The 288,358-nt window shown below is 45.8% G+C and overlaps 4 protein-coding genes, 2 long non-coding RNA genes and 1 pseudogene across 23 annotated transcripts; 4 read left to right on the forward strand and 3 right to left on the reverse strand.

Annotated features, from left to right (window-relative positions):
* The first annotated feature begins 235 nt into the window (after positions 1-235).
* Positions 236-18,266, forward strand: Dusp14 (dual specificity phosphatase 14). 5 transcript variants are annotated; one of them, XM_041663849.1, is made up of 4 exons: positions 470-543; positions 1,128-1,803; positions 14,993-15,077; positions 16,995-18,266. In XM_041663849.1, the coding sequence occupies exon 4, from the start codon at positions 17,097-17,099 to the stop codon at positions 17,685-17,687; it is 591 nt and encodes a 196-aa protein (XP_041519783.1). In that variant the 5' UTR covers positions 470-543; positions 1,128-1,803; positions 14,993-15,077; positions 16,995-17,096; the 3' UTR covers positions 17,688-18,266. The 5 variants fall into 5 exon arrangements, with proteins under 5 accessions (XP_041519785.1, XP_041519782.1, XP_041519781.1 ...); XM_041663851.1 differs by lacking the exons at positions 470-543; positions 1,128-1,803 and adding an exon at positions 236-327; XM_041663848.1 differs by lacking the exon at positions 1,128-1,803 and having other exon boundaries at positions 412-543.
* Positions 18,267-18,388: 122 nt separating this feature from the next.
* LOC121456203 lies at positions 18,389-25,363 on the forward strand (annotated as a pseudogene).
* Positions 25,364-26,303: 940 nt separating this feature from the next.
* On the reverse strand, positions 26,304-99,093 carry Synrg (synergin gamma). Of its 11 annotated transcripts, none has more exons than XM_041664280.1 (23): positions 99,013-99,093; positions 93,978-94,018; positions 88,577-88,698; positions 84,107-84,237; positions 81,696-81,801; positions 80,872-80,983; positions 77,679-77,981; positions 76,147-76,380; positions 75,180-75,257; positions 73,203-73,399; positions 72,041-72,289; positions 67,845-67,978; positions 62,267-62,379; positions 62,021-62,083; positions 54,055-54,987; positions 43,549-43,911; positions 41,873-42,036; positions 40,748-40,801; positions 39,981-40,077; positions 37,707-37,855; positions 28,532-28,642; positions 28,103-28,138; positions 26,304-27,049 (listed from the first exon to the last, which is right to left on the reverse strand). In XM_041664280.1, the coding sequence occupies exons 1-23, from the start codon at positions 99,081-99,083 to the stop codon at positions 26,918-26,920; spliced, it is 3,993 nt and encodes a 1,330-aa protein (XP_041520214.1). In that variant the 5' UTR covers positions 99,084-99,093; the 3' UTR covers positions 26,304-26,917. The 11 variants fall into 11 exon arrangements, with proteins under 11 accessions (XP_041520214.1, XP_041520211.1, XP_041520210.1 ...); XM_041664277.1 differs by having other exon boundaries at positions 43,549-44,004; XM_041664276.1 differs by having other exon boundaries at positions 43,549-44,007.
* Positions 99,094-101,396: 2,303 nt separating this feature from the next.
* Positions 101,397-123,992, reverse strand: Ddx52 (DExD-box helicase 52). Its single transcript, XM_041664846.1, has 15 exons — positions 123,879-123,992; positions 122,811-123,006; positions 119,998-120,134; positions 118,266-118,451; positions 116,009-116,152; positions 115,057-115,168; positions 113,453-113,525; positions 112,444-112,647; positions 111,118-111,208; positions 108,687-108,809; positions 108,442-108,592; positions 107,828-107,903; positions 106,236-106,307; positions 104,468-104,554; positions 101,397-101,822 (listed from the first exon to the last, which is right to left on the reverse strand). The coding sequence occupies exons 1-15, from the start codon at positions 123,963-123,965 to the stop codon at positions 101,765-101,767; spliced, it is 1,797 nt and encodes a 598-aa protein (XP_041520780.1). The 5' UTR covers positions 123,966-123,992; the 3' UTR covers positions 101,397-101,764.
* Positions 123,993-157,215: 33,223 nt separating this feature from the next.
* Positions 157,216-210,543, reverse strand: Hnf1b (HNF1 homeobox B). Of its 4 annotated transcripts, none has more exons than XM_041665334.1 (9): positions 210,001-210,543; positions 205,321-205,520; positions 198,601-198,865; positions 196,641-196,876; positions 179,045-179,205; positions 173,164-173,296; positions 168,803-168,997; positions 166,117-166,235; positions 157,216-158,145 (listed from the first exon to the last, which is right to left on the reverse strand). In XM_041665334.1, exons 1-9 carry the CDS (start codon positions 210,342-210,344, stop codon positions 158,125-158,127), a joined length of 1,674 nt encoding a protein of 557 aa, XP_041521268.1. In that variant the 5' UTR covers positions 210,345-210,543; the 3' UTR covers positions 157,216-158,124. The 4 variants fall into 4 exon arrangements, with proteins under 4 accessions (XP_041521268.1, XP_041521270.1, XP_041521269.1 ...); XM_041665336.1 differs by having other exon boundaries at positions 198,601-198,787; positions 210,001-210,542; XM_041665335.1 differs by having other exon boundaries at positions 173,164-173,299; positions 198,601-198,787; positions 210,001-210,541.
* A 183-nt stretch (positions 210,544-210,726) lies between these two features.
* On the forward strand, positions 210,727-212,576 carry LOC121456850. The gene is made up of 2 exons (XR_005975660.1): positions 210,727-210,890; positions 211,618-212,576. It is a non-coding gene; the product is annotated as an uncharacterized LOC121456850 (long non-coding RNA).
* A 31,419-nt stretch (positions 212,577-243,995) lies between these two features.
* Positions 243,996-253,922, forward strand: LOC121456925. Its single transcript, XR_005975663.1, has 3 exons — positions 243,996-244,151; positions 251,827-251,995; positions 252,256-253,922. It is a non-coding gene; the product is annotated as an uncharacterized LOC121456925 (long non-coding RNA).
* Positions 253,923-288,358: the final 34,436 nt, after the last annotated feature.

The raw sequence follows: 288,358 nt of genomic DNA on the forward strand, positions 1-288,358 counted from the left end.
GCGTGGTGGTGCACGCCTTTAATCCCAGCACTAGGGAGGCAGAGGTGCGCGCGGGGAGGGTCTCCGTGTGTTCAAGGCCAGCCTGGTCTTAACGAACAGAAAGGAGTGAGTTGGCCTTTGTCCTCGTGTCCCTACCAGGGGCTGACTCGCGCAATGGAGAAGGCGGGGGTGGCTGAGAGTGGTAATGAGTCACCCGCTCAGACGCTCACACCTTTTATCCCTTGTTTTCCTGCAGTTACCTCTCGGCATTTGAACAGAACCCTCGAACTCCAACCCAGAAGCGGGCTTAGGGGACATCGCCCCAGGAGAGTCAGCGAGCGTGTCCAGGTGAGCAGGCACCGGGGCCGAGACGCCCCGCCCGCGGCGCAGCGCGCACGCGCAGCGCCCGGAACTCACGCGCGTCCTCGCCGCGGGCCCGCGCTCGGAAGAGGGCGGCGGCGCGCGGGAAGCGGGAGGCGCGCGAGGCCGGCGGGCAGAAGCCGCGAGCTGTGTAAGCTGCACAGACCTGAAAGCCGCCACCGCTGCCGGGACGCTCGGTACGAGGTACAGAGGACGCCAGAGGTACCCGGGTCCCTCGCGACCCTCGGCTCTGCAAACTTTGTGCGGGTCCCCGGCGGCCCCGAGGCGCGGGGTGGGAGAGGCTGGGACCCCCGAGCCTCATCTGGCGGGCGTGTACCCGCGACCGGCACCGCCAGCCCTTGGAAACACTTGGCTTTCTGCGATGCCAAGTACTCAACTTGAGCGTCTCTCAGCGGTTGTAGATTGCTGTGTGCGGTGCTCACATATGGCTCTTATTTCTCCTAAGTCTCCTTGCTCTGGAGTGAAGTTGAACTGTGTTGGGCTTGGGGTAGGGGGGTAGCCGAGTGGTGTAGCCTCCTTACGTGTATTGTATAACTACCTTGTATTGAAGTGGATGCTGCCAGTGGCACCGGCTAGTGTGTTGTGGTAACCGGGCATCTTCGAGGCAAGGGAAGGCGGGTGGTTTACCAGTAGTCTCACTGTTTAGGGCTACTAAGAAATACACCTTGTACTTTGCACTCAGGAGAGCCTTAGGCATTTGGCTAATGTTCTTTGATTAGTTTTCAATGGGTTTATAAGTGACAGAGCTGTATTTTCCCGTTTTGCAGATGTAAAAACGAAGGCAAAGATTCGGATTCCTAACCGACTTTAATGAAATGTTGTCCAAGAATTTTAACGCAGATTCTTGCTCCTAAGTAGCCACTTAAAACTTTAATGAAATACCGGAACGTCCTCCCTGAGGTCAGTGAAAGGTCAGAGAGGCCAGGGTCAGTGGTCTGCAGCAGCAGGCTTCCACCACAAATCTAAGTTGTCTCTTGGACAAGATACAACTCTTTTTAATTGCTTCCTCTTTAAGAACGGGGGAACAAAGGTACTGTACGTCTTCTTTGCAAAGTTATGTGTGTTTAGGGCTGCAATTTTGCTATTGCCTATTGTGTCGGTTCCTTTGAGAAACGGAGGAATGAGGTTCCCCCAGAAGTAGCCACGTCTTCCTCCTCGCCAGAGACACCTTAAGAATTCACATCAGGGTCAGATGAGGGCCGAGAATTCCCAGGAGGAGGGAGGAAGGAGCCCTGCACAGGCGGCTTTGACACATGGGCCCCGCTCCTGCCTCCAGCTCTGACTCACCTTCTGACGCTGGGGGAGGAGAAAAGCTGCTTGGTATTTTTGGCTTTCCCCCATAAAACGGGAGACAGTTGGCTTCATTTGAGTCTTCTCAGCATCCTTGTCGAGCGCGGCTGAGCTGAGTTCTCCTCGGTAATCTTTGCTACTGGCGGACTGCAGGTATGCATTCTGTGAGATGCTTTAATCGAATAGCATTCAGATCTACTATCCTAAGAAATGGCTCTAAGTCTGGAAAATTGAGAACTCTTGGGTGTATGCCTTTGCATGTGGGGTTTTGTTTTAGAACAAAATGGATTCAAAATAATTTTCCCAGCGTCACAATTGAGCTTTGCTCATTCTGTATGAGAAATTAAAACTTTACAGATGAGTTCTTTGTCTCCCTTTAATCACCTTCGGAAGAACAGCTGTGTGTCTTTCTGTTGGCGTCTTGTAGATTCTTCCCACCATTTTCATAGATGTGTATTTGCATAAGTGATTTAACAGAATTATTTTAAAGTTGACTGGTCCTATTTTAGGGATTTGGTTTCTAGGACAGGTAGCATGCTTTTAAAGTACAGTTGATTGTAAAATTACGTTACCTCCAATTCCACCTTGGTATTTCTCCCAGCAACAGGCAAATGAGCCCTTCACAAACATCTTGAGAGTAATTGACTCACGATGCCTGGGCTTTACTCTCAGGTGCAAAATGGAAACTTCCCTATTAAAACACTGGCAGGCACGACCAACAGCAGCGGACTATCCTTCCTGAGAGAAGACACAAGAGGGAGTGGAAGGCAGGGAGAGTTGCTAAAGCAACCAAGGCAGCCTGGGTATAAACTTACAGGGCTGGCATTTAAGGTGGTAGCTTCATTATTTATATGATAGCTTCACCGGGGAGACACAACAGGAAGGAAAGCAGGAAAGAATTAATGGGGGTCACAGCTCAAGCTGGCAATGTGAGGAAAAGGTCCCCGTAACAATGCATGTCAGCCTGTCAGCAGTGCATGGGTTCACCTAGCAAACTAGTTGCTGTTCCGGAGGCCTTGGGCTGAGTGCTGAGATAGAGGGCAAATGCGGACCTTGACCTTAGAGGCTGAGTAACAGTGACGTTCAGAGAGCACGGGTTCTTTCCCTGGGCTAGGAGAATGTTTGGTAGTATTTACTTTTCAATGTGACTTATAAAGAGAAAGAAATACACTGAAAAGTTAACGATGAGTTATTTTAGAGAAAATGTAAGTGTAACTTAATCTCATAGGCCAAGAAGTGGACTTCATCTTTCTCCCCCCTCTCCACACTACTTTTTCAGGACAGCCAATTACTACACCGGCTTTAATAGAAATAATCCCCTTTTTCTATGCCTCCTAAGTACAAACCTAAACAGCACAGCTGTTCTTCTTTCACCTTTATGCAACATTCTTGTAGATCTTCTTGTTTGAGACAGGGTCTCTGTGTGTAGTCCTAGCTGTCCTGGAACTCTGTAGACCAGGCTGGCTTTGAACTCACAGAAATCCACCTGCCTCTGCCTCTGCCTCTGGAGTGCTGCACCACTATATACCAGGCTTTAGATCTATATACACGACATGGACATTTAGATAATTGTGTAAATTCATGTACCATAGTGTTTACATTTTTAAAATTGGTGTATTTTTATATGTGTGGGTGTTTCAGCTGCATGTTTGTATTATATGTGTGTCTAGTGCTCAGGGAGGCCAGAAGAGGGTATCAGATCCCTAAGGTTGAAGGTACAGTTGTGAGCTGTCTTGTAGGGGCTGGGAGTTGAACCTTGGTCCTCTTCCTAGCAGTCAGTGCTTTTATCCACCGAGCCATTGCTCTAGCCCCCGCACTAGGGTTTCTAAAGCTTCGTCTACACTGTATATTGGTGAGTAGTAGTATACCTACTACTATAGACTGTAGTTGATTCATTTTAGGGGGAACATACCACACACTATCTGTCAAATGTTGGTGAACATCTGGATTGTTTGTGGCCTTGGGCAATTATGAATAGTTCTGGGTCAGATGGGTGATGCTCCTTTTCCAAAGTGGTTGTCCCAATTTACATTCCTCTAGTGACATCCACCTTGAAGTCACAGGTCCCCCGTGTGTGTTGTTTAACCACAGTAGGCTTGGATGTTTCTTAAGTGAATAAGTGACATGGGGTGGGGGGTTATATTGTATATTTACCATATTGCAGTGTACATTTCTACTTCTGATTAAGATACTTATATATTGTTTGTGTATTGATATATATTTACCGTATTGCAATGTATATTTGTACAATTGTTCATATTTGGAGGCCATTGTCCTCATTTGTGTTTCACAATTGTTTATTGTCTTAGTCTTTAAGTTAGATAGGTATTGAGAATTATATAAATCAATAAATAGTATTCTAAGTTTGTCATTTATAATTAGACTAATCAGGATCTTCAACCTCTTCAAAGAGCTGTAGAAAATGGCCTTTAATCTAACTCAGAGTTTCGTGGTAGTGAGACACAATTGCTCCTGGCAACACCGATCTCTATTCCCCAGACAATGTTGAGCACCAAAGACACTCCACCTGGAGCCTTTCTTATTGGCTGAACTGGCCTTTGAGCAAAGAAATGCCCATACCTCAACCACTGACAGAGATAAAGTATCCGTGAATGGAAAAGACAGGACTGTCATATCCTTCCAAGACAGGGTAAGATAGTTTGACAACTTTCTTGCCTTTGAAAATGCTATGTCAGTTATGTTAGGCCTTAGCCAAATTTGGTTGCTTCAGTGCTGCTAACATGACTTTGGGTGATTGCCCAGGTAGCTAGTTGTCTCTGATTTGTTGCATGTTTTGGAAGTTGTTTAATTGCACTTCCTATTACTCGGGTAACATAATTTCCCTTCTCAGATCTTCGATGGGGTTGAAGACTATATAAATGTAGTTACTTTTCTCTCATGACTTGGCCAAGCTATTTATTATATAAGACTTAAGCTAGTTAGAATAGGATATTTACTTATTGTATATAATTTCATAGTAGGTTTAGAACTCTCTAACTAAATAAAAGGGGGAGGTGTTGCGGGAGCTTCTTCCGCCCATTGGGATGTGGTCTCTCTGCCTTCTGGCTCCGCTTCCAGCGACTAGGCTCCTTTCCTGATTGTGCAGAGGGCTGTTGTCTGGGACGGTGATCTGTAAGTTTTCCCCATTAAATAAATAACCATTCTATTAATAATAATTCCAAACTGGTGTGGGATTGTTTGTGACTGACGCCTGGTTAGTCTGGTTCCTGTTGTGAATGGTGGTTTTACCTGCAAGTGTGTTTGTACGCTCCGTGCTTTCAGAGGCCAGAAGGCATTGAATCCTCTGGAACAAAAGTATTAGGCAGTTGTGAGCCACCAGGTGGGTGCCAGGAATTCCAGCGTCCTCTGGAAGAGCAGCTAGTATTCTTTTTTTGTTTTTGTTTTGTTTTTCAAGACAGGATTTCAAGCCTGTCCTGGAACTAGCTCTACAATTGTAGACCAGGCTAGCCTTGAACTCAGAGATTTGTCTGCCTCAGCCTCCCAAGTGCTGGGATTAAAGGCGTGTGCTACCACGGCCTGGCAAAAAATTTAGAGGTTTTTTTTTTTTTTTAATTTTTTTTTTTAATATTTATTTATTATGTGTACAATGTTCTGTGTCTATGCCTGCAGGCCAGAAGAGGGCACCAGACCTCATTACAGATGGTTGTGAGCCACCATGTGGTTGCTGGGAACTCAGGACCTTTGGAAGAGCAGGCAATGCTCTTAACCACTGAGCCATCTCTCCAGCCCCTTTTTTTTTTTTTTTTGATTTTTCTCTTTTTTAAAAAAAATACTATGTATACAATATTCTGTCTGTATGTAGGCCAGAAGAGGGCACCAGACCTCATTACAGATGGTTGTGAGCCACCATGTAGTTGTCGGGAATTGAACTCAGGACCTTTGGAAGAGCAGGCAATACTCTTAACCACTGAGCCATCTCTCCAGCTCCCCCCTCCCTTTTTTTTTGATTTTTCAAGATCTGCCTGCCGCTGCCTCCCAAGTGCTGGGATTAAAAGTGTGCACCACCACCCAGGCTTTCTATTGATTTTATTTGACAGTTTATAGTTATAGAAAATTTACCTAAGTAAAACAAGGTACTAAAAATAGAAGTCTTTAAAGGCCTTAAGGGCCTCCTACTCCTGGTGAATACTTCTTTGTACCAAGCCCTAACGGTGGAACTTAAGTGTGTGAAGTGGGCGTGAACTCAAACCCATCCTTGGTCAAGGACCCTGAGGACAAGGACAGACACACACATACACACACGCGTGTGTGCAAGTCCCGAAGAGACAGCTGCACACAGTGTCTGTGCTACAAGAATAATACAGTTGTCAATTCAAGTTTCTCTCTCTTCCTACATATTTAAAAGCAAATTAGGATACATTCGCTACAGAGATTTCCTGCTTTCGGAGCATACTTGTTAGGCTTTGGTTTGCCTGTGTTTGGGTTGCTCGCTGAAGTTAAAATTAGGGATGTGTGTGGGGGCGAGGAAGGAGAGAAATGAAGTCATTGCAAGACACTAAATTCTGGACTGTGAGTGCCTGTCACATCAGCTTAGATTCTGTGACCTAAGGTTCCAGCTGACCCAGGAGACCCTTTCTCACTGCCGGAGGGATGATGCAAGAATGAGTTCAGAGCACACGAGAGCCATGGTTCCTTTCTATTTCTTCTTTTTTTTTTTTTTTTTTTTTTTTTGGTTTTTTGAGACAGGGTTTCTCTGTGGCTTTGGAGCCTGTCCTGGCACTAGCTCTTGTAGACCAGGCTGGTCTCGAACTCACAGAGATCCGCCTGCCTCTGCCTCCCGAGTGCTGGGATTAAAGGCGTGCGCCACCACCGCCCGGCCCTTTCTATTTCTTCTGTAAGGCACCTTAAACACTCTATTATAGTCCTTTCGGTTTTTATTTACAAATGCCACAAATACTTTTTTTGCTTGTAAAAGTTTTCTTTTTTCAGATCTGGCTTTCAAGAAAAGATGAGTGAGAGGGAGGGAAGACTGTGCTTTGATAACCCTTGACCTTGCAGCTGCTGCCACAGTGCTTGCCAATGACTTGTCAGTGAGGCTGGCTCAGCTCCTCTGGGTACTTTAGTGGTGACGCTGACAGGGAACATTTCCCGTCCGGTTTGTCAACTGTGGACGTCTCCTGCCATCTCATAGTCTCTGGAGGAAAGGGCCCTTTTGAAATCTATGCTCAGTCAGGACCCAGATTGATGGTTTGTGGCAAGCTTTTTTTTTTTAATTTATTTTTGAGATTATATCATTTTTCCTTTTCTTTCCTGCAAGCCCTCCCATGTACTCCTTTGCTGTCTTTCAAACTCATGACCTCCTTTTTCATTGTTGCATGTACCTGTGAATATGTATATACACATGTACTCCTAAATATATTCTGCTCAGTCTGTAGAACCTTACTTGTATGTGTGGTTTCGGGCTGCCTACTTGGCACTGGATAGCCAGTTGGTGTGCTCTTCCCCTGGAAAGACTATCTCAGGCTTTTCTGATTCCTTGGTCTTTTAGTTTGTAACTGTATAACGAGACAACTCTAACTAGAACATTCATTTGCATAGCAGAGAAGGCCTGGCCCAGCCTTCCTCTCCTGGAAGGAGGTGGTGAGAAGGGGAGGGGAGAGGGAGGAGGGGAGTGATTAGGTGAAATAAGTTTGGGGACAGTGTTGTCCCGAAATTACATATAATTTTGAAGTTCAGATTTTTTTTCTTTCCCCGTGAAGAATTCAGCCAGGTCCAGGTTATATTGTTGCCACTTGGGTGGTGGAGGCTGGAGGATCAGAAGTTCAGGGTCAAGTTGGGGGGGGGGGGGTGCACGCCTTTAATCCCAGCACACAGGAGGCTGGCAGATCTCTGTGAGTCCGAGGCCAGCCTGGAATACCTAGTGAGTGCCAGGACAGGCTCCAAAGCTACAGACCTTGTCTAGAAAAACAAACAAACAAAAAAATTCAAGGTCACCCTCTGGTAGAGGGTCTTACCTTTCTTCATGATAATGAGATTTTTGACAGTCCTTTTTTATTTTGGGACAAGGTCTAATGTGGCCCAGGCTACCCTTAAACTCACTCTGTAGTCCAGGCCTTCAATTCCTGATCCTCCTACCTCGCCTCCCAGATGCTGTGATTATACAATCTGGCTACCACTCTCTGCTTCCTAGCACCTGTTCCCTGTACCTTTAATGATCTGTTCACAGATTCCTGTAGACCAAGAACCCAGACCTTGTGCAGTAGGGACAGCTTGTGTTTGCTTCTTAATGGCTAGGTCTTCAGTGGGCAATTCAAGTCAGGCGTTGACTTGCGCTCAAGGTGTCTTCCCTATCTTTGATTGATCAGCTGGGACCTCGCTTGGGCTGCTGGTTGGAACGCCCTCAGACCGCCTCTCACGTGATTGCTGTTGGACTAGTTTGGGCTTCCTCACAGCAGCACCTGAGTTCTAAGAGCAGGTCCTGGTTAGAACCTCACCTTGAGGCCTTCACAAACCTGGGTTTCCGGGGAGACAATGTGTCAACATTACACTGTATGTTAAATAACGCAGTAAACGCTGCCCTATGAATGAATGACTGAGGTAAGCACCACACTGGGTAGGAGTCAGGCCTAAAACTTCAGTTCTAGGTCAGGCTTGGGGGCACACACCTGTAATTCCTGTTCTTGGGATGGGGAGGAGCTCAAGGTCAGTGTGTAGGGGAGATCTTGACCCAAAGTTAAAGATTTTAAAAGATTCCACCACATGCCTTTAAACCCAACTCTGTGAGTTCAAGGCCAGCCTGGTCTATAGAGTGAGCGCCAGGATAGGCTCCAAAGCAGAGAAACCTTGTCTCAAAAAAAAAAAAAACCCCACAAACCCTTTTTCCCCTTAGGTTTTTCAAAACAGTCTCTGTGTAACAGCTCTGGCTATCCTGGAACTCATTCCAGTTGCATTTAGCTATATAGTGCAGTGGGTTTAGCAAATATGTCCACACAAGGTCGAGGAGATGGTCAGCTGGTCCCGCTATGCTATACAGGCAGTTACTTGGTAGCTCTGTCGCATGCAGGGATTGTGGTGGCTGAACCAGTTGAACTGTGTTCTGCTTTGAATTTGGATTTTTCTGAGATGGTATCTTATACTATAGTCCAGTTACTTGGTCCTCACGATAGCCTAGGCTGGCCTCAAACCCACCGCATCTTCCTGTCTCAGCTTCGCAAGTTCTGGGATTCCAGGTGTTTTGGTTTCACGTGTACTGGGTGTATTTGCCCTCATCCAGAAACGCTGCTGCATTCTTTCATTAATATGGTGGCAAATGCAAAAGGGTGTAGACTGTCAAGGTGTCCCGCTCATTCAGCTGACTTACAATTAAAAGCAACTTGTGGATATCTTAAAATAAAAGATTCAACATAAAATTTAATCATAAAATAAAAAATTTCAACATAAATATTACACCATAGTTGTTAGAATTATATTTTTTTAAAAAAAAAAAATGTTATGTATTTAATGTTCTATCTGCATGTATGCCTGCAGGCCAGGAGAGGACAGACAGCAGATCTCATTATAGATGGCTGTGAGCCACCATGTGGGTGCTGGGAATTGAACTCAGGACCTGGAAGAGCAGCCAGTGCTCTTCTGCTGAGCCATCTCTCCAGCCCCCTACCTAGAATTGTATTCTTAATGTTCTGTCAAGTGTTTCCTTAATGAAAGATTATCAATCAATGTTATGGTTTTTAGGCTGAAGTGTGGGAGGTAGAGGTAAGGGAATCCAGTGCTGTCTTCTGGCCTCTGGCCACGTGCATATACCCAGACAGACAGACAAATCTCGTGTGTGTGTGTGTGTGTGTGTGTGTGTACTTTTAATTCTATAACACACACATAAAATCCTTCCATCACCCCTCTGTCCCTCGGAAGTTCCTGAATCTAGGGATATTTTATTATTATTTTGTTTAAAATATAATTATCACTTCTCCCTTTTCCTTCCTCCAACCTCTCTTATTTTCCATCTCTATTCTCAAATTGATAGCCCCCCTCTCTCTATATATAAATATATAAATACAATCTGAGTCCATTTTTGCTTTGTGTGTATATGGGCTGTTTCAGGGCTGATCACTTTTTTTGTACTGTATTACCAGTTATGGTGCTCATCCTTGGAAGAGATTAATTCCCTTTCAGCGGTCATTGGTTGCCATAGGTCTTTGTCTAGGGATGGGCCCATGTAAAAATTTACCTCTTCCTCGTTAGCGTGCCTGTTGCTATCATCATTGTTCAAGCCTTGGTTATACAGTCACACAGCAGACTTCCTGGTTCTCTGGGTCTTAGAATTTTCCTGTCCCCTCTCTTGATCCAGATGTGTTCTTCCGCAGTGAGCTCCATTTGCTGTAGAGAAGTGTCCTTGCTGAGGGGTGGTAGTCACATTTGTCTGTGGGAATAAGGGTACAATTTAGAATTGCGCTGTTCTAGCAAAGTGGTCATAGAGTCTTTCCTAAGGTCCATGACCTCACTAGCCCCAGGAAGCTGGCTAGGTTTCCAGTACCCTGCATGATGCCCCTCCTCTTGAGTGGGTTTGATCCAATTAGACAGCTGGTTGCCACCAGCATGTGAGAGCCACTTACTTGCCATGCCGGTCATTGTTGTGATTCTTTGTCACATCTGGGGAGGACTATGAACTGCTCCCCTCTCTTGGCAACCTGGGTAGGACTGTCTGGCAATGGAAGCTAGACTACGGTAAAGAGCCCTCCAGGTCAGATCCAGCTCCATCGTCTGCGCGCTGTGTTCTAAATATGTGGTATCTCAAGCAACGGGGGGCTGAACTTCAACCTCCAAGAGGCACCCAAAGGCAATAGCAAGAGTCTGTATTGTTTTTAGGAGCCATTTGGACCCTGACCAACATCCTAAAAGATTCCTTGTGATTAGTACCAGTTTGTTGTCTGTGATTTGGGGTTTTTTGTTTTGTTTTGTTTTGTTTTTGAGACAGGGCTTCTGTGTAGCTTTGGAGCCTGTCCTGGAACTCACTTTATAGACCAAGTTGGCATCAAACTGCTGCTTCTGCCTCCCAAGTGCTGGGATTAAAGGTGCGCATCACCACTGACTAGTCTATGGTTCTTGTGGGGAACATTGTCAGCCCAAGTGACAGAACTTTAAATACATTATGTATATTTCTGTATATATGTATATATATAACATGTATATATGTATATATAACATGTATATAATATACAACATGTATATTACATGCATATTACACACAGATACATATTTGCAGTTCTCTAGCTTTCCTGCCCCAGTGTGGCCACATTCTGCATTTTTCACATGATAAAAAAAATAAACACAGCTAGGATCACTGCTTCTTTAACAGTCTAGTGGCTGTCAGCATTAGGAAGGAAAAGCATTGGTGACACCCAGGTGGATGCTCTGACCTGGCCGGAATCTAGTCATTTTCAACCACGTTGGCACTGATCTGGGTGTGGATTGCCAGTGTGTAACCACAGGACAGTTCTGCATGCCCAGAGCTCTGCATGCCAGGAGCAAGGGCAGCTGTTACTAGCTGGTATGCTACAAAGACTACAGGCCCTTGTGAGACTGACACTAAACTCTGAGTTCCTAGTGCTTGGTGCTTATTATCCCGAGGCCAGGCCTCCGATCTCCTGGCTGTTCTGAACTCGCTGCTGTCCTCCTGTGGCTCCCTCTGGGTGCCGCATTATAGGCATGCACCGTGCTTGGCATCCCGGGCATCCTTACACCTGAGTTTTCTTATGTATGTAGCCCTGACTGGTCTGAACTTGCTACATAGACCAGGCTGGTCTTGAACTCAGATCTATCTGCCTCTTCCTCCAACTACTGTAATTAAAAGTGACAGCCAAAGACACCGGGATTTTAAAATGCCCCCCCCCCAGCACCCCTCCCGACCTTCTGTGTTTGTTTTAGGACAGCTCTGCTTTGGTGCCTCTGGTGTCCTGTTGCTGTTTCCTTGGTCAGGAGCCATTTTTCCCTCTCAGAAGAAAACGCTACTGCACCACAGCTTGGGAAAGCTGAGGTGGACACCATGGTCAGTCAGCATCGGGATGCTCCCATAGGCCAGTGTGCAGCAGCGGAGGGACCTCTCGCTCAGCCCCGGGGCAGTCTTTGCTCACGCACACGCAGGCCAGACTTCTTTTCTGTCTCCTAGCACACATCTGCTGTGTTGATGTTAGGTGCCTGTGATGTAATACCTGTGGGCTTTTGTATTCTTTACACTTAGGCTCTGCCATTCTTAGAAATGGGTCACACTAGGCTGCTTATGCCCACTCAGGGACAGCGCCTGTGTCCTTATGCCATGAGGAAGGTTCTGTGCCCCAGAGGGTGTGCAGGCAGGCTGCGCCAGTCCTCTTGTTTTGGATACTAGGTGACATGCAGGAGGAGTTTGGGCTCAGGCTCTTCTATCAGTGTTTAAAGGGGTTCTGCTGCCGTCACTGACGAGGACACAGCGTCCCACACAGTTCCACAGAGAAGCAGTGTGTGGTGCAGAGCTGGAGGACACTTGGAGCTTTCCTGGCTTTATTTGCCTTCTCCAAATTGCAGTTGTCCCGCCCTACCCAAACCATCCTGTCAGGGCAAGGGGACTTGTCAGAGAAGTGTCTGTCATCCCTGCCCTCGGAGCACTCGCTGACAGAAGGTGTTTTTCTAAACCTTGTAGCCAGCTTTGGCATTTTGGAGCAGGTTTGCTGGCATAGGACTGGCGGTGGCAGCAGGAACAGAGCATCGTGTCTGTCTTGCTTGGATTCTGCCTTGAGGACACACAATCTGTCCTCCCTGTCCACACTGAGCACATGAGCAGTAAGGAGCGAAGCCTGGCCTCCAGCCTGGGCACCCAGCTCCCCAGCTCAGGGCTGGCAGCCTCCTGGATGGCAGGATTATTTGGGAGAACACAGGCTGAGTTTCTCCTAACTAGGCAATGAGAACCATGTGAATTTGAGTAGAGAGTCTTCAGTGCTTTGAGTTTTGCATTTATTGCCACAGTGGTTTTGTTCAGGGAAGAGCTCACAGTCTGCACACCTTTACACCCACACACACCTTCCACCATCGCCTCCTCTGCTTCCACAGAGTACACTTGCCCCTGTCGTCCTGCAGACCCCTGTGCCATGGGGCAGCACTCTGAGCATCTTAGCCTTCGTAGGGTGTTCTGGGTGGTACCATATGGTACCCAGTGCTTCAGCGACTCTCAGATTGCCCCGACCCACAGCAGCAGCACCTAGGAAATTCAAGTTCTCCAGTCCTGCTCTGAACCACAGAAACTGGGGCCAGTGGTCTGAGTCCTAACACCATGGGAAAGTCACTGCATTGTGACAGAACTGAACCTGGCTTTGGGTATAGTATGAGGGCTTATGTAACCCAGGCTGGCCTCTAGGTTGCTGCATAGTTGAGGATAATCTTGAACCCCTGATCTCCCTGCCTCCACGTCCCAAGTGCTGTGATTACAGGCACGAGCCATTTATGTGTATGCTTGTTTGGATGGGTGCATTCCTGGTGCCCATAGTGGCCAGAAGAGGGCATCATATCCCTCCTAGAACTGGAGTCAGGTTTGTGAGCTGCCTTGTGGGTACTGGAATGGCACCCTAATCCCTTACAAGAGCAGGGTGTGGAGCTCTTAAATGCCAACTGGACATCTGGGTCCCTGTGGCGGTGCTGGTGTTTTTACATTGCTAACTTGTTGAGTGAGGCACACCACAGCTCGTGGAGGTCAGAGGACAACAACCCATTGTGTGGGTTCTAAGGGAAGGAACTCAGTCCTCAGGCTCAGGGGAAAGGCACTTTTACCTACTAAGTTATCTTGCCAGCCCGAGGACTAACGGTGGATCTGAGGAGTCACGCATGCCAGGCAAGCGCTCCACAGTAGAACTAAATCCTAGCCCCTAATTTTTCTTATTATATTCTCTGTTCTTTTGCTGGTCTTGTTCAATGGAAACAAGGTGTAGCTCAGGCTGTCCTCGAACTTATGATCCATCTGCCCCAACTCCCCAGTGCTGGGATTATTAATTTGCCTCACCATGCCCAGCTTTCAAAACCATCTGCAAGTGTTAAATCTATGTCTCATTACTTCTAGGTATTTAACCAAGGGAGACCATTCATTCACACAAAGGCCTGGCCCTGAACATTATAGTGTTTTACTCAAAATAGCCTTGAGCTAGAAACAATGCAGTATTCATCAGCAGGTGAGCAGATAAAGAAACCACATGGTGTCTTTACACTGCTGAGCACCACTCAGCATCAGAAATGGAGTTCCGCCTAGCATCACTGATGAGTTGCATACTCTGCTCAAATTAGCCAGACACCCCCAAATTTACAGGACTCTTATAGACAACTTCAAAGCTAAGTATGGTAGCACATGCATGTAATCCCAGTACTCAAGAGACTGAGGCAGGAGGATTAAGTTTAAGGCCAGCCTAGGCTACATAGATGGTTAGTAGTTAGCTAAGCCTAGTAAGATTCTCACACATACACACAACTCAAAGTATAATGAGGTTGAGGCCTAAGAGGGATGGATTATAAAGGAACATTATTGAGTGGGGTGCCCAGGTATTTATTTTGAAGATCCTGTGTCTGGAGTATTTGTGTCAAAACTGTCAAGTGGCACACTTGGTGGTTATGTCGGTTTGCACATCATTTACATGTGAGCAGAGCTGTAAGCGTGATGTTTATCTGGGTGAGGCGGGGGTCTGTGGGATCTGCATGGGTGGGGGAAGCCCTTTCTGGAGATGGACATGGTGCTTGTCAGGCTACAGAATGAATGGACAGAGGCTAAAATGGGAATGAGGATGAACTTGCTTACTCTCCTCGACAGCAGGGCCAGCTGGTGGCGCCGCTGCCTCTGGCATTGCTGTGAAGCTGTCGGACCCACGTCTGAAGATAATGCTCACTCCACACCACTTCTGTGCCCCACGTCACAGCTCATTGCCACCCCGTTCTTCCTGCTGTGACTTCAGGCTCAGGTCCTCATGCTCCTGGGGTGACAGTGGGTGCCAGGGAGGTCTTACAGAGGCCTAGCGAGCACGCAGTGGTATGTGGTGTGGTCCCTGAATCACCTTTGCCAAAACTGTGCCTAATGCTTGCAGCCGGGCTTACGTTGGTAAATCCCTTAAGTCACGTCAGAAATGTTCAGCAGACCCTGATTTCAAGATCCATCGCATATTTGATTTTAGCAGCAAAAACCCAGGAGGAGCTGGGCGATGGTGGAGCATGCCTTTAATCCCAGCACTCAGGAGGCAGAGGCAGGCGGATCTCTGAGTTCGAGGCCAGCCTGGTCTACAAGAGCTAGTTCCAGGACAGGCTCCAAAGCTACAGAGAAACAAAAACCACAGGAGGAATGGCATGCGGCTTCCTGACTCACTGCATCCTTGTCTTCCTACAGATCTGATTTGTATACACTAACCACTGTTTACCTAAGTCCTTCTGGATCCAGACCAAGGGCTGCAGCTCATTGAACTCCTCAGCACGTGAGTACCATAAGGCTGCCGCTATGCAAGATGTTTGTCTGGCTGAGCAGTCAGGTTTCCCGTGGCACCAGGCGGGTGTTACACACTTAATCAGGACGCACAAACTAGGAAACATGGCTTGGCAGTGAGAGTGGTGTGTCTGAAATCTCAGGAAACCTTCTTGAGGCATAGTCTCACTGTGCTGCATAGTCTCACTGTGCATAGTCTCACAGGCTGGCCTGGGACTCGCAATCCCCTGCCTGGCATATGCTACCATGCCCATTCAATTATTTCCTTTTCTGTTGTTATAAATATACGCCGATATTTTATAGTAAACACTTTACTAATGGGAAAACATAAACTTCAGATACTGCACTAAATTAATGTTAATGCCAGCACATCCCTGAATCCAACAGGATTTACCAGAAGCTTCAAATTGGCAGAGGAGGGTAAGGTTATAATCACTGAGAGTCAGCTCAGCTAAATTCCTATTTACCTGATAGACAGAAAATTTGAAGATCGTGCCTGACCTTCAAAGGTGAGGGTTTAACTCCCTTGGTGCTTACTAGCATGTTTGAGGCAGGCAGGACCTGATTCACTCTCCAGCACTGTGTACATAAACACACAATGACTGTGCCTTCAAGTTGCCTGGGATTATTTTCATTGGAAGGCTACAGTACTTTACTCAAATTTAATTGGACTTGCAAAGTATTCATGGATCATAAAAATGATAAGAAATAGGTGTCTCGGGCTGGTAAGATGGCTCAGTAGGTAAGGGTATGTAACATGAGGGCCTGCTGCTTGTTGGGGTTTCTGTCCTGCCCAGTTCCCACAGCCGGTAAGCCTAAAAGAAATTACACAGAGAGTCTATGTTAAAGATAAACTGATTGGCCCATTGCTCAGGCTTCGTATTAGCTCTTATAACTTATTAGCTCTTACAACTTATATTAACCCATTATTCTCATCTATGTTAGCCACATGGCTCAGTACCTTTCAGCGGAGGCAGATCACATCCTGCTTCAGTGGTCTGGGAAGGACTGCAGAAAGAGCTTTCTTCCCAGAATTCTCCTGTTCTCATTGCCCCACCCCTACTTACTGTCTGGTTTTCCCACCTATACTTCCTGTCTGGCTATCAGCCAATCAGCATTTATTTAAAATATAATTGACAGAATACAGACAATTCTCCCGCACCAAGCCTGATAAACCCAAGTTCGATCCCTGAAACCCATATGGTAGAAGGAGAGAACCAAGCTTCACAGGTTGTCCTGACCTCCACATGCCCCCTCATATATGCACAGACACCCACACAAAAAATAAATACAAAAAAGTATTTTTAAATAGCAAAGAACAAAGATGGCTTGGCTTTTTTATTTCTGCTGGCTTCCAACTTAGTTTTGTTATTCTATAAAGGTAGTTTATCACCTACCTTGTCTGGGGCATCACTTTCAGACACCTTCTCCCAAGGTCTCCCTGTCTAGAATTGGTGTGGGAGGACCTGATGCTGTGTCTCTGGAGTACAACCTGTTGGATTTTCTGGGCAGGGACAGTAAATTAGTGATAAACGCACTTGCCTAGCCAGCTTCAGTCTGGGTTTGATCCCAGCCCTGAAAAATCAAGGAATGCCCTTCCTTCAGCAGGATTCTGCCAGACGGCTCTCCAGGAACCAGTTAGGCATGTTTTCTGTCTTTAACTTTTCCTAAAAATAGGGTGACTATTTTCACTGAAGGGCTTTGAAGAAAAGAAAGCGTGGTTTTTTATATTGATTTTTTTTACATATTGGCATTACAGGCTACATTCCCTAATAGTCAATAGAAAGGGATTTATGTACTTCCTGCCTTAGAAAATAGCTTCCTAGTTCTTTCCCTTCCCAGTACTGGAGGCAGCTGTGGCAAATGAGTAGCGTGTAAAGTTCTGACATCAGATACCCGTGTCTTGCAGGAAGGAAGCTGCAGTCTTGAATCCCCTGGTGGAGGACGGACTTCACCATTCTTTGGTCTTGCCCCTCCGATGATGAAAGTGTGACTGACTGCTGGCATCTTCATGAGCTCCAGAGGTCACAGCACGCTCCCACGGACTCTCATGGCTCCTCGGATGAGTCCCGAGGGAGACACAGGAGGCATTGCTCAGATCACCTCCTCTCTCTTCTTGGGCAGAGGCAGTGTGGCCTCCAACCGGCACCTCCTCCAGGCCCGGGGCATCACCTGCATTGTTAATGCTACCATTGAGATCCCCAACTACAACTGGCCACAGCTTGAATATGTTAAAGTGCCTCTGGCTGACATTCCTCATGCGCCCATTGGATTGTACTTTGACAGTGTGGCTGACAAGATCCACAGTGTGAGCAAGAAGCATGGGGCAACCTTGGTGCACTGTGCTGCAGGAGTGAGCCGCTCGGCCACCCTCTGCATTGCGTACCTGATGAAATTCCACAATGTGTGTCTATTGGAGGCGTACAGGTGGGTGAAAGCCCGGAGGCCTGTCATCAGGCCCAACGTGGGCTTCTGGAAGCAGCTGATAGACTACGAGAACCAGCTTTTCGGGAAGTCGACCGTGCAGATGATAGATACACCCTATGGTGTCTTTCCAGACATCTGTGACTCCCGATACCTGAAGCCTTACTGGGGGATTTAGTGCTGCCACAGCTGGCATCCGCAGCCCCTCAGCAGCACCAGCATCCGCCATACACAGTCTTCTCCCTCTTCCCCTCTCTGGTTATCCCGCCAGTGTTTCTACACTGGGTGTTCGCGTTTAAGAGATGTGGAGGGAAAACACATAAACTGCTAGTAAAATTTTTTAAAACTAGCATTTTGAAATAGCGAACATGAAAATCTTTAACTGGCCTTTAATCCTTTATAAGACCTGGAACAGTGTAGGTTACTGTTCCTGCTTTCTTTCTGGCTCCCAAGCCTTTTGGAGCCTTGGCAGGTGCAGGAGGAGTCCACTGCAAAGATCACCCTGGGCCCTGATTAACCCTCTAGAGACCAGATTTGCCCTTGGCTGATGACTGGATAGATGTTTAAGGATATCAAGGCCAGCTCAGTCTCTACTGGATTAATTAGCCTGGTCCTTTCTTTTCCTCTGTTATTTAGCGATTCTATAAGTTAAGTTTAGTTGATAAGTGATTATGATGAAATCTGTTGCAAAGACCTTCTTGAAATCAGTGTGCTCTGGGATTATATTAGCATTATTTTTAATAAATCTATCTGCTTAACATAAGCCCTTTACTAATCATTTCAGGTGTGTGTGCGTGTGTGTCAGTACTCAGTCACTGTTCCGCTGTGGCCATTAGGATGCTCATGGTCCGTACTTAAATTAGAAACCCTGGTGGAATCATGTCGGCATTTCACACCCTTGCAGAGAAGCAGGAATCGGTATCATCAGCATGTGGGTGTAGGTGTGTCCAACCTGCAGCTCGTGAACAGTAAGATCCCAGGATAGCTGTGAATGTGGCCCCCACATCATAGCAGACAAAAGTCACGTCACAATGTAAAAAGGTTGGGCACTCCTGCTGGCAAGCGCGCGCGTGCACACACAAACACACACACGAAAGGTGTTGCATTCCATTTTGTCAAGTCTACCATCAAAGAAACAGAAGACATGCCTTTGTTCATTTAGTAACACAAAACTTCTCTATAGTATAAGCAAAGAGCAATAGCCTTCCTTAGCTTTATTCCTTGTTTCACAATGAACCAGCTGCCACAGCCCATCAGGGTAGCAGCAGAAGTCTAACAAGCTGCTGGGAGGGGGAGGCCAGCCAGTGCTTTTTCATTTGACTTGAGGGGTAGCTGGTCATGTGTCCATGGAATGTCTGTTTTAACAATACAAGCATGCCAGTGACATGTAAATGATTTCTATCTTGCAAATTTTACGTTTTTCTTTTTTTTTTGTTGTTGTTGCTGTTTTTCAAGACAGGGTTTCTCTGCGGCTTTGGAGCCTGTCCTGGAACTAGCTCTGTAGACCAAGCTGGCCTTGAACTCTCTGCCTCTGCCTCCTGAGTGCTGGGATTAAAGGTGTGCACCACCACCGCCCCGCTCCAGTTGAGAATTCTTTAATTTTTTTTATGATTTATTTATCTTTATGTGCATTGGTGTGAAGGTGTCAGATCCCCTGGAACTGGATTTTCAGACAGTTGTAAGCTGCCATGTGGGTGCTGGGAATTGAACCCCAGTCCTCTGGAAGAGCAGTCAGTGCTCTTAACAGCTGATTCATTTCTCCAGCCCACAGTTGAGAATTCTTTTTTTCGTTGGTTTGTTTTTTGTTTTTCGAGAAAGGGTTTCTCTGTAGCTTTGGTGCCTGTCCCAGAACTAGCTCTTGTAGACCAGGCTGGCCTCGAACTCACAGAGATCCGCCTGCCTCTGCCTCCCGCACAGTTGAGAATTCTTAAGAGGAAACTTGAAAGGCTGAGAAATACTTAAATATCCAACGTGCCAGGTGGTGGTGGTGCATGCCTTTAATCTCAGCACTCAGGAAGCAGAGGCTGTGAATTTGAGACCAGCCTGGTCTACAGAGCAAGTTCCAGGACAGGCTCCAAAGCTACTCAGAGAAACCCTGTCTCAAAAAACCAACCCACCTCCCCCCCAAAAAATTAACATCCTTAGCCATCAGAGAAATGCAAATCAGAACTGCTTTGAGATTTTATCTTATACCTGTCAGAATGGCTAACTAAGATCAATAAAATAATGACAGGCAGCCTGGAAAATACCTAGCGAGGAGAGCAGAGCCCCTGAGACCGGAGCTTAGCGGGGTGGGGGGAGGAGGGCAAAGGGGGCGCGCGGGGAGGGGGGGTGCGGGCGGGGCGGGCCGGCGGCGGGACCCACTGCTCTTCCCCCTAGGGCCCCCGCACGGCCCCGGTCACCCCGGGCGGCGGCAGCAGCGGAGGAGCTCGCACCCCGACCCTGGCGGGCCCCGTCCCAGGAAGGTGGCCTCAGCATCTGCAGCCCTGTCGACGTTGTCGGATCCTCCGCGGAGGACCCAGGAGAGTCCGACTAGGACCAGGGCCCCGGGGCCTCCCACCCTCCCTATGGAGAAGCCGGCTGCCTCAAGGGAACCCCAAGGGCCTTGGGCCGCGAAAGTGTCCAGGTGCCCGATGACCAGGACTTCCGCAGCTTCCGGTCAGAGTGTGAGGCCGAAGTGGGCTGGAACCTGACCTACAGCAAGGCTGGCGTGTCTGTGTGGGTGCAGGCTGTGGAGATGGATCGGACTCTGCACAAGATCAAGTGCAGGATGGAGTGCTGCGACGTGCCAGCTGAGACGCTCTACGACGTCCTGCACGACATAGAATACCGGAAGAAGTGGGACAGCAATGTCATCGAGACTTTCGACGTGTCAACGCCCACGTCGGATATTACTCTTGGAGATGTCCCAAGCCTCTGAAGAACCGTGATGTCATCACCCTCCGTTCCTGGCTCCCCATGGGCACTGATTACATCATTATGAACTACTCAGTGAAGCATCCTAAATACCCACCTAGCTAGGAAAGACTTGGTCCGAGCCGTTTCCATCCAGACGGGCTACCTCATCCAGAGCACGGGGCCCAAGAGCTGTGTTATTACCTGTGTTATTATCTGGCCCAAGTGGATCCCAAAGGCTCCTTACCCAAGTGGGTGGTGAATAAATCTCAGTTCCTGGCTCCCAAGGCCATGAAGAAGATGTACAAGACCTGTATCAAGTATCCCGAGTGGAAGCAGAAACACCAGCCACACTTCAAGCCATGGCTACACCCAGAGCAGAGCCTGCTGCCCAGCCTGGCGCTGTCAGAGCTGTCCGTGCAGCATGCGGACTCCCTAGAGAACATCGACAAGAGTGCTGTGGCAGGGGCTGGAGAGATGGCTCAGTGGTTAAGAGCATTGCCTGCTCTTCCAAAGGTCCTGAGTTCAATTCCCAGCAACCACATGGTGGCTCACAACCATCTGTAAAGAGGTCTGGTGCCCTCTTCCGGCCTGCAGACATGCACACAGACAGAATATTGTATACATAATAAATAAATAAATATTTAAAAAAAAAAGAAAAAAAAAAGAGTGCTGTGGCAGAGAGCCGAGAAGGCAGTGATGACGACACCTCACCTGAGTACAGCCCCTCTGCAAAGACCGAGACAGGACTGGGGCTGAGCCCTGAGGCACTGGGCCTTCTGCACTTCCTCCCTTCCCCCACCTGCCTTCTGGGGGCACTGGGCTTCTGCTCAGGTGGCTGTGGCCTGACTGGACATGGCCCCAATAAACAAACCACACAGCCCCAGCCAGCTCTTTCTTGTGCCTGCTTCTCATCTGCCCAGCAGACGCCTTGTTCTACAGTAATTTTCTTTAATACTATTATTGCTCACTGGACCTTTGTACCGTAAAATAATAATAATAATAATAATAATGACAGCTCATGCTGGTGAAAGAAAGGGAATGAACATTGGTCCCTTCCCTTGGTGGGAGTGCAAATTTGTGCAACCACTATGGAAATCAATGTGTTGGTTCCTCAGGAAGCTGGGAATCATTTTACCCCAAGATCCAGCTACACCACTCTTGGGCATAATAAACCCCAAAGACACTTCTACCACAGAGCTATTTGCTCAATCATGTTTATTGCTGCTCTATTCATAGTAGCCAGAAATTGGAGACAACCTAGATGTCCCTCAACACAAGAATGGATAAAGAAAATGTCACACTTTTACACATTGGAGTACTACTCAGTCACTTAAAGTAAAATTCACAGGCAAATGGAGGGAACTAGAAAACCCAGACCCAGAAAGACAAATATGCTAAGTATTCGTTTCTATGTGGATATTAGCTGTTAAGTCAATGACAATGAAGCTAAAGTCCATAGAACCACAGGCTGGGTATAGAGAAAGGGAGTAGTGGGTACAGACAGATCTTGTTAGGAAAGGGAAATAGAACAGATAGTTATGGATGGATGGGAGGGCTAGAACAGGAGGATCAAGTAGGGAAGAAGAAACAGAGGGATAGGGATAAGGGAGGGAGAACGGGGAGAGACAGCTAAAATTAAGGACCATTTGAGGGGTGATATGGAAACCTAATACAGAGGAAGTTTCTTAAAATATATACATGCATGAAAACGATCTCAATGAAATCATCAAATAACGGGAGACAAAGTTCCAGTTGGACATCTCGTCACCAAATCAAGCTTCCAGTACCAGCCTTGGGTTACATTTCATTGTGTTGTTGACTAAAAGGCTCCCATGGGAATCCCCAAGCCAAAGCCACCTAGGCTGTTGCCAAGAGTATAGGTTGCTCTCCACAAACTGACAGCAAGACCCCATTGCTGAAGACAACTACACAACTCATTTAACATGGAGAAGTTGAGTTGGTGCCTATATAGAAACCTTCATCCCTATGTTTTAGCATCTTTGATACATGAAGGTACTTGACACACTGCCAAAAGAGAAGCATAAACACCAAGGAAGCCACAAATCCTGTTATCTACAATGGTGTCCTACCTGCAAGATATGCTAGGGCAATGGTGGCATAAAGCTTATGGGAGTAACCAACCGATGTCTGGTTTAAGACCCACTCCACAAGATGGAGCCCATACCCAACACTATTTGGGTGACCAAGAAACTAGACAGCCCAGGGACCTAGGAAGGGCTCTGGGAACCTCATGGAAGAGGAGGCAGAAAGAATGTAACAACCACCATTTCCTCTAAATCATGAACTCACAGGGAATGAGGCAGGGCGCAGAGGGCCTGCACGAGTCTGCATCAGGGCCTCTGCATGCGTATTCCTACTTTAGTGTTTCTATGGATTCCTGAGTGTGCGAACGAGTGGGTTCTGATTCTTGTGCCTTCTCTCAGGCTCTTTTCCTTCTGTTTGCCTTGTCCTACTCTGATGTGTTAGTGTTTGCTTTATCTTATTATACTTTATTATTTCCCCTTAGAAGCCTGTTTGTTTACTAATAAGAGATAGAAAGGGAGTGGATCCAGATTGGGGGGGGGCAGGAGAGATGGGGAGGAACTGGGAGGAGTAGAGGAAGGGGAAACCATAATCAGGATTATACTAATAAGAGATAGAAAGGGAGTGGATCCAGATTGGGGGGGGCAGGAGAGATGGGGAGGAACTGGGAGGAGTAGAGGAAGGGGAAACCATAATCAGGATATATTATGTGAAAAAAATTAATATCAATAAAAGGGAGAAGAATAAAGAAGAAATGCCAGGTGTGGTAACACACTCTTGTAATCTCAGGGCTGGGGAGGTGGACACAGCAGGATCCCTGGGGCCTTTTAGTCAGTCAGCCAGGCCTACTTAATAAGTTCCAGGCCATCTCTCCCTTCCCACCTGCTACCCCTTTCTCCTCCCTGCTCTGCTTCTGGCTCCCTCCCCACCTGGGGAACGACACCCAAGGCTGTTCTTTGACAGGAACATACAGACATAGAAACAGCCCCCTTCCCGCCCACTCAAAAGGCATCCAGGTAAACATTAGCACTGGGAAGTAGCTAAGGTGTACTGAGCACCTGGGAGTCTAGCGCCTTCCTAAGGTGCTTTGCTCTGTGTTCATTCCAGTGACCTCGTCTATGGAATCCTAACCCAGCAAAGAAAAGGGCCATAGTCCAGGATGTTTCCTGTTAGAGAGGGGGTGGCTTAGAACAAGCCTGAGAAGATGAAATGCCCGGTTCTACAGCACATAAACACAGCAATCAGAGTAGTAGTTTATAAAGATGTAGACCGAGGGAAAGGCTGCACCATCCTTTACCATATGGGACCGCATTCCACACCGCACACAAGGCAGTTTCATGACTTGTGACATTCACCAGATTAACTCAGCCACAGCTATGACATGAGAGGTGAGTGCTCTTTAAGTCAACTGCACTAGATTCAACACAGAAAGAATGAAACTGGTAAATTTTCATTATTATAATGAAAAGTATTTATAAAGTTACTTTTAAAAAAACACAGTGAACTGTTTCACTAAGCCCTATTTCCTTGGCTGGACTTAAGAAGGAGGGGGCTTTGCAATATTATTTGGTGAACCCTTTTCCAGAGAAATGGTACCCAACCTAGACATAAAACCAGGCTACACACATCTTGATCTGAATTGTGACATCTGCTGGTATGTCTACAGCAGGCTTCAAGGGCCCCTTCTTTGTGACAAATGACTGAAAACGTCACAGTTCATCCGTTAACAAAAGGTATCTGATCTCGAAGGTACTTAGGAAAATTCTCAGAGCAGCCCCTGGTACAAAGCAAGCATTTCCAATTTCTGTTTTTAAGAAATCTTTTAGATGATACATAAATAGAAAAACAGGAAATAAGACCAAAAATAAAAACAAAGAAAAACCCCAAACACCCAAAATATGTATAGCAACACAAAACATGAATTTAACAATGTGTCTCCCAGATGAAATGTTGACTAGCAGACACAGCAAAGGAAAGCAGAGATAATATCTGAGCACGCCTTGAGCCTCTGCTGTCTCGAACATGTCCAGACACAGGTCACACGCCAACCCCGGGAACAGAAAGGCAAGGCACGCTCCCAAACCCAGCAGTGCTTATTAATCCCATTCAAGAGGCGGGTGAAGCTGCCTGACACAAAGCACAGCGTGGAGATAGGTAACCTTGGTTACTGTTTCCAAGGACACTGGGCTCGTGGCTAACAAGAGAGCTGAGGTGAAACTGAATGCAACGTGAGTCATTTTAATCCATGCACACAAAGAAAATCAGTCGACTAATGTTCTCCACGCCCCCAAGTCCTGGTGTGGGGATCTAGCTGAACATCTGAAGCACTACACAGACAGTACTTTTGTCTATGTTTACTGCATTTTCCTCTGCACCTCCTAACGAGTGACTAACCCTACAGTAAGGAGTTTTAACCGAGGCATTCTGGAATAAATCTACAAGTGGAGACAACCTAGCTAACAGGTACTTAAGATGCCATGCAAACAGGCCACTGTGCAGACAATACTTCACGGGGAGCATTCTTAGGCTAAGGTCAGTCCTATTACTGGTTTTTATGAGGGAATAATCTAGAATACAGACTGGAGGATCTGACTGCTTACCCTCGGCTATGGCAGGACAGTAATGGGGCTGTCTGAGAGCCGGCTGAAAACCAACCCACCTGTGTGTGCCATCTTCACACTCCACCAGCCCCAGGGAGGGAACGGCCTTGTGGTCACAATGCAGACGGCTGTCTGAATGTTAGTAGCTCGGATGACGTCATCTGGAACAGATGAGTAAAACGGCTTGGACTCATCCGGACGCTCTTCTCCCTGCACCCTGATCTACAGCATGGCCAAGGAGAAGCTGTGCCAAGTGTTGGAAATGACTCGCATCTTGGAGAAAAGACACAAGGTACAAGATGGAACACCATAGAATCTCCTCAAGTTTTGTCCTGGAAGGGGAAATGGTGAATTATGTGGAAGCAGCAGAGAGATAGACTAAAGCCAGCATTTTAGATTTCTAAATAAAGACTAAATCAAGTCAGTGAAGCGTGTACGCCCCGAAGTCCTTCCCAACACATAAAACCAACAGCCAGTGAGACCGAGAGACGCTGACCCAGACTGCTCAGCTTCTCCTGGAAGTTATACACCTTTTAACCACTGAAGCTTCAGGTCTCTTAGATTTATGCATTTTGTTTACATGACAAATTCCTACACCAGCCTTTTCATTTGAAAATTCAGTGCTGTTGCTAACTGCTTTTCTCTGCCACATGCATGTGTTTCTCCAACACATGTACACACATGCACACACATACACACTAGGCCAGTGGTTCCCACCTTGAGGGTCATGATGGAAGGGCTCACAGGGTTACATATCAGGATCCTGCACATCAGATATTTACATTACAATTCATAACAGCAAAATTACACTTATGAAGTAGCGATGAAAATAATTTTGACTGGAGGTCACCACAACATGAGGAACTGTATTAAAGGTCACAGAGGTAGGAAGGTTGAGAACCATGCACTAGGCCCAGAATTCCACTCTCACAGAGGGTTCATTCTCGGGTCTCTCCTGAAATACTGCAAAGTCCAGCACTGCTGGCCCCTATGCTGTCATCTTTGGGAATGTGGAGAGAGGTCAATATGAAGAGATTTCATTTCATGGCTCTTACAGATTTTGTTTGGAGGAAAAATACCATGCTTTGTGTTAGTCCTGACGCTGAGGTAAAACAGCGGGATCTCAGTAAACGGTTGTGCAGCCAGACACAGGCCCTGGGCTCTGTCAAAGCGGGAGGGTCTCCTTGAGAGTTGCCTTTCAGGGAAGGAGAAGAGGGTGAGGGTTGACAGGAGGTGGAGACAGGCACAGAGCGTCAGGTTAATCACAATCCCCTTTTATTCATTTCAAGCATCTACAAGTTAAATGCAGAAAAATGTGTCCTGCTTCATGGGACCTGGAGACAAACTTGTGGATTCCAGTCCTAGGATAATTTATTTTTTCTTTTGTTAATTTTTCACATTTTAAACACTTCAGCAGCAGATTACTCCTCACAGAAACTGTGATCCACACTGTAAAATATTTTACAGGAATAAGAGAAACAGAGTAGGGGGCACACATCTATGACCCAGCACTTGGGAGGCAGAGACAGGATTTCTACAAATTCAAAGTCAGCCAGGGGCATGCTTCAAAACCCTATCCTAAAACAAAAATCAGACCAACATTAACGTCAACAAAAATCAGAAAATCAGAGGAGAAAGTAAACAAGCGTCCAGTGCCACATGTGGTTTAGGTCTAGCACTTCACCTCAGGTCTCAACGGGAGCAGGGGGACGTGCTGGTCAAAGGTTGTCTCTCCATTGCAGTCTCTCCGCCCCACCTCTTGGGGAAGGAACTGTGCAGCGCTTGCATTCTGTGTATTGATCCCTGTCACCCCAAGTCATGCGACAGAAACAACCAAAAATCAGCTGGAGCTTCACTGAGCAGCTTTTCAGAGCAGGTCTGGCAGGAGGAGGCCGGGAGGCTTGGGTTCAACACAGTTGATCCAGAAGTTGGCACAGCTGGCGTGGTACTGGTGTCCTCCATAGGCCAGCTTGAAACTGTCTGTTTCCGAGTTGAATGCCTGCCAGAAATAGACACGGGTCAAGTCAGGTTCTCCTTTCATCTAAGTGCTTGTTAGCAGCCACTGCAGGCCATCCCCAGGTTCACAGAGGCTGAGCCCCAAATGGTACAAAAGCTGAGCAGGTGGCTACAGGATTCAAGTAGGAAAGTCTTATTTATTTATTTTTACTGCTAATTAAAGGTATAAAAGTCAGTACCATTCAGCCTAGTTTCAGCAAAGGGCCCAGTCTTCACAGAAAAGGTGGGTGGTGGTTACAGGAGAGACGGATGAGCAAGACACAGAATTAAAATAGCCAAAGGCTGTGGGTAATTGATTCCCTCACTTTAAAGGCCACCCTCCCTGGAGGCTGCCATGACTGTAACATGTGGCCCCTTAGAGTTCCATGGCTGATTACAGTCCTATCAGGACTGAAAACATTTAAAAGAACTAGAGATCAACCCGTGGTCCACGACCCACTCTGGGGTCGCATATTAAATATTTACATTATGGTTCACGAATTAGCAAAATTACAGTTCCGAAGTAGACAGGAAATGATTGTATGGTTGGGGGTCACCACAGCATGAGGAAATTGCATTAGGAAGGTTGAGAACCAATGGTCCGATGCTGCTGGGAGCTGACAACGGAGTGAGCGACAGCCGTCCCTCTCAGCCGTAGCTCCGGTTAAACATTCTGCAGTTTGTTTTCTTAAACACCACAGAGAAAATCTTAAAACCAGAATGATTTGTTTCTATCTGTCATCCTCTAAATCCTGAAGCTCTCCCATCTCATTCTGTACGTCACTACAACTTCTAGTCTTCCAGAAGGTGCTAGTTCGTGGCAGAGAAAGATAATGACAACACCAGAAGCTGATTAGCAACTACAAGCATGCAAGCAAGACAGCAGTGGCTCCACAGAGACACGTTAGTTGATTTGATCAAACATTATGGGGACAAAAACGAGTCAGTAGAGGATTCACGATCGGCACAGCCCAGGACGACAACAGAATCATTTGTTGACCTCTTAACACACAAGACTGAGATGGAGACACTAAGGTAACCTGTAACTGGCTCATACTTTTTTAGGCTGTTCTTCTGCAGGCTTCTCTTCTTTCTGAAATGTTGAAACCATATGGTAAAAAAAAAAAAAAAGAAAGAAAGAAAGAAAGAAAGAAAGAGAAAAGAAAAAGAAAAAGGCCCTAGAACAGGCCTGTTGCCTCCAGGTAAATCCACACAGCATGGCATTTTTCCCCCACCCAGTGCATGGCGTGCTGTGGAGACCCTGGGAACTGCAGGCTCTGCAGGAAGGGAAGGACTCCATCCACTCCCTCAGCAGCTTCTCCACTGCCCTGTAGAAAAGACCACATCTGCTTCCATAGAACTTTCTAGACTTCGAAATCCCCAGCTCTGGTCACAGAGCTTGCTGTAAAGTGGGCTCCCTGTGGCTGTCCCTCAGATCACGTGAGGGATGAACCTTGTCACTTGAAGGGGGAAGGCAAGAACTTACCCGGCTCCTGGAGTCCACATTTAAGAGACACACCCCACAGGCCAGCTCCTGAGCGTTTTTAATCCCAGGCCGTAACATACAGGAGGAAAAATCCAGTGAATTTTCATCCGGCTGAGGATGACAGGAAAGACTGGGTAAGGACATAGCGGTTTCAAATGTTGTGTAGGTCAACTATAAAAGAAGTCAGCTAGGCCGGGCGGTGGTGGCGCACGCCTTTAATCCCAGCACTCGGGAGGCAGAGGCAGGCGGATCTCTGTGAGTTCGAGACCAGCCTGGTCTACAAGAGCTAGTTCCAGGACAGGCTCCAAAACCACAGAGAAACCCTGTCTCGAAAAACCAAAAAGAAAAAAAAAAAAAAAAAAAAAAAAAAAAGAAGTCAGCTAGTAACACAACTGCTCAGTTTCCCAGATCTGCCAAGCAGCTGCTATATCCTGGCTGCTAGCAATGCCATTGGGAAGAAAACCACTCCCTATTCCTGGGGACTTCACTGTCTGCAGTGGAGCTGGGGGGTGTCAAACAGTGCAAGGCTTTTAATGCTACAGTGCTTACTTTGGGGTAAGTACTGGGTATCCAGGCACTTGACAGGGCACTTAAGAGAATGCTTCCTGGAACTCACAATCATTCTGCCTGAGTATTGATGACACTATGGAAGGTGATGGGTCAATGGGGTGATGAGTTGGAGGCAGTGGAGAGGGGAAGGATGTCTCATACACAAGCAGCACAAAGCAGACATCTAAGCAAAGTCCAGCTATGAGGAGAAATTAAGGGTGGGAGCCAAGCCAAGGTGGGCATGAGGCTAGAATACCAAGAACCAACCAGAAAGGAATAGAAGGAGGTGGGACAGCATCACGGGCACAACCCTGTCTTCTGTGGCAGTGTCAGCAAGAGACTGGGGTGGCGGTCCTCAAGGCACGGCTTCAGTAGGATGACTGCTAAGACAGCAAAGGGAGAGGGCAGGAGGGCTCACGGAAGGGCTGAGAAGGAGTGGACTCTACAGGCTGTGGGCATGTGCAGGACAGAAAGGACGAGGCTTGGGTAGCTGAGAAGATCCACTTTAGGCGCAAGGACAGAAGAGAGCATAGTTTGGTTCAGGCTGAGTTGCAGCTGCTCAGGTCAGAAGTGCAGGTGGTGGCCACAGAGCCCAGCTAAGGCTGAGAGAGACAGCAGATGGAGTAACTGCCCGCAGGCCTGTGCTAAGCAATATGCTCAGCTCTTTACAGGTATCATCCAGTTATTCTTCCCCAATCTATGAAATATGGGGAACGCTGTGAAGTGATTAAAGGCGCAGGTCTCAATTTTGAAAAAAAGCTGTCCATTTCTTAAAGATTAAATACGCATTTGCTATATGTGCCTGCAACTTTATTCCTGGATATTTATCTAAGAAAAGGCAAAATATGACAACAAAAAAGCATTCATAGCAACTGTATCCATATTAGCCAAATCTGGCACTAACATGTGTCTGGTAATCAGAAGATGGGTAAACAAGTTGTGGGCATTAATGGACTCCTACTCAGCAGGGAGCAAAGTGACATCTCATCAACAGGACTGCATGTCAACACTGTGCTCCTAAGCTCTGGGAAGCAGGTCCGTGGCGGCACTGGGCACCAGAACGGGGGTTGACCATGAAAGCCCTACAGTGAACTTTAGGCAGGGACAGAAACAGTCTGAATATTTTCCAGGCCTTCAGGTCCTTGTGGCCCAGGACCTTAATTACAGCACTCGGGAGGCAGAGGCAGGCAGGCCTCGGTGACTTGGAGGCCAGTCTGGTTTATACAGCAAGTTCCAGGAAAGCCAGCACTGCATGGCGAGACCCAGTCTTAAAAAACCAAAGCAAACCAAACAAACAAAACCCCTTGAAAACCAAAACAGCAGGAGAGAATGAATATCTGTTCACCTTATTAAAAATTCCCTGTCAAAGGATTTTCACAGAATAATTTTTTTTTTCATTTTTGCCCATCCTTTGGATTCATGGTCAACTTTTGTTTTCATAAGTAAGTATAACACTTGCATGAATATTGGTGATTTTTAATAATTTTATTTTAGACATTTCGTAATTCATTTATATGTGAAGTGTTCTCAGCACTGACAATTACAAAATCAAAATATCAATGAACTCTGAAAAATGAAGATGTTCTTTATCCTATAAAATCAGATATTAAGCCAACATTGATTTTTTTGTTTGTTTGTTTGTTTTTGTTCTTGTTTTTTGAGACAGGGTTTCTCTGTGTAACGAACAGCTCTGGATGTCCTGGAGATCAGGCTGGCCTCACAGCGGCTAACTCAGTAACCCCGCTTCTGAAGTTCTTACTGCCCTGAGATAACACAGGAGACAGAGCAGGCTCTAGGGGCATGTGCAGGGGTGAGAGTTTCATTTGAGGACAGGGTAAAGATGCTGTCTTTAAAGTATGGTGCTTGCAAGATGAGCAGGGGTGGGGAGATGCTATCATCAGAATCACACCAATCCTTCTATTTGGCAGCATTGAGGAAGAAAGAAAGCACTGGGAGAAATCACCCAGGGGCAATGGAATCAAAAGACCAACTTCCAGTTGGCCACCAATCTGGTGAAAAAAGTCCTTTTTCTTTCATTAGGTTTTAAATGCCAAAATCTTGTTTCCCAGGGTTCATTTGTTTCTTTGATCCAACAGATCTGCAAGATAAAAGCTTAGCTGACCTTCACTTGGGGCCTGGTATCAGAGCAACCATAAGTCACTGAAGCAGATAGCTTTTCTTGCTTCTACCACAAGAGGGTGTTCAGCCCACAGTCACCCAGAGCTTTAAAGGGTTTTTGCTATATAACATTCAGGTTTTTTTTTTAAATTATTTACTTATTTAGTTTATGTGTACTGGTGTTTTGCCTGCATGTATGCCTGTGTGAGGGTGTTGATCCTCTGGGACTGGAGTTACAGACAGTTGTGAGCTGCCATGTGGGTGGTGCTGGGATCTGAACCTGGATCCTCTGGAAGAGCAGCCAGAGCTCTTAAATGCTGGGCCATCCCTCCAGCCCTGTAACATTCAGCTTAATAAAATACTAAGTTCCATTTTGGAGTTGCGACTGTGTACTCTGCTTTACTTAGCTCAGGCCTCCCCCTGTGATGCACACTACATACGGGGCACTTTGGGGTGAAAAATACAGCTGGCATTTTATTGTTTGTTTTGAGGGATCTGGGTAATATATCTAATGAAGGCTGCAAGCATACTAAGCAAGCACTCTCAAAAACATCATAAAACAAGACAAAACAGTAAACACGCTGTCTACCACTGAGCTCCAGCGCTGTTGGGTCTTTTGAACGCTAGGAATTACATAGTAGGAAGAACAAATTTTAAAATGATGATATAGATTCAAAATATAGATTTTTATAGTTTTAATGTTTCCACCCTGATTTCTTCCTACTACAGAAACAAACATTTCTCTAGGCAGTGAGAGGGCGCAGCAGGTAAAAGCATTCATTTTGTGTAAGGACTGTTACAATTCTGCTGGCCTTCCCTGTCACCTGGGTACCCTGTCCCTTTAAAAGACAAGCTCCGACCACCCCCAATCTCCTTCTCCCCCCTTCCCACTGAAGCAAGCTGATTTTCTGTTTTTTCTCCTTTTCTCTTCTCCCCTCCCCTCCCTTCTCCCCATCCCTCTCATCCCCTCGACAATCCCCTTACCCTTATACCCTTCCAATACCCACTAAATAAACTCAATACCCAAGCTCTCTGCATGGCATATCTGTCTGTCTCCCACCTGCCACAGTGTCCCACCGCCAGGGTTAGGAGACAACAGCAAAGAGACACAGCCTGGCTTGAGCATTTAAAACCTCAAAATTCACCCTCCCCAGTGACACATTACTCCAGCAAGGTGACACCTATTCCAAGGCCATTCATCCTAATAGTGCCACTCCCTATGAACTTTGGGGGCTATTTTCACAGTGGCCTAGTTGCAAACGTGACCAGCCCGTATGGCCATGCGGTCCCTTAAAGAGCTCATTTATTCCAAATCAAACACAGGTGCCTTTAAGAGTTCAAAGCTTCAGACCACCTCAAGCCTGCCTCTCTCTAATGACCTGTTATCTCTGAGCATCTCATCCAGGGTTGCTGGGTTTTCAGAGCTATGGTACAGCTGGACTGACGTATTCAGATGTTGTGTTTTATGCTATTTTATGGATTTTTTTGTCAGTTCTGTTACAGTTAAGGTTCATTTATGACAGCTCACACCTTAACATTTCTGTGAGATACATGCTGTTCCTCATGCAATGGGGGAATTCAAGTTAGCTTTACAGACTGAGGACCCATCTGCCCACTCTCAAGAGGAAAAGAATGTGGACAGAGAACCATCATTGCTCTGTCACAGAGCAAAAAGCAGAGCAAAACAAAACAAAAACCCCAAACAATTATAACAGAAGAACATGGCTAACTAGGAAGTGAAGACAAGTGTTCATGTACACCCTGCACGCACCCTAGCACCACGGACGAGAGACCATGAATCTCTGTGTCCTCGTGAGTCCAGATCTGGGTACTGGGAGTGGAGGCTTGCAGACAGCATCTGAGGAGAAGGCATGACTGTGAACCCTTCTCCTTTCCCCTAACATCTTGGCCCTGCTAAGTATGTTAGAGACACCAGATATGAACAGAACAGAACATTCTAGGTAAATGATGATACAAATCGAATGCCATGGCTTCTTTGAAAAGGTCTGGACAAAAGTGATACTGGTGTAAAACCTGCAGCCGGGCAGAGACTGGGAAGTGTACAAGGAGGCTGTCGGGAGGGTAACACAGGCCACAGCTTGACAGGGCACAGGTGATGATACAGATGGGAAAGTCACAGAACTCACGGTGCGATGTTACTAAGATTTTGGCATTTTGTTGTGTGTGAACTCAAAAGTGGCCTGGAGTGACAAGGCAAGCCTACAGAAAGTCCTCTTCATGAACAATGGCAGAACCCAGGAGCCTGGGAGTTGGGGAAGATGTAGCCCAAGGAAAATGACTTCTACTGCCCCTACTGACAGAAGCCACTTCACATAGTGAACACAGGCCAGCAACTGGGGCGGTCACTTGCCGGTTTATTCTTCACCCTAACTGGAAGGACAAATGCATAACAAGCTTGGCTCATGGCCTTGGGCTTCAGGGATATTTTCTAAGAGCTCAGGGAAAGGGAAGACGTGTCAGCTTTCTCCAGCAGCACCAGAAGAGGAGGGCTGCCGGATGACTGGAGGAAGAAGTGGGAACTGACTGCCACCAAACAAGGAGCCGTCACACGTAAATGCAAAGTGGGGGGCCTGTAACACTCCGCCATCCTGGGAAATAAATTCAGGGGGTGAGATACAGAAAGTGACTTGATTTCAGATTTACAGTGTGCCAGGACAAGCTCCTGGCTTTGCTTGTTTGTTTTAAACTTTTCTCATTAACCTTATGCTCTGCTCCCCAGCAAAAGCCTTTGCACATCTTCGGTTTTGCCTGCCTGACTCACTCTTTTCAAGATAGGATGAAGCAGAGAGCAGACCAGATGCCTCTGGTCCTTCCCTGCCTCAGGACAAGATGGTGGCAGAGTGAAGATGTCAAGTTGCTGTGTAGATTTAATGCAGCTAAAGACCCTGCCACAGAGTTCAGTGGACTGGATAACCCATCAGAACGACTGAAGAAGTGACCGCAGCACCAAAAGGGTTTCGAGTGTGTGAAGGCAAAGGGAAATTTCTCTACCAGAGGGAAAATTTATTTTCCATTACAAACGCAATAAATATTCATTAAAGAAGGTTGAAAAAAGCAGAACACTTCTAAACATGGGATTTTATCACTAAGCACAACCTAATCACCATGTGACAGCCTTCCTCCCAGCCATGTGGCAACAGATCTGTTATGTGGAGAGAGTGCCCTGACAAAATACCACAGCACCTCGTATGAAGAGCCACCACGGGTTACTTCACTAACTCTCCAGATTCCAGGGCTTTCAGGCAGTTTTCAATTTTTCTTTTCCAAGAACAATACTCTGCACACTTTGCTGGCTTCCTTTGGTGGAACAACTGGAGAAGCGTGCTCTGAAGTGGCACCAGCAAAACAGCGATTCTGGATGTGTAAGCCCTCGGATGTACTGGGCTCTTACAGGGCTCTGTCTTGGGTGTCGGGCTCACATGGAGCCTGGAAAGTGAACACAAGAAATCCTTTCTGGTACTCTTGCCGGCAAACCCCTCCTGACTATCAAGTTTACTTTTATGCTGTGAACACAGTGAACCATGGAACTCAGTTGGAACACAAGAGAGAGAAAGGGGGAGGACCAGTACTCACAGATCACCGTTTCATTTCCTGTCTACCCACACAATGGGATCAGTGGTTGGGAGCTCATAAGACCACGCCTTCTCTGCCAGAATGGCTGGCACCACGAGCTGGGAGCCAAACAAACCCTTCTTCAAGCTGCTTCAGTGAGGTATTTTGTTATAATAAGATAAGTAATGAATGAGGTGAGCATTATGGGATGTGAGAGTGAAATGGTCTAAAGACACTCACACAGAAAGGGCCTCTGATTCAGACTAAAGGGTACTGGGAATGCCCTCTGGGGAAAACTATGCTGAACTCAGAGGGAAAGCAGTCTAGTTCAATAACAGGAAACAACACACTAAGTTTGGCTAAGGTCCTGACTGTGGAGGCCCATTGCAGGAACACACACACACACACACACGTACATACATACACACACACACACACACACACACACACACACACACACGTTTATTTGTTTGCTTGGTTTGGGTTTTGTTTTCCAAGACAGGGTTTCTTTGTGTAACAGCGCTGGCTGTCCTGGACCTAGCTCCGTAGACCAGGCTAGCCTCAAACTCACAGAGATCCACCTGCCTCTACCTCCCAAGTGCTGGGATTAAAGGCATGCGCCACCACCACCTGGCTGTTGTTATTTTTGAGACAATATTTCTCTGTGTAGCCCAGACTGTCCTGGAACTCAAATTGTAACCAAGCTGGCCTCAAAACTCAGAGATCTGCCTGCCTCTGCTTCTTGAGTGCCGGATTAAAGGCATGCACCACCATGCCCAGCCCACTGAAGGATTTTAAGTGGGATTTAAATGACACAATCAGCTATACAGTTTATAAAGAATAACTTGGTATTGGCACAACTAATAGACTGACAAGGGCTTTTGAAAAAAGAGAAAAGAAAAGAACTAGGTAGGGGTGTATGGGCCAATAGAGGTAACTTCTCTGGCCTTCATGGATCTTGAGGTCCAGCCCTAGCACCACCAAAATAAAAACAGAAACTGAACAAGCGAGCAATGCGGCTCTCGGAAGCCATCTCTCCAGCCCCTTATTTAAACTCATTAAGAACTTAATCCAGTGAAAGGAGAAGCCATGCAACAGCTGTGAGATCTGCTGTTTAGGACACAATGCACCAGCTGGCTATCAGGGGCTGTCAGCTGAGAGCACTGAGAACTCCTCCTTCCTGCAGGAGGGGCCCAGCTGACTGGAGGAGTGGCAGCAAGCACCCTGCTGTGAAGAGACGACCACACCAGGGACTAACTGAACTGGTTTGGCCATGGAAACACAAAGGTTCTGCCCAGGGAAATGTGAGAAGACACTAGTAACTGTAGCATGAATTCTAATTGTTCTTAATAATAAAAACCCAGAATTAGCTGTGGGGGGTGAAGGCTGAAGGATTAGAGAAAAGCAGAGCGGTCAGTCACTAGAGAGACCTTTACCTCTACCGATGCTCAGACTGAAGGGGAGATCTTGTCCTCAGACTGCAATGAGCTCCTGTCTCCTCTCTCCACCCAGTCATAATCCCAGTCCCAGTCCCCTAGTGCTGGGATTAAAGGTGTGAACCACTACCACCTAGCCTCCAGTAGTTTAGCACTTCACTCTGATCTTTAGGCAAGCTTTATTTGTGAAAACACAAACAAAATATCACCACAAATAACAGCAGGAAACTGGCATGTTTCCTAGGATATGTATTATGACTAGAAACACGTCGACAGCTGTATTCCATCAAAAGAATGCTGAAATGGCCCAAAGAAGTGATTAGCTTCTGGGAGATGGAAAGAGAACCAGTCAGTGATGGTTTAGAATGCAGCAGGCCTTAAACGCTACCCGGAAAGTGTTGCAGCAGCCATGCAGGCTACATGCATGTGCACACACTCTGGCCTTCGCCATCCACTTTGAGAGATTGTAACACCCAGAGGGGAGTTAGTCATCTGTTTATTCAGAGTAGAGCTGTTCATAACATGAAAAAAGATGAACCCAAGAAAAGTAATAAAGCGGTGAGTGTCGGACAGCAATATGGTCTACCACACAGCTTCCTAAGGAACACCAGGGGCATAAAAACGTGCAAAGGGATGAACTCAAACCATTACATTTTGGTAAAATTTGCAATTAAAGGTGGTGGTGCACACCTTTAATCCCAGCACTCGGGAGGCAGAGGCAGGCAGATCTCTACGAGTTCAAGGCCCGCCTGATCTACAGAGTGAGTTTCAGGACAGGTTCCAAAGCTACAGATGAAACCTGGTCTGAAAAACAAAAACAAAACAAACAAAAACCTTGCATGGTAAGAATCAAGAATGACGGATGCTGGGAGACGGTTTTCTGCGCAAGCGTGGGGACATGAATTCAATTTCCCAGAACCTCTATAAAGTCAGGGGTGGTAAAGTCACATGTCTGTACTGCTAGTGCTATGAAGGCAGACAGAAGCTCCAGAAGCCTGTGGGTTATCCAGTTTGTGTGCACAGAGGCTGACAACAGAGACCCTGTCTCACACAGGGAGAAAGTGAGAACACACATTCACGGTTGTCCCCTGGCCTTCACACACAAACACAAATACACACATTAAGAACTATGGATAAAGATTTTGTTGTACACTTCATTTTCTTTTTTTTTTTTTTTTTTGGTTTTTCGAGACAGGGTTTCTCTGTGGCTTTGGAGCCTGTCCTGGAACTAGCTCTGTAGACCAGGCTGGTCTCAAACTCACAGAGATCCGCCTGCCTCTGCCTCCCGAGTGCTGGGATTAAAGGCGTGCGCCACCACTGCCCGGCTGTACACTTCATTTTCCCAAGTTCCAGCGTGCCTTGGAATTCCAAAGTCATTCTGGGACTGCTATCTCGGACCTCCATCACCACAAGGCAGTCAGCTGGCACACTCATCCTCTAATAAGTGCATCTTATTCAAAACAGGCTTCTGGAAAGAAGAGGGGCTGTTGCAGGCTCACCGTGAGTGTGGCGAGTGACATGAAGCCGATCAGGTTGTTCCATACTTTATCGATGTCCTTTAGCAATTGCTGGAGTTTCTCACTGCACACAGCAGTGGCTTTTATCCCCAGCTCCACACGTCTGGTTACTCGGTACACTTCCACGACGCCTGATGGGGAGAGAGGAGAGAGTTAGGCATGGGAAAGACAGGCAGGACAAAACAGTACTGCGGTTTGCTGATGTGGATTAGGAGGAACACGGCTGCATGGAGACGGGTCTGCTCGCACAGATGTGCACTACTTACTTTTCTCGTGCAGTGATAAACATCCTGACCTAGACAACATCATGACCTAGGCAATTTAGAGACAAAGGTGTTGCCTGGGCTTCTGGATCTATACTCCACAACCGCAGAGTGAAGGTGTGGTGGCGGGAAGAGCTGAGAGCTCACATCTCAAACTGCAAGTTGGAGGCACATGTGCCCCTCTGGAGTTCAGAGAACAAGCTGTATCAACTGGCTCTTTCCTTCCCCCAAGTAGGTCTTGTCACTAAACTTAGGTCATCAGTCTCGGCAGCAAGGGCATTGATTTGGGGGTTTTAATTTTGTTTGCTTTTTGTAGTCCAAGATGGTTTGGGATCCATTATGTAACCTACTGGTCTTTAAGTAGTAGCAATCCTCCTGCCTTAGCATCCTTAGTGCTAGGATTATGGGCATGAGCCTGGCTAGAGACTATTCTTTTCCTATGGTTTCTTATGAGGTTGAATTATTTTTCTCTGAGTAGTCTTGGCTGTTCTAGAACCTGCTCTGTAGACCAGGTTGGCCTTAAACTCACAGAGATCCACCTGCCTCTGCCTCCTGAGTGTTGGGATTAAAGATGTGTGCCACTATGCCTGGCAGAGGCTTTTTTTGCTTTTTGTTTTGTTTTGTCTTATTTATGTGCATTGATATTTTGCCTGCATGAGGCTGTCAGGTACCCAGGAAATGGAGTTACAGACATCAGTGAGTTGCCATTTGGGTTCTGGGAATTGAACCTGAGTCCTCTGAAATGATAGCCAGTGCTCTTAACTACTGAGACATCTCTCCAGCCCTCAGAGGCTGAATTCTTAAGCAAGTAGGACAGGTACCAAGTTCCTCCTCATCCTAAGGGCAGCTAACTGGCACATGCTCCAGACTCGGTTAGTGAATACTGGAGAATTCCAGGCCTCATCACCTTGCACAACAGCATGGCTTTTCCTCCTCTTCTCCAAAGGAAGGGCAGGAACGGCTAAGAAGTAAGGGCTGCTCCAATCAAACGTCCATGATTATGTTAGGAAAGCTCCTAGAAGGAAAGCCACCACTTCCCGGTGGGAGAACTATGGCTGTGGAGTCAAGGTGCCCGGCCTCAAGCCCTTCACCAGCAGTTCATGAGTCAGCACACAGTGTGCTCTCTGTGCCAGGCCCCAGGTCAGGGACTGGAGGTGTGGGGATGAACAAAACAAACCCCAGTTCTTTTCCTCTTAGAGGTTCACCCTAGTGAAGGGAGGTAGTGTAAACAGAAAGAAATGTAAGATGCTCAAAGTGACAGGGCTAAGGAGAAGAGATGAGATTTTGAGAAAGAGGAAGCAGAAGCCTTACTGACAAGGGGACAGGTGGGGGAAGGTCTGAAAGATGTCAGGCTCCTGTGCTTGTGGCCCAGGCCAAAGGGCAGCCTGAGCTTGCGGAGGAGGAACACTGGATCAGACTGGGGCTCCAAGTTCGATGTTAACAGCTGAAGGCAGCCAGGAAGGTAAGGAATCTGCTTATGTCACGGACAGAAAGGAGAATGCATAGAGAATAAGGAGGATGCTCTTAAAACAGTGCCACTTAAACATCTTACCAGTTAAGACTCGTTGACAAAAATAAATGAATTACTGGTTTAAGATGTTAACTCTTATTCAGGTGTGTGTGCAAATCTGTGTAAATGTGTGTGCAGGGTCTGGTGGAAACCAGAAAAGTACATTGGGTCCCCTGGGGTTGAACTTACAGCAGTTGTGAGACAAGTAACATGGGTGTGGGGAACTGAACTCTGGTCCTCTGCAAAAGCAGTAGGCTCTCAGAACCACTGAGCTTATCTCTTCAACCACCACAGACTTGAAAACTTCACCACAGAGACCTTAAGTAGAATAGCTGCTGCCCGTGACCTCAGCGTTTTACTTAGGAAGGCAGCTGCTGGTGAGGCTGCAGATGGTGGCATGCAACCCTGAAATGCTCGGAGTGAGTGAACACTGATACTAATGCGGCATGTCACGGCTCACTGTGTGAAATACCAAAGACATACCGAGAAGATATTCCATGCCTTGGGCTGACTGGATAACTTCCGTGCAAACAGCACTGCTGCTAATGCCATTTAAGGTGTCATTTGCTTTCTTAATGACCTACAAGAAATGAAATCGCATTATCTGATACAGCCAAAAAAGGTCACTGCAAATCAATTTCTCATTAGTAGAAAACCCAACCAGTGTGAAAAGCTGTGCCCGGCCAGAGTGTGCAAGAGCCTATACAGAGACAAATCTAAGAATTTAACTTTGAAGAAACCAGTCTTCACATCTATGGAGGGAGAGATGGGAGGGGGAAGAGAAGAAGGTTCATATTGTTTTCATGCAGGCCAGAGGTGACGCTATCACTTTGCCATGTCTTAAACAAAGCGACAGGCCAGGACAGCTGGCCAATGAGCAGTGTCTACACTGCAAACTGGAAGTGCACGGTTTCCTTTTCTTTTTAAAATTTATTTACTTTTATGTTGTATACATTGGTGTTTTGCCTGCATGTATGTCTGTATAAGGGTGCTGGATCCTCTGGAACTGGAGTCACAGACAGTTGTGAGCTGCCATGTAGATGCTGGGAATTGAACCCGGGTCCTCTGGAAGAGCAGCCACTACTCTCAAATACTAAGCCAGCTCACTGAGAGCCCTGCCTGATTTCCATGCTGTGTGTGGAGAAGGAAGTAAGGCATCCCTTGTGTTTTCCTGCATTCATTCAGAAGAACCAAGGAGGAGAAAGAACAGTGCAAGAGAGAGCGCAGGTGCAGAGAAGTGACATACTCACATCCAAGGCGCTCCCCAGGCATCTCTGCCACTCATACGCGTATCTCTCGTTTTCCTGTGGGTTTTATAAAAGGAACTGAGATCAACAAGGCAGGCTTGAGGGTGCTCTGTTTATGACTTCACTCAATACAAGGCTTGGAAGATTCCTTTCTACTGAAAGCATGCTTGCAAAAGACAGTTATCATTCAAAATCCACTGAGACAAGAAATATGAACTTGAAGGACCTATTTTACTGCCACCTCTCTGTGTAAACACCGCCTCATTTGCTCCCGTCAGTAACAGTGTAAGCTTCTACCGGTCACCATGGAGGTCTCTAGTATATGAGCTTGTGCCATCCTACAGCTTTAGCTAGGCGTAGGGGCATACCCCTGAAATCCTAGAACTTGTGGGGGCAGAAGCAGGATCACTGAGTTTAAGGCTAGCCTGGTCAACATAGAGAGTTCTAGGCCAACCAGGGCTACATGAGAGTGTCCCAAAACAGCAATAAAATTGGGTGGTGGTGGTGCAGGCGTTTAATCCCAGCACTCGGGAGGCAGAGGCAGGCAGATCTCTGTGAGTTCAGGCCAGCCTGGTCTATAGAGTGAGTTCCAGGACAGACTCCAAACCTATACAAAATCAAAATCAAAACAACAACAACAACCCCCCCCCCCCCCCCGCAAAAGCCCCCAAACTAAAGACAACAATAAAAACTCCACAGAATAGAACCTCAGCTTTCCATTCTCCAGTTCATTACTCTGTGTGTGTGTGGTGTGTGTGGTGTGTGTGTGTGTGTGTGTGTGTGTGTATGTGTACACTCGTATGTATCACAAGGAACAGGAATGGAATTAAGATAGCATACACAGAAATAGAAAATCCAAAACATTTTTTCCTTTTCTTTATGTTGATGTTTTAAAATTCAGTAGGATGATAAAGTATAAGTTTTGGAAAAGATTTTCTCAAACGCTTCTGTCCTTACAAAGTCCCAGCAACAACTTCAACTTTAGCCAGGACTTCAGTGGCTGTCACGCAGGGAGCATGCTCATTCTGGTGTCCAGAGTCGCCTCCTCACCCCTCCCTTCTCCCTCCCCCGGGACAATGGAAAAGCACTCTTTCCTGGAGTGCTCTTCCAGGAGGCTGCCCAGCTTACCTCCACCTCGCCAGTCAGGTCTTTGTACTTGTCTCGGATGACGGGAAGCGCTGTCTTCTCACTCAGAGTGTTGGACCGGTCTCTGAAAGGCTGCTCCAGGGCCGGAGAAGGAGAGGACCGGCTTATTTCTTTATCTCCGAGGCTTAAGCTCCTCTTGTGTGATCCTGGGTCGGGGAGAACAGTAGATACAAAGGTTCTGTTGCTCAGCCTGGCTGGAGCAGGGGTCTGTTTGCTAACGTGACCATCATTACAGTTGGCCATGTCGGGAGGCATTCTGAAACACAGTCTCCTCACTCTGTCTGGGAGGTTCCCTTCCTCTGGTTCCTCCACTCTTCTCTGATCTATCACCACACTACATAATCCTAAGGTCTGAATCACTGGCATCTAGATGCAAAGGGACTTTCTAAATATGGGTGTCTAGGAGCCACGAGACCCGTCCTGTCACTGGCTGTGGGCTTGTGTCTAGGAGCCACGAGACCCGTCCTGTCACTGGCTGTGGGCTTGTGTCTAGGAGCCACGAGACCCGTCCTGTCACTGGCTGTGGGCTTGTGTCTAGGAGCCACGAGACCCGTCCTGTCACTGGCTGTGGGCTTGTGTCTAGGAGCCACAAGACCCGTCCTGTCACTGGCTGAATGCAGGCCTTGCACTGTCAGATATTACAACTTTGCAAGAAAAACCAGAAATCCAGATTGAGAAATCTAATTTTATTTTATTTTTAAATATTTATTTATCTATTTATTATGTATACAATATTCTGTCTGTATGTATCCCTGCAGGCCAGAAGAGGGCATCAGACCCCATTACAGATGGTTGTGAGCCACCATGTAGTTGCTGGGAATTGAACTCAGGACCTTTGGAAGAGCAGATAATGCTCTTAACAGCTGAGCCATCTCTCCAGCCCAAGAAATCTAATTTTAAAATGTTTGCTATTACTTCAGGTTTTATGGATCAATTGAAACAGATACCTTTTTTAAAGGCACTGATTTTTGTGACTTTTAATTACGAATGTGTGCTATATATTATTTGGACATGTTATATGAGTGCAGGTGCCCATAGAGGCCAAAGTTATCAGATTCCCTGGAACCAGAGCTATAGGTAGTTGTGAGCTGCCAGATGTGGGTGCTGGGAACCAAACTCAAGTCCCCTGCAGGATCACTGCTTGTTCTTTTAGTTTGTTTTCAGATAGGGTCTCACTACGTAACTGGCTGTCCTGGAATTCACTCTGTAGACCAGGCTGGCCTTGAACTCACAGAGATCCACCTGTCTTTGTCTCCCAAGTGCAGGCGTTTGCCACCACGCCTGGCTTACAGCACACTTCTAAGCAAACTAGAGTGAAGAAAAGCCACACGCTCTTTGTCTTTCTCCAATAAGCAGTTACGAGGGACAGTGACCTGAACTGAGCTCCAGGGAAACTGTAGTCCTACAAGCTGGAACATCTATCTCCTGTTAAACAAAGAATCATCATTTTACTTTTTCTTTGAAATTACTTTTTAGTTTTCATGTAGCGTAGGCTGGCCTGAAGCTTACTATATAACCTAGCTGACCTTAAACTCATGATCCTCCTGCCTCAGCCTCTTGAATGCGAGGGTTACAGACAGGTGTCACCATGCCTGGTTTTAAAATCACTGTGGCATTCTCAGGAAAGAATGGGACACGCCTATGAGAAGAAGGCTTACCTTGAACAGAAAGGTCAAAGGTTGCCAGCTCACTTTTGATCATTTCTTCACTGGACTTCATTTTGCTTTGTGAATTGGCTACTAAAAAGTCAAATTTGCTGATTTTGGGCTTTTCGCTTTGAAATTCTCCAAAGTCGTCTGCACACTCCCTGGGGGTTTCGTGAGAGGCGACACTGGAAGCCGGGCTTGGACGCGCCGTCTCGTGGCTCCGTGCCGCTGTGGGCAGGTCCTGCCTTGTGAAGTCCTGGTAGTCCTCGCTTTCACACTCTCTCTGCTCAACGTTCTGGGGCATCATGTCTTTAAAGCTGGCGAAGGCTGCGAAGGGAGTCTCTGGGAGAGCATCCTCGCTTGCCAAGGCTGTTCCTTTGGAGAGAGATGACATGGTGATGTTTTCAGAACTGCCAAAGGAGGTCTCTTTCTTTTGAAGATCTGAGGTGGCTGAGAAGGACCCATTTCCTGCTGAGGGGACAAATGGAGAGAGTTTTCTGCCCTGAGATGCATCACCCCTGTCTGGCCAGTCACAGCTCCTAAGTGTGCTCACTGCAGAATGGCTACTATAGCTTCCATAAGCATCTCAGTCTAAATCCTCTATATCTGAAAGGAAAGGAAGGTCCCACAATTAGAGCCAAGCTCCTAAGTTAGGCAAAATGCCTAGAACATTTCGTCAGTCCCATGCTATGCTGCAGGAACTGCAGTCAAAGCTTGTACTAAAATTAAAGGAGTTGGGCTGTGACATTTGATCTTTCAGAAACCATATTCGTTTTCAGCTAGCATTTATATTTGATTTTAAAGAAAACCTGGGCACGGTGGTACACAGCTTTAACATCAGTATTTGGGAGGCAGCTTTTTATGAGTTTGAGGTCAGCCAGTTTCAGGACAGTCAGGTCTACAAAGAGACCCTGTCTCAAACAAAACAAAACGAAACAACAAATACTTTCTGTTATATGTGAAAAATTACTACAAAGATAGGTTGCGCAGCCATGACTACAAAGATAGGTTGCGCAGTCATGTCCCTACTGATCATTTAACGAATTATTCCTTTTTAAGCTCGAAGGCATTCTTACATATTCCGTACCAAAACCACATCTCCTTTTCTCTAGACTGCGTGGACACTGTTCTTCTTAACCCCAGTTATAGGAGATGAGACGAACCAAAAATCTTGTTTCTCAAAACAAAAGCAAAAGCCTTCTCATCTAACTTTTAATAAATTACTAGAAATTTCTGTGTCAGGCAAAGACACATAGAGGATTTTAATCAAGCAGTCACTTACCTTGTTTTTATTTTGGTCAGTTTGGTTATCCTATTGCTGGGATAGAATGTGAGAAAAACAAAAATCAGCCCGAATTACATTAGTCCTTAAAAAATAGAATGGAGGGCCTGAATGTGGTGGCGCCTGCCTTTAATCCCAGGAGGCAGAGGCAGGCAGATCTCTGTGAGTCCCAGGCCAGGACACAAAAAGTCTGAGGTCCTTCTGGGCTGTTTCTGCTTCAGTAATGCACCTCCCTTCCCACACTCACTGAAAGTGGAAGAAGTGAAAGAGAGATGTGCTGGGCTAGAAGAGTCACTTCTTCTTCATCTATAGTTAAATAAGTTCGATGAGGTGGGGCCAGCACTTGGGAGGCAGAAGCAGGCTGATCTCCTTTGCCAGCCTAGTCTATGAATGAATGAATGAATGAACGCATGACGAGATAGCAGAAGACAGCAGAAAGAATGCAGCTTTTCAGTCTGGAAAGATCCAAGTTTGACTCTGCCACCTACTTACTTGGTTAGCATGGACACTACCCTTCTAGTTCAGTCTGGCCTTGAACTCCTGGCAGCCCTCCCACCTCAGCCCCCAAGTGTCCTTTTCTGAACTCTGGTACGCTCATCTATGAAGTGGAGGTGTGAGGACAATCAGCTGTGATAATGTCGGTGGAAGACTGTTCAGAGCCTGGAGGGCAATACGTGTAACAGCTTGAATCCTTTCAGAGTAAACCTGCAAAGGTCACTTGCCATCTTAGTGATTTATTGGGAAAAGCTGTTCTGCTCATTGTCTTCCTACGTCATGCAGGGGACTGAACCAGGGCCTTGGCACACTAGGCAAGTGCCTGGCCACTGACCCACATCTCCAGCTCTGTTTTTAACTCTGTTGAGACAGGCTCTTACTAACTTGCCTAGACTAGCCTTGAATTCAAAATCCTCCTGCCTCAGTCTATTGAGTAGCTGGAATTGCAGGCCTGGTTTTCCAGCTAGTTTTCAAGGAGCAAACTCGAGAGGGCTGCCTATGGATGGCATGGAGACGCTCCTTTCAGGAGGGCACTGTGGCAGGCTGGAGGCCTCTTATTTCACTTAGCTGCATCTGAGAGAGAAGGCCAACCGCCTCTGATAACCACACACACACAACCTCTCTGATAACTACACACAATCACTCCTGATAACCATACACACAAGTCCCTGATACTCACACACAACCTCCATGATAACTACACACAACCCCCTGATAACTACACACAAAACCCCCCTGATAACCACAACCACCCTGATAACCACACACAACCCCCTGATAACTACACAACCCCCCCCCCGATAATCACACACAACCTCCATGATAAACACACAAACAACCCCCCAATAACCATACACATTCTTTCCTGGATAACCACACACACACAGCCTCCCTAACAATACACACACAACCCCCTGATAACCACACACACAACCCCCAATAACCACACACACAACTCACAAAGAACCCAGAGTTCTGTGACCGGATTTTCATAATGAAGCCAATGGGTGAAACAACACTGGTCCTTGCCCCTCCTTTCACAACAACAGCACATAGTTTAGAATAGGTTCGAGGTTCTGGACACTCCCACAGCTATCCCATCACCACTCCACTCAACTCCCTATGCTCCAATAAGAGCGTTCAATGAATGAGAAAAATGCTAGTCAAACTGGCAAAGCAAATCTCCTTGGCTAAAAGATGGAACACCTTCAAATTCTGCAGCGCAAACCGTACCCTCACATGTGGCTTGCTTAATAAGAAGAAAAACAGTTTAGGTGACAAATTTATAGTTTAGAAAGAGTGAAGCAAGCTGTTAGACGAAGCACTTTCTTAGTCTCTCACTGCAGTGTTCAGGACACAGATGTGGTTGAACACCAGACTAGTCTGTTAGGCGAACACTGAGCAGAATGCTTCACCACACAGGTACGTTTATTATTAGACCTTTCTGGAAGGCTCTTTGGGGAAACCATATCAGAAACTGCTTCTAGCGTCTTATCTATTAAAAAGTAGCGATTTGGTGTTTTTTTTTGGGGGGGGGGGGCAGGCCAAAGATAAATTTATGGAATGACAGCTCTAGTTCAAACACTGCAACCAAGTTGCTATGGTAATAAAAAGACCTTTTTGTGCAATTATGCAACAAGAAGACAAGCCTTTTTTTTTTAAAAAAAATCAAGAATGACTCGCATTGTAAGCGAGGTAAAAGGCATTGTGAGCAGAAAGGATTACCTTAGCAGAAGAGCTCTTAAGACTTTATACCTACGAAGGTCTTCAAAGCAATCATGGAACATTTCACCTTCTGGAGCTACTTACTGGGGGGACCAAATGACTAAATGAAGAACCAAAGGAAAGACATAAAAGGAAATGTTTGAGATATATATTTTAACCAGAGAGTAAACATGTTATGAGTCACTAAATGCAAACTTTGAAACTGAATGTAGGTGAAAAATCAAATTACTAAAGAGTAATTAATTCGAACCCATAAGCACTAAACTGGCATTACATAAAAGCCAAAACCCAAACGGTTACATAATGTCTGTCCTTGAGCCTCAGCAGCTATACACAGTATAAATACCAAGTGTGCTTTTTTTTGGTATAGTGAACACTGGTAAACCATTTTCTGAGAAAAATCTGACATATAAGTAGATTGGAGGTAAAGAACAAACAAAGAAACTCCCCATTTTTCCATGTTAACAACTCTCTATTTGCTTAGCAACCCAGTTCTTTGTATTATTGTATAAAGATCTTAAAAACAATAAAGAACAAGGCCTCCAGCTTGAAAGACAGGAGCCCTGTCTGGAAAAAATGATACGAGATGTTATAAGCACCAAAGTGGCTAGAGATGGCCTTGCAATTTAGTAGCTGAATTCTGAAAATTACAAGAGAAAAGAAAAAAGAAAATGGGGAATGACTGTACTAAAAGAAGAGTCATTACTGTATCTCCAATCCTTCCAGCTCCTGGGCGGTGCTAGAGAGAGCTGCAACTGGGCACAGGTAGTAAGCCAAATTGTGTGTTTTCACACACAGACTGTTTGCAACGGGAACTCACTATGACAAAGGACAAGAGAATAAACAGTACGACCCGCTTCCCATTGTGGATCAAATCAAGACATGGCTTTCTCTCCTACAGGCAGCTAACCCTACCAGGCTCTTCCATAACCTCTATTCAGATCCACTCTGAATGCATGCTGTACATGAAAACAAGGTATCCCCAGGCATGGAAGCCACTACCACAGGACACAGAAGGTGAAACCCATACCTGTGGATGTTTTCTAAAGCTGTGGGCATATGCCCAAGAGATTAAGAGTTACTGGCTTTTAAGAAGGAGCTTAGAGGAAGAAAAAACAAAAGGGAATTACAAGCACAATTCCACTATTCTTGAGTGTTCTGCAATAGCAGTAGCAACGTCTGCTGGCCCAAAGAGGGAACAACTGCTAATGTCTAATGCAGAGTTAACCCAGCCTTCATTCACCAACACAAACCACGAAGTATTAGTATATCTCCACGTCTCCTCCTTTTGGGCCCAATTCTCCTTTGGAGAATATTCTCTACTAACTGTAAAGCCTGGTCTGATTATGTCCTGTTAAGTCTCAAGCATCCTGATAGGCATTGTTGTAGAGAATAGGGAAAGTGACCCCACTGAGCAACAGGCTACAAAATACTGCTGTTTGATTGCCTTCCTGTGCCTTCTAATCTGTGCAGACACTTCCCATTCTGCATGTTTGCACCAACTCCTGTGACGCTAAGGTTTAAATTGTGTCTATACTGTAAGCATCTCAGGTTTCTATGTCAATGCTTTATGGTCAATAAAGAAAAGCGGCAAGCACAAGAATACTAGACCCAGAGGAGGCTAGAAGGCAAGAGACAGTAAGATTGTCCAAGGTGAGTCAGGGAAACCCAGGCTGGAGACGGGGCTCAGAGTTGAAGAGCATGTACCCAATCTACCAACAGCCGCATCAGGCACCTCACAGCCACCTGGAACTCCAGCTCTAGGAGGCCCAATATTTCTGGCTGGGCAGCACCTGCACTTAAATGTACACTCCCACACATAATATAATTAAAAATAGTAAAAATAATAGAAATCCCATCAAAATGATACCAAATGAGCACAAAAGATGGTAATTAAATGAAGGCCTTCTGGCTATCAAAAGGGAGAGAGCAGACTTAGGGGGCAGAGCCTCCAGGATATATGTCCTCTTATGTTCTCAGAATCACTTAGCTGGCATTTCCCAAACACCTTATCAAAAGTCCTCAGATGATAGCCACTCAAGAAAGACAATAAAGTGATTCTGGCTGAGAGTGCAGCTTGGGGGTAGGGCACTTGTTTAGCATGCAATAAATAAATAAATATACATAAATAAAAATAGCTGGGCATGATGACGTGTACCTGGAACAATACGTACTCTGAAATCTGAGGCAGGGGGATAACTTGAACTCAGGAGTTTAAGAGTAGCCTAGATAGCATAGTGAGCCCTTGAGGCAAATAAAACAAAAGAAGTATAAATAAAAACCATCACCAGGTGGTGGTGGTGCACACCTTAATCCCAGCACACAGGAGGCAGAGGCAGGAGTATCTCTGTGAGTTCAAGGCCATCCTGTTCCAGGACAGCCAGGGCCACATAGAGGAACCCTGTTTCAAACAGCAACAGATAATAGCAATCAATTCCTTTAACTATTTTAGAAGCTAGCACATCTTGTACGACATGGCCAGTGTTCTCTGTTCTCACCTTACCCTCTGGTAATCAGCACAGATTCTAACAGGAACAACACAGTGCCGGCAGAACACCAGAATATCTGTGGGAAGTCTCATGCACTGACAGAGACAAGCATTAGCCAACCGTATCTTACCTGGCATCAGGACAAACACCACAGAGTTATTTGTTTGAACCTACAGCATAGAATGCAAATCTTTATCACAAAAAAGGGATGCTGTGTTGTACTATTAAAACTACCTCGCCAGGCGGTGGTGGTGCAGGCCTTTAATCCCAGCACTCGGGAGGCAGAGGCAGACAAATCTCTGTGAGTTCCAGGCCAGCCTGGTCTACAAAGCTAGCTCCAGGACAGCTAGGGCTGTTGCACAAAGAAACTGTCTCAAAAAATCAATAACAACAACAACAAAAAAGTACCTCCCTAAAAATCATATGCTATCTAGACACAATGAGCTGTTCTGTGAATGGCAGTTAGACACAGGGGTGGTCACTTCTGCTCACAAGGGAGTTAAAGCAAACCTAGTAGACTGTCCTGGTTTTAGAGAATCTACTGATAGAGGAAGCCACAGCCCCATGAGGTCGTTCTCGCAGTGGAGAGTGCAGCTGCTGGAATCACTAGCTGGAGGCTTTTCTCCCAAGGTTGTTAGCAGTCCACATAGTTAAAATGCAGAGCGCCTGTACAAGGTTCTAACAGCGACTTCTCAACTTTCAGCACATTATACATCTTGAGTGGAAGGCCTGGCTTCTCCGGGTGAATTTCAACCCCAACACCCAGCTTTTTTCTTTCTTGGATGGCACATGAAAGTGATTTCTGGAATTCTACTCAAAATTCCCATTTTCAGGAGTTCAATATCCTTTTTTTCCCACAACTTCTAAAAATGAACAAAAACTTAAAATCTTCAAATCATGAATAAAAACTAAAAACATTGAAATGATTCTTTCCCCGAAATCTTTATGTAGCTTGGGTTTGGGACTTGAAAAGACTATCGCCAGAGTTCCTCACTCTTACCCTATCCTAAAATAGAGCAAATAGTTTCCATGGCTGGCTACTCATTGCTAACTTTCACTGGTCTTTGTGATTTTTATTAATTTATTGATTGATTTATTGCAATGCTGGGATCAAGTTTAGTGCCTGGCAAATACTCTACCACTGAGTCAGCCCAGAAACTGTTTTCTTTTTTTTTTTTTAAATATTTATTTATTTATTTATTTATTTATTATGTATACAATATTCTGTCTGCGTGTATTCCTACAGGCCAGAAGAGGGCACCAGACCTCATTACAGATGGTTGTGAGCCACCATGTGGTTGCTGGGAATTGAACTCAGGACCTTTGGAAGAGCAGGCAATGTTCTTAACCGCTGAGCCATCTCTCCAGCCCCTAGAAACTGTTTTCTTAAAAATGAAAATAGTTTAAAGCTTAGCTCTTTTGTTTTGAGGGTTGTCTTAGCTTTTAAGGTTTATTACTGCTGTGTGTAGAGTGTCTATGTGTGAGCACACATGCGCCATGTGCGGGTGTCCAGGTCAGAGTGTCCAGGCCATTTCCACGTTTATATATATGTGTATATACTTTACTTTGTCTAGTGAGACACAGTAGTATTCTCAGCCTGGCCTTGAAGTTATAATTCTGTCTCAGCCTCACAAGTGCGAAGATCACTGGTGTGTGTCTCACATCTGGCTGAGCTTTATTTTCGCATCGTTGAGGAGTGTGCTTACTATATGTCTACATACATTGCTTTATTCGTGCTGAGGATTAAATAAGTACTTTGCAGATGCTGGCAAGCATGCTACCAACTGAGCTCAGGAGCCTAACCCTACACATGAGCTCAATGCCACATTAGTGACTTCTGTCAACGGGCATACAAGGGGCAAAGGCAACCACACCTCTGCCTTCTTAGGAGGAAAAAAGAAAACCCAGTCTCAAGGGACATGACTTCAATTTTATACCGTCCAGGTTATTTCTTTGTTCTAATTCTCAAAAACACAAATTACACACATCCCCACACTTTCAAAATATGCCAAAGAATCGTTTATTAACACAGGACTTACAGGTCGCAAAAGAGAATGGTACAGAAGAGCTGGGAAGGAGCCATCAGAGTAAGCATGCAGGCCAGTGTTCGCAGAGAAAGAGAATAATAAAGCAAGTTCCAAAGGGCACATCCACACACAAGTGTCTGTGTTGAAAAAAGACATCAGAAAAGCAGCCAAAAAAATAATAAGGCGCTGATTAAAATACAAAGATTTTCCATGTCAAAAAGAGCTACTTCACAGGTAGGTAGCCACAGAGGTCTTGCTGACCCTTTGAGAAAGTCGCAAATCAAAGTAAGCTCTTGCTGCCATAGAAACAAAGGATTTTAAAGACTGAACATCAAGACGCTGCTGTGCCAGAGAGAGTATATTTAGGGGGTGGGAGAGCAGCCTCATTGAAATTATATGCAGCAAGAGCTAAAGGGTAAATGCAATGATGTGCAGAGAGCAACCAGGCAATGTTATTAGTATATCTACCATCCATACAAAGAATTAACAGCGTGGGTGAGAGACAGTATCCCCTTCAGAGTTAAGTTAGGGTTTCCAAACAAGACCATGTCCACAGACAGTAATCATCCAATCATTTTTGCTCCATCAGCCCACTTCTTTCTCTAGAATGTCCTTTCAACCCTCAGACTAAGAGAGCAAGTTCATCACTCCATGGCGAGCGGAAGGGTAGAATAAAGTCCCAGTGCACTGAAGCAATGCCTACCGCTTTCCTTCTCTAATATATTTATTTATGCAGCAGTCTTGCTCAATGGACACACAGGCATGACTCCCTGGTCAGCCGTCAACCCTCTTAACAACCGCTCTGAAGGGTTACTACTCTGTTCCCACCAGAGGTTTACAGATCAACAGAAGGAGACAATCTGCTTTTCAGGTCTCCTCCCTCTGAAGAGAGTGGGCTTGAACATGGCAGGTTCCATTCTGAGAGTGTTCCAAACATACAGAGAGAGCACGGGCACAGATTATTCAACAGGTCCATTGGAATGAGCTCAGTCAAAAGCCAACCTCTCCTTCCCGAATAAAAGGCGGGAAAAAGACATCCCAAACCTGGATTAACTCATTTCACAGATTTGTGGTTTGGCACTGTGAAAGAATATAGATTCATTTTCAGAAAAATAGCCTCTAATTAATAACTTCAAAGTCCAAAAGGGTAGTATACATGTTGTGAAATTGTTTTTTAAATAAAAATCAAATGCTGTTGTTTAAAAAAGAATGCCCCTTGCAATCAAGTGTTGTGGCTCACACAGCTCATACAAAAAAGAAGAATAAAATCATCCATCAAACAAACAGCAGCAAAGGAAAAAAGGAAAAAACAGGAAAAAAAAATGAGGAAATAACAGCAAAGGGCAGAAGGAGCTCAGATAGCCAGCTGCACCTAGGAAACCCCTTGGCTGGCAGCAGGCGAAACACGCTGATCTTTGCTAACTTTGCTTTCCATTCAAAACCCAGCATAAGAAACCCATTTCAGTAGCAAAGGACAGACACCATTTGCCAGTTTGAAATCTGTGGACTCTACAGCACTTCACAATGTCTGCTGAGCCTGTAAACTTGGAAGTGTCTTACCTGTCCCTCCCAGGTAAAGAAACAAACCCTGCATGTGCATACTACCTTTTCTAGAATAATACAGTAATGCTGAGATAGTTCTCATTATTAAAGGCCACAAAATAGGTTTATCTTTCTATATACATATTAAAAAACAAAATGAAATAAAAACTAGGACACTTGGGAATCTAGTTCTTGTGACAGGAAGCTGGACCAGAGAACAAACTGCTACATGTGAATCCACACAGGGTTTAAAGAGGGCTCCCTTGTGAAAGGCTTTCACACATCTTATCAGAAGTTAGCAGTTACCCTACCCTAGCATCTACAGGGTTATTACAACTTAATACTCGCAGTCACGCTGCCAAACAGTAACACTGAAAACAGGCCTGCTCCCCGCCAGGTCCTGACACACCGAGCATCCCTAAGTGACCTCTTTACCTCTTCTCAAGGAAGCTGACAAACTGCATTCCAAGTGGGAAGAGGTTTTTACTTTCTTGGCCTAGAAAGAGTCAGTTTCTGTAAACCAAACAAATACTGTCTTAGCAACTCTAAATGTACTCAAGAGAAAAGACAAAAGGAGAGCGGGAGCACTGATCCCACTCACAGGGATGAAGAAACACTGTGGACACTGCAAAAGTTTATATAAAATTCCTGGCTATGTGGGATTCATTGAGCAGTGGGTTTGTATGGGCCTCTGACACCAAGTGAGTATTAGGTTTCAAAAATAAAAATATTTCAGCTCTCCAATCTAAGTTCTGGAGCAGTCAGACTACCCACAGATTGTTTCCATAACATCATGTTGAACACTGCTTCACGCAGACAGACAACAGGAGGCTAACTAATTACTAGATATCCGCCAAGGTAATGAGCCAGCGCCTCAGTCTGTCAGTCAGACAGAACCCACAGAATCATCTTTGAAATCTACATCACCATCACCAGAGCAATCTCACCAATTCCTCACCTGCGGCAGGAGGATGTTGGCCACTAACTGTTGGCAAATCCAAAGAGCTATCAGACATGACATGCTTAAGATCTCCTCCCACATCAGCCAGTTTCATGTCAAACTGAACAGAAAGCGCATCTTCCGAGTCCTCCTTGCCAACGCTGCTGCCACCGATGGAGGGGAGATCTAATGATTTCACCGAAGCAGAGTCTTCCTTGGTGTGTCTGAAAGCCACTGCTTTCTCTCCCAGGGATTTGTCTGAGCTTGTGGATGAAAACTTACTGGAGTGGAAGTCAGCAAAGTCATCGTCACTCTTGGCAGAAGGAGTGTTCTCTTTGAACTCCTCGATGGCCAGTCCAGCTCCCTCTAGGGAAAGCTGTTTGAAGACATCGTACTTGGAAGATGCAGCAGGTGGATTCTGTGCACTCTCCACTGTGCTGCTGGCCAAGGGGCTGGGACTCACTTCCTCTCTGAGGACGTCGTATTTGTCGTCTGCTTTTGCCTCAGATGAAATAGAGCTGTTACCGAAAGCCATGAAATCTGCAAAGTCGTCCTGCTCCCCAACAGATGCAGGATTAGAGTATTCCCCGAAGAGGTTGAACTCTCCAAAATCATCTACCAAACTAGAAGTTTTAGTGGATGCCAGTGCTGCTGGGTCTGCCACAGAGCCGGCCGGAGGAGGTCTGGTGGAAACTGACTTTGATGTGCTAAACGCAGCTGAAAAGGGCACCAGTTTCTCGCCACTGCAATTGACTGAGGAGAACATATCTAGGTCTGCTAAGTTCAGAGGGGTTTTCGCTGGTGTCTGTTTCTGTTGTGCAGCTCCGGAGGGAAAGGCTGCTGGAAAAGTGTCCTTTGTCGGTGGCTCTAGGGGTGACACACTATCGGCGGTCTTGAAGTCGGTGAAGCCGTCATCGGTTCCTGTGGATCTGAACTCGGCAAAGTTCTCTCCTGAAAGAAAGAGCATGCAGTGAAGGAAAGCCGCAGAGTTAAGCCCACACAGAACAATGCGTACTGAACTGGTAAGGTTTTACAGGTTTCTCCCCTGGCTTGACAGTAACCACAGTCCACACTCTCATCAGACAACTTGTTTCTTCATTACAGCCAGTGTGATATGGAACCAGGCAAGCACTGCCCTCAAAACTCCTCCTCTGTCCAGACTGAAAGAGAAGCTGGAGGCTCCAGAGAGGCACACTGAGCAGCCCTTTAAAGATGAAATATGCCATATGGTTTTAAACAGAATCAAAAGCATCAACGAGGTTATGATGAAATTCCACTTCATAAAAAAAAAAGGAAAAAAAAAGCAGCAACATTGAGAAGAAGTCTTCTGCCTCTGATGTTCAGAATGCACAACTGAACAACAAGACTTCCAAAAGATTTAGAGCTGGATATTGTGGCACACACCTTCCCAGAACTTGGGAAACTGAGGCAGAAGGATCACAAGTTGAGGCCAACTTGGGCTACTTAACAAGACCAGGTTTCAAACATACCAACCAACTAACCAAACAACCAATGAACTAACCACCATGAAAAACAAAAAAACCCAATTACTAAAGGCTAGCATTGTAGCTTAGTGTTCAGTGGTAAAGCTCATGCATGAAACAACCATGACCTAGTTTCAATGCTGAGCACACATGCACACATACACACATGCACACACAGGAACACAAATTATTAGATGATAGGATATAATGAGATCTTGCTAAGTACACAGACATATTAATTTGAAGATATTTTGGCAAAAAAAATCTTTGAAAAAAGAACTAGTTATTTGGAAAGCAAGTTAAGTGCCATAGATAAGAGAGCCCTATAAAAATGTAAAAACCTATGATTACTGCTGCTATCTATGTGAGTGAGTGTGGTGCGTACTGGGCACTGACCAGCTCTTCTCCTCCCTATGGAGTCTGAGGACTGAACTCAGGACACTGGGCTTCTGTGGCAAACATTTTTATCCTCTGAGCCACTTTTTTCAGCCCCCGAGAACTGATTATTTAAACTCTGGGGCCATAATTCTCTTTTTGTTTGTTTGGGTTTTTGTTGTTGCTGGCATTGTTGTTTTGAGACAGGGTTTCTCTGTGTTGCCCTGGCTACCCTGGGACTTGCTCTGCAGACCAGGCAAGCCAGGACTCTTACTAAGGCTTGTGTTCTTCATTAGGATCTAATCTTGTCTCTCACAATTACAAGGACAGGATGCAGATGACCTCACTTTCCTTCCAGTGTCTGGAGCTCTACAGTGACACCCGCTAGGACATGTCATTTAATGAAATCCAGATATATACCAAACATGAATACTGCTATGCAACCAACATCACTGATTATTTAAAAAATAATGACTGTCACTTCTAGAGAGTTAAAAGTAAAAACCCTAAATTTCTTTACTAATTCACACCCACTTTTTATTATTATTATTATTATTTATTTATTTATTTTTAAAGACAGTCTACCTTTGTAGTTCTGGCTGGCCTAGAATTCACTAGGTAGAGTAAACTGGCCTTGAATTTGTGGCAGTCTCCTGTCTCTACCTGCTGATGTTATAGGCATGCACCACCATGTCCAGCTTCTCACCCATTTTTTTTAAAAAAAAATATTTTTTCTAAAAAATGAAACACAGATACGTATGAGCCATAAAATGTACTTAAAACCAAAACCATAAAATCAGTTTCTAATATTGACACCATGGACGGCAGGTTTTACACCATCGTGCCTGATGCATGATCTGCACTCTGACTTTCCAAATGGAAAAAGCACTGGAAACAGTGTGATTTTTCTTCTTAATCTGATACTGAACCTATTTATTAGTAAAAGTCATCAAGAAAATATACCCACAGTACTATACTAATCTGAGAAAAAGGAGCAGCCTTCAAGTTTCCTATAATTGTTTTCAAGATATAACATTAAAAGTCATAACACAGGCAGAGGCAGGTGGATCCTCTTGAGTTCGAGGCCAGCTTGGTCTACCGAGCTAGTTCCAGGACAGACTCCATAGCTACTGGGAAACTCTGTCTTAGAAAACCAAAAGAGAGAGAGAGAGAGAGAGAGAGAGAGAGAGAGAATATAAAAAAGTCAATTTCACAAATTGACAGAAAATACAAATATGAAAATTACCCTAGGATTTTACAGACACGTTGATGACATTTGTGTTATTTCTATACATGAAAATGTAATTAGTAGTAATTTTTTTTGTCATTTTGGTTTTTTGAGGCAATGTCTCACATGGTAGCCCAGGCTGACCTTTAACTCATGGGAATTCTCCTGCCTCAGCCTCATGAATGCTATAATTAAAGGCGTGAGTTACAATGTCCAGATCATATCCCAAATAAACTTATGATTATTGCTTTGAAATATCTGTGAAATTGACAGGTTTTGATTTCTAAACACAAACCACACAGAAACTAAACTTACTGAGGACGAATTGTAAATTTTTCCATCAGGAATGTAAACTGGGTAAAAGGGTTAGAAGGAAATGAGAACGGGGTTTATAACTTCAGAACCAAAGCATGTTTCAGCGAATAAGCTGGCCGGGAGTGACCTGCTGGTCCACTGGCAGCTTTTTACTTCACCTTAGATTCTTGCAAGCTCCTCCTTTGATTTTTGTAACTTTTTAGGCCCTGATAAAAATTTTTTTTTTCTTTTCGAGACAGGGTTCCTCTGTAGCTTTGGAGCCTGTCCTGGAACTAGCTCTTGTAGACCAGGCTGGCCTCGAACTCACAGAGATCTGCCTGCCTCTGCCTCCCGAGTGCTGGGATAAAGGCGTGCGCCACCACTGCCCGGCCCCTGAGAAAATTTAAAAGAGTATTTGGCTAAAGCTCTACAAAGAAGTGTCCTTTTTTATGTAGAACATTTTTTAGAACTTATGTGGAACTTCTGGCTAAGCCTGTGAGTACTGATTAAACTGGCTCAGTACCGCAAGAAGCTCCGCTCTGAACTGCGGCCCTGCAGAGGCTCTAAGGTTTGACATTAAACATCCCATTCCTCCTATTTTTTGGCTCAAATTTGCTACGTAGCCAAGTATGACTTTGTGCTCCTCATCCTCATATCTCCACTTTCCGAGTGCTGCGATGAAGGGTCTGTAGTACAAATGGCCCAGACCAAGGAAAGTTTTAAAGAAGTTTAGAATAAAACATTCAACATAACTAATCACAGCTAGTAACTCGAAGGCTTTAAACTGGGTGAAGCAGAGGGAAACGAAAACCAGTAAATCAAAAGACAAAAACTGGGCCTCAGTTCAGGCTGAGAAAACAGGACCAAGGCATCACTTACATTTTGGGCACCACTACCTTTTCCTATTGACTCTAATAAGAATAACGCAAATGGCCCAGCAGTTAAATGCACTGGCTAATTCTTTCAGAGGACCTGGGTTCAGTTCCCAGTACTCACATGGCCGCTCATAACTATCTATAACTCTAGTCTTTGGAGGTCCAAAGCTCTCTTCTGGGCTCTGTGGGCACTAGGTTCCCATGTGGTACATAGACATACATGCAGGCAAAAACAATTACATACATAAAATAAAAAAATTTAAAGTAACATTTATATCATGATCATTAACACCAAAGAATCCTGACATTAAACCAGGCTCTACTTGAAACTCTCCTAGGACAGAATGAAGTCAGGATTCCTCTAAGGTTCACATTTGAACACCTAGTACCTAACACAAGTATGGAGAAAGAAATAGCTTTCATATCTTCAAGCTATTTGGATGAAACACAAGAAAATATTGCTAGAAGCTAAGATCTATTCTAAGAGGTGGCCCTTCCTGTGGAGAGATGCTGGTGCCGTGGAATATCCACTGCACCTCCCTTACACTTAGAGACTACCCCACCCCAAGCAAAAGTGGAGAAGTCAGCTTTGAGCGCTGAGTACAGAAAGGCAGAATGTGATTGCATTCTCAGGAGGAAACCCTCATTAGAGCCGACACACTTCACAATGTGCAGAATTAAGGTTAGGATACAATCTAAGGATTACTCAAACTACATGCCATGTTTAACCACACATACTAACTTCTCTCTCTCTCTCTCTCTCTCTCTCTCTCTCTCTCTCTCTCTCACACACACACACACACACACACACACATACACACACACACACACACACACACACACACACAAACACATACACCTCTTCGTTTTTAAAATCACAAGTCAATTCTTGAAAATTCTGAACAATGGTGATTTGAATCAAGTACAGCACAGCACAGTAACTGACTTCTCCTTCTTCTTGGGTACATAAGCTGACTTGGATACGTAATACTGACTGACTGACTGACTGACTCATTCATTCATTTATTCAATTAATTGATCAATTTAGCAGTGTTGAGGATGGAAACCAGGAGCCTGCCCATGCATGCTAAATAGTCACTCTACACTGAACTACATCTCAGCCCTAAAGCTTTGGAAGGCCACTTGGTATCCACTAGGTGCCATATTGCACTCCCTGTGCCAAGAAGGTATGCTGTGGGATAATGCTCTTGTACACTGTAATGATTTGTCACTAGTATTGGTTTAATAAAACACTGACTGACCAGTAGCCAGTCAGGAAGTATAGGTAGGGAACCAGACTAGGAGAATTCTGTGAAGAGGAAAGGCAGAGAGTCAGTCAGAAGCCAGATGTAGGGGAAACAAGATGAGAATGCCTTACTGAGAAAAGGTACCAAGCCACATGGCTAAACACAGATAAGAATTATGGGTTAATTTAAGTTGTAAGAACTAGTTAGTAATAAGCATGAGCAATAGGCCAAACAGTTTATAACTAATATAAGCCTCTGTGTGTTTATTTGGGACTGAATGGCTGTGGGACCAAGTGGGACAGAAACTCTGTCTACAAAGGTTGATTTGGTAAAATACTAATTAGGTCAAGTCTTGCTCATCTCTAGTTTGTCATTTTGTAAAAATACAATTACAATACTTCCTTTTTTTTTTTTTTTTTTTTTTTTTTTTTGGTTTTTCGAGACAGGGTTTCTCTGTGGTTTTGAAGCCTGTCCTGGAACTAGCTCTTGTAGACCAGGCTGGTCTCGAACTCACAGAGATCCACCTGCCTCTGCCTTTTTCTAATGATCTTTAGTTCCTGAAGAGTATTAAGTAAACAGGATTGTATCAATAATGAGGAAAAATCTGAAGAAGGTGTATTTCTCTTTCTTTCTTTCTTTCTTTCTTACTTCCTTTTTTCAAGACAGAGTTTCTCTGTGTAACAGTCTTAGCTGTCCTGGCACTAGCTCTTGTAGGCCAGGCTGGCCTTAAACTCACAGAGATCCACCTGCCTCTGCCTCTCGAGTGCTGGGATTAAAGTGTGCGCCAGCACCTCAGGCTTAAGGTATATTTCTTTATTAGCCTGCTGTACCACACTTAGGCTCTCTTTGGGAAAATCAGATGGGAAAATCAGATAAATCAGATCAATCTCTCACTTCAAAGTAAGCTGTGGCTGGTGGTTCTCCAGCTGGAGCGCCACACCCCACCTCTGTGAATGTGAAATGCTGATTCCTGTCTTATGATACTCTCTGCTGTGTCACAGATGTTTGCTGCTGTGTTCCATGCTGGTTTTGAACTTGCTATGCACCAAGGACGAACATGAGTTCCTGCTCTGGAGGGGCCATGCTGAAGTTTACAGGCTCTACTCGCCTGGCTCATCAAAGCAGCCTTTTTTTTTTAATTAATAAGAATTAGGTTTACTGATGTATTTTTTGTGTGCTCGCACCCATACATACACAAGGGCGCATAAGTCCAAACATGCTACAACATGCATATGTGTCAAGTTCACCGATGACTAGCAGAGCTGTTCTCTCCTTTCACCATGTGGATTCTGGGACAGAACTCAGGTTGTCGGGGTTGGCAGCAAGTGTCCTTATCCAGAGTCATCTCCCCAGCCCCAGAACTGTTTTGAATAATGTTATTCTACAATGCTTTTCTCTCTAGATGATGGATGAGAAGCCAAGAAAACAATGCCAAGTACCATACCAGGAACTGATTTAAAAGTCCTGATTAAGACTGGTGGCTACTTTCTGCACAGTCCACAAGGGCACTGTCAGCATCCCTGGGGCATGTTACACATGTGATAGAGCAATCACAGCTATCTTTGACACAGGATCTAAGTTGCCTGGCAGATGCCAGTGAAAGGCAACGTACTGTTTTCAGAGAAAATTGTATTGCTATGACATTTACCTTAAATTTTAAAAGTACTACCCGGAAACCTGAGCCACACTGCTTTCCTGTCACTTCAAGGCCCCCCATAAGATGGTGCTCTTACTTATGATAAGACTAGCTAAGCATTGCAACAACCACTAAGGGCTTCTGAATTAAAGCCCTGCAGTCTGAGCATGTATCACAACAATTATTACTATGCCATAAAATAATATGCCAGTTATCTTTTAAACTGGGCATGTTGGTACACATCGTTAATCCCAGCACTTAAAGAGCAGACACAAGCGAATCTCAATAAATTCTCAGCCAGTAGGGCCTACCAAGTGACTGGTAGGCTCTCACTAGGTAGCCCAGGCTGGCCTGGAACTAGCTATGTTTCCCAGATTTGTCCCAGATTTGTGATCCCTCTGTCTACACTCCACAAGTGCTACAATTCTGTAATTCTGTGTGTGCTAGAACATCTGGCTTGCTATTCTTTAAAAAATCTTTTTTTTTCTTTTAAAACACATATGCAATAAAATAAATGAATGATTATGGATCCCACTAAAACAAAAACACCAAAACTTTTTTTTTTTTTTTTTTGTTTTTCGAGACAGGGTTTCTCTGTGGCTTTGGAGCCTGTCCTGGAACTAGCTCTTGTAGACCAGGCTGGTCTCGAACTCACAGAGATCCGCCTGCCTCTGCCTCCCGAGTGCTGGGATTAAAGGCGTGCGCCACCATCGCCCAGCCACACCAAAACTTCTTAAAGGGTTAGAGGATGTAGCTCAGTGGTAAAGCACTTGTCTAGCACGCACAAGGCACAGGGTTTCCCATAATACAGCCAAAGGAAAAGAGGAAATGGAATCCAAACTCACCTAGAGGCTTGCTCTCTGCCGTTTGTTCAAGTTCCCTGAACGCGCTGTATTTGTCACCAGACTCTACAACAGAGACAGAAACTCATTACAGCGAGGAACCCAGAGATCACACACCGGGCTGAGCAAACATATTTAACACGTGCAACAGCACCTGATACATTCAATAAAAAACCTGCCACTTAAAGATTTATACAACTTAATTAAAAGTTACAGTCACAGATTTATCAACTGATAAACTGCTTTTACCTCCAAATGAAGCCGGGCTTTCAGAGGGCTTGTCAGTAGAAATTCCTTTAAACACCGAGTATTTATCTGTGGAGGCTTTAGTTCCAGGAAGTGGTATCAGCAGAGAAGGAGCACTATGAGGAAGGAGAGATGTATGTTATCCAGCAGACCACCACGCGGGGCTAAGTCACAGCTGGAGGTCAACAGTTCTCTGCCAATTCTTTTCTCTTCTCTCTCTCTCTCTCTCTCTCTCTCTTTCTTTTCTTTTTCTTTTTCTTTTCTTTTTTTTTTTTTGTTTGTTTTTTTGAGACAGGGTTTCTCTGGGTACAGCCCTGGCTATCTTGAAACTCACTCTGTAGACCAGGTTGACTTCAAACTAGGCAATTTACCTGCTTCTGCCTTCCAAGTCTGGGATTAAAGACCTGTACCACCACTGACTTCCTTTCTTTTAAAAAAAAAAATGTTTTAAAATTACTCATGTGTATCAGGCATAGTGGCACATGCCTTGAATTCCAGCATTCAGAAGGCAGAGGCAGGAGGATCTCTGTGTGTTCAAGGCCAGTTTGATCTACATAGTGAATTCCAGGACATCCAGAGCTACATAGTGAGACCCTGTGTAAAAAACAAACAAATAAAATGAGTTATGTCTGTGTGTATGCTATGTGTGTTTAGGTAACAACAGCCCCAGGAGCTGTTGTTACAAGCAGATGTGGGCTGCCTGACATGGGTGCTGGGAATGGGACTTATCCTGGTGTTAGTTGTATTCATTCTGTGGGACAGGAAGACTGCCTGTGGAAAAGACCACAGACAGGGGGCTGGAGAGATGGCTCAGCAGTTAAGAGCATCGCCTGCTCTTCCAAAGGTCCTGAGTTCAATTCCCAGCAACCACATGGTGGCTCACAACCACCTGTAATGAGATCTGGTGCCCTCTTCTGGCCTTCAAGCATACACACAGACAGAAGATTGTATACATAATAAATAAATATTTAAAAAAAAAAAAAAAGACCACAGACAGAAACACAGAGAAAGCTAAGGAACCAACAACCCCAAAATGCAGGCTGACATCTGTGGGGATGGGTGGGGACTCAGGGCTAGGCATTTTATGAGACATCCCCCACACTCCCCAGCCCTTCTGCTTTCTTAGCCTTTCACCCAGATGTTTGTCCCCGGCAGGCCTTTTCTTCCCTGCTGCCTTTGCCACAAGGAAGGAAGTGTTCCCAACTCCCCTTCACTATGGAAGAGCAGCAAGTGCTTTTAATGGTTACCACTGAGTCATCTCTCCAGTCATTCCAACCATTAAAAAACAAACAAAAAAACCCCAAAACAGCTGGTGATAAAGGTTCCATGTCAGAATCCACACAGTGGAAAGAGAGAAGTGACCCCCAAAAGTAGTCCTTTGACCTCCACATGCACACTGTGACCCCAAAAGTAGTCCTTTGACCTCCACATGCACTCTGTGACCCCAAAAGTAGTCCTTTGACCTCCACATGCACTCTGTGGCACACAAACACCCACCTGCCACCTCACAAAAACTAAAGAATGTAATTTTTCTTTTTCAAAGGAGAGAGACTGTCTCATGTATCCTTCATGTAGTTGAGGAAGACACTGAATTCCTGACCCTCCTGCCTCTACCTCCTGAATGCTGGGACTATAGTAGTGTGATGGAGGACTGAGCCCAGGGCTTGTGTATGTAGGCTGCCAACTGGGCCCTACAGTTCCAAAGGTTAGAAACTATATATAAACTCCACAAACAACTAAAAACAATGCCCTTTTCTTGAAAATAAACATTAACACTCAAGTAATATTTTTTTTGACTGAGGAGGGTGACATCCACACCAATGATCTAATCACCTGTTTAAACCATAAAAGCACTGAAAACAAATTAAAGAATGAGAACCTCCTACCATTTCAATTTACAGTTCACAATAATTTAACAGTGAATTTCACTGTTTTTATACTTAAAGATAAATTACAACCTAAGACTTCTCTAAAATGGGTTCAGGTTGTAAAAGTCTATGTGTAAAATGTTCAAGCCGAGGTGTAAATTCTGCTTTGATCATTGTGTGGGAGTGCAGACATCTGATAAGCAACCACAGAGGAAAGAGAATGCATATTTTTACCAGGATCACAACCGTGGTCCCAGACAGCTATCTTTGTAACAAAACAACAATCACTTCAAAATTAGATTAAGATAGTTTTATCTGTGGACATACTTTTTTTCATGGAAAAATAGTGTAATGAATAGCATCTACATGGGCAATTCTTAGAAAGCTTAACCGCTCTACAGAGCATTGCTTTTCTTCTCCTATCAGACCCGAGCAGCTCCCTGGAAGAACAACCTTTCCATATGAATGACTGCATTTCGCCACCAGCGAGTGTCATTCAACACCGAGGCACAAGACACAGAAATGGATTTCTACTGAGGTCTCTGCCCTGGAGCAAAAGTCTTTTCACAGGCATTTAAATCTTCTTATCAGTGGCCCACAACCAAGGCGAAAACCAGGCTGTCCTGCATGCATGGCAATGGGGTCCACCGTGTCTCAAGACTTACAGGCATTGAATATTAAAATTTCACTTCACTGCCACACAGCTGCTGCTATCTGATTTTAACAAATGTAATGGCTTATCATCTATACATGTAGGTGGATGCTTTCACAGTTTCATAAATAATTAAACTGTAGCTCAATGACCAGAATGTTACACAGGAATACAGGTAATTGCCCCGTATTTAAGGACAAAAAGCCCAGGAAGCTGGATGGCTTGCCTGCTTTTTGTAACCCTCCAATTTTAGTTATGGTCTTTTAAAGCTCAGTGGCAATATCTTTCTACTAAATGTGACATTTAATTGAAAGTAATTAATTTTAAAATTATATTCACAGGATTGGACAAAAAGAGACCCTGCAGGGTAATGAAATAGCACTGATGAAAATCAACAGAATTCAGTTCCATTCGAGAAAGCTGACACACACTAATTATATGTGCACCACAAATCAGTGTTTCATTTCGGTCCCTTCTCTGGAGCTATTACTTTTTAAAAGAAGGCTATAATCACCATCAGAGTGTTTATGCAAGTAATATATAGCAGTTATTATCAGTTTTATACATGAAAACAGTCATTTCTGCTTCTTAAGGGAAATACTCAAGTGAGAGGGCCACATTGTTTTAAAATATAAGAATCTGCATCCCACTGGAAGGCAAGACTGAGAACCTGGTCATCAGAGAGCATGTTTTGTCTCCCCTGCCCAGAGACTCTACTTCCATATGGCTATGACAGATGTTAGAAATAAGAGACCACCATTCCAACCCAAGTGTCTGGGCAAAGGAGACTTTACTCTTGATCACGAGGGTTTGGAGAGCACACACGGGCTGGAAGTGCATTTGGTTTTTATTCTAACTTGGGTAGTGACTGTATCTTTTCCTCAATCATTGGGGTCTGAACTCACAGTAATCTGTAAAGAACTGGTGCTAGTGAGGAAATGAAGGAAGGAAAGAAGGGTCACTGCTCCAGGAATTCTATGCAGTGAATTTGAGATGTCTTGTCTGAGTCCTTCAGATAGGAATGCCCAGATTGTAATGTGTAAATTTTGTTTGAAGGGAGAGATCTGGGTAGACAGACAGGCAATGTAATGCTTGTCTAGGAGATGTGTGATGTACATGCTGGCATTACAGTACTAGACACTACATGTTGCTTACATATATTTGGCACACATATTAACATATGTTTCTGTTGTTTTTGGAGACAGGGTCTCATGCTGTAGCCCAGACTGGCTTCTTATTCATGGTACATCTCCTCCTTAGCATCCTAAGTGTTGGGATTGAAGTGTGAGACCCATGTCCAACTGTGTATGATGAATTCTTTTTTGTTTTTTTGAGGCAGGGTTTCTCTGTGTAGACCAGGCTGTCCTGAAACTCACAGAGATCTGCCTGCCTCTGTCTCTTAAGTGCTGGGATTAAAGGCGTGCGCCACCTCTGCTCAGTTTGTACGAGATATTCTTATACTCAGAAGGATAATTTCTGTTCCTGATCTGAAAATCCTCTGTCCTGCCTATCTTTAGTTCTAGGGTTTGCAGGGAGTTACAATGGAAGCGATGGCACTGACTATATAAACAGGAACACAAGAGAAGCACAGATGTGTTGTCTCACAGAAACCATCCTTCTGTGTGCTCTGCCTGCTTTCCCATCTCAACAGAGAGAGAGCATGGGAGGAAAGGACAAATACTGACTGAACCAATGGCCATCTCTAGAGCAATGGTTCTCAACTTGTGGGTCGCAACCCCTTTGGGGGAGCTAGCAATCCTTTCACAGGGGTTACCTAAGATCACTAGAAAACAGATACTTACAATTCATAACAGTAGCAAAATTACAGTTATGAAGTATCAACAAACACAATTCTATGGTTGGCGTCCCCACAACATAAGGAACTATATTAAAGGGCTATAGCATTGGGAAGATTGAGAACCACTGCACTAGAGTAAAATCTAAGTGAAATGTTTGTGTATCTGTATGCAAACAAACAAGTCTGGAGGTCAAAAGCCACTGATGAAAAAAATTATACATGAATAATTAAAATCCACAGTCCTGAATTATGAATTTTGTGTAAAATCAGGAGTACATCATACTTGTAAAAAAAGTACAAAATTACATGTTCCTGCTTCAACCTTTTTTTCAATAGCTGAAGACTAGATCTAATAAAAGGACCCAAAGCCATTGTGGCACAGGCAGTCAGCTGACACAAGTCAGGTTTGCTGTGATTTTTTCCTTGCTTGCTTCCTTCCTTTCTTCTTTCTTTCTCACTCCCTTTCTCCTTCTTTCCCTCCCTTCCTTTTTCCCTCTCTTGCCTCCCCTGCCTCTTTCTTTCCTCCTTTTAAGACATGGTATCTCTATGTAACCCTGGCTGTTCTGAAACTCACTAGGTAGACCAGGTTGGCCTTGAACTCACAAAGATCCACCTGCCTCTGCCTCCCTTAAAGTGGTGCATCACAACACCCAGCCCCCAAATCAGGCTTAAAAACAAATATGACAAGCATATATACACTGGAAGGAAGGGGAGGAGCCAAAGTGTTGTGGAATATTCCTTTACACTGTGTGAAGATATGTCACTGTGACTGGTTTAATAAAGAGCAGAACAGACAGATTCTAGGCAGATTTCCAGGCACAGAGGAAGCTGGGAAGAAGGGTAGAGTTGTGAGGAGATGCCAAGCCCCATGCCAAGCAACATTGGCATTACAAAACAAAGATAATGTTTATAATGTAAAAGAAAGTAGATTAAAAGATTTGGGTTAATTTAAGTTCTAAGAAGTAGTTAAAAACAAGCCTAAGCTATTGGCCGAGTTTTCATAATTAATAAGGAGTCTCCATGTCATGATTTGTGAGCTGGCTGGGGGCATAGAGAAAGACTTGTTACATCAAAGTTCAAGTGGACACAGAGAGCTGCAGCAGAGACTTAACAGTATGAAGGCAGAGGATGGCCCAGGGTCATGAGAGAAACAGTACGTTAACTGCTCTTTGGACAGGGCATTTGTTTTCAGGCTTCTTATGCCATGGATGCCCTTTCCCTAATGATAAAATGCAATGTTAAATATATTCAACTCATTTCTACCTGTTTCCGAGCTGGGAATTACTTGTTTTTGAGGATGCAGGCACCTCTTGGAAGTCAGTGAAAGAATCATCAAGGGATCCTGATTTGGAAGCATCTTGAAAATCTTGGAAGTCATCTTCTTCTGTCTTTCCCACCTAGGTTTAGAAAGTGTCTTAGAGTTAGAGTGACTAGTGCAGAGATGAAACACCATGACCAAAGCAACTTAGGGAGGAATGAATTTATCTGGCTTGTACTTTCACATATCACTGTTCATCACTGAGGAAGTCAGGATAGGAACTCAAGCAGGTCAGGAACCTGGAGGTAGGAGCTGATGCAGAGACCATGGAGGAGTGCTGCTTACTGGCTTATTCATCACGGCCTGCTTAGACTGCTTTCTTATAGAACCCAGGACCACCAGCCCAGGGATGCCACCACCCACAATGGGCTGGGTCCTCCCACATCAGTGTCCTTTAACCAGGTCTTATGGAGGCGTTTTCTCAATTGAGGTTCCCTCTTTCAGATAACTCTAGCTTGTGTCAGGTTGATGTAAACCTAGACAGCACAATTGACTCCTTGCTACCTTGACACACAAACACATCACTGCCAAGCCACAGCCTTTTCTTTCTTGTTTTGCCTCAAGATCACACATTACCACCAACCTTACAATATAAACAATCCAAAATTTAAAAGTCCCAGAGTCTTTAAAAATTCAGTCTCTTTAAAACAGCCAAGTCTTTTTTAAAAAAAATCCAAAGCCTGTCTACTGTGTGATGTGGGATTCCTCTCTGTATGCTGTGAATACATTGGTTAATAAAGAAGCTGTTTTCAGCCTGTAATAGGGTAGAGCAGAGCTGGGGGGGAGGGCGGTAAGAAAGTAAACTGAATGCTGGGAGAAGGAAGGCGGAGTTTAGGGGAAGCCATGGAGTTGCCGCCAGAGACAGATATGCCTAAACTTTGCCGGTAAGCCACTGCCACGTGGCAATACACAGGTTAATGGAGATGGGTTAAATTAATATGCAAGAGTTAGCCAATAAGAAGCTAGAGCTAATAGGTCAAACAGTGATTTAATTAATACAGTTTCTGTTTGGTTATTTTGGGAGTCTGTGCATCCAGAAAACGAATAAGCGGCCTCCTTGCTACAACTGTGGACTCCTGTAAAATCAAATATAAATGAAATACTTTCTCACTTAAAGAGAGAAGAACTAGGGCATAGTTACAATCTGAACCAAGCAAAGCCAAACTTCAACAGTGTAAATAACTCAATGTCCAATTATCTGGGATTTAAGGGGCTCCACCCTCCACCCCCTGCAGCACACACAGCTTGTCTTCTAGGCTGGCTCCACTCCACTGCCACTGTCATCCCATAGCACTGGCATCCCCAAAACTGCTGAGGCACTTTGTTGCAACTGGGCTGCACTTTGACCAGTCAGCCTCTCCAGGGCTCTCTTTTCAGGGACTCCAGCCCTATCACATAGTGCCAAGCCTCAGCTGTTCTCCATGACCCCCTTACACCTTCAAAACCAGATCAGCTGCAAGCACAAGGTACAACCTTGGCCATGTCTGTATCCCAGCTTCTGTGTGCTGACTCCCTGGAAACACTTCCCAGAGAACTTCACCTCAATGATGCTTCTTCAATCACAGCTGATTCTTTAGCTCCAGCTGAAGACTCTTCACAACAAAAGGCCCAGCAGAGTCTTCACTTTCCTCTGAAACCTACAAGCCAGGCCTCCATCATCTACACTGCTCTCAACACTCCCATCTCCCGAGCTCCTACACAAGAGCTCACTGAGCTCTCAACCCTCAATTGCTTTTCTAGCCCAAAGTCCCAAAGACCTTCCACAGTCCTCCCCAAAACATGGTCAGATCTGTCACAGCAATACTCTCCTACCCTGGTACCAGCTTGTCTACTGCTGTAATGAAACACCGTGACCAAAATAACCTGGAGAGGAGAGGATTTATTCGGCTTACACTTCCACATCACTGTTCATCATTGAAGGGAGTCAGGACAAGAACTCAAACAGGGCCAGGCAGTGATGGTGCACACTGTTAATCCCAGCACTTGGGAGGCAGAGGCAGGCAGATCTCTGTGAGTTTGAGGCCAGCCTGGCTTACAAAGGGAGTTCCAGGACAGCCAGGACTGTTACACAGAGAAACCCTGTCTTGAAAAAAAAAAAAAAACCCCACTTTCAAAGAGGGCAGGAACCTGAAAGCAAGAGCTGATGCAGAGACAATGGAATGGGTGCTGCTTACTGGTTTGCTCATTATGGTTTGCTCAGTCTGCTGTCTTATAGAACCCAGGATCACCGGGCCAGGGATGGCACCACCCACAATGGGCTGAGCCCTCCCTCATCAACCACTAATTATGAAAATGACCTGTAGCTAGATCTTACAGAAGCATTTTCCCAATTAGGACATTTCAGATTAATCTAGTTTATGTCACATTGACATAAGACTAGCCAGCACAGAAAGGAACATGAGATTGTCAAAACAAATAACTCTTCTCTAAGCAGCAATCTCAAAGACTATCATTTAATTGCTCAATTTAGTTACAACTGCCTAATTTCATAATGGGGTGCATGTGTGTGCGCACATGCACTGTGCTGGAGGCAAACGCGGGATCTTGTGTGCATGAGGCAAGCGCTCTACCACTGAGATATAGCTCCAGGCAAGAACATAATTGAGATATAACAACGAAAGTGCTTAAGGCAAGAATTTTGTTTCGTATTTTAAGGTCTTCTCTAGCACAAATGTAAAGAGACTGGCCTAAATAGCTAATCTCTAAATATTTTTAAAGTACTTGGATTACATTTGTCGGGTTGCCGACAGAAATGTTTGTGAACAGACACACATGAGTCCCTCATGACAGTCATATACATGCATAAAGCAAACACTGGCTCCTAGGCTAACACCAGAGCAGCAGCAGACTGTTTATGGCCCATTTGCCTTATGGAATAAGCTCACACTACACTGTTCGGTACTTTAAAAATGTAATTACACAACAGGCTCATCCTTCTATGCCATAAATGCACATCTATTTTGTTAATTTTAATGATTGTCATCGACTGTATGGAGAAACGGAAATCCACTGAGCATTTTCTTCATGATGAGCAGTACATTCTATTCTAACAAGCAGTGTTACTGCTGACATTCTGTCCATCTCTGCTAACATCAGTTACCATCTCTGAAGACATGGGCATGTTTTCAAACAATTGTGCCAACAGACCTACCTGCAGGGTGTAGGGTTAGACACTCTTTCCTCCATGTTCACTGACCATTGACATTAAATATTTTCACATTAAAAACAAGCTGGAGTCATCAGAGAGGAAGGAGCCTCAGTTGAGGAAATGCCTCCATGAGATCCAGCCATAAGGCATTTTCTCAATTAGTAATCAATGGGGGAGAGCCCAATCCATGATGGGTGATGCCCTCCCTGGGTTGTCGGTCCTGGGTTCTATAAGAAAATAGGCTGAGCAAGCCAGTAAGCAGCACCCCTCCATGGCTTCTGCATCAGTTCCTGCCTCCAGGGTCATGCCCTATTTGAGTTCCTGTCCTGGCTTCTTTCAATAAGGAACAGCAATATGGAAATGTAAGCCATATAAACCCCTTTTTTCCCCCAACTTGCTTTTGGTCATGGTGTTTCATCGTAGCAATAGAAACCCTAACTAAGACACCATGCAGTTCTGGCTGGCCTGGAACTCTCTATGTAAACTAGGATGACCTCAGACACATAGATAGATCTACTGCCTCTGCCTCCTGAGAGCTGAAATCAAAGGCATACAACTACCACATCTGGCCTTAAATCTCCCTCTTTCTCTCTGTATGTGTGTGTACACTCACACACATGCATGTGCATGAATGTACAGAAGGTCAGAGGTTGGTATCACATCTTTCGTAACTGCTTTCCATTGTAGCAAATATCTTAATTCTCAACAAATAAATATTTTGTGTATTTAAAAATAATTTAAAACAAACAAAAATAAACAAATTTTGTACTATCTTAATACTTAAAAATGATTTTATTTCTTGCAGAGCCGGGGTCAAATTTAGATTCCTGAGCATCCTAGGTGAGAGGTCATTGATGAACCACACCTCTGTTGCACACTGCTTAATTTTCACATCACGTGCCCACTCTAGCCCAGCAACTGAGCCTCTGGAAGGAAAGCTGCCTACAGGTACTTCTAGGAATGATCTGGCAGACACATAGCTTCTCCACTTACCTGGTTTGAGGGGTAGGCTGGCATGAAGCCACTGGAAGCTGGTGCTGCAGCTCCACCCACTGGTCCAACAAGGTTAATGCCCATGATGGGCTGTCCAAGGCTGAGGGGCATGGAGCCTGCAGGGACAGAGGGCATCGCAGTCGGCTGGCTCACTGGGGCAGGCAGAGCCATAGGAAAGCCGCTTAAGGTAGGAATGGGAGCTGCTGGGAACTGGTTCAAAGCATCAGGGCTCATGGCAGGAACACCCCTCTACAGGGAACAGCAGGAAATGAAAACATTTTAGTTGACTGCAGATCATACTCATGGTCTGTGCACGAGAGACCTACACATGGCTCTCCTGTTGCTTCACTCTGATTCCTCAAGTACACGAACCTGACACCAGGAGAAGAGTGAAAGGGGCAGTGCAGCAGGACCCGCTACTGCCCTAGACTTTCTTCTTGTTGTTGTTTGTTTTGTTTTTCGAGACAGGCTCTCTGTAGCTTCGGGGGCTGTCCTGGAACTCACTTGATAGACCAGGCTGGCCTCGAACTCACTGAGATCCACCTGCCTCTGCCTCCCGAGTGCTGGGATTAAAGGCGTGTGCCACCACTGCCCGGCCTGACTTGTACTTCTAAAAATGCAGTTATACACAGCCATCCTTTCACACAGCAAACATAAATGTGGACCTGTTTATTTCACCCGAACTTTCCTCACTTAAAAATCCGCTGCTAGCTGGTGGTGGTGGTGCACGCCTTTTATCCCAGCACTTGACCCTGTCTTGAAAAACAAAAACAAACACACAAACAAAAAATCCAATGCTAATACTTAGACATGGCCAGCACACATCAACTGTGACATATTCTGTCTGGTAAGTTTGGCCATTATGCTAAAATCAAGTAACTTAAACTAATTCCAAAATAAAACAGAAGTTGTTACCAGGCTAAGTATACTTTAAGAAATTCTAAACAAGGGCAGAAACTGACGTCATCAATTACTTTCAAACAAAAGGATAACTTGCTAAGATGTGCATTATATGGACAGTACATTTTTGAAACATCTTATCACAAATGATCTACATTTTAATGGACAAAGAGATCTCCCTACAAGGTGGTAGTGAAAAGGGGGCTCACGCTCTTTCAACTTGTAGTAACACACTTGTTCTAACGTAGGATGCGAAGTCTACCTGTGTTACTGCTACCATGGCGAGAACAGTATAAAGCTCTTCCTTAGTAAGTTTGCCGGGTGTAGTCCGATTGGCTAAGGCCCATATCTGCCCGAGTGTTTCCCTGGGAAGTCCAGATGACATCAGAATGGGATAAAGTTTAGCAGTATCTATTCCAGTTGGAGTCATTGTCGTCTCTAAAATTTTCTTATAAGCATCTGTTAAGAGAAAGAGCAGATGACAAATACAAACACATTGCAGGAAAATGACTTGTTGCTGCCATTGTAGGTACAAAAGAATGACCTTAAGTTAACTGCTTTAATTTAGCTGGGATCTGGCTCAGTGAGGAAAGGCACCTGCTGCCAAGGCTGATGACCTGAGTTCAATCCTTGGGACCCGTAAGGTGGAAGGAGAGGACTGACCCCCTCAAATTGTCCTCTGACCTCCACAGACTTGACTAGGAAAGGGGATGCATGCTTGTGTATGAAGAATGAGGGAGAAGATAAACTATCAGAAATGGACAGAACTAAAATCTAAGATCTAGTTTCTGTAGATTTGAAGAGAGGAAAGGGGAGAGATTCAAAATGGGTAGATAGAGTCTCCCATGGTTTGAGAGGTCATCAAGCCTTTGATTTGTGGTTGTATGATTACAATAAAAAGAAGACATTACTAATTTCTCCAAGAAATAAATTCTTCTGTAGAGATCTTACATCGAGGTTGATTTACTCAAGGGTAGAACAACTTTTGTCTGTACCAACCTTGAGCACTGATAGCTAGTGGACATTACCTCCAGCTTGCAAGGCGCCGAGCAGCAAACCAAGCAGCTGTGACTTGCTAACCTTGGCACCTGCTGCTGGAAGGACCGTTGTTTCCGCGCCTATTGATCTCTGTACCATCGTCTGCTACCCACCAACGACTACCACACAATCCATCTTATCATTTCCTCAGCTCAGCATTGATACTACACATAAAAAAGAAACCACTTTCCAATGTAGAAAATGATGATACTCAATCTTGCATTTCATATAGTTTTATAGAACAATCAGAAAAAGTATTTAAAATACTCAATCCTTATGAATTGAGAAAGTATTAAACATATTAGTGTGATTTTTTAAAAAAGACATTTTTCAACTTTTATGTGTATGGGTGTTTTGCCTACATGTAGATCTGTGCACTACATGTGTACCTTGTGACCACAAAAGCCATAAGAGGGTGTCTGATGCTCTGGAACTGGAATGTAGTTGTGAATCATTATGTGGGTGCTGGGATTTGAACCCAAGTCTTCTGGAAGAGCAGCTATACTCTTAACCACTAAGTCATCTCTTCAGCCCCAATACTGTGATTCATGATAGGTTATTAATAATCTTTGAAATAAATATCTGATAATATCATTTAAAACACAGTAACTCTAATTGCTTGGCCTTTGTCTCAAGAGCCATCTTGTTACTCTCAATAAAGTAGTCTTTTTAAAAAAATATGCATACACAACAGAGATACATATTATTTTTTTAATATTTATTTATTATGTATACAATATTCTCTATGCATGTATGCCTGAAAGCCAGAAGAGGGCACCAGACCTCATTACAGATGGTTGTGAGCCACCATGTGGTTGCTGGGAATTGAACTCAGGACCTTTGGAAGAGCAGGCAATGCTTTTAACCTCTGAGCCATCTCTCCAGCCCCTAGTCTTTTTTTTTTTTTTTTTTTTTTAAGACAAGGTCTCACTGTGTAGCCCTGGCTGTCCTGGAACTCATAGACAGCTACCTGCCTCTGCCTAAGCGCTGAGAGTAAAGGCATGCATCACCATGCCCTGCCTATAAAACAGTCTTGAACATGAGGTTTTATTTAGTTTTCTATCCTCCTGCAGAAAAAAAAAACTGTAACAATTCCTTCTGCATATTTTATAACCATGACAGTAAATATTTAGAAATACTTCTATAATATTTAAAGTAAAATATCCAGAGGGGAATGCTGGGCAGGGAAGCTTTACTTTACCTGGAACCAGACTCTCATTGTAAATCCAAGGAGGCATCCTGGGCTGGGCAGGATCCTGAGAGGGAAACACACCCACACCTAGAAGGGAAGGATGGTTAATGCACATATGCTCTGGAGAAGAGAAAGGCCACTCCTTTTTACAAAGAGGAGCGCTGGTTGGAGTCACTAGAAAAAAGTCACCAATATAATAAAAGTGCTTGGTTTCCAACAACTGGTAATAGTGTCTATGTATTAAAATATAAAGAGAGAATACAGGCACCAAATCAATAATCTGAGTCACAGGAGGCATGCACCATTTAATGTGTTTGATGGGTTAAGGGAAAAACACAATAGACAGTGGCTTAAAATTCCACGTGTAAAATATCCTCCTGGGGTCTGTCTCCAGGGCTGCCCACATTCCGATTCATCTCCACAGTTAAAATCTGGATTTAGCTTTTGTGTTTTGGGAACAGGATCCAGGGCCATGTAGGTGCTGAGTGAGCATCCGACTGCAGCCCGAAGACCTGCTTGTCGTTCTCCCGTGCTGTGGGCTCAAACCCAGGGCCTTGAGTGTGCAAATCTGGATCTTTCCGGCAGCTGCACATACAGTTTAGTTCAAAGAGAAAAATTGCATTCTCATTGGTGACTTTTCCAGTTACAGCTAAACTTTCTGTTTTTTTATGGAAAACCAGAAAGTGCAAGAGGAATCAAAGGGAGCTGTTGTAGAACGAGAGGGAATTTAGACCAGGAGGCCCTGATTATGAACAGGGTTATCAAAACCATTTGAAAAGAAGTAATTCAGTGCACTCAAAGAATTTAGAGCAAAATCTTAGGGGTTAATTGGAGAAAAGATTGCATAAATATTTCGTAAGCAAAATTTGAATTAGCACAATCAAGCAGTATCCATTTTAAGATTAACGCTGAAAGTGTTAGCAGCGGAGCAGCAGTTGGTTAAACAAAATTTGTGCAGAACGTAGCAGGAGCTCACCACTCTCTCCACTGGACAGGTTTTGGTCTGAAGTCTTTTCTGCCTCTGCAGTGGTGGGACCACTTACACATCCATCTACAGCACCCCCATTACGGGCCATTAAACCGGGACCGCTCTTACTGGAACCTGGGACTACGGCTTTGTGCCCAACTTCAGGAGTGTTTAATTTAATTTGTTCCTGCCCAGATGTACTTATATCACAAGATACTAGGAGCTTCTCTTCCAAGGAAGGGCCTAAACAAACAGCATGAAGGGTTACTTGTATATTACTTTCATATTCCAATCTTCTCATCATCCCTTCCACCCTCAGGGAAGAACTCCCACAGAGATGAAATTTCATAATAATTCAATTGTTACCCATTAATGTAGGGTTTGAGAGGCTTCAGATGTTTTGGGAGACTTAAAATAATTACCCTACTCTAGTTCTCAGGGATTGCATGCCAGAGTAGGTAGAATCACGAATTGGGAATGTGCACTGGGCAAGTCTGTGTCTGATGACTAGTGGGAGACCCCTGTCTGGCCTGTTTCCACATCTGTCAAATGACAATCTTATAGATTAAGTCCAGGTCTCCCAAGACCTTTCCCAGCACACTCTGTCTCGACATAGACTGTGCCTACCCCATAATTTCACAAATGAAAAAAATGGAAATAAAGAAATGTGTAAAGACTTGTCCAAGGACAAAACATGTCACTGTAGCAGGCTGGCCTCAAGCCTGAGCAGGTCCTGCAGCCTCTATCTGCCAGGTGCTGGGATTACAGACATGGGTCACCATGTCCATATTAGATGGAGTCTATTTCTCATTTCCTTTCTCTCTCTCTCTCTCTCTCTCTCTCTCTCTCTCTCTCTCTCTGAAACAAGATCTCATATAGCCCAGACCGCCTTGAACTATATAGCAAATGACCTTGAACTCCTGATTTTTCTGCCTCTATATCTCACGGAATGGATTACAGATGTGTATATCATAGCTGGCTAGAGAGATCACACTTGAGAAGAATTACTTTACATTTATTGCTTTGTGTGTGTATGTTGGTGCGTGTATGAAAGTGAGCAGACACCTCTGGGAGTCCCTTCTCTCCTTCCAGAGTGTGAGCTCTGGGGATAAATGCAGGTCATCAGACTTGGTAGCAAGTACTTTACCTAATGAGCCATCTCATTGGTCCTGAACAATTACGTTTTAACCGAGTTCTCCCTAGGGCATTACTATAACATGATATCAGTGATTTTTTTCCCCCAAACAAAAGCATAATTTTAGGAGGTCAGTTTGCTGTTAACGTTTTGTGCTGGTTTCACCTGTTTCTAACACAGCAGCAAAAGGTTTCAAATGAAACCTTCATTTTCTGGCAAATGAAGATGTAAAAACTTAATCTAGCCTTGCATTGGTGGCTGTTGATCATTCTCATAACTCATATATATATATATATATATTATATATATGCATTTCTTTGCCAACAGCACTGTATAATTCTACATATGTAAGAGAAATAAATCATCCTAGAATATCTTAACACTCGGATAATAACACTGGAGTTACCTGCTTTCTGCACACTGGGTGAAGCTGAAGCAGTAGAGAAACAAGGGATTTGCCCAGGGCCACCATGTAAGGCAAAAGACACTGGAACCTGACCTGGAGGGAGAGGCTGTGCTCCAGCCTTCTGTGTGTGCACCTGGCCGAGTGGGGTGGTGGGAAGGAAAGACTGAAAGGGCCGGGCCATGGGAGAGGGCCCACAAGCAGACACCTCAACAGGCCCCTGCATAAAGTCACTGAATTCGTCTTCGTCAAGAAAGGCAGGTGATGGGGAGACAGTTTTGGTAGAATGAGATGATGTGGGACAATCTGCAAAATGGAAAATGGCAATGAAACATACAGGAATGAAAACCAAAGAGAAAGAAATCCAGATGTAACACAACCTTCAGAACATACTGAAATGGGAACAGTGGAAGGGAGTAAGAAACAGTCAAATGGAACCACAGTGCTCATGGAACACGTTGATGTCTATTTTGTTCTAAAAATAAGTTCTAGAGCTATTTTATACTTGGCGAAAAAACAGACAAAATTAACTCATATTTTCGTCTTTCATTTTATTGGGTAATACTAAATATGTATCAAAGTGATAATTACTTCTGAAATCCAAGAGGTCTGTCTGATAATATTTCTTTTGTATGTCTATTTGTTTGTTTTATGAGACAGAGTCTCTCAACTAAGTCCTGGCTGTCCTGGAACTCTCTCTGTAGACCAGGCTAGCCTCAAATTCACGGAGATCTGCCTGCTTCTGCTTCCCAAGTGCTGGGTTTAAAGGCATAGGTTTATTGGCCTAGACAATCTTACTAAACAATCAAACAAATATATAAATATGAACAACATCTGAACAACACAATTGATTACTTAACATGTCTCCCTTGCTGCTAACTGCTGCCCACAGATCTGTGCTGACAAGGGAACTTGGTGTGAACACAATGTCAGACCTAACAATGGCCACTGCTCTCTAGTTTTTTTGTTTTTTTTTTTTTTTTTGATTTTTCGAGACAGGGTTTCCCCGTAGTTTTTGGTTCCTGTCCTGGAACTAGCTCTTGTAGACCAGGCTTGCCTCGAACTCACAGAGATCCGCCTGCCTCTGCCTCCCAAGTGCTGGGATTAAAGGCGTGCGCCACCACCGCCCGGTATCTAGTTTTTCTAAGTTTGGTGCCAGGTACAGTTTTAGTCTTAACTTTTAATGTTTGTATGCCAACAGGCTCAGTTATATAGCTTAAGTTGGCCTAGAACTTGCTACGTATGCACTCTAGGCTAACCTCAAACTCACAACTCCCTTATGTTAGCCTCTGGGTGTTAAGATTTTAGGGATGTACCACCACACTGCCTGGATCACTGTTGAAATAGGAGGGGCGGGCTACGTTCCTGCCACCCGGCTGCCCACATGGCTGGCTTATGCCCCGAAATAATTAAACGGAAATTGTATTCTTTTAAACACTGCTTGGCCCATTAGTTCCAGCCTCTTATTGGCTAGCTCTTACATATTGATCTAGCCCATTTCTAATAATCTGTGTAGCCCACGAGGTGGCTTACCAGTGAAGATCTTAACCTGCGTCTGTCTGGAGTAGGAGAATCATGGCGACTCCCTCACTTGGCTTCTTTCTCCCAGCATTCTGTTCTGTTTATTCCGCCTACCTAATTTTCTGTTTTATTAAAGGGCCAAGGCAGTCTCTTTTCTCTTTATTTAACCAATGAAATTAACACAAGCCAGAAGACTCTCCCCCATCAGATCACTTCATCACTAGCTTGTATGGCTGACAATTTTCAGTTTTAGATATACTTCTCCTTATCTCAAAATGGTTGATAGTATCTATTCTCCTCTCAATTTTAGTGTATACTTTAATTTGGACTTGATTTTGGTAATAGGAATCAAGGCACATAATCTAATCAGTAAAATTAACAGGACAGAGTCAAAGCTGAGTCAGAAAATCAAGAATTCGTAACAGGCTGAAGAGATGGCTCAGTGTTTCAAAGCACTTATCACTCTTCCAGAGGACCCGAGTGCAGTTCCTGGCACCCATATCAGTTTCACAACATCCTGTAACTCCAGGTCAGGGGATCTGAGGGCCTTGGTGGGTACCAACACACACACATAAATAAAAATAAATACTTAAAAAAAGAATTGATAACAGCATCAATATTGTTTTCTCCTGATATTAACTTATAAGAGATACTAAATACAAGGATTTAAAATAAAATTTATTGATATAATATTTTCTAGCAAAATATAGTTAGTACCTTTTGATTTAAAGAATGATTTATGAAAATGGTTTATTAATGGTATATTATTAAAAGGAGCTGATAACAAAATGTCAAAATATTTAATTTCAAAGAGACAAGAAAACATTTTGTTGACAATTTCAACTGCTAAGTGTTCAAAATGATAACAAAAATCTCTTTACCCTGCTTCTTTCTCTAAAAGGCAATTTAATTTGATTACCTCATGATTAAAAACTGCAAGCCGGGCGGTGGTGGCACACGCCTTTAATCCCAGCACTTGGGAGGCAGAGGCAGGTGGATCTATGTGAGTTTGAGACCAGCCTGGTCTACAAGAGCGAGTACCAGGACAGGCTCCAAAGCTACAGAGAAACCCTGTCTCGAAAAAACCAAAAAAAAAAAAAAAAAAACAAAACTACAAAGAAGTTTACTGAAGAAAATGAACTTCCCTGAGGGATAGTGTAGCCATGACTATTTTTAATGGGTGTTTTGAGAATTTCTAAATCTTGTCACATAAACAATGAAATTTGACCTAGCTCACAAGAGAACACATTTCATAATAATGAAGATAGATTGGTAAATTCACTACATTTCTTTGAGTCCACAGACTTTCTTTTTTCTTTCTTTCTTTTTTTGGTCAGGATCTCTCCCAGCAGACCAGGCTGGCCTCAGATTCAGAGATCCTCCTACTTCTACCTCACGAATGCTGGGATTAAAGGTGTGCACCATCATGCTGGTACAAAAGACGTCAGTATATTTGCTGTACAAATTTCCTGGGAAGTTATTAAAGTGATGTCTAAGCAGAGGACTAAGGATTTGAACCTCCAGCTTAGCTGTTAACTGGGTCAGATCCCTTACATTTTAAAATGTTCAAATCTGAATTTAGCTTGAAGGCACACAGAGGCCAATGGAACATGGAGAGATGATCAACCAACTTCCAAGGAAAGAATATTTTCGTGTTTCTTACAATGAAAACTACCTGGTTTCTTGGGGTGTGATACTGGAGTGGGGTGCATCTTAGCATCTCTGGAAAATCCATCTAAGTTCCCTTTTATGGCTTCCAAAGCGTGGTCTCTGTTCTTCTCTCCGCTCTGCAAGACAGGAAGCCTGTGTTTAGTTCTTCCCTTATCTCCCACATCTTCCCCTCCCAAACTAACACACACAGACCTATTTCTGATATCCTTTTTGCCTTGTTTGTTTTTGAGACGAGGTTTTAGAGTTCACTGTGTAGCCCAGACTGGCTTCAAACTCATGGTCATCCTCCTACTTTTGACTCTCAAGTACAAGGATACAGGAAGGCTTTAGTTCCAAGATTCTTACTACATACTTCTGATAATTTTTCATGTCAGAAAGACACCAACAAGTATATAAAATAAGGGCATAAAAAGACATTCTACAGAATATAAAAACTTTAAAAGGTTCATTCTCAAATATTATGGAACAGGGCTATAATATACTAAATGTTCTATGAGAAACCTGACAAATACATTTCCTACTCTCCCATCTATGATCAATGCTTCCCAAGAAAAAGAGACATTGTCATGATGACTGAAAAGAGAGAGAGAGAGAGAGAGAGAGAGAGAGAGAGAAGGAGTTGAGAAGACAGTGGCTGATACCTGTTTTCCCCAACAGAAGCACATCGATCTGTATAGAAAAAGAAAGCCCTTCCCTTTAGGACTTAGGTAAACCATGATACAAAGAAAATCCACTGCAGCCTCAGCTTGGGCTGCTGCCTGAGTGAGAGGAGGCATGCACAGGGCACACATGTGTGCTGGAGGGTGTGGGGGTGGGTGCACACATCACCTTGGGTTTCACACTACTCAAAAGTCTGAGTTTCTGTTTTTGCTCTTCAAACTGACGTCTTTTCCTTTCTTCCTCTAAGAGTTTTTGTTGCTGTTCAAATCGTTTTCTAAAGAAAAAACAATCACATCAACATTCAGTCAAGTAGTAATGGCTACATTCAGATTTTATTATCAGCTTCAGCAATACCAACTTGCATTTCTAGAATTATAATCTTCACTCTTGATTATATGTAATTCTCTTATGACAAGCTGTTTCTCCTGTATACTAGCTCTAAAATATTTTAAATAAACCTACAGAATGATTCACTTAATTTACATGTATGTTTTTATTTCTTACCTAATTTGCAAGGCAAAGAAAGTATTCTTTTTTTTTTTCCAGTGGTGGGTACTGAGTATGAAACCTGGGATCTATGCTTGCCAGACATCATGCTACAATTGAGATAGCTTCGAGTGTAAAGAGAGAAATCCCCCTCTAGGTGGAAACATGCCCTGTCTCCTCCCTTAAGGATTAACCCAACCTGGCAAGGCAAAGGACTTGGCTAGGAAACCACCCCAGGTTCACCTTAGGAAAGAACTCCTCAGTTGGTTATCCAAAACCAAATGGTCAGCCCTGAAATTATATTCATATAAGTAAAATTATATGGGCTAAGTAGGTTGTACTTGAGAGGCCACAAATTTGAGAGAGAGAGAGAGAGAGAGAGAGAGAGAGAGAGAGAGCGCGCAAGGGGAGGGATATATGGAAGGAGTTCAAGGGAAAAAAGAGAAGGGGGTAGTGTAATTATATTTGATTTTAAAATATTTTTCAAATTATCAATTTAAAAAGATAACATACACCTTTCCTTTCTAGAACCCCCTCCCACTGGGGCAGTTCCTGTGAGGGGTCTACCTTTCTGAAACCTGACTCCAAAAAGTGTAATTATTTCTTTTTCTTCTTTCTGTTCTTTTTTTCTTCTGGATATTGGCCAGAGGCTAAGTGTGCTCTTAAACTTCTAATGCTTTGGGCTTCCTTACTCTGCCGTTCCTAAGGCCCCTTTGCCCTGCCATGTGGCTGCTGTCACCATGTGGTTGCCTGTCACCATGTGGCTGACCTCCCCATCTTACCTTTTCCACCCTCCCCCTTCAGGCACCTGGGAGAGTTACCGCTTGCTGCGCTGGAGTTTTTTCCTTTCAAACTCTAATAAACTGTCCATTAGCTTCTGTCTAAATCTGTTCTTTGTCCTCAAAATTCCCTTTGTGTTCATTCTCAAATTGCATCATCAATGAGACAAAGAGCCCTAAGAGGGGACCCCGACTCCCAAGGTACAATACGATGGCTCTGTTGGGACTCCACAGATCTTCAGTATTTATTTCCTTCCTGCTTTTAATTTTTTTAATTGGCAGAGAACATGAACCCTTCTTCACCCCTCGACTTTCATCAGTAGAGGAAACAATCTTGGTGCACTGAGCAGTAGCGAATACCAGGGAGACAGATAAACATAAAAGCACACTTTGTTCTGCATATAAGAAAATGAAACGCAGGCTGAAGGTAGCTCTGTGGTACATCACTTGCCTAGCAGCTAATGCTGTACCATCAAACAGCAGCAGCAACAACAACCAATTGAGGAAGTTGGGTGTAGAAGCAAAAACCTATAATCGCAGCGTTTAGGAGGCCTGGGTACCAAGACTGAAAATTAAGACTACCCTGGGCCTTTTTCATTACTCTGATTCCAGATATCAAAATAACAAAAAAGACAAAAACCAATCAAACAAACATGGAATTTCATGGGGAAAGAAGGCAGAATCTCCAGGAACAAGAGCCATGCTCTTAGGAGCAAGGACCTGCCAGACAACCAAGTTTGTTGGTAACTTTGTAACCTGTGCTGAAAACCACTTCATTTCAGATCCCTCTTTATTCTGTGCTTTTGTTTTGTTTTGTCTGAGATAGACTCTTGTTTTATTGGCCTCCAGTCTTAAACTCACACTTCTCCTACCCAGCCTCCCAAGAGGCAGGCTTACAGGTAAGTGCCAGACCACATAGTTGGCTCTAAACTTCTTACAAGAGTATTTAAAGGGTCGGGTCTCAAAATCAAACAACAAACAAACTCGTTTTTAAAGTGTGCTAAAGACAATGTATCTCGGGGCTGGAGAGATGGCTCAGTGGTTAAGAGCACTGGCTGCTCTTCCAGAGGTCCTGAGTTCAATTCCCAGCAACCATATGGTGGCTCACAACCATCTGTAATGAGATCTGGCGCCCTCTTCCGGTGTGTGGGCATACACGGAGGCAGAATGTTGTATACATAATAAATAAATAAATCTTAGGAAAAAAAAAAAGACAATGTATCTCTTTCAGCTTCAAACTACAGAGCATTTGATAATCTACAGAACAGCTGCAGCTGGGTAACCCAATTCTCCCTGGATCCTGGGAGTCCTTACTGTTGCTCTTCAGCAAACTGCTTCTGCATGTCTGGGGTGTACTGTGGGCCTGGAGGACGCATGCCCAGGAATGGTGGCTGCCCCAGGAAAGGCATGCCTGTTGCTGGCATTGGTCCCATCGGTATTCCTGCCTAGAAGAAACAACAGGCAACAGATTAAATAATATATGAGTTTTCTTTTTAATTATTAAAAATCTTGCAAAATTATTGTACAATAGGTTTACCAGTAAGATATACGATATATTCTAGTGGAAGATTAAAAAAAAACATAAGCTGAATATTTCTGCTAGTGTCAGAGGACACCACTGGTCTAAACTCCTTCAGGCTTCATGGTAGCACAGGGTTACACGCCACTGTGCTCAATAGGCCACATGCTTTGAGGAAAGGTGTCATAACATATGTATGTATCTTTGTTTTCCCAGCATCAGTGAAGACCCTGCCATATGGCAGTCATTTCACATGTAAAATTGAACTTGATTCCCAGTATTTATAAGACAATAAAAATTTGGAGGTAGAGAGATGGCTCAGAAGTTAAGACCACTTGTTGCTCTTACAGAGGACTGGGGTTTGATTCCCAACAACCACATGGTATCTCGAACCACCTGTAACTCCAGTTCTAGGGGATGGATGGACTCTTCACTGTGGCTGGCTCCAGGCACACACATGGTACATATATATAAGGGCAAGCAAACATTCATACACACAAAATAAATAAAACCTAACAAAAGATAACTATTTTGATATTCATATCAAGTTGTAATAACCTAAACTTTTACAAAAAATAATATAGATCTAATCAATAGTAAATGGTATACCAATACAATAATATAAACTTAGCTCAAGCATGCAGAAATAAGAATCCCTCAGCACAATACCTCCTCACAAACTCTAACATTAAACATAGAGTAACAATAACAGCAATTTTCCCTGAGTAGAAGTTTCTCCTGATAGCTCCCATCTGAACCATGGATGCTCTTTTTTTTTTTTAATATTTATTTATTTATTATTTATACAGTATTCTGTCTGCTTGTAAGCCTGCAGGCCAGAAGAGGGCACCAGACCTCATCACAGATGGTTGTGAGCCACCATGTGGTTGCTGGGAATTGAACTCAGGACCCTTGGAAGAGCAGGCAGTGCTCTTAACCTCTGAGCCATCTCTCCAGCCCCCATGGATGCTCTTGAAGCCCACTGGAGACCACCACTTCTACTGTCTTGGAAGTGGGGAGGACTTGTTCCTTTAAAACATTTCCTCTTCTCTAAAAACACCTGAATACAGTTTCTTGGTTTTGGTAACATACTCGCCATTCACCACTGCTCCTGTCCACATGGTCTACCAACCCTAACTTCCTCTGGTCTGTTTCTTTATTGAGCCTGGGGTCTAGCTTTGTTGTTCAGGTGAAACTCAGGATGCTAAACCCCAGGCTCCCTCCTCTCCCCCTTCCTCCTCTTTCCCCCTCCCCTTCCACAGGCCAACCTTTAATTTGTAGGTAAAGTCAACAGTTCCACGGATGACTCGCTCAGTGCTGTGCCTTCCAAGTCTCTGGTCTTTGACCTCCTCACCTCAGCACGGCAACCATACCCAGGCTCCCAGTCCTCCTTCCCACTCTACTGTCCCATCATTAGCCCACCAGCAAAAGTCAGCGGCCCGCCCTAAACTGTTTTATTTTAAGCATGGCTTCCCCCTCCCACCCTTTCAGCTCATCTACACCAGTCACTTTCTTCTTAGTACCACCCAATTCTATTAATCTCATCACTCCTACTACCCGCCACCTTCCCCAAGGCCTCTCTCCTCTCACTTCTCTTCCTGTTCGCTAGGATCCCAAAGATCAACATTAAGCTGGCCTTACAGTATTCTCAATTCTCTTGTCAATTTCTTCTTTAACTTTATTTTATTATCCCCAACCTGTGTGTGTGTGCGTGCGCGCATCCATGCATGTACCACGATGTTTACGGGAGGTTGGAGGCTAACTCTGTGGAGTTAGTTCTCTCTTTTCATCTTTATATGAACTCTAAGGGTCAAACTCAGGTCATCAGGCTTCAGCAGCAAGCACCTTTATCTACTGAGCCATTTTGGTGACCCTTAATTATCAATTTCCTGATCTGGTCTTCTTTTTTTATTATGATGTGACTAGATGTGAGATTTCTACTTACTTATTCTTACTGTCGGTGTCTGTGCCCCTGCCCATAGTCCCACAACAGTTCCTTTACTAGAGACATGACTGCATGTGGCTAGGCCATACAAGGCACTGGAGCTTCTGTAGTTCCCTCAATCACTTGCTCTGTAGAAGGTCATGTGAATTTAGAGGCCCATCTAGGAGCAGAGGCTAACAGATGGTACCAGTGCCAGCTTGTGATGGGACCCTTGGAGGTAGACGCCTTAACTTCACCAGCATCCTACCCTCACCAAAGACTCCAAACCAGAACCACCCAGCTGACACCACACTGAATGCTGAGCTATTGTCTACTGCTACTGCAGACACTAAGTCTTAGAGCAACCTGTGCACATCAGTAGACACTGAATATAATCCATATGTGTATTCAGTAAGCTTTCTAGTTCTATTCATCAGTATCGTCAGCAACTCAGAAGCTGTCACAGCTCTTACTTCTCTTTTATTTTACTTTCCTTTCTTTCTAGGACTCCAGCTAAATGTGTCTTAGGCCTTCTCTTGGATCATCAAACTCACACATCTCTTTCTCCATTTTGCACATGCGCATTCTTATACCTGTGTGGGCTTGCATGGGAATGCCCCAGGTGGATGCCCAGAACACTCCTCAATTGCTCTTCTGCCTATTTACTGAGGCATGGTCTCTCATTCAAACCCAGTGCTCACTGATACATCTAGTTTGCTGCTTGCTCTGGGGATCCTCTGCCAACACTGTCTACGCCTAGATTTTTATGCAGGGCACCATGCCCACCAGACATTTAAATGAGCCTCCTTCTTGCCATCAAGCACTTTCCTCGCTAAGCCAGCTCCCCGGCTCCTCTCACACGTCCTCTTCTTATTTTGTCTTCATTCTAACGAGCTTCTACTGACCTCTCCGGCTCACTGGTTCTTTTTTTTTTTTTTTTCTTATTCTTAGTTTTTGGTTTTTTGAGAAAGGGTTTCTCTGTATAATAACCCTGGTTGTCCTGGAACTCACTTTGTAGACCAGGCTGGCCTTGAACTAACTGAGATCCACTTGCCTCTGCCTCTTGAGTGCTGGGATTAAAGGCGTGCGCCACCCCCATGCAGCCAGCTCACTGATTCTTTCTTCAGTCATTTCTAATCTTCTGTAAAACCACCCATAGAATTCTTCTTTTGGTTAGTATATTTTTCAGTTCTGAAATTGCTTAAATCTACGGTGTCACTTTTTATAATTCTGAGTTCCCTACCAAGATTTTTCCACTTCAGCTTTTATTTCTTAAATCATAAAAATATAGTTCCAGAAAGAAAGAACACATAGCTCCATTGTCTATTCTACTAATTCCAATAACTAATATTTATTCTGAGTGGTTACCATGGTAGTTTGAATGAAAATGGCCTCCTGCTGTCTGCTTCCCACCACAATGGCCATGGACTCCCCCTCTGAAGCTGTAAGCCCCTAACTAATTCTTTTATAAGTTGCCTTCATCATGGTGTTTTATCACAGCAATAGAAAAGTAACTGAGACAGTCACCTGCATGTGTGAGTCTTTGAGTTTGAACTGCACTGTGGCATACACCCACAATTTCACCTACTTGGGAGGCTAAGGCAAAGTGGATTCCCTGAACCCAAATATAATAAAACTCTATAATGCTGGGCAGTGGTGGTGCACGCCTTTAATCCCAGCACTCGGGAGGCAGAGGCAGGTGGATCTCTGTGAGTTTGAGGCCAGCCTGGTCTACAGAGTCATAGGACAGTCAGGGCTACATAGAGACCTGATGGAGGAAGGTCATTGGCTAATAAAGGAACTGCCTTGGCCCATTTTATTGGTTAGGACATAGGTAGGTGGAGTAAACAGAACAGAACGCTGGGAGGAAGAGGAAGTGAGCTCAGAGGCTCGACAGCTCTCCTCTCGGAAGCAGACACCTCAGAGAGACGCCATGCCCTGCTCCTGGGCAGACATACGCCATGAAGCTCCGACCCAGGATGGACATAGGCTAGAATCTCCCCGGTAAGCGCACCTTGGGGTGCTACATACAGATGATTAGAAATGGGCTAAATTAATATGTGAGAATTAGCCTAGAAGAGAATGGGCCAAGCAGTGTTTAAAAGAATACAGTGTCTGTGTAATTATTTCGGGGCATAAGCTAGCTGAGCAGGCAGCCGGGATGCTGGGGACGCAGCCCCGCCGCTCATATTACTACAGAGACCCTGTCTTGAAAACTAGATAGATAGATAGATAGACAAAACTCCATTAAAATGTAAACATTTATAAACATAACCAAGCTCTTGACAAGCAGATGCCCAACAACAAACAAGAACTTTATACACAACCAAGAAGCCAGTACCTGCATTGCAATGGGTCCTTGGGACATTTGAGAGCTGTAATTCATTCCCATCATGCCTTGCATATTGGGCTGCATGACAGAGACCATAGGAAATCCTTGCTGCTGCATTGGCATCAGGCCTGCTGTAAAATACCAAGGTTTTATTAAGGTCATGACCTATGGTTTATTTCCTTGAAACCACATCACCCAGAGACTTGCTAATTGAAAAGCTGCACAGTACAATGGAAATACACAAGGTCCTGATGAGACAGGCCTAACTAAGAATTCCATCATCTCTTTAGCTATGTGATCTTGGGCAAGCTATAGAATTTCATCTGTTAAGTCAGTAGCTCTCAACCTGCCAGTTATGACCCCTTTGGGGAGCTGGAACTACCCTTTTACAGGGGTTACCTAAGACCAACAGAAAACACAAATATTTACATTATGAGTCATAACAGTAACAAAATTACAGTTATGAAGTAACAACGAAAATAATTTTATGGTTCGGTCACCACAACATGGGGAACTGTATTAGAGGGTCTGTCTTAAGTGAAAGTAATAAATACAAGTTCTGCAGAACCTGAATGTGGATATGAAATGAGTGACTTGGCCTAAATATGGTACTCAGTCTTCACCACGAGCCCCAGTGATTCCTGCCCTCTGGTATTCATAAGCTTGTATCATTTCTTCCCATATTGAGCTCATATTACTCAATAGAATTCTGTAGTGATGACAACATGTAACTAACTGCTCAGCCTCGTTCCTTTGGGACAGATCTGGTATGACTGAAGGGCTAGCCTGATCCTCCAGCCTCCATCTCCAAAGGCTGTAATCACAGGTGTGCCCCTGCACCTTGGCTCCAAGGCTAGTCCCTAGTTTCCTTCTTGTTTTCTGGGGAGCCACTGCTGCACTATAGGAACACTCAAGCTGTCCTTTGGGGAGTCCATGTGGAGAGCTGGCCCCTCCAGAGAGGCAGCCACCTTGGAAGCAGATCTTTCCAGCTCCTCAAACTTTCAGATGACTGCAGTTCTGCCTGACGGATGTACTGCAGCTCACAGGATGCTCTGAGCCACCCAGCAAAGCCGCTCTGAGATTCCTGACTCATAGGCATGTTGCAAAATAACAAAATGGTGATTTTGCCAAGTTTTGGGGTCATCGGTTATATAACAGTGAAAAATAACACTGAAGACCATGAGCTCTGGAAGTCAAATGAGTGGGCTACATACTACCCACTTGAGTACCTTGAGTGCTCACTCCGCTCTGTCTGAATGTCTCTATGTCTTTCTCTGGGACTCTCTCTAGAACTCACTGTATAGCCAGACTGGCTTCTAAATCTTCTTGAGTGCTGGCACTGCAGCACTCCTGGTTTTTCTTAACTTTGTTCTGCAACTTCACTTCTCAACTGCAAAACCATTTAGTGTTTATTACGTCAAAGAAATGCTATTCTTCTTCCCTTTCCTTACATGATCATTTACTCAAAACAGCATATGGGAAGCATATGTGACATAGGAAAGTACTATGTACACTAGCATCTCCTAGGCTTCCCCAGTGAAACATTCCCAAGAGCAGAGAGGAACAAATGTACAGTCTTTGGGGTTTAGTAATCAGCAAATGTCTACCATACACAAGAAGCAGTTCCACATGCCTTGAGCATGACAGTGAATACGAACTCAGCTTGAGCACAAACTACACTCCAACTTTGATTTTACTGTACCCTGCAATCTCATTGACTCTAGCAGGCATGTCCAACCTGTGCGCTGCATGCAGCTGATCTGAGGATAGTCATAATTGCAGCCCAATACAAAATCACTAGCTTACTTAACACCACAGGAACCATGTAAACACGTGATTGTGTGGCTCTTAAATGCGGACAATGCAAATGCCGAGAAGCTTTGCTTTCTGGGTTGTTTTGAGACAGTCTCCCTGGATAGATAGGCTGAGGCTGGGATTAAGAGTATGTGCCATCATGCCTCACCCACTTTTTTCTTCTTTCTTTAAAAACAAACAACAACAATGAAAAACTAATATTTAACTTAAAGAAGGACAGAACTGTCAAGGTGGACACTACCTGTAGTCCAGCACTGGGTAGGTTAGGGCAGGAGGATTGCACATTCAGAGGCCAAAATACGTAGTCAGATGCTATTTCAAAAAATAAACGTATACTAAGCAGCAAAGGAAAAGAACAGTGCACCGTATCTGTCTTGTTTGTTTTGCATTCTGTATTTCTTACTGCCTAGTGTCAGAAGCATGTCTGCACTTGCAGGGTGAGAGCTAGCAGAGTTATACTGCTCATTTAGTTTGTCCTGATTCTCGAGGGTCTATGGGAGGCATCATCCTAAGAACACAGCAATGAATAAAACCAGAGCTTCCTGCTATGGAGATCATGCTGTAATTGGAGACAACAGATAATAAAAACAAAAACAAAGCCCTATAAGTCAGGTGATAGTAAGAGATGGGGCAAGAAAGAAAGCATAGTAATGGGGGACAATTTCAAGAAAATGCAATGGTTGTTCTTCTGTGCCACGTACCCAAGGACCCGAAGGAAGGGCAGGAGCTGAGCATCATAGGCAACTGAAAAAGGGAATCTCAAAGGACACTGAAGGCAATGACCGAGCAGTGTCCTGGGTAACCTCAATGCAGTCACAGCTTTCCCTCTTATCTTCAGGGCCTAATGATCATTTCAGTTTTGAATGGCTGATTTGGGTATTGGTATAACATTGAAGGATAAAAGTAAACAAAGTGAAAATTAAGTTTTCTCTCCTTGTCTCTTGATCAAGCACACAAGACGTTGTGGACAATACTGCTGTTGTTTCCTTGTATAATTTTTAGAAATCATCTGTGCTTCAAGTCTTCAAATGATCAAAAGTCCACTCTAAAATACCTTTAAAACCCCTCATGCCAAACTAGGTGGTACATGACTGTGACCTCAGCCCATGGGAAACGGAGGCAGGAGGATCAGGAGTTCAAGGTTATCCTCAACTACACAACGAGTTCCAGTCCAGCCTGGGCCACGTGAAATGCTGTCTCCAAAGAAAACAAGAGCTGGTGAGGTGGCTCAGTGGGTAAAGATGCTTGCCCAAACCTGACAGTCTAAGTTCAATTCCAGGAACCTTCATGGTAGAGGGAGAGAACCGACTCCCACAAGCTATCCTCCAGCCTCACCCCGCACTCACTGTGGCTCTCACACAAACATACACTATACGAGGTTTTGTTGTTGTTGTTTTTTTAATCACTAAAACAACAACAAAACACCCCTCTAAAACAATTCCAGATGTCAGGGACTGGAGGGGATGGCTCAGCAATTAAGAGCACTTGCTGCTCTTGATAGAGGACCTGGATTCTATTCCCAGCACCCCACTTGGTGGCACACGACCACCGGAATCTGACAATTCTGAGCTTCATGGGCTCCAACACACAAGTGATACACTCATATACACTTGTGTGTGTTTTTAAAGACATATAAATGTCTTTAAAAAAATCCCAGTTCTAGAATTAAGAACTATCAGGCAATCCTTGGGATCTTTTTCTTGTTCAGTTTCTTTGCTCAGTGTGTGGATTTTTACCTCAAAGAGTAAAAAAAATGCAAAGCAATGAACCACACAGTAAACACAACTTTGTAGGACAAAATACCTTAAGTCATTTGATGTAAATCTGGGACACCCAAGCAGAGAAACACATACTCATACACACAATGAAAAGAATACAACTGACCCTTGGAAAATTGGCCTGCAACTCCACCTCTTCCACTGATGGAAACATGAGCTAATTCCCACTGCTCTGAGCTCCCTTTATCTTTTATCTCCTGGTGACCTAGGAGTTTCTGTTTCCCCAAGGAGTGTACTATAGCCAGCCAGCACTGTGAGAGGGGCCACTTTTCAAAGGTGGTGGTGGCGCACACCTTTAATCCCAGCACTTGGGAGGCAGAGGCAGGTGGATCTCTGTGAGTTCGAGACCAGCCTGGTCTACAAGAACTAGTTCCAGGACAGGCTCCAAAACCACAGAGAAACCCTGTCTCGAAAAACCACAAAAAAAAAAAAAAAAAAAAAAAAAAAAAAAAAAAAAAAGTAGCTGGAGGCTGAAGGGAGTAGAGGGGAAGATAGTGGAGCTACTGAAGGGAGCAGAAAAAAAACAAGTGTAGGCAAACTCTTCCCTCAATTTTTGTCTATAGCAGAATGGGTCAATATTTTAAGCCCAACTCCAGTTACATTCAAGGTATGGCCAGAACTGATGCCGGTGATGCCGGCGGGCTCCAGTTCTACAGCCAAGAGATGGGTGCACTGAACAGAGACATTTCCAGGGATAAAACGGAGACTAAAATCTTTTTATTCTTTATTGAGATAGCATCTTGCTATACAGTCCAGGTTGACTCAAACTCACAACCCTGCCTCAGTCTCTCAAATGTTAGAATTAAAGGCATATGCCCCCATATCTGGCTGAGACATAAATACTTTCCTTTCTTGAGACAGTCTCACTATGTAGCCCTAGCTGGCCTTGAACTCAGTTTATGACTAGCCCCAAATTTAAGAGACTGGCTTACCTCTTGTTCCCAAATCCTGGGATTAAAGCCGTATATTACACTAGTTTGAGACTTAAAGACTTTAAAACTAGAATATCAGATCTCTTTCATGTTTTATTATATTATCATTATAATAAGACCACTACACATGGAAAAAGCATGCATGAGATATTAAAGAGGTTTGTTTATTCATTCAACAAACATCACATGGAATCTACCATAACACTCAGGCAGGGTACTGGAGACACTGGGGAGCGAGATAACAGCTCCTGTCCTCTGGCACAAAGAAGGCAGAGACCAAATAGGAAGACGAGAGAAGGACAGCTTGTCTCAGTGTCATCACTTGTTCTTTCTTTCTGTCCTTGCCCTGAAAAGTTTCCCTTCTTCGCCGAGGTTAAATAGCAACCTACTGATATAATGGGTTAGTAAGTTTGGGAAACATTAAGAGTGATTCTTTCACTCCCCAAATTAAACTTTTTTTTCTTTTGTTTTTTTCTTTTTTGTTTTTATTTTTCAAGATGGGGTTTCTTTGTGTAACAGCCCTAGCTGTCTTGGAACTAGCTCTTGTAGACCAGGTTGGCCTCAAACTCACAGAGATCCATCTGCCTCTGCATCCCAAGTGCTGGGATTAAAGGCGTGTGTCACCACTTCCTGGCCAAACTTTTTTAAAAGAAATTTTAAAGAGAAGGTGTCATACAAAGTTAGGACTATAGGATAATTTTACCTCATTGGGCAGCAATTTAACTTATCTTCTACTTAGCCATTTAATTTCTAAGTTCAGAAACAGTGAAAAACAGCTTAGGTTTGGGGCTGAGGATGTGGTTTAGGAGCAGAGTGCTTGCTTAGAATGTGCGAGACCCTGAGTTCCATTCCAGGACTGACAGAGAAATGTTAGCTCTCACATACCTTGAGGGGGTCTCATTCCACCTGTAACAGGAAACATGAAGCTGAAACAAGAATACAAAAATACATCAGTATCTTCATCTGTTTTAGATTTCAAACAAAACCTGATTCTCACCTGAAGGAAAGAACCAGACAGAGCCTGGGATCAGGTCAGTAGCACAATGCTGACTTACTATTTAAATTATTTACATTTATGTTTTGCCTGCATGTTTGTCTTTGCATTGCATGCATGCCTGGTGCTCACAGAGGCCATAAGAGGGTGTTGGATCCCCTAGAACTGGAGTTTCAAAAAGTTGTGAGCTGTCACATGGGTGCTGGGACCTAAATCCAGGTTCTTGGCAAGAGCAGCAAATGCTCTTAACTGTTGAGTCACCTTTCTAGCATGAGAATTACTAATATTAATAAAGACCAAATTTCCCTATGATACAAAGTATCGGTTTGCTAATGTGGAAGGAACTTTGTATAAAAAAGAAAATAGGCAATCCTGACATTATTCTTGACTCTGTCACCTGTGACTTCCCTGGGTTCAAAATTCTCCAGACCATGAAATGGGAGGGCTGGATTCACGTCCATTCAGTGAACATTTAATGAGCATCTACTGTGTGGAAGACTGAAGTAGTTAGCAATCTTGAATACACATCAGACCAAGAAAGGAAAACTCTCGACTGGGAAAGTCTCTCAATTTCAGAGTCAGACTTGAGAGTTTCTGTGCAGCATAGCGAGCACCAGGAACTCTGTCAAATTCAGGAGCCTTTGCGTTTTACTACATTGGTCCTCTCACTCCCAGGACAAAGCCTGAAACTCAACTTCAGAGCCCATGGTTCTAAAGCATCTTAGTGTTTTGCTTTGTTTCTTTTTAACTGCAAGGCGCATTACCACTCTAGCTGGCCATCCATCTGGCTGTGTATTACTTATGGCTTTTGTAGAGGGACTGGGTCACTGAGTGAATCTTGCTGCTGACAAGCAGGCCCCAAGGGTAAGCCCTCTCTCTCTATGGCATACAAGAGGCCATAAATAGCAGAGCTGTGTGTTAACTGGTTTGTGTCTGTCTGTTAAGATGTAACGTCTAGGCTCAAGCCTTCCTCCTGCCTCATCTCCTGAGCAGCTAGGACTATAGCTGTGTGCCTCCATGCTAGGCTCTGCTCACTGGACAAAATGTCTGAGGTGAAGAAGCGCTCTGGCTGTTGTCTGTTTTACAAGGCGTCACTCACACACCAAGTTGGATAAACTTGGTAGAAGGGATACAGCTGAGTAGTCAACCTGTCAACTTTGTCAAACTAGTCGTGAAAATCCAAATCACCAGTATGGCGGAGCCGAGTGAAAACCTGGAGTGAGTTGTATTCTCTTTTACCCAGTTTTAATCCTCTTATTATCTGCTTGTCCCTCTGTCAAGTGAGGATACAGAACCCAACATTTGTCAAGGTCCCAACTAAGGTAACCACAGAGACAAGATATAAGATGCGTCATAGGGTGAGAGAGATTGTTAGTGAGCTGCTCTTGTGGAGGACCTGGGTTCAATTCCTAGCATCCATATGTTGGCTAACAGTCACCTGTAACTACATATCCAGGGGATCTGTCACCCTTTTCTGATCTCCGAGGGCACCAGGTTATGTGTGTGGTGTATATAAACATGCAAAAACCCTTACACATTAATAAATCTAAAAAATGATTTTTTAAAATAATACCTATTATAGATAAATAAAAGCTACTTAAAAATAAACACATATAAGAACAAAGCAAGTGTACTGATAAATGACTTACTCTAGTAAAAATGTAACAATCCAAAGTTGCTTAGTGACCCCTATCTTTTTATGACTGAAATATTTAAATAACTAATTTTTTTTCCCTGTGATTCTGTGTGTGTAGACTCGAATTGGCCAGAAGAGGGCATCAGATCCCCTGGAGCTGGAGTCACAGCAGTTATGAGCCTTTATTCCCAGCGAGTGCTGGGAATAGAATTCGGTCTGGAAGAGCAGCAAATGCTGTAACACAGCCATCTCTCCAGCCCCATCATTCTTTTTTGTTACATTTATGTGTGGGTGGGTGGGTGGGCGGGGTGTGTGTTCATGTGGAGGTCAAAGGACAACCTGGGTCATTTCTCTCCGTACCTTGTGAGTCCTGGGATTGAACCGAGGTCGGGAGGTTTGGCAACAAGCCCCACCCGCAGCCAGGCTCTGACGACTAATTCTAAGAATGGCTAGACAAGCAGCTAAGTGCAGATACGACGGCAAAGCTTGAGGGAAGGACAGGGCTGGGGTGGGTTACGGGGTGTGCATGACAGCAAAGCTTCCAAGAAGGCTGAGTTGCCAAGTCTTCAACCTGGAGCTCTGTTTGTCACAAGCCTTTGCTACCAACCTACCTTTGCTACCCTTGCTTTCGTGTCTCAAGCCTGGCCGCTGAGGTAGTCTTCTCTATGGATCCTCTCTGCCTCAGACTCTGGTTTCTAACACATCTATCACCGCACTGGCGAGAGGCATCTGCCTAAGCAGCCCTTCAGTAAAGAGCCTGTCAGAAGATGCACACCTGGGCTTAAAAGGGTGCGATTCCTCTGACAGGCAGAGTTTTCCCTAGGTTAGCCTCATGGCCTTCTCTGACTAGGCAGACCTTTCCCTTCCTTCTTACCTCATGAAACTCTTCTTGGACCCACCAGCAGCCTACTGGCACTGCAGATGTGTTTGCTGTTCCCATAGTGCTTGCTATCCCCACCCCGCTTCACATTGACAATCTCAACTCCTTTCTCTTTCTTCCACCTCTTGCTCGGTGCAGCTGAAAATCAACTTCACTATTGCCCATTTTGGTGGAACCCACAAATATTTACATTAAAAAATATGCCAGGCTAGGCAAGAAACTGCAGAAGATGGAGAGACAACACACTCACGGAGCTTGTAAGAGAGCAGGGAAACAGAGTGCTAAAGCTACTTGTGCACACACAGTTCAAGCACTGGGACACGCCTAGAGTCTTTTGAACCCATCAGAGCATCAAGAACAATAAGGCTTAGCTGAGTGTGGTATTGCCCACAATCCTAGCACTAGTAAGACAGAGGCAGACATATCACAAGTCTGGCTACCTTGGCTATATGTTGAGTTCAAGATCAGCCTGAGTTAAATTAATAACGCATTGTCTCAAAACAAAGGACATTTTCAAAACAGTACTTTACACATACAGACATTTAATGACCCTGGTACTCTAGGATAGTCTGTTTCGTGAATTGGTCAAAAGTCACAGTTTGCATGTGGCTTCCTTTGACCGGCCTTTTAGAAGACTAAGTAGCTAAAAGAAAGTACTCAAGAAGTGGCATTTAAGGCAGAAGAAAGGCTACAAAGTCAGTACTAGTTTGTGATGCTTTTCAGCCAAAGGTTTAGAGTGTGCTAGTTTTTGGTTTTCTTCAAACATATTATGCTACAATGTTAGTTTTTTTATCAGATAACTTTAGCTCTTAGCATTGCTTTCCCAAAACCAAAGTATTCCTGAGTATACAGTTTCTCAGCCTAACAAAGTACCTAATAAATGTAGCAACACATGCCTTTCAGAGGACCATTGTAGCCGCTTTTCTGTCCCCTATGTATTTGGTACCAGCTGGAATGCATACATGTTTGTTGTCCTTGTTCTTTTCCCTAAGACAGGATCTCAGGGTGCCAGGCTGACCTCAGACTCTCCAGGTAGCTGAGGATGTCTTTGGTCTCCTGATCCTTTTGTCTGCAACTCCTTAGAGCTGGTATTATAGGCATGCGCCAGCATACTTGGTTGGACCTGGGACGCTAAAATACTATAAATCAAACCAAGGGATGCCCTTAACTTTCTGTACTTGTGATTCCTCCTATTCTTTTTTTTTCTTTAAATAAAGAAAATATTTGTGCCTAAAATATAAAATCCTTTCAAAATTCCTAGAACTGGTCCTAATTTTTTAAAATCATACATTTGATTAGACTAAAGCCATTTAAGAACATTTTAGAAATTGTTATCATGTATATATTTATATCCCGCAGGCAAAAACAATTTATACTGGCCACTCTTAAAAAACCCTAATGAAACTGTTACAAAAACAAAGGAGGAAGCAAAACATTTTCAAATCAAAGATACAAAGAGGAAGTGGAAAACCCAGCCACACACAGTTGGTTTATTCAAGTGACTGCCTTTTTCCTAGCACGCATGTGTGTGTATATATATCACATATATGCACCTGTAAGGGGTGGCAACTTTAAAATCCTTTACACGTTTGGAGTGTGATTCCAAAATTAAACTACATGTGAAAAAAGAACCCAAACACTTTGTTTTCCAAAGGTAACTTGGGATATTTAAAAATGAAAATGTGTGTGCTGTATATGTTAGCTAATTAAACTCAGATTAAGTCATGATAAAAACGGGGGTGCAGACTTTCTGAAATCAAACATTTCGCTAAATTTTAATAAACTTAAGTTACAAATGCCCCTTTACCACTCTGGATACAGGAAGCACAGGCTAATAATTATCTGCAATATAACAAAGGGCAGAATTTTTTTTTTTTTTAAAAAAAGAGCTCAATAAAGTCTGGAAGCTTTTGTTGTAACAAGAGCATCACCGCTTTTGCTCAGTGAATTCTTTGTTTCAAAATGTCTTTTTTTAAAAAGGAGACAGTCAAGTGAAGAGTCAATCTACAAGACAAGCTCTATCTCAAGACAGTTACTAATTCAAAGGTCTTCAGGTTTTCCTATTTGTACGTTTAGAAAAGAAAAAGGACAGGACAAGACGCTCTAGAAGAGGAAAGACAAAAACTGCAGACACTCTCAGAAAGGCTCCTCCAGCTTTGTGACCAGACTGTCACAGCCTTCGCTCCAACAGTAGCTCAAGCCCAAGCCCAAAAAGCCTGGAAGGGAAACGCGGGCGCTAGAGGCCCCGCGACAGGTGCGGCGGCGCCTGCACAGGAGCGCGCTCCCCGCGGGTCCCCAGGACGCCCGCGCCCCGCAACCGCCGCCCGTGAGCCCGACCCCACCTGCCCATCCCGCCGACCCACCTGCCGGCCCCGCCGGTCCCGCGCTCCGCCCCGCCCCGCCGACCCACCTGCCTGCCCCGCCGGGCCCCGCGCCCGCCCCCGCCGCGCCGCTGGCTCCGGCTCCCGGCCGCAGCGCCATCTTGCTCGGGCCGCCGCCGTGCCAGCAGCTGTCAGCCGAAGACAGGCACTTCCGGGGCAGACACTGCCCCACCAAGCCGGGGCCGACGACGGGGCGGGGCCGCGCGTCCACGTGACTCCAGAGCCCTCGGGCACGAGCGGCGCGCCCCCCGCTGCATGTTGTGGGATTCAAGCCCTGTGGACTCAGAGTGGAGTCCCTTTGCAAACGCGGGTCTGCATCAGTGCAGAGTCAAGTCCTGATTTCTGAACGGGATGACGGAGCACAGGTGCACTTTTGCCGTTCCTTTACACAATAGGCGGCCTTTTGATGGCTTTACAGCTGTTTGTCCTGGCACTCTTTGCAGAATCCATCACAGGCACTGACGGTATTTAAAATTTCCTTTAGGAAACCAGCCAAGAACACACGAGCCCAGTACACATGAAAAGGATACCCTCCAAAGTGCACTACTCTTGTTTGAGTCTGCCATCGTGTCAAGTAGTTTTCCCTTTCCTAGCAAGGTGCAACAAGCACAAATGTGCTGAACCTACGCAGGGGATGTTTTTACCTTGACACCTCAGCCCTAATCAAGCTTCATGGAAGGAAAACGTGTTGGGAGTAAACTTTGCCAAGCTCTTGGATAATTACAGTCGGTCTCTGCCACGGCTTGCCTTACAGCTTTCACCGACAAACTCCTAATAGGCTATTTGTTACTAGACATAAACCACCAACAGGAATTTTGCAGCTATGAGTTATTACTGCTATTTCAGAAATAAGAAAAATCAGTCCTGAAAGAAGTTCATGTGATATGCCTAGATCTTAGAGCTACAAGCAGCAAGACCAGGATTCAAATCCAGGACAGCCTGACTTCAAAGTCTGCTTCTCTACCTAGTACCATGCCAAGTATTTGTGGGATCTTTTTGCTTATTGTTGTTTGCTCTGAACTCTTCACTGTTTTCATTCTTCTTCTTCCTTGGACAAAGCTAACATTTATGTAGCAGAGTCCTGGATTCTTCACTGACCCGTTGACAAAGCAAGCTGATATGTGTTATAGCTACTACAGGGATCAGATGGTTGCTCAGCAGTGAATAAAGAGAACACAGGAGTAGATTAGGAATTGTCCCCATCTGAGTTAGTCCTGCTCAGCTGCTTCAGGATCACAGCCTTACCACACAATTTGTTCCTTGTACTTCATCACTGCATTCCTTCATTAATTGCAAGAATGGTGCTGTCAGCAAGCCCTGTGTTCCTAAAAATTAATGTTTGTTGAAGGAATATTTGTTGTGAGTTTACAAAGCTTCAGACACAGAGCGACTTTCAATCTTGAAATACAGGAGAAACTAAAGAACACAGTAGGCAAACAGTTCCAACGGTTTAGCCACTTCCAGGAGACACACTGACTTGGAGATCTGCAAGAATAGAAACTATGTACTTTCATTTTCCACTCCCTGGAGCAATCAGCCTATTTAAGTGAATTCTGATGAAAAAAAAAAACAACAAAAAACTTTGTCCCATCTATTCACGATAGTCTCCTCTCACGTCTGTATTCTCAGCAGTAAAGGGGTTGAAACAGGATTGCTGTGGGTTCCAGGCCAGTCTGGGCTTCTCTAGACAAATTCACATTAAAGAGGTCTCACGTGCTGACTTTAGAATGAAGCGTCAACTGCTGAGTAAGGCACGAGGTTTAACTCAGACGCCAGCAGTCGTCTGCACTGTAGTCCCGCGGCAGCACAGATCCCGTGCAATTCTAGGCACCAGTTTGTGCTCCTACCAGCATCAAGTCTTTTTGAATCCCACTGTACAAAAATAGGTAATTAAGGAAAACCTGCGCATTGTGCATCACCTTGGTCTGCAAATGATCGCACTGCTTTGGCAGGGGTGGATGAAGGCTATCAATACTTAGCAAAGATAAGCCTCTGGGAAAGTGGAGCCAGGTGTATCAGTTAACAGGACTGTTCTTCCTTATCAGGATAAAGCACTGTTATCAGCTTTCATCTTGAATGGAAAGAGACAGGAAAAGAATCCGGTTAAAAGATGGAGAATGAAGTCAGAAAGGGAGAGGCCGATCATAATCTCATAGTTGCAACACTGTGACAGCTAACTATGAACTTCCTTCCCAGTGTGCTGTAAGTAAATTTCAACAGACTGAAGTTTCCAATCCTCAGGAACTTGGCTAGCCATAGGTAAGGTACCTCCTTATTGTGGTTCATACCATAAAGGCCGTTAACCATAAAGAAACACTGAAGGGAGCACTAGGGTTCTTCCTAGTGCATGGCCTGTGTTGCTCTCGTCTGCATCCCACACACAACACTCTACACACACACAAGGGTGGATGGTACATTCAAGCTCAAGATTTTATTTTAAAATTCTGGTCCATATGCCTCTCCACAGCATGCATCACACTGGAAGGGCAAAATCCTTAAGAGTTCACCACTTTGGGTGTTATTTTAACATCAACTCTCGTTCTTCTATAAGAAGTATCTCTCCGGCTTCAGGCAGAAAAGTCGATGCACGTTATTTCCATTGCATAAATTTCACCTACAAGGTGAAGCTTGTCCTGGTGCATCAGTAAATTAGGACCACTTTCTCTTCTCACGTCTTTGTTGATTTAATATGTCTGCTAAAGATGGTTGTTAAGTAATCCATGAGAATTCATGCTGGGCTCATAAATTACACTGCGTGATAGCCTTCTAAGCTATCTATTTTTAACTTTTCTCTTCAAGAGTTTCTTTCTTCTTGCTGTTTTGGCCAGCAACTTTTTTCCTGTGAATAGGAAGACATGTTGAGTTAGCAACTCTATATACATTTACTTCCATAACCAAGGGCATAAATGAACATGTGCTGAAAGTTAGTACACAGCAAAGTATAGGAGGTACTGGGAACAAAGATATTAAGCAGTTCTCTGTCCAGCATAAAAATCTCTGTCCATATGAGAAATATCACAACCAACTACACTGTTACCTAGCAAAGGACAGTCTGGTCTTGACCTGTTGGTTCAGTGTTAAGTACTAGACATTGCTGTTAAGTGTTCTTTGTGCATGCATTTGTTATGGGATAATGCTCTTGTACACTATAAAGATTTGTCACTCATATTGGTTTAATAAAACGCTATCCAATAGCCAGACAGGCAGTATAGGCAGGGCAGCTAGACTAGAAGAATTCTGGGAAGAGGAAAGGCAGAGACACAGTCACCAGCCAGATGCAGAGGGAGCAAGATGAGAATGCCTTACTGAGAAAAGGTACCAAGTCACAACTGAAGTTGTAAGAGCTAGTTAATAATAAGCCTGAGCAACAGGCCAAACAGTTTATAATTAATATCAGCTTCTGCATGTTTCTTTGGGACTGAACAGCTGCGGGACCAGGTGGGACTGAAACTTCTTCAGTCTACATGAATTAACTCAAGGGAGCTTCCTAACAACCTACTACTCTCCTTCTCCAAATGAAATAATAAGGTGAAATGGATAAAAACTTGCTGGTCACCACACATTATTAATAAATATTAGGCATAAACACTGACAGTCTGATCCTACAGCCCAGTGAATGGTGAACACATTTGCTAGTGTTAATAAAGAAAAAGGAAAAACTTTGAGACAATAAACAATACTTACACACTACAGTAAGAAGTTCTTTGGAATGTTTGCACATGTAATTCTTGGACCAACTAACACCAAGAACAAAGTCTGTACCTTGAATGAAAGCATTTCCATTATATAATGGGAATAATACTTGAAAGACAAGTAACTTGCCCAAAGTTCCCATTAGAATCGATTTTTAGGCTCCAAATCCAAATCTGGCCCTCATCACACCAGGCTGGGTTCATAGTGCCTGAAGTGAGGCCCTCTAGACAACAGGGAATCAGGTTCCAAGTTTAATGTGGAAGCTGAGCTGAAGACAGGAACTTTTATGCCCCATAGCAACCCCTATCTGTAATGCAGAAGGAGCAGGAACTAGATCATGGTGGATCTTGTTCTTATGCTAAGGACAGCCTTTAAGTTAAATTAAACAAAGAATGCCAAAGCACCTTAACTGTGTTGTTAGTATCACAAGACTGACACCAGTACCCCAAACTCCTCTTGTAGCTAAGTTAATTAGCCCAGAAGAATGCTATAAACACAGGACATTTAAAGGGCAATTACTCAAAATAGTGTTTAATCTAAATTAAAAAAAAAAAGATACTGCCGCATTCTATTAAATTTCAACAGCCTCCATCTTCTTCCCCAGCTGACCTTCAGCCTCTAGAGAAACCTCCTTCACAGCTTCTACTCAGTGCCAGAGTCAGCACGTGTTATCTTAGCTCTCAGCTATCCCAAGAAGTAAGACTATATATACTGCATGCCAAATAGTCCTCATGACACTCCAGACAAAGTCCATGCGCCACAAAAACTGGACACACTTGCGTGATCACACACAGACACACGCCTTACATTATACTAGAATTCATAAAACTGGGAAAGTACCAGTGGAATTTAAACTATTAAACTTCCAAATCTTTACAAGTTTGTGGTGTTTATTCCTCCATGTTAAATCTTAGAACACATGAAAGCTCTGGGACACTGTGAGCTGTTAACACCTGGAGTGAACATCATAGACTGTCATGCAAGACTCCTATTCTGTTTACAAGGGCGGTCCACACAGCTTCCTACCTAAGATCCTCTAATGTTCTCACGTGGCCTGTTTTATAGTCTCTATAACACCACCATCACGTGTTTGCCTAATGGTTTAAGGTAACGGAAGGAAGCATTAGCTTAGTTCACCACAGCATCCCGGGACACTAAGGGCACTCTCAGGAACACAACAAGAAATCACTAGTTCTAGTACCAAGAAATCTGTGAAATTTCTTTATCTAGAGTAACGGAGCTCAGAATACTCTGGCAAATTCCTACCACAACATGTAGCTGCCTAGCACTAACAGACAAAACATACCTGTATGTATCCTATAAGACCTCTGCTAACACTCCCTTCCCCAGCAAAAAAAATCCTTAAGCTAAATAGTACTTCTTAAATGTTACAGTGCACCTCAATGTAAGCAGAGGATTATATGAACTCGTGCCCAGAAGACAGAGCTTCAAGAAAGGCTCAATCAACGCTTGTCAATGATCCTAACTACTGGCCCCAGTAACATGTCCTGTTACAGATGGTGCAGGGCGTGTGCGGTGCAATTCTACCTCACAGCAAACTGTAATCTATTTTCACACATGGGGGGAAACCCAGATGACTAACATATAGATACAGTCAAATTTTAACACTAAAATGTGCAAATTCCCAAATCAGAGGCAGCCTGAAACATGTCTATCACATCCTATAATGGATTACCTATCTATTTTAATTCTGAAAATGTATCTTAAGGAAAAACAATGCCCACTCAGATCATGTAGGACTTTTTTTACCATATAGATATAAATACTTACTGTTTGGCTTGCTCTAAGAAATACTTTGGAGTTGTACTAATGCTCTCCCTTTCCAATGGTTTCTTAATCATCTTTTTCTTTTGCTTGCTGTAAGTTAGAAAGTGAGAGAGAAAATTAAACACAAGCTCATTTAGAGGCTAAAGCTAGGTGATGCTATACTCATTTCAATGAACTAGATTAACTGAGAGCCCTTACAACTATTTCATAAGGATCCAGGAAATCAACCTTTAAAAACACACTGGCTGTGATGAAAATACACTCTGGGACAACCTCATGGCCTATGTCAACAGACGCTAACACTCTGACTCCAGGAAATAAACCATTACTAATAAGTCTAAGCATATTTCACTCACTGAATAGTTTTTTTTAATATTTATTTATTTATTTAATATACAATATTCTGTCTGTGTGCATGTCTGCAGGCCAGAAGAGGGTACCAGACCTCTTTACAGATGGTTGTGAGCCACCATGTGGTTGCTGGGAATTGAACTCAGGACCTCTGGAAGAGCAGGCAATGCTCTTAACCACTAAGCCATCTCTCCAGCCCCCACTGAATAGTTTTTTTTTTTTTTTAAAGAAATCTGAATTTCAAAGACAAAAAAGCTGACTAGGAAATAATATGTTCTAAAGCAAAACCACGGATGCAACCTAAATGACAGATGGGCAGGGTAAAACCTGACAGAGACTTTGAGGAGGAAATTCTGACTAGAAAACATTGTGCAAAGTGAACTAAGTCCACCACAAAAAGACAAACACTGTGTGATTCCACTTATATGAGCACCCAGACAATCAAAACCAGAAACAGGAAACCCAGGAAAAGGTTAAGATTGTTTAGTGGGTACAGAAGTGAGCTCTGTAAGAGGAAGAGCCCTGGCGACAGAGCGAGGGCTCATGACGGTGAGTGCAGTGTGTGCGACTCAGCCACACAAGAGGCGAGAACAGTCAGACGGCATATCAGCTGACGCTCTTACAGGAGCCACACGCTACAGCATGCTCACAGTCTTTTCACTTCAGGATGTCAAGAGATACCTGCTCAGCAAAAACCTGCTCTGCATTTGGACCTTCCCAGCATGCAGCGGGTGACACGAAATGCTTTGCCAATGCTGGATGGCCGCAGAGAGCAAAGCTCCAAGTGAGTCACTCAACAATGAAGGTGACAGATACTCTAGCAAGATGTGGTAATTTATGCCTGTAATCCCCATAGTTATGACAGTCAAGGCAGGAGGATTGCTGTGAGTTTCATACCAGCCTGAGTACAGAGTGAGACCCTGTCTCAAAAAAAAAAAGAACAAAAAATTACATAAATCTTGAAATCCTACAGTACACTGGGCTACTATACTAGGATATTTGGAAGATTAGATGCATTTAAATCCATTTTCTACTTATAATACTTTCAATTTACAATGGGTTTAGGTCAAGGACCATCTGTATTAAAATTAAAAACGTGTAAAGTCAGGCATAGTGGCATACGCCTTTAATTCCAGTATTAGGGAGCTGAGGCAGGCAGATTCCTTTGAGTTCAAGTTCAGCCTAGTCTATAGAGTGAATTCCAGGACAACCAAAGTGACATAGCGAAACCCTGTCTCGGGGAAAAAAAAAAAACCCAAACAAACAAAAAACCATATAAAATTCAGCAACACACCATTCTGGGATATATATTTAAACTACAAACTAAATAAAGGCAAGAGGGAAGAATCCAAATAAGCAAGAAGCAAGAATGCACGTGTAAAACCCAAAGAGAAGGCTCTGAGTAAATTCAAATGCATACCTTAATAGTTTCTGGAAACCTTTTATGTATTCAGGTACAGGACAACCAGCCTGCTGGATAACATTGGCGACACTGGAAAAGGAACCCAGGAACAGGAATGGGTGTGTTAAACTAATGCACAGATTCAGTCATGCGCAAACCCTGTGTACAGCATGAGAGGAACTGAAACTACCCAAAAGTATTCCAGCACAGTCTTCTCCGAGCGCACCAATTATTGTCAAATGAAACACACTGGATTTCTGAGCTACACCGACAAGTAGCTTTAGGTAGCAGCTATTTCAAATCCCAGTGAAACTAGAGGTAAGCCTGAATCCACTGGGCGACAGTGCTCACTAAAGGGCTGGCACCGCATCCTACATATAATAGCCTATTCAGTCGTCACAATGACTTTATATGGAAAACTCTATGATCCCCATCTCACGGATGGAATCTAACGGTCAGTTACACTGATGCTGGGGTCATCAGTCACATCCCTTAGATCCATCAAAGCCCTTGTAACATACGCCTACCCACAGACACGTGAAAGAGCAGAGGCTTTGAAGGTACGCATCTAATTCAGGGGACCTGACAAACAGAGCAGGGTACAACCCCTTTGCCCCAACTGCATTTCATCTGTTAGAAATGTGAGGTGCTACCAGTTATCCTTTAACCAAAAATTACTGCAGGCAGCAAAAGTGCAGAGAACCCTGGACCTTTATAGCTGCGAGTGGCGGCACAATCTGTAAGACTAGCACTTAGGAGGCTGAGGCAGGTAGACTAATGTTTCACCAGCCTAGGCTACATAGTGAAACCCCATCTCTGAAAACAAATATGCATAAAAATCTATAATGACAGGCTAAGTTAAGACCTGAGAGTCTAAAAGGAGATGGTACCCAGACTTCAAAGGGCTACAAGTGACTAAAAATAAAACGTGTCGCTAAAATACTCTTTCCTCTGTGGCAAGTGATTCTGGGACTAAATATAAAACTCCATCTGGCAGCAAAGTAAGAAAAAGGATGCACCATGGGAAAAGAGTGGTGACTGGATGGAGAAGCCATGCGCAATATTCGATAACTCAAAACTTTCATAATGAAGTCAAGTGTGCTGAGACACTCCTCAAATTCCAGGATTGGGGAGGCTCAGGTTCTAAAGTCTGAGGATAGCCCATGCTACTCAGAAACACAGTAAGACCCTGTCATTCACATTCGCTCGCTCCCTCCCCTTAATACCATGCATTAAGTATCACGGCTCAACTGCTGGCTCTCAGATGAGTTCTGTTACTCTGAAATCTAAAAATGTATACTCCCACTGTCAATGCTTCCAAGTTCTAACCAGAAAGGGCAAAAACACAGACCCCATGCTCCCTCCTCTGTTTCTTGGGACCGGGTTTTACTATAGAGCCTCTAACAGAATTTGGGACATAGCCATTTTGTATTATCTAGCAATAAAATATACATATAAAAATAATGAAGCAATTTTGTCAGCTGCAACTAAAATATTAAGTTATGCTCCATAATTCACATGCTTCTTAAATGTGGGGGAGGGGTGGTGGAAAGGAGTGATGCTGGAATCAAAACATGCAAGATAAGAAGAGCATCCCAGCCCCAATTTACCTTCTTAATAACGGTTTATCATCTTCAGTGAAAAATGTAACAGCCTTTCCCCTGTTCCCTGCTCTTCCAGTTCTACCTAAGAGAAACCAGACCACAAAAAGTTTTTGTTTTTTACTAGAAGGAAACTCTCAAGGTTCACATAATGGTCACTGAGGTTTGGAGAGATGGCTCATTGGATATATCACTTGCTGCATAAACATGAAGATATGAGTTCAAATCCCCAGAATCCACGCAGAAGCCAGAAGTAGTAAGATGTGTCTATAATCCCTATGTCCCTATGTTAAGATGGGAGGTAGAGACCAGGGAACCCATGGAACTCATAGGCCAATTACCCTTATGTATACAATGAAGGACAAGAAAGTCCCTGCCTCAAATATAATGGAAATTATGTTGAGGATCAATACCAGATGTTTTCCTCCAACCCTCTCCCCCTACATACACCATGGGCATCACACACATCATTAAATTAAGAAAATGTATGCACACATACACACCCCTAAAAAAGTCACTGGATTTTCACAGAACCAAAAACCAAGTAATGAGTATGTTTAAAGGGAATAGCAGAGGAACTGAGAAAGACGAGTGGGCAACAGGGCATGAAAACAAAGGCTCACCTATCCTATGGATGTATTCCACTGAGCTGGTTGGAAAATCATAATTGATGACCAGGTTTACGCCTTTAAAATCAATCCCTCTTGCGAGCAAGGCTGTACAAATAAGAACCCAGATTTTACCCGCTCTGAAGCTGTGGACTGTGTTATCTCGCTGGTGAAAGAAGAAACATTAAATGTTTTAGTACATTCTAGAATGGAAAAAACAGGCAGTGCATGGTGTTTGTAGTACATAGTTGACTTTCTACCTGCTGCTGTGTTCTTTCTGCATGAATGACATCCACATTAATACCTTCATATATGAGCTCATGAAAAAGTTCTTTAGCCCTTTCAATGGACTGAACAAAAACAAGAACAGGTGGATTGAAACCCTAGGAGAAAGAAGCAAAAATTAATACATATAACTTGTAAGAAAGAACACAATCAGTATCTATCTCATAGTATATCTTCAGTTCAGTTCACAAATAACCCAATCAATTTAGTACACTGTTCTGACAAGTTTTATGTCAACCTGAGATAAAAACCAGTCATCTGGGAAAAGGGACTATCAATTGAAAAAAACACCACCATAAGATTTGGCTGTAGGCAAGTCTGAAGTGCATTTCTTAATTAATGATTGATGGGCCAATCCACTGTGGGTGGGACATCTCCAGGCAGGTGGTCCCAGAGTGCCATAAGAAAGTAGGCTGAACAAGCTAGTGGGTAGCAAGACATTAAGCAGCACCCTTCCATCACCTGCACATCAGTTCCTGCCTGCAGGTGCCGGTTCTGACTTTCCTCAATGATGGACTCTGATGTGAAACTGTAGGCTGAAATAAACCCTTCCTTGAGTTGCTTTATTTTGGTCACAGTGTTTTATCACAGCAATAGAAACTCTAAGACATGCACTTCCACTGCCAGTGTCTAAATCTGCCTCCATCTTCCTCATCATCCACCCTCTACAATGGGTTCTTTTCATTGTCCTTGGACTGTATTCTTTAACTTACTACTTCCAACAAATGTGCCCTCCTACAATAATGTATGCCCATGCTAAAACCACCACCTCTTAGCCCAAGAACTTTAATTCTGCTCATAATGTAAAAAAATCATGTCTTTAATTCATTTCTTACCTTAACTTCAGAATTTCCCTGTATCTTAATCTTTAGTTCTAGTTGTCTCAATGTAAACAGAATTCCCAATCCCCAAGAGAATCAAGAAATGCCTGAGCATTAGCTAACAGCTCTCAGCACACTGCACATTTGCTGCCAAACACTCCCCCCCCCCACCTCATGTTTCCAAATGTCCATTGGGGGTTCTTTTTGTTTCGGTTTATACTTTTTTTTGGAATCTCATGAAGAACCTTTTTAACTACAAATGCATGGCTAAAAATCTCTGATCTAATTTCACCACATGAATAATACCTGCAAAAACGTTAAATTTCCTAGGGGCAAAATGACACCTTTAAGAATATCAATAAAGGGCTAGAAAGATGGCTCAGAGGTTAAAAGCACTGGCTGTTCTTTCAGAGGTCCTGAGCAAGGACATGGTGACTCACAACCATCTATAATGAGATCTGGTGTCCTTTTTGGCAAGCAGACATTCATGTAGGCAGAACACAAAGGCATAAAGCTCTTTGGGGGAAAAAGGGGGTTATCAATAAAATGAGGGTGTGCATGGTAGCACACATCTATAATCCAGTACTCGGGAGGCCGAGGCAGGAGGATTCTGTTTTCAAGGCCAGCCTGAGCTTTGAGTGAGATCCTAACTCAATAAAATAAAAATAATCCCAAACAGGAGCAAATATACACAGGAAAACATTATTTGAAGTACTACATGTAACACATTACACTATTAGAATAGCTTTTTGAAATAGATATTGCATCATTTTACCAAAGTGAAAACTGTAGAGTTGGGGTGTATGGGAGGTGAGCTACCCAAAGGTAGAATGGTACAGGTAGAATTTCCATGTTGCGCAGTTCAGAAGCCCATCCTAGCTCCTAAGGCATGTCTCTTACACAGCCCCCAGATATGCACAGACACCTTTATTTTCCATCTTACAACCACCCTAACTGCTCCCACTAAGGCAAATGCCACATTTGTGTTCACCTATAGGAACAGATTTCAAAAAGTAGCCTTACAATTTATATTTCTTTTTTGCCCCTTACCCTGAACCCACTAGCAGTTGATTTATTTTTAAATTTTGAAGATTCATCTTAAGTGAATGTATTTTGCCTACATATATGTCTGTGACCATGTGTGTGTACCTGGTGCCTACAGAAGCCTTGGAACTCAAGTTAAGGATGGTTTTAAGACACCATGTGGGTGCTGGCAACTGAACCCAGGTTCTCCACAAAAGCAGTAAGGGCTCTTACTCACTAGGCCACTCAGCCTTTAAACTTTCTACCCAAGGCTTCTACTCAGTACTTACTTTGGGATAAAAAAGAAAACCAAACTCAAGGCATTATTCATTACTAAGTGCCCCAGATCATCTCTAGCAAACCAGCAAAGATGAGGGAACAGAGGGATACAGACAGGCAGATGGAGAATCGAGGCACCACCAGGCAGGTCTTCTACTCAAGCAAGGAACAGAAGACTCAACACCACTGGATCGCTAAGAAAGAGTCAACACTAAGCACAATGCAGGAGGATGATAGAACATGAATGCCCTCTAGCAAAAGTCAAGAATGCAGTTCAATATACCTTCTTAACAAGTTCTCTCATGGCCAGAAGTTTTCCAGTCTCAGAGCCAACAAAGAGAAGTTCTTGTTCAACAGTCTCAACTGCAGAATTCCTGGGAAGAAAACACACCTTTTTAAGAATCAAATTTTAGGGCTGGAGAGATGGCTCAGAGGTTAAGAGTACTACTGACTGCTCTTCTGGAGGTCCTGAGTTCAATTCCCAGCAACCATGGTGGCTCACAACCATCTATAATGAGATCTGGTGCCCTCTTCTGCCCTGTACGCAGACATATAGGCAGAACATTGTATACATAATAAATCTTTTTTTTTCTGGAATAGACATTGTTGTGTTTATTGCCTGTATATATTTTATATAGTTATTGTACTTATTGTATATAGTTTTTCTTATATTAGTTATAAACTTTTTTTTATTGAAAAAAGAAATTTCCTCCCAGCCTCCCATTTCCCTCCCCCTCCTCTCACATGATGAATCTTAAAAAAAAATAAAAATAAAAAAAAAATCAAATTTTAGCTGGGCATGCTACTGAGGACCTGCAATACAGCACCTGGGAGGCACCAGGTTTCTGTGCGTTTAGGCTAATCTGTTGGAACATGTAGTAAAGCTCTGTCTCAAAAACAAAACAACAACAACAAAACCCAAACAGGCCACAGAAATGGCACAGAGGGTAAGGCGCTTGCTATGTAAACTAGTTAGCCAGAGATTGACTCAATTCCTGACAGTGTCCTCTGACCACCACATCTTAGTTTTTGCCTGCTCTAGCGATCCTTCTGAACACTGAGAGGTTTATTGGGCTTAACCACAACAAAAATCTCGATAGACTGTGTATTTATTTAGCATGAAATGCATCTCTACCTCAAACCCTTTTTTAGTGCTGAAAAATGGAACAGAGATCTCACACTAAGTAACTGCTCTAACCATCACCGAATTATATCCCTGGTACTGAACAAAATCATATTTTGTGCCAGAATTACTTATCAAGTGGTTAAATAACACCAGCTTTTTCCATACAATCCTATGTAAGCAAACAATCACAGAAACCAAGTATGGATGGCCACCAACCTAACGGCATAGTTTGTGAATGAAATAGAGGTATGATGCAGGGAAAAGTAACATGCAAACATGGGAATCTTTCATTGTGCAATTCTGAAAAAAAAAAATTCCTTCATTTTGACTTTAAAAAATACATTTCTATCAGTAAAACTTTTCTTGCTCGTTGGTGTCATGCCAAACAACCTATTTTATTGAGTCAAAGCAAACAAACAAACAAACAAACAAACCTTACCTTAAGACAAGTGCATGGGACAACGTGAAATAACAATTATTTACCTTGCTCCAATGGATACGATAACGACGTTGTCCAGGTTGAGCTTGCACCACTGCTCAACATCATACGCAAAAGTTGCACTGAACATTGCTCTCTTGACCTTGGGGGATGTGCAGGCCAGGAAAATGGAAGCCAGCTGGTCTCTAAACCCAGTTTTGCCATCTTCAAACAGTTTGTCTGACTCGTCTACTATCAGCCATTCAACACTGAGAAATAGCAAAACAACCCGTGGTTACTCAATTGGAAGATCTGGGACACTTCACTCAACTGTCAAGATATATGAAAAAAGTCCTATAATGATGCTGTTTTTGATTCACCTTATCAAATGAGAAAAAAATGTACATGAAAAATTAGCAGAAAAACATTATAAATGTAGCTCAGTCACCAATTATAAATCCTCAAAGACAAGCTGTATCAGCAATGACAGGATTCCACTGCACTTACTGAAAGATGTAAAAAGGTCTGGGGAGTTATATTCTGTTTATCAAGTGTATAATTTTCTTCCTGACCAGTTCTTTTCTTCTACTAGTTAATTCAAGCTATTATATTCTCAGTATCACACTGACACAAGCTGGCAGACAGTATGCACCAAAGGACAATAATCAAAGCAACTGAGAACAAAATGGAACTGTGATAGATGACACTGATTGTCAACCTGACAGGATCCAGAATCACCAGAGACAAACCTCTGGGCTCGTTTGTAAGGATTATCTAGACAGGTTAACTGAGGTTGGAAGACCACTGTACAAAACACACCACAGGCTGAGGTCTAGCATTGAATAAAAAGGAGAAAGCAAGTTAGGGGCTGACAGCCATCATTCTCTGCTTCCTAACTGTGGCTGCAACGAGACCTGGTGCCCCACCTTCCAGCCCCAGTGAATGACCTATATCCATTCAAACATAAGCCTGTCCTTCCTTCCTCCTTAAATTAGAGGTTCTCAAGTATTTAGTCATAGTGACCAGAAAATGAATAAAATAAGCAGGTGAAGGAAAGCTGGAAGAATGCTGTACCTTGTCAGGTCTATCCCTGGTGGATCCTGCTTTAGCAAGTAGATCAGTCGATTTGGGGTCGTCACAAGAATGTCTACAGGGAAAACAAGGGGTGGAAACTGCAAACAAGATGCCTTCTTCTAACTACAGAATTTCAGTTATTAATCTTATTAAGTAGGAAGGGAAGAGTAGTTAAATACAAAAACTCTTGCTTGTTAGGAAGTAATGCAAATTTCTCCCTCCACCATAGCATAAAACTCTCTAGTTCTTCTACTCTATTTGAGCAGCTTCCCCACCCTTTTGGCTGCCTGAGTCAGAGTCTTGCTGTGAGGTTGAGAACTCCTCACTCATGATCATCTCACCCCTGCCTAGTTCCAGGCTAGTTGCTGTGCTTTCTTCCCCGCCCCAGTAGCGAAAGCCAAGGCCTCCTGTTACACTCGCCAGGCAAGAGCTGCAGCGCTGCACCACTCAACTGCACTGCCGTCATTCCAACTCTAAGAGCCAGCACTGGTCATCCTAAGGCTAGGCTGGCCCCAAAACTCCTCTGATCCTCCTGCCTCAGCACTAAGACTCTAGGTGTGCTACCATACTTGGCTTGAAAAATAGTCTTAAATGAAACTTTCCCAGAGAGCAAGTTAAAAGGGGAGACATGTAATCCATTGTTACCTGCCAAGGCATTTCCATGATTAGAAATCAAGGGTATGAGGCAGGATTTCCCAGGCCTAGCACTGCTGACATGCTGAGTCCCACAGCTTTCTGTAGACAGCTGTCCAGGGCATGGCAGGGTCTTAATGGTATTTCTAGCCTCCATCCACAACATGCTGTTGGTTCCCCAGCTCTAACAACTACAAATACCCCTTATAGCCAAACGTCACTGTGGTAACCGGTGGGGAGAATCAGCTGGGATGCAGACACAGATCTTCTGCGTGAAAAGCTCTATTTAGCTTCTTCAAAAAAACTAATTAGCCAGACAGTGGTGGTGCACACCTTTAATCTCAATACTTAGGAGGCAGAGGCAGGTGGATCTCTGTGAGTTCAAGGCCAGCCTGGTCTAAAAGAGCTAGTTTCAGGACAGCTAGGATTGTTACACAAGAGAAACCCTGTTTAGAAAAACAACAACAACCCCCGCCCCCCCCAAAAAAACCCCAAAAACTAATTAAAGTCAGGCAGTGGTGGCATGCGCTTTAATCTCAGCACTCAGGAGGCAGGTAGATGTTTGAGTTTGAGTCCATCCTGGACAGCAAAGAATACACAGATTAAACCTTGTCTCAAAAAAATAAAATAACTAATTAGGAGCTTAGAGACATGCCTGAGTTGGTACGGTATCTGCCTACCATGCACAAAAATCTAGATTCCATTCTCAGCACCACATAAACCAGGTGCGGCGGTACACACCTGTGATCCCAGCACTTAGGACTCGGAAGCAGGAGGGGGAGAGGTTCAAGTTCATTCTCAACCTTGAATTTGAAGCCAGCATGAATTATTCGAGACTCTGACTTTAAAAAAAATTACACCCCACCCCCACTCACTCTCTCTCTCTGACTTGCACTGCAGCAACTCTTATTCAGTAATTAAGACCTTTATTATTTCCAATTCCTTAGATACTCTAAGCAGGAAGTTCTTACCAAACTTCTTAGATGATTTAGGTCCAAATTTCTTAGCTGCTATTGCAGCTTTGTGGATCATATGTATTCTGAATCCTGTACCCTCAGATATTTTAATTAATTCTCTATGAATCTAAAACAAAAAAGTGAGAAAACCAAAGTCGTTAAGATACTAGGCCAGGATGCACAGCTTCATTTATGCCTTTAACACATTTATTATGAACCCACGGACGAAACCTGCAGTGCTCTGTTGGCTGACCTGTAACACTGAAAAGACGCAATAGTTGCCTGGAGATCCTGAGCTAGTTCCACAACACAAAACCAAATCCTGCCATCTGCTGCAGCTTTCAGAGTGCAGTGCTGAACGCCCTACTGCAGAGCATGTGGTTACTCCACACACGGGATGTAGAGCTCATTAAAAAAGTTTCTCCTTTCTCAGAGAACGAGGTAGTTTCTTTTATTTTCTTCTTTTCTTTAGACAAGGTCTCACTATGTAGCCCTGGCTGGCCTAAAGCTCACAGAGATCTATCTGCCTCTGACTCCACAGTGCTGGGACTAAAGACAGACGCCACCACACTTGGCTGTTCTCTGAGACAGAGTCTCAGAAATGATGATGACTCTGAAATATTGATCCTTTTTCTTCCACCTCCCAGTGCTAGAATCACAGGCATGAACCACCATCCCTAGCAATATTTCACTTTTCTGAATGAAGAAAACAAATTTTAGCAATGATATATCATCGGACCCTTTCAACCTCAAAGATTGTGCAGCCTTTAGAAAAGAAGGATAATTGTCAAAATCACATTTCTGAAATTCTAGACATTTCAAAGACCAAATTACAAAGAATTCTGTATATTACGGAATACTGTCTCCAGGCCACAACAGAAGACATTCTTCTGAGAGCTTTACCAACTTAAACAAGAAACATATCAAAGCAAACATGAATGCATCCTCTCAAAACTCTGTGTCATACCTGGCTGGCAAGTTCTCGAGTTGGGGATATAACCAGGGCTCGAAAGCCTTTATTTGCAGGTTGTTTCAGCTGCATTAAAATGGGAATGCTAAAAGCCAGAGTCTTCCCAGATCCAGTAGGAGCAGAAGCCAGAAGTTCCCGACCCTAACAGAAGAGCACAGTAAGTATAGGACAAGTTCAACAAGTTTTCAGAGCCTGGTTAAACAACGTGAGCAGCCATGGAAGCAACAAATAAAACTGAATGAAATAAATCCACCTGTTCACACCCTACCCACCTCTCCACACAGCCCCATCTATTGTTTTCAAACACCTCAGGCTTGCCACTGCTGCCCCAAGTGTTTCTGAGCACTGCTACTAACGTACATTAGGATGGTAAGCAGCAGGGACAACTAAAATCCAAAGAGAAGCATAACTACTATTTCAGGTTCACTTTCCATTAAACTCTGCTACCAAAGCGCATAACACAATTGGCCTTTTATCCCAGTATCTGTACTGTTAACTCCCCTGGGAAGATTGTGTTAAATAGCACAATGAGTGAAGATTAGAATTGAAAAGTGGTTAATGACAAGAGTATTCACAGGTGACAGTCTTCAAAGGGGTCACTGTAATTCTTAAACCTTTAAGCTGAAATAATGGCAGAAATAATCTAAGAGGAACCTAAGTGCAAATTCAATAAATGAGTCAGTAACACCATTCAAATACGAGTATATTCTCCTTTCAACACACAAAGCAACGTGAAGAACGTAATGGGGTGAAAAGATAACACATATCTTTCATCTAACTTAAGTGAAGGCCAAGCTCATTATTTTGTAAATGGGGAAGAGGGAAGGAGGGAGAGAAAAAGGAGGAGAAAAGAAGGGAGAAAAGGGGGGAGGAGAAAAGGAGAGGAAAAGACAAAATGAGGGAAGGAGAGAGAGGGAAGTAGGAAACTTTCACCATTTGTTTATTTGGTTGATTGGTTGATTTTTCAAGATGTGGTCCTGGAACTCACTCTATACACTGGCTGACCTTGAACTCAGAGATCCACTGCTTTCACCTCGCAAGTGCTGGGATTAAAGGTGTACACCACCACAACCCAGCTGTATAATTGTTTTTTTTGGGGGGGGAGGGGGGAGTGGTTCAACACAGAGTTTCTCTACATTGCTCTGGCTATCCTGGAACTCACTCGGTAGACCTGGCTGGCCTTGAACTCACAGAGATCCACCTGCCTCTGCCTTCGGAGGGCTGTGGTTAAAGGTGTTTGCCACCACTGCCCAGCTTCATTATTTTTTAAAGCCATCAAAAAAAAAAAAACTCAGCTAATTTACATATCTATTAACAAGCAATTTGATAAGCACATTATTAATATATTCATACAACAGAATGCTGTTTAGTAACAGATGTCTTACAAGTTTCAAAAACATTAAGTAGCTGGGTGGTGGTGGTGCGTGCCTTTAATCCTAGCTCTTGAGAAGTAGAGGCAGGTGGATCTCTGAGTTTGAGGCCAGTCTGATCTACAAAAGCTAGTTCCAGGGCAAGCTCCAAAAAACCTTGTCTTGAAAAAACAAAACAACAACAACAAAAAAGAAACAAAAACAAAAACCCCAAACAAACAAACAAAAGCCCATTAAGTAAAAGAAGTCAAGATTAGTGACAATCCCACTTGAAATCCTAGAAGCAAAACATAATATGGTAATCAAAATATTGTTTGGTTTTGCTTTTTTTTCTGGGTAGAGTAAGGAATGAACAGGCAGGGCACAACCGAATTTTCTGAGGTATATAGGAATGTACATCTCCACTGGAGAACAATTACACTACGTAGGTTTCATACTGTTCAGACTCATTAAACTATCTTAAAGTCTATGTGCTTTATTGTATGTCAGGAATATTTCAATAATAAAGAGTACTGGGGGAAAAACAAAGTTGGATTATGTATAAGAACTTTAAAAAAGCAAAGAATAAAAAGACAAAACACAATCTCCATGCTCTGAGGGTTTAAATACTTTTTGACAAAGAATACTTGAGTGTCAACCACAGAGGCAAATACCCAAAGTTCCAGCACTCAGGAGGCTAAGGACCATGGATTCGAGGCTATGTCTACACATACATAAAGGAAATGATCACATCTTGTGAGCAGATTTTACGAGGCACGAGCACTTGAGGTACTTTCAGAGCGAATGAAGGACTTAAGGGGGCTAAAGGTGGAAAGGATGTCAAGAGAACAGGAAGAGAATGAGGACACGGGAATGTTACAGACATCCTAGATCTTTGCACTCACATGCAGCATAACTGGAATGGCTTGCATCTGAATTGGTGTGGGCACTTGGAAGCCTGCATCTAGAATGTTCTGGAGCAATCGAGAACTGATTTTATACTCTTGCTCAAGCTGCTGAAATGTAGAAATTGGGTCAGGAAGATCAGTTCCTTGTACATGTATCTTGTGTTTGTTCCGAAAGAAGTTGATCTGTAAATTGAGACAAAGCCACCATGGATATGACCCAACAACAACAGTCTTAGATGTTTTAAAACAGAACAGCAGTAATAGTTCTGGGATAAGCTACGGTGAGACATGAAGCATCCTGCTTAAATTCAAACCCCAGTTAGCACAGATACTAAGTACATTTTGTGGTAGTAACAGCTGGAAGACTCTCACCGATGTTGGAACCCACCTGTCTGTGCTTTCAAACTGAAGTTAAGAGATGTGTCACATACTGTAAAAGGTTTGTCACACTTACATCTTATATGACTTTATAGAAACTTCTAGTAGGCAAGCACTGAAATTATGTTTTCTATCTTAGCATACAAATACCAGTGCTTTTTAATATTTCAAAACAAAAACAGCTAATCAGTCCTTTTATTTCTTAAACCTGAGTGCCAAGGGTAGAGTTTAGTAATACTGACTGGACCACTTTAGCCTCCAGTCCACAGACAGCCCCATTTTGGCTTCTGGGTTACTGAAGCACAGCATAATACCCCCTGAAGGAAGCACTACAGTCTCCAATAGCAAAGTAGACGGGCACAGGAAGCAACGGGGCTATAGTCATTGGTTTTCATGTCCTATACCCTCACCACAAAGTATCCTCCTTAGGAATTTTAACCCTCCACAGGTATAACGGCACACACCTGTAATCCTGACAGGTGGGAGGTAGAGGCAGGAGAATCAGGAGATCCATGTAGGCTACATGAGATCCTATCTCAAACAAAGAACAAAAAGAATTCTAACCATGTAATCCCCACAGGAGAAAATACTTTTACACTAGTAAATTTAACACCAAAGAGAAAGGGAGTCAGACTTCATGTTTATCAAAAGAAGTTTAAATATTTGAATTAAAAAACTTATTGCCAGGTGGTGGTGGTGCATGCCTTTAATCCCAGCACTTGGGAGACAGAGGCAGGTGGATCTCTGAGTTCAAAGCCACACTGGTCTACAAAGCAAGTTCCAGGACAGCCAGGGCTACACAGAGAAACCCTGTCTTGAAAAACCAAAAAAAACCAAACAAATAAATAAAATTTATTTTATGTATATGAATGTTTTTGCTTGTATGTATGTATGAACACCACCTGTGTACTTGACACCTACAGAGATGCCTGCAGAGGTCAGAGCGGGGCATCAAATCTCCTGGAACTGGAGTTACAGATGGTTGTGAGCTGCCACGTGGGTGCTGGGAACTGAACCTGGGTCCTCTGAAAGGGAAGCCAGTGTGCTTAGCCATTGAGCCATCTCTCCAGACCAAGAAATTTTAAAATTTTAATTCTAACACTATTACTCCTGAAACTTGAAGAGGTCAAAAACTGTTATATATTTGCAGTATATACCTAAAAACAACTGGAACTAAACTCTTTCTACCTGACCTATCTATAATCGTAACCAAACACTTCCAGCACTGCATAGATGGGTATGGAAACACTTCATTAAAGTAGAACCTAAACAAATTAGTCTTCCGTCTTAACAAAATGAAGTCCAGGGAAAACTCTATATGTACTTTGGGAGGTCAAAATATTTTTCAAACCTTTTCCTTTCTGAGATGTTCCAACTTTCCTGAAGTTAGTTTCTTTTCTTCTTTGGCTTTTTTCTCTTCTTGAATCTTTGCTTCTACAGAGGACGTCCACTGTATAGTAGTGTCAAAGTCTTCTTGTGCATTAATCTCTATAATATATTTTAAAATCAAAAGTTATCAAGTACAACAGTGTTAGGTTTGCCAAACTGGCTACACTTCACACTAAACTGGAAATGTGAAGGGTTAGCAGATGCACAGAGATCTGGAAACAGGGGTTAAACTCCTGGTGCAGGCAGAGCTGACGCTCACCCTCTTCCCTTGGTTGGTTATTTCAGCTCTGACCATCAAGACAACTGAATGCTTCAAACAAGAGATAAACTGAAAACTGCACAAATAATATGGCAGACAGCTTCTGTTTACCAAAAAAAAAAAAAAAAAAAAGATAGAAAGTATTATGGTGAAAAAAAGATTTCATGGGCAATAGCAATAAAACCACAATCCAATATTATAAAGACAGCGATTCTCTCTATATCTATAAAGAAAAGGCTCAATTAAAAGCAGCCACAGTTGTCTTAGAGACCAGATTAGCTGATTTTAACATTTGTATGGTAGAACAAATATGTGAGAATAATCTAAAAAATTTTTATTAGTAGTGAGTAAAGATCTTCACTGAATATCTTATATTTTAAGAGTCTCATTTAACCCAGCCTGGCCTTGAACTTGCTATGTAAGACTCACCTTGAATTACTGATCTTCCTACCTCCACCTTCTAAATGATGAGGTTACCACTATGCCTGGGTATCTAACTGATTTTTTTTAATGTAGGAAAACATAAGAGGATCTTTTACTTTGAGTTAATTTCCATAATATATGAAGTTTATTAAGCTAAGAAGAAATGATTGAGTAACCTACCAACAAAGGAATGTGAACTATGAAGAGACAAATTTACAGAAAGAGGAAACTCCCGGTATTTCTAGTAAGCACTGCAGGGAAGAACTGAGAGAGAGAGAGACAGAGAGAGAGTAAGAGAAATGGGGGAAAAGAGAGAGAAGACTCCTGTATCCTGCTTGTGGAAGACAACACTTGTGCCTCGCAGTCTAAGGTAAGCCTGGTTAACAGACAGCAGTACTAATAACCCCAATCACCACTAATCCAGTCTGAACATTTCTAATTGAAAATAAATACACGCATCTAGATTTACAGCCTACGTACATTTATTACTGAATGGTTACAGTATAACATCTATGTATTTCTGATTGCCCAACACTTCAATCAGTTCTCTAAATTTGTGGCATTTCTTTTTTAACAGCAGGCAAAGGTTTCACCATCTTCCTTGATGTAATAGCAGAAATACGGAAACACAGTAAATGTCCCTGACAAAGGCACTAGTCAAACCAGGTATGGCATACTAACTACATAGTGTTAAAAAGAAGGCACTCTGCTTCTGAGTGATACAATGTTTCAGGTCGATCATTCTATAACATCTAAATTTAAATCGACTGACCAATTTTGTAATTCTAAGTATCTGTTGGACAGTCACACAAACACACAAAGATAACATTTTTTTTTTTTTTTTTTTTTTTTTTTTAAAGATAACATTTTTTAACATTGAAACAGCAAAAGAAAGAGAAACTAGGCCCAGTGGTGGTTGGCCCACACCTTTAATCCCAGCACTCAGGAGGCAGGGACAGGGGCATCTCTGTGAGTTCAAGGCCAGCCTGCTCCAGGACAAGTTATAAAGCTAGAGAAACCCTGCCTCAAAAAACCAAAAAAGCACATAAAAAGATGTTCAAAGCCAGGTGTAGTGGTGTGGGCCTTTAATCCCAGCACTCAGAAGGCAGAGGCAGGCAGATCTCTGAACTCTAGGGCAGCCTAGTCTACATATCGAGTTCCAAGACATCCAAAATTAAATAGAAACCCTGCCTCCAAATAAATAAACAAATCGATGCTCAACTTCAATTATCAAGAAAACACAAAATTAAAAAGGGGGAGGCGGGACTACAGCTCAGTGAGCAGAAGCAGAGTACTTGTCCAGTGTGTATAAAGCTCTAGGTTCAAATCTCAGCACAGCTTAAAACCAGGTGATGAATCACATTTAAAAAGACGGCAGAACTTGAGAGATGGAGGTAAAATGAGCAAGTGTTCAGGGTCACTCTTAACTATAAGAGAAAGTTAAAAGGCAACCTAGGGTACAGACTTGTCTCAATAATAATAATAACAATAATAATAAAATCTAAATTAAAAGTTTCGTTAAGTAAATGGGCAAAAAACATTAAGACAAATAATAATGCTAGGTCAGATGTGGTACTCATGCCTCTAATCCCAGCACTTGGTTTAACGAAATGTATTATTATTGGTGGTGGTGGGAATTGTGCCACAGCATGTGTGGAGAGGTCAGAGGAAAACATCGTGGAGTCAGTTCTATCCTTCCACCTTTATGTGGGTTCTGGGGATCAAACTTGGGTCACCAGGCTTTTGTAGCAATATCTACTGTCCCGCCTTGCTGGCCTCCAACCCCAGCACCTGGGAATCGTTGTCTGAAATAAAAAACTCAGTACTGACAAAGGTGTGGAAGTCATTTTGTGGTATCTACTCAAAGCAAGTGTGCACACCCCCTCACAGAGTGCCTCCACTTGGGAATTATGACTCTACGGAGACAGAAACACCTGTCCAAAAGGCTATGCCATGCGTGAGTATCATGGTAGCAATTAATAGCTGGTACCTAGATATAATCCAAATGTCATCAACAGAGGAATGGGTATGTGTTGTCTAATTTACAAGCTTGCACTATTCTGCAACTGAAACAACAACAACACAACACTAACCTGAAATCGTCTTCTTTCTCTTTTTCTTCCTGGGCTCCTTACTTCTCTCCAACAGATCCCCCTCTGTCTTCTCATTTTGGAGCTCCTGGTGTGTTTGTAATGTTCCACACTCATCTGAGACAGACTTCTTGTTTCCGAAGAAGTCCAATCCTTGGAGTACCTCCGAAGAATCAGGATCGCATTTCCTTTTTCCTACCTAAAACCCCCAAATTTTAAATGAGATCTACAGACAGAATAGTGCTGTTTTCATCCAACCACGACTATCAGTACGGAGGACATGGGTTCAGTAATTCATCATTTTAACCCTTTCGACTGAGAATCTGTTGTGTTGGGTGTTTAGGCAAATAGAATATAAACAAAAAAAACCCACTACACCCTTCTCTATCCTTCTTATAGTAACAACAATGACAGCAAGCTTACGTTCATTTACTGCATGTCAAACGTTTATTAGATATTAAACTACTTCTTCCTCACACCAACAATTTAACCACAGCACTACAGTCAGGATGAAGAAACACTGACATCGCCCTTCACAAAGGCTCTGTTCTTTTACATTAGGTTTATGTTCAAAATGTTCTACAAATGAGCCAACTCACTGCCTTTCTGGCTCACTACTTCTCTAAGACACTCCCCTTCCCGCATCTCAACACCATTCTTCTGGTTGGGTACTTAAAATGCCGCTGTCTGGAACGCTGAAAAGAATCGTGTCCAATACATTACAGCTATCTGCACGCTAAGTCAGACCTGGGTAGGCTACTGTTTTAGAAATTCCTTTCCTCTAGCTTCTGAGAGGGGGCCTTTGAAAGGATTCTAACTTTGTAAGTAAAGAAGCCGGGCAACAGTGTCCGGGCAAGGCTCAACTGAGTCGACCAGGGCTCAGAAAACAATTATTCGGAAGTCTAGGGTAGGTCTGAGGTCAAGCTGAACCCCAAAGAAGGGAAAGGCCCGGGGGTGGTCGGAGCCAGGCCTCCGGGATCCACCATGCCCGCTGCCCCGCTGGCAGCAGCGGTCTCCTTCTACGGACCCCGCCCCTTCCCGGGTACTTGGCTCCCGGTATACTGTAAGCACCTGGAATCGAGCAGCGTCTGCCGAGAACCGCTTCACGTCGAACTTGGCGCCGGCTCCGAGCCGGCGAAACAGATCATAGGCATCCATTTTTACCCAGAGTGCCCCGCAGCCCCACAGCGCCTGTACATACGATTTCCTGTCCGCGACTGCTTCCGGAGAGGCCGTAGACGGAAGTAGCTCCAGGAGGCGGAGCCTGGCTACAGCAGGCGTGGTGAAAGTTTGAGTTGTAAAATTCGTTAACAGTGTAGACCATTCTTGTGCGAAGGAGTATTCTAGACTTTTAGGAATAGTTTGGTGAGCGACACGCCAAGATTCTGCACTTAAGGTCGCAGTCTAGCGGGAACAGAGATACCAACGTTACTGTAATTTAGGAAAATGAAAAGTGCTGAAAAGGAAATTAGAAGGTTTGATGGATAGAGACGGGGTGGAGGGTCGAGTTCAATCAAATGTTTGCACTGAGAAGGGGCCACTTTTCTTAGACATGGGAACAGCATTCCAGATAAGAGGAAACCATTCTAAAGAAGGGAAAGGGTCTGAGACATTGTTAGAACAGAAGCCAGGATCTAAGTTGCTCTCCAGTACCGCAGAAAGAAGGAAAGAGAAAAAGAAAAAGGAGGGGGGGGGTGAGGTAGAGGAAGAAAAGAAAATCGCTGGAGCTAAGCTTGGAGGGGCAAACAAACCAGATCTCGAAACATTGTAACAAGATGAAGTATTTGTATTTTAGTGTAAACTTGCTACAAAACCAAAACTTTTTTTTTTTTTTTCTGAGACAAAGTTTCTCTGTAGCTTTAGAGCCAGTCCTGGAACTAGCTCTTGTAGACTAGGCTGGCCTCGAACTCACAGAGATCCGCCTGCCTCTGCCTCCCAAGTGCTGGGATTAAAGGTGTGTGCCACCACCACCCGGCCAAACCCAAAACTTTTATGGACAGGACAACTATCTTAGTTTATCACATTTGATTTTTAGTTTCATCCTCACAACTTTTTTACCTTTGTAGTGTTTCTCTCCTGGAATGTAAGTCCCTGGACATGAAGATCTACTGCCTTGCCTTACTGTGGTATCTCTGGTTCTGTATGCTCTCAAGAAAAGTTTGTTGAATGTGTGAAAGTGTCATACATGATTACTCTAGTTATTTGAAGAAGGGACATAGACTGGGTAAAAATGGAAATGGAGACTAAAGTAGAAATGGTGTTGCCTTTGGGTTGATGTCTACGTAAGTGTGGGTAGATTTGGGATGTAGCTCGGAGGTAGAGTTTAATGTACCTGATGGATTTTGGGCTGGGGTGAGGAAAAAGGATAAGAGATAGACAACTAAGTACTAGAGTTTGGGCTGAGTTGATGGCATAGCATTTACTGAATTAAGAATAAAGGAAGAGGGCCAGGTGGTGGTGGCACATGCCTTTAATCCCAGCACTCGGGAGGCAGAGGCAGGCAGAATTCAAGACCAGCCCGGTCTCTACAAGAGTAAGTTCCAGGACAGGCTCCAAAGCTACAGAGAAATCCTTCCTTTTTAAAAAAAAAATGGTGGGACACGTAAAACATGGACTTGCTATGTTTTGTAGATATGAAGATTTCTAGTTGACTAAGTGAAACCATCCAAGTAGATACTTGGAATGAAGGTGAAGGCTGAAGAAACAAAATTGAGAGTCATCAGCATAAATAGTACAGTGCATCTACTCAAAGTTCATATGTCATAAGTTCTGGTGAGACTGTCACACTCGAATAGAGCGGTTTGGAGTGAGCATGGGCTGAGACTGGACATTTCTTCTCTGATTTCCTCTTATAGCTTTCAGTGAGATATCTTGTTATTTTAAGTATATTTCTTCTCCAAAAATAGGACTTTGAAGGCACTGGGGAGATGCCCTCTAAGTTAGTGAGTAAAGACACTAACTCTGCGAGCTTGATGATTCTACTTTGATCCTGGGAACCCATGCAAAAGGCCAGATAAAGTAGTGAAGAAGTTTGTAACCTTTGGCTTAGCCAAGGCCAAAGTTTATCCAGGTAAATACAGTGGAGGTTGTCTCTCCCCCTCCAGTTATAGCCACCTGGTATTGATGATTCACTAGAGAGAACCTCCCAGGAGCTGAGAAGGCAGAGGAAAGCCTTGCTTTCTAGGAAGTGTTCAACATTATACCAATGACCCAGCTCGTGTCCCTCCTTTCAGAGAATAGAGTTGTACTGCACTGCACTCATAGCTCCACATTTGTTCACAGTCTTTGCAGTTTCTGAGGCCGGAGCCATGTGTCATGTCTCTTCTTAATATGTTTGCTAAGCATGTAGTCTGGTTCACATTAAATGATCAATAACATTTTTTTTGGTGTGTGTGGGGAGGGTGGGTATGCATGTATGCATATGAGTGCACATAAATTACAGACATCAGGTATTTCTCCTAAATTGCACTTCACCTTTATTTATTTTTATTAGATTAATTTTGTGTGCATATATGCATGTGCTACAACATGTGTGTGGAGGTCACAAGACAACTTGCAGGTGTTGGTTCTTTCTTTTCACCTTGTAAATACCAGAAATCAAACTCAGGACTTTAGGCTTGGCAGCAAGTACTTTTATTTGGTGAGCCATCTCTCTGACCCATCCACATTCTTTTTTGATTTATTTATTTATTTATTTTTGGTTTTTTTTTTGAGACAGGGTTTCTCTGTAGCTTTGGTGCCTGTCCTGGAACTAGCTCTTGTAGACCAGGCTGGCCTCTAACTCCCAGAGATCCGCCTGTCTCTGCCTCCCAAGTGCTGGGATTAAAGGCGTGTGCCACCACAGCCCGGCCTGATTTATTTTATTTTATTTTATTATTTGAGTGTCTTGCTAGCATGTATATACGGGCACCTGTAGCGTGAATTCTAATTGGTCTTAATAATAAAAACCTGGAGTCAGATGTACGGGTAAATACTGAAAGATCAGAGAGACAAAGGAGCAAGCCACAGCCACTTCTTACCCCACCAACTCCTCAGTCTGAAAAGGGGGGGGAATTCCTGTCTCTGCTCGCCTTATATTCTTCTCTCTGCCCAGCCATATCCCTTCCTATTTCTTCTTCCCTAGTGTTGGGATTAAAGGTGTGTGCCTTCCAAGTACTGGTATCAAAGGTAGGAGATCCTAAATGCTGGGATTAAAGGTGTGTGCTACCACTGCCGAGCTTCTGTGGTTAAGTAGTGGCTAGCTCTGCACTGTGATTTCCACACAAGCTTGACTTGTTAGAGCACAAACAAAATAACACCACAGGTACCACATGTATGCTTGGTTCCCCCAGGTCAGAAGAAGGCGTCTACTCCCCCTAGAACTAGAGTTAAAAGTGGTTGTGTGCCACTATGTAGATGTTAGGAACTGAACCTGGGGTCGCTGTAAGAGTAGTAGGTGCTCTTAACCACCGAGCCATCTTTCCAGTCCTCACATTTGTCTTTTTAAACAAAATCTCTTATTAAACCTGAAACTCGTCCAATTGACGAGACTTACAACTAACGAGCTTCCAGAATTTATCTGTCTCCAAAGCCACCTCCCACCCCTGCTTCCTCAACCCCACAGTGCTAGGACTATGGGCATATGCCACTGTGCCTGGCTTTGTGTGCGGTGTCTCTGGTTCTGAACTCAGGTCCTCATGCTTGCGTGGCCAGTCACTTGCCAACTGAGCCACCTTCCCAGTCCAGTAAATCTGAGCTAAGGAAAGGGGATGAAACACAGAACGATCTCTCTGAACTTAGCAGTGGACCTGTTTCTTTAGGCTGGTGCTTTGGATTAACAGGCTCTGGCAGACAGAAGAATGATGTCAAAGGAAGCAGACTTAGACTGTTGCCTGCCTCCACAATATCCAGCTGACTCATTGAGAGAGCACTTCCCCTTGGGAAAACAAAACAAAACTATTTGAAAGTATCGTCAATAAAAGTGGAGAGGAAATTGAATCATGGCTCTGTAGAACTGGAATTTCTCCAAAAACTAGTATGGTGTGATTGTTGGACACACATGGTTTCTCAGCTGTAGCCAGTGAACACAAAGTCTGCACAACACCAAGGTGGCAGGTGCTTGGGGCAGCTTGTTATTGTGAACAGAGTGACCACTCCATGGCCTGAAGGTGTGTTTCAGAATTTTTTTCTCTTATACGCCCTCCTTATCGTTCGAGCAGCTTCAGTGTGAGTGTTGTTTTTACAGTTTCCATCCTAGACCACAGCCTGGGTATGCAGAGATGAATTAAACCGTCTTTGTTCTCAAAGAGTAGAGTCTTCTAGGGATGTAGAGCTCAAACAGAGTAAGAAAATGTTCTAGGACCAGCAGTAGAAGACAGAGGGAGTGAAGGAGTTATCACTGGCAGTTGGTAGGGGGTAATGGCAGGGTGGGGGCACTGTTGAATACTAGGGTAGGTTTTGTAGAGAAGATGATATGGGCATAGCAGGCTGAGGATACAGCTCAGTTGGTAGACTGGTTGCCTAGGATTCATAAAGCCCTAGGTTCAGTTCCCATTAACTAGTAAACTAGGCATGGTGGCACATGCCTACAGTCCCAGAACATGGAAAGTAGAGGCAGAGGGTCAGAAGTCCAAGGTATTCGAGCTGGTGAGAGTTCAGCATGCTGCCACACCTGATTATCTCAGTTCCTGATTCCTGAGAACCCACATGGTGGAAGCAGAGACTAGATTCCCACAAGTTGTCCTCTGCCACGTGCATGCTGTGGCATGCACACATTCACAATAAATACATTTCTAAAAGGTAAATTCAGGGTCATCCTTGACTAGTTAGCCAGTTGAAGGCTAGCCTGGACACTACATGAGATGCTGTCTTAAACAAATGTTCTCCAATAGATGTGGTGGTTAAAGGTATTTAAGTAGAGTAAACATCTGTAATGAATGTACATTCACAAAAGCAACCCGGTGTGTTTGAGGGTCTAATAATGGTTCCAGAAAGCTGGAGTCAAGGATGCAGTAAGACTTGGAGCTGGATGGGGCTGTGGTTCTTCCTAGTGAGGAGCCTCATACACACTTGGAGGTATTGACAGTCGTTCAAGGATGTTAGGCCAATGATAGAAACACTTTGCAATTTTAAGATCACAGCGGTGCCAACAGGGGGTGGGGGGAGCAAGCCCAGAATCAAGGAAACCAAGGATGGTCCTCATGGAAAGGAGTGGATTCAGAGCACTAAATACCAAGCGTGGCAGCTCATGCCTGTAATACCAGCACTCAGAATGCCACGGCAGGAGGATTGCTGTGAGCTCAAGGTCAGCTTAAGCTACAGAGTGAGCCACAGCATTCATTTGGAAGTCAGAGGACAACTTTGGTGTCAGTCTTTGCCTTCCACCTTGTTTGCGACAGGGTCTCTTTGCTGGCCTGGGAGCTTCCAGATATTCTCCTGCCTTCACATCCTATTTCTCCAGAGATCCACTGGTTACAGATCTACACTGCCACCCCTGGGTTCTGGGGCTTTCAGTGAAGGTCCTCCTGCTTGTATGGCAAGCACTTTACTTACTAGGCCAGCTCCCCATCCTGAGTGGGGTTTCTAATGGTCATTTGGAGAAAGGAATTGTTACGGATCTCCAAGGACAATAGAGACACCTGAACCATAGTTCTGGGACCTCAATTAAAATCTTGTTTATGCAGAGGATGGTAGGTTATAGATAACAAACCCAGCAGCCAATAGCACAGTGAGATCACTCCTCACTTTCTTTGAAGCTAAGGTATTAATTCCAAATTCTCAAGACATATCAAGACTTCACAATCCAGATAAAGTATTTTTTTTCCTATTTTTTTTCTTTTCTTTACCATAAGAGTCGAGAGAAATCACTCCGCAGGTTTTACTGTAAACAGGATACAATGGAAAGTTGACTGCTCTGGTATTCCTGTCCATTAGGAAAGAATTCAAAGAAATAGCACCTGCACCAAAGCTGGCCTCACGGTGGCGCTCCAGTCTTGCTGGAGACAGACTCTAGACGCTTCCTAAGAGGACGTTCACAGGGAATCGCTGACATGAACTCTGGGGCCATAGAGCTCGTGGTGTGAAGTTACACATGCGGCTTGTGCTGCTTTCACCAGTTTTCACCTGCGACTGGACCAGCATCATAGTGTGTAGCATGGCAGAATGTGTCTGTCTGGAAGAGAAATGACATCGGAGTTCAAAACTAATTAAAACAAATCTCTTTATAATTAATGGCTATCACTTATTGAGCACCTTCCATTTGGTGCAGTCCTGAGTACTTTTCAGATTATCTGAGCTCTCCAAATTGTTATAACTATTGATACCCCGCCCTTACCCCATCTCCCCCACAAAGAAACCGGGGCTCAGAACCATTAAGTAGCTTGTCTCTCATTCCCATACATAGTAAGTAGCCACACGGGATATTGAACCCCATTTGTGTGATTTCAGGACAAAAGAAGTTTTTTTTTTTTCTTTTTTGCCATTGTTGGCCAGAAACGGAAAACACGAGTGATTCCTGTCTTTGCTCTCCAGCTATGAAAACCCCACATTCCAGAGGTTCCCAAATGGAAGCTGTCTCCCTCAGGATAGATGGTCAGCAGAGCATCTCCACCCTGCATAAGGAACCCAAAAAGAAAACACAAATAATAAAACTCAGAATAGTGTCACTATACTGAGCACAGTCAGGCTGAGATGTAGCTACCCTTGATCCTCAGATGCCCAATTAAGACTGTTCAATCATAATTATAAAGCACTTTTAAATTGTAAATAAAAAATAAAATTCAAAGCAGCAGTGATAGCAGCCTAAGATAATTACTAATCTGTGTGTGTACACATACATACACACACACATGCATACACACATGTGTGCGTGCATGCATGCATGCATACATACATACATATACACACATGCATACATACATACATACATACATGCATGTATATATATGCTCTTGTAGTGAGAAAGGAGATGTATGGAGAAGCTTTTGGCTCAGCATGTCTGTGTTTTGCATGATTTACAGTACAATTTGCCGGCTCTGTGGTACCCTCCCATCAGCTCTTTCACTGTTCATCACAAGACTCCAGCTCTGTGCGGATGAAATACCATCTCCTTGGAGCTGCAGAGATATCCTGACTCAGCTCATTCCCACAGGCAGATGCCACCTGTCCTTACCTACCACTGTTTCTCTGATTTAAGGGAACCCCCACCCCAGTATTTTTATGCAGTATTATTCTTGGGGTTAAACTAAAGGAATACATATGAGTCTAAATCTGCTTAGGAAGGGTTTGTCAGTCAGTCATCACCAGAACATCTTTGTTAAGGTGTATCCGTGCTGTGTGAAAGACATACAGTGGCTGGGTGTGGTGTTGAGCCTTCTTCGCCCAGCGCTCGGGAGGCTAGGGCGAGTAATTTCATAATTTCTTGAGTAGCCTAGACTATATAATGAGTTCCAGACTAACCTGGGTGATATAGTTAAGACCTTTCAGAACAAAATATGATATACAAGTTCCAGCGATTCAAAACCTTAAACAAAAGTCCCCATCTGGACAAATATAGAGTGAACATGATTATAAAACTACTTTAAATTTATTTAAAATCTTATTGTATAGCTAGGCATACTTGGAACATGTTGACTTTCAATAAGAACTTACCCTGAGTAGATGCCTTCAGCAACGTCAAAACACACACACACGCACAAGGTTGTTTGTTGCAGTGCTTGCATTTATACTTGTAGAGTAATAAAGCCAACCTAAACAGCCCAAGGGAAGGTGTGTGTGAGAAAGGTGGTGAGTGAATGATAGTGCAAGCACATTCTATACACCCGCAGGAAAGAACCAGGAAGAGATGTGTAAGCCAATAGGGAATGATTTCTAGGATATATGATTTGATGGAAAAAAACAAAGGATAAAAGAATATTTCTAGAATACTTCTATTGGGACAAATCAAAGTAAGAAAATGTGTGTGTGTGTGTGTATGCTTTTGTCACCAAAACTGAAAATCTTGGAGGATGAATCAGAAAGGAATAAGGTTACTTTCCTGTAAGAAGTGAGTGGGAAAGAAATAAGCAAAATGAGGGGCTGGGCTGAATAGAGTGTTGGCCATGACGTTTCCCCCTTTTCTCTTCCCCTTCCCCCTACTTCCTCCCACAACCCAGGTCTCAATAGAGTCTTGCTACATTGTCCAGTTCTCTGTGCCAATGTGATCCTCCTGCCTCAGCCTCATGAGTAACTGGTACTAAAGGTATGGGTTACTGTTCCTGGCTTATGAATGCTTCTTTTTGTGTAATTCTGAGTTTTAGGTGATATAAAATGGAATAGAAGTGGATAACATAATAATCGCATGGAAAAGAAACTATGTGTGTAGTGAAGAGGAATTTTATATGCAATGTTGTTTCACTCTTAGGATAAGTAAAAGGAAAGTATAAAAATTAATATTAAACTCTAATATGTTTTCTTGCAATAGTGGGCCTCTTATTTTTGGCAGTGGTTCATTCTGGGTATTCTGGCATTAGGTAAATAAGTAATATACTATAAATAATGAGGTTCAGTTTCCTAAGAGAGAGAAAAGAAAGTCACTGATCTGGAAAGATAGAATAATAGAATTAATTCTATAATGGCAGTTAGAATTAGGCAGGACAGTTTAATCCATGGCTTAAAAAATTGTGTGTGAAAAAAATTGTGTGTGTATGTATGTGTGAGTGTATGTATGTGTGCATATGTGTATGTCTGTATGTGTGTGTGCATATGTGTATGTATAAGTATGTGTGTGTTTGTATGTGTGTGTATTAGTTAGAGTTTCTATTGCTGTGAAGAGACACCATGACCACAACAACTCTTTTAAAGGAAAGCATTTGGGGTGGTGACTTACACTTTCAGAGGTTCAGTCCATCATCATCATGGCAGGAAGCACGGCAGCATGCAGACAGATGTGATGCTGGAGGAGTAGCAGGAAGTTGACTGAGACACTGGGTGGTATCCTGAGCATAGGAAACCTCAAAGCCCACCCCCACAGTGACACTCTTCCTCCAACAAGGCCATAGCCACTCCAACAAAGTCATACTTCCTAATAGTGCCACTCCCTATGAGATTATGGGGGCCAATTATATTCAAGCTACCACAGTGTGTGTATTTCCTTACTCTTAGAAGCAATACTCAAACCTTCCACCTACATCTTGGCTTATAAATTCCATTTGCTACTGAATCGTAGCTCCTTGGCAAACTGGCTACAGCCTGGTAAGAAAACTGTGGCCTCTGAACAGCTGATTAAGCCAGTAAGTTAGGAAGCACTCTGAAAAAAAAAATCAAGATGATCAAGAGAATTATCCTGAAGAGATTCTGACTGACAGAACTTGTAGTAATTGGTATAAAAATAGTGATAGTGATGAATCACAATCCGTTGAATAAGATATGAAGCTATACAAACAAACAAATAAATGTGGAAGGGGGCAAGTGAGCCTTATCGTTAGATTGTCAAGGGGGGTGGGTGAAGGGGAAAGGGGCTTGCCGCCAAGATGGATGACCTGAGTTTGATCCTAGGGGAGTCACGTGGTGAAAGGAGAGAAACAACTCTGGCAAATTGTCCTCAAACAGACAGACCGACACACACACACACACACACACACACACACACACAATGTAACATTAATAACAAAGAATATTAATTAGTAAATGTAGAATAAGCTGGATATGCTAGCACAAATCTATAATCCTAGCACTCAGAAGATTGAGGCAGGAGAATCAGGAGTCCTAGGTCAGCATAGCAAGAGCCTGTCTCCAAAGAACAGCAAATATATAAAATATAGAAAAATAGTTATGAAGTTAGAATTGGAAAATAATCTTCTAATACTCATCAGTAATGATATAGTCATCTATGAATGAGAAAACTGGTAGGTGAGATTCGGATGAAAAATAGGATTTCACATTGTCACAAAGTCTGTCCTGACAAGCTTTTCATTCACTACAAAGAGGAAATTATGCTTAGAGTACAGCTAGCCATCAGACGCCATGCTAGCGAAATGACCAAAGCACAAATGTGAAAACAGATATGGAACCAATATTTTAAAATTCTGGAGGAGAGTACCCAGGGTTGGGGTACTGTTTTTACACAAGTTTGAAGTAGGAGGTCCCTCAGAAGACATTGCTAAGCCATGGAAAGACAAAGGCTGTGCTATAGGCAGTTACTTCTGTCCGCTTGCTCCGCCCAGCAGCAATGTGGCCACAGTTGGACTTTGGGAGTTGGAAGAAGAGGAAAAGCTTTATGCCTGGGGTCCCCACGTGGTAGAAAGAGAGAACTGACTCCTGCGAGTTGGGCTATAATCTCTACATGTGTTTCCTGAGATGCACACATTTGCACGCATATGTGCACCCCCCCAATAATCGAACAAATGAATGAATACATAAATGAAAATATTTAAATTCCATATATTAGATTATTATTAGATCCAAATATCTCAACACATGTTTATGATTTCATAGCTTAGTAGCCATTTGAAGACACAACGCATAATTACAAAGAAAACATCTTAATTTCATTTTAAAATATACTCACTCACTTGCTAGTGAGATGTATGAGTGTCTTGGCTGTTGAGCAACCAGATGGACAGTGTCATATTTACTTATCATTCCATATTAGCACCCATATAGTTCTTTCTGTCTCATCACACAACCACAGAAAACAAGGTTTACAAAGATCTGAACATATTAAATGGAGAACAGTTGCTGGGTATCGTAGCGTACACCTTTAACGGCAGCACTCAGGAGGCAGAGGCAGCCTCTCGGCGAGACCAGCCTGTCTACAGAATGAGTTCCAGGACAGCCAGGGCTATATAGGGAGATCCTGTCTCAAAACAAAACAAGATAAACAAAAAAAAAACCAGGTAAATAAATAAATATTAGAAATGGAGATTAGCCAACCACGGAAGGATCTGTTTTCTCAGCCAGTGATTTATACCATTCTCAGCTGACTCTACTGTGGCATCACTGACAGATTTAAAGACACTTTGCTGACACAGTGAACTTATTGCTGTGGCACCCCAGTGCGTTTGGGGACCGTGATTATACAGTTACTGGGGACAAACTTCTGAGGAAAAATAATCCAAATCTGATCATGATATTTGATATTACATAATAATTAGTGTTACCGCATGACTCAATACTTGTGAACTTTCACATGCTTGTCCTTTGTGCCATCTGATTTCTTTTGGAAAGCCTTCTATTTTGTTGCAACAAAACGGAAATGGAAACATTTGGAAGGAAAGATAAAATAGCATCCTGTAGGTCTGAGGTAAATGCCTACACGGAAGGAGTATCTAACTTTTTTGAACTCATTGTTTTCCAAATATCTCTTTTTAGGAGATATGGCACTGGCTTAGTCAGTAAAATGCTTACTAAGCTTGGATCTTCAACATTCAGGTAAAAAGTGGTTCCTGGCAGCACCAGTCTATAACCTCAAAGCGAGGTGGAGACAGGTAGATCCTTGGAATTCACTGGCCAGCCAGCCTAGCCATAATGAGCTCCAGGTTCAGTTAGACACCCTATCTCAGAAAATAAGGTGGACCATGGTTGAGGAAGACACTTAACATTGACCATTGGCGTCCACATGTGCATAGACACATGCATGTGTACATGTGTGCTTGCAAGCCATACACACATGTGCAAACACGCATGTGCACACACACACACACACACACACACACACACACACACACCTGAACACACACACCTCTTGGCTGGGGTGGTAGTTCACCTGTGAGGCTGAGGCAGGAAGATTACAAGTGTAAGATCAACTTAGTCTACAGTGATGGGTCTGAGGACCACCCATGGAAACATGAAGAGACCCAGTCCAAGAAGAAGAAAAAGAAGCAGGAGAAGGAGAAGGGAAAAGGGGAGGAGGAGGAGGAAGAGGAGGAAGAGGAGAAAGAAAAAGTCTTGTTTGTGGTTCCACAGTGCATTTTGAGTTTTTTGTCTTTTAGAAAAGGAAGCAAACATTCCCTCTGTGTGCGTATGAAGGGAAAATGAGGATGGAGAGAAACAGTGGGTTCAGTCGGCATCACTCAGTCGGAAACGAGGATGTATCATCTACTTACTGGGTTAGGAAAATTCGGGTAATTAATATCTGACGAATATAGACCTCTTTGCAATTAAGCTGGTGACATGCAGTAACCAATAAACAACTTCAAAGAGCTAATATAAGACAAGCTCTTATATTAGCATTCAGTAGATGTACCTGAGAATTTAAGTCAGCCCGGGCGATAACTATAGTCAAGATACTGGCAGCAGCTACAGCACTGCATGAGTGTCGTGTCTGAATTAGGAAGGAGGGCTAAGGAGATGGCTCCATGGGCTAAAGCCCTGCAGTGCAAAATGCCTGAAGACCTGAGTTTGGCTCCCTGACCCACACACATAAAAGCTGGACAAGTGCTGGGTGGTCGTGGCACATGCCTTTAATCCTAGCACTTGGGAGGCAGAGGCAGGTGGATCTCTGTGTGTTCCAGATGAGCCTGGTGTACAGAGCAAATTCCAGAACAGGCTCCAGAGCTACACAGATAAACCCTGTCTCTAAAAACAAAAACACAAAAGGGCTGGACACAGTGTTTTAAGCATCTGTAATCCCTGTGCTTCTATGGGGAGATGGGAAGCTGAGACAGGAGACACCCTGAAGCCAGGGACAGCCAGTCGTAGAACACAGAGAAACAACGGCTCAGTCTGAAACAGTGGAAGACAAGGACTGATACCCGAGGGGGTTCTTCTGACCTCCATACACACGCTGTGGCAGGAACACCACCATGTTCACACACAGAGATGTAGATACACACACATGCATAAACATACACACACACAGATTGAAAGAGAAAGAGAGAGAGAGAGGAGTGTGCACAAATGATGGAGGAAATGTTTATTTCTGTTTTACTCATATAGCGCTGACAAACACTATTTTGATCAGTTTACCGTCTGTTTACGTAATAGAAAGAAGCCTCAAAATGTTTCACTTTGAGTTGGGGGTGTGCTGTAACTCAGCGGAAGAGTGCTTGCCTAGCATGTAGGAGGCTCTGAATTTGATGTCTAGAACTGAAAATAAAATTAACACAACAGACCTGGAGTTCCCAGAATACTGAGTAAAATATAGCTCTGGGATTTCTTTGCAAAGAGGCTTTGTTGCCTCGCTGACGCAACACGGGTGCATGGTCCCGTGGACTCTGCTGTTGCGATTACAAGGCAGCTGCAGACCTCAGCTTCCAGGCCCGCTGACTGCACTCCTCTCTTTTTCTTTTTGCTGCTCTGGCTGTGCAATGGGTCTTGGGAACGCAGAGGGGTTTAAGATAACCCCAACAGAGAGGTGGTCTTTTTCTCTTTTAGGCCTGAATACTGGGAGTGGTGTGAGCAATTGTCCTCAGGACTGTGACCCACAGCGCACCATCCGAAGTTGTGTTGAAATAGCATGATGAATTGGCGGCAGAATGGATGGGAAGGAATATGAAAAGATTTGTATAACAAAGCACCATAAATCATCTCTGGTACAGTGGGGCCCCCAACCTTCAGCCTGTGGGCTTGTCAGAGGAGCTGCAGGGAGGGAGAGAGAGATGAGGGAGAAAGAAAGAAAGGGGTCTTCGAGATTTGGGCTTGAAGCATCCCCTAAGCCAGCGATGCCACTAATCAAATTCATTCACTTGCTCAGTTTGGAAATACCTATCAAGAGTCTTACTTGTGGATGGCTCTATTCTGGAGCTATTGGGGTGTGATGGATAAGGGAAAGGGTAGATAATAGTGAGTCAGATACAGTTCCTGACTCACTGTGCTTAGGCATGGTTATGACAAGGACCCGGATTATTTCTTTATCATCAGCACAGATACACAGTAGGATGTCCTTAACTTCAAGGAATAGATGCATTGCTAAGTCCTTCTGGCACTAAGGTGAATTGCGATCAAGTGAATGGATTTCTATATTCTTCATAAAGCTGTCCTTGCTGCCCTTTGTTCCTGTTATCCTATGTGTATATGCTGTATTTTCCACAAGCCTTTTGGAGGCAATTTTTATGGAATAGGAATTGGAAGAAACAAAGGATGGGGGAAGGTCAAACAGATTCAGATTAGAATCTTAGTTCCTCTACCTAGTAGCTCTGTGTGTGGCCTGTGTTAGTTTCTTTTAAAGTTTTTATAGTTTTAACTATGTGTCTATGTACACCTGTCTTTGTGAGGGTTTGTGCATGTGAGCGCAGTACCCAGGGAGGCCAGAAGAGGGCAGAGATGGTTGCAGGCTCTTGTGAACTGCCAAGTGTGGGGTCTGCAAAGAGAACTCAGGTCCTCTGCAAGAACAGTAGGAGCACTTCAGATTGGGCCATCTCTCCACCCACCTGGGTTAGTTTCCCAACCCCTCGAAGTCTTAGTTTCATTGTCTATAAAATGGGGATCACAGCTCCTCTGGACGGGGAAGTTGTGAGGGTTAACCATAAGGTATGCCAGTGGCTTTGTTAGTCCTTGCTATCTGGAGCTGTACCGAGTGGTTATTCTAAAGGGAAGAAAACAGTATTCGCCAGGGTTAAATACCTTAAGTGCTTTGTAACCTGGAGGAAGCATCACACTAGGCTTCAGAATTCTGTTACCAGCCTGCCTCATCCGTGTTCCTTTCCTACCCTTAGCAGCTTACCCAGTCCTGAGCCAGGGAGCTGGAGAGATGGCTCAGTGGTTAGGAGCACTTCCTGCTCTTCCACAGATCATGGGTTCACTCCCAGCTACACATCAGGCAGCTCACAGCCACCTGGAATTCCAGCTTCAGGGCATTTGACACCCTCTTCTGGCAGCATAGGTTCATGTATGTATACACACACATACACATAGATAAAAAGAAACCTTAAAATACAATCCCGAAGCTGTTAATTATGAGAGGCCGAGACAAGACAGTGTGTGAGAAGTGTTCTTCAGGGAACACACTCAGAAAATGGGCAGCCACTCAACTAACCAGGAGCAGGACTTGGATCTAAAGGGTCAAGTACTTGATTTTTTTTCAGCTAGGGTGGCACTATCAGCATTTTTTGTTGTTGTTATTGTATTTTTTTTTTTGTTTTTCGAGACAGGGTTTCTCTGTAGCTTTGGAGCCTGTCCTGGAACGAGCTCTTGTAGACCAGGCTGGCCTTGAACTCACAGAGATCCACCTGCCTCTGCCTCCCAAGTGCTGGGATAAAGGTGTGCGCCAGCACTGCCCGGCCGTTCTCAGCATCTTTTATGCCAAGCTAGAAGTCTGAGGGTTAGTAGATGCTGTGAACACTTGAAAGGTTTTCTCGAGTGTAATGCAGTGAGTCGACTTTCTTGTTTTGATGATTGCTTCATGCTTATTCACAAACTATCTGCTTATATGCATAGTCTTGAACTTTTTAATAACAATTATACATATATGAACATTATATATAAATAAATATATACAACCTTCATAGAAGGCTAGCCAGGATTGCAAAGGAAATATACTACTGACTTCACCCAGATAGATACTTCAAAACATTTGCTTTTCAAAGAAATTGCCCCATTGCCCCATTGCATTACAGCATTGCAAGGAATAGGATCAAAACTTGTTGGTGGAAAGAAATTCAAGGAACAAGGAAAAGCAAGAGGTGGCTCTCATCCTCACAGCAAGCCCTCCTTGGGATACAGCCTTTCCTCAACCCCAGGAGGGTCGAGCATAGGGTCAAGGAGTGGTGAGCAGGTTAGCAACAAGGACAACAGAGGGAGGGGACAAAAGAGCAGAGAGTAGAAGCTGCATGCCCAATGCCTGAGCATGTTTCTTTGCTGCAAGAGAATGGCAGGACAACGGCTCAAACTGTGAGAGAGGAGGGTGGAAAGGGAAGGGGGCAGCTAATGGATGAGGGGGCCCAGCAGGGGTCAGAGGTCACGAGGGCACCACAGTGAACTAATTGGCCTCTCTCCATATTCACTTTCTGCTTCTAGCCTACAGCTGGGCCCCCAGAGAAAGGCCAGGGGAAAAGCTGGCTTTATTTATTTATGCTCCAGATGTGAGGCCGACTCAGCTGGTGCCGAGCAACCGAAAGGGAAAAGAGAGGCAGGAAGCCCCTTTCCTCCTCTCAGCACCTGCCCTTCTGAGAGAGAGATGCTTCTCTCTCACTCCATCATTCATCCATCATCATCCTCATGATGTGCCAATTGGATGCCCCGAGAAACGTGGTACATACCAGATAAGGGCACTGATCATTTTGACTTGGACGCTATGACAACTTGTGCAGGCTGCTGTGGTCAGCCTCTAGCTGAGAGAGCCTGAGCTGGAATGCCAGCTGGTAGCTCTGTGGCCTCAGACTAGTGCTTTAATTTTAGTTTTTCAAATACCAGTTTTTCCCTCCAGTTTAAAAAAATGGGGTGATTATGTGCATTAAGTGAGGTAAGTGCATGTAAGTTAAACCGCACCTCAGTGCGTGCTAACTCTCGCTATTGCTCTAGCCCAGTGGGATAAACATGTGGCACAGGGAATACCCATTGTCTCGCCTTACGTTGTCTGTGAACTGCCCCTCCCAAGACAAAAATCTCCGTTCCTCTTTCATAAGGCTCCGGAGACTCTGAGGGAAGCCTCAGGTCCTTTCTAGGGTTTTATCTGAACTCTATAAAGATCAAGTCACATGGAACAGAACTCTTTTTATTTAATGAGGAATAAGCCAAGAACTTAAAACTGGACCAGGTAGCAATGAGGACCGGTGAGAAGTCCTTTGCCATTGCAGGGACTCACACATAAGGTCAGCTTACACTTAGCTAGGGAGGGAGAGAGAGCCGCAGGTCATATAGACAAGAGGAGGTCTGTGTCTGAGGACTTTCTAGCTGCTGTGTGACTTATAAAACAACAGACAACCCATCTCTTCACAGAGCCTACAAGGTCACTGGAGAACCACTGCCCATCAACCCTGGAATACAGAGATGGGAACAGAAGACATGCCCGCATGGCCATGAGCATGGAGCTCTGTGGATCTCCCACCTGGTTATCCTCCACCACAGACATCAGAGACTCGCGGAGTGGAATCCCGAGTTCCTACCTAACATTTAATTTGGAAGTTTCCTTTTGTCATGCGTTCTTCCTGCTTCCGTTCACTTAATCATTCACTCACACTCATTCATCTGTTCTTGCTGCCTATTTTCTCTTTACTTTTAAAAATACTTATTTCTTTATCTATGTGTATCAGTGTTTTGTCTGCATATATGTTCTGGGGCCCACAGAGACCAGTGGAAGGTGCTGGATCCCCTAGACCTGGAGTTATAGACAATTTGTGAACCACCTTGTGGATGCTGGGTCCTCTGCAAGGGCAGCAGGTCCTCTTAACTACTGAGCCATCTCTCCAGCCTTCTTTCTACTTTTTAAAAGATATCAGCTTTTATTAATTCTTTGAGACTTTCATACAGTGTATTTTCATCAAATTCACCCCCCACTTTTCCCTCTAGCTCCTATAGTCACCCCTTCACTTCTCCATCTCCTCCCAATTTCCATATCCTCCTTTGTCTAATCACTCTCTGAGTCCAATTTATGCTGTCTCTGTACTCATGTTTATAGGGCCGTATACACCGAGTGTGGCTGACCTCATCTTTATGGGCTACACCCTTAAAGAAAACTGATTCTGCCTCCTTCAGAAGCCATCAACTGTCACTAATTCCTCAGGGGTAGTGGCTGGGAAGGTCTTCCCCCTTCCATACTAGGATGTTGACTGGCTTTATGGTTTTTTTTTAATTTTATTTCTGTGTGTCTGTGTATGCTCATGTGCATGCATGTATATGCATGTTTGTACCATAGCCCACGTGTGGGGAGGCCAATTTTTTTGAGTTGATTCTCTCCGGACACCATGTGGGATCCAGAGACTGAACTCAGGTCATCAGGCAAGAGCAGCAAGTGCTCTTAGTCCCTGAACCATCTCTCCAGCCCCTGTGTTTTAGGTAATATTACTCTTATCATACATTTTCACATCATAAAGGCAATGTCATCTCCCTTCTTTCCCAAAATTGTCTTTGTAATTCTTTTGGTGTTGTTTGAGAGAGTCTCACTATGTAGCTGGCTGGTTGGCCTGGAACTCATTATGTAGACCAGGCTAGCCTCAAACTCAGAGATCAGACTGCCTCTGTCTCTCTACCTCCCAAATGCTGGGGTTAAAGGGAGGTGCCATCTGCCTGGCTTGTCTTTAAAATTCTTGTTTCTTTTTCTATTTCATATTTTCATATTAACTTGTAAGTTTCCTATATACTGAAATCTCCAAGCTGAGACCTCTTTAGAATTACACTGAATTTATAAATTAATTTGTTTTTATATTAATGGATTACTCCTCTTTTAAAGAGCTTCTTATTAAATATCCTTCAGTCAAATTTTATAATTTTCTCAATTTCAGTGACTTCTTCTCTCAGTGGACCCAATGCTAATAACTTTCAGTCGGTGCATATGGGAACAGGAACTTATAAAGACCACATCTTCTGTTTGTTTTGATTAAGACTCTTCAACTCAACAACCTTGGACAACTATTTTAGTGGCTTTGATAGTCTGCCTCTAACTCTTGGATTCTGGACAGAAATCTACAGCATCTAGACCCCAGGGGCTACCAGTAACCAGAGGTTACTAGAAAGCACCCACTTGGCCAGGGGCGCATGAGGCTGGGATTGCTGTCCTGGGGCTGAGTATACCTCTGTTCTCAGAGCACCAATTCTCTGGGAATTTTTATTGTGGAGCTGAAATTCCATTTCTTCCATGAAGTAATACCAAGTCTCACAATCTTTTCAAACCTTAATTGGTGATGGACGAGCCCTAAGAAGAGACCGTAGAAGACAGAGGGCTGTGTTTCCCTCAGCTCACTTAAGCATTCCTACTTTAGTTGGGTGGCCTTCTACCCTTCTGCTGGCCTGGCACAACTCAACTCCCAAATGCCTCTGACACCAAGTCTAGCTACCCCTATCCTAACGACCCCTGCCCTTCTCACAAGCCACCCTGCAGATCTAGGAACATTCTCCAACTCTGACACGCGTTCTCAACATTAGCCCAGTGCAGGTAATTCTGCCTGTGCCCTGCAGTGTTTCTACAGAGGCCTGGGAATCTCTCGGTGCTGTCTTTTGGCACACTGAGGTGAAGGCACAGAGCTCAAGGGTCCTTCTTTAGGGAAAGATTACATCATGATAGTCATGTAGCTGAATGCTAAGTCTAGAACTATTTTACTTCTTTCGTTTTCGTGTGTGTGTGTGTGTGTGTGTGTGTCTCATGTGCATAATCCCCTGACCTCATAGGCAGTTGTGAGTCATCCAATGTGGGAGCTGGGAACCAAACAGGTCCCACAGAAGAACAGCAAGAGCTCTTAACTGCTGAGCCATCTCTCCAGCCCCTAGGGCTGCTTTTCAGTCCTTAAAATAAGAGTTCCCGAAAGGGTGTGCTATTTCATCAGCTGCCCAGAAGTAGCTGGAGGGTAAGTATGGCGCCTGCTTGCCCTAAAACACGTTTCTTCATCTCAAACACTGACAGGCCTCCCCCCCTCTCTCTCTCCCCCTGCCCCTTTGAAAGATTTATTGCATGTATAATATGTACTATATGAGTTTATATGTGCCATATGAGCTCAGGGACTGGAGGCCTGATATGGATGCTGGCAATTGAACCCAGGTGTCGTCTGGAAGAGCAGTAAGTGCCCTTAACCACGGAGCCATCTCTCCAGGACCTGTTCTGCCGCACCTTTCTCCTGTTGGCTTCTGGGATGACTGGAATATGCAGGTTCTCATGCATGCTCACTGATAGAACTCAGACACCTGGCACACACATTACCACGTCCTGGGGAGTCCCTGCAAGCAAGGAATCAGCATGTGCATGTTGTGGTCACCATGTCTGGGTGTACTGGCAAGACCAGACACACCTTGCTTTGGAGGTAGGAGCAGCCTGTCCTCTCTGTCCTCAGCCCTGACTAGAGCCATCTTCATTAAGATGTGGAGTTCCATTTCCCAACAGGCCTGTCTCACACATTCCCCTGTCCTTGGATCAGCAGTGCAGCCTACAGGGAATGTCTACCTCAGAGCAGGATTCCATGCTCAGGTCTGGCCTCCCGGCCAGCACTCCTCCAGCCATGATGCCAGGGATGCTTTCTCAGGTCAAAAGGGAAAGCATTGTGGCCAGGCAAACACATGGCTGGCTTTGAAGTCTCAGAGGGGATTTGCTCAGGCTGGAGTTGGGAATCTGAAGGAGAGGCCTTGCTGTGTTTGTTAACTCCAACAACACGTGAGGCCTAGTGTGTTTGATGTCTCCGGAGAGCAGGAGGAGGGAGGCACACCCTGGGGGTCCTCTTAGAGGACTCCCCCCTTGTGCTGAGCCTGCAGTCCTACCTAGGCCTGGGACACAGGAGGCCCAAGTCCAGAAGGGCTAATGGCAGGCCTTTACTAGAAGAAATAATGGTTCTCTTCCTTCAAGTTGGTCTGTGGGAGTGTGGCTCAAGGCAAATGGCTGCTTACCTTGGGCTCTGGACACATGAAGTGAGGATGAGAACAAAGGTAAGACGGCCTCAGGCAGCCGCGGGGGCGGACAGGGGACAGGCAGATATCTGCTCTGCCTGGAGCTCCCACGTTCAACCTCCTCTCCCTTCCCACCCTCTACCATTAGCCTCTCTGACTGCTCCCTCTCTGCCATCATGGTTGCAGCACAAGTGGGGAGTTCGTTTTCCAGGATCTGTCTGCTGTATTCCTGCCTCAGAAGTCCTAGGTAGTGTGACCAGAAGCACAGCCAACAGCATTTAAATCAACAACTGAGCAGGAGCCAGGTCAGGACAATGCTCCCACGCTGGCTCTCAGGGCTTCTCCTAGGATTTCACCAGGTGCCCAAGCCTGTTTACCACCTTTGCTGGTGGGAATGGGGCGAGAAGGAAAGCATTGTTATTAACGAGTTCAATGTCCCATGGAACAATTGAGCCAGGAATATCTCCACCCCACCTCCAACTCTCCCACCTGTGCATCCTAACAGTACACACACTGCTACCAGAGTCTCCCCCTCCCCGCCCCCATTTCCAGGCTGCTCCGGCCTGCCTATCCCTTTACCCAGATGCTGCAATTGAGAAAGGCTTGTTTACGATAAGGCCTTGAAATCAGGAGTTATAAATCCTGCCCAGGACAGCTGCCCTATCTCTGTACTAAGTTTTGCCAAAAGGAGGCTCACCTGCTTGTGACCCATTCCCTGTTACCGTCCCCATCCAACTCCCCCCTCCCCCCTCAGCTCCCTGCAGCTCCTCTGCAAACACAGGACAATGGGCAAATGGGAGTTACCTGTCTTAACAGGTGTCATCTGGGCCTCACTTTCCTACAGGGTGATGGGAGGGTCATCCTCAGCCCACCCACCGTGGGCATTCCTGTGATTGTGAAGATCTATCTTTGAGCATGACCTTTCTTTATGCTCGGTATCTTTAACTGCAGGAGACTGAGCCCACCTCAAGAGAGTTAAGGACTCTCACTTTGGCTACTTAATCTGAATGAGCAGACAGCTACTGTGCTGTTTGTTTCAGAAGTGCCTCTGCTGTGGCACGTTCACAAGGGACACTGTGTTGTGCCCACTATGGTGCCCGTTTTCTGCATTAGCCTTCCCTAGTAAGATAGAAGTTCCCTGAAGACAGCAAGTCCGGTGTGTGTGTGTGTGTGTGTGTGTGTGTGTGTGCGTGCATGTGTTGCTGGGGTCAAACCCAGGGTCTTGAGCATGCTAAACAAGTGCTCTACCCCTGAGCCATATCCCCCCCAGCCTTAGACTATTTCTTATTCATCACTGACTCCCTCTGCCCAGTCGACTGCATAAAATATGATTATATCAATATTTAGGGCCAGGAGAATGCTGTTGTCTCGTTACCTACAAATGCTTGCCAAGGGCGTCTTCTGTGTAGTAAGTGATTCCACTGGGCAGTAGGGGCACACAGGTTAAGGAGACCCAGTGGGACTTTACCTGCCTGAAAAGGAGGGAGCTGCCTGGGAACCCAGGGAATCTGCTGTGATGGTCAGAAGCCTCGAGACTTGAGAACATTTGCCTTAGAGAGAACTAACTTAAGTGATGCCCCTGAGCCAGAGACGACATGTCTACTCATCCCCAACCTCAGAACATTCTAGAGTAGAGCTGATTTCAATATCATTGTTTCAAAAGTGTGCATAAAAGCCATTTCTAGGGAGAGAAAAATGGCTCAGTGGTAAGAGCACTTTCTCTGCACCGGGGAGCAGAGACACACAGATCCTGGAGCTCCCCCTAGCTAGTCTGGATGACCCCAGGTTTAGTGAGATAGGGTGTTTCAAGGGAATACAGTGGAGGGTGACAGAAGAAGACACTCAACACCCTCCTCTGGCCTCTGCACGCATGCGCGCACGCACACACACAGAGTCATTTCTAATGTCACTGCTTGGGAAGAAATTGTCCAGTCTTTTCATCTAGGAACCAAAGTAAGTGACAGCCTGGTCTATATAGTGAGTTCCAGGCCAGCCAGGCTTATATAGTGGGACCTTGTCTCAAACATCAGCAGTAACAACAAAAACAACTGAACACTGCCCCCCCCACAGATACATACACACAAACAAAAATCCCTAAATAAGTTAAATTTGCTCCCCTGGGCCATGGTTGCCACTGTCCCTGTCATCTGTGTCCATGTTGCTTTGTTTCCTGCCACTTGGAGACCTCAGGAAGAAGGAAGGGGGCAGTGTTTGCCTGGAGCTCAGGCCATCCCAAGGCACGCTTACCCAGTGTCATCCATGTGGAGAATCCCTATGTCCACTGAGCACAGGAACTAACATAACGGTGTATGTCACATTGCACCCAAGAAACTGGGAAGAAAAGGAAAGCAATGGTCAGCTCAGATGATGGATGACTGTCGCTGGACCAATGCCCTCACTACCCTGAGGGGACCTTTACAGTGGGAGGTGAAGCCTAGTGGTAGGTCACGTTCTCTGTGCAGCTCCTTTGAGCCAGGGCTCCTGAGTGGATGCCTACTTCTCCATGGACCTAGACTCTAGTCCCTCGAGCTTTGGAAAAAAACCATAAACGAAATTCCTTTGAAGCTCCGTGATTCATTATAAAGTGAATTTAAACTTCATGTCTTCTATCATAATCTATCAGCTTGTTTTACTTAAAAATACAGTAAGTGGTTACTTCGCTCTGGATCAAATGGATGCTCCAGGAAGAAAAGCTGCTTTCCCTGTGGCTTCTTTTTTGTTTGTTTGGTTTCTGTTTTGTTTGTGAGACGGTGTAGCCCTGGCTGTCCTGGAACTCGCTCTGTAGACCAGGCTGGCCACGAACTTAGAGATCCTCCTGCCTCTGCCTCCCTCCTGAGTGCCGGGATCAATTTCGGTGGCTTCTTGGGGCCCTTGGCTCACTGCCCTGTACCCTAGCTTGAGAAGCTTGCCATTAGTGACATAAGGCCAAGCCACATGTACCACGTGCAGGAGTGGAGCTCTCGCTTGGGCTACTAACAACCTGCACAGTCTGCACCTTTGCTCTCAGACCACTGTGACTTGGCCTGTGCCATCATGGTCACACACACCCCCCGCTGAAATCGACACGATTGTTCCTCTACCTATGGGCTTATCTTGGTACATTTAGCAGGGTATAGGAATCACGTGGTCTGGAACTCTATAATCTAAGTGCCTGGGACAGTCGCTCTAATCCTTTTGGCTGGCTGGGTATGGTGGCACAGGCCCACAATCCCATCTACACAGAAAGCTAAGACAGGAGGACCTCTTGAGCTCAAGAGTTCAGCACCATCTTAGGCAACATATGAGACCTACCTCAGCACATAATGAATGAATGAATGAATGAACGAATGAACGAATGAATGAACCATTTCATGGGGTCCTTTACAGGGAATGAACAGAGCAGATTAACAACAAGTATGAGATCCAGAGGCAAGTTGCAGCAACTAAAGTGGATTCTGAATGAGATAATCATCAAAAGGATAATTATCAAAAATTATCCTTGTGCTAGGAATGGTTGTTGTTGCTGTGTCTTGTGTTGTTCTGAGTTTTGAGAGCGGTTTCTCCGTGTAGCCTCTGCCCCTCCAGTGCTGGGATTAGAGGCACATTGCCGCCTTGCCTGGCTCCTTGGTGGGCTTCTTAATGCACCAGTTTGTTTTCCCTGACATGACAGCTTGATATATAGAAGGAAATTAGGAATCCAAGCAGCCTGCTTGAAGTTTGCTATACATTTAGTGTATCAGCGCTTTAAAATATGAAATATAATTCATTTATTCATTCATGCCTCAATGAATATGCCTATCCACTCAACAAGTCTTCGCAGAGAACCTACTTTGCAGCAGGCAGCATGAGGTTGAAGAGGTAGTAAAGATGGCATACTGTGTGGCTGGAGAGATGGCTCAGCGGTTAGAGCACTTGTTCCTCTTGCAGAGGACCCAGGTTCAATACCCAGCACCCACATGGTGGCACATAGCTATCCCTAATTCCAGTTTCAGGGGATCTAATGGCTTCATCTGACTGCAGTAGATACCAGGCGCACATGTGGTACCTATCCATATCTGTGGGCAAAACACTCATACACATAAAATAAGTAATTCTGAAAAAAAGGGGGTATGGTTTATATTATATTATAACTTGCAAGGGAGAGGCAGAATGAAAAGGGTGGTCTCCAGGGAAACAGACAAAGCTTCAGCTGGGACCAGCTTAAGGCCTTCTTCAAGCAACTGCTCCTGCCCCTGGGTATTCTGCTCAATGGCAGGAGTGTGCAGAGTGTAGATCCCAGGCTAAGTCAGCGGAAGTGATAAGTTATCCATGATTAACCATACAAAGATTAAAAAAAGGAAAATCTCCCTCCAAGTTGCTCTGCCTCTCCAGCCGTCCCAAAGACCTTCAGTGTGTGTATATCCTTACAAACGAGACTTGTCTTTCCATTTCATTCTCTGTTAGAGCTGGGAAGCACCGCAGTCCCCCTGCATTGTACATACAGAGCACAGAACCCGAGAGACCAGAGGCACAGGAGGCACACTGCTGTAGCTCAGAGCCCAAATAGGACAGAGCTAGGGTCTGCAAACAAGGAGAGGAAGGGCGGGGTGAGGACGTGAATCTTGATTCTCCAGAAGCGTGCTGGGCTTCAGATTGCAGAGGACTTGCCAGACAGACCCCCGTGGTTCTGGAGACTCCAGCCACTGTCCCTTATCTCTCCTTCCTAGAGCGTGTGCAGATTGGACATCTTCAGGTGGTGAAATCTCTGGACTCTAGAACTCAGCTATGGGCTTGCAAGGCCAATGGGACAATGGAAACAGGGCTTCGGACCATTTCCAAACAATCCGCACCCTGTCCCCCTTTTCTCGCAACTACCAAGCTGACCGAGTGACCTCCAAACCTGGGGCTGGTCTGGCTTTTGTATCTGTCTGACGAAGGATTGCCCACTCTGGCAGAGTTTACTCTCATCTGAGCCCCAGCTGCACTAAAGGGAAATGTGGCTGAATTTGGATTGAGTTTGGTTGTGTGGCTCCTTAGGTGGAGAGTCACCTTCCTATGGCATTAAGGCCTCCAGGAGGGCCATTGCAGTCCACGCGGTCTGCTAATTCTACTGCAAGCAAGGAATGTGTTTATTCTTCCAAGGGGCAAAGATTCCCCCACTCAAAATGACGCTGCCACATTGTGCAACCGGGAACACTGGCTGCTGCTGATGTAAACAAGTGACCAGGGCAGGCTCACCCAGGGTTGGGTTCTACTTTTCCCAGAGGTGTTTCTTATGAATGGCTGTGCCCAGTGAAGCAATTTCCTGCCTTGTAAACTTCTGCCCAGCAAACCACATCTCCTATCTATCACTGCCTGGCTCAGGGTCATAAAACAATTCCCCTCAAACCAATCAGAGCTTGATCAAGAGTCCTTGAGCAGCAGGAAAATTACCTCTCCCTCTGGACATGCGACGGCACTTTGCAACCAAGTGGCTCTGCAGTTTCTGTATGTAAACATCATGCACCTTACCGTGCGCCCTGCCTCTGCTCATTTGAGATGTGGGGCCCCTGGGCCTGATTCTCAGCCCTTGGGTTCACTCCGCCAAGGCACCGGCTGGCTAGTGACCCATTCGTTACCTTGACCTGAGGACCCCACAGCTGGGACAACACATTTCACTGTGTCAGATCATGATTTACAAGAGAAGTTCATGCAGGGCTACCAGGTCCATGGGGGAAGGTGTCAATATGGACATAAGGAAACAGGTCAAAACAATTTCAGGAGTCCTTTGGTTTGGACATGCACTTTGTAGGCTGTGATTTCTCAACCTGAAATGTCCCTTGTCTTCCTGGTGGACTGTCACTCACTCCTCATGACACAGTCCGTAATCTACCAAGGCACATTTTCAGCTCCCACCTAGGCAGGGCGTCCTCCACTATGCTGTCACTATACTTTCTGAAGTTGACACCTTTTCTCACTCGTCTGCCTCTCTAGCCAGGCTGGGATCTCCTTCAGAGCATCTTGGACTCTGTGGCTTCTAGCGCGGTGCCTATCCAACTCAAAGTGAGTGGGCACCAGAGGGTCACTGTACAAGCTTGTGAATGAGCACCGACTGCACACGTACAGCCCCGCCACACCTAGGTCATCTGTGTGCTGAAATGGTATAGAGAATATGCTGTAGTCAGGGAATTAAGACCTGGGTTAGGCTTGTCAACAAGGCGTAACAGGGTCTCTGTCTTTAGGAAATCTGAGATCTAGATGTTGAAAAAGTAGCTCAGTAGTTAGGAGTACTTGTTGCTCTTCCAGAGGACCCGAGTTTGGTGGCTCATGTTCTAATGCACATTTAAAGAGGCAAAACACTCATCTACAGATAAGATAAAATAAATATCTTCAAAAAACATTTTTAAAAGACCCAGTCATCTTTCTGTAATTGGTAGTAATATGGAAAGATGGAATTCAGAGAGTGGATCTGAGAGTAGGTGGGGTCGTCCCACTCCTTCCCCCTTTCCCTTCCTCCTCTGAATTGCTGAACCTCAGGCTTAGAAGCTGATGCGGATCTGAAAGAGCCCATTTTTCTCTTTGGTTCTCTGTGGTTTTGACGTTCACTTTGGGAATGCTCTGAGTGAGTCACAGTTGTTACACTACTACAGTCACCAGCAAGTACCACCCAGAGCCCCCATTCTCCTCTCTCCTGTCTCCTCATCTGCATCTACAGAGGTAACCAGGGTCTGGCTCCTCGCTTCGACTCTCAGACGCCTCCAGAGAGTAGGGATGAGGATGGCGGCTCATACGTATTTGAGTCAAACACCACCACCAACACGTTCAAAAGGTTATTCCTGAGTGTCTACTAGGTTCCAGGTGCCAGGTGCTGGTGACGAAATTGAACAAAACACCCCATCTCTGCCTCACTGAGCTTGCCTTCTAGCAAGGAAAGACACTGGCAGAGTTGGGGGCAGGGCAAGTAGGGCCTTGCTATCACAGTACCTCCCTTGGTCCTCCAAGTGCAGGAAGATGCAAGGGCATATTACAGCGCACTTCCCTGTGAGCCTGGAAATGAGTTTTATGCACTGTGTCTCATATGTTTCCAGATGTTCAACTGTCATCTAACGATCCCTCGGCTAAGGAGTGGTAGAGCCCAGGTTGAGAAACGCCCTAGCCTAAGATTATATATTTATATCTTTAGAAGTGTTGAAGATCAGACCCAGGGTCTAGTGCGCATTGGACCAGCACCAACCACTGGGCTACTCCTGAATGAGACTCAGCTCTTTGTGGCGGCGGGAAGTGTTTACTAGAGGAACAAGTGAGATGAATGGTTAACCCTAACTCCTGCGGCTGCCTGTTGCTCCGTCTCCGTGGTGCAAACATGAGCGATGTCCTCTAGTTTCTCATTGACTTTCTGATTTGAACCACTCGAGTATTTTGATTCCTGAAAGTGTTTTATAAAGATTAAGAGACGAGCATTTTTCTTGTTATCAACCATGTTTTCTGAGAGAGAGAGAGAAAAAAGGACGAATCATAAAATGTTGTGCTAAAGAAATGAGCACCTTAGATCCTATTTCTGAGTTTGGAATTAAAGTCTCTGAATGCAGCTGAATGGTGACCCCCAAATCAATGGCTTGTAAACTTGGGACCTTCTTAAGTGCTAAGAAGAAAAAGGGTCTTTGCAAATGTGGTTAAGGAAGCTTATCGCAAATAATACTACGGACCCCAAATATACTCGGCTTGACACAGAGAAGAAGGCAAGGCAATCACAGTGGGGTACTGGAGTTATGTGACCACAAGCCGAGGAATGCCAGCAAGCAACTAGGCAGGCCCTGGAAGAGCGTGGAATGGCAGCTTGCTTTGAGAGCCTCTGGAGGGAGGGGTGCAGTCCTGCTGACATCCTGATATGGGCTCAGCAGCACTGATGGTGGACTTTCTGCCTCCACAAGGCTCGCTCCTGGGGCAAGTTTGTAATCCCAGCTGCTCAGGAGGCGGAGGCAGTAAGACCACTAATTCAGGAGACACGGAGACTTCATTTCAGCAACAATAACAAAACCCCCAAACTGCAGGGGCTGGGGGATATTCAGCATAGAGTGCTTGCCTAGAGTTCACAGGGCCCTAGGTTGGAGTCCCCACAGAGCATCCCTTCTGCCTAAAATGATCTTCCCCAAATGTACAAGTAAAATATTCTCTCTCTCTCTCTCTCTCTCTCTCTCTCTCTCTCTTTCTCTCTCTGTGTGTCTATCTCTTCCCCCCGTCTCCCCCCTCTCTTTTTTTCTTCCTCCTTTTCTTTTAGTTTTTTCAAGCTATCATTTGACCTTTTGTCTGAAGTCATCATTCTAGCCGCTCAGAGGAGAAAGTGGCAGGGGACACATCTTCAGCTGCCCCTTCAGGTGATCCTTTATTATTATTTAATTTATTAATTATTGCACGGGTATGCATAATGGCCAGAGGAAAACTTTCAAGAGTTGGTTCTATCCTTCAACCACGTGGGTTCCAGGGGACTGAACTAAGGTCATCAGACTTGGCAGCAAGCACCCTTACTGGCTAGACCATCTCACCAGCTATGCAAGTGATTCTGAAATACACCCAGAAATCTCAGTCTGGTTGGATGGCCAGTGAAGCCTATGTTGGAAAACAGAGGTAAAGAGAACCACCTTCAGAAATGGATTACTCCCTTTTCTTTCTCAGCCTCCTTTCTTCTTTCAAAGTTGCATTGCTGCTTGGCATGTTCACGTATTTCATATGTATTTATTAAGCTGATTATCCAGTTATTGTTGGCTCCCTCCCAGTCAGATGGAAGCTCCAGGGAGAAGTGGCCTATGAGGGTGTTTGCACGGACACACGTGCAGGTGGCATTCAGTGCTTTCCCACTCCCACCCCTTTTTTTTGAGTCAGGGTCTCTTTTATAGCCTTGACTGTTCTGTAACTCACTATGTAGACCAGGGTGGCTTCAAACTCAGAGACCTACCTACCTCTGCCTCCCACATGTTTGGATTAAAGGTGTGCGCCACCAGTCTGGTGGTGGTGGCGCACACCTTTAATCCCAGCACTCAGAAGGCAGAAGCAGGCGGATCTCTGTAAGTTCGAGACCAGCCTGGTCTACAAGAGCTAGTTTCAGGACAGGCTCTAAAGCTACAGAGAAACTCTTTCTTGAAAAACCAAACCAAATCAAACCAAACCAAACCAAAAACCAAAAAACACCCCCCCCCCCAAGAGGTGTGCACCACCATTCTGGGCTCCACTTTTTTAAAAAAGATTATTTCTGTTTTATGTATGTGTTTTGCCTGCATATGCACTGTATATGTGCCAGGCCGGCATGGGCCAGAAGAGGGTGTTGTATCCCCTGGAACTGGAGCTACAGATGGTTGGGAACTGCCATGTGGGCACTGTGAATTGAACTTGGGTCCTCTGGAAGAACAGCTGGTGCTCTTAACTGCAGAGCCATCTCTTTAGCTCCCATTTAGTTTTGAGAGTCAATCACTAAACCTGGAGCTCACTGATTGGCTAGATCGAGCAAGCTCCAGGAATCCTCCTGTCTCTGTCTCCTTAGAACCTACATGGCTTTTTACATGGGTGCTGGGAATCCAAATTCAGGACCTCATGCTTATGTGGCAAGAACTTTACCAGCTGAGCCATCTCCCCAGCCCAGGAAATACCTTTTGAATAAATGAAGGGGGCATTTTAGACAATATGGTTTCAAAAGCAAAGCTTTTGCAGAGTCTTATGCTGACTCCCAGAGTCTTCCTGGGACCCCTGTTCCCTGCCCACAACCCCCTGGGGCTCTCCATAGCCTCCCTGGGTCAGTTTGGTCTTTTAAAAAAATAAATGTAAGCCGGGTCGTGGTGGTGCACGCCTTTAATCCCAGCACTTGGGAAGCAGAGGCAGGCAGGTCTCTGAGTTTGAGGTATGACACAGAGAAATCTTGTCTCAAAAACCAAAAACAACTACAAAAATCAAAACAACAACAAAAGACCAACAAACAAACAAAAACAAAACAAAAACCCTTCTAACTTTGTATATCCTTTCATAACAAATCCAGAACAACTTGTATTGTTTTATTACTACTGTCAAGACAATAGGACACAGGAAAGAAATCTTTCTTTGGGAATTTAATATATATACAGTGAGAAAAGAAAATACAAAAGAAACATCTTCAACTTTCTTCTGTGGTGTGTTGGCATAAATACATACATACAAGCCTTAGTCACCCGGAGTCACTTGGGTGACTCTGCTTTTGACAAAGTCCCCTCTGTGTTTGCTAGGCTTGTTTTCCCTTAGAAAGTTCCCTTAGAACGTGTTTTTTTTGTTTGTTTGTTTGTTTCTTTTCTTTCTTTTTTATCTCTCTCTCTCTCCACCCAGGCAAGAGTTCATCCAGGTGTGTGTGTGAAGTCCTGCACACGCCAAGGATTCAGCTATAAAGCAGTTCTGCTGTGAGTCTCAGCAGACAATTCAGTATTTGCACAGTGGAATGACCCCTGCACGGAGGAGGAAGAGAAGGAAGAGAGAGGGAGAGACAGAGAGGGGGAGGGAGGAGACAGAAGAGAGAAGGAGAGACAGAGGGGGAGGGAGAAGACAGAAGAGAGAGGGAGAGACAGAGGGGGGGGGGAGGAGACAGAGAGGTAGTTAGTTCAGCTGATTGCTATTTGTTCTGAATGGTGGCCCTGTGATGGGTTGGGAGAAACTGTGTCTCCGCGGTTCTCCCTGCTATCTGTTGACAATTTTCCTGAGGTTTTGATTAATTTAATCCCCGATTCAAAGGGCGCTATCAGCGAGCTTTACCTCCAGCACAGCTGGCTCCTGTCTCCTCCTGACTTTGCCCTTTCCTGGCTCCCAGAGTCTTCCTGGGACCCCTGTTCCCTGCCCCCAATCCCCTGGGGCTCTCCATAACCTCCCTCAGGTCCTGTTTTATCTTCTTTCCCTACAGGAGATGAAGCCTCCCAGTCAAGCCCTCCCTCCTTAGATTTGCTCTTTCTAAGCCTCAGTTTACCAATCCATTTGCCTTATACCATAGGAACAAAAGCATTTTAGCCAAATACCCAGCACCACACAGGTGATAAGGAAATCTTGATTGACATGTGGAAGAATCAGCCCAGCCCAGGAAACTCAATGAAGAGAGAAGGCATACCAACACAGTGTGTGCAGGTTTCAGAGTTTCAAGCCCTTGACGTTAACCTCAAAGGACCTTAGAAATCAGGTACGATTACTACCATAGCAGTTTTATATATCACCGCGGTGCTGATCCTAATCAAGTATCCGGACTCCAAGAAGTCTACCAAAGGCTTGCCCCCAACCGTGAGTGGAGGGCTCAGACTCTCAACTACATTGTATTCTTATCCACCCGAATTCCGCAGCAAACAGGACTAGCTATCTGTACCTTGGGAGGGGAGACGCCACCACCGCTGGGCTCAGAACAGTTTAGTGCACTTTGAGGCAGGTTTCACTAAGGATTTCATTTTCTGCCCACGGATGTTAAAATGAAGAGGGTCTAACCCAGGATGCTCCCTAGAACATGAGTGGGTCCTGGGAGGAAAAGAACCATCTGTTAGTTTGTGCTTGGTGGGTAAACAAGGAGCTAGGAGAACGTTGGTACGTAAGGGAGGAACGGGTGAGGCTTCTTCAAATCTTCAAAATGGGCAGTTTCATACAGTGGGTGAATGGAATCCCATACAGTGGGTGCCTCTCTCCCTCCTTCAGCTGGTGAAGGGATGTTAGGAAGGGCCTGCTAGTGTTGAGGGAACTGTCGGTTTCCTGCCTATATATCTTGGTTCAAATAGGGTTTTGTTAAGAAAAGTTAAGACTGTACCTAACTAAACTCCCTCCCTCTCCTTGTACAGATGACCTCCTGAGTCTCTATGACTCAAGGTTCTCAGGGTTACTGCAACCATGCCAAACAATCTAAACTGCCAAATGTAGATATTTGCTGGTCCCCAAACAGTATGATCTGGCTACGGGATTCTAGCCAAGGTTGAGGCTTCATGCCTTTACTCCCTGGCTCTTTATGGAACTGGACATGTCCTCTAAAAACTTTTTAACAAGTTTTTATCTATGTGTGCATGCCTGCTTGTCTGTATGTGCATACCATGCCTCTGAGACAAGAAGAGGGTGTCGGGGCCCCTGGAGTTGTAGTTACAGGTGGTTATGAGCAGCTTGATTGGGCGCTAGGAACTAAAGCTGGGCCCTCTGCATGAGCAACAAGTGCTCTTAACAGCTGAGCCATCTCTCTGGACCCTGGACATGTCCTTTTAGGTTACCTCGAGCAGTGCAAGGGATCATTGCTATCTATGTGTATGTAGCGCTTGTCCTTGTCCTGGCTTCATCTCAACATAACTATGAACTTCCTCTTAACTTCATCAACCCCAAATCACAGCCCTGACAACCCAGAAACCAGTAATGGACCAGTATTTTATATCTGCCCCTGCTATGAGCACACAGTAGGTCCTCAGCAAGTTTTCCCAGTTCTCTGAGAATGGTCATCTCCCGCTCTATTGGGATATATGAAAACCCTGCCACCCAGGGACTTGTTTTCTTGCCTATGCTTTCTCTGAGAAATACTTCGCTGGAAAGTAGAAAAAGCACAGGCCAGCGGGACTTGCTATAGAGGAGGCGGCAGGACTGAGGCCAGGGCAGGGTCCTTCCTCTCATGTCAGCACTGAGTTCATTACCCTCAACAAGCAGGTGTTGGCATCCACGAAAGCCCCTTCTCTGGCCCAGACAGTCCTATGGGAGGCCAAGAAGGCAGGAAGAAGCCTGGAATTGATGCTTAAAATGAGATTTTAGAAATTTCCCTACCACATTTTTCTCCCCTATACTTTTTGTCTTTAGGACCACAGGTGACCCAGACTTGGCTCTATGACCTTGTCCCTGTGATGTCTGATGGAGAAATAACTGTTTCCCACATGGAAGTGTGAGAAAGCTAACACGAACACTAGAGGAAGACGACCCGAGTGCAGACCAGCCTAGCAGACACAGTATTTTTAGTGGGCTCACTGGGGAATCTCAGAGACCAGGCCGGGGGTTTTTGGGGAAACCATAGCAGGGGAAGAGGAATGAGAAACACGAGACTTCGCACAGTGACAAAATAAATTGCTTTAATGGGAGGCTTTCTGAGATGGCTGTCAGCCAGACGGCGTCCCTGTCCTGGGGTTTCTTGGAGGATCCACTGGCCGAGCCCCAGGCCCGCAGGAAGCTAGGGCATCAGGCTGCCACTAATGTCTCACTCCTTAGAGATCCAGAGGTGTGTCTTAACATCAGCAGAGCAGAGCAAGCTGGCAGTCTATCCACAGTATGCCATCCCTGTGGCCGGAGGGGTGGTGAAGAGATTCATTTCCCACTGCGGGTGTTTTTCCATGGGGAGGGGGAAGGGAACAAGTTACTCTTGGAATTCCAACTCTGACCTTTACAAAGAAAAGTGACAGACAACTTTAGTATTATATACAGGGTGGGGGAGATACCTGGAAGGGAAATTGCACTTAATTACAATAGTTTATAGTTTACACGCATTGGACAAATTTACTTCTTTAGAAGAAATCTCGAGATCATCTGGGATGGGGGAGGGAGGCTGTCAGTATTTACAGGGTCTGGCTCAGTTCAATAGCACACATCCTCCTTGGTCCTCCTCGTCATTTCAGTAACAGATTCAAGTTTTTGCATCAGTTTGTTCGACGGACTGCAGCGTAGACTCCACGGTTTTCTCGCTTCCTGTTGCACCGTGGTGCACCAGCCGACTCTGGGAGAAACGAGCACTCGGGAGACGGCAAGACAATACTGCAGAGAAGGGAAGCAGGGCTTCAGGCTGCACCCTGAGAGAGCAGGTTGTTCAAGGCGTCTGTAGGGTGTCAGGTAAGCGGGAACTCTCCTGGGCTCCCAGGTGCTCGTCGCGTCACTGAGCTTTTCTATGACAGCTGCTCAGCGAGACTTGATGGTGTGGAAAATGGGGTCCTTGCGGCTGCACATAAAGTGGGTGGTTACATAGGCATCACCAGGCTTGCAGTGGACACTGCAGAGGAAGAGAGAGGGGAGAAAGGGTTTAGCCGTGTGCACGCAGGCCATCGGTTTAGTTTCTCCAAGGGAGCAGACACGCAACTCAGCCAGCAAAGGACCTGGAGGTGGGGAGCTGGAATGGGGTTGCTGAAACACACTCCCTGTGGGAAAGCTTTTCCCTGTCACTTCTGAGGAAAGAAGCACATTGCTGGAGACCCTGAAATAGTCCTTATTTGCTGACCTTACCCCTGAAGTGGGGTTCTGTGACAATGACATTTACACAGTGCTCAGGGAGATCACACAACAGCAGGGTTGGGAGTTCTAGGCCTCTTGTGGAAGTCTTCCCAAGACCGCTAACAGCACAGCACCCTAAACCACTGTTTCCCAAACTTGGATGGAACAACCAGGACAAGGATCCTGTGAAAACATTGTTCCACTTCCAATTCTTAGGCCTGGGAGTTTGCACTTGCAGTGTGAAAATCATTTACACTGATTTCTTTGTGTGTGTGGGCACTCAGAGAGTACATGTAGAGGCCAGAGGACAATTCGCACGAGTCCATTCTCCCCTTCGACTATATGAGTTCCAGGATCAAACTCAGGTTTGATGGGCTCGGCCACAAGCTCCTTCAGCAGCTGAGCCACCCTGCCAGCCCCAGGAGTGTGTCTAAGAACTCCACAGGCTCCGCGACACCGTGGAGCTACCAGCAGCAGCAAGGCCATAGCGGGTGAGAAAATGTCCCTCTACTCAAAGTTTCCACCAGGGAGAGGGCTCTGAAAATCCTAAGAACTTTCAAGGATGGGGCTAGAGAGATGGTTGAGCAGTTAAGAGCACTGGCTGTTCTTCCAGAGAACTTGGGTTCAACTCCCAGCACCCACGTGGCAGCTCATAACTGCCTGTAGCTCCAGGTTCAGGTGATCTGAAACGTCACACAGACATACAGGCAGGCAAATGAGGCCATGTGAAATAAAAATAAACTAATTAAAATAGAAAGAACTTTTAAGGGCTGTGACCATTAGGAAAAGAAGTCAAGGGCTGATGGTGTTTGATGCCACACATCTGGAAGGGCCAGGGAAGGAGACCTCAGAGTGTCTGGAGCCACCCTCTGGGAGGGGCCACAGGATCCATGTGAGGCAGCTTCCCCTTCTGGAGCCCAGAGCTCCCCTGTGATTATTTCAGAAAGGCAGGGCTCCTCTTTCAGACTCATGTTTCCCCTCCCTTTTCTTCCCACCCTTTTACTTTTGTTAGCACTGATGGCTTCCTTTCGGCGTAGTGGCTTGTTTTCGCGAGATGCTCCCTTAAAACATACATGCATCACACCCATGAACCCATATAAACACAGCCCTATTATCCCTTTATTTTCTTACTAATCAGGGCTCTCAACTACGACCCCATGAGGTCATGACAGATTTAGAAAAATCAAGGTTCAGTGTAAGCTGGACTGGCCCGATGGTTCAGAACCCGGAAGACTGGAACCGAGCCTCAGGTTGGTTTTGGGTGACCTCCAGCATGTGTTGGGGGCTAAGAGCATTCTTTCTGCTTAGCCTTTGTTCCCAGTCACATTAATCTTTGTGCTTCAGTTTCTTCCTCCATAGAAGGGAAGCTACAGTGGGCTTGACGCATTAGTACAGGTGATGTTGCCTCCATGGTGTTTGTGTGGTCATTATTAATAACATCCAGGACGGGCCCCTTCCTCTGTTCTTGCTGCTCTTGAGGGCCCCTAAGAGTGGGCCTGATCTATGCATTTGCATCAGGAGCTGGGTTTCTGCTCCTCCTACATTCTTGGGGCTTCGGTCAGGATCCCCCCGATACCCTTCGCCTCCTCTGCTTGCTTCTGCCCACCCCCACTCTCCAGTCTCTTTACTTCCCAATATCAGCCCCTTCCCTTTTCCTTCTAATTTTCAGATTTCAGGTGGAAGAGAGAGAAAATGGCTTGTGACCTCGCAGGTTTCGGCAGAAGCGCAAACAAGAAGGGCAGATAAGGAGACGCCAGGGAGACCCTATGGCCTGTCATTAGGGGTGGACTTTCCAGCTATCAGATGTTTGCTCACATAATAAAATGGTGGCAGAGCCCTAAATGTTGTCAAGGGAACTGGAATTATTTGCTCCCCTCGGAGTCTAAACATAAACATCTGATAAGGTGTGCGCTGGGGTCCTAGCACACCCAGTTCCATGGGGGGCCCGGCTCAGAGGAGCACCCTATGACCTGTCTGAAAGGTGTGGTGGCTGAGGCCCTCGTCCCCTGAGGATTTGTTACATAATGGCGGTAGCTAAAGCGTGCTGCGGCTCCACTGCGTGCAGTCGCTGCTCAGGCTTGGCTTACACAGCCTTCTATCTCACATCAGTTTTTAGCATTAGTTTACGGCAAAGGCACAGGCTTGCACATGCCACCGCCTGTGTGTAGAGGTCAGAGGACGCCTTGCAAAAGTCAGGTCTCCCTGTCCACCGCACGGGTGCTGGGGATCTTTACCTGTTGAGCCATCCTGCTGGCCTCTGTCTACGCTCTGAGGTGGACGGCTGTTATTTATCCATTCAGGTCATTGCTGACTGCCTGCTGTGTGTCCAGGGTGTACAACTGCGAACAGGACCAGCCTGGCATCTCATACAGGTGACATTCTAGTGAGTTTGAACAACATGCCACGAAACATCACATGCATATCTCCTAAGTCACCAGCTCTTAGGTGGAGAGGAAAACTCTTCCGAAAACAAGCCTGGTAAGTTAGGCTGACTTGTGGGAAAGGGGGACTCACTGAGGGAGGCGGTGACACGTGAATTGAATTAGACGAAGGAACAAGCATGTCAAGTCCCCACAAAGTGTGTTCCAGGCAGATGAGGCCAAATGCACAATACTGAGTGTGATCACTTGTCGGCTGCTGTGAGTCCCTTGTTCCAGTGAACAAAGGAGGAGCAGGAAGAAGTATGGAGATGATAGCAGCAACAGTAGCAGGAGCAGCAGCCTGATCACCCAGAGCTTGTACCTCTCCTCTTCCTTTGGTTGCTATGGAAAGCTATTAGGGAGCTTTGACAGGGGAGGCACAGGCTTGATTTTTCTCTTGAAGAGCCCACTCTGGCTGCTGCAATCAGACCACAGTGTTGTGTGGAAGAACAGAAGAGGGAGCAGGGGCCATTGAAAGAGATCAGCTAGAGACAAGAGAAGCCTGAGCTTGGGCTAAGTTGATACCCATGGGAGTGGGGCAGAGCATCAGCTTCAGAGGTTAGGAGCACTTGCTGCTCTTACAAAGGACTGGAGTTCAGTTCCCAGCACCCATATGGCATCTAGGGCTCCAGTCCCAGGGAACGCAACACCTGTTTCTGGCGTCCTTGGGCACTACATGTATACGGTGCGGAGATACACATAGGCAAAACATTAACACATAAAACAAAAATGATACAACTTTATAAAAAGATCTGAGTGAAACTATAGGAGGAAATAATTCTCAGTCATTTGTAAGTCTGATGCTCGGACTGGATGTTCCCTGGGGTCAAACACTGGGGACTTCTTGCAATCAATCCTTGCAATGATCCCATGAAAGAGATTTCATTGTACATAGAAGGAAACTGAGGCTTGACATATTCCCCAAGGGCATATGGAGTAGAATTTTGAGTCTTGATCTGGCCAACTCCCAGGCTTAGCACTGCTAGTCATTATCCATCTTGCTTTCCTCACCCCAATGGTGAAAATGACTGACAAGAAGGGCCAGCTTCAGAGGACCCAACATGAAGCAGCCCGCCTTCTCTTGTCAGTACCTCCGGGGCTTCTCTTGACCTCTCTGTAAACTAAAAAGTGGAAGGATGGGTGAAGAGAGCTATGGGAGCAGGAGTCAGCTCACAGCCTGCACACTCTGGTTGTGACTGAAGTCATTTCTTGTATAGTCTCTGCTATACAGGAGCCCAGACCACAAACCCTCTCAGAACAAAACTCACAACACCCAACAGTTGAAGAGGAAGAGACAAATTCTCTGGGAAGGACAGAGGGCAGGAGCTACGGAAGGACTCATGGCAGCCAATGATTCCTGAAACTCCATCCTGGAGGGCCCCAAGGCAGGTCTGTAGTCGCAACAGTAAGTGCCAGAATCAGACAGCTACAAGTTCACAGTCTAGATTTAGCCTTCCTTATACATGCACAACCCTGCACCATTATTATGGTGCTTAAGCTTGCATAGCTATCAGAAGCCAAGTATGGCAGCACAAGGCTGTAAACAGCATTTGGGAAGCAGAGGAAGGAATATCGCTGCAAAACTGACGCCAGGCTTGTTTGTGCCGTGAGTTTCAAGCCACTAGGTTCCCAATCATTGTTTCCCTTCTGCTAACACAGAAACATGCTCTTTTCCATCTTCCAGGAAAGCAGCAATTGCTTCAGAGGCTACCCAAAGCACTGAAATCATCAACTCAAAAGGAAGGAAGGAAGGAAGGAAGGAGAGAGAGAGAGGAGAGAGAGAGAGAGAGAGAGAGAGAGAGAGAGAGAGAGAGAGATCTTGGGAGGTGAGAGCTGTGGAGTTTACAATTGTGTGAAATTATTCATCTCCCTCTTCATCTTTGAGCCTTGGATTTCTGCATAAAAATATCTACCTGGCAGGAGTAGGAGAGTTAGCCAGATAATATATGGTAGAACAGTAGCTTGAATGTTTGTTGGAAATTGAAGGTACTAAAAAGTACCAGTTCTGAATCTATCCCCTCATTCATCGATTGCTCCATCCATCCACTGAACATATACTATGGCCCAATTTAGCAGCAAGGAAAACAGTGATCTGGAGCCTAGACCCAAGATGATGAGCCTTTGGGAGAGAGGACCATAATGTGGAAAATATGTTGTTGGCAGGGCCTCCTATAACCACATAGAGACCAAACACTGAGGTAGATGCTGAAGAAGTCAGGAGGGGAGATGATGGGCTCATAAAGGAGCACAGACAGAAGAAGGAATAGAGAGGGAGCTTCCCTCTGCTCTTGACTATGCCCTGACACCCTGTTAGGCACTTGTGAGACAGGGTAGAGTGTCCCCATTTATAAAGCAAACAACAGTTTTAGTAGTTTTAATGGGGAAAAGCTGCCCAAGTTCACACAGCAGTGGCTGGTGGAGTCTGAATTAACTCAGGTGTCCTGGCTTTTCCAGCCACCGTACAATGCCTGTAAAATAGCATGGTCCAGGGTGTGTCTCCATGGCCCAGCCACGGCAGGCACTAGTTGCTGGTTCCACACACACACACCAGCCCATGGACTATTCTGAGAAACCCTTCCCAGCAGGCTCTGTTTAAACTAGTGTCCCTGGAACATACTTGACCCAGGACCCATTTTCTCCCATATATCTTACATGCTCTTAACACCTAGGAGTGGTTTTGAAACCATCTCTCTCCTTCTATATTCCTTCTTTCTGTCGGTGTTCCCTTACGAGAATGCTGTCTGCTCACGGAGAAGGATAATTTAAAACGAACAAAGAACAAAAGCTGCTCATGTCCCTGGTGCCTCAGGAAGAGGGGTGTGGCTTCAGTCTACCCTCTTCTGTTCTTCCTGCTGCTTTGGTTCCAAGGAAGTTTTCTGTTTGGAACTGAGCACACATGCTTCATTTTCCCCCTGGTTCTAAACCACTTACAACAACAAAAGCATTGCCGATTGTTATGGGCACTTCAGTAGGGAGTGTAGGTGTTTAAATGGAAAGAGTCCAGGATTTGGGATCCAAACCTGAAGTCTGGGGGCTAAGTTCATCTGCATGACCTTGGGTAGGTCACTTTCCACTCTGGGTTTCAGAAATGATGATATTCACCAGAGAGAGGTATAAACTATAAAGCATTACATTTTTCTTTTCTTTTTTTTTCTTTTTTGGTTTTTCGAAACAGGGTTTCTCTGTGGCTTTGGAGCCTGTCCTGGAACTAGCTCTGTAGACCAGGCCGGTTCTCGAACTCACAGAGATCCACCTGCCTCTGCCTCCCGAGTGCTGGGATTAAAGGCGTGTGCCACCATCGCCCGGCTTACATTTTTCTTTTGAGACAATGCTCCTCTTGCCTCAGCTTCCTGTGTCCTGCTATTACAAGCATGTACCATCATGGCCACCTGAGAATTTTTAAATAATTCTTATTAGTATTATAAGCATCTTCAGCATTGCAGAGATGAGGGTGTGGCCACTTGTGAGACTTTCTGGACTATAGAGACAACTTCATAACAGATCAAGGAAGCTGCTCAGACAGCTTCAAGGTTGACTAGCCACTCTGCCCAGTGGAGGGCAGAAGTCACGTGGGGGTGATGGCAGCATCTCTGGGAGCTTCTTGAGGCAGGTTAAGAGACTATTTCCTGAATCCAGAGGACTCGTTTCAACAAGCAAGCATCAAAGTCAATGTGGGAAAGACAGGGATAATTAATTACCGCCCTGTCTAGGGCTGCCCAAGCGGTAGATGGATGGATAACCCTTTAAAAGAAGAAGGCATTCCCAAGAAGGGTTGCTGCGCCTGATTGCCCCCCGATGGGATTGGTGAGCACAGATAAATGTTCTCCCTGATGGCTACAAAGAGTGGGAAATGGCACGGGAGTCAAGAGTCGAAGGGCAGGGCAACCGAGGGTTGTCTTTTAATCGTCTATTGGGTGAGAGAAGAGTGGTAGAGAGGGTCCCACACACCTCTCCTTCTAATTCCAGTTTTGGAGCCCAGCAACCCAAACCATGTGTTTGGCATCCAAGATATGCCAGGCACTTAATATACATGACCTCTCCAAATCCTTGAAACAAGTGAAGGTACAATTGTCATTTTCAAGACAAAGAAATGAAAGGTCAAATAAAGCAGTAGAGCCCTCCCTACTTCACTCTAGGGCAGTGGTTCCCAACTTTCCTAATGCCGCAACCCTTTTACAGTTCCTTATATTATAGTGACCCCAACCGTAAAATTATTTCATTACTACTTCGTAACTAACTTTGCGGAATATCTAATAAGCGTTCCCTGCGAAAAGGATCCTTATCCTCCAGAGGGGTCGTGACCCACAGGTTGAGAACCACTGCTCTAGGACCAGAAGAAGATGAGTCAAGGCTCATGAAAGAATCTGATCGGAAGCTTGTAACAGTGGGTGAGGTGTGACTTACAGGGCTCAGGAGTGGGGGGAGCCGATCAACAAGATCAAACCTTGATGGGTGCTTCTGACATGAAGTTCAAGGTTGTCACCTCCTTATCTAGCAATCGATAGAGGCCACACAGTTCCCACAGTACATAGATCCCGTCTGCTGAAAGGTCTCATTGTGTTACTCTGGAATCCACAACTGTGTTCAGACATCTTGTCCTGTTTTCTGGTTCTCAGTGTCCTGTCCAGTTGTCTGAGCAACAGCCCTCCCTGTTGGCTCGTTGTTTGTATGACTCCGTCCCCTCTTTGGGAGGTGGGGATTACTCATCCTCTGAGGCTGTGACAAAGCTGCCAGATCCCCCCACTCTCTGTGCACCAGGAAGTTGAATTTGAGTTTCTTAATAAACCATGGAATGAGCACAGACCTCTGAAAAAGTCACACTGTCTACTGGGGAGTCGTCAAAGGGTTAGCACAATTAGGTTAGTCCTGGAGCTTATAGCCTGGGGGTAGTATGGGCCCTAGACCAAGAGAATCAGCCCCAAGGCCCCATCCACCTTTCTCTTTCCCCACTGACCGCCTCTGCAAAGCTGGCAACGCAACAGATATCCTGACCTCCCATCCTCTCCTGGAAAAACCCTTTCTATGGATCATCAACCATCCCGGTCAGGAATGCTCAATTCCAGTGTCTAACGGCACTGTGTCATCCGGGCTCCACTGACTCATCCCACTCCAGTCTTCCTTTAGTATTCTTGCTGGGGAGCAATGAGTATTTTTGGCCTGGGGTCCATCTGTTTTGCCCCCTGACCTCAGGGGTTCTCTTTAGCAGGTGACTGGAGAAGAGTCTCACAAGAATGAAACCGTGACTGAGTATACACTTACTCGGTTGGTACCTCACAGCCGTAGTCATCATATGAACACACACACACACCCTGGCGCCATTCTGTTGGCATTACCTGTTTACTGGAAGACATGCTGGTGAGGGTATTGATGCTACTGGTATCTGTGACCACCATCGCAGATGGAAACCGGGAGGTGTGGGAATACTGAGGGGGTTCCTGTTTATGGGCGTACACTGGAGAGACAGAGAGAAGACAAATTCAATGTATCCACAGTCACAATACCACCATAAGCCACACTATACCTCCTATTTCTCCTACGGAGAAATCCTGTTTTTTTTTTACTCAAGGTACTTAATCTCAGCTTGGTCTCCTCCCTTATAAGACAAGGATGACATCTATTGTAGGAAAATAATCACATTTAAGCTGCTTTGAGCTAAATATATACCTTGTGCACACTTCTATTTCCCTGACTTCGGGTAAACTATTCGGCACCTAAGCATCAATGGGCGACCTTGGGCATATGGAGTATACCTCCTGGATAACACAAAGCAACTGCCCAGGTGTGCACTTACTGTTTCTGCCACAATTCAAATGTCAGGCTTCCTCCCTGAGTCAAGGACTGATTAACAACAGTAATTAGATGCACGTGTGGTTAACGGTCTCCTTCTGAGCTATTCCTGTTTCACTGCAAGGATATCAAAGCCGTATGACATCACAGAAATATGAAGGGTAAACAAAAGGAGACTTGACTCAAATAAGACCTCCAGGAGCATGTGACTCAACATTTAGTTGTTTTAGTACTGACCTACCAAATGTGGAACCTTGTGATGCGTGCTAGCTATCCATAAGAATCATGTAGCTCCTAGCTCACCTGACTAACTAATGAAAGCATGTGGGTGCTTGGGCACGAGGGAGGGACGAGCATGTTCCCAAAACACGAACCCTACCAAGGAGGCCTCCGGTGTGAAAAGGAGGTGAAGGTCACTGTCTTCTGGTTATTTCCTGCTCTAGTCCCCCTGAGCTCGTCTGATGGCTAGTCAGGTCTGCTGGTTCTGAGCGACCCCATGGGTCATGGTGACCACTGGGATACCGTGGTGCCATCCAGGCCTATGTGGGGAGTCGGGAACATAGTGTCAGACTCTAGAGGAAGGCAAGTGAGGCACACCTGAGTCCCAGACTCCACTGCAGGCTGCGGCAGAGTTCTAAAAGTCAAAGGTATGTGATTGGAATGTGGGGTGCTGTTTAAAAACCAGCCCTGCAGGCCTGAGTCAGGACTGAGCCCCAAGGAGAGAAGGCTGAACCACGTTGTTCGTTCAACTTCAGACCTGCCGTGTGTCCACAGCAGCTGGAGGAACGACTCCGATCCCCTTTTCCCTCCTTGCCTCTTAAGAGTGACTTAGTAAACACGTGTTTCCGCAACACTTTATGCTTATGAAAGGCAGGTCACCCACATTTTTATTTCATGTTCATAATTACTCCCTAACCACACTATTCCTTTATTTTTTATTTTTATTTATTTATTTATTTATTTTGGTTTTTCGAGACAGGCTTTTTCTGTAGCTTTGGATCCTGTCCTGGAACTAGGTCTTGTAGACCAGGCTGGCCTCAAACTCACAGAGATCCGCCTGCCTCTGCCTCCTGAGTGCTGGGGTTAAAAGCATGTGCCACCACTGACCGGCCACTATTCCTGTTTTATGCACAAAGAAAATGAGACTCAGAGTAGCCGGAGGCTGCATAGCTGTTTAAGACTAGTCTAGTCTAGATACTTCCTAAAACAGGCAAGATGTCCACCCCTTCTTTAATGCCCTCCTTAACTTAAAATTGGTGCTATAGCCATACTTGGCCAGAATAGTGGAAGGCCTGAGTCCAGGATGGAAGGCAGGGATAGGTAAATATAGGAAGGTATAAAAGCTGAATGTGGTTCTTCCCCCCCCCCCCCCCCCGCATGCAAAGGACAGAGATTCTGGTGCTCCTTGACTTGGTAGAGCACAGGTGATATTTTCCATATCAGTTGATGGCAATTTGTTTGGTTTTTATGTTCATGGATGTGTGGGCATGTGTGCCTGCCTGCATGCATGCATGTATATGCAGGTCAGAGGTGATCTTAGTTGTTGCTCCTTTGGTGTGATCTGGGTTGTTTTTGGGGACAGGATCTTTCACTGGCCTGAACTCACCAAGTATGCTAAACTGTTGGCCGGTGAGCCCCAGAGATCTACCTGTCCCTACTCCCCGGAGCTAGGATTGTAGGCCCATGTCACCACATCCAGATTTTTGATGTGGGCCCCAGAGATCCAAGCTCAGATTCTCATGCTCGTTCAACAAGCGCTTTACTGACTGCGCTATCTCTCTAGCCCTTGTCTGTTTTGTCCTCAGTGCCAGGGATTGAACTGAGGGCCTCGTGCCTGTTAGGTGCATGCTCTGGCACTGAACTGTATCTCCACTCCAAGCTTCATGGATTTTCATTAGAGATTTCCAGAGTTTGTAGGCTATGGGCACTTAAGACTCCAGAAAATGCATCTGTTTCAGAGAGGCAAATAGATCACAAGTTGCAGGCCGACTGTGACCATCAGGGGCTGGGATGGGAAACTGTCCTGTGTGTTCCACGTGCTTTGCCAGCGCCCCTTTGATGGTTTTCCTCTGCAGACTTCCCCACTTGGAGTGCTGGAGCCAGGAAAGAGGACAGAAAAGCAAGAACGACACCCCAAGAGCAGAGCCAGTAATCTTCCAAGAAACGACACCCCAAGGGCAGAGCCAGTAATCTTCCAAGAAACTTCCGACCCTGGCACGCTTCTGTCCTTACTGTGCGAGTTCTGTAGCTGAGTCACCGCAGCCATGAAGGGCTGCTGGGCCATGTGGCTGCCTGGGCTCTGCTGCATGAGGGGTTGCTGGTGAGGGCTGTGCAGCTGTTGGGAGAACTGAACAGGCTGGAGGGCTGCCAGGCTGCTGGCCACACTGTTGATGACGGGAACACTCTGGGCTTGGGAGGTGTTGAGGCCTGTAGGAGCAAGGGAGAAGAGTCAGAGCGGTACACCAGGGATGAACAGATGTGACGGGCAGCATCAGTCACAGACGGGGCCTCGCCCTGCTCGGTGCGCATGTCACTGGGCAGAGCCTGTGATGGAAGAGACTGCACGGAAAATGACTTTACAAACAAGGGAACCGAGACCCGAAAGATAAAAGTTTTGAAAACCTGAGGGTCTCTCCAAATCATCCGATGACCTCCCAAATTCAGCTCCTTTGAGGTCACCAGAATCCTGGAAAAACTGACTTTGTTTGCTGGCTCCACCCATGCTGGACTATGAGAAGTCTGTCCTGGTGTCCTCTGGCACAGTTAAAGATATCCACTTTGGGGTATAGCTTATTACCCAGACCTGTCTTTCCAATAGAGGGCATCAGTATGCGGCAGCCCCTTCTGCCTCCAAGGATCCCCCCCTTCCCATTCCCCTCCTCCACTCCCACAACCTCAGGTTTCCACAGGCCCAGAAGGACTGAGTCTGAGGGTGCACAACAGAGCCCGCAAGTCCCCTGGAAGAGGTTGAACTGGCTCTGTTGACAGTCGCAGAGAGAGGAAGAACACACGAGAACACAGCCTGTCTGTTAAGTAGACATATGCTAGAGCTTTTGGTACCCAAAGTACTAGGTTGGAGAAGGAAGCAGTAAGTCAAAGATGTGACAGCAGGGCGGGCCTTCTTTCTGTTCTGGGGACATGGGGACCACATCTGTGTTCTGGTATCAGGCCTGCATCCCAAGACTTCCTTTGAACCCCAGCCACCACTGCAAGGCCTGGGTCTCCTGTCTCCATGCTCTAGTTGCTACCTGGTATGACCCTGGGGAAGACGAGATAGGATCAGAGTAGAGGCCAGAGGATGAGCAGAGAAGATCCCCCAGTCTCTGTCCCTGAGCTGCCAATGCCCCTTAGACCTTGCTTTCTGGGAAGTCAGGGGTGGGGGATGTGATGAAGAGGGCCGGTTGTAGGTAAGTGCAGAGGGGAGATCTGGAGAGTCTTCCTGCAAGGGAGAACACTTTGAGAGGTAAGCAGTATTGTGGGAAGTCCTCCAGGGAGACAGCACAAAGTCTTCAACAATTGCCCACTTGGAGCTCGAGCAGATACTGTTATCAGAAAGTTAAAAGGCGATACCCTTGAGCAGAAAGGAAGAACAGATAATCCTCTTCCTGGCCCCCCTGGGTGGGACTTGATGGGTGGGGGGGCTTCTAATCGCCCTCAGACTATCATTAGAATATTACCTTCTTGGGGGACTCAGCTTCTCCCCAAGTGTGCATCTCACCTGACATCCCGATACTCTATTTCAATTTTCCTCCTCTTACTGTTGGCCTATGGCTCCCAGGAAATCCTATGAATTCTCTGTTTATCCAGGATCCCGTGCCCACTACTCTCGTAGGGAAATCTCTGCCCAGAAAAGGATATTAACCCTTCTAGACTGGATGAGATTGGAGAGCACAGTTCAGAAACAAGCCCGAGCCTTCGACCCACCCAGGAGACCTCTTTAAGAAACATACATTCTTGAGCCCCACCCAAGACTCAATGAGTCAAAACCTGCAGAGGTGGGGCCCAACAATCTCATTTTCGACAGTCTGAGATCCCAGTGTGCTTCTGGTCCAGGTCCGAGAACCTCTATGTCATCCTAGCTCCCCCATGGTGCGTGACACGTGGCTTCTTTCATCCGGAAGGAGCAAAGATAATGAGGACTTGTCAGTGACAAGCCACTTGTCCAGAGTCCCACAGTGCTAAGAGAGCCCCCACTACTACCCGTACACATGAGAAAACAAGAAACTTCTCTCTCACTGACTGGGTCTCAGCCAAACTTCCTGGCAATCCTCACCCTTCTTTATGCTCTGTCTACCCCAGTGCACATGCGCACCTGTACTGTACCTGAGGTCAGTGTGCACCCTGTCCACATGCTGCAGGAGACACTGTGAGGAGGTTGAGATGCATGGGTGCACAGGATGGGGAGAACAAATGTGGAAAATTCAGCATGGCCCTAGGCAAACCTGTAGTTCAGACAGCACCTACGTTAATACAGCTGAGGGTGTGTCTTAGTCAGTGCTTGGTATGGGAAGAAAGGAAGTGGGGGCAATTTGTGTGTTATTTTGTTTGAAGAAATACGGAAAAGGGTAGCTCACCCACAAGCCTTTTTCTTTTTGTAGTGTGTGTGCGTGTGTGTGTGCGCGCGCGTGTGCTCAGGCATGTACCTGTATAGGTCAGAGGACAACTTGCAGGAGTCGGTTCTCTCTTTCCACCTTTAGGTGGGTTCTGGGGATTAAACTCAAGGTCATCAGACTTGGTGGCACACAAGCACTCTTAGCTGCTGAGTCATCTCCCCCAACCCCATGAACTCTTTTTTTTTTTTTTTTTTTTTTTTTTTTTTTTTTTTGGTTTTTCGAGACAGGGTTTCTCTGTGGTTTTGGAGCCTGTCCTGGAACTAGCTCTTGTAGACCAGGCTGGTCTCGAACTCACAGAGATCCGCCTGCCTCTGCCTCCCGAGTGCTGGGATTAAAGGCGTGCGCCACCACCGCCCGGCCCCCCATGAACTCTTTAGGAAGGTAAGCAAGCTGGTTTTAGGCATCTCATTCCCACCCCAACCCTCCCCCCCCCCCCCCCCCCCCCCCCCCCCCCGCTGAGACAGGGTTTTTCTGTGTAGCTTTGGTGCCTGTCCTGGAACTAGCTCTTGTAGACCAGGCTGACCTGGAACTCACAGAGATCCACCTGCCTGCCTTTGCGAGTGCTGGGATTAAAGACGTGCGCCACCACCGCCCAGCTAGCACCTCATTCTTCATCCCAGTCCTGGTGTTAGTCTGGTTGCTGTAGGAGCCCGTGTACCAGAGGGTCAGCGAAATGGAAGTGATTCTGAAGTAACTTTTAACTTTGTAAATCTCCTAAAGATCTCTTTATTCCCATTTCCCTTCTGCAAAAGGAAATGCTGAGTGTGGTTCCATCCCAGCAGCTAAGGACAGGGCGAGAGCCCCACAAAGTCATTCAATAAATTCCTGTGCTTTCAACGGTCCCTGCTGTCTCTGCCCTCAGAGGAGGCCTAAGCCATTCTCCTATACGATTCCAGTTCTTAGGAGACAGGAAGGGAGGGAAGCAAAAAGCAGGAACAAGACAAGGAAGCAATTCACACGGGGCCCTGGACCATGGGGCAGTGCAAAGTTGAAGAATTAACCAACATGCCATCTTTAGGAATCTCTGGATCCATCTGAGGAAGATCTCAGGTCACAAAGATGATTCTGAGAAACAATGGCTTTGCCTGAGTGGTCATAATGAAGCAGAAAAATGTTTAAACCTTCAGATATTCAGTGACAGTGAAGGCGAAAAACATCCAAAACCTCTAAGAAGCCTGCCTTCCCACAGCCAGCAATGGCTCACCTCTGAGGGAGCAAGGCTGGCTACAGAACAGAGCCTCCTGGGGCTAAAGGGACCTCACCCACCACCCACCTTCAGGCATGTGTTAAACAATCTACTTCTCTTTAAAATTTAGAAAGCTCAGTCAGTGACCCTTTTTGGGTCCTCTGTATTTTTACAGGACTTGTCTATGACATGATAAGACTTCTTTAGAAACCCATCAAAGCCTTGCTCCATCTTCACCAACCCCACAAGACAATACACAGGGTTAGGAATGAACAGGAAACAAACGTACAAGCCAAAGTTATGAGAGGTCCTGCTTTCTAGATTTACAAGCGTGTCTGTATTCCTTATCACTGCATAGTGCTAACAACTCATTTTATAGATGAGGAACTCCAACCCCAGAAAGTATAGCAATTTGAACTAACTGCACAACTAGTAAAATGTGACCTGGATTCAAAGCCATTAGAAAAGTATCTCTTGTAGGATAAATGTACGATAGGTATGGTAGAGGAGAGAAAAAGGAGTCAAAAACTAAAATCCAACCTACAAGTGTGCTGAGCACAACTGAGCACGTCTGTGGCCCCAGTCGTGAGGCAAAGGCAGGAAGATGGCCGCAGGTTCAAGGCCAGCTTGATAGGGATGCCCTGTCTCAGCCACCCTACCCTGAAAAATCCTCTAGGTGCGGTGGGGGAGGGGTGGGGTCTCACAGGAGCCTTTTGTGCCTGTTTCTGTTGTTCTGATTTGCTTTTCATTTTTTCTCCCTGCCCGCAGGTTTACTGACAAAGAGAGGAACTTACTCTGTGCAATGGCCATGACTCCAGACAAGGGGGTCATGATGAGGTTCTGAGATTGTTGGGGATTGTGATGGGAGAGGCTGTGGATATTCGTCAAGGTGCTGACGGGAGGCAGTCCTCCTCCTGAGACAGTGATCTGCTGGAAAGGAAAAAGAAAGGCAGCGTGAGTGGGGTCAAACCACTAAGGGGAGGGCTGTTTCCAGAATGCTACCACTCAGCAACTGATCCATTCACATAACAACTAAAGTTAAACAGCGGGGCAGACTCCGTTCTAGAAGCGGAGGGGAGGATAGTGACAGTCAGGGCTCTGTCCTCATGGCCCTGGTATCTGTCCATTCTTTGACGTGCCATCTTGACTGACACGTCCTTCTGTTAGTGTGTTACATGACTGTCACCTGCTCACTATTCAGGTGCCCTCCATCCTGATTTCCTATCTTTTATGTGATGGATGCCGGAGATAGGGGACTGCTAAAAATAAAACAGAGGCAATGCCCTAGGACTCCTCAGTGAGGGTAGACTAGGAATCGGGAAGGAGTGCAGAGTGCTCCCCGCTCATGCATCAGCTCACTGCAGTCCCAAGAGTTCTGACATGCCCATTTTCCAGATAGACATGCATCTTGCCTGAGACCCTGAAGCTCGGAAATAGTACGTCCACCTGTTCTTCAAGTAGGGTCAGTCTGCCCTGGGAACCATTTTTAACCTATTTTATATGAGAATCTCCTTCTGCCTCTCCCCACACTGATTAATTACTAAGAGTATGGGGAGTTAAGATTTTTCTTGTTTCCCCAAATCTTCACCATACTTTAAAAGTGCTCCCCCTCCTCCCTCCCTCCTCCTCTGTCTTCAGTCAAAGCGCCGACACTACTAGGGACAACTAAACCCGTCTCTACTGTTCACCATCACATTTTAACGGCAGATCCATAGGTGAAGCGACCAGTTCTTGCATGTGCATTGTCTACGACTGCTGTATTTAATTCTTTTATTTGTCCTGACTAATCTCTTTTCCTATTTTTCATCTTTCCTGGTGTATAGTTGTAAAAAAGTATCAAATCCTACCTGGGGCTCACCCTTGCTTTAACAAAGGTGTCTATTAGCCCACTGGCTGGAACTTTCTCAATAGTACTAAATAAAAACCACTGTGAAAATGTGTCATTTTGATCTCAATATTAATCAAAAATATTTCCAATGTCCTCTTATAACCATATATAAAAATCAGCTTGATATGCAGGCTTTTTCAAAGTAATTTACCATCCATAGTTTTGAAATAATTTCTAATTTTTGTGTTTTTGAGACAAGGTTTTTCTGCATAGTCCTGGTGTCCTGGAACTCACTCTAGACCAGGCTGGCTCTTGAACTCACAGAGATTTGCCCGCCTCGGCCTTCCGAGTGCTGGGATTAAAAGTGTGAGCCACCACCACCCAGCCCTATTTTTTTCTTAAGAAAAGACCTTCTCTCATCATAAGCAGACCCAGGTATCACTGAGAGCACTAGGAAACCTAAAGAGGGTCCATCACACATGCAGCTCCCTCACTGACATCTTCCTGTTCCCTAGAGTCCTTCAGTCTCACTCAAGTACCTGGAAGGAGGAGAGCTCCCACTGGTCCTTCTGGTCAACCTGACACTTTCCAAGGTTAACGTGGAAAAGGGAGGTAGGGGGTGGGTGGGCTCTTAAATAGGTTTGTTTGTGTTTTTAAAATGAACATCAAGAAATAAGTTAGAGGTCACATGACCAATAAGGAATTTTCACCACATCAAACAAGAGGGAACCAGCCTGCTTGCTGGACTTGTTTTTCAAACTGTCAGAGTCATAAAAAAAAAAAAAAAGAAAGAAAGAAATTGTGACCTGCCCTCAGACCAAATCCCTTGTGTAATATGGTCTTGAGGGGAAAGCCAGCGGAGGAGTTCAGGCCACCCCGCTCAGCACTTCAGTTTGAGGGTACCACAGAAATGTGGGTGTCAATGACAAAAATGATTATGTGTGGCTTTACTATTTGTAAGCCACTTTCCCAGAAGTCCTCAGTCTGTAATGGCACAAACAGGGCAAGCATTATGACTTTTGTCCCTGGGTCACATATTAAGAAGCTGACCCTCAGAAGAGATATACAGATGAGCTGTATGTCAGTGGACAGTAAGCAAGGGAACCCAAGTCCATGTTAAGTTTTGCTAGATTTTCAGTATCATCTGCTTACTGTGCTTGGCAACCTTGGTCAGGTGACTTCCCACTCTAAGAAGTAACCACTACTTTCTGCTTGCTTCCAGGATGGAAGGAAGCCAGAGGGTTGCCAAAGGATGGAAGGAAGCCAGAGAGTTGCCAAAGATTCCATGATAACCCTTAACACAACAATTTGGAGAGCCTGGATTATATAATACCTTTGATACGGTAATTTCTTTATGTGCCTACAACATGTGAGGTTAGGGCTATTAGCCCTATCTTGCAGAAAAAGAAGGTGAAATCTAGCAAGTTTAAGAAATGTCTCTAAACTTTTTTTTCAATAAAAAGAAAGAAAGAAAGAGAGAGAGAGAGAGAGAGAGAGAGAGAAAGAAAAGAAAGATCTCAATTGGTAGCCCCATAGTTGAACACAGGTGATCTACCTCCAAGGTCTGACTTAATATTGCCAAAGTATCACATGGGTAAAACAAACAAACAAACAAACAAACAAAAAACAGCATACACAAATTACAGCCTTAACTAGGTCTGCTCTTTTGGCATGGGGAAGGGCCTGCTCTCAAACAGAGCTATAAGTAATCTTCACACCAACTCTAGCACATGGTATTATTTCTCCCATTTTGCAAATGAAAACACTGAAGCTAAGCAATTCTTTGACTCTATTTTGGTACATGTCAGAGCCAAGACTGCACGTTTGGATTCCCTTGCCCATGTGCCTGTGTTATTTTTTAAATCTCTCTCTCTCTCCTCCTCCCTCCCTCCCTCCCTCCCTCCCTCCCTCTCTCTCTCTCTCTCCCTCTCCCTCTCTCTCTCTGTGTGTGTGTGTGTTGCCACCTGGTATTACTTCAAGCACACACTCATCAGTGTAATGTGTATTCCTTACGCTTATGCAGCGCGTGTGTTACCCTCTGAGCTCTTTCTCCAACCCATCATGCTCTTTTTAAGCCGTGTTCCACTCTTGCGTTGGTGGAACACGGTCTGGGATGCACTCGTTATACATTAACAGAACAGATTCGAGTTTGAGCACCCTGCAAGAGTGACATAACATATGAACCAGGGTGTTGGAGACAAGTGAGAAGCTGGTCCCTGCAAACAAACGTGGAGATATTTGTTAACATTGAGGTGTGCTGTCTTGGTCAATCATCAATCTGGTCCACAGTGCCCAGTGAGGGCAGTGCTGAGGGAAGCACAAGAGCGTGTCTGCAGGCTGTTTATGGAGCAGCCTGGACCTGGCCAGCGTCGTGTGTGCCTTAAGGAAGAGCAAGAGAGCTCAAAGAGAGACTCCAAGGGCCTTTAAGCAATAAGAGATAAGGCAAAGAATTGTATTTTATTTCACTTTTCCAGTGCTTAGGGCTTCATTCTTCTAGGCAAAGAACCTCTACCACTGAGATATCCCTAACCCAGAACCTGGGAGATCATCATCATCATCATCATCATCATCATCATCATCATCATCATCTCTGTGTATGAATGCTTTGCCTGCATGTATGTCTATTCATCACATGAACATCTAGAGCTCATGGAGTCCAGAAGATGGTATCAAATCCTATAGAACTGGGGTTACGGACAGTTGTGAGCCATTGTGTGGGTACTGGGGATTGAACTCCAGTGCTCTGAAGGGACAGCCAGTTCTCTTGACCACTGAGTCACCTCTCCAGCCCCACGTAGGAGTTCTTAGTCCACTGAGAAGTGAAGACCTCTTCTGCACACCTCTTCTTCTGGGGGAAGCCTGTGTAATGCTTTAACTCTAACTTGTTTGCTTTTTTACATTGACTGTTAAGAAAAGACTAAGGGCTGGAAAGATGGCTCAGGGGTTAAAATCACTGGCTGCTCTTCCAGAGGACCTGGGTTCAATTTCCAGCACCAATATGGCAGCTCACAACCATCGGTAACTCCAGTCCCAGGGGGTCCAACACACACACAGTACACAGAAGTGTGTAGGCAGAATATCCATTCACATAAAATAAAAGTAAAGGTTAAAAAAACATTAAAAGATAAAAGAGACTATAAAGACTTACATATGAAACTTATATATGCATCTTACAAGGTAGCGGCACTGATTGTTGGCAGGGAGGTAAGGGTCTCTCTTAGGGGGTGAGCTGAAAAATGCTTCCTGCCAGGTTGCCCATGATTTTTGTTTACCAAGACTCCCACTAGAGGCCAGCTCAGGTCTCCTGAAACTGGAGTTGTCCAGATCAGCCCCCCTCCCCCAGGACCTTCAAGTTGTTTTTCTTCCAAGGAACTGGAGACTTGATCAGCTGTGACTCACTCCTCCTGTGTTGCCTACACAGCACACACGCCAAGGACTAAAATGGCAAGTGTTCCCTGCCACCCTCCAGCCCCCACCGGCCAAGGCCACGCGGTGGGAGGGGGGCAGACACCTTTCGGGAATGTGTGCAGCTCCACCTTCAGCTTGGAAGTCAGGAACCCTCGCTCCTCCCTCCCATGAAACAGAGCGTGACCCAGAGAATAAAGTTTTCCATTTCCTACCCTCACGGTTGGTGTTGTAATCCTCTTGTTGTCTCAAAAGCCCTCTTCCATGCCCCTGTGTTGCCGGACATGAATTGGGGGATGGGTCTAGAATGGTGGTGCTCGGGTATAAAGAGGCGTTCAGAGAGGATGGGGGTGACAAATCAGAATGCACTATATACATGTACAAAATTGTCAAAGAACAAACTCAATAAAAGTTAAATGTATATAAAAAAAATAGGCCAGGCGGTGGTGGCGCATGCCTTTAATCCCCAGCACTCGGGAGGCAGAGGCAGGTGGATCTCTGTGAGTTCAAGGCCAGCCTGGTCTCCAAGAGCTAGTTCCAGGACAGGTTCCAAAGCTACAGAGAAACCGTGTCTCGGGGGGAAAAAAAAAGAATTAGAACCCTTGGAAATTCAAGTGAGCCTTACTGAGCAGGATAAGGGTTCATCTGGGTGTGGGGCTATGGCCAGAGGTATAGAAAACTTCAGAGGAAATGGCACGGCCACAGACGTAACAGCACTGCCATTCATGAAATATTTACGATGCTGAGTGTTTTCATATGTGTTATCACACTTCCTCCACGACACTATTGCTGTTACCTCCACTTTATAGGCGAGGAAAAGAGAGCCAAAGTAGTTCCTTAATTCACCCAAGGCTGCGCCATGACCAAGTGCCAGAGCTGAGATTTCAAAGTAGGTCATTGTACCTTCAAAGTCCCCCCCCCCCCCCCGCACCTGCCATCATGTCCTTCCTCTGGCTCCATTCAGGAAATTTCTCCCATCTCTTGCCATCCACTACCACCCGATTCTGCCCTCATCAGAACCAAAGGAGTTGGGGAAGGAGTCTGGGGCTTGTTTCAAAGTGAGGTGCTCTCTGGGTTTAAAAAAGAAGTCTGGTTTTGGAGGCCTTGGAGGGAAGGATGAATGAACATTTTATCAACACAAATGTCATTGGCAGCCCCAAAATAAACAGTGTCCCACCCGGCTCGCTCCTTTATGAGGCATTCAATCAATAAAATGAGAGCAGAGCTCTGTCAGATTTATTGGCTGGGTTCAAACTGAACACCTCTTATACCCGCCAAAGGCTGGGTCACCAGTCTACCTTTCCGTTTTTGCTCTGGACAGCCCCCGTTTCCCCCGTGGGGCTACAATGGTTCATTGTTTAAGGCAGGCCTTGTGAGAAGTTGTATTTGTTTTGCCTCTTATCTTATCGGCTCTGGCGCTACAATGGCCCAGGTGTACTCACCATTTTACCATCAGGTGAGAGGAGATTGTGGCCTGGGTCCAGGCTGCCGGGGGAGACTTGCTGTAAAACTGACTGGCTGGTCACCATGGCACTGTTGCCATGGTGACTGATGGCTGAAGAGGAAGTGACCTCATTGTTTCCCTGCTGGCTGTAGCGCACTCCTGCAAAAAATGTGAACCCAACAGGAAACATTAGTGTCACTGGGGCCCCTGAACACTGACTTGGTGCCCTTTGTTTTCAGTGGTGGACGACAAGGAAACAAAATTGATTTCTTCTCCCCGACCACTCACAAGAACAATCAGCTATCTTCCTCTGTGTGTGGCCTCTGCTTTGACCATGGAATGTTAGATCTCTGAAGGGAGGCTGGTTTGTCATTTTGGTCATGAGCATTAGCCTGCAATGGCTGAGCCATCTCTCCAGCCCAGGAGAGGTCACTTTGACCCGTTTTAATTCGTTCTTTGTTATAGTGCCGGTGTTTTAGCACTTGGTGGTCATTCAGTCAACTTCTGTTGGAGGACGGAGGGATGGAAAGCAGGAGAGAGTGAGCTGAACCTGCTGAGGCATCAGTCTCTCTGAAGGTGGAGGCAGATCAACCAATGAGGGTGGGACAGAGTCCCAATGTTTTCTAGCAAGAAGGGGCAGCGGGAAGACTTTAGGGTTTATAAACAGACACATGTAGGTTAAAATCCTGGCCGGGCCCTGCACCTCTACTTCCTCTCATGAAACAGAGAATGTGTCCTCCCCAGGGCTATTTGAGGATTGAAGACAACCTCTCTCCAGTTGCCAGCATAATGCCAAACACCTCAAAACTGAGGTTGAAGATGCCTGGCGGGGTGAGCTGGTAGTCGGACAGACCTCAAGACGATTGTTGAATTCTAGGACTCCTAAGGTCAGATTCCAAGCACTGATGGAATGTTCTGGTAGAGAGCAGCTTCTAGCGGCTCCTGCTTTGGCAGACTGATTGATGCATTGCCCAGGAAGCTGCTTGGCAGGAGGCCTGGCTGCCGCTCTGCAGACTCTTTCCTCCGGGAACATCTGGACGGCACTCCTGTCTCGCCTGTATGTTTTGACTCCCTGGCCAGCTATTTACCTCCCCAAGATGCCCTGCTCCCAAGAGAGCGGCGATAACGCTGGGAGTCAGGTGTATGCTCACCTCCCAGCCTGTCCCCATCATCGATTGGGTCTCAAGTCAAACAGTCCCTGGACTTAGCCTATTTAATTTGGCTGAAGGAAAAGGGCCAGCCCTCTGATGATCAAATATGGGTCACAGGGAGGCTTCTCCCCTACCACAGGCCACACAATTATTTATTTAAAAATAATTAACTAAGGATATCCATGGGAAGCAAAAGCCTTGACAAGGGGTCATACTAAGAGCCCAGAGCCTCTTCTTAGAGGCTAGACAGCACAGAACAGGGCGACTGCAGCTCACAGGCTTTTACCTTCCCTAAAGAACTTTATTGTGTTGTAGCCGCTGTTCTGAGCACAGATGCGTCTCCTGACTTCCCCTTTAAGATCTCTAGCTCTCCAAACTTCCCCTTTAAGATTATTGGCTGGGAGTTAGATCACAGCTTTACCATCTCTCTACTGGTAGAAGCTGGAGGTGGTGGGCTATGGAGGGGGGCTGTTGTGAGTGCAGCATGGAGGGAATTAGGCAGGGGGCTTGTCAGCTCTGGGGCCATCTGTATCCCTTCCTCACTGATGCTCCTCTCATAGACACGACAGTCACTGGAGTTAATTCCCAGGGAAAGGGCCAGGGATGGTCAGATATCATACAATGGTACATAGACCACACACCAGGAAGAGATGTTCTTATCAGAGGAAAAGAAAAGAGTCCTAGTCTTCGTCTATTTCATAAATTTGGCAACGAATGAGGAATGCAAAGTGTATAGGCACCGGGCGGGAGTGGCGCACACCTTTAATCCCAGCACTTGGGAAGCAGAGGGAGGTGGATCTCTGTGAGTTCGAGGCCAGCCTGGTCTACAAGAGCTAGTTCCAGGACAGCTAGGACTGTGACACAGAGAAACCTTGTCTCGAAAAAACAAAACAAAAAACCAAATCAAAATAAACAAGCAAGCAAGCAAACAAACAAACAAACAAAAAATAACGTATATAGGCTCTGGAGCTAGGTGGCCTGGGCTTAAATCCTGATTTAACCACGCCATAGCCATGTAACTTAGGGAGGTTATGTGCTTTCCCTGGGCTCCATTTCCATACTGTTAACTATGTCCTCCATTAGGTCCCTGGCAAAGAATGCAGTGAATTAATGGATGTACTGGTCCTCAGGTCATGCTGGGCATAGAAAAGTTGATCCAAGTATCTTCCCCTCTACTTTTGGACCATCTTCATCCAAATATCTGTAGGATGGCCGAGGTCACCCAACTTTACCGAGCACCCGTTAATCACTTAAAAAACCGTGCTGGGAAACTTCATTGAGAAGTGGATGAGCTCATCTTCCTCAGTCACCATTGCTAGCTCTGGACACAGCGATAGATGACAAAGCCTCTGGGTTAACTTTGATTTACTGAAGACACCAGGTTAACTGTCACAAAAGACCCATAGGAGAAACGGCTATGGCAGATCATGGCCACATATCCTCCATGACTAATTAGTCCTGTCCCCATCATGGACCCTACGAGCCACAGAAAGTTGATCCAACAGCCAACGTGCAATCTAGAAACCTCCCCAGGGTCCTGGATGCCACTCTTCCCTGGGCATCATGGGCCTTGGGTTATGGCTGAATTCCCAACAACCTAGGAAACAGACAGGTTACGACTCAGCAAGACTGGCTAGAAGTGTCAAAAGCATGAAGGATGCATATGGCTCTTCATCCAGCTGTGCCCTGAGATGTTTTTCATGTACATGTGCAAGTGGAAGCCAGAGGACAACCTTATGTAACCTTGAGTATTTGCCCTCAGGTATCACTGTGTTATCTTTGTTTTGAGAAGGTCTCTCTTTAGCCTGGATCCCCTCAGGTATGCTGAGACAGTCAGCCAGCAAACCCCAGGAATCCAGGTGTCTCTGCTTCCCCAGCACTGGGATTATAAGTCTGTATCTCCATGCTCAGCTTTAGCACGGGGTCAGGGAAGGTAACTGGGGATCCAACTCAGGTCCTCATGCTTGCATGGCAAGTTCTTCATGGACCAAGTTGCCTCTCTAGTCTCTCTGCTCAGAAACTTCTGAGGGGGGCCTTACATCTATGCTCTGCCTTATCTGAAATACATCATTCCTCACCGCACTCCATGTGGTCCCCTCTGTGCCTTGCCTATGCTGTTCCCTCTGTTTGGATGGTTCTTTTTCCTGTAGCATCTCTGAGAAGATGTTCTTCTAAGGCTCGAGGGCAGTGGTTCTCAACCTTCCTAATGCTGCGACCCTTTAATAGATTTCTTCATGTTGGGGTGATCCTCCCAGCCATGACATTATTTTTGTTGCTACTTCATAATTGTAATTTTGCTACTGTTATGAATCACAATAATATGCAGAATATCTGATATGCAACCCCTGTGAAAGGGTCATTTGGCCCCCAAAGGGGTCATGACCCAGAACTGATGATCTAGAGATTTGACATCAGGGCCGGCCTCCTTGTACTCCGATATGTTTCCTTTCCTCTCCCTCTCGAAGGAAGAGATGCCGTACTCATTGTTGCTTCTCTGGGCTAGCAGAGTACTTGGCATTGTGCCTATTTACAGAATGAAGGAACAAGACCTCAGCTGCTTTAAGGACCCATGCCCCAGATCAAGGGACAAACGGAAAGAGAAAGTAGGGTGAGTTCTGTATTGATGGTGTAAATCTGTTCCACATCTATCGCTAGGCGATCACTGCAAAGGCACACAAATTTCACAGCTGAGAGGCACCAGACAAATTCAGGAATTGGTACAAAGCTGAATGGGGCCACAAGGAATATAATAAGCAGCCCTGTGCATGCACGCATGCCCCCTTGAACAGCTGCCAGCCGCCTTGGTCACTCAAGTGCTATAAGCCACATCTATGACCATCAGGAACCATAGTTCCTCCCACCTGCGGACAGTCCTCTGTCCACCACTTCATGACAATGACCTGCAACCCTTCCGACAGCTGCTGCCTTAGACAAACTTCAGGACCCTTCCAAGCTCAAAGGCCACATTTATTCTTGGACAGCATTCATGTTCCGTTAACCATCTAGCAGCTGTAAAACTGCTAATGTTTTGATGGAAGGCTTATCTTTTTAAAATGTGTCACCGATGGTATGATTTTTCCCATTTGTCCTGTAATGGTTCTTGTGCAACCTAGCTTCGTGTGTTGTTTTTAGACACCTGTGTTGGTTTATACAGGGCCAGCTGTGCCTTGTGTGTTCAGAGGAGAGCTGTTCAGGGTGTGCCTAACTACAGAGGTGTGTCTGAAATCTGTTTCAGAGCTCCCACCTATAGCTTGTAGATCCCTGACTATGTAGCCCATCTCTCCAAGACCCTCAAAAAACAGCAAAGACTTCGATTCTGGAAATGAACAAAGTACCAGACATTGAGGGTTCTGTCTGTCTCCCCTTATCTCCATTAAGAGTTGAATCAATCAACTTTTTAGGCTTTAGGACATATAGATTTCCTTCCTCTGGTGATAGACGGTGGATTAATAAAATAATTTAAGAGAAGCACTGGGCTTCACTGGAAGACAAAACAAACCAAAGAGCAATTTCAACCAGGAAGTCATGTCTGGAATTGCTCCTGTATCAGGAGAAGAGAGTGGGGACTCCTGGGTAATAGGAGCTCAGCTTGTCCCTCACATGGCCCTTGGCACTGTAGCCTGGGGGCTCCCTTTGCTGTAAGCTGTCCCCAGCACCTGGTGGGATGCCTTCACCCTTGACACTTCGTTTTGAAGCCAGCTCCTATTCCTGATAATGCAGGAATGTTCCTCCAGTTGGTGGCCTCGTGCCAGCTCGAGTGAGCGCCCCAGCCACCAACAGAGTAAACATTACTCAACTGGCCAGGGCTCTGTCACACACATTCTTCCTCTGTGTTCCTAACCTCATGCAGAGCACAGCCCAAACCCATTGGGTCTGAAAACTAGATATTTACACGGGGGTAGGAGGGAGCATGGGAGGGAGCAAGTTCTCCCCAAATGAAGCCATTATGCCCGCAAATCATGCACAGACTGAACTGTGTTTCTTATGAAGCCCCAGCCTTGTACTGGGAAGGGGGAAAGGGAGTGTTATACTAGTCTTTCGTGGCCCAGTCCTGTGTCCTCATACCCGCCCCCACCTGAGCACCATTCATTTTCCTTGAGGACAGAGGCAGAGAGACAGGCAGTCTGGTGAATTTCTCAGATACTCGTTTGTCATTAAAAGAATGGGACCAACTCCTTGGCTTGAAGTCGGTGACTCCAGACACCAAAGTTTTGAAATGAATTAGCACTGCTACCTCAGTTTCTCCACAGACAGCACCGATCTTTTGCTGTTCTGAATACTCTTTCTCCCTAATAAAGACCTAGGTTTGTACAGAGTTTAGGAGATTGAAAATTTGAAAGCCTACGAAGAGGAAACTCATGTAGGAAAATAAATTAAATTTAGACACTAGGGTGGGCTCCATTCTAGACCCTAAAGGCCTCAAGTAGGAGGCCCATTCATGGCATGAAAAACACAGGCATGTGAGAATGGCAAACATTCTTGACTCAAGGGTAAGACATTGAATGATACTTCAGGGAAGCCCACAAACTGGTTTTCTTATTAAAAAAAAAATCAAAGTAAATGCAAGCGGGGAAAGAAAGAAAGAAAGAAAGAAAGAAAGAAAGAAAAGTAGCTAAGAATGTGCATGGAGCCTTCAGACGTAACCTACAGGCGAGGTGGGAGGAGGGACAGGCAGCCTATGTCCTTCCTTCCATGGGGCTGGCCTTAGCAAGTGCGTCCTCATGTCCTTGCCAGGGAGCTGGTTTCTGCAAGCAAACATCAGGTGCTTTGCAAGATGACTTCAGCCTGGAGTCCAAGGCCACAGCTGAAAGAGCCTCCTTGGCGCTGGAGAACTGCCACAGGCCTCACCCAGGAGACGGTTTTATTCCAGGCTTCTCAGTGGGCCACAGATGTATATGGGACTCAGTGGGCCACAGAAGTTCTGAGGTGGTCCCCCAGCTAGTCTCCCGCTCTGAAGCTGACCCCCTTTCCTCTTCCTTCTAATCCCCAAATGGGTCCCCAATACTGAGCCACTTTATCATGACCCACAAGGAGTTCGTGTTTCTCGGTTGCACCTCTCATGAGAATGTATGTACCCTGAGTGTAGGTTGTCCATGTCATCCATCTGTCCTGCCCCCCCCCCCCAGTCTCCTCAGTAACTTCTATATGGCACCTGGCCTGGGCCAGGATTTGTGGAACGAGTCAATAAGAAAGAATGACCTGACAGAGGGCTCCATGAGAAGCCACCGCAGTATACGTGTATCCACTGAGTCTCCTACTTTTCTTTGTGAGGAGAGAAATATCGGTAAAGGACAGAAAAGGAAAGGGAAGAAGAAACTAAAACACAATTAAAATAGAGGAAACATTACGGAGAGATTTGAGCAATTTCTTATCAGGAGGCATCAGAGAGGGGTGTGGAGGGGTGTGTGGGATGCTTGAGATCTCACCCCGTGCTTTATTTTGGGCTGAAATGGATGCTGTTTGGATGTGTGGAGGGGGTGTCATTCCCTAGTCTTGCAGCCCAGGGATAACATCTGTTCTAAGGGGACAAGAGCAAGTGCTCATTTTAATATAGTGGGCTTTAAACGTGATAACATATACCCAGGTCATCTTACTGCTTGGCAAGGAAGATTCATTCACAGGCCTTGCAGAGTTGTGAGATGCCTAAATTTATACTTACCAAGTTAGAAACCCATTTGTGGTGCCCTGGGTTTGTTTTTGTGGTTAGGAAACGGATCGGTTAATGGGCACTTACTGTGGCAAAGTGAGTAATTTAAACACCCTTCTAAAAAAGAAACGAAGGTAAAAACCTACGAAGGGTTAATGATGGGCATCGTTAGTCTAATGCCCGCCCGCCCATGGGGGCAGACAGTGTCCTGCTGCAGTCTCCCTCCTGGGGTCACTGTCTTTTCTGAGAAGTTGCCTTTGCAGGCAGGGGTGATATGGCTGCAACAAAGGCTCCCAGGTTTGACTGACAGGGAGAATGGTGATGCTCCTAGTGGGTTGGGCAATGTGAGGAAGGCTATAAAGTCATCAGAAGACTGAGCCACTGGGTGTCCACACAAAGTAAGGACCTATAAATGGACATCTGTATTGTGACTGAAGGGCTAATAAAGTTGCCTTAGAAAAGGGAGGTTTTTCCACTGTGACCTCTTCATAAGCAATTCCCCCCACTGGGAGGGAATATCTAGGGACAAGATCCTTTAAGGCCTGACAAGTGTTAGAGCTGCCTCCTTAATGGAGGTTTGCCTGGTCAAACCCCAGCCTCTTCATCACTATCACTAGGACAGCTCCATCAGCATCATCAGCATCATCATCATCACTATTAGCAGCAGCAGCAGCAGCAGCAGCAGCAGCAGCAGCAGCATGGCAGATCGATGCTGATCACCCAGCAAGCACCAGGTATCAGACACTGAGACTTTGGAGGAGGAGGATGACTGGCTTCTAGCTTGCTAGAAGAGGAGCACCAGATGAGCCCTAGGGGAACGTCATCAGAGAACTGACGGCCGCTCAGACCCTGGCAGACTTTCTTCTGTCTCTTCAGGCAGCTCAGATGTACAGAGTCTAGGTCTCAGACTACCCAGTGGAAACTCAGAAAGACCCAGTCTCACACTTTCCTTGTCCAAGGAATAATGGTTAGTAAAAGATGATTAAAGGGTCTAAGTCAGTAGACCATGAAACTAACTAGTACAACTAGACTAAGTGAGTGGTCTAAAACAGTAGAAACCAAGCTAGGAGAGCATTAGGGAGAAAGCTAGGCTGTGCTCTTTGAGAAGTTTCTGGGAGTACTGAATGTTGGCACTATTTTGTGAACTGCAAACTTTAGATAAGAGATGGTGCATCAGGACAATTTTTTCCCCCAAAAAGGGAAGCTCGCTTTAAATAATATTTACAGATGCCATAGAAAAATGAATGTTATGGTCAGTTTAACTATAAACTAGACTTAACTAACTTACAATCAGGAACATTTATGCATTAAGCATTTGTTCAGGAATCTCTCTATGACAGATACATTTATTTCACCATTAAGTAGAGTGGCTACCATGGTGCCAGGCCTAGCAGGAGAGACAGTGAAGAATCCAGCAGGGGCTTAGGGAGGGCTCAGCTCAGGGCTGGCTCTACCCCTCAGGCCTCCCTTCACTATAGGAACAAGGCAAAGCCTTTTGTGTTTTTCTATGACAGGAAGGGATGCTGAGCCATGGAGTAGAATTCTACATAACAAAGAAGACAGGCTGCACGGTTCTGTTCCAATCCTCCAATCCATAAAACACCTAGAGCTCAGCAAAGCCCACAGTGCAACTGCAGGGGTTGTTTGGAGGGGTCTCCTCCTTGCCACCCAAGTTCTCACACAGGTGTCAGGGCCATCAGAGTCCAACAGAGGTGGACCAAGAAGAGGCATCTGTGGACCAGGTCCCAAGGCACGGGCATAGAGTCTGCCACTCAAAGGCCCCGGAAGTGTTAACCTCTGGCAGTTATAGGTGTCCTGTTTATACCCAGTATAAATCTGTTTATTGTGACTCGCCCCACCCAATCTGCTGATGTCGTAAAGCCCTAATGGTCCCTAATAAAGGTGGAAGGCTTCTAGCAGCACAGAGTTCCTGACACGGGGATGGAGTGAGGGAGAGGAAAAAAAAGAGGGAGGCAGACAGATGATGAACATAACAAGAAAACTCCACCACGACAAGCCTCTCTGCACCTCAGACAGCAGAATCTGGGGCCTCAAGGCTGGATGCAGCACACAGTCTCCAAGCAATGACAGGTCAGAATCCTCATTAAGTTTAGTGATTTTTCCCCCCCCAACATTACTCCTGTTTGTTAGCGCTTCTGGTTTCCTGAATCTAAGTCCAGGGCTCCTGACACAGCTGCCTCTCCTCTTCCATCTGAGCAAAGAACCGCTGTTATCACTGCCGATCCTTCAGAAGGCTCCTGTGCTGCCTGGTCAAGTTACAGCCAACCCCTGGCGGTGCATCCAGGTGTCCTGGGACACGTCACAATGCTCTACACCCAAGTACTACTGCACCCAAGCAAATTTGATTCTATAGGGGTGTGTGCAGCCTACCGTGTCTGTGTTTAGTGAGCTCCCCAGATTACTCTGATGTGCTCTAGGAAGGAGATCTGAGAATCCCAGATTTTGCCAGTGTTTCAGTTTCATGGTTCTGGATGTCTCAAATGATGACCAAAGTTCTTAGAAACTGCAAAGCCATGGCCTTATCAAGAACCCTAGAGACCTAGAGCCCTTCCTTGGTCAGCTGAGGAGCGCTACAAGAGCCCCGAATCTTCCTCACCCAGCAGTAAGATGACCTGGGGTATGTGTTATCACTTTGAAGCATCACGACAGCCCTATGCAGGTATTAGGGTCCCAGCTGGGCCAAAGACGCCCAAGGTACTTATTTGAAAAGACACTGCCAGGTCATGACAGAGGACAGCAAGCTGCTCAGAGGCTGCCTCCCTCAGGAAAGCACCATCCTCCTGCTAGTTGGCAGTTTCCACAGCCTAATTACATACAAGCAATGCATACAAGTAGGGTCCTCACGCCCTCTTTCCTTAGAGGAGAAAAATGCCCTGCTAGGTACAGGAAACGTGTGGTCATCTGCTGCCCCTGACCTAGTGTGTGGTCCTGAGTCCCATCATCAGTCCATGCTTATCACGATTGCTTCTCACTGGCACTAAATGACGCTGCATAGATGTCCCCATGCAGTCCTAGGGAAGATGAGAAATTGCCCTACAGCCACTATGTGACAAGAAGCCAGCCTGAGTCTAGTATAGACAGCAAGATGAGATTCTAGTTGGAAATACTCCAATTCTCTAAAAATCAGGATTGAACAAGACTCCATTAGAGATAGGGAAATAAGGGGGCCCCCTCCCAAATAGCAACAACAAACAACCCCTCTTCCAAGTAACAAACAACAGAAGCAAGCTTCTGTGGGGAAGAACAACAGCCACCATTTATGAGAGCCTGCCACGTCCTGATGCTTTCCCTATATACACAAGCATCGTACCATTTCCTCCTCCAGCTTCTGTGGGTGGTGTGCTCACTGTACACTGAGAAGCCCAGGGTCACACAAAAACAAATGACTACAACGAGGTTGGAGTTTAGCTCTCTTCCGCGACCCATGGCTCTGTTGTCGTGCCCACTGAATTAGAAGAACGAGTAAAGCCTTATTAAACAGGATTGGCAGTGGTCAGTCAAAGGAAGGTTGGGGGACAGAGGGACATCAGCTGCTATAGGAGCTGCTCCAAGATGTTCACTGCTGACAGTGAGGCCCCTGAGCCATCCCCTTTGCCAGCACCAAAATACAGAAACGCAGGTTCCCCCCTTCTACCCCTGACCCCTAATCAAAATATGCATTTGACATGTCCTGGGTAATAGACATGCTCTTTAATACAGAGACGCTTTAGAGGCAGGTCTCAACTCTTGGTGGCACATTGGGCTCACCTGGAAAGTTTTAGTAACTACTGAAGCCTGGCTAGCTCCCTAGAGAATCTAACACAGCAGGGCTGGATGGTATTTGAGAGTTTTGCTCACCCAAGCAGTCTGCTTTCATATGATGTGTGAACCAAGAATGATATGTATGTGTGTGTACACACATATGTGTATGTATGTATATATGCATATATGTATGTGTATACATATATTTTTAAAAATTATGTGCATGAGTTTGTGAGCCTGCCCACAGAGGCCAGAAGTGTTGGATGCCCCTGGAGCTAGGACTACAAGTGGTCACGAGCTGCCTGATGTGAGTACTGGGAACTTAACTGAGGTCCTCACTCTTAACCACTGAGCCAGCTCTCTGGCCCTGGTTTTTATATTTTTAAAAAGTTGGAAAAAAACCAAAGCAGACTATGCCATGATATGTGAAAATAACATGAATCCAAACTTCAGATCCCATAAGGCTGTGTTGGGGGGGACAGCCACACACTCACGCACAGCCTATGGCTGCTTTTGTGCTCCGCAGGCAGTGTTCAGTGACTGTGACTGTCACCACATAGCTTGAGAAGCCAAAACTATTGACTTTGGATCTTTACTGAAAAAGTTGCCTGACCGTGTTCTAGAGGACCTATAACAGTCCAGGGCAATTAGGGTGAATACTTCATTTGACTTTATTTTAAAGATAGATTATATGATACTAATAAATGACATAAATATTATATGTAAAATGAACACGTATATGTTCACATGTATGTATGCATATTATGGGTGTGGATTAGTGTGCATGCACACACACACACACACACACATATGCTTCCCCCTGGCTTCCGCATTTGTGTTTTCACTTCCTGCTGAAAAGTGGGTAGAGGCAGCAGGCCAGCTCTTGCGCCTTCTATGAAGTGGGTGGCTTCAAAGGCCCTTGCCCAGCTCTCTGCCTCTCACTGTGCCTCTAATACTTCACTCTCTCCAAGTTTCTGCTACTTCCCATCAAACATTTTACAAACAGATTCCAAGAGCACTTCTCCCATAAGCGGCAGGCTGGACTCCATGCTTCCTGGCAGCTTCCTTCCTCTTTAGAGGGGATGGGGTGGAAGGGGGGGAGTGGAGGGTGGTAGCAAGGAGTCCTCGAATCCTCTAAAGATTCTTCAGAGGGATTAGACATAGCCAGTGGGCTGCCTCAGGTGATAGGAGTTCATTGTCAGCTGTGGGTCCCTTTGTACTGAGGCCAGAGCCCACCAGGGCCCTGCCCTGCGTCTTTGTGTGCAGACCAGAACTGGCCCCCTAAGGTGCTGACAGCAGAAGGCCTTTAAGACTAGGCCTCTTAATCTCATTAATATCCTAATTGTCTTCCCCAATCTAGTGGGAGTTGATAGGGTGTTACCCACAAGATAAAAACGACCTTTAAATTCAGGAGATAAAATGACCTTCAAATTCAGGAGATCAAATGACAGTCAGATTAAGTCCCCAAGTAGTAGAACTTTAGAGCCCTGTACACCTCAGAACCGCTAGAGCAAGCCAGGATTCCAGGCGATTGTCTCTCCCACTAAGGGACAATAGGGCTGGCTCATTCACTCTGGGAACCTTTGCTGCTGAGATGAATATTTTTTACAGCTGCCCTCATAAACCCCCTCCTCTTGTCTGCTGCCCAGGGAGGGGGTGGAATTCCCAGAGGTGAGCTGAGGTGCCTACCCTGTCTCACAGGCCCCCATTAAGTTGTTAAAGTTTTTAGTGCCCCAGACAGGGCCGAATGCAAGGGCAGTTCAAATCCCCATACAGAGAGGGATGGGCTTGGGAAAGAAAGGTCTTTGTTTCTTTCCACAGAATTCACCTTGTTCAGGGGCAGCAGCTGGGGGAGACACAGTGAACTAGCGAGGCTCTGAGTTTTCTTACCTCACCTCAGTCATTCAGACGGGGACCGCAGAAGTATAGAAGAGGCTCTCCCTTTCTCTGTTTCTCTCTGCACGTGCACATACATGCACACACACATGTGTGTGTTGGTGTGTGTGTGCGCGTGCACAGAAGTATAGAAGAGGCTCTCCCTTTCTCTCTGTTTCTCTCTGCACGTGCACATGCATGCACACACAGAAGTATAGAAGAAGGGGCTCTTTCTCCCTCCTCTGTGTGTGTTAGCTTTCATGTTTAAAAGATTTTAGTGTGTGCATATAACAAATAAAGACAGATGGACAGGGTATTACATACAGGTCAAAACCTGTTCCTGTCCCACTGCTGACTAACTCTATGAACTTGGGCAAATTGCATTCTAAACATTTTACCTTCGCTTAGTTGACAATGGGGATATCAATACAGACAGCACTCATCTTAGGTTGGGGGAAGGTTAAATGACATGAAGCACATAGGTGCCAGGTCAGAGGTCGGTACCAAACAAGTGCTGAACCAACACAGAATGTTTGTCATTTCTCATCTTCAGTCTGTCCTGCTCCTGGGGATGTTTGCAGTCTCCCTGGGTACGGTATAGTTTTGTGCCGTGGAGAAGTGTAGTTATCCAGGCCATTTTTACCTTGACCAGGAATGGATCTGCTTTGTCCAAGCTATGGGGTTGGGTTCCAGGAGCCACTGAGGAAGCTGCCACGGGAAGCTAAGTAGGGAGCAGGAGGCAAGACTCTGTTTTCAAGTTCTGACACGTGCCAGGGAAGTCTGGTCTGCTGGGCTGGGGAAGGACGGGGTAGAGGTCAAAGGCAAGAGAAGACAGCAGCCATGGAAACAATATGTCCTTTTAGGCTGTGGCCCAAAGGCCCAACACTTATCCTAGGGAGGTGTCTTCTCCCTTCTCTGACTCACTGCCTTTGCTGAAGAACAAGCACTCATTTCCTCCTGAAAAGATCATTTAAGAAAGAGGACGTGTGTGGGAGAGCCAAGGCTGACTGGGACTGTGTGTCCCTTCCTTACCTCCTTGGGGGAGGCAGCCAGGGGACTTAGACTAGAGCAAGGCGTACAATGAACAGAACCACCCAGATCAGGCTACCGATACCAGTCCTGGGCCAAGGCTAGCCCAGCTCCCATCCCACAACTTCCTCCTCTGAGCCAATCAATACAAGCACCAGTCTCCAACCAGTTCCTTTCTCTTGCCACAGCCCTGCCCTTTGACCTTTTGGGGGCCTTTTCCTTGATTCAGTTCCAGAATGGAGGTAGAGGCCATCACTCCGGCTCCGCTCAATGGCCCCAGAATAGGTTGTCACGGGGCCCTATAACTAGGGACAGCTCCTGCTGGCCAGAGCTGGAATGGGGAGGGTGACAGATAAAGGCCTTCTAGTCTGAAGATAAATGGCTGCCTGCAGCCTGCTACAGTAACTTTAGGCCCCCAAGAAGAAGAGACAAAGGTTGCCCCTGTGACACTCACTGGAAAGATGAAGGCCCGGCAGCAGCAGCCAGGCTGGTTCAAAGCCCCAGCTTAATTGTCGATTAAGCATGCATAAGGGAGACAAAGCCATGACAACCCCTGGCTGCATGCTGGTGTGTGATTGTAAAGGCAGAGAGGGGCAAGGCTGAAAACAGCTGATTCTGCTGACTGTGTTTGTAGGGTACCTTGTAACCAACCGGCCGCTGACAGAGGCAAAGTGCTCCTCCTGCCGTCCCTATTGTGTGGGACATTCCAGGACCAGGGTCACATTGTGGTCATCATGGGCAAGTGGGGCACATGCTATATGTAAGCATGGCTGGGAAGGAAGGGGCTTGCATAGGAAAAGGAGCCTCAACTCTCCAAGAAGAGGATTCTGGGAGGTTCCTCTCCTTGGTGCTGCCAGACCTCCTGGCTCAGGTGCTGGGGTTCAGAGAAGACACCGTGCAGAGCAGGGGCTTAGATGTTGATGTCTTGTCCCTCCCCAGCTCAGCTTTGGAGACTGCCAGTGTTAGGAGCTGGGGAGATGGCTCAGAGGGTAAAAGTGCTTGCTAAGCAAGCAAAAGGACCAGAGTTCAGAGCTCCAGCACCCATGGAAATGCTGGGCAGGCACAGGGTTTGTCTATCATTCTGCATATTGGGAGATGGATATAGGGGTTCCTCAGAGGAAGAAAGCTGCCTAGAATAAATCTAGCATAATCTCTCAAGTAAATCTAGTAAACTCTGTATTCAAACAAGAGACCCCGCCTTAATGCATAAGGTAGAGAGCCATCAAGACAGACACTAGGCAGCAACCTCTCACTTCTCTCTTAGCCTCCTTTGCACTGCATCTCCAGTGGTTTACAGATTCCTAACCCCATGGCTTAGAGCACACACACAAACACACACACACAGTGTGTGTGCTCATACATGAGTGTGCATACACACATGGATGCACACACCATAAACATACATGCCCATGGAGAGCAAGAGAAAGTGAACAATATAGAGATAGATAGATAGATAGATAGATAGATAGATAGATAGATGATAGATAGATTATAGATAGATGATAAATTGATAGATGATAGAGAGATGATATATAGATGGATGGATAGATAGAAGGATAGATAGGTAGATAGATAGATAGATAGATAGATAGATAGACAGACTGATGATAAATAGACAGATAGATAACCAGTGCTGATACTGGGTGTTGGCTCCAAGTTTTAGGTTCCAGTCAGCTATGTTTACTATGGAAAGGGTACAGTAAGGCTTCACAGTCCAAATTTGAGCACTGCTGTCTCACCAGCCCTGGGGAAAGTCCTAAGAGCCATCTTGAGGGCCTCAGAAGGGCATCTAGGGTTCTAACTCCAGCATTTCAGAGCACAGTGGTCATTTCTCTGCCAGTCCCAGGAGAGAACGTGTCTGACTGCTTCTTAGGATTAATGTCCATGTGTGAAATTAAGAAGAAAACGAGCTCCTTTTGCCTGCCCTTATTGCCACTGCCTCGTCTATACCGAGGTGACAGGAGCGATCTCTCTGTGGTTTGCTGGGAAGGGTGGTTATTTACAGGTTCACCCATTTAATCCTCGTACGCACCCAGCACCCATGTGACACACAGGAAATTCAGAGCTCATGGGAATTTCTCACATGCATCACCTGCCAATTTAGAACCGTTTCAAAATGACACCCAGAGAGTCCAGTCCCTGGGTGGTCAAGGACTACCCTGAGGTACCATGAGGGAAAAGGAAGGCCTAAACAGCCGCTGAAAATACCCAGTGTCCTGTAAGGACCCAACTCCCATAACAGCTGTAGGATCTTTCTCTCCCTACAAAAGCCCATGTTGCCCCCAGAGATAATCTTGAATCCAAGCTGATACTGGAGGCTCCATGTTAGTGAGAGGTCCTCCCTACAGGGTATAAATTCTGAGGCTGCAGGGCCCTGTGTCCCCGCATCTTCCTTTTCCTCCCTATTTAAACATACTGGCTAGGCACGAACTCCACCACGGAACTATGGCCCCAATTTATACTGTCAGGACCTGGTTAGCACTTAATGCATATTTATGTTGCAAGAATCAACAGATTCAACATTTATCACCATTGTATGAGTTTAGACAAATTATCTCTTTCTGGGCCTCAGTTTCTTTCTTTGAAGTCCTGGGTTCTATCCTTCTCATAATATTCATTAAGGTCTGGAATTTGGGGCAACCCAAGAGACTCCATTTTCAGTGGCCCATACCCTTCTCAGATGCCCATTTGAGGCTGTCTCCTGCCTTTGTCCCCACCTTTGCACTGCTTCTAATACCTGGCCCAGCTGCCCTAGCTCTCCAGCCAGCATACAGAGGGAGCCTAAGCTAGCGACCCTGTGGTGACCTCAGCACAACCCCAGCTTGTCAGAAAGCTGCTGAGCCTTTGTTTGGCTTGCCGGCTCCCTGACTTTGGTGTGGAGATCACAGGTCCCAGCACAATGGCCATTGTCTTCTCAACAATGATTCTTGCCCTGACCACGCCCCACACAGCTTCCAGATTTAGCTCCATGGATCAATGTGGTGGGCAAAAGCTCCAGCCCTGCTCAGTATCGGCCCTAAGCCATCCACCACCTACCCTCGGAACCTTGCTTTGTATTGATGTAAGGGGGTTAAGTGACTCCGTGGTCAGGCCAAAACTGGTTCCCCTCCCTGCCCTCAGCTTTTTTGCCTCTCTTGAATAGGCCAACTTTCTTTTGGGGTATCTGAGCCCTTCCTGGTGCTCAGAGCAGGGCCTAGAGAAACTCCAGACTAGTCTTATGCTGGTCAATTTCAGGTCTCAGGCTGTGTCTCCTGTAAGTGGTAGGCTTGGAACAAGCGTCTGCATATCACCCCAGCTCTTAGCAGGTGCGGGGAGGAAGGGACTTCAGAGGACAGCAGATTGGGACAATGGCTGGCTTTCCTTTCTCAAGCCTTCCCCCAGATCAGGGGAAAGCAGTGCTGTTTGGTATACATGGGTACCAAACAACCATCTATAAGCACCTCCTCATTTCTGGTAAACTTTCTTAAGAGAAATAAAGCCCAGAAGAAGAAGACACAGCTGGCATAGTGCTTGGCATATAGGGGTCTCTTTCCACATGAGGATATAGGTTTGTGTTTTGACGCATTCAAACCCCATGGCAGAGCCATTCTGATCCAGGCCGACACGGTACAAACTCTTTAGCCAGCTCATCACCGAAGATCTCAAGGGATGGACCCCATCTTACTCCTGGCTCAGCACAGCAGAGGCTGCCACCCAAGTGGCCTTTCCCTAATAGCCACTTGACTTCTGTTGAAACCAGAGAGTGCCAGATAGGATATAGCTCAGCATGGCAGAGGGTGGCCAGAATGCCATTCTCTATCATCTTGACCAGTGATACCACACTACCATCTCACTGCCTGCAGCTCGGACCTGGCACCCCCAAAAGGCAGCCTTCTCTGGGGACAATCTGTGTGGCTGAGTCAGCAGCCACCCAGGGAGAATGAGGACAGAGAAGAAAAGGGCAAAGGGCTCCTTGAGGGCCAAGTGGCTGAGCAAGAAGTGGGAGGAAACCTGACCAAAGGCACATACTCATGAGAATGTTCTAGCAATGGGAGGAAAGCAGGTCTGTGGTCATCTCAGAGTATACGCCCCTCCGGCGAGGACAGCAACAGTCAGTTCCGAGACAGTGAGAAGCACAGGTCTCTACTCACCTGACAGCTTGTTGGGAGGAGAGGAGCTGGGCTGGTGGTGAGGGGAGCCGTGGGTGAGCAGGGGGTTCAGGTTGTGCGTCTGGTTGGAGCTATAGGCGTCCATGGCCAGCTTCTGCCGGAATGCTTCTTCCTTCCGGCGGTTTGCAAACCAGTTGTAGACACGGACCTCTGTGACCAAGTTGGAGCCTAGGCCGTGGGCTTTGGACGGGGAGACCCCTCGTTGCAAACATTCTGCCCTGCAAAGAATGAGGGCGGGGGATGGTGAGTGAGGGTGGCTGGAGTAATTGCATGTGCTGGGTGGGCCCCAAATACACAGTCACAGTAGAGGCTGAAGGTCAGTGGGGGCTAGTGGCCTGTCCCTAGAAAGGCCATCCTCACAGTATCTGAGAGGGCTGGAGGGAAGCTTTAGAGCGGGTCTTGAGTAAGCTATGCTACCTAGAAGGCCAAGCATAGGCCCCTATGTGGTTCCGATTACGTGAGGACAAGCCAAGGATCAGCAATTTCAACAGATGGCCTGGTGATCAGCCTCCCGACACCTTCCTTACTGCCTCAGTAAGGCTGACTCTGAGTCTCTTCCAAGCACTGTGAGAGGCATCTGGGCTTTGGGGGTTTGGATACTCCCCCAAAGGATGCAGGGAATCCGGATTCCACATCCATACTCTGGGGCAAAGAGCAAGCGGAGAGGGGCAGGGTCATTAAGGAGGTAGCCAGAGAGGGCAGGTCTCTGCTTATGAGCACCAATGAAACCCCCAGCCCACTGTGAGCTATGCTCTTTGGACACCACTCAGAGGAAGTCAAACCCAGGCTGCTTCCCCACTCGGCTTCCCTGGCTCTGTGTTTTTACTGCCAAGGCTGCTCGGCTCAGAGGCATAGCCAAAGCCCCCCAGTCCTCTGCCAGAGCAAGGAACAAATGTTGTAGAGAGTCAAATTGGGAATGAAAGAGAATAGAGAAAGGAGGAAGCCAAAAGTGTTCTCGGAGGATTTCCAGTTTGCTTTTAAAAACTGATACACAGTTAAGACACAGAAAGGAGTCTGTCCAGTCAATGTAGACAGAATCAACCAAAGAGATCCAACCAATTCTTTCTCTCCCACTAAATTTCCTTAACTGGTTGCTTGAGACAGGGTCTCACTTGAAGTTCAGAGAGGCCTCAGGCTCTCCAACCTCCTCCCTTAGCCTCCTGAGTGCTGGGATTCCAGGTGTGGGCTTTTTTTTTTTTTTTTTGCCAATCATTCTCATAAAAACTGTGCCAGACCCTGGGTTTTTTCCAGTCGCATGGGGCTATAGTTAGTGGAGGCCAGAGCTAAGGGACAGTTTGGTGTTGCCTGTATGGAATGGAAACTCATCTCTCCAGCAGAGTTTTTAGAATATCTGTCCTAAAATAATCACTTGTGGGAATAATAATTTAGTATTTCACAGAAGTGAGACTTCATGATTGACAAGCAACAATGCTGTGCAGGCTCCGTAAATCAGGGCATCTTGGATCTTTCTTTCTTTTTTAAATATTCATTGTGCATGGGTTGGAGGAGGTTTAGGGACAATTTGTAAGATTTTGTTCTCTCTCCGCCATGTGGATTCATTAAACTCAGGCCGTCAGGTTTGGCAGCAAATGCCTTAACCCTCGGAGCCATCTTGCCAATCCTCCTCAGAGATTTTTCTGGGGAGGGGCGGTTCGAGACAGGGTTTCTCTGTAGCTTTGGAGTCTGTCCTGGAATTAGCTCTTGTAGTGCTGGGCTCCTCAGAGCTTGTAATATATAGTAAAATAAGCATGGCTCCTGAAGAAGTACGCCTGTGATGTGTCTCAGACCTGTTTACTAATAAACTGAATTTGGGATTCTGTAGAACACACTTGGGGGGACCCTGATTTAGCCACACTTAGCTGGATAACCAGTGTCTCAAGGGTTGTCACAGGACCAAGGGAGATGAACCTTCCCAATTGCTCAAGAGGGCGCCTGGTATTACCTGTTACATTCCTCCACTAAGGCCTCCCTCTCCTCCTTGCTGGGATTCTTTTGCCGGTCGTAGGCCTGGTACAAAATTTGCTGGGATGCGGGCCCCCATTTGAACCGGTTACGGCGCATCTTCTTGTTGGCGGGCTCAGAGCAGGCATCCTCGGACTGCCCAGGCCCCTGGTTCTGTTGATTGAACTCTGGAAAGAGAAACAGCAGCTGATCCTGACTGCTTTTGTCTGTCATATTTCCAGAGCTCTGGACTGTCTGGTTGAACTCTGAAAAGAGAAAGGAGTAGATTTGATAGAGCCTGTAGCCTTCACTCCACAGACAGGTAGACAGACAGACAGACACAGACACGGATGGACCAATGGACCCTTGATTCCTCTCCCTTAAGCTTCATGATCTGCTCTAATTTCATGTGGGGATAGAAAGGGGTCGCCTTGTGGCAGGCTCCTCTCGCACATCCTGTGTCCCCAGCAAAGTCACCCTTTCCTTTCTTGGACAGAGCTTAGATACATACAGCCAAGTCAGTGTTTTGAGAAAATTAATTATTTTCCTTTGACTCATTGACCTTCTGACATTAAGACACTCTGAGTCCTGAATGCTTGTATTTTTATTTTTATTGGTTGTATTCCTGGCTGTCCTGGTACTTACTCTGTAGACCAGGCTAACCTCGAATTCAGAGATCTGCCTGCCTCTGCTTCCCAAGTGCTGGGATTGAAAGTGTGTATAACCACTGCCTGGCTCTGAATGCTTGTGTTTTGATGTCAAGGGGATAAGCCCAATCAAGTCTCAGCCCAGGGGAAACTGCTCAAAGGTGTAATTTACACTTACCTACCATGTTTAGAGGCAATGTGTAGCCCTCCTGCCCTTTACCCTTCCTCTCTCCTGGGCACCTGCATTCCAGCGTTAGGTTCTTTGAAAAACATGAAATCCCAAACTTTTAAAATCATGCTTTGAAATAAAGATGGAGCTTTGTATTTACAAGAGAAGATGTTCCTTAGACTTCTAGTATGGTTGCAAAGACAATAGTGTGTGCGTATGTGTTTTGTGAGGTGTATATTCTATGTGTGTGCGTGTGTGTATGTATGTGGTATGCATGTGATATGTATGTCATGTATGTGTGTGTCCCAGGGAACCTTTAATGAGGGAGATGGCTCGAGATCAGCCCACATAATTTGAAAGATGAAAGTGCAGAGTCCGGAACAGAGGAGCTTTGTACTGATGATGCTGACAGGGCTGGAGAAGGATGAAGGAAATGCCTAGCTGCTACTTTCCAGGCCCCAGCAGAGCAACCTTCAATCCGTCTTCACAGAATGAATGAGCAGTGGAGGACAGCCTGAGCTATATAGTTAGAATGAGGTTTGATATCCACTTTATTAAGAAGGGAACTACGTTGTCTTCTACCTCCTATCTGCATGGAGCAGGGTTCGCAGAGGCGCTGGATACATAACAAAATCATTTCCCAGACCCTGCATGCTGTTTACATCTGGAGGTCATTGTCCTCATTTATTGCACAGTTGTTTATTGTCTTAGTCTTTAAGTTATATAGGTATTAAAAATTACAGATCAATAGTCATCTACGTTTGTCATACTTATAGACTAATCAGGTTCTTTAGATACATAGAAATTATATTCTGCATAGATAGATAATCTTCAACCACTTCAAGGAGCTGTACAAAATGGCATTTAAATAACTTAGAGTTCTATTGAAGTGAGACATAATTGCTCCTGGCAGCACCAATCTATTCCAGAGAGAATGTTGAACACTGAAGACACTCCACTTGGAGCTTGTTTTCTTCTTGGCAAAAACTGGCCTTTGGGCAAAGAAATGGCCATGCCTCAACCATAGTATCCGGAAATGGATAAGCAGGACTGTCAAATCTTGCCAAGACAGGTAAGATGATTTTGAAAGATTTCTTGCCTTTGAAAATGGTCTGTCAGTTATTCCAGGCCTCAGCCAAAGTTGGTTGCTTCAACATTGCAAATGAGACTTTGGGTGGTTGCCCAGGTAGTCAGTTGTCTCTGTCATTTGTTGCACGTTTTGGAAGTTGCTTGATTGTACTTCCTGCTTACTCAAGTAATATTGTTTCCCTTCTCAGATCTTCAATGAGGTTGAAGACTAGATAATTGTAGTTACTTCCCTTTCATGGCTTGGCCAAGTTATTTATTATACAAGACTTAAACTAGTGAGAATAGGATATCTGTTTTTATTGTATATAATTTTGTATTAGGCTTAGTACTCTCTTATTTAAACAAAAGGGGGAGATGCTATAGGAAGACCTGCAGCTTGTAATTACCCGCCTATTGGGGCATGGCCTCTTATACTATATAGCAGATGCAGAACCTGCGAACCTGCGAACCTGCGTCCCTCCCTTTTTCTCCTTCCCCTTGCTCCTTTTCACCCATTGCTTGTTCGAATTGTTTGGATTCGATCTCCATCCACCGTTCAAGCAGAGAATCCTTATTTGTGAGTTTACCCCTAAATAAATAACTAACTATCTCTCAGTTCTGAGCTAGTATGGGATTTCTTTTTTTTTTTTTCTTTCTTTCTTTCTTTCTTTCTTTTTTCTTTTCTTTCTTTCTTTCTTTTTTTTTTTTTGTTTTTTGTTTTTCGAGACAGGGTTTCTCTGTGGCTTTGGAGCTGTCCTGGAGCCTCTGCCTCCCGAGTGCTGGGATTAAAGGCGTGCACCACTATTTCTTTTAAGCATCCGTTCACCGCTTCACCTGGCCGGTTCACTGTGACACTTGCACCCCATGCTCTGGACCTGGGTGTTTCCTTTCTGAGTTCCCAGAGTCACTCATAATTCTGAGTGTCCAGCCACAACCTCCAGAGCTTCTGGGTGTGCCATAATCTCAGAAAACGGGATCACAGATCTGTGCTACTTACTATACTACTTTAAACCCTCCACAAACCTCACTAATGTCTCCAGTCTGTATAGCTGGGATTTTATGATCTGTCGTGGGCTATCCTTCTATTTTGGCCCTTTTCAAGGAAGTGATGGGCTTCTTCCCAGCCTGAACTTAGGATCCCTGCTGCAGGTGAGGATGCATTTGTTTAGCCAATGGCCAATTCGGAAGCAGCCTCCTAGGTGAATGGATGGCCTTTGTTACTGGAGACTTTGATTTGAGATGGTCCTTGAGTCACCTTAGGGCTCTGTTTGCATTGATGCCCACTGTTTTTTTTTTTTTTTCTTTTCTCTTTCTTTCTTTTTTTTTTTTTTTTTTTTTTTTTTTTTTGGTTTTTTGAGACAGGGTTTCTCTGTAGCTTTGGAGCCTGTCCTGGAACTAGTTCTTGTAGACCAGGTTGGCCTTGAACTCACAGAGATCGCCTGCCTCTGCCTCTGGAATGCTGGGATTAAAGGTGTGCATGTGCCACCACCGCCAGGCACCCACTGTGTTTTTAGAAACCAGAAGCAGCCTCTACTAAATGTAAAAGTAGAATGTTATCAGCTTCCCTGGGATGATGTGGGAGAATGGTAACTCCTCCCACAGTCAGATGTTTACAGGTGTTTTCAGTCCATCACTTCACTTGAGAGTGAAGGTGGACACAGAAGTCCCCTGTGAAGCTGGGGAGGGGACCAGTTAATGTCTCCCCTGCTCCCCATGGGCCCTGCACCACATCTGTAGAGTCCCCTGTGAGGAATGGCCAAGGCCAGTGGGGATAACCCCAAGTGTCTGGGAATCACTTGAGATTTTTTTCATCTGAAATGAACAGATGTCACTACAGTTCCCAGGAAGTGGGCTGTCTCTGCGGTTCAACACCCCGTACGTATAACCCTTCACCTAATTCTCGTAGCCTTGCTATGGGGGAAGTGTCATTGTTTCCAACAGCAGATAAAAAAAAACTCAAGTTCAGAGTGGTTAAGTCACACGAGCCTAGGGTGCTCTCCTGTTCCTAGCCACTAGCTTGTGAGTCACCCAAACAGTAATACCCCAAGCTCCCCAGATCTCACTTAGGCGGAGGACGCTTTTGCTGCACGCAGCCCCCAGTACGAGGCTGCTCTTTTGGGAGATAGCAGCTTACACAGGGTCTGAACCCAGAGCATCTGTGAGCCAGTCAGGGCCTCCAGGGACCTGGCCACACTCAGCATTTGAGGAGCTAGACCCTCGCAGGCACCGCCAGCTACCATCAATGCCTCTTCGCTTCATTTCAAATGAAATGGAATAGAAAACGTTTGATGCCCATTAAAACAACACTGGAACGGTTGCTCTGGTAGACTCATCCTAGACTGGGGAGCTCGTCCAGAAGGTTCTCCACGTATAGAGAAAACCCGTGAACGGCACCGTCTATTAGTCTGGCTCTTCATGAAACTTTCATGCACTGTCTTGGTTCCATCTCCTCTTTCTCTTTCCACTCAGTCCATTCAGTTGGTCTTTCTTTCATTTATCTCTTCAATTTTTGACCCATGCTGGTGTGTCTTTTTATCCTTTAAGATGGGATACAAATGCTGCCTCCTCCAGTAAGTCCTCTGGGATTTCTCCAGGTGATCTTGCAGCCACTCTGTAGCCCAGTGCATGCCATTTAAAGAGCACTTGGAGAAGGGCTGCCACTAATTACTCAAGCTTCTCAACTCCTTCAGGGAAGTAATGAGTCCCTGGAGACAAGGATCTGTATACCCTAGAGCCTAGCATAGTGCTCGGGACATGACAAGGTGTGTGTATGATAATTGAGGAATAAGCCCTTAAGTCCTGTCTCCTGTAACTTTAAACCCCAAAACAACAATAATACTGAATAAAAATGTTCCTTGCTGGCAGCCATCCCCTTGGTCAATGTCCTCTTCTTGAGCATCCGGAGACTCTTCCTGGAATTTCCGTCTTGTTAGACGGTCCAGTGTCTTCTATGTCACCCTGTCTATCCTGGGGGAGATTAGTGAATACCATCCTGACCGCTGAGCTAGTACCAGGGCTGTGTAGCCTTTGGCGACTATGGCTCCTGAGAACGGGGCCATGCAGGAACTGAAGAGCTGCTTCATGTCAGGAGGTCAATTCCTTAAATAGCACCCATGCAGCGAGGGGTCAACCTGTACTTTAAAGGACTGGGGTCCTCTGTGCAGCAGGCAGCATCACAGCCGCCTCTTCTCTGTCCATACAACGTTAACCTCAGTCGGAGAGGAGACAAGGGCCCCAAACCTCTCCTCCCACCCATGGCCCTTCTGCCCACAGATACTAGCACAATAAACACAGACATGATCATTTTGGAGCAGTTTGTAGAAAAAAAAAAAACAACAACAACAAATCCAAGAGCAATTTGAAAAGCAACTGTGCAGCAACAGGGGAAAGAATTCCTACCCAGAAAATGATGGTGAGGAACATGTTGGCAAAGACACAGAGGTCCATAACCTGGGAGAGGGGGTGGGGCATAGCCGGGGAGGGCGGGGGGGGGGGACTGAGATGGGGATGGCAAGGGTGGTGGTTGGGCAGCGATAGGGAAAGAGTGGAAGCAAAGGCAGGTGGATTTCTGAGTTCAAGGCCAGCCTGGTCTATAGAGTGAGTTCCAGGACAGCCAGGGCTACACAGAAAAACCCTGCTTAAAAAACAAAAACAAACAAAAAAACCTAAAACAAAATGCCAAGCAAAAACAAAACCCCTGAAGTGAAGAGAATTGGATCAGCAAACCACCATGAGCCACTCTGCACCAGATAATCCTCTATAAACATTATTATTGGGGAAACTGATGGTATCTGAACAAAATCTGAGTTTTAGGGGGTAGTAGCGTTTCAGAGATAATCTGGGAAATTTGGTAGTTGCATGGAGTGTGTGTGGGATAACCTGTTGGTACAACATACAAAATATAGGGGGTGTGGATTATGTGGGCAATTTGCTACAAAACGAGAATCGCTCTTTATTTTTCTTTAATAATTTCTTCCCAACTAAAAATATTTAATTAAAGTTAAGTATCTAAAAAAAAAAAAAAAACCCTGGTGGGTCAGAATTTCAAGTGCAGACACTTAAACTGTGCTCTGCTTCAGACAGAAAGGATGTCTTCACCAGATGGAGTCCCTCAGCTGAGCACAAATTCTAATCTTGGTAAAAGTGGGTACGTACTTTAGATTGTTTCTGGACTTAGCGCTCCACTTCCGCCACCCCACCCCCACTTCCTAGGATCAGGATCAGGTTCTGATTATCTATACAAATCTTTAGTTGTTTATCCTTTTTACAGAGGGGAGGAAAATAATAGTAACAGTGATCGATATTGTTGACCACTATGTAATGTCTTCTTTGGTAACTCAGACCTGTGGTCATATGCCAACCAGAGACAAAGAAATGGATGCTGGAAAGAAGAACTAAAAACATTCAGGGTCCACTGCCTACACTTAAAGGATTTTCAGTGCAACGAGCTGTGTAGCAAGGGGCTGTGTGAGAAAGGAACGATACAAGATAACCCACTGTGCAGATGTAACTGTAAGGTCACATCTACCCGCCAGCTTCTTCTATTCGCCAACTACTTTTTTTTTTTTTTTTTTTTTTTTCCGGGACAGGGTTTCTCTGTGGTTTTGGAGCCTGTCCTGGAACTAGCTCTTGTAGACCAGGCTGGTCTCGAACTCACAGAGATCCGCCTGCCTCTGCCTCCCAAGTGCTGGGATTAAAGGTGTGCGCCACCACCGCCCGGCTCGCCAACTACTTTTAAAGGCGTTTTTGATGGAGGGGAAACTGAGGCAGCCCACGGGGTCAGAGTGAGGACAACAGTCACTGCAGGTTGAGGCAGAGTTAGGTTTAAATCACTTACGTCGAAGAATCTCCCGTTGCTTTCTGACGTACCAGGTGTACAGGGCAGCTCGCTTCTGGGTCTTCATGGGGGTGCCCTTGTTGAGGTGCTGGGAGAGGTGGGATTGGTTCAGGCCTGTGACATCAACCACCTCCCTCTGGGGGATGTTGTGCTGCTGCATGTAGCCCTTGATCATCTTGGCAGCTCTCCACGGGTCCTCACTAGACAGATATGCAGACGATTAGGGTGCTGATGGGAAATGCTCAGGGAAAAAATATTCACCTTCTAGGTACAAAACTCATCCTAATATCTCTCTCCACCCATCCAAACTCCAACCTTGAGAGACATGTATGGCTAAAACAAAACAAAATGGGAGAGAAGACATAGCTTTTCCTTCTGAGAGAGGCACAGAAGAAGACTCATCTTTAAGGCCACCCCCATGCCATGACACTCCTCACCCTCCATGCCGTGGAAGAAAAGGCTCTGACTTTATTCTGCTTTCTTTGGTTTTTTTCAAGAGACTTAAAAAAGCAAGAGTCCTATAGGAAAGAAGAGGTGCCTAGGGCCTGAGTTGGCTAAGCTGGTTCTACACGGAGCCAAATCAGTTTTTCAATCCACCACCCCTACTTTAGTCTAAACCTCTCCAGTGCTTTTCCTTCTCAAAAGGAAACCCATTCTGTCTAAAGAGGGGCGGGCTTGTGTGCCCACCTCCTGGGATGCAAAGAGTCTTTTAAAGAGTGACTGGATGTTAAAAAAATTTTTTTTGTTGTTTGATGTGTTTAGAAACCTCCCTCAAACCTCAAACTGAGATAAACATTTGTATAGTTGTGATTCCTTTTGTAGTCAAATATTACATTGCTTTGGAGTTTTTTTTAAAAAACATGTTCTCAAAAATAATGGCAACGCTCCCTCTGGCTGAAGAATCAGGACACCTGCAAAACGGGTAGTTTGTTGCTGTTGGTTTTGTTTTATTGTTTTGTTTTTTTAGTTATCCACAGTCCTGCCTCCCAAATAAATGCTACTAAGGAAGAATAATTTTAGTTTGGGAGTAAGACATTAATGCTCCATTTGCCTGGGTGATTGCACCTCTCTGATATGGAAAGGCCACCAGGGAGGTGACAGTTCTAGGGATTTCAAGTTTGCACTGAGAATGTAGTCAGGCTTCTCGTGTCTCATAGACACAGGCACAGTTTGCCATAAAAAAGGCCAGGGATGTCTTCTAGGCTTTTTAATTTACAGTCTTTCCAACTTCACTGTTACTTTTTCTGGCTTGTTAAATGGAATACTCAGAATCAGAACTGTCATTTAAATTAAGAGACTAAGTAAAACAGAGGTTACAGATCAAAAGTATTAAAGGAACAATACAAGCATGTGTACAATTTATTTAATGCAGTTACAGAAACAATCCTGCACTACTGATATAAATACACATATATGTTAGCTTAATAGAACCTGAAAAAAAAACAAAAGAGAAAATTGGGTTCAAATGAAACAATAAAAAGTGGTATTAAAACTGAGACCAAATTAGGCACCTGTGCTAAAACAATGATTTTTCAATAGTTCCTGTAAAATCAATTAATTTGTTTAATGTATTAAAAAAATCTCCAGCAACCAAGGGAGATATTTTACAGGCATTTGAATGGTGATATTTTAGCGAGTCTTGACTATTGGATTCGTGAGAAGTCAGGCTTTTAAAAGAGATGTTTTTGAGAAATGTACACTTTCATATTAATTATACGTAAGCTAAGAAATTTCTCAAGCATTTTTAAAGGCACATAAAGGAAAACAACATAGTGAGGTAACAAGAACGAAAGAAGAGGAAATACGTCTGTTCCAGTGTCATACCTGGAGAATTCACCGCGAGCGAGAGAAAAACACGGCAATCAACATTTTAGACATAACCACGTAAATACCAGCGATCGGCTAAACGCTCGTTGCTGGGGAACATTTCCGAAAATGTTTTTAGAATGGAAAAACACTTCTAACAGGTACGAACAATAGCTTTAAAAATTAGAGAAAACAGTATTTGGGTTTAAAAGTTAATAGTGTATCGCTTTAACAGATCATTTGGGCAGTTTTTCTTTGTTTAACCGCATTACCTGTTATTCTGCGCGCCCGAGAAACCTAGCGAAATAGTGTTGTGTTCTATGTGTGATCGGTTCTGTGAAAAGGGGGCATTAACTCAACAATGAGACGAGAAGGAAAGAAAGAAACAAAACAAAACCAACACAAAAACTATTGAGACAAAACCTTCAGGCCCGGAATTAAAAGATTTGAATTGAGGGTAAGATGGCGTAGTTACACTTTTTTTTTTTTTTTTAACCTCTCAGACCCCTTAATGTTTGCCCCGCGTGTTCGCTGAGGGAGAGAGCTCTGAAGCTCCAATAAGAGTTATTGGGAAATACAGTTTCCTCACCGGGATAAACTCGGGTCGCGATTTGAGGTTGGCTTTTTTTGGAGCCAGCGCAGGTGTCAAATGCCAGCCCTCGGTGGCCACACTGTCCTCCCTGCCGGCTCCTTCCTCAACAATGACTTTGCTGTCCCACCCAGAGCAGAGAAGCCCTGGGCTGCAGCCGCACGGGCCAGGAGCCTCGGTTCCAGCTTCCTAGGTGGTGGCGGGTTCTCCTAAGTGCCAGGGACGCACCAGCCTCCGGGCCGGCAGCCGGGGACCGCAGGACTCTGCAGTTTGTAACCGTCCTCTCTGGCGTCCAAGCGCACCACCGAGTGACCCTCCTCCCCCGCACACCTTTCTTTTCTTTCTGACTTACGGGGGGAACAAGGAGGATGGGGGCGGGGGGAGGATAGAGAATGCCTGGTACCCTGAAGTCGGCTATGCAGTGACCTGGGAGCCGCTAACAATTTCTTGAAAAATTACTTTAATAAAGTCGGAAGCTCCAGGAGGCCCAGGGGAGGGAAGGCGGCACCAGCTTGTGAAAGGGACAAAAACCTCCCGGTGTGTCCTGGGTCCTCACCCCAGTTAGAGTCTGGGCTCCCCTCCGTCTGCCCCCTACCAGCTTGAGGGAGGGAAGAAGGCCCAGGTCCTAAGACCTCCGACCTGCACGGGCCTTGCGGGTATCGGCTTCCCGGAGTGGCCCAGGGACCTGGGGGCGCGCCCCGCGGTGAAGTGCGTGTGCCGTGCTAGCGCCCCGCGAGCACCCCCTCCTGCGTTTTGATTTTCTTCCTTTTCTAAGCCGAGTTTACAACTTCACCAATGAATAACCCGCCTCTCTTTTCAACCTAATCACGGTCTTTGTGTACTTTCTGTTGATGATTTATAGGAATAAATTAATAACACCCCAACTCCACGTGCTGCAGTTTATGTTACATCTCCGCTGTGTCCAGCACAGCGTGGGGACCACAGTACAGAGGCTCACTAGGCCTCTCCTGCTTCCCTAGGTCGGCTCCGAGGCAAACTAGACAACGGCTCTGGGCCGCCAGGAGGCCAGGAGGAAGGGCCTAGGCCCCAGGGGGGGCAAGTGACGGGATGCTGGTTAGGTGAGCCAGGCCCTGTACAACCTCCCTGCCACCCTACCGCCCCAGACGCTCGGGGGTACCCTCTACACCGGATACCATCCAGGCCCCTAAATCCGACCGGAGAGAAATCACCGCCATATGTTTCCCAAGCTTGTGAATTAGAGCAAAAAACATTTTAGTGGATTAAAAAACAAAACAAAACTACAAGATTGCCTTGGCTAGAGGGCAAGTGGTCAGGTACCCAAAGCGCAAATTCAAATGCAAGGTCACCACTCCAACCTGCTCTGCGGGAGACGGAGCCTAGCAGCTAATGATCGCATTCACTCGGGACTCTCTCTGAAACTTCGAAGCTGAGGGGTTTAAGAGTCAGGGGCCACGAGAGTGGCTCCCAAACAACGTGTGGCCTAAGGGACTCACTTGGCTCCTTAGATAATTAGTAACTAGCTGTCAAAGTGTAGGCCAGGGCGAGAGGACCGGCAAGTGATCCCAGCCACCGGAGAGACAGCAGCCAGTCCCCGGATCCCCCACAGGATAGCCGGGGTGCTATACGTACACACCCACCTTTCTCAGATTGGGACAAGGTTCTCTACAAAGTGGGGCAGGGGTGTCCTAGGACCACGTATCCCACACATTCGCTCCCTTCCTTTCATTATTCGTGGTTTCTTTTGGCCGGCAAGGGTCCATCGTGACCCTACAGCAAACTTTCCGCTTTACAATTCTAAAGCTGCAGCTCGCACTGGCGCTGCAGAAGCAAGGACTCAAAGAACTTGCCTCCCGAGGCCTCAGCCGCCAATGCTGCCAGACCGTCTCTGCAGAGAGCTTTAAGTCTCTGGGACAAATGTGTGGCTCGAAGTTTTGGAAGTGCGTGGGGGTGCAAATCTGAGGTCCTAGGAGAATCACAGCTGTCTCTAGTCCTGTGAGGCTTAAGGTTCGGTTCTCGCGCCTGGGTACCACCAACAAGGTGCTTGAGTCCCGGGCGCCCACCTAGGTGGAGGCAGATGAAGCCTCTCTCGGATTGCAGGTCAGCCGGTTGAGGAACTAGTTCAATTGTTCTCAGAGAAGCGAAGCACCCCCCGGGGGATTTTTTTTCCCCCATGGGAAAGGGGCTTGCGGGAGAACAGTCTGCACCACGCGCCTCCGCCTCCAGTGAGGGGCAGGGGACTTACTCCATGGACCCACAGGGTTAGGGGTGGTCCGGGCGTACCCAGCACCTCGCTTGCTGCCTACCTGAGCATCCGGTCCACCTCGGCCCGCTGCTCCGCGGCCTCTTCGGTGTTGAGTGCCTGCAGTTCCTTGAGGATGGGAGGAGTGTCATAGTCGTCTCCGTCCTCCGAGCCCTCGTCCCCAGACAAGCGGCCCTTGGCGTGGCCATTGGTGAGAGTATGGAATACCGGTTTGGTGTCGAGATCCGTCCCGCTCCCGGGGGACAGAGGCAGCGTCTCCAGTTTCACCCCGAAGTTCGGGGACGGCAGTAACTCCTCTAAGGCCTGGACCAGTACTTCCTTGGTGACCCCAGAGCTCAGCAACGCGCTCAAGAGTTCTTGTTGGAGCGACGTGAGCTTGGACACCATTTTCCAAGGACGGAAAAAGAAGGGGGTGAGGGGATGGGTGGGTGTGAGAGAGGAGGGTGGAGGGGAGTTTTACAAGAGAACTCTAAGTCCTGGAACCCCTCCACCCTTTAGCCTCCAGACACCTGTTACTTCCCAGGGTCCCGGAGTCTCCTCCGAGAGGAGTCAGAAAACTTCTAACTTGCCATGATCGCCACCATTAGGCCATATAAGATATGCAAATGAGTGGGAAGGGCTCGGCTTTCGGCAAGATGCAAATGGTGGTGGGGAGGGGGAAAAACCGAGAGAGTGGGAGAGCCTAAGGGACAGTCCAACGGAGCCAGAGACTCGGGCCGGGATCGGGACTTGCCAGGGCCCATTGTACTCACCCTTGGGGGGGCTCCAAATCTTTTCTACCGGTTCTGTTTATCAGCCAAACTTTAGCTGACCTTTGGACTTGTTAAGCAAGTGGCTTGCAGCCTAGGCTGGGTGGGGGTGAGGGGCTGCTTTTCCACAGGCGGCGGGTTCATCTTTAGTGGAGAAAGAAGAAACCGCGCTTCGGGGGTTCAGGTGAGAGAGCTGGAGAAAGTTGGGGTGCCTTGGAAGACGGGAGTGGGGGGAGGATGAAGAGGGCAGAGAGTCTCCAAGGTGACCACAGTAGTAAACCTGGGAATGCAGCGGGGTGATGGTGGAGAGCCAGATCCTTTGGGAATGGGCACCAGGAAGAAGAGAGTGGTTCCAGGCACCGGTAGAACGAATTGGACGGGCCTCACTTACTTTTACCTCGTTTACTGCCCTCCAGGCCCTCCTCAGCCAGGCCTGGTTTGGATTTGAAGGACCGCCGGCCCAGATCGCGTAGTTAGGGTGCTAGAGGCCTTTAGGACCCTTGAAAGGAGGCGCCCACCGACTAGTTTATGGCCGCAGGGAGTAGCGAAAGCGGAGCTGCGCTGCCGCCGCAGGGCTGCACTAGCCCGGCCTCGCTAGGGGAGAGCAACAACACCTGGGGCGCGCTCTCTGACCTAAACCCGGAACATAAATGCGCCTAGGCTTTCCAGGCAAAACTAGGACTGCGGGGACCCGGATGAATGCTTAGCTTGGCCTATGGCTGGACCGACTGTTGCAGCTGTGGGTTACCCAGGCCCTCTTTTTCTGGTTTCTTAGTTGTAGGACGTCGGCGATTCCGGTGCCGGGAGTTAGAGACCTGTTCTAGTAAACACAAGTTCACTGAGGCGGTGGTCTTGGATACCACCTATAGTAAGCACCTCAAAGCCATTGAAGAAATTTTTCCCCCACCCAGGTCTGGCCCGGAAGGAAACCTTGAGCCTTTCGGTGCTGCAGGAGTTTCTGCCACAGCTCCCCTGGGACCCGGAGAGGAAGAAAGGAGGCGCAGGCCGCACCCGGACCTCCAGGCTGGGACCTGACCTGAGGGGTAGAGACTGCTTCAATCCATACACAGTAATAGCTCTCCGGGGCGGAAGCCACTTTGAACCTTGGTTTCTTCCTTTGTGAAATACATTCCTAATAACCAGGAAGCAGGGAAGGTGTAGACACTGAGGAAGACCACCTGTGCAAAACTGGCTAACACTTGTGTTCACACTTTCCAGTCCGTGAAGGTGGGAGGCCAGTTCCCAGTGGTAAAATCTAGCCCTTTAGAAGCTTGGGGTTCTCAGAATCAGGGACACTGAGGTTGGAAGAACTGGGCAAAGAAGGACAAAAGTTCAGAACTCTCGGGAGAGCAAAGGAACTTCTAAGCACATCCTCTTAACTGCCTGCACTTTCAAAAGCGGTGGATTAGGAGGAAATTGCGGTTGGGTCAGAGGTAGAGATGAATTTTCACAAGAGAGAAGAGAGTGGCCCGCAGCCTTCCTCTGCTAGGCGTAGGGTCAGACCTCCCGGTGAGTCACTCTGCACGGGTGAAGATTCTGTGAAAGGCGGAGCAGTGACTGGTACCTGGATCACCTGTGCTTGGAGTCTGGGAGAAGGAAGGGGTGCGTGCGGGTGTGTTACACCTATCCCTGTTTATCTGAAAAAGGGGTTGTAAGTTCACAGAAGGGAGGGGGAGCTTCATTTCACCTTCTTGCTTTCTAGTTTGTTGTGACATATGACAGATCCTTGCCTCTTGTGATCCTGCCCAGTAGGAGAATTCTCTGCCTCCCAGTGCCGGCCACTCAGGCAGGATGATGAAGTGTTCGAAGAACCTTGTTTTCCCCGCCTCTTACTCAATATAAGTAATATAATAAAGTATAAGGAGCAGCAGATTCTGTCATATACCAGGGGAACCCATTAAAAAGCCACCATCACTGTCCACTCACCCGCACAGCTTTGATTTGTAGTTCTAACTAGTGTGTGCCACCAGCCACCCCAAACCTCCCTCTCGCTCTCAAAACTCAGGTGTTAGCACATTCTCCCCCAACACACACACACACACACACACACACACACACACACACACACACCCCACACACCAGCCACTCATGTGAATATGCAGGAAGCTACACCAAGAATTCAGGGAACAGTTCCAGTGTGTATGTGTGTATTTATATGTGTGTGTGCACGCGCAGGTAGGTCTTCCAGGTAAACTGGCTATTCATAGCCTGAGATTGTCCTGCCCAGACTTACAGTTTATTTACTGTAATTGCAATTACAGATGTGTGAGCAGATTTTATGCCCATGAACCTGTATAGATTTTTTTTATGTGAAGAAGTGTTTTGCTTGCATGTATGTTAGTATGTGCACCATGATGTCCTTGGAGGTCAGAAGAGAATGTTGGATTTCCTGGAACTGGAGTTACAGACAGTTGTGAACTGGCATGTGGGTGCTGGGAATTGAACCTGGGTCCTCTGGAAGAGCAACAAGTGCCCTTAAGCACTGAGCCATCTCTCTAGCCCTGCCATGGAAATTTAAAAAGGAAAATACAAACAGAGCAGCATGACTAAATGAGCCATCTCATGAAATCTTTCCTCTACGGCAAAACTTCTCTCTAAAGCCGGGTAGCCGGGTGGGCAGTGATGGAGCATGTCTTTAATCCCAGCACTCAGAAAGCAGAGGCAGGTGGATCTTTGTGAGTTCAAGGCCAGCTTGGTCTACAAGTTCTAGTTCCAGGACTGGCTCCAAAGCTACAGAGAAATCCTGTCTCGAAAAATCAAAACCAAAAAAAAAAAAAAAAAAAAACCAACAACAAAAACCCAAAAAACCAAAACCAAAAAAAAAAAAAAAAAAAAAAAACCTTCTCCCTAAGAGAGGGTGGGCTTTATAGGATGAAAGAGAAGTCTCTCTAGTCTTCATTGCTTTCAGAGAAGAGAAGGTGAGGGGAGCGGGGGTCCTACGGGAGGGAAATAGGAGACCACACCACAGGGATGGAGGACAGTCTTTGAAGTCACAGACTGAGTACATCCGTGGAGTGAATGAGCAAGTGGGCATCTCGGATGGTATCCTGAAGAGTGATTCTGGTGACTTGCCAAACTCTCCTGGCCATCAGCAATAAAATTAATAACACTCTTAGGCACAAACAGATAGATGCTATGTGGTCCATTTGTATTCTGTTAACTAGGAAAGAAAACCCAGAGTGGTACAGGTTACTGGTGTAGTAGGAAGGTTCTATGTTGGTTTTTTTAAATGCTTGCTTATTTACTTCTATTAGATAACTAATTTTTATTGTTTTGTATTTAAAATTAACTTATTTGTTATTTTATGTCTAGGAGTGTTTTTCTTGCACGTATGTCTGCATACCATGTGTGTGCCTGGTGACCATGGAGGCCAGAACAAGGGCATCAATCCCCTGGTACTGGAGTTACAGATGGATGTGAGCTGTCATGCGGGTGCTAGGATTAGAACAGGGAACCTGTGTCCTCTGGAAGAGCAGCCAGTGTTCTTAACCACTGAGCCATCTCTCCGTGTTTTTGTTATTTTTTTATTTTTAATGTGTATGCGTGTGCCTGAATGTCTGTGCACCATTTACATGCAGTGTCTAGGGATGCCAGAAGAGGGCATCTGATACCAGACCCAGAACTGGAGTTAACAAGTGGTTGTGAGTCCCCACGTGGGTGCTGGAACTGAATCCAGGTCCTCTGCAAGAGCAGCAGGTACTCTTAAATACTGAACCATCTCTCCAGTCTCCAATTTAAAAAAAAATATTTATTTTTGCCTGGTGGTGGCGCACGCCTTTAATCCCAGCAGTCGGGAGGCAGAGGCATGAGGATCTCTGTGAGTTCAAGGCCAGCCTGATCTACAAGAGCTAGTTTCTAGGACAGGCTCCAAAGCTACAAAGAAACCCTGTTGCGAAAACAAAACAAAACAAAACAAACATTTATTTTATTTTATGTGTAAAAGCATTTTAATTGGTACCTATAGAGCCAGAAGTGGGCAGCAGATCTCCTCGAACAGTAGTTACAAATAGTTGTGAGCCACCATATGGCTGTGCAGAATCAAGTCGGGTCTCCTGCAAGAGCAACAAGTGCTTTTAAATGCTGCAGCATCTCTTGAGCCTCGGAAGAGTCTACAGCTTTGTTTTTTGGCCTGGAACTCGCTAAGTAGGCCAGGCTGGCCTTGAACATCTAGGGATCCTTCTGCCTCTGTTTCCCTTATGCGGGGATTAAAAGCGGTCCTATGTTTTGATGGACTCAGTATGCATCTGTAGGAGCTGTGCATATTTCTCTGTGTATTTATGCATATCCCTGTACGTAAGTTACAACTTAATTAGAAAAATAAAATCTATTCCAAAGTTGTGTATGGGGGCACTTGGGAAGTAGAAGCTGGAGCATCGGGAGTTCAAGGCCAGTTTGGGAGAGTTCAGGGCTTGCCTGAGCTGTAGGAAACCCTGTCTCAAACGACAGCATGGAAACAACTCCAATGTATCAAATGTAAGCAATGATGGTCATTAACTTACCCACCAATTGTTTACAGTTGGTATATGGTCTTCTAGAATCTCTCTCTCTCTCTCTCTCTCTCTCTCTCTTTCTCTCTCTCTCTTCCTCTTTTGTTTTTTGAGTCAGGGTTTTTCTGTGTAGCCCTGGTTGTCCTGGAACTCACTTTGTAGACAGGTTGGCCTCAAGTTCAGAGATCTGCCTCTCTCTGCCTCCTGAGTACCAGGCTTCGAATGTTTTCTATTTACCACATATATAACTCATTATCATTAAAATCGATAGGCTGGCAAGATGGGGCAACACATGCCTCAGCAGACTAAGCAGGAGTTTCACATCAGTCTAGACTACACAAGACCTTGTCTTAAAAATCAGAACCAGGGCTGGAGAGATGGCTCAGTGGTTAAGAGCACAGCCTGCTCTTCCAAAGGTCCTGAGTTCAATTCCCAGCAACCACATGGTGGCTCACAACCGTCTGGAATGAGGTCTGGTACCCTCTTCTGGCCTGCAGGCAGAATATTGTATACATAATAAGTAAATAAATATTAAAAAAAATCAAAACCAAAGCCAGGCAGTGGTGGTGCACGTCTTTAATTTCAGCACTTGGGAGGCAGAGGCAAGGGGATCTCTGTGACTTTGAGGCCAGCCTGGTTTACAAAGTAAGTTCCAGGACAGCCAGGACAGTTACACAAAGAAACCCTGTCTGGAAAAACTAAAAACAAAACAAAACAAAACAAAAATCAGAACCAAGCCAAGCAAAACCCTAGATGTTAGTATGTGCTAACAGTCAACACTCTTTTTCCATAAAGAAATAGATAGTAAATATTTTAGGCTCTGTGGGTCCTCAAGTCTCTGTGACAACTACTCGATTAAAAATGAAGACCTATGGCTGTCCCATGAAAACTTTATTAAAAAAGAAACTGGCTGACAGTATATGTGCTCCATGGGTCACACTTCATCAATCCCTGGGCAAATCACTTCTGCAGGCAAAAACCTGTAAATACATAGTTACCTTAGAAGTGGTCTTATGTCCTTTGTTCCCTCCTGAGAAAAGAAGTAAAGAAATAAGCAGAAGGTTTTTTTTGGGAGGAGAAATGACTTTCCCCGAAAGATAAAAGCCAGGACATTAGGAGGACCCAGACTTGGAGTCAAGTGTGGAGCAGCTGCTTTCTGGGAATGCCTAGTTTGACCTTGGACAACTTCCTCTGTTTCTTCTAGTTTTTACACTCACCGGTGAGCTCGTGTAAACGGTGGTGACAGTGATGCTTCTGCCTCGTTAGGTTGTTGGAAGAGTTAAAGGACTTAGCTCAGAAAAAATATCTTAAATGTATCAGCACAAGCAGGACCCAAATCAAGTGCTTGTTCAGTCATTACACATGGCTGATGAGTCCCTCCCTCCCTCCCTCCCTCCCTCTCTCCCTTTCTCCTTCCTAACTATTCAGCCTACAGGTAAACTGGCTACCACTGTGTGACGTATTCACTATATGAAGCTCTCTGAAGGAATCACCAAATCCCAAGTCCTCACCTTTCTGGACGTCACTTCCAGCTCCAAGCCCTTCTTCCCCAAGCCTGCTGCTATGAGATCTCTTAACTAGGGAAACTCCTAAGGGCAGATAGTTCTTGTCTTTTGATTCAACAACCCACATCCTCTGCTGGGACATTTTTAGAAATAGGGTGTTTCCAGCAGCTTGTAAAAGATTAAGTTAAAAACTGGCAGCCTAGTGTGATATTAAACTAATAAATACTACATCTAGTTTTGAAAACCTTCATTGCTTCCTTCCTCTGCAGCACCTGGGAGAGGTGAGACTGGTGAGGGGCACAGAGCACAGTGGATGGGCCTCGGGTGTTTATGGAATATATTGCGGGCTCCACATACAGTAGGCATGGAATCGTTGTTTATGAGGAAATGATATGAGCTAGACCAAAGTGTACAGGAAAAAAAAAGCCATTTCTTCTATTGACATTTCTTGGAATCTGCCCTCAGATTAAATTAAAACAAGTTAAGAGAGCTTGCTTGGAGGTTTTAGCAGGCAAATGTCCCTACTCGTCTACCCTTGATCCACAACTTATTCCCTGGTAGGGGAAGTCTGGACGCAGGAAGCACATTGATGAGGGAGGAAGGGACAGCTGCCTAGCCAGCCAGATCAGCCACTTAAGTCTGGCAATCAGCGGGGGACAGATGTCACAGGCAGATGGCCTTCAGACACCAAGTGGGATGTGATTTCCATATATTTTCATTTGCAAGTTTTTAATATTAAAGTTTATAAAAATACATATAAGCTGGGGGCTGGAGAGATGGCTCAACGGTTAAGAGCTCTGGCTGCTCTTGCAGAGGACCTGGGTTCAATTCCCAGCAACCACATGGCAGCTCACAACTCCAGTTCCAGGGGCCTGACACCCTCATACAAGCAAAGCACCAACGCACAAAAAATAAGAATAAATAAATTATTTTTAAAATGCATATAAGCCAAATCACATAGCAAATAAGGTAAGTTCTGGGCTGGTGAGATGGCTCAATGGGTAAAAGCACCTACCACAACACCTGACGACATGAATTTGATCCCAGGGACCCACAGAGTGAAAGAAGAAAGCTGCCTCCTGCAGGCTGACCTCTGACCTCCACACTCAGGCTGTGACACATGTATGTCCCAACACACACACACACACACACACACACACACACACACACACACAGAGAGAGAGAGAGAGAGAGAGAGAGAGAGAGAGAGAGGCACGCACACATGGACACTTAATAAAAATGTTCACGCCAGGCGGTGGTGGCACACACCTTTAATCCCAGCACTCAGGAGGCAAAGGCAGGTGGATCTCTGTGAGTCCGAGGCCAGCCTGGTCTACAAGAGCTAGTTCCAGGACAGACACCAAAAGCTACAGAGAAACCCTATCTCGAAAATCCAAAAAATTAAAAAATTAAAAAATAAATAAAAATGTTCTCATGAGGTGGATTGTTTTGTCACCCCACACTTTTCCTTCTCATAAACTTATAAAGTTGCCCATACCATTCTCACTTTAATAGAGAGGGAACGGAAGCCCTAAGAGGGTGAGATTTGACCCAAGACCCTACACATGGCTAGGGATTGGAACCTGCGATTAGAACTCAGGACCATCAGTGACCCGTTAAGTATTTCTTTTCTAATGACGTTGTCTATATAAGAGACAAGGCACAGCCTAGATGTAGGAACAAGGTCTCTGAATAAGACACAAGAAATGCCCATTTCACCTCTGATACCATGCTCTAGAAATAACTCTTTTTATTTCTCTCTAAAATATGTGCCAGGAAAGGGCCCATTCTATAAACCTGCTGGCATTTCCACCTTCTCGGCATTACCCTGTGTCTCCCTCAGAGAACTATCTTCCTTCCACCCTGGAGTTCTTAGTTCTGAGCAGTGGGCCCTACCTCTATACTCTGTCTACGGTGCCCCTTGAGGGTTCTGGCCACCACGACTCGTCCCCTGCACACACAAGTGTGGCCACTCAGCCTTGCACTAAGGGATGAGTAGGTACCCTCTTGTACCCTCGTGACCAGATGCAGACTCAGCTCCTGGGGGTAAAGAGCTTCTGGGGATGCTGAGTCAGGGAAGCAAGCATTTCCCAAGCCTGAGAGTCACATGCAGGGCAGGGCGCTAGGGGTCTGGCATTATTAGGACAAATCAGAGCCAATTTCTGCTGTAATGAGCTGGAATGAGAGATACAGACATGTGGACCTTTTCTACTGCTAGATGGGAGCAAGCAGCCTTTTCAATGTGCATCAAGCATCCTTTTGCTCTCCGTAGTTGACTTCAGGACAGTATTATTCCATTTTCTAGTTTTTTCTTTTTAATTTAATTAATTAGTTAATTAATTTTATTTTTTGAGACAAGGCTGTGTAGCTCAAACTAGCCTTGAACTCAGAACTCAGAGATCTGTCTGCCTTTGCCTCCCAAGTGCTGGGATTAAAAGCATGTGCGTGAGTTGCAGGGATTCAAAAGCAGTTTCTCCTAGCCTCAGTTTCCACACCAACCAAGAGGCAGGTGACACAGAGAAGCCAGGTTGGCACCAGACAATCTGGATTTGAAACCTGTCTCTGCCGCCTCCTAGATGTGCCTCTGAGTAGCTTACCACTCTGAACCTCGGCTTCTCCTTCTATGAAAGAAACACTATAAAAGTCAGCAGGGTGCATGCTACATGTTAACTGCCTGGCACAATCAATAAATAGAAGCAAATCTTAATAAAACTAGTGGAAGCAGGACGTGGGAGATGGCTCAGTCAATGAGTAATTGCTTTGTCAACATCAGGACCTGAACCCAAACTCCAGCTGGAGTTGTTGCCTGTGATTCTGATGCTGGGGAAGTGGAGACAGGAGGTCAGCAGGGCTTGCTGGGCAGTCTGTCTTGTCTGAGGTGGGCCCTAGGTTCAATAAGAGATTCTGTTTCAAAAATAAATAAAAATATTCTTTATTGTAGAGAATAGAGGAAGACACTTGACATCAGCCTCTGTCCTCGACATGTACCCGCACATATGGGAATGCATGTACACACACGTGAGCACACACACATACACCACATGCACGTATGGAGTATATATTACACACACACACATATACACACAGGTGCCCACACATGCAAGTGAATACACACACATGCACACTGGGGGAAGCAGCAGAGTTCTGGGAAGACCCTGAAGGATGAAGCTTGCTGGGAAAAAAAGCAAGGAGAGGACGGGTGTGGAGTCAGCTGACTGTGTGGACCAGGGAGTCACTGGAAACTTAGGACAGAGCTGCTATTGTCCGACCCTGGCTGCCAGGCCCATGATTTCCTCATTCGGGCTGGGCATGGCAGCACACACCTGTAATTCCAGCACTTGGAAGGTGGAGGCTGCCAAATCAGGAGTTCAAGGCCAGCCTTGGCTACGTAGAGTTTGAGGTTAGCCTGGGTTTCACAAGTCTTTTATAGCATCAGTAACTGTAGTAGTGACTGTCATGTGCTTCCGTCACTGTGCTAAGATTTACACCATTATCTTAAGTGAGCCTTACAATGTCCTGTGGTCCTTCCTACAAAATTAGGATGACAGAATAGGGAAATGATTTCTGATTTTTTTTCTGGAGTCAAAAGTATCAGGATTTGGCACACACTTTTAATCCCAGCACTCAGGAGGCAGAGGCAGGCAGATCTCAATGATTTCGAGGCCAGCCTAGTCTGCAAAGCAAGTTCTAGGATGAACTCCAAAGCTACACATAGAAACTCTGCCTCAAAAAAACAAAAACAACAACAAAAAAACCAAACCAAACCAAACAAAAATCAGGATTTGGACTTCAGTTTCTATAACTTCATGTGGAAACTTATTTAATGTCTCGGAGCCTCAGTGTTTCCATCTTTAAAATGGGGTGCAGCAATGGCTCTGATGGTAAAGTGCACAAGCCTAAGGCCCTGAGTTTTGATCCCCAGTACCCATGTAAAACTCTGGATTTGGAGGTGGACGTCTGTCATCACATCACGGGGGAGCCCACTAGCCAGCCAGCCTAGCCAGTCGCTGAACTCCAGGGCCAATGAGACACTTTGTCTCAATAACAAATAAGAGTGTGAGAGGAAGTCAGCTGACAGCAAACTCTAGCCTCCACAGGCTCACACACCCCACACACAAGCGCACAGGTGTACGCACACCACACACACACACAAAGTCATCATAAAACACTAAAAACTGAGGGACCCAGGGTCTTCTTAGACGTCGAGTATCCAGGGACCTCCTGCCCTTCCTCAGGCAGGCGGTGGCGAAGCTCTGTTGGCAGAGCAGGTGCAGTGAGAAAGGAGAGGCCATCTGGGCGCCCTTCCCTGGCCTTGCTACTAATTAACCCGTGTCACATGCCACCGCACCATCCTTTATGTGTAAAACTAACGCAAAAATGAAGGTGTTGGCGAACATGAGGAGACACGATTCTTCCCATCTTTTCTGCTTGTCATTGTGCACACTCCAGCTTGGGGACCCCAGTCTCATGCACGACACTGGCCAAGCTTGGTGTTACTGATACTCACTTTTTCCAGGCCGGCACACAAAGCAATGGGCTTCACTTTCACACACAAGAGCCATCACATTTTGGCCAAATTTTCTTTTACTTTCAAAGACTTTTTATTTTATTGTGCTGAAGTGTTTGTTTATGTGTATGTATAACACCTGATTGCCTGGTACCCCAGGAGGTCAGAAAAGGGCATCTGATCCTCTGAAACCATAGTTAACCGCAGGTTGCGAGCTACCATGCTGGTTCTGGGAACTGAACCTGGGTCCTCTGCAAGAGCAGCCAGTGCTCTTAACCACTGAGCCAACTCTCCCGTTCCTTGTTTTACTTTTTGATAAACAGAAACCTAGATAGAAGTTATCAGATAGCTGCTTCTCAAGAATCTTGTAAGATCTGAAGGGATTAAAAAAAAAGTGTGTGTGTGTGTGTATATATGGAATTGCTTAACAATATGAGGTAAGAGAAGCAGGGAGGGGGAGGAAGACATTGAGAAAGACAAAAGTGAGAGATAAAGGAAGAAAGTGAAAGTATTAAAAGGAAGGAAGAGAGGAGAAAGATGGAGGGAGGGAGAGGAGAACGGAGAGAGAAAGTAGGAGAAAGGGAGAGAATGAGGAGAAGAGAGGGAGGGGAAGAAGAGAGGAGGGGAGGGGAGAAAAAAGGAGAGGAGGAGAGGGGAGGGGAGAGGGGAAGGAAGGGGGAGACAGGAGGGGAAGGGAGAGGGGAGGGGAAGGGAGGAAGGGGAGAGGGGAGAGATGCCCTTAGGTGCCACTGCCCCCTTTCAGGCCAGCCTTTGCACGGAGCGCTCATCACGGAGCCCTCATCCTTGCAGGAACACGGTCACAGTCTATAGGCTGGACCTTGGCCTCTTTCCACCAGCTCAGAACCACCGGTTAATGGAATGGATGTTGCTTTCTGGTGCACAGGTCTCCTCCTATAGCTAGTCCCCCCCCCCCCCCGCCCCATGGCCTCTCTTGGCGGTTGTGTCGGCAGCGATGGAGAACTTGACCTTTCCCATCCTTGTCCCACACACCTCATTAATTTCCCCGTGCTCCTGGAGCTGGCCACGATGGAGCAGAGAAGCTGCCTGGTCTGCAGAGAGAGGAACAGTGCCTGGGTTCCCAGAAGCTTGACCTGAGACTTCACAGCAGTTACAGTCATGCTCCAGGCGCCTGGGACCTTTGAAATTAGATCTTTGTTTAGAAAAACAATAAGAGAAGTCCCATTGATGTATAATGACTCTACAAATAGAAAGAATATAATGCAAAAATAAGCATAAAATAATAAAATGAAAATATACTTCGTGCTCATTGTATAAGATTTTCTTATTTGGATTTGATGGAGCCCTGGACTGAATTAGGAAAAGGTGAAATTTTACAATTTGTGGCATATGAAGTAGGCAGTGTCACTAGGCCTGGTGGCTTAGGCCTATAATCCCAGCTACTTGGGAGGCTGAGGCAGGAAGATCATGAGCTCAGTGCTGTGTCAGCTTCAGAGTGAGTTTGAGGTTAGGCTGGGCAGCTTGGCAAAACTGTCTCAAATACAGTAAACCAGCCAACAGCTGGAGACGTACCTAATGGCAGAGCGCTCGCCCAGCACGCGCAAGGCTCCAGGTGGACAGTGTCAGGAAACGAGGAGAAGACACAACGGGGCTCCAGAGTTGAAGACCGTGGTCACGCAGTGGGTATGCGGTGCCAGCCTGTCCTCTGTTGTCACCCCTGCTCCTGTGTCCCTTTTGTTTCATCTGGGGAGCTCTGTCACTAGCCGAGGTGTCCTCGTGGACAATGGGATCTAGTGCAAGTTCATCAGGTACCTACAAGGAGACAGGCGTGGTTCTGGGCTTGAGGTAGACTGCTGCCCTCCGGACGCTTCCAAGCTAGCCAATCTGTCCGGAGCTCTGAACCTGTCATTGTCGCTATTGTTTCCTTGGCTCATGACAGAAGACTTCTCTAGTCTATGCGAGCCCTCGTTAAAACAAAACAAGTCAAATAACAACAACAACAACAAAAAAAAAAACTTTAAAAATTACAAATATAGGGCTGAAGAGACAGCTCAGGGGTCAAGAGCCCTTGCTGTCCTTCTGGAGCAACCGGCAGGGTTTGGATCCCAGTGTTCGTGTCGGGCAGTTCACAGCTATCTTTCCAACTCCAGTGGGTTTGACAGCTCTGGCCTCCATGAAGGGATGTGCACGTCCCCTCATACCAGCCCGCAACACATGCACACACACACAGGACATCCACAGAAAGAGAGATACACACACGTACACATAAACAAAACAATACAAATCTTAAAAATTGCAAATGTAATAACGCATAGAAGAGATATTTGCTCATCCCTGTTCATAGCTGCTTCATTCCTACCAGCTGAAATGGGGACATATGCATCTTCAGACAAAGGGACAGATGACATGAAGCTTATGCCTGTGGTGGACATTAGTCAGCCTCAAGGGGGAGTGAAACTCTCTCTCTATCTGTCTATCACACACACACACACACACACACACACACACACACACACACACACAAATAGTAACACCCCACCACCACACCTGACTTTAGCTACAACAAAAATTCACCTTTATTTATTTATTTTTTTAGGTTGTTTTTGAGTTTTTCTTTGAAAGACTGCTTTGAGGAAGAAACCAGCGTGAGTTTGTTTTTTTCTCTCTGATCCCTGCTGACTGACCAAGGACTTCAGGCTGTTTACACGTGAGAGCTTTAGATATGGGTTATTTGTGTGGCATTGTATCGGGGCCTTCAAATATTTGCCGGGAGGTTCGGTGGAAAATGTCTAGACCAGTGCAAACACTGCAGGCCCCAGAGAAATCCCAGAAGCTCAAGGGGGCCATTCAAGACCCCTGCTCTATCTGACTGTCCCCACAAGGAAGGCCTCACATTCTTGTCAGATACAGTGAGCCCATCAAAGGGTCCAAGTCCATCCCACCCCCTTCCCACTCCCAAAAGTCTTGTTTTCTCCCCCCCCCCCCCCCCGCCCGCTTCATTTATTCCTCAGCCCAGAGAGGGTACACTGGAGAGTCATTGACCCCAAGAGTCAGGAGCTCTAAATACTAACTCTCCATTGGCTCCCACCCACCGGGTCACCAGGGCACACAAATGACCCTCTCTGGGCTCTGGTTTTCTTGGTTTTAATGAAGGCAGTTGAGGAAAATGACCTCTAAGGCCTCTTTCTTTGATCCAATCTATCTATTCCTTAAGCACCTCTCAGACAGGGTTAAGAAAACAGGCTTGCTGTGGAAGATTAGAACAAAAGAACAAGATGGAGTCCCTTGTCTCAAGAAAGCTTCATTTGTTTTTTTGAGCTTTTAATTGTGTTCATCTTTTAGCAACTTCTTGGGCGCTCAAAGCCTACTGAGTGTAGGGCAGCCAGAGCCCGTGTGCCATACTGAAGTCACTTATTGACGTCACATTCATTGCCAGGTAAAAATCTGTCACTTAAGTCTTCAGGCTTGCTGGCCACCTGAATTCCTGTACAGGTGCTCACATACATTAAGTAAACACATCACAGCAAGCCAGGCACTCTATGTGTCATAAACACTGTCCGCACTTAACTCTCACCGGGGACCCAAGCTTGAGCCGAGAAGCCCCCAGGACATACTCGGTGAGGCTGGAGGTTTTTACCTGAGACCATGAAGCTGACAAGAGACTCCAGCCCAGCCCGCCCTTCTGTCCTGGGGTCTGGATCTTTCTGCTGCACCTGCTTCTGGGTTTTGCATTCTTCAAAGCACAGAACAAGTTTTGAAGTTGACAAGGTGGAAGCACAAAGCCCCGTAGATAATGTGCCCCAAATCCTCCGTGAGAGCAAGCAGAAGATGAGACTTGCAGCCTAGTGTTCTCAGTCAAAAAAAATTAGAACCCCATCCCCATCCCCACCTCTCCCACCCCTCCCCCAGTCCCCCGCTTGTTGCAGTGCGTGGGCAGCACACTGGGGCCCACTCTTTTGTTTGTTAGTTTGTTTATTTATTTTTGTGCTGAGACAGAACCCCTCACATGCTAAGCAGATACTAACACCGAGCTACCTCTCCTGCGCCTCAGCCCCCAGCCTGCTGGCATGTTTGTATGTAACAGTTTTGAGACCCTCAGAGTTGGGTAGAAGTGTCCGCTTGCACCCCCATCCTCTTTCTTGTACACAGTCTTTCCTCACACACGTGTTTTTCATGCAGCCTTTGCTGGTCCCAATGACGATTCTTTCCCAGATAGAGGAGTCCATCCTCATGCCTGAAGCAAATTCTTACAAAAATTTTAATTAAATCTATTTTTCCTTGTGTGTGTTTGGGGGTCACGTGCCATAGCACACTTGTGGAGATCAGAGAGCAACCTCCAGGAGTTGGTTCTGTCCTTCTGCCGGATGGGTCCCAGGGGTCAGCCTTGGCAGCAAGCATCTTTGCCCATCGAACTATCTTGTCTGCGCCCGACTCTTTCTTGGGTATAAGCTGAGGTCTGGCTATTCCTCGGCCCCTCATCCTTCCCATCATTTCAGTTACATCCACATCATCTGCCGTCATGTGCGGTCCTTCTTCCTCCCTTCCCACCTGCAAGGCACAGGAGTCTGAAGGACTATGTTAAATCAACGCTGGATCATGTGCAGCTGATAAATATTCTAATGGTCTCCCAAGTCACTGAGAGCAAAGGCCTGTGTGATGTGTGGACTCCAGTTTCATGATCTCCTTGCTAATCTTCGAACACGACAGACACATGTCTGCCCCTGGGCCTTTGCGTCTGCCATTTCTCAGGCCCTGGGCACTATTCCCTAGTAGCCTGAATGATTCCTTCTTCAAGTCTACAAATCTGTAGTCCATGAGGACTTCCTTCCTGCCCTTATTAAAACTTCTGCTTATTGTCTCAGTGTTTTAGTTTCGTGCCCTGGCTTTGTTCCTTACCTCTAAAACATTTATCACCACCAGCCAAAATATGAATTGAATCAGTTAATTTTGCGTGTGGTCTTTCCCCCTGACGATAGTACATAAGCCCCACCTAGACAGGGGCTATTTCACGGGGGAAGTGTTGTGGCTCCCAAGTTGATAGAACCCCATCTCTAGAGTTCAGTAAATGTTTGTTGACTGATTATTGGATGAAACTTCTCTGCCTCAGCAAGTATCTGAGTTTTGGCCTCTCTTCCAGGTCTGCAGACAGATGTTTCCATCTCAGTCCAACTGCCACTCCCCTGAGGCCACTCACTCTGCACCTGAGCCACTTCCTGCCGTAGGCACTCTCCAAAGAAACGTGGGTGACCAGCGGCAGAAGGCGACTCCTGACAGCCCTGCCTTCTGGGATTTTCCCGGGACCTCCACACAGGCATCACCCCCAACTCCTGGAGACCCTCCCTGTCTTCACAGACCTCACTCTCGGTCGCAGGAGTCCGTCGCTGTTAAAGACCAACCCTTGCTTATTGCATATTAGTTATTCAAATTGCTTCTGCTTGTATGACAAGCACCCGGTCTCAAAGAGACGAAAATGAATCATGGTGAGACAGAAAGTCCAGCCAACACCCCCATCTTCCTCCCGCTACAACAGCACACGCCCCCTAATGATCCCCTGGGATTCATGGGCAAAGACAAGACTGGGGTTCGCTTTGTAATTTCCAAGTTTCGGCCCGAGACATCTAACAATTCTTATTGTTTGTTTGTTTGTTTTGTGTGTGCATGCACACATGTACTGTGGCTCATGTTTATGGAAGTCAGGGGCCATCTTGAGGGAGTCAGTTCTCCTCTTCCACTGTGAGGCAGCCTTGGTAGCAGTTGCCTTTCCCCGCCAAGCCAACTCCACAGCTCTGCTCGAGACATTTAATCACAGAGCTAGATAAGGCTTCTTTGGGGCAGAGGGTAATGCCGCTGACTAAGATCAAACACGTCCTCCTGTTTTGTGATGGAGGAGGCAGCTCCATGGAAAGACTGATTTTTCCAAGGAGAACAATGTCCCAGTAGATTCTCTCCCTCGTATAAGGGACAGTCACATTCACCTGCATCCACCTGAATTTCTCAGTCACCTCCTCTGCAGGACCCTGTCATCATGAAAGTTCCCACAGTTGAGGGGACAAGAGAGAGAGAGAGAGAGAAGCGAAACTCAGCAGCCACTCCACCCCCAAACAATGTTGAGTCAGGATGGGGGATCTTTAGAAGTGGCAGAGGTGTCCAAGATGAACAATCCTCAGAGGTTATCTGGAACAACCCTAGAAGCCGTCTGCACTCAGAGAAGCTGAGCCACACACAGGGTGCATGACTCCGGGGTCACCACCCATGAGGAGCCAGAATCCTCACTGTGAGCCTCTATCGGGTGCTGTGTCCAGGATCACCCTCATGTTTCAGATGAGAGAACAGAGATGCACCAGGCCAAAGGGCAAGGGGACCAAGGTGGACTTTGGAGACCAGAGAATATACTTCAAACAGACCTCTGCCCTCTGCCTCCCTTGCATCTGTCTTAGTGGCTTCTTGTTCTCTCTCTCCATCTTCCCTCAGTGTCAAGAGTCACTTTTACATCAGTTTCATCCTGTCCCTCAGGAAATGGTCTTGTGAACTTGAAAAAAACAAAACCCACATGGCCTAAAAGCACTCAACCAAGTTGATTTCTTGTACTGTCCCTTCTGTTCCATGCCAGTGTTTCTGTCCAGGGCTAGGGTCAGTTTGGTCAGAGTCAACACATTCTCCCAGAGTCGTGTTTTAGACAGAGCAGAGGGTCACCCAGGGCAGCCTCTCCAAGCCACCTGCAGCAAACACTGTGCCAATGCACGTCAGGTCGCTTTGTCTCGCACCGTGCTGGAAGACTGGTAGGCTCTCGGTTTCAATGCAGACCAGTGGTCAAGCGACTAGATCCAGCTACTCTCGGGCTAGAATTCAAGCTGGAATTGTACTCAAGTCAAAACACATGCTTGCGTTCTTCAGTCTTTTCCTGAGGGCCTTGAAATTTTATCAGGAACCCAGTGCAATCACCCAGGACACAGATGAGACTCTAATCTTGATGGAGCAGTAAACCCTCTTCATTATTGTGGGAATGCGACAAAGGACAGCCACACTTGTCTTTCTTGGAACATTTACCATGGTTACTATTGGCAAGGCACTAGGGCCTTCACAGTTACTGTCTTGTTCAACCTGCAAAACAGCGGTTCAGTCAGCACTAACAGTATTCCTTGCTCAAGGTCGCGTGATTATAGGGATAGAAGTGGAATTTGAAGCCATCCCACCCTCGCTACAAAGCCATAAGCTTTTTACTCTTGTTTTTACCCTGTTCAGTCTTCTGCCCCAACTCTAATCCTGTGTCCATGGTTATTCAAAACATGATTTTAACTTTTTTTTTTAAGATTTATTTATTTGTTATATACAGCATGTTTTCCTGCACAACAGAAGAGGGCATCAGATCTCATTACAGATGGTTGTGAGCCACCATGTGGTTGCTGGGAATTGAACTCAGGACCTCTGGAAAAGCAGTCAGTGCTCTTAACCTCTGAGCTATCTCTCCAGCCCCCATGACTTTAACTTTTAAACTGTTTCTTCTCATCCTCTGGTCACCAGGCTTGGGTCCAGGGCAGTGGTTCTTATATTCTCTTGTCACCTCCCCTATAATAGAGGTCTGAGATGAATGGCAGATAAAGTAGACCTTCTCATGAGCTGTGACCCGTTTGCTTCCACCCCAGATGGAAGTGAGATGGCCAGTGATTGTGTTCCAGCATCTTGAGTTGGATGGAAAGGGATCGTGGCTCTCTTCCCACATGCACACGCTCTTTCTGCGGCTAATCTTGCTTTCCTGAGCCCGTCTTAAATGCTAGGGATGAATCCCCTCAAAAGATCTGGTAGCCAGCCCTTTCTAGCAGATCAAGGAGGACTTCTCTATTTCCTCCAGGGTTCTTTCCACATCCTAACCCAGCCATTTTCCCGGGAGGAGGGTTCAGGTACCACGAGCTCCAAAGCCCTGCCCCACCTTGTGGTGGTGTCTGGGAATTGCAACCATCGTGTTCATGAGTTGGCTAAATCCTCTCTGTGAATCTGAATCCAGGTCCTACTCCCTTTCTCAGACTCCCAGAATCGAGTCCATGTCACACTGGACCATCACCCTGGTACCCCTACAGTTCCTTCTCCTTCAGCTACAGAAGTCTTACCTTGTGCTTGGCTTGTAGCATCTGAGTTGCTTTATTCCACTTTATTCTCATGACCGGAAAGTTGGAAACAGCATTACACCTGTTTTACAGATGAGGTAACGAAGACTTGAGAACCCCGTCAATTGCTGGAGCTCCCACTGCTGGTAAGAAGTGGATTGGGAGATGGATTCAAAACGACAGTGACATTGGGTCATGGGGTTAGCATCTCCACGTATCTAGGTAATCAATCAAGTTGATTTTGATAGCGGCTTCCACTTGCACATCTGGGTTCTTCTGAGTCTTAGATGAGGTGATGCCCATGAAACGCGTGATGGAAAGGCTGCATGCAGTAGGCTCATGCTCATTCCCACAGAGCCTGTCCCACTTTTCTTTTTCCTTCTGTGTGTTTGTGTCTGTCCATGTTTCTGTGTATGCATAACTGGGGAGGCCAGAGGTCAATGTCAGATTCCCTCTCCCCCCCCCCCCCCCATCGCTCTCCACCTTGTTTTCTCGAGACGGGCTCTCTCACTGAACCTAGAGCTCCCCAGCAAGTCCCTGGGATTCTTCTGTTTCTACCTTCCCAGCGTGGGGCTCCAGGTGTGCACCCCTCAGCTTTTGATTTGGGCTCCGGACATTAAGCTCAGGTTCTCATACCTGCACAGCAAGCCCTTCACTGACTGAGCTGTCTCCCCAGCTTCACACTTCCAAGCTGTGTGTGGCTTACCACTCACCTCCTCCTCTCTAAGGCTGAACCTCTTTGCACTCAGGCCTCGTGAGCTACTTGCTAGCCATTTACTCAGTCATTCGCTTGTTAAAATCAAGATTTGTTTACTCTATTTTAGGTGTCGGTGTTTTGTCTGTGTGTATGTAAGTGCACTATGTGTGTGCCTGGTGCCCATGGAAGCCTGAAGAGGGCATAGGATCCCCTCTAAATGAAGTTATGAATTGTTGAATGTCACCATGTAGGTTCTGGGAACCAAACCCAGGTCCTCTGCAAGAGCAGCAAGTGCCCCTAACCACTGAGCTACCATTCCTCCATTAACTCATTGAACACCCTACCGTATGTCAGACATACTGAATGTGGCTTTGGAAGTCAAGCAATTAAGGATTGTGTTGGCTTGTTCTGGAGTAAAGAAGGGAAGGAAAGGAGTGTAGAAAACCCTCCTGGCATTTTCTTGTCGGCTGAACTCGATACAAGGAATGGCGTGGAGAGTCAGAGCACATCACATGGTGTGTACTTGGAAGGGAACGTGAAACCAGGACATCAAAGGCAGACTACAATGAAGATTTGGGTAACCGCCTTAAGATTCAGATGGTTGGAAGACAGAAAATGCCCTCCCGTCAAAGGAAAGTGAAATCCCATCAGTGAATGGGTCAGGCAAAGCGGGAAGCAGAATGAAGAGGAAGGAAGTGGCCAAGGGTCATGGCCTGGGGTGCATCCCGGTACCCAGTGCCTGTTGCATGAGGCTGCTGACCTGTCCAGTCTTACTTTGCTGCTCACAGACCCTCCATTTTACCGTAGAGGTTCTTCTACAAGTGTAACTAAGTGCAAAGCTCTCATTAGAGCCAAACACAGTGATGGATCCCAGGTTTTACCCTTGACAGTGGGTCCCCATTTCCCAGGTGAGAATCTTGAAGCCAAGGCCTTCCATGACTCAGTACAGAAGTCAGAATGCAGGCCTCGCTAGCTTGACCTCCAAGGGATGCATTCTTTCTATCACAGGTCATGGTACCTCTTTTTCCCACTAACGAAGGCTGTGAAGGAGGGTTAGGTGTACAGCCGGTGGGGGGGTGGTGGTGGTGGTGGTGGTAATGGCACTTGGTGTGTAAGTATGAGGATCATATGATGATCGGAGCTTGAATCCTCGGCACCCATGTAAAAAGCAGAGCAGTGCTCCATGTGTCTGTCATCCAGAATTTGGGGACAGGCAGAAATCCCAATAGCTTGCCTGCCAGCCAGCCTAGCCACAAGGGCAGCTTCAAGGTCAGTGAGAGACCCTGTCTCAAAAGCGGTGGACAGAAGAGAGCAATAGAGGAATGCTATGTCCTACTCTGTCCTCCGTACATACACCCAAGAGGGTGTACACTTACACATGCACATACAGCCACCATATGTACACCGCACAAGCACACATGCACACACACTATCTATCATCTCTCTCTCTCTCTCTCTCTCTCTCTCTCTCTCTCACACACACACACACACACACACACACACACACACCCCATCTACCCATCGTCTGTCTATTCATTTAAAAAGGCAGAAGCCCTAGAGAGCTTTCCTTCGTGTCTAGCCACGCCAGTGACGGGCTACATGCTCCACATCAAGAAGGCAGCCTAAATGTCACACGTGGTACTGAGAGGAGCAGACAGAATTGGCATTTGGGGCATGTTGACTCCATGAGAGGCTGCAGACCAGGGCTTGAATGTGTGCCTAGCAAGAGTTTGATATCTCTTCCGTTCTCAATTTGCTCATCTGCAAACCAAGAGCATCTCCCGGGACTATCCACAGGGTTGAGTTAGCAGACGCAGGAGGAGCTCGACACAGTGCAGGGACACAGTAAGCACTCAAGGTGCAATCATCTCAGCTCAGCACTTCTTGGGGGGCGAGGGGGGCAGGTTCCTTTTGTCTAGAACCTGATGAGGTCCTGACCTTGGTACCCCTAACCTATATGGTCAAGTGTGTGTTTGTGAACTTATGAATTTTTATGAGGTTCTATTTTTACAATTTCATGCAATGCTCCAGTGACCTTTCAACCTGCCGGTCACTTCCCCCCCCCACCAGAGCCCCAAAGCCGCGGGTTTTCTCCTGGCTGATGAGGTCCCTCCACCCTCTCCCCCTCCTCCACCATCTGCATTGTGACGTCACTATTTCAATCTCCTCCAGCCTCTACTGAGAACGATCTGGCAGCAGCTATCCCCAACGGGGGAGTTGTGGTTTCACCAAGGTGCAGGCATCACGAAACCGAGAGAGACATGGTGGAGTAGAGAAGTTACTCAAAGGTAGGAGAGAGAAAAACCACTCATGTGTCTTAGTGAGTGCAGGCCACACCAACCTTTTTCCTTTGCTTTTTTTTTCCTTAAAAAAAAAAAAAAAGGCTTGCTGTTGATACTTCACCATAACCACATTTAAGGAAATAAAAGCATAATAAAGCCCCTACCCTTCCCCTGCCTTCCAAAATGCTTGCCCAGCAATTTCCCTTTGAGAGTACTTTCAGTTTCTAAAGGTATTTTCATGAAAATGACAAGCGACTGCTTAATCCAGATCTATCCTTTGCCCCCAAATATTTAGAAACTGCTATGTCTCCTCTATGCTTGTCACTGCAGCTTCTGTGGAGACCAAAGTCTTCCACCAATCCCAGGGTCAGGGGAGATGGAACCATCAGAGATACTGAAGGTCACTAAGCTGTAGGTTCAAGCCCTGTGTCTGCTATTTGCTGTTCATGCGGCACTGTGTTTGCAGGCTGAGTCTCTTTCCCTACTGTGAAGCAGAGAAGCTGCAGACACGAGACCACAGTTGAAAGGGCTAGGAGTTGACTGTGTACACTGGCTGAGAACGTCAGTGACTTATAGCTGCTATTGAAGATGAGCTGCCTCTAATAATACCACGATGGGCACCTTTTACAGCGGTCTCTTTTGACATTCTTCTTGGGAGACCAGGCCCGGGGGTGACATTATTGAGCTGAGAGGCATAAGATATTTTTGTGGTTTTTAGGATGCATTGCCTCTGCCATCTAAGTCACTGGCGGTGTATGGAGTACTGGATCCAAAGTTAGCAGCCAGAGAAGACTTGAGGGGAGGCCAGACTTTGTGAAGACGAGCGAATCTTCAGGATCAAGGATGCAGCAGTGGGTAGAAGCAGGGATTGGAGGGCAGCAGGCAGATGATGCTGGACAGGGAAAGCTATTGAAAGAAGATTTCCTGGATGTGCGTGCATCCATGTACACCATCTGGGCCTTTAGGGGTTGCTACTTAGACAAAGCTCTTCCCAAATGGACTTCTGTTATCAGCCCATGATGTACTTTGCCCAAGTCTTGGGTTTATAGTAAATTCTCTACCTTCATATGTTTCTTTGGTTCTATTCTTGAGGAATTTGGTAAAACCAAGTTTCTAGTCAGATGTAGTGTGGCTTATGCCTGTGGCCTCAGCACTTGGGCACCTGAGGCAGGAGGATCATGAGTTCAAAGCTCTTGTGGGCTACAGGGTGACTCTGTGTCAAACACAGAAAGGTTGGGGAGGTGATGCTGTAGGAGAGCATTTGTCCCGGATCCAGAATGTTCGGGGTTCAATCCCAGGCACTGAAAACAGCAAGTCCTCCAAATATCCAATCTTGGTTCTTTGTTTTGTTTTCCAAGACAGGATCTCTCTACATAACCCTGGTTGTCCTGGAACTTACTATGTAGACTAGGCTGGCCTTGAACTCACAGAGATCCGGCTGCCCTTGCCTCCTGAGTGCACCATGCTGGTCTAATCTTGATTCTTGTAATACATTGAAGCTTGGCTTCTCCAGTCTACCAGTGCGCATGTTTTTATGTGTTACTTAGTCGCTCAGTAAGTCTTAGGGCACAACTCCCATGCTCCTCTTTGGGCTGTGGAGTTGGGACTATATTGTTTTCACGCATGCCTTGGTAGTCATGGCACATCTCGGCAGGTGGGTAGGGAAGCGCTGGGTGGGGACTTGAGTGTTTTAGGTTCAGGGTTGGACCTCTCATCTCTTCCCGTGTAACGAAGGGCGATCTACTACTTTCGCAGATTCTGATGAGTGGGGACCCCATGCAGGGTAGCCATGTTCCTAGTGATAGATGGTTTATGGCTTTTGAGCTTTGATGAATCAGTCCTTAAGTTCTTACAATATATACCAAGAAGATTTTAATAAAATAATCCATCTTTCAATAGATGCATTTATGGGCCAGAGAGATAAAAGTCCCACCAAGTTTGAGGACCTGAGTCTGATCCCCAGAACCCATGTGATTGGGAGAGAACTGACTCCCACAAGATGTCCTCTGATCTAAACATGTACACACATGCATGAGTGCATACGTGTGCACGCACACACACACTGTAAAAATAAACAAATAAATAAATGTACTTAAAGTACTCTGTGGGAATCTGCAAGGAAGGTATGCTTCCCCTCCCCTTGCGTCCATGCTAATGTCAAGGTTGCTATAGCTCTGCAATGCTGACCACTGTTCTGCTTCTGACCTTGCATTTGGAATCTGTGGATTAGATCTCCACTTACCTTAGCTTTTTACCCCATTGGTCTTCCAGAAAGGAAGGATTAAATAAATGGAATCGGACCAGGACCCTATGAGTTAACAAAGTTTGGCTGAAGAGCCCTTTGGAGAAGTTCTTTCTCGTTTTTGTTCTGTTTCTTCCAGGAGCTATTTGGGGATCTCATGGGTAGACTGGGTGTGCCCACCCCACCTGGGACCTGTGTAGGCTCTGCACAGCTCTGACCTCTCAGGGGACCCGATCAGGAAGTTACTGCAAGCCCCAGACAGAATCTGAAGATCACATTTATTGCTAGGAAAGAAAAATCCCTAGGGCAGTCTAGTCAAATACAGATGAAACTATTGTAAAGCATTTTTTAAACTCTTTAAGATTAAAAACAAATGGGTGCATGGAGAGAGAGAGAGAGAGAGAGAGAGAGAGAGAGACAGAGAGAGAGACAGAGAGAGAGGTCTACACTGGGACACGACAACTTTCAGGCATGGCAACTCATGAAGACTGGGATTGCCAGCTTGATCCTTGTTAATGCCTCCTTATTTCAACACCATCCCAAGAATCCAGGCACTCACGGCTTTTATAGAATGGCTATTCAAGCAAGGGCACTTGGAGGACTCAGGGCACTGCCATGTGCTTAAATAATGTGGTGTAGTTAAGCCCATAACTTATAAGTGTTTGTAAAGATGGGGCCCCCTGACCCAGGTCACGTGATGAGGAAGGCTGCCTCTGCACACTTCGTTTGAGGACCCAGCAAGGGGAAATCTTGGCGTTAGTCACCAGGGAGGGAAGTCACTAACCTGTGAAGGAATAGACGAAGGCTCCTTTTCAATGGCTCACCCAGGGAAAACAATCTGTTCTTCCTTTTGGGGGCTGCTTAGGACACCTGTATATGGAAAAGAGGTCTCCATTATCACCATACCTGTGTCCAGCCTGCATGCTCCTGAAGCCTCTTGAATTCTAAGCTTCGAGAGTCTGGATCTCTCTAAACATTGCTGCTCTTTTCTCTGCACTGCTCCTAATTTCCACTGTCTCTGCACCTGCCCCCGTCTGGCTTGTATTAGATCACAGTTGGTCTGGATATGGCCCATGGGTCATGGCACCAGCATCATCTGGGAGCTTGTTAGACTGCATATGCCGATCATCAGGTCCAGCCTAGACCCAAGCACGGTCGATGTTTCGCCAAGCTCTCCAGGGGAGGAGTGTGAGAAGCACTGAATTAGGGAACTGATGTTTGATGAGTGTAAAAAGGCGGTTCAACAAGAGGCATGGCTCACCCAGTGGCTACCACTATCTATCCGCAGGAATGAGCAAGTCACTGAACGTTTAGCACGGCTCACCCAGTGGCTACCACTATCTATCCGCAGGAATGAGCAAGCCACTGAACAGCATTAGGCCTTGCATTTTTCATGTTGACATGAGGTGTATGGTCTGCACCAAACGATACAAAAATAATCTGTGAGCATTTATAACAGATGGACCGGCATGAGCCCCGCCTTCAAGGAGCTTACGGTCGAAGGCAGACAAAGGAGACAGATCAGCAATGATAATACAAGATGAAAAATGGAAGTGGCCCAGAAGAAGAGCCACTGTGGTGCTCCAAGAGCCTGAAGAACCCTGCTCAGAAAAACAGGTTCGTGGGCTCCTGTGGAACACACGCTTGAGACCTCCAACTGCTGCCCAGGCTGACTGTCCGAGGTGACACCGTAATTGCAGTGGGACCGACTGAGGGGATTGTTGAGGTTTGTGTCACAGATTCTAGCCTGCTGAGTAAGTGGAAATAAAAAGAAAAATGAAAGCTCAAAAAAGCTTTCACTTTCTACCCTCAATAACCTGCAGGTAAGGAAGGCAGAACCTCCCCCTGCTCATCTCCATGGCCCCAGGGCATGGGCACAGGCCTGGCGGATCTAGCAAGAGTGCAGTGTGTACAGAATGGACCACACTGGGAAGGGAACAGAGCTCTCTGATCATAGAGAGCTTGCCTGGGAGGCCTGGGCTCAATCTCTAATAGCATAAACAACATCAAAAATCTTTCCTAAGAATGGACCCCAAGGGATGGTTTCCATGGACAAGCCAAGTATGCCCTGGGAACCGAGGGAACGTGGGCAGTTTCAGGACCCTGACAGTTTGCTACACTGTAGCAAATGGTTGGTTATCCTGGTTTCAGTTTAGCAAGTACACCTTCAGTCTGTTAAGCATGGACTTGAGCTTTCTGAGGATCATATTTCAGTCTCTCTCCAGTGGCCTAGGGCAGCCGGTGGAGGGGATGATGCTGGGATGCTAATTGTTGGGAAGAAGTCACAGGGCACAAAACTTTCATGTGGAAAGTTCTTTTAAGAAGTTATTCAGAACTAGATGCAAAGAGATCCCCAACCAAGGACCAGGCCAAGCTCTGGGAATCCAGTCAAAGAGAGGGAGGAAGGAAGGAATATCTGAGCAAGGGAGGTCAAGATCATGATGGAAAATCTACAGAGACAGCTGAACCAAGCTCGTGGAGACTCAGGAACTCTAGACCGACAGCTGTGGAGCCTCTATGGGACCGAACAAGGCCCTCTGCATGTGGGGGACAGTTGTGCAGCTTGGTCTATCTGAGGGGCCCCAGCCAAAGGACTAGGATCTATCCCTGGTGCATGTTGGAGCCCATTCCCTATGGTGGGATGCCATCCTCAGCCTTGATGAAGAGGGGAGGGGCCTGGTCTTGTCTCAACTTAATGAGTCAGATTTTGTTGACTTCCCATGAAAGGCTTACCTTTTGGGAGGAGTGGATTGGGGGACTGGGGGGCATGTGAGGGAGGGTAGGAGGGAGAACTGGGGTTGGAATGTAAAATGAAATTAAAAGAAATAAAAATATTTTTTAAAAAGTTATTTGGCGGGGTTGGAGAGATGGCTCAATGGTTAAGAGCACTGACTGCTCTTCCAAAGGAACTGGGCTCAATTCCCAGCACCCACATGGCAGCTCACAAGTGTCTGAAGATCCAGTTGCAGAGGATCTGACATCTTCACACCAACGCACATTAAATAAACCATAAAAATATTTTTAGAAAAAGTCATTTGCTTCTCTTCAGCACACTATGTTCACTGTCCCCAAAACATAGTTGGAGAGGAGGTTGGTCTGCAGTGTTCATAACGTTGTCCTCCACTCAGAGGAGCTGACCAGAACCACCGGACTGTCCGTGTTTCCTCAGGAAGAGAGACGTGGAAAGAAGGGCGGCTTAGGGATTTCTGTTTCTGATGTTAAGCCACCTTTTATGCACACAAGAAATATCAGATTGCAGAACTAGAAACTCATATATTAGTAAATGTCTGGAGACTTCTAACTGTGCTTACTTCTGCTATAAAAATCTGGATTAAGGAAAACAACACAAGATTTTCTTTTCCAAATACATTATTAGATGGGAGGAAAAGTGAATCTCAGATTCAGTGATAGGTCATGGGAGTTAAGTTTTTAAAATTATTTTTAAAATTTTGCACATGCACACACACATGTGTGTGCGTGCGTGTGTGTGTGTCGGTGTTGGTGCCAGTGTGTGTGATGTGTGTGTGTGTGTGCGTGTGTGTGTGTGTGCGCGTGTGTCGGTGTTGGTGCCAGTGTGTGTGATGTGTGTGTGTGTGTGTGTGTGCACGTGTGTCGGTGTTGGTGCCAGTGTGTGTGATGTGGCTGTGGAAGCCAAGGAAGTCAGAGTCCCCCTGAAGTTGGAGTTACAAGTGGTTGTGAGACGTGGGTGCTGGGAACTGAACTCAGGTTCCTCTGCAAGATCAGCACACACTCTTACCCGCTGAGTCATCCCTCCAGCCCTAGAAGTTAATTTTAAATACTCAGTGGGGACACAGAAGGCAAACTCTGAAGACAGAGGGAAGTGGCGTTGAGGCCTGGATTGCAAGGATTGGGACTGGAAAACCGCTCCAGCATGGGGAACAAGGACGCAAGTAGGAAAACAGACACTGAGCAAAAAATTCTACCTTGACTTATCTAATTTGAAGGTGTGGCATTTGAATCACAGGTAGGGTAGTAAAGCAGCTTGTTTATAGGTCTAAACTCCCCAGGTCCCACGAATCAGTGACACAGGACTGAACGTGTCTGCTGAAGAAGATCCCCCAGAAAATCACCAACTGTGCTGAACCGGAAGGGTAGCTCAGGGGTAGAGCATTCTCTCTCTCTCTCTCTCTCTCTCTCTCTCTCTCTCTCTCCCTCCCTCCCTCCCTCCCTCTCTCTCTCTCTCTCTCTCTCTCTCTCTCTCTCCCTTGTCTCTGCTGTTAACAAAGTATATCAGGAACAAGCACTCTGGAGTCAACAGAGTATCAGTGTCCACAGAATTGTAGAAACAGAAGATTCTGAGATTACGAAATGTTTAAAATAAGCCAAGAACAGAATAGTAAAAAAGAACAAACATGTAAAAGTGAACATTTTAAAGTGAAAATAGAGTTATTGAAAGAAATATAGTTATTGGAAGAAAGAGATGGGGAGACTTTGTTGGATGTGGTAGACACGCCTCTAAGCCCAGCACTGAGGATGTTGAAGCTGGGAGATTTTGCTTGACCAAACTTTTCTTAGGAAGATACAACACACACTCCAGATAGGGAGCCCACGACAGACTACAGGATGGGCACCACCAAAAACCAATTTGGTAAACAATGAGTTTTATTGGGGGTACTTACAAGAATAGGGTGAGGGGTTATTTATAGAAGCAGAAATGACTTAGAGACAGTTGCATCACCAAGACCCACCCCAGCACGGGTGACAGCTCAGAGAGCTGGGAACCTAGAACACAGTGCACAGCCTGCAGGCAGCTCAACAGGCTGGAGGGGGTCCTCTCCAGGTGACTCTTGTCTAAACCTCCTGCAGGCAGCTTGTCTCCTCCGGGAGTCTTCTTTGCAGATCAGCTCATTTGAGAGTCTTGCTGGCTTGGTGGCTCTTTTCCCTCAATCTCTAAGGGACTCTAAACTTTTCTTGCTAATTCAGACAGGGAGGGGCCTAGGGGATCTGGTCATTTTCAGGGACTTCCTGGAGGTATTTTGCGTTGTTTACCTTCCCATTTTGGAGTTTCCCTGCAGGAAGAAATGTTCATCTCAAATGAAACTGTTATGCAACACAGGCCAACCTGGGTTATAAGACCTAGCTCAAAAAAAAAAAAATTACTTTTTAAGTCAGGGTTCCTCTGTCCTGGAACTCCCTCTGTAGACCAGGCTGGCATGGAATTTACTCTGTAAACCAGGCTGCCTTGGAACTCCATCTTACTCAACAGAGATCCACCTGCCTCTGCCACTGAGTGCTGGGGTTAAAGGCGTGCATCACTACTGTCTGGTAAAAAACCAATTTTTTGTTTTTTGTTTTTTGAGACAGGGTTTCTCTGTAGCTTTGGAGCCTGTCCCCGAACTAGCTTTTGTAGACCAGGTTGGTCCCTAACTCACAGAGATCTGTCTGCCTCTGCCTCCTGAGTGCGACAAAAGAATTTTTTAAAAAGTGTGTCTGGTGGTGAAGGTATTTAATTACCAATAGCTGAAGAGGTTGAAGCAGAAGGATTGAAAGTTCAAGACCTGCCTGAGCTACAGTGTGAGCTCAAGAGTGGTCCAGGCAACTTGATGAGCTCCTGCCTCAGAAACAAGAGCTGGGCCTAGAGGGGGACTCAATGGTTAAGATGGTGAGCTGATCTCGCAGAGGACCTGTGCTCTGTCCATGTCTGAGTGACTTACAATCACATCTGACTCCTTCAGATGCCCCCTTCTGGTCTCCTTTGCACTCACAAGCTCACATACACACACAGTCACACATGCACACACACACACACACACACACGCACACACACATTTTTATCTTAAAAAAGGATGAAACACCACTGCAAGAATTGGCGATATAAAGTATGACCCTGAAGAAGCCATCTCAGATGAAACATGGGTGACTAACGAGGAGGACGTTGGAAAAAGGAGGTTAGGAGACAGGAAGGGCAGAATGAGGAGGTCCAGCATGCTTCTGATAGATGCTCCAAGAGACAACATAGAGAAAGCGTCCAGGTGACAGTGTTAAACAAACTCTGGCTTCCAAGTGTTTGATGTGAGAGAATCAGGTAAAGAAATGGACAGGGAAAAGAAAATAACTTTATAGTTGGACACAGCACAATGAAGCAGCAGAAGCAGAGATAAAACAAAAGCCCTAAAAACTAATGGTTCATGTTTATAATCCCAGCACATAGGAGACTGACACAGGAGGATTGCCCTGAGCTCAAGACTAGCTTGTGCTATGTTGAGACACATACATACATTTTTCAAGACAGGGTTCCTCTGTGTAGCTTTGGTTGTTCTGGAACTCCCTCTGTAGACCAGGCAGGCCTTGGGCTCAGAGATCCACCTGCCTCTGCCTCCTGAGTGCTGATTAACGGCGTGGGCCTCCACCACTCGGCTAGAATTTCAATATAGGATTTTTGAGGTAGGATCCCACTGTGTAACCTTGGCTGGCCTGGAACTCTCTCTGTAGACCAGGCTGACCTATAGCCACAGAGATCAGCCTGCCTGTTTCTTGAGTGCTGGAATAAAGGGTGTGCTCACCACACTCAACCTCTAAACAAGTTTCTTATACAGCAATGTCAGACCGACAGCAGATTTACCAACTATCAAAGATGCTAGAAAGCAGTGGGAGTGATCTTTAAAGCGCACTAGAAGAACAGTTATTAATGTATAAATCCATGCCTAGCTAAGACATTGGTCAAGAGTGAGAGCAACATAATGGTGTTTTTCAGACAAAGAAGAGATATCTGTCATAATCCCTCAATGGGAGGATTATTAAAGAGTGTGCTTCAAGAAGACAACTGAGCCCATATGGAGTGGCATCGAAAGAAGCAACACAAACAAAAATAAATAAGATGAGTATATAATCATACATTTAAATTTAAATAACATTGACTATAGAATGATTTCATACAAGAATTTTGTTGGATATAAAAATAAGATGAAACTGAAGAACGAAGACATGGCAGAGACTTGGGGATAACTAAAGTATTCTAAGGTTTTTATATTTGGGGGGAAAGAGCTGGAGATATCGACTTTAGCGTTAAACATTTAAGTTAATATTTCAAGGGTTCCCACCTTAGAAAACCAAAACAGGAAATGGAATGTGGAGTTTCCAAACCAAAGGAAAATAAAGGAAATAGGATTCGTTTGCTCAGGTAGAAAGAGAGACATGGCGTGGCCAAAGAAGTAAAGATGAAAGATAAGATAAACAGAGGTTGGAGAGGTGGCTCAGTGCTTAGGAGCAATGGCTGCTCTTTCGGAGGACAAAGTTTGAATCTCAGCTCCCACAAGATGGCTCACAAAGGTCTTTAACTCAAGCCACACCCTCTTCAGGCTTCCTTGAGACCCAGGCATGAATACGGCCCACAGACAGACACGCAGGCAAAGCACTCATACACGTAAGATAACTAAAAAATAAAATGGGTACCACTAATGGAGACAATCCTCAATGGTTGAAACCTAACATTTCTGAGCGCATTTAGTACCAGACACTATGCAGGGATAGAAGAGCTAAACAACTTCTTCAGGCTCAGTCTAGCTAGGCGCAACTGGACGTGATATGGGCTAAGTATTGAAAAAGGGAGCAGAGCCCTGAAGCTAAGGGAAAGGGCATGGGCCAAGGGCCAAGGGCCAAGGATGGCTTTCTGAAGATGGTGACCCCTTAACTGTACCCTGAAGGATGAGTGAGAAAACAGGAAAAAATAGAGCATCCCAGGCCAGGGCTACAGCTCAGCTCATGCGAAGACACGGAACAGGGCCCAATCTGGTCGCAGTCTTCTTTGGTTACGGATGAGGAGTTTGAAGCCCCAAAGAGGTAAGGAGAATGCCCCCACAGCCACCCAGCTAATTAGTACCAGACCTGGAATCTGTCCTAAGATTCTGTGCTTCACACCCCACTCCCCCTTCCCAGGGGACCCCAGCGCCTTAGGTTTGCTCCAGAAGGACCAGAGACTGCATGTCGTTGAGGTTCCAGACGGCTTTGAGAAGGTACTGCCTGTGGGTGTGAGAGCTGGCTCTGTCTCGGGCCTGTGCCGGGCTGGAGTTGAGCCAGGAACCGGGGCAGTTTCCAAGACGGAGCTGCCTGGTTCACCCCAAGGAAGCTTCGGCCTCCAGCCACGGCACCGGCGCTGGCATTAATCATTAATTAACTCCAGGTTCACAGGACTGGAGTGCACAGGATCTGGGGAGCAGCCTGGGTCTCTAGGGAGCCAGGAGAGAGATGGCTCTGGAGGGGAAGGGGGCAAAGTTTAGACCAGACTTGCTCATCCCTGAATGGAGGCACGCTGAGCACAGGGATGAGGGTGCTGGCTGCGACTTAGTTTTGCTGGAGTTTTTAGAATGTTTTGTTAGCTAGATTGCAGGATGTCCTTTCAATGTTCACAGTTCTACTTTGGTCTGCCGCTGGCTTCATCCAATAGGATCAGGATTTACCCACCCATTTGCCCAACTAAATGGAGCCCATGGAGCGCAGGACTCCATCTTTCCTCTCAGCAGCCTCAGTGCCTGGCACAATGGGGAATATAATTAGTGTTGATTAAATATTTGCTGATTGAATGAAGCACCAGCTCTGCCTAAAAGAGTTTTTAAAAATGTCCCCCTTTTAAAAAAGAAATGGAAACTAACTGATTTTAATTTTTGTATTACTCGGAGTGTCCTGGTTCTGGGGACTTCATTAGAGGAAAAGTTCCTCTCTGAGGGTCTTTCAGAGACAAAGCCTGGCTCTGTAACCCTGGCTGGCTCAGAATTCATAGCAATCTACCTGTTCCAGCCTTCCAAGCGCTGGGAATTACAGATGTGAAATATCACCCCAGTTTGTTTTCATCTTTATTTTTTTTTTTCAGGCAATGGTTTACTATGTGGCCCAGCCAGCATTCAAACCTTCTTTTCTCCTGCCTCAGCCTCTTGAGTGCTGGGATTACATACGTGCACCACCAAGACAAACAACCGATTTTATTTTAAAATTCCAATAGAGCAGGACATTGGTGGAGCATTCTTTCCATCCTAGCACCCAGGCAAAGGGAGGTGGATCTCTGTGAGTCCAAGGCCAGCCTAGTCTACAGAGTTCCAAGCCAGGCAGGGGCACAGTGAGAGGCTGTCTCAAACAAAGCAAAATGAAAAACAGCGGCAATAATAAAAATTTCAACAGAGGTGTGCAAATATCTCTTGGATAGTAGCAGAACCTGGGTGAAGTCCCTTGGCCTCAAATGAGGGGCAGTCTTCTCCCCTTTGTCCCTAACATCTGAACAAAGACAGCATACTCTGAAGCTGCTTTGGCCTTCTCCAGACACAGGTGTTATTCAAGCACAAGGCCACATTTGATTGAGGAAACGAAAGCCCCGTAGGGATAATAAAGGTAACTGCCCCTCATAATTTCTGCAATCTTGCAATGGGAAAAACTGTAGGCAGTGGTGTTGCTACACCCTGGGGATGCAATCTTTTCAAAAGGTATTTCTGTATCCTGCTAAAGCAAATGTGCAAACGCAGACTCCCCGCCTGGGAAGGAAGATGCAGGTGGTAGGAGACGTCTCCTTCCGGCTGATTTACCCACTTCCTGGTGGGGAGAGATCGTGAGGTCTGAGTTAATGACCAGATGGCATGGGAAGTCCTTGAAGGCTAGAAGATGCTCACACGGGGTACAAATACCTCTGTCTCTTAAAGGTAAGACTCCTGCCTGTCATAGAGCCTGATGTGCAGATATAACCTGCACCTAGAGGCCACATCAGCCGTGGCCGTCGGTTCAGAGCCCAGCTGCAAGGGAAAGGCTCACTCTGCTGATACTGGCTTCAAGGGTAAACATCTGTTGGCAGTGTGGCTGTAGGGGATCCTGGGAGAAGAAGTCCCCTTTTCAGGAATAGCCATTGTCCTGGAAGAGCCAGCCTGCCTTTTTGGAGCTGGGCCAAGAAGGCTGACTCTCCTCCCCAGCAAAATCTGTATCAGGCCCAGGTCCCAGACAGTGGGGTCACCTGGTCAATATCAGGGAGCCCCCATTTGTACCACTTCTGGATGTTTTATGTTTGCAGAGTGGTGGCATATATAAGACAACCAATCTGCCTTCACCTCGTTCTGTCTTGGGTACTTCCTCAGAGTTCTGAAAAGTCTTTTAAGGTTCGAACCCTCTGTGGTAGTCATGTCAGGAGGTAAATTTGTTCAGAATGGACCCCAGCATCCTGCTCACCCTCGCCCCAGCTCCAGAGCCCACAGTCTTGGCGGAGAGAACTCTCTGAGCACGGGTCTCCTGCCCCTCCCCCCTTAAGTCTCACTCTCTTTCCCTAAAATCTGAGATGAAATGAAAAGTAAATTGCCAAGGGAGGTCCTCTCCTGGGGCAGAGTTCCTGTCTTTGCTTATGAGCACGGAGACCCTGAGTCGGGAGGCCAGTGGCAGGGCGCTCTCCCAGAACCAGCCCTGGGGTGACAGGTGTATTACAGATCAACTCCTTCAGTGGTGGGGGAGGGAAGAATTAAAAAAAAAAAGAGGAGGAAGAAAGATCCTAAGGGTTGCCCCTGTTTTTCCTCTATGCCACCCAACTTGAAACTGCCTCCAGGAGCAGAGAGAAAGAGAGAGAGAGAGAGAGAGAGAGAGAGAGAGAGAGAGAGAGAGAGGTGGGAGTGGGAGTAGGAGAAAGAAAGAGACAGGGAGGGGGAAATCAAAGAAAATTACAAAAGTCAATGGCCTGGAACCAAAGACAGCCTCAGCAACTGCAGTGTGACTTTGATTCTCCTATCATAACCCTGAATTAAAAATTCAGGCAATTATCTGCATGGCTTCCTTCTGATTAGAATGACCCAGAGCCTCATTAATGCATCGGCACAGAGGAAAACCATTAGGGTCTGTGAAATGGAATGTTTCTCTGAGAACAGGTTCCGCTTGATGTAAAATGCCCAGCAAAAAGAAATTTCACACATTTTTGAGCTCAGAGTCACAGGACAGCACCCTGCGTCAGGGCTACAGATCATGCCATAGCCATCCCCTCGCAGCTGGCTCTGGGTGAAAGCCACCTTTGTCTCCCAGCCTCTCTCTGGTGCCTCCACCATGCTGTTGTGTGAAGGGAGGTGAGGGTCCTGAGACAGCGACTCAGCCTGGATCCCCGAGTCTTGAACCATGACAAGTACCTGTACTGTCTGGGAACTTACTGTCCTCCTTTGCTGAAGAACTAGAAGCCTGCCCAGGACAGTAAAGGTTCTAGCCTCCAGAAAAGACCAAAGTATCTGCAATAGCCCCAACCATATCAGTATTTTTTTTGATCCTTGTGATGACCTGGGCATCCCAAAGTAACCCAAGCAGAATCTGGTGAAGCTGGACTAGCATTGGAGGCTGGTGATTGAGAGAAAGTGAAGGGTTGGAGTAAGAAAGGCATCCTTGTTCATCCCTCAGGCTGTAAGGACCGAACATCTGGATATACACAATTCTACTGCCCAGTGCCTGGTGCCTGAGTAGCTATCCTTTAGTCTTTAGAATGAAAAACAAAAGAACAAACAAATAAACAAACATCCACATGATCTAGTGTATGCCCGGTTGGCTTGACCTCACTTTGTTGCTAAGGCTAACCCTTAACTTTTGATAACCCCTGCCTCCACCTCCTGAGTGCTGAGATTATAGGCAAGCATTACTCTGTCTGGTTCATGAATGCTGAGGATCAACCTCTATACTCTCCCGAAAACTAGCCTATTCGTGGGAAGCACTTAGGTACATTTCTAGGGGTAGCCTTCTTCCCTGGGATTATAGGTGAAATAAAGGTAATTTTTTCAGTGTTTCCTGAGGTCATTTGGAAGGGGAGGATTTGACCCTACTTTGTCTAGATTGCTTCCAAGCTAGTGAGTGGGACTTGGGTTCCCTCATTCCTGATTGGTCCACATTCCAGCATAAGGATTCTTAGGACACCAAATGTTTGTCCTTGAGACAGATAACATCCAATAACTTCTTCAGGAGCGAGGCCAATCTTGTGTGGCAAAGTTCAAAATAAGAGTGAAACAATTTTGTAGAAAGGGAGCCTGTCCTGGCCAATAGGATGCCAACCAGGAAAAGATCACCCTTCAAACTGAGAGAGCCACATTCTTCTCCTGGCATAACTACTAATTACTCAGAATAGGGACTTGCACGATGAAAACAGTCTGCCGTGCCTGTAATGGAGTCAACGGGTTACTGATATACTTTGTATCAACGGCGCCCCCTACCGCCCACCCGTGCAACGGGACAAGCACTAATAATTTATGTTTTTTGTTTTACTTTGTCGTGAAAGCATTTTCAGCCAACTCCCATCTTAGAGGGGTGCATTCCTGGTCACCAGGGAGTTTTTTATGAAGCGTGTTTTCAATACTGCAGACAGTTTTATGGGTGAAGGCTCCCATAGTTTATCTCACTATCCAACACAAATAAGAGACTTGGTGATTTAATCATGCACCCCCCCCCCCCACCGAAAGCTCTGAGCCACATATCTCTCTAACATTTTGCTGGACCAATACACAACACAACTGGATGCACCTGAGAGCTCCTGGTGACTTCTGATGATCCCCTTGTCAAGGGCCAACTTCTAGGCACCCAAAGTCTAGAGTGGGTGGGGTTTGTCTGGTTGGGCTTACCAGTTGGAATGAAAATGAAAGGAGTCAGCCAATGGTCAGGAATGTGGACCTTCCAGACCAGGCAGTCCCTCCCCAGCTCTGCAGGACAGGCTCCCTTCTGCCTCCGGAAAACAAGAACCTTAGCCTGTCCAATGTGTCTCTCGCTATGTTAGACAGGGTTCCTCGTTCCATTCGTTTTGCTTCCGGGGAGGGCTTACTTTTTACTGCTGGACAAGCGTATCAGGCTTTATGCTGTGAAGCCCAGTGTAAAGATGGAGGCTGCCTTACGAAGGGACTTGGGGAAGACCTCTCTGGAAAACTTTCCTAATACATCCTGGCAATTCACCGTTCTTTCTCAGCTTCTAAGCGTGCATTTCCTCTTTGACGAAAGTGCTCCGATTACCTTTCCTACTTTCCTTGACTCACCCTTTAGCTAGCTTATCGATTTCACCCTTCATCTCGTGCAGATTCACTCATAGCTTTGATTATAATCTTGAGGGCAAGGATCCTGTCTTTTTTATGTGATCCTGAGATGTAAGGAAGGGAAGCAAGTGTGCTAAAAGCATGAACCCTTCAGTTCACTGAATGCCCCACAAAATTCCTGCAGACTTTATTCATGAATGAAGAAAGTAAGGCTGTGTTTACCCAGGGAGGTACGATGCCGATGCCGAGCAGCGAGACTGGCTCTGGGCTATTGGGCAGCAGAGCCTCCACTCTTTTCATACGACAGAGAGTGGACCCTGAAGTCTGACGGTGTCTCAAGAGTACGAGGAAGGGATGGGCTCAAGAACAGCTGCACAAAATGACTAGACATCCCCTTCTCTCTGATTTTAAGTCCTCCTTTTGCTACGAATCCGGCGACCTACAGTGCTTTATCTCCGTTTTCTGGGCTCATGAGCCTTCTCCGTAAAGGAAGGCTAGAGGGGATGATTTCCCAGGAGACCTCTGGCTTTCTAAGGGATGGATCTCATATGAGCCAGGTGTCCAGTGGGCTCTACGAGCCAGGCCCCCAAGCAGTCACGGCTTGAGCATTGTGCCTGCAGTAGCACAGAGTTGGTTCTCCCGGAGCCTGCGGGGTGACAGCATGCCGCTGTGGGTCTCAGAGCAGGCGGGAGGGGGTGGGAGAGAGGCCTCAGCCCAGAAGTTTCCCTGGAGCATAACACAGCAGCCAGTGAGATGAACACACATCTTTCTGGGAGTCTCCTGGAACAAATGGGCAGTTACTAGACCTTAGGACGGCAACAGGAGAAAACAAAATCTGGGGGACATGGTGCCTGCAACCATGAAATGGAGGGCGCATCTCATGGTTGCCGTAAGCAGAAGTGGCTGGAATCAGTCAAACCAAAGCTCTTTTGGGACCTCCTTCTGCTTTCTTCACTGCTCCGTCCTGTCCACCTAGGTCAGGACACAGCAATCAGTCAACATTAGGTGACTGATATTTGGTGACAGCTCTGTCCTTGGGTCTTTGATTTTAGACTTCACTGTGCCCCTTCCTATCTCTGCAACCCTCTACTATCTCTTTGCCTCATCTGTAAAATGGGGATAAAAATCGTGCTAACTTCTCACTAAGATGGACATGTGTGGAGCACTTCCTGGTTTTACTAGCAGTCTGTGTCGCTGACCCCACCCTGACCCATCAATGACTTAGAGTTAGAAAGATGGGGTTCCCACTCCAGCACAACAGGGACCTGATAGAAATTAAGCCAAGGTCTTTTGTGTGTGTGTGTGTGTGTGTGTGTGTGTGAGAGAGAGAGAGAGAGAGAGAGAGAGAGAGAGAGAGAGAGAGAGGTTAGAGGACAACTTATGGGCATCGGTTCTCTCCTCCATGTGGTTTCCAGGAATCGAACTCAGGTCCTCAGACTTGGTGGCAAACACCTTTATCTGCTTACCCATCTCAATGGTCCTCATGCTTTAGAAAAAAAAAGTGTGTGTGTTGGTGTATATTTGTGGGTGGGTATAGAGTCCAGAAACCAATCTCAGGTATCATACCTCAGGAGCTGTCCACTGGGAGCTGGGGCTCACTGATTAGGGTAGGCTGGTTGGCCAGTGAGCTCCTAGGGAGCCCACAGGGCTCCACTTCCCCAAGGCTGAGATCACAAGACTTTTTTATTTTATTTATTTATTTATTATTTACTTTTTGATGAGAGTGTTTTTTGGGGATTGAGCCCAAGAGCTCACCCTTGTGAGATGTGATGGTTAGCTTTACGTTAATTGCCAACTTGAGTGTGTGGGAACTAACTGGGGAGGTGGCCTCTGGGCGTGCCTGTGGGTGAGGGCTTATCTCTATGTTTAATAGATGTGGAAAGACCCGTTTCCTGGGCAGGGTATCCTGGATTGCATGAAACAGGGAAAGCAAACAGGGCCCTAGATGAGCATCCTTACTGTCTGCTTTCCCACTGTGGATTCGTGCATTCAACCCCACCAGCTGTTCCGGGTCCCAGCAGCCTCAGCTTCCTTGGACCCGGAGGCAGAATAAACTCTCTTCCCCTAAAGTTGCTTTCATCAGGGAATTCTATGGTAGGGACAGGAAACAAACTAAGCCAGGGTTAGCCCTTTACCTACAGAGCTGTCTCTTCTAATCCCTTGAAACAAAACATTTTCTCAACTTTGCACGATCAATTTGGTGTGATATTCGTATCCGGCAAGGGAAGCCAGGTCTCCCCAGGGAAGCCTTGCTAACATTTAAAATTAAGCATCCTTCATTCTCCCTACCAGGCATGTTTATATACACAACAACGCACTTGCTACTTGCTCAGCTTTCTAGAAAACCAAGTCCTTGGGTGACTTGTCATTTACAAGCCTGTTGACAAAGAGCTGAGCCTGCAGGCAGGGAGGCAAAGGTGAAGACGTAGGCCTTTTCCATGCTCCCTGAGTTGAGTTCCATGCAGAGCTGTATTTGTTGTTTAACATGGGGTTTCCTGGAGGTGAGTGGTGATATTTAGATTTTTTCATTAGCTTTTTATTTGAAAATATCAGTCTGCACTTACCTTGCTTCACAGTGATCTAAATACCATTAGGGTAAACCAGCGTCGTCCCTGTCCGAGCTGATCTAAATACCATTAGGGTAAACCAGCGTCGTCCCTGTCCGAGCATGGAAAACCCCACTTCCTGGCAAGATTGGGCAAACTAAGTTGCTTCAGCTGTCCTGTCTGTCAATTAAGTGGACCTGCCAGTCCCAGCGGTGCTGGGAGAGGGGCACTGATGGAGAAGGGCGTCCACTCAGGGGACAGCAGAAGAGCAGCGCTGTCTAGAGTGGAAAGACAAATGGCGTCAGTCTTTCCCACGCTTTCCCGTCTTCCAGATTTGGCAGGCCTGGCCCAGAGAAGTCCAAATGCAGGGTTTCCCTGTAGGGAATGCTTTAGTCCTTGGTGAAGAAGTGGGAGGCAGGTAAGAAGGGGACCATCTCAAACAGGACTGTGTTCAGGGCCCGCCACGCCTTTCACACAACAAACCCCAGCAGCTTCCCGGAATCTGTATGCCTGGGCAGGGGCCCTGAGATTGGTCTATGTGGAAACACACAACCCTTCATATTGAGGCTCCTCTCTGCACACTCACAGTGCCATCTAAACCTATGCACCTACTTCCCTCAGGACTTTAGGCTCTTGCATATTTGTGATGTCCTCAGACCTCCCCAGCGGGTCCCTGCACGAGAAGTTTCTGGTCGCAGAGCGTGCAGGCCAGGCTGATCTGCTTCATATGGGAGCCTCAGCCATGTAGGCAGTGTGAGGTCTGAGGTTGGGTTCCTAAGGCTGTGGGTTGTTTCCACAGGCCAAGCCTGGGCAACCAGCTTCTCTACTGCCTGGGATGGAGCCGTGACGTCTCACTACAACCCTGAGCATCTCTCAGACATAGCAGAGAAGAAAGTACTACCCTTCCTTTCCTGGGAACCACTCCATTCAGACTCACAGGTTTTAAAAAACAACTTCCATACTGTTAGGATCTGTTCTCCACAGGTGAAATGAACAGTCTTGGCTGCATAACCCGTGAGGCTGAGCAGAAGAGGAAAAGGCAAAGGGTAAGAGCAAGCTCGCTTGCTATGCGAGCCTGGTGGCTTGAGTTCTACCCAAGGAAACCAGGTGAGAAGCTAGACCCAGTGGAGTACGCCTGTCCTCCCAGCACTCCTGAGGGAGGAAAGGAGTTGTGAACTGGAGAATGGCCTGGAAGCTTGAGAGTCACGGAGTACAGAGCTCGTCAGCACAAACGACAAGAGAGAACCTACCTCAACACCAGGAGGAAGGAAAGAACTGATTAGTGAACAGTTGTTCTCTAAGCTACACACATATATCATGTGTGATCACATGTACACACACACCCCTTGCCTGACTGTTCTGGATCAACACAGGAAGCTGGCCAGATGGGGGAAAGACCCACGCTTTTGCTGAAACAGGGAATTTGTGAATTTGAGGCTAACCTAAGCTACATACTGACAATTTGTCTCAAAAAGAAAAATAGTATGTTTTTAACGTCAACAAATACTGCAAACATCACAAAATTCAGAGAAATTGTGATTTAAAATATTAACCAAGTTGGGCAGTGGTGGTGTATGCACGCCTTTAATCCCAGCACTCGGGAGACAGAGGCAGGTGAATCTCTGTGAGTCTGGGTCCACCCTGGTCTACAAGAGCTAGTTCCAGGACAGTCACCAAAGATACAGAGAAACCCTGTCTCAAAAAACCAAACAATAAAATAAAATAAAACAAATATTAACCAAGTGTACATACCTTTGAAACACATTCTTATGTAAACTTTGATAGCTTTTTTTGTCTTTGTGCGGCAGAGCCTTACACAAGCCAGGCTGGCATCACTGTCTGTGTAGCTGAGCTGACCTTAGACTCCTTATCCAGCTGCTTGCATCTCCCCAGTGCTGGGATCTCAGGAGCACACCACCCCGCCACCATGTCCAATTCCCGCTGCATGATTTCTCAGCACGGCCCAAAATGACAACGGTTTGTACTATTTCCCATTATTGGACTAGAAAGAGTATTCCATTTGAATTAGCATAGCTGATCACAATGTGGTTTCCACTGAGAGTTTCTCTCTCTGCATCACAACTCATTCTCCATCATGTCACACACACTTTTGAGGTTGTCACCTTTGGGGACCCCGTCCCTAGAGGTGCAGTGCGGGACCTGGCATGGGGGAGGGTCTCAAGGAATGGGAGCAACTGGGGACAACCATCATCTTCCTGCTCCATTGCTTCCTTCAGGTCATTTTCTTCCTTCTCCAGCAGCGCCCTTTGGCCCCGAGGAAAGGGATCGGAATCTGCCATCGCTGCAGGTGCAGAGAGAGCCCTGGACTGTCTGTGTGACTTTGGACAAATTACACCCTCTCTCTGTGGCGTTTCCTCGTCTCTGCACTAAGTTAGTGGTGTTAGGGATGACTAGCTGGATCAAATAGAAGGACTTCGAGAACTGCCAAACAATTTTACTAATATAAAGAATTTTTATTTGGGTACTGGGGAATCAGATTGGACATTATCCAACGTCTGTGAGAATCTAATGTTCTTTGTTCTTGGAGGCCTGAAGGAATTGCAAATTCAAATTTTGGACTTGAATCAAGTTTGGCCTAAGGACCCAGACAGCAAAGCAAGTCAGCTATTGCCACAGAAATATGTATAGAGCCTTAGCTATTGGCTTTAATTTGTAGGCAGAGACAGATAAGGCACAGTCTTCACCTTCGGGGAGGGTGGCTTTGGCAAGTAGAATCCCAGATAGGCATGTTGGAATGTGGGTTCAGCTCCCTCTCTCCTAAACTCATAATCTGGGCATCACGGAGCCTCCGTTTCCCCTTCTGCAGAGGCCCGGCTGACTGTGAAAGACTCACGCAGACAAATGAACTGGGCTCTGCAAACGTGGGAGACCATGTGGACAGGTGTCTGAGAAGACAGGAGAGGCCCAGGAAGCCTCTTGCCGAGACTGCGGTGGGGCACGCTTTGAAGTGTCTCCCTGGTTAGGGAGGCTGCCCCTCTTGTAGGTGCCATCACTTGTCATTTACTCCTCCATTCCGGCTTTGGAGGTGGCTCTCATAAACACAGGGCCTCACGCAGCCTGCTCTGTGCAAGGGAAGACTGATGGAGGAGGCTGGAGCCACAGGGGAGGACTCGCTGAATGAAGGAGGTCGCTGGGAGGAGTGGCCTAATGAGACTACCAGACTCCCAAGCTTCTCTCCTTGGAGCGTAAATATTTCCAACTAAGATCACAGACTCCCTTTCTACAGAAATCAATGAAACCGCAAGGACAACGATCTCTGCATGGCTGCCCCGCAGCTATCTCAGACGGTCACTTCCCCTCCCCAGCTGCACCAGGGCACAGGATTTGCTCAAGCACTGTGTAGAGAGATTCTGAAGCTGTGCGGACATCAGGTGGCTTAGTCCCCACCGATCTCATTCTACTTGCAGAAGAGAGAGCAGAAGCTCCATTGTGTGAGGGGTGGCTCTGCGCCCCTCTTTCCTGCAACACTTGCTTGGCATTGGAGACCTGGGCTTGCAGGGCATGGTGGCACGTGCCTTTAATCCTAGCACTCAGGAGGCTGAGGCAGGCGGGTCTCTGAGTTCGAGGCTAGCCATCCTGAAACTCATTATATCTGGCCTTGAACTCAGAGAAACCCTGTCAGGAAAAACAAAACAACCAAAACCCCAAGAGACCCGGATTAGGTTCTTCTTGAGTGATTACTGATTTAGTGTTTAGGACAAAACAGACATTCTCCAAGCTGAATCTCATGTATATAATGAAGATGGCTGTGTCAATCCTACCTGTCTTAGAGAAACAACGAGATCAAAAGACGTCTGTCTATGCGCGTGTCTTATAAAGCTTTTGATACATAGAAGGTTTTATGAAGAGATATTGTTAAAAGATTAAAAATAAAGTACTTAAAAGCCGAGAGGTGGTGGTGCACACCTTTAATCCCAGCACTCGGGAGGCAGAGGCAGGCGGATCTCTGTGAGTTCGAGGCCAGCCTGCTCTACAGAATGAGTTCCAAGACAGGCTCCAAAGCTACAGAGAAACCCTGTCTCGAAAAACAAAACAAAGAAACTAAAAGTACCTGGAATGTTCATGGTCTTGCAATACCTCCTTATGCTGGTCCAGATCCCTACTAGATAACCTTCAAAAATGTCCACTTTCTGTAGTCAACCTCTTTCCCCAGAAATATGGTCTAATTCATCTGATGGTCACAGTCTGGGTGACCTGCAGTTCCCAGAAGTGGACCTTTTTGTGGTCCTGGGAGGCTAAATGGTTGAGTCTGGTCACCAGCAATGCACTCAGCTAACAGTGGTGGAGGAGACACAGGAAGCTGTCAGTGAAAACTCTCAAGGGTGCCGGGAGCTGGCTTAGTAGATAAAGCATGAGGACCTGAGTCCATTTACTGGCACCCGTGTAAACACCAGTCTGGAGCAGTGGCCCACCTATACTCCCAGCATTCAGGAGGCTAAGATGGGGTTCAGAGCCAGCTGGCCAGCTAGACTAGTCCAATCAGAGACTCTGTGATCAAGTGAGAGGATCTGACTCAGAAAATAATATGGAGAGTGATCAAGGATGACACCCAATGTCATCTTCGGCCTCTACATGTATGGAGCACATACGCACACCCTTGAACACCTCCACATGTGTGCCATAGATGCAACCCGTACAACACACAGATGCCCCCAAACCCTGATCTCATTTGGGAAATGGAACCATTCCCTGCGGTCACTGGTTTGTTGCCTACTGTGATCTTCCAGATGCCACACAGATGTCATATTCTGGACGTGAGGACATGGCTTCCCCTGTGTCTCCCCTGTAAAAGGCTCCCTTTCCCTGTGGTCCCAGCTTTTCTCTCTAGGAAAATCTCTCCTGTGGACTGTTTATCTCCTATGGGATCACACAAGGTGCACACCTGGGAGGAAGTGCCCTCTGAATAGGAGACAATTCTGCTAAGTCTCTTCCTGTGCCTGTGAGTTTGGGGTCTGAAATCATTATCCCAGATCATCATGCCCCAGGCTTGAGGTTTCTTTGGCCAAATGACACTCTTAAAACATTCAGGAGATGCTGGCTTTTGGGGCTTCTGGCCAACACTGTAAATAGTCAGAGATCTTATCAGAGTCCAGCTTTGAAAGAAGAACCTCCTGCCGTCCTGCTAAGGCTGGACCAGGTGCCCTGGTATCCCCTTGTGCCTTGAGCATAATGTTCCTGTCTTGGCCTGGAGTCAAAAATATGCAAAACAATAGGCTTGGGGTGGTGAGTAGCTCACAAACTCACCCATTTTTCACAATAATCACAAAAATATTGAGGGTGGCATTGTCGATCACTTGATGTTGACTTTCCTTCTCTCAAGCCTCCTGACAACCCGGTGAGATAGGAAACTGGAGGCATCGGCAGTTTGGGAAAACTAGTTATAAAGCAATAATAAAAAAACAAAATCAGGAAACAGAGATTACATATCAGGGCCTCTTGTTTCCAATTCCTTCTGCTTGTTTGTTTTTGTTTTTGTTTCTGTTTTGTTTTGTTTTGTTTTCAAGACAGGGTTTCTCTGTTGCTTTGGAGCCTGTCCTGGAACTCACTCTGTAGACCAGGCTGGCCTTGAACTCACAGAGAACCGCCTGCCTCTGCCTCCCGAGTGCTGGGATTAAAGGCATGCACTACCACCACCGGGCTCCTTCTGCTCATTTTAACCTAAAGGAGAGAACACATCTTTTCTTCCACTCCCAGACAATAACTGGCCATTGGCAAACAGGCAGCTCTCAGATATCATGTGTCTTCCTCTTATGCTTTCAAGGCCACCTGTTTCTTACTCTTCTTCTTTCTTACCCTTCTCGTTCTTTAGCACACTCTAAAATACAACCCTTTTCTTACCATATCCTTCGATGTCACAGCCCCAGGAACCCAGGAAAGGCTTAATAGACAATGATTCATTTGTGCATTGCAATGTAACAGAGAATGGCCAAATCCCCTTCTCCTCATCCTTCTGCTCAAATGCCAGCCCTTAGCCTCGTAACACCCTACTTATAATACTAGATCTTGCATTAACCAGGAGTCTTTGGATTGCTACTCAAACGAACTTGAGCAAAACAGTTTATAAGACAGGCACGGTGGTGTAGCTGCTCAGATGTGGAGGGAAGAGGTTTCCTTGAGTCCAGGAATTTGAGGCCAGCATGGGCAGTGTAAGGAGAGGAGGGAGGGAGGGAAGAAAAGAGAGAAGGACACTGTAGTGGTCTGGATGAAAGTGGCTCACGGAGACTCACAGGGAGTGGCATTACTTGGAAGAATTAGGAGGTGGGGCCTTGTTACATGGTGTGGCCTTTTTGGAGGAAGTATGTCACTGGGGATGGACTTTGAGGTTTCAAATGCTCAAACCAGCCCTAGAGTCTCCCTTTCTATGTTCCTGCTGCCTTCAGATCCAGATGCTGATCTCTCAGCTACCTCTACAGCACCATGTCTGCCTGTGTGCCAACATGCTTCCCGCCACCAATAATGGACTAAACCTCTGACCCTGTAAGCCAGCTCCAATGAAATGTTTTCCCTTATAAGACTGCTGTGGTCATGCTGTCTCTTTACAGCAATAAGAACCCTAAGAAAGACAGAAATGGAGAGAGAGGATGAATGGATGGATGAGTGGATGAATGAGTACGTTTCATGGCTGGCTACCAGGAGCTTAAAACATTACAGGAAGCTACAGGATGAGGCTGGGAATCTTGTCAGGAACCCAGGAGGGGGCTCAGCTTGTCAGTGCTTGCCAGAGTACCACAGCCAATGCCTGCTTATTTGCTCTTTGTTCAAATTCCAGCCCAAGAAAGGAATGTCAGATTGATCAGTCACCTCCCCAAGTTCTCAGCCAAAGATCAGTAGGACCTGGTGCAGAAGAGGAGAGTCCAGGAGAAGTGACCGAGAAGAGGGTAGGGGAGAGTGCCCAGTCAGTGATGAGCAGACATTTAAATCCTCGAGATCAGATTCCCAAAGCCTATGTCAAAAACAGATGTGGTAGTCCCAGCACTAGGAAGGTGGAGACAGGAGGATTCCTGGGGTTGCTGGATGGCTAGCCAGTCTGAGTGAGCTCCAGGTTCACTGAGAGATTCTGTCTCAAAACTAAGGTGGATAGTTCAGTGGTGATAGCATACCCCATGGAGAGGGCACAGGTTCGGTTCCCAACACCCACACGCAGGCTCACAACTGTCTGTAACTGAGTTCCAAAAGGATCCAACACATTTTTCTGACTTCTGTGGGTATCAGGCCTGCATGTGGTGTACATATAGATTAGCAATCCAAACACTCATACACATAAAATGAAGAAAAGCTGAATTAAATTAAAAACAAAAAGAAGGTGGAGGCGAGTTGAAGAAGACACTGACATTGACCTCTGACCTCCCTACCCACATGCACACGCACGCATGCACACTCTACACTGGTGCAAACACACTCAGTAGAATTAAAGTAAACAAGAATGTCATTAGATGGAAGGGGGCACAGGGCAATCAGTCGGCATGCAGCCAAGTTCTCTGGTACCTAGGACTCCTGGTCTTCTGGCAGTATGGCTGCTATCCCACAGAGGTCGTGGTTGGGGAGGATGCACGGAGGCCCAGAGGACATCAAGTAGCCAGGCAGTAAGACTTAGGTTCTTAAATGTCATAGAACAACATTTCTTTAATGCTGTCTTTCACGAGCTATTTGTATCCAGGGAATGCTGATGGATGCATTTGTCCTTTGTTATTCACCCACTCACCCCGTGGCTGGAATAAGCAGTCATTTAAGCGTTGAGGGTTTTCTTAGTCCCAGAACCTGACTAGGAGCTAAGGAGACACAACCATGCATAGTATAATTTGTCTTCAGATGGCAGTGGGTGACAGAAGCAGGAGAAATTCTTTAGTATGGTCAGAGAGAAGGGCTCTGAAGTCAGGTGGAGAACAGCACAGTGCTGGGTTCAAACCCTGAACACATGGCCTTGAGCAAGTTATGTCATCTCTTCAAAGCTCATTCTGTCATTTCTGCATTGGGGATGGCTCCATATGCAAACACTATGATCTCCTCATATACATGGCTACATGAGTATGATTTCAACTGAAATATCAACTTAAAAACGTGTGTGTGTGTGTGTATTCATGGTGGGGCCATATGCTCTGACACATGTGGAGACCAGAGGAGGATGTCAGGTCTCTCTGTGTGTGTGCGTGTGTGCATGCGTGTGTTTGCTCATGGTGGGGACATGTGCTCTGTTACATGTGGAGACCAGAGGAGGATGTCAGGTCTCTCTCTGTGTGTGTACATGTGTACATGTGTGTGTTTGCTCATGGTGGGGACATGTGCTTTGTCACATGTGGAGACATGAGGAAGATGTCAGGTCTCTTGCTCCATCACTACTGCCTTGGTCCATTGAGACAGAGACTCTGCCTGTTTTTTCCATAGGTGGCAGCTAGCAAACCTGTGAGCTCCCCTCCCTGCTGTCCTCCCGTCCCCTGAATGCTGGGATTACAAGAGCATATGGCCACTCCCAGTTTTGGATGTGGGTGGTGGGGTTTTGAACTCAAGAGATCTTACTCTTTGAGCCATCTCTCCAGCCCCCTGAACATCCTTTTAATAAATATGTTTTGATGAACACATGCATAGATGTGCTACTGGATCTTTACTCAAAAGTATAATTACTCTTTTAAAAATTATTTATTTATCAGGTATACAGTGTTCATTGTCTGCCTCATTAATCTTTCTTATTAATTGTGGAAAATTATTTGTATATTTTAAAGGTGAGTATCTGTGTTATATATTACATAACTTGATATCTTCTTTTTACTCACCTACTTTCTTTAAATCAACATGAAATTTGATTTTAATTTTAATTTAATCTAGTCTGACTCATTAAGTTTTGTCTTAATGGTATATATTTTTTGTGTCCTGCTTAAGATTCAGCCATCCTACATGGTTATGAAGATTACTTATATTTTATTCTAGAATGTTTAGAATAGTTTCTTTACATTAAGAGTGATAAGGCATGTGGATTCGTTTTCAAATACAGGGTCAAGTAGGGATTTGAAATTCTATGTTGTTAGGGTTTTTTTTGTTTATATGAATAGAAAACAAAAAAGGGAGATTATGAATTTAGTATAATCTAAACACCAGTTTTCTTTTAATTCATTCCCACAAAATCCTAATCAAATTAAACTTTATTTTTAAGTTAGTTTTAAAATTTACACCTATTATTTGCTAATTTATCTCCATTGGTATATTAGTGACTTACAAAATACCTGGCAGCAGCAACCTAAGGGGGAAAGGAGTGGTCTTAGCTCACAGTTTGAAGGGGCATAGTCCAGGGGCACAGCAGTAGGAGGTGCTCAGTCCGTGTTGGTCAGGTTGAGTGAGGGGGTTGTCTGTATCTCTGCTGACCAGAAAGCCTAGCTGGGACAGCACCTTGAAAGGATTGCCTCCTGTCACCTCCATCCACCAGAGTCCCACCTCCCCAGGACGTACCACCAGCTGGAATGGAGGGTTCAGCTTGTGAACCCCTGGTGGCTTTTCAGGTTCAAGGCATACCACTCTGCCTGTGGCACCTGCAGGCACATGGCCGTCTCATGACACGTGGTGCGTTCAGTCCTATTAAGGAGTCTCCACAGACTTGGCAGTCCCAGAACAGCTCAAAAGTCCAAAGCTTAACCCTCTTCTGAAAGACTCAGAACCCTTAGCTTTGACTCTCTCTAAAATGAAAACCAAACAAACAACAAAACAAAATACCTCACCAAGGTATTTATTTCTAATACAAGACGGCACAGAGCGAACGATTCTCGCCCAAACAGGAAGAATGGGAACAAAAGACCGGACTAAACCAAGACTGAAAGAAACCCAGCAGGGTAGACACCTGGGGCACGCCATGGCAGGATGGGAGCTCCAACAGGCTTGGGGGAACCCCATCCCTGTGGCTATGCCACCTCCAGCAATGCCTGGCCTCTCTCTTGGGCCAGTTCCGCTTGGTGCCTGCAACTTTCCCTGGTCCTGGGATTTCCAACCTCTCCAGGGCTCCTCTACAACTTGGGCCTCACTTTCAGGGCTTTACAGATGGGGCCCTCTGGGTCTCCCTGCAGGGAGCCTGACCCTGCTGCGCAGCACCTGAGGGCAGGGTCTGGCTGAGCCTGCGCGTCTGTGAATTCCGGTATTCAGGCGGTGGAGGCTGGAGTGCCTGATTGAGGCTAACCTAGGCTACACAGGGAAGCTCCGCTTCAGAAAGAACCAAAGAAAACAAACGCATCTGCGGACAAATTATAGACAGTTCAGGAATTCCGAAATTTAGCCGATAAAGTAAAAGATGGGAACTGATGCAGGGAGAGAGTGAAGCCAGATGCCACCATATGACAGCTCAGCTCGTGTCCCTGGAGAACAACTGGAGGGGGATGGGGGCACAGCTGGAGCCAGTGTGGGAGATGTCTTTGAATAGTTTCATTTCTACTTCTGTAGCCTCCACTCCACTTCCCACAATGTGGCGCCAATGAACGCGGTCACGTTTTGGGAGACCTTCATTGCCTCTTCGTGTAAGAGCCCTAAGTGGCTCCTTTGGGGTTTCAAAATAAAATCTAATCTCCGGCGTGTATAAAAGACCCTTTGTTGCCGACTCCTCTTCATCTCCCGCCACAGGCAGAGCCTCCACAGCCTGTCTGCTCTCCTCATCTCTACTGCTGATACAGGCTTCCTTAATTATCCACTTGGTTATCTGTTCTCGCTAGATTATGATCTCCTTGAAAAAAGGGTCTGGATTCGAATTGTTGTGGGAGTCAGCCTGCTGAGGGTAAAGTCTCTGCCTCTGCATCCTGTCTTCCCTCTAGCAAAATGGTCTGATAGTTTTATCTGAGGCATGAGGCATAGAAAAAGTACTCCACAATGCAGGTCGGCAGAGTTCCCAGGATGCAAAGGGGCTTCTCCGAGCGGGAGGACAGCCTGCTTCAGGACAGCTTCCTGAGCAGGGGTGCTTTCTGTCTGCTAGGACTGTGTGCCTTGACAGTTGAGAGGAAGATCTGAAAACTCTTGGCCCTGTTCCCTCCCATGCCTATCCATGTTCATCCATGGAATGCAGATGCTCACAGAATATTCTTCAATTTTTTTAAAAAGTACATTTGTTTATTTCTCTCTGTGTGTGCACGTGAGTGGGTCGTATGGGACGGGCACGTGTGTCAAGGTCAGAGGACAACTTGCAGGAGTCAGTCTTCTACCACGTGGGTCTTGGAGATTGAACTAGGCCATCAGGCATGGCAGCAAATGCCTTTACACACAAAGCCATCTTGCTGGTTCCCCCAAAGACCATTCTTTTATTTTTTAATTTTTTTAATTGATATTTGTTGAGCTCTACATTTTTCTCTGCCCCCTCCCTACTTCTCCCCTCCTCCCTTCAACCCTCCCCCCCAAGGTCCCCTTGCTCCCAATTTACTCAGGAGATCTTGTCTTTTTCTACTTTCTACTTCCCATGTAGATTAGATCTATGTAAGTCTCTCTTAGTGTCCTCATTGTTGTCTTAAGTTCTCTGGGATTGTGGTTTGTAGGCTGGCTTTCTTTGCTTCATGTTTAAAAACCACCTATGAGCCGGGCGGTGGTGGCGCACGCCTTTAATCCCAGCACTCGGGAGGCAGAGGCAGGCGGATCTCTGTGAGTTCGAGGCCAGCCTGGTCTACAAGAGCTAGTTCCAGGACAGGAACCAAAAAGCTACGGAGAAACCCTGTCTCGAAAATCCAAAAAAAAAAAAAAAAACCCAAAAACAAACCCCCCTATGAGTGAATACTTGCGATAACTGTCTTTCTGGGTCTGAGTACCTCATTCAAAATGATGTTTTCTAGCTCCATCCATTTTCCTGCAAAATTCAAGATGTCGCTTTTTTTTCTATTGTGTAGTACTCCATTGTGTAAATGTACCACATTTTCCTTATCTATTCTTTGGTTGAGGGGCATTTAGGTTGTTTCCAGGTTCTGGCTATGACAAACAAAGCTGCTATGAACATAGTTGAGCACATGTCCTTGTGGCATGATTGAGCATCCTTTGGATATATACCCAAAAGTGGCATTACTGGGTCTTGAGGAAGGTTGTTTCCTAATTTTCTGAGAAATCGTCACACTGACGTCCAAAGGGGTTGTACCAGCTTGCATTCCCACCAGCAATGTGGAAGTGTTCCCTTTTCCCCACAACCTCTCCAGCATAAGTTGTCATCAGTGTTTTTGATCTTGGCCATTCTTACAGGTGTAAGATGAAATCTCAGTTGTTTTGATTTGCATTTCTCTGATGACTAAGGGTGTTGAACATTTACTTAAGTGTCTTTCAGCCATTTTAGATTCCTCTGTTGAGAGTTCTCTGTTTAGGTCTGTACTCCATTTTTTTTTATTAGATTATGTGTTCTTTTTGTGTCCAATTTCTTGAGTTCCCAAAGACCATTCTTATGAGGTTGTCAAGCAGGGTATTTATTTAGGACCCATTTTTTTTTCCGAGTGTGAGTATACTGATTAACAGTCCCTGAGTGGGGATGAGGGATAGCCCAACAGTAGAGCACTTGCCCAGCATATGAAAGGCCCTGGGTTTGGTTCCCAAATCTACGCTGAAAAAGAAAGCAGCCGCTAGGGAACGCACAGGGGTGTGCACCAATCCTGATGGGGGGAACCTTGCGATCCTCTCTAAACACCTCAGAGCCTGAAACCTTACACAGCTTGTCAGGGATCTACCGGAGGTCCCTGACTCCATGCACCCTGTCCCCTGGTTAAATGGTTGTTGTCTTTCTTCAAGTCCTGATAGTGGAGACAGCACCCGTGGGGCTGTTCTATTTGAATGAGTTTCAGGACACAAGTGAGTGGATTCCTCTCAATCTGCCAGCAGATGTGCGGAGTGAAGGGTGGGTTGAACCGTCTGGTGCTCTACCATGCATCCTGTAAGAAGGCAGGGATAGAGGCTTGAGGCTGAGGAGTCTGACCCTCAGGCCTTCCTTTTCCTCAGAGGAGAGTAGCCCTGTAGCAGAGTTGGCATGACTGCATGGTCTCCAAGGCCCACTTCACTCAGAATTTTCTCAACTCCCTTCCTTCTGTCTCCTCCTTCTCCTCTCTCCAGGGACACAGTATTCATACAGAAAGAGCCACGGACTACACTTGGAGTCACAGATGTGACATGCTTGTGTGGGCAGTATAGTGAGCGCGATGCTGATTTGAGGGGGAGTGCTATGATTTTGAGGCTGTGTTGCAGCTTTGGTCTTTTCTAAAGACCCAGTAGGGATCTCGAGAGAGAGAGGCCAATGCCTGTGGAGAAAGTCAAGGATTCAGGTCACTTTCCTACTGTTCTCTTCCCCCCATGAAGTGTTAAACTTGAGGTTGCCCAAGGGATATCAGCTAAAGGCAGGGGTGAGACAGAAAGATTTACATTGTGTGCCGTTTACAGTTTTGATTAACAAATAAATCCTTTCTTACACATGGCCTATCTGTCTGTGCTGCTCCGTCAAACTGAACACTGAGGTCCTGGGCTCACACTAGTGCGGGAGGTGTAAATTATACCCAGCCATTGCCAAAGAAAGCAAAGGAGGTCAGTGTAACATTCCAGACCTTTGTCTTGATTTTATAAGAGGTGTGGTCAGGCAGGAGCATGGTTACAGGAGGCAAGCCAGGGGACCAAGGGTCAGGCCATGTTCAGGCTTTTGGGCATTCTAAATGTCACACAATAGATGTGACTGTGTTGTCATAGTTGCTGGCTGATTCATGTCACTATGAATGTGTTTCAAGCATGCCATACCCAAACCCCAGTATTGGAAAAAGCTAACAGCCATTTACATCCGTAAGTCACCAGCTGAATTCAAATTCCAATAAACATTGAGTAATATTTTTTAGTATACATAAGCTCTGTGTTACTTTAAAACTTCGTATTAAATTAATTCTAATTTAATTAGGAGTTGTATATTTTCATTTGCTAAATCTGGTGCACAGCCCCCACCCCCACCTCCACATTCACTGACTTCTAGTACTGAAAACTGACCAAAGGAGACCCACAAAGGGCTAACTTTTGGACCGTGCGCCCCCTAGTGACTGCAGGAGCAAGAAGGCGAGCAAGAGACCCAAAACCAACTATAAACGGCAATAGAAAGGTTAAGAAGAAACAATTACTCTCTAATTAAAAACAATTTTTAACATTCTTTTTTACTTTCTTCTTTGGATATATATTTTTCTGTATTTTGTTTTTATTTATTCATTTATTTTTAATACAAGGTCTCACTCTGTAGCCCTGGCTGGCCTAGAATTTTCTATGTGGACCAAACAGGCCTTGAACTAGCAGAGGTCCACTGTCAGAGATTAAAGGCATGCTTATCTGGCTTTGGGTGGTTAGATCAACCGCTTAGATTGAGCAGTGAATATACAAATCCCTTATGAGCCAAGCCTTTGAACAGCCACAGGCCTTGGGCTTTTCTATTAGCACTTAAAGTCTGGCACACAGCCTTGCCCTTGTTCTGCCAGGGTTCCTCGGGTTCTTAGTGATTATCTTGCAAGAAGTATAAGACAGACATCCCTGCTGTAGTGGTCACACACAGTGCCAGGCAGGTGTGATATTATTAAATCCACCGAGGAGGCCAGGAGGGACGCAGAAGAAGCAAGTGTTTCCAGCTTACTGTTTGCTGGACTGGTGTGGAGTTCATTGTCAAAGGCCGTGTCTCTGGTTCATAATTATCACCTAGGGCTATTTCCTACGGGAAATCGATGCTGGGAAGTGCCTCGGGGATGGTGGGAGACAATGTCACTGATTTTCACACTTAGAGTGTGAAAAGTCTTCCTTCCTTCCTTCCTTCCTTCCTTCCTTCCTTCCTTTCTTTTCTTTTCTTTTGGGCAGTGTCTCTCTACGTAGCCCTGTTGTCCTGGAATTCAATATGTAGACCAGGCTGGGTTTGAACTCACAGAAATCTGCCCAGAAATAATTCCCTGGAGTGCTGGGATTAAACGCCTGCATCACCCTGCTGACGTCTTTCTTTTTAAAAAGGCATCCCAGAAATGGAACCAGGTTGAATGATTCTACTAATTGGAGTGTCACTGTCAGAAAAAGAGGTGTGATCTTTTTTTTTTTTTTTTTTTTTGGTTTTTCGAGACAGGGTTTCTCTGTGGCTTTGGAGCCTGTCCTGTAGACCAGGCTGGTCTCGAACTCACAGAGATCCGCCTGCCTCTGCCTCCCGAGTGCTGGGATTAAAGGCGTGCGCCACCACCGCCCGGCAAGAGGTGTGATCTTTGAACAAGTTACTCACCCTTCTGAGTTGCCATTTGCTCATTTAACTCACCTGCCAGGGTCTTCAATGTGACTGCTGTGTTCAACAGTCAGCCTGAGAGCACAGGGCAGGCGCTCAGAAAATGGGGCTGTGCCTTCACACTAAGGTGAAGGGGTAGAGTCCTCCAGGGGGCAGAAGTGAGACCTGCCTTGGGCAACCAGGAGGCAGAATTGGCTCTGAGGCCTAGAAGGAGCCCCAGCAGGAACCTGAAGTTTGGCTGCTTGTCTATGCAGCCGGCAACAGAATCTGCAAACAGCCTGCTAAGGAACCCACTCCCAGTCACAAGAGGCTTTTCAGCAGCAGGCCACGGATGGCATGGGAATTCTGCAGAATGTGAGGGTGGGTTAGAAACCACAACCACCAGCCACCCATTTCCTGAGTTAACCTCGAGGTTAAACCAAAGCGTGATGGGTGTCCTCTACAGACCAAGGGGAGAGAAGGTCAGATCCAGAAGGCAGGCAAAAGACAACTTCAAACTTGTGGGGATTTGTGGAGAAGTGTATGCTAATTGGTAGAGTCCGGCAAAAGCAACCTGGCTTCTGGAATTCTGCTTGTGACAGACACAGCATCCTCGATCTTCTGGAAACATCCAAAATTATCTAGGTTTTCTTCACAAGGGATGGCCTGGGCTTACCCTCATGGCCGCTCCCTCTTTTTCTACTTTAAACCACGAGCATTTCCATATAGTTAAGGTGCTGCTTCATGCAATGTTGAAGACATAAGAATGAACATTGAGGAGCTGGAGAGATGGTTCAGTGGTTAAGAGCACTGGCTGTTCTTCCAGAGGACCTGGGTTCAATTCCCAGCACCCACACAGCAGCTCATAACTATCTGTAATCTCAATTCCAGGACATCTGACTGACACCCTCACCATAGACAGACATGCAGGCAAAACACCAATGCACATCAAATAAAAATAAATCAATCATTTAACAAGTATAGAAAAAGAAATGAACATGAAAATCAGATTTTGCTTTGAAACTTTAGGGATTTGAGTGTCAACATCTCTCACCCCCATCATATCCACCAAGACCGGCAGGATTTGCTTCATTTGCTTAATTATTTAATTTTTGAGACAGTCTCTTGTAGTCCTGAAAATAGCTATGTAGCCAAAGATGGCCTTTCACTGATCCTCCTGCTTCCACCTCACTGGGTTTGTGTATCCACTTCCTCATTTATGCAGGGCCAACCCAGGGCTTCATGCATGCTAGACAAACCCTTTCTACTGAACTACACTTCCAGCCTCACTTTGTTTTATAGACAAAGGTAAAGGGGTTTAAGTACCTAAAATTCAGCCCTGACAGTTTCGGGCTTTTCTTACAACTTACCCAATACAAAACGGTCCAGAAACTCCATTTGCTATTTTAGTCGAGGATTTAAAAAAATAATCTCATTTTTTTCTATGAATAGGTTTTATAATAAATTAGAGAGGACTTAAAGTTTGTTATTATGTTTTTATTTAGTTTGTGTGTGCATGTGAGGCCCACATGTGTGAGGAACACGTGTGGCACCGTGCTGGTGTGGAGGCCAAAGGACAGCCCGGGGGAGTTCTCTTCTTCTGCCGTGTGGGCCCTGGTGACCCACCAAGCCATCTCACTGGCCCCAGAGAGGGTTTTCTATGACATAGATTTATTTTCATTTTGGATTTTTGTTTTGACACAGGATTTTACTACATGGCTCAGACGGACTAGAACTCTCTATGCCGCCCAGACTGGTCTTGAACTCACGATTCTCCTGCAGGAGTGTACCACCAAGCCCAGCATGAAAATTTATTTTTAAATGATCCAAACTTACAAAGTGCCTTTATAATTGCGATACTGATGATAAATATGCCCATAGCATACTGAGTCTTTCACTTGGCCAGCATCAATGAGGATGATTTTTATACATCCTTTCTATCTCTCCCCTCTCTCCCTCCCTCTCAATCTCTGAAGCAGGCTCGTTTTATGTAGCCCCAGTTGTTCACAAGATGAATGAACGAGTCTCTAATTGACACACAAATGTGACTTGTTCCCTTCACTGTCTCTTTGGGGTGACGTTGGGCCACTCCAGCCCTCTGTCCTGGTCTCTATAGGATGGGAGGTTGGCTCTAGCCCTAAGTTAGGCCTATCCCCCTTTCCACTGTGCGGCTGGAAATGATCCCAGCCTCCCTCCATATCCAGTGACTGCCTCAGCCTGGGTTCCCTTTTCTTCCATATCAAGCCAGGCTGTTGTGCTCAGGCGACACACCCTCTACTCCAATCTCATGTCACAAGGGAAACAAGCCCCAGAATGTCACAATGTGTGGCTCCCCACCTCCAGGAACCCAGTGAGCGTCCCAGGGTGGCAGCACCCAGATTAGGACCCTTGTCTCGGCTGTCTCCACACCCCTGCTGACAGAGCACAAAGGCCAGAATGATGAGGGTCACAGACAAATCCACACACGCAGTGCACCCACAGTGGGGACTCTTTCACCCCAAGGGACTGTTTTGGTTCAGCAGCTCCTGTGGCTTGAATAAGTTAATCACTGATGACAAGAGATTAATTTATAACTGGACAGCAGACAAGATAGTTCAGGTCTTAGCGGGCGGCACTGAACTGTGGCGGGGCACGGCTAGGAAGACACCTGGGCGTGCAGGCGGGTGCTGAGGCTGGGAACTCCCAGATCCTCGCTGTTTCCTCACAGGCATCTGCTGAGGCCTCTCCCTCTCCCTAAGGTAGCTGGTTGTCTTAGAAAACCTGCCCAGGCAATAGTCAAGTCTGTAGGCCAGAATGCTAGCCCAGCCAGGCCTGGGGGGGGCCACTTGTGTGGGACTGAAGGTGGGAAGAAAGGAGGTGACTAGCAGATGTGGAGGGGGGGGATGGGAGGCAGCCAACGTGTAGGATCTCCAGGAGAGCAGGCCTTTGAGGACACGTTTCCCCATCCTACAGACCTCCCTTCTGCCGCTCCCTGCCTCGGCTGCCTTATTCTGGCTTCCCCAAAGACCGAAGTGAGAACAGATACGCAGGTCCATCTGTGGCCTGCTCCCATATTGCATAAAATGACTCTTCCAGCCATACCGGAGCTGTGCAGCTATGGGTGTCAGGGATGGCGACCACCACACTGCCAGCTGCAGGCACGTCAGGTTCACTCACTCTCCATCCTGGCTGGCCTCAAACTCACAGAGCTCTGCCTGCCTCTGTCTGCCTTCTGTGTGCTGGGATTAAAGGCAGGTGCCACATCTGGTGGTGTTGGGATTTTTAAATCAGGCTTGACCTGTAATGAGGGTGCCAGGTCAGGCTGGGCCAGGGGGCCAGGCTGATCCTCGGGTGAGAGGGAGCTCCTTTTGTCATCTACATGGGAGGCATGGGGGTGGGGGAGAATGAATCCCTCCAGTCAACCGAGACCATTTTGAAACAGCAGCCCCTTGCTGCGCCCTACCCCACAGCCTGTGCGTCCTCATTTCCCGTCTCTGCTCTGGTTCAAGCTTTTGGAAAACAGCATGGATATAATAGGCAAAGGCCCATTTGTCCATGCACAAAGGTGCCCTCATGAGTTCCACCGGAACCTCCGTCTGTTGACAGAATGAGACATAGGACTTGGTCCCTGTTCCTGTTCTCCAACCTGCTCTCCTCAGCCCGACACCCCTGTGTAGCAAACAGTGTGGACCGCTTCTAGGGTGACTCTGACAGGGTGCCTCCTAAGCAGAGTGGGTTGTCTCTCGGCCCTTCCCTGCTGCCCGAGAGTTCCTTTATCTTACATCCTCTATGGGCATACATTGGTTTGGCTATTTAGAGAGCATTTGTATGTGTTTTCCTAGAAATCGTTGTTTTTCTTGACTAAGTTGAAATGATGATTTTAACTAGGGTTCAACTAAGTTCCTTCATATGGTAATTCATGCATGTGCTGGCTGATAAGTCTTAGACTTGACGTAAGGTTCAAAGCAAAAATTGAGTTCAGATGAGGAAGGGGGATTCTTATAGTCACTGGCATTGGGACCAGTTTGGTCTCTGTGGTAGGTGCAGGGTTGGGGGGTATGGAAAACCTGGTAAAACCACATCTTGTAGAAGAGAACCCCAAACATAGCACTTAGAAGGTATAGAGGAGGTGTTAGGGTTTGGGAGAGCTGGACAAGGAAACACTGTCTGGAGAAAGAGGACACTCTCATATGGTCACCAAATCTGAGCCTTCACAAGGGTGACCCTCAAGGGACACCGCTTTTGGATCCATCATCTAACGGTGGAGAAACTGTGGCTCAGAGAGAAAGGGCTTTGGCTTAGGTCATGCGGTGAGCGGTAGAACCAGGCAGGTGCTTGCTTCTACACCTGAACATGGTGCTGGCGACTTCTTCAGAGAGAGGCCATGGTGCCCATGGTCAGGGTGGTAGGAGCTAAGGGAATGATGGCTTACAAGTCTCAGTGTGGCATCAGGGACAGTGACCACCAGGAGGGAGGGAGAGAAAGACAGAGGCTATGCTCGCAGAGCATCTGGGTTTTAAACACCACAACCATCCCCATTTCCCAAGGGAATAATTGATTTTGGGGTGTTGGAGGGTTGGGGGAATTAAGATGGCACCCATCCTTGGGTACTATTCCTTTCCATATCGGACGCCCAGAAAAACATCTTCAGTGATGTGCACTCACTTGGCACCTAGGGGTACTAGACAAAGGGTAGCCTCTCTCCATAGACCCTGCTAGAAAAGAGGCAGAGGAGGGGAGCTGCATATGGTAATCCTCTCAACAATGCTTTAAAAAGCATTATTTCCCATATCTCACAGGGGAGCAGACAGGCCGCAGCCCCTGTCTGGAGTCAGCCCGCCTCTCCTGGTTTTATGCCGCTTCTTTAGGGCTGGGCCAGTGTCTTTTAGACTCAACTTCTGCTTCCCACTCCCCAGGGACCTCTATGCATTTGCATAAAAGGGTGGGTCAGGGAGCCAGTCGCCCAAGTGGCTCCAGGACACGGGAGTCCCTTTCTTAGAGCTGTGAGGTCTAGGACCACTGTAGGATGCATCCAGGCAGGCATCTGTTTTACACCGAGACCACCCTGTTTTCATAGGCCTGTGCCCCAGTGGCGAGCCAGGACCCTTTCTGGGTCATACTTTGAAGTCAGTGTAGGGACTGAGGGAGTGGCTCAGTTGTGGAGTTCTTGTCTACATTGCCCAGGGCGCTGGGTCCAATGTCCAGGACCACACAGGACAACCTCCGAGTCAGCAATCTTCTTCGAGGCTGCTTCCTGTTGGCGAATGTCACTGTCCTTTGTTGGGGGCCTCTTCCTTCCCTTGTCTCCTGGTTACTGGATGTACCAGGGAGGCACAACTTCAAGTGAAGACCACTAGAATTTCTTCAGTAAAGCTGTCTGGAAGAAAAGGCAAGGACCTAAAGCCCTGCGGGCAATATTTCCAGTCTGGTTAAGTGTGCGCATAGACACGGACAGATCAGTGCAGAAGGGCGCAGATAGGAGCACCACAGCCTCAGAGGAAAGAGGCTTGCACTGTGGGATTGATTGAGCAAGTTGCTTAACTTCTCTGGGCCCGAATGCCTGCTAAGGATCCTTCTTGGACAAACATAGATTATAAACACTGTGATATCTGCGATACCAAGTTTCATAATTCCTTACTAATTTTTTGTTTTTGTTTGTTTGTTCATTTGCTTTTGCTTGTTTATTTTAGGGCAGGGTCTCACTATGTGAGACTCACTTTGTAGACCAGAATAGGCTTGGACTCCACTTGCCTCTGCTTCCCTTATGCTGGGATTAAAGGCGTCTGCCATTATGCCAGCCTTAGACTCTTCTTTGACTGGAGTAAAGCATATAAACCATGGCCTCTTTCTAACCACAGCTCCGAACCTGAGACAGGTTGGTTGGCTGCAGTCACAAGCCTTATACTGTAAAAGCATCTCCCGGTTGTTTAAAGTCAAACCCTGCAGATGCACAGGCAGGCCCTCTGAACTGGAGAGCGGGCCCAGGTCATCAGATGTTCCCTCTGCTCAGTTTACCAACCCGGAGACCCAGAATTAAAGGGAAGAGGCCCTCAAAATCCAGGAGAGTGCGGGACAGACCTACCATGTCCTGTCCCTGCCTGTGATGGCTTCTCTGCATGAAGGACACCTGGCGGGAGGGACAAAGGACACCAGAAACGCAGCAGCGCTGCTGGGGCCACCTTACCACGTGTAAACAGAGGCCCCAAGAGTTTGAGTCGCAGTTTCAGCTTAACACACACACATCTTCGAATATCATTCTGGACGCTTGATTTGCATTTCCTGAAACCTCCAGGTGAGCAACTGTGAAACAGCGCTAAAGAGAATCAGGTCAAGGCTGAATGCCCACGGAGGTTTCCTTGTGCCTCACTCAGCAAGTTCAGCTCCGACCCCTACAGAGCGTGGACTCTGGACAGCACCGACATTCTCTGCGTTCCGTGACCATTCCGCACAACGAACTCACCTGTGCGTTTGTGCTTAGCTGTCCGGGATTAGCTCTGTGTTTGCATGAAGATCAAAATGCTCTGTCGCCTTCGATGGCTGTCTTATCTGGGAAGGCATTCCCGCCTGGAATTTCCTGGGCTATTTTTTTTTTTTTTAATCTCTTGGAAAGTTGGAGCATGTGAGGGCAGGGGTGGAGGGGTGGGGTGCTTTCACTCTTATTGTTCTGTCCCCCACCAAACAGCAATTGTCAATCATTCTTCACTCTCCTGTTGTTTTCTCTGGAGAGTTGGGATCTTACAGTGGTCATAGCTTTCTTGCTTGACCTAACCCAAATCTTGCCTTGCTTAGAATATGGCCTTGGTTCTGCCTTCATGTTTTTCTTTTGAATTATGATTGACATGCATAGAAAGGTTCCTACCCACAGCACTCATATGGGGGTCAGAAGACAATTTGTGGGGTCAGTTCTTGCCTTCCACCATGGATCTTGAGGATCGGGCTCAGGCCCAACAGTTTGCTAGCAAATGTCTTTACTCACTGAACCAAGCCACTGGCACAGTACACATATATTGCTGCTTCAGTTGTATCTTCAAGTTCATAGCTACTGGGTCTGGGCTTTTCCAAGGGTAGGCAGAGGTTAGGGAGGAGGTAGACATGCCATACGGCCCATACGGCATGGCGGTAGCACGATCCGTCACTTCTGCTCCAGTCGTTGGGAAAGCACTGGCAGGTGCATGGTCCTTGGGCTCTCAGTGGTGCTCTGTAGGGAAAAGGGAGCCTTACTGAATGGGCTAGACTTAATCATTACATTGCTGACACCAACGAAAAGCAAGGAATGCATGGCCCCAGCGCAGGACCCACAATGAGCGGAAAGAAGGACAGATTCTGAGTAAGAGCTGGGGGCAGAGGCTGGGGAGGCAGTGTGGCGTGAACCGCAGCCTCGCCTGCAGTCATCTTCATGGTTAAAGGTTGCAAATGGCCCTGGCTATTTCAAAACCCCAGCAGGAGAGCAGAAGTGTGCTCCCAGAGGATGAGCAGAACTCAAGGCAGCCTGGAGAACAAACACGTCTTTCCTCCAAATAGGAAGCCAGCTGTTTACTTATGCTTACGGGATGCTATAAAAAGGCTGTATACGAGGAGTCATGGCTCCTGAGCTTTGGACTGACCCCTAGATAGGTTTCCAGAGGACGAAGAATGCTGGGCTCTTGGGTTGAGTGCTGGCCCAGTGAATTAAGTGGAAGTGGCCCAGCAAATGCCATGAAGACAGCTTTCTTAGCAGGTAATAAGGATAGCTGGGGGCCTGTCAAACTACAAAATCACCAGTCTGAAGCAGCCCAGGCAAAGTAGAGGCCATTATAATCTGGTTTCAGAATTCATTTTGATTCTGAATTCTGAATTTTGTGATGTGTTAAAAGTTGGACACGGGGCCGGGCAGTGGTAGCGCACGCCTTTAATCCCAGCACTTGGGAGGCAGAGGCAGGCAGATCTTTGTGAGTTCGAGGCCAGCCTGGTCTACAAGAGCTGGTTCCAGGACAGGCTCCAAAGCTACAGAGAAACCCTGTCTTGAAAAACAAACAAACAAAAAAAAAAAATTGGATGCGGGGACTGGAGAGATGGCTTGCTGGTTAGGAGCTCTGTGCTTTTCCAGAGAACCCTGGTTCAGTTCCTGCACCCACACGGTGCCTCACAAAGGTCTGTAACTCCAGTTCGAGGAGATCCAATGCCCTCTTGTGGCCTCTGAGGTCAACGACATGCACTTGGCGCACAGACATACATGCAGGCAATATATTATGAAATAAAAAATAAAATAAAAATAAGTTGGGCGGTGATAGCACACACCTTTAATCCCAGCATTCAGGAGGCAGAGGCAGGTGGACCTCTGTGAGTTCAGGGGCAATCTGGTCTACAAATTGAATTCCAGAGCAGCCAGGGATGTTACATACGAAAACTGTCTCAGGAAACAAAACAAAATGGGGGCGGGTGGGGATGGGGGAAGCAGGGGCAGCCAAGATGGCCTCAGTGGGTAAAGGCGCTTGTTGCTCAGCTGACAACCTGAGTTCAATCCCTGGGCCCTACAAGGTGGAAGAAGGGAACTGACTCCTCTGGGCTCTCACTGGACCTATACCTGCCCCTCCCCAGAGAATACTAAATAAGATGGAATCTGAAAACCTTAGACAAGCAGAACAGGAGCGTGGACAGGATCCTCAAGTCAATGACACTGGGTGGAACCAGGCCATGTGACCTGCCTAGGGATGTGGAGCCCGCTGGCCTAAGGGCCCAGGTTGGGAGTTTAAAGTGAGAACAGCCATCACAGATCTTGTTCAGCAACACGGAGGAGGTGTGAGTAGAGAGGAGGCTTTGCCAGGATTGTGCATTGTGCTGAAGGGAAAGGGGAGAGGGACCCGAAAGTTGTGATCTGACCTCCATGTGTGTCAAACACCACACAGAGGGAGGGAGAAAGGGAGGGAGGGAAGGAGGGAGGAAGAGAGGAAGGGAGGGAGGGAGGGAGGGAGGGAAGGAGGGGATCATGGTCTTTAAAAGTAACCTTTATTCTTTTTGAAAGTTACATTTGTTTAGTGTGTGTGTGTGTGTGTGTGTGTGTGTGTGCACCCTCATGTCACAAGTCTTGTGTGGAGGTCAGAGGACAATTTGCGGGAGTCGTTTCTTTCCTTCAGCTGGGTCAACGGGCTGGGTGGCAAGTGCCTTTACCCACTGAGCCATCTGGACAACCCCAACCTCTTTTCTTTTTAAATGAACACCAACCTTGCATTCCAGTCCTTGCGTGGCTGATTCGCAGCCAGAGGAGAGGCCGGTCCTGCTTCCCCTTGGTCCTCCATCCTCTGTCTAAGATGAGATCCCTTATCATCTTACAGGGAGAGAGATGGCCTGTGTGGATATGTCCAGATGAGTGCTACAGAGATCCCCACCCCCCACCCCGCCGCGCATCGCCACCGCTGAAGTCCATGTCCCCACAGCAGACACATCCCTGATGTGTCATGAACCTGAAGAGAAACACTCCCAGGACAGCTGGTCTCTGCTGTGTGTGCCTTAGATTGCAGGTTTTGATCTTGCAGCGAGAAAAGTGTAAAACGGACTCCTCGGCCGGCTGAGGAGGAGGGAAGACATCAGACTGGGAGTGAGACCTGGATTCTAACCCAACCAGGGTCACTAATCGTCCCTCTCCGTCCTCAGTTTCCTCATCTGTGTCCTGGGTAGATGCAAACTCACTCAATTAAAAAAATACTTATTTTATTTTATGTTTATGTGAGCATGTGCCTGAGTGTATGTAGGTAAATCACATGTGTGCGAGAGTCTGCAGATGTCAGAAGAGGCATAGGATTCCTGGAATTGGAGTTAAAGATGACTGTGAGCCACCATGTTGGTGCTGGGAACCGAACCTGGGTCCTCTGTAGCAACAGCAAATGCTCTTAACCACCGCAGAACTCGCTAGCCTCTCACCTTTTTTTATAATCATTTTTTTTTAAAATTACATGTATAGGATTAGAGAGATAGCTCAGCAGTTAAGAGAACTGGCTGTTCTTCCAGAGGTCCTGAGTTTAATTCCCAGTACCCACATGGTAGCTCACAACCATCTGTAATGAGATCTGGCGCCCTCTTCTGGCTTAGAGGCATACAGGGAGAACACTGTATACATAACAAATAAATAAATCTTTAAACAATTACTTGTGTAAACTGTGGGGAAGGGAGGAGATGCCATGGTGTGTGTAGATGTCCAAGAACAACTTGCACAAATTCTGTCTTTCCCCATATGGGTATCAGGGATCGAACTCATATCATCGGACTTGACTGCAAGCTCCTTTACCTGTTGAGCCATTTTGTCGTCCCCCCCCTCCCCCGCCGCCGCCGCTACTGCTTGATCTGGCCTCCACCATCTCCTGAACTGGTGGCCTCCTTTTGTCCTTCTCTAACTTGCCCGGCCTGTTTCAGACTCAGAACGGGCACAGCCCTGACAACGTTACGGGTTTACAGGCCCCGAAATGTAAATACAAGGCCAGGACGCTGACAATCATCACAGACAAACACCTGGTTCTTGGACAAGGAGGCCCCCCTTTGGGACGGCAGGAGGAAGGGAAAGTGCTGGCAGTAGAAACGCCTGTCCCCGAGTGTGAAACCAGGACGGCAAGGAGCGTAGACCAGACCGTGAACCCCACAGGGGCCACAGCGCTCGCCAGGACGCTGTGTTTGCACGGCAGGTGGGCAAAGCATTGGAAAACAGCGCAAGGCCTCCAGTGAGGGGCTCGGTCTTTCCTCCGAAGCCCTTAGGCCTTTGTTGCTGGGATGAACCGTCCTAGCGACTCTCGCATCCCTTCCCATCCATCTCTGCGAGAGGGAGGAAACGGGCATCTGCGCAGAAGTCTTATCCCTCCACCATTTATAACATCACTTCTAATTAGTGGCAAGTAACGTTACCTTTTTGTTCCTTTTAGAATAGCTTTAAAGGTTTTTTTTTTTTTTGAATACACATTCAAGTTTAAAAAAAAAAAAAGGCTTGCTGGGCAGCGGCGGTGCACACCTTTAATCCCTGTGCTTGGGAGTCAGAGGCAGGTAGGTCTCTGAGTTTGAGGCCAGTCTGGTCTACAGAGCGAGTTCCAGGGCAGCCATGACTGTTACACAGAGAACAACAAACAAGCAAAAACAAAATCTCTTTATAGAAACATTAATACTGTAGGCTCTGCACAGATAGGGCAGCGTCTGGCAAATGCTTCCTGGAGTTTGGAGGACACTCGTGTTGGCACTTCTTCATGTGGGTAGACCAGTTAGGGCCACTGCGTCCTGACTGCGTCCTGACACTTCCCAGTACTCAGGTCTTGATCTTAGAAGAGAATTACTCTTTCCTTTTCCTTTAGGAATACAGAAAAAAAAAAAAACCCACTAGCATTTGGAGAAAGCTTAGAAAAATATGTAGATTAGAAAGACAAAATAGGGGCTGGAGAGTTGCCTCAGTAGCTAAAAGCACTAAGTCAGGCTTAGTGGTGCACACCTTTAATTCCAGCACTTGAGAGGGAGAGACAGGTGGATCTCTGTGAGCTAACCTGGTCTATATAATGAGCTACAGGCCAGCCAAGGCTTCATAATAAGATCCTGTCTCAAACAAACAAACAAACAAAAAAAGCAATGACTGCTCTTGCAGAGGACCCAACATCCACATGCAGAGGAGCTCATGACCTGTGGCTCCAGTCCCAGGGGCTCTGATGCCCTCTTCTGGACTTCACGGACTCACACACAGGGCACATATACACATGCAGACAAACACCTATACACATAAAATTTAAAAAGGAAACACAAAAATCACCCATTGTCTCAGCTCTCAGAAATAGCCACTTCTAACATGTTGGGAAAATCTGTGTCAGAGCTGTTTTTACTATATGCATGTAAATATGTATATGCACATGTATGTGTGCAGCTTATTCTATTTCCTTAGCACTATAGCCCAAGCACACTCCCCATTATTTTCCTAAGGTGGTTTTGTTTGCTTATTTTATTTAGAGACAAGGTCTCTCTATGTAGCTCTGTCTGTCCTGGGATTCACTATGCAGCCCAGGCTGCTCTGGAACTCACAGAGATCCTGCCTGCCTCTGCCTCCAGAGTACTGGGATTTAAGGTGAGCACCAGCATGCCTGGCCATTTAAAAGTTTTTTCTAAATAGTTCTAACATATTTAAAGTAGAGAAACCTCATACATAACGAGTTTAACCTCAGCTGTCGGACTGTCTTTGAAATCATCCATAAATATCATGAAATGTGTGTGTTCACGCACACACCTTGGTCTTCGCTTCTGGAAGATGCTGGAAGAAGTGTTTCTGGGTGGGAGGATTGATTTTTGAGCACTGGGATACATGTTGGCAGGCTTTTCTCATAGTATGGGACCTGAGGTTCCTCAAACCTAAAGGTCGTGGTAGGACACAGTCTGTGTGCAGGTGGGGCTGGTACTGAAAATGAATTGGACCCGGTGACTTTAGCGAGTCCATCACCTTCACCATCTCCTGCTGGTGAAAAACCAGCTGCCCCCTTCTCAGAAGCCCTAGAGTGAGCATCCGCACTGCCGTGCCTCCTGTCACAGCTGGGAAGTGCATAAGCCATCAGCCACACCCTGAGAAACTTTCCCTTCATGTAAAGGGATCAAAAGAATCTTCTGGAAAAGACCTGCCATGGCCCAAGATGCTTTGTTGTCAGCTGGGGGTGGGGAGGTTTGGAAAAGCCTCCCGTTGCAAGAGAAAAGTTCAAAAAGAGCTCACACTAGCTGATGCCCACTGTGGCATGTGCCGGGGCTGGAGCTGTGTGCCCTGCACCGTGCTTAGTGACCTATCGGTTCCCAAGCAGCGTCCCTGCCTTGTGTTACAGAGAACACTATTATTTGGGTCATGAATTAGACACACACACACACACACACACACACACACACACACACACACAGAGAGAGAGAGAGAGAGAGAGAGAGAGAGAGAGAGAGAGAGAGCAGAGATGAAACAGAGACACAGAGAGAGACAGGGAGAGACAGAGAAAAAGACAGACAGACAAGGAGAGTTGCTTGGAAAAAACTGTGGGTATGATCCGTCGGATTCACATGGTGGAAGGAGAGAACCATCTCCTATACGCTGTCCTCAGACCTGTGCAGACATACTGTGACATTTGCTCCCCCACCAGTCAAGTAAAATTGATAGTGACAAGCTCTATGATTTAAGAAATAGCCCCGCCCCGAGTTGCAGTAATTTCCTCCTCATCCGAGCTCCATCCAAGCAGCTGTGACATCTGCCTCATTTCCCAAGCCCACTTCCACCTGCACGAACTTCAATGCTAAACATAAACCACACTTGGACCTTGAGCATCGGGCATGGGCGTTAAGGAGCATGCATCCCCGCAGTGATCTGAGACTGTTATTCAGAAGTTTCCCAATCAGTGAGTCATGGAACAGGAAGGGTGATATTTGCCCTCGCTATTACATTTTGTTTTCAGAAGATACCGTGTTGGTGAAACTGGCTCACATATAGAAGATAGTCACAAGTGCCCCATGAGCCTCTTCCCAGACAACCGGGACTCCCTCTCCATTTCTCCCGCCTCCTCCCGCTCACTTCCCTATACTGTTGTCTTTCTATGCTTGTGAGGTAGGACCAAAAGCTCAAGCGATTCTTCTGGTACCTTCTCCAGCACCTTACATGCAATCCTTGTTCGAGGAATTAAACTTAACCAAGCCTTTGGGTGTTGCTCTTTTTTTTTTCCCTCCTGTGACATTCACCCCAGGGTGTGGAAGTTGCCGAATTCTCTCACTGCTTGAGAGACATCCTGTCCTACAGGTCTCGTGGCCACCTCAAAACCAGCCTTTCAGACCAGAGCTTCCTGGACCCATGCCCCCTATGACCTAGAGAAATGGTTCGTCACTGTGTGTATCTTAGCTCTCCAGAGAACATTTGGCAAGGTGTGAGACACTTTGGGTTGTCATACCTGCATCTGAGGTCTGGGATGTTGCCAAGCATCCCACAGTGCACCACGAGGAACTAACCTGCCCCAGGGGTCAATAGTGTGTCCTGGCTGAAAACCCTGTCTTGGAGGGCCTTCCATAAGGAGGGGTCTGGTCATAGCCCATGGTTCCCATATTTCTCCTTTTGGCAGTGGGGGACAGGGCCAGTAGGGTCCCACATCCCGGTTGCCATGTCTGCCCTCTCTGTCCCCTCCTGCCCATTTGCAGATCTGCCTGCTGTCCCTCTAACGAGCCCCATGTGCCCTGCATGCCACCTGCCTGTACTACTCTTCCCTGGTCACCCCTGAGTTCAGCTCCTGCCCGTTTCTACTCAGAGCTCATCTTCTCAGAGAGGCCTTCCCTAACATTCACGCCGAGCTACAATCTGCCCAGCGTTTTCCAGCCTCCCTTGACCTGTTTTTCCACTGACACCCAGGTCACGATTGTGTTATTTCTTTGTCTTGCTGAAGTGTGAGATCTATGGGGAAGGATTATTTCTTTTCATCTTGTTCTCCTGTCTGGTTCTCACAACATGTTTGCTAAGTTTGGTATCTTCTCCAGTGAAAGAATAAATGAAAACCATACTGTTCCCAAGCTGCTCCTCTGGCCACCAAGTGTCACGTGACTACAGTTGCCCTCAGAGTCCACAAGAGGGCACCGGATCCCTGGGAGCTAGAGTGACAGGTGGCTTCGAACCTCGTTCAGGTACTTCCCCATATCATCCCCAACACCTGTTTCTCCTAGTCTCAGGCAGGCAATCGCTTATCTGTTTCCGCCCGTGGGGTTTGCCAATTCTGGACTTCTCATGTAAATGAAAACCTACAATCTATGTGACCGGCTTCTTTGACTTAGCATAGCGTTTCAAGTCTCACCCACGATGTGGGGTTTATTCGTATGTCATCACCTTTTCTACAGCTTAACACTATCCCGTTGAGTAACTGTGCAGCATGCCGTTCTCCAGCCGTCAGCTTTCCAGGTTGTTCCTGTCCTGTGTGATGCCGCTTGGGGAGTCATCTGGAGTTGCTAAGTCACCTGGTGACTGCGTGGAAACCTTGCGGGTACTGCCAGCTGCACTTTCTTCCTAGTTTTATGAATCCACGTCCAGCCAGGGGCTGGGTTTCTTCCGTCCATGTTGCCTTTAGCTCCACCTAACCTCCTCTGTGGTTCCCACCTGGGAGGCTCCTGTGCCTTCTGAGGGGATCCCTCTATGGCCAACACCTCAGTCATGAGGGAGGGAGTTTCACTATCCCAGGGTCACGCCTGCAGCAGGTGACAGCCACTGGAGCTTCCTCACACTTTGAGTGACACAGTGCAGTCTTGGGTGGGAACGCCCCCTCCCCCACCCCGCCATGTTCCACCTGTTATCTGGGTGTTTCCTAAAGCAAACCTGTTCAAGGTGCTTCAGAAAGCCTCCCCACACCACTGTGAAGTCTACCCTCTCACCATGCCCAGCACGCGTGCTAACCCTGCAGTGCCTGTCAGCTAGGCCACACCTCCTCGCCTTGGGGTAGGCCACTCCCTCCTCCTTCCTTCCACCCTTAGGCAGGAAGAACTGCCTGGCTGGCTCTCCTCCTTGGTCCTATCCTGGCCTCTGTCCAGTCCTCACTGCCCTCATCTGGGAGTGCCTCTGGCCTCACACTGGCTTAACACGAACCTTAGAATCTGCAAAACCCTGCACCTGCCTGGATTTTGCTGGTTTGCTCTGGCTGTGAGTTAGGGGAAGTAACAAGTGTTGGGATGGAGGAGGCCGAGTGTCTGCTTAGGTAGGAGAGGGGCCATCAAGGCAACTCTGCCAGCTGCCCCAAGTCCCGATGACAATGCCAGGGTGGGGCAGACACTCCCTGACTGAGTTCCACATATTTCCACGCCACAGGGACACCTGCCTGCATTTTTCCAGGTGTGTGTCTGGCGTGTGGCCCTTCTCTAGCCACGAGTACACGTGCCAAGCAAGTGTTGCAGGGTCAGGGAGGACAGTTCTTGAAATTCGGGGTTAAAGTCCCAACCTGAAGATACAGGCCATAAATCTACATTGAGTGGAAGGTTCCTTGTCCTCTGTCACCATCAGTCTCTACATTTGGAAAGGTGATGCCCTCCTCTTGCCAAAGCAGACCACAGGAGAGATGGTTCAGTGGTTAAGAGCACTGGCTGCCAGAGGACCCAGGTTCAATTCCCAGCACCCACATGGCAGCTCACAACCATCAGTAATTCCAGCTCCAGGAGATCCAGTGCCCTCTTCTGGCCTCTGCATGCACTGCACGCATGTGATACAGTCACATATCAGGCAAAACACACATACACATAAAATAAAGTGCGTGCGTGCATGTGTGTCTTCCCCTCTCAAGGTTTGCTTTATGGTGAAGGGAGGCCAGGGAGACTAGAAGCCCCCAGAAGCTGCACCCGGGCTTTATTTCAGCACTTAACCTTTCTGACAGTTTTAAAACCAGGTCCCGAGTACTCAGGAAAGCCGTATTTGGGTAGACCATAGTCAGTGCGGTAAAAACAAAATAAAACCCCAACCTTCATATGTTGAATTCCCTCATATCAGGGTTTCACACGTGTGCAGGACTGTGTAGGAGACAGTATCTCTGAGATCTGAATTCCATTCCTGCTGCTCCCTGGTGAGCCGGGACATGGGAGCCACCATTTCTCCCTCTGAGGCGTTAGTGCTCATCTGTGTTTGATACCTTACAGCTCACTCAATATGCTCTTCCAAGAACCTGCTCAGTGCCTGGCTGGGCTGGCCAGGCAAGAAAGGTCAACAAGACACAAAGCAGCTTCTACCCAGCAGGGAGACAACAGACGCATTAACACACCAGGATGGTAAAGGACGTTCTTGAAAATGGGAGCTGGGGGTAGCGAGGAGAATAAGTTATTGGTTGATGAATAAAGCTGTTTTGGCCAGTGGCTTAGCAGAGTAAAGTCAGGCGGAACATCTGAACAGAGATATATAGAGGTAGCAGGCAGAGTCAAGGAGACGCCAGCCAGCAGCTGAGGAAATAGACATGTAGGAAATGAGGTAACACCACTGATCAAGATGAGTTAATTTAAGATGTAAGAGTTAGCTAGGAATACACCTGAGTCGTTGGTCAAATAGTGTTGTAATTAATATAGTTTCTGTGTAATTATTTGGGTCTAGGCAGCCAGAAAAAAATGCAGTCTCTGTTTATAAATGGCGCCCAAACGTTTGGCAAGAATTTCCGCATAAAGCCTGAGAAAGCTTTTAAAAAGGATTCTAGACAGACAAGAACAGAGTCAAACACAGCTTCTTGGTAACCATCTTTTCTCAGGTAGGCTCTGATTGCTAGAGGCAAGCAGCGGAGGCACAGCTTCTTTAAGAGAGGCTTCCTGACTCAGTTTTAGCCACAAAAACCTTGCAGCTCTTTGAAGAGGCCCTGCCACCAGACACTTAAATGGTGTTTATGAGCAGCCAGAAGCAGACTTCTTGGTGGTGACACAGACCTTGAAACTCCACAGAGTTGTGACAATAAACATGACTCCGGCCAGTACCTCCACCATGAAGCTAGACCCTCAGAGAGCTGAGGAATGGGGTGGAGCCAGCAGCCAAAGCCACGGCTTTAATCCTAGCCATGCTGCTTAGCAAATTTAAGACTCTTGTGCTCAGAAAAAGATAGAAATATGCAGTAAAGACAGACTCAGACAGGAAAAAAAAACCCTCAAAATGGTTTACAATGTGTTTAAAAATATATGTAGGCTTGGGAGAGAAAAGAAAAAGGATAGAGAAAGTCCTTAGAAAAAAGAAATAGAGTAGTCAGGTGTGGTGGCACACACCTTTAATCCCAGCACTTGGGAGGCAGAGACAGGCAGATCTCTGTGAGTTCAAGACCAGCCAAAGATTTACAGAGAAACCCTGTTTCAAAAAATCAATAATTAAAAATAAAAATAAAAGAAATAGAATAAGAAGAAAAAACCATGTAAAGATGGAAAATACACAGAGAGTCTGGACACTGTATGTTATTGTGTTGTCTTTGAATTGTTTGACTGCTAAGGAAGGAGCAACAGCTGCTAAATGGCATTCAATTATAAATGCAGCTGGGTTAATCTATAATTAATTAACCTATATATTTTGAAAATACCTTGACTTCAAAATTAAATGTTCAAAAGATATATTACTTTGACAAAGAGGTTTTGCTTTTGTTTTCACAGGAAATGAGAGGCTGTGGATCCATTCTTGGTTAAGAAAAATAAGGTTTGTTCAAGGAAGATCTGCCTGCCTCTTCCTTCTGAGTGCTGGGGTTAAAAGCATGGGCCACCGGCCTATCCTGATTATGCTATTAACTCAGGTTTACTCTATTAACGTCTTAGAATGCTCTGATTTCTGAGAATAAAGATTACAACAGTCAGGGTTTCATACATCTTCCAGAAGATGATGCAGCATACCAACTTGAGACCCGTCATTGCTGCATGTTCTGAAGGCTTAGACTTTGCTGGAAGTAGAGGCAATAACACAGTCGATAAAACAGAACAGAACAAAACAAAACAAAACAAAACCCAAAAACCTCCTAAAGGCAACGTCATGAATACTTCAGACCACTAAACTCAGAATCTGGACTGTCATAAGTTACTAACGTTTTCCCAGTTGATTTCAATGTAGAGTTCAGTCCCGCCATTGTTTCTAATGCGAGAAACCTGATACCCACACCCATCCCACCCCAACACTCGGGCAGTCTCAATGACTTTGTGTTCTCTGTCTCCATCTGCTGGCCATTACACCAAACTGCAGGCATTCAACTGCGCTATTTGTATATGAATGAATGAAATTTATGCCCTGAAGCAGGGTGATGGTGGCGCACGCCTTTAATCCCAGCAGAGGCAGGCGGATCTCTGTGAGTTCGAGACCTGCCTGGTCTACAGAGCTAGTTCCAGTACAGGCTCCAAAGCCACAGAGAAACCCTGTCTCGAAAAACAAAACAAAACAAAACAACAACAACAACAACAAAAAGAAATTTATGCCCTGGCAAAACATGCATAGGTAGCCCATATATGGCGGTTCATATATGTCCATATTGGGTTTTATGGTCTAAGTTGATGAGGACAACTGACCAGGTCTCTTCCTCAAGAGGGCACCAGCTATTGTATATATTCCATGTATATTTGCTACATGGTTTCTCTATGTAGTCCTGACTGTCAGTCCTGGAACTTGCTTTGTATACCAGGCTGGCCTCAAACCCAGAGATCTGCTTGCCTCTGCTTCCTGTGTGCTGGGATTAAAGATGTGTGCTGCTATTTGTATTTAAAAAAGTTTGTTAAACGGATAAAACAAAAACAAAACAAAAAAAACAGAGTCGAAAATCTTAAGTAATAAAAATATGTACAAAATATATCCTTTCCTATAACGAGGTTGCCTGTGTTTTAATACATTAGTATAAAGCATGTAGGAGTCTGGGGAGTATTTGAAAATAAAAAGCCGCCAGTGTCACTTAACTGCCACTGTAACTAAGCATAGGTTATGCTTCCTCTGTTGGATACCTTTTCAGTGAATTGTTTTAATGTACTCGAAGTATATTTAGCCCAATTTTCTCTCATATATTGTTATGAGTACTTAGTGGCGAGGGGCGGTGCTGAATACAGGTTTTGGGGCTAGAGAGATAGCTTAGTCGTTAAAAGTATTTGGTCTCTTGCAGAGCCCAGATTTGGTACCCAGCCCGGACAAGGCGGCTCACAACCTCTTGTAACTTCTGCGGGGGAAATCTGCTGCCCTCTTCTGGCTGCTGCAGGTACTGCAGTGCTGGGCACAGGCATACAAGCAGACAAAACATCCACATTTGTACAAAACAAAATGAAAGAAAAAAAATCTAATTTGGGTGGCTGGGGAGATGGCTCAGTGAGTACGAGCACTTGGTATGCAGGCTTGAGGATCTGAGTTCAGATCCCCAGTACATGTGAGGGGTGGGAACTGGAGGAGGATGGGTCACTGGGGGTTTGCTGGCTGCCAGCCTAGCTCAGTTCAGCAGGAGACTCAGTCTCAAAGGAATAAGGCAGAGAGAGGGGAGAGTGCCAGACGCCTTTCTCTGACCAGTGTCTACAGATGCACCACAAAGGTACACAACCACCACACACAGATACACACCTACCAGTACACACCCAGACACATCCACCACATCCATAGACACCCACAGACACACCCACCACACCCATAGACACACCCACAGACACACCCACCACACCCATGGACACACTCACAAACACACCTGCCACACCCCACAGACACCCATAGACACACATAACACGCACATACACATACAGATACATCTACCATACCCACAGACACACCTACCATATACACACATCTACCACACACATACACAACCACTACACACACAGAGACACCTATTACATACACACATACAGACACACTTAATACATGTACAGACACCCACAGACACAACTACTACACCCACAGACACAGCTACCACACACATACACACCTACCACACACACACTTACACACACATATACAACCACCACATACACAGACACTCACCTACCACATACACAATACAGTCACACATAACACAGACACCCACAGACACACTTACCACACACATATACACAGATACACCCATCACATAACGCATACACAGCCACCACACATACAGACACACCTAACACAAACACACACCTACCACACATATACACAACCACCATACATAGCTCTCACACACACAGACACACCTACCACACACATATACACAGATACACCCATCACATAACATACACAACCACTACACATACATACCTACCACATACACAGACACACCTAACACAAACACACACCTACCACACATATACACAACCACCACACATAGCTCTCTCTCACACACACAGACACACACCACACAAACATATGTACACACAAAATCTAATTTCGACCCTGATAAAATACAAATTATAATTTTTTTTATACTATTGAGTTCTTCAGTCTGGGAACATGATGTATTTTTCTCTTCTTGTGTCTTTTTTTGTGACCTTCAGTAACATTTTTTATTTCCATCATAAAATACATGCAGGGACTTTCATTGTATTTATTCCTGGGTATTTTATTATTCATGTTGCCACTGTGAACATTAACACAAAAAATGAAATTGATTATTGCTGATATATAGAAAGGCTGCAGATTTTGGCATATTTACTTTTTAGCCGACTGCCTTGTGAGCCCTTATATAGTCTGTTATTTTTCTGAGTTCATTTTCTTGGTTTTCTGTAGATGTTGTACCTCACACTGGCTTTATTCAAGAAATGATCATTTAGAATCTTTTGCAAAATGTTTCTTAAATGTTTTGTTTTAATCTCATTAGCCACTAATTCTTACACAATGTCAGCTGATGGCATTGAGTCAGGCTTGTGTGGTTCCTATTAAATGAAACATTTTATTGTGTTAATGGATACCTTTTTCTTTCTTTTTTTTTTAATGTTTATTTATTTATTATGTATACAATATTCTGTCTGTGTGTATGCCTGCAGGCCAGAAGAGGGCAGCAGACCCCATTACAGATGGTTGTGAGCCACCATGTGGTTGCTGGGAACTGAACTCAGGACCTTTGGAAGAGGAGGCAATGCTCTCAACCTTTGAGCCATCTCTCCAGCTCCCAATGGATACCTTTTGTTTTATTTTTGGAGATAGGGTCTCACAATGCAGTCCTGGCTGCCCTGGAACTCACTCTGTAGACCAGGCTGGCTTCAAACTCACAGAGATCTGCCTGCCTCGTCCTCCCAAGTGCTGGGATAAGAAGTGTGCGCAAATATACCCAGCTAATGGACTTTTAATTCTTCCTATTTTTACATTTATTAAAAATAGATTCCAACAAAAAATTTAAAATACGTGTGTGTGTGGGTTTGTGTGCAAGAATGAGTGCCCGCAGAGCTGGAAGAGAGTACTGGCTTCATCTCCTGGAGCTGGAGTTACAGGAGGCTGTGAAAGGTCAGATGTGTATGCTGGGAACCCAGCTCATGTTCTCTACAAGAACACACAGCATTCCACTGCTAAGTCATCTCTCCACCCCTCCTCTTTATTTGCAGAGGGTTTCTGAGTGGAAAAAGACGCTGCATTTTACTGTTTTATCATCCACAAAGATGAGCATTCAGTTCTCCTACTGTTCACACTAATACAAGGCTTACTGATAGAACTGTCTGCAGTCCCACAGTCAGGCCTTCCTGCCAGGCTTAGACTAGAGCAGGAGCTCACATGAGTCTGCCCCAGAGATGGGTCCCACCACTGCCCTCCTCTTCTCACCCTGCCCATGGCCACTGTCACTGAGAGCCATGCTGTGGTCCTCTGCTGTGTGAAAAGAGATGGCAAACACATGGTGAACATTGATACCCATTCCATAGACCCAGGAACCAAAGGGCCACAAAGAAACATGAAATTTCATTCAAGACAGGAGCAGATCATCAGACGAACCGGTAAGATCCTCTTTCACAAATATTTTCACCAAAATATTTTCACATCGGCAAAAACTCAAAGAACCAAAGCAGTCTCGCTCTTATGAAAATATGTTAAAGAAGCCGTTGCAAGAATGCATGGAGGAGAAGGGAGTCCCAAGAATGTGGAAGTCATGGAAGGCCAGGGCAGATTTAACTCAAACCCTGGAGCCCTCTGTGGCAATCCATTTCAAAATCACCCCTGCAGAAGTGCAAGGTCACAGGATGGTCTACGTGGGCACCTCACATGAAGGGGGACCCCTTTAAAGAGGCTAGCCCTCTACCAATGGAATGTGAAGACTTTAGTCAGTGTGAGTGCTATGTTCTCCAACCACTGTCTACACAGCAGTCTGAAACACCGTGACAGAAGAAAAAAAAAAGGAATTTAGGGGCAAAGGAAAAAAAATGTGTGCATGCCCTTCCTTAAGTATGTAAATTAAGCTAAATAACAAGTTTGGTTTTTATCATATTTCTCATGTGTGTGTGTGTGTGTGCACCTGAGGTGGATGTCAGGACTCTTCCTCCATTGGTCTCCACCATATTCACTGAGGCAGGGTCTCTCAGCCGAGCCCAGAGCTTGCTATGGGGATCCTGTCTCTGCTAACATCATGCCCACCTGGCTTTCCGGTGGTTTCTAGGGATTCAGACTTTAGTTCTCATGCTTGCACAAGCGCTTTTACCGGTGAGCCATCTCTCCAGTCTCTGTTGGGTATTTTTATTTGTTGAGACAGGTTCTCATGGGACCTAAAGTCCTGGCCCTCCTGCCTTAGCCTCCTCAGTGCGGGGGTCTCAGCTGTGGACACCACAGC

Source organism: Microtus oregoni, unplaced genomic scaffold, assembly GCF_018167655.1.
Source record: "Microtus oregoni isolate MIOR12 unplaced genomic scaffold, Mior012 000015F_ref0000493, whole genome shotgun sequence".
Lineage (NCBI taxonomy): Eukaryota > Metazoa > Chordata > Mammalia > Rodentia > Cricetidae > Microtus > Microtus oregoni.

Excerpts from the sequence above, each read along its gene's own strand:
- Dusp14 (XM_041663851.1), top strand. The coding sequence starts at position 17,097 with ATGAGCTCCAGAGGTCACAGCACGCTCCCACGGACTCTCATGGCTCCT.
- Hnf1b (XM_041665333.1), bottom strand. The coding sequence starts at position 210,344 with ATGGTGTCCAAGCTCACGTCGCTCCAACAAGAACTCTTGAGCGCGTTG. Across the intron at positions 173,300-179,044 it reads TCTCACCTGATGGTAAAATG|CAGATCACTGTCTCAGGAGG; the intron begins GTGAGTACACCT and ends TTTCCTTTCCAG. Across the intron at positions 166,236-168,802 it reads TCAGCTACAGAACTCGCACA|TGTACGCCCATAAACAGGAA; the intron begins GTAAGGACAGAA and ends CTGTCTCTCCAG.
- Synrg (XM_041664276.1), bottom strand. The coding sequence starts at position 99,083 with ATGGCGCTGCGGCCGGGAGCCGGAGCCAGCGGCGCGGCGGGGGCGGGC. Across the intron at positions 72,290-73,202 it reads CCATGGTAGCAGTAACACAG|AGGGGTGTTCCTGCCATGAG; the intron begins GTAGACTTCGCA and ends TGTTCCCTGTAG. Across the intron at positions 28,139-28,531 it reads ATGTGGACTCCAGGAGCCGG|AAAGAAGAGAAGCCTGCAGA; the intron begins GTAAGTTCTTGC and ends TCAACATTTCAG.
- Ddx52 (XM_041664846.1), bottom strand. The coding sequence starts at position 123,965 with ATGGATGCCTATGATCTGTTTCGCCGGCTCGGAGCCGGCGCCAAGTTC. Across the intron at positions 113,526-115,056 it reads TAAATCATCTAAGAAGTTTG|ACATTCTTGTGACGACCCCA; the intron begins GTAAGAACTTCC and ends TTTTCCCTGTAG. Across the intron at positions 108,593-108,686 it reads CAGAAAGAACACAGCAGCAG|CGAGATAACACAGTCCACAG; the intron begins GTAGAAAGTCAA and ends TTCTTTCACCAG.